This window comes from Pan troglodytes, chromosome 20 (assembly GCF_028858775.2).
Source record: "Pan troglodytes isolate AG18354 chromosome 20, NHGRI_mPanTro3-v2.0_pri, whole genome shotgun sequence".
Lineage (NCBI taxonomy): Eukaryota > Metazoa > Chordata > Mammalia > Primates > Hominidae > Pan > Pan troglodytes.
The window spans coordinates 10007422-10247154 of NC_072418.2; the positions used below are offsets into that span (position 1 = coordinate 10007422).

General features: G+C 51.9%; 14 protein-coding genes and 3 pseudogenes across 46 annotated transcripts; 11 read left to right on the forward strand and 6 right to left on the reverse strand.

Annotated features, from left to right (window-relative positions):
- The first annotated feature begins 228 nt into the window (after positions 1–228).
- On the forward strand, positions 229–22815 carry CAMSAP3 (calmodulin regulated spectrin associated protein family member 3). 5 transcript variants are annotated; one of them, XM_016934877.2, is made up of 19 exons: positions 229–511; positions 9722–9975; positions 10769–10891; positions 10974–11069; positions 11273–11305; positions 12317–12364; positions 12622–12760; positions 14966–15105; positions 15190–15283; positions 15367–15421; positions 15585–15658; positions 16007–16076; positions 16177–17650; positions 19692–19831; positions 19927–20228; positions 21030–21129; positions 21837–21949; positions 22054–22172; positions 22263–22815. In XM_016934877.2, the coding sequence occupies exons 1-19, from the start codon at positions 364–366 to the stop codon at positions 22566–22568; spliced, it is 3828 nt and encodes a 1275-aa protein (XP_016790366.2). In that variant the 5' UTR covers positions 229–363; the 3' UTR covers positions 22569–22815. The 5 variants fall into 5 exon arrangements, with proteins under 5 accessions (XP_016790366.2, XP_016790370.2, XP_016790369.2 ...); XM_016934880.4 differs by having other exon boundaries at positions 245–511; positions 16228–17650; XM_016934878.4 differs by lacking the exon at positions 11273–11305 and having other exon boundaries at positions 245–511.
- Positions 22816–24028: 1213 nt separating this feature from the next.
- On the reverse strand, positions 24029–34205 carry XAB2 (XPA binding protein 2). The gene is made up of 19 exons (XM_016934882.2): positions 33989–34205; positions 32654–32802; positions 32239–32362; positions 31758–31955; positions 30653–30787; positions 30397–30561; positions 28821–28965; positions 28251–28402; positions 27689–27808; positions 27270–27401; positions 27038–27169; positions 26839–26952; positions 25644–25806; positions 25357–25547; positions 25058–25180; positions 24779–24950; positions 24450–24579; positions 24251–24360; positions 24029–24151 (listed from the first exon to the last, which is right to left on the reverse strand). Exons 1-19 carry the CDS (start codon positions 34037–34039, stop codon positions 24090–24092), a joined length of 2568 nt encoding a protein of 855 aa, XP_016790371.2. The 5' UTR covers positions 34040–34205; the 3' UTR covers positions 24029–24089.
- Positions 34206–34247: 42 nt separating this feature from the next.
- On the forward strand, positions 34248–36131 carry LOC100610902 (protein PET100 homolog, mitochondrial). The gene is made up of 4 exons (XM_003953333.4): positions 34248–34372; positions 35082–35168; positions 35332–35355; positions 35980–36131. The coding sequence occupies exons 1-4, from the start codon at positions 34346–34348 to the stop codon at positions 36061–36063; spliced, it is 222 nt and encodes a 73-aa protein (XP_003953382.1). The 5' UTR covers positions 34248–34345; the 3' UTR covers positions 36064–36131.
- PCP2 (Purkinje cell protein 2) lies at positions 36125–41541 on the reverse strand. Of its 4 annotated transcripts, none has more exons than XM_009434499.4 (5): positions 40923–41541; positions 37920–38003; positions 37223–37337; positions 36900–37024; positions 36125–36315 (listed from the first exon to the last, which is right to left on the reverse strand). In XM_009434499.4, exons 2-5 carry the CDS (start codon positions 37968–37970, stop codon positions 36196–36198), a joined length of 411 nt encoding a protein of 136 aa, XP_009432774.1. In that variant the 5' UTR covers positions 37971–38003; positions 40923–41541; the 3' UTR covers positions 36125–36195. The 4 variants fall into 4 exon arrangements, with proteins under 4 accessions (XP_009432774.1, XP_009432772.1, XP_009432773.1 ...); XM_009434497.4 differs by having other exon boundaries at positions 37920–38402; XM_009434498.4 differs by having other exon boundaries at positions 37920–38402; positions 40782–41541.
- An 81-nt stretch (positions 41542–41622) lies between these two features.
- Positions 41623–52031, forward strand: STXBP2 (syntaxin binding protein 2). The gene is given in 19 exon segments (NM_001280150.1): positions 41623–41704; positions 43245–43294; positions 43538–43619; positions 44250–44326; positions 45199–45277; positions 45368–45471; positions 46179–46327; positions 46508–46592; positions 46677–46807; positions 46903–47010; positions 47236–47293; positions 47453–47518; positions 47635–47715; positions 48777–48915; positions 49324–49433; positions 50410–50505; positions 51323–51408; positions 51515–51672; positions 51887–52031. Coding segments are annotated over 19 exon segments (1782 nt in total). The 5' UTR covers positions 41623–41667; the 3' UTR covers positions 51973–52031.
- Positions 52032–69608: 17577 nt separating this feature from the next.
- Positions 69609–70402, forward strand: LOC134809033 (ubiquitin-ribosomal protein eS31 fusion protein-like; annotated as a pseudogene).
- Positions 70403–73260: 2858 nt separating this feature from the next.
- On the forward strand, positions 73261–74690 carry RETN (resistin). The gene is made up of 4 exons (XM_016934883.3): positions 73261–73349; positions 73546–73673; positions 74056–74133; positions 74456–74690. The coding sequence occupies exons 2-4, from the start codon at positions 73556–73558 to the stop codon at positions 74584–74586; spliced, it is 327 nt and encodes a 108-aa protein (XP_016790372.1). The 5' UTR covers positions 73261–73349; positions 73546–73555; the 3' UTR covers positions 74587–74690.
- Positions 74691–81020: 6330 nt separating this feature from the next.
- On the forward strand, positions 81021–83402 carry MCEMP1 (mast cell expressed membrane protein 1). The gene is made up of 7 exons (XM_016934884.3): positions 81021–81335; positions 81785–81874; positions 82252–82389; positions 82498–82548; positions 82639–82752; positions 83070–83129; positions 83244–83402. The coding sequence occupies exons 1-7, from the start codon at positions 81242–81244 to the stop codon at positions 83255–83257; spliced, it is 561 nt and encodes a 186-aa protein (XP_016790373.1). The 5' UTR covers positions 81021–81241; the 3' UTR covers positions 83258–83402.
- Positions 83403–84975: 1573 nt separating this feature from the next.
- On the forward strand, positions 84976–87013 carry TRAPPC5 (trafficking protein particle complex subunit 5). Of its 3 annotated transcripts, none has more exons than NM_001131004.2 (2): positions 84976–85033; positions 86393–87013. In NM_001131004.2, the coding sequence occupies exon 2, from the start codon at positions 86405–86407 to the stop codon at positions 86969–86971; it is 567 nt and encodes a 188-aa protein (NP_001124476.1). In that variant the 5' UTR covers positions 84976–85033; positions 86393–86404; the 3' UTR covers positions 86972–87013. The 3 variants fall into 3 exon arrangements, with proteins under 3 accessions (NP_001124476.1, XP_063656366.1, XP_063656365.1); XM_063800296.1 differs by having other exon boundaries at positions 84988–85204; positions 86393–87005; XM_063800295.1 differs by having other exon boundaries at positions 84988–85181; positions 86393–87005.
- Positions 87014–92911: 5898 nt separating this feature from the next.
- Positions 92912–108417, reverse strand: FCER2 (Fc epsilon receptor II). 9 transcript variants are annotated; one of them, XM_016934886.4, is made up of 11 exons: positions 106824–108417; positions 104552–104658; positions 103539–103652; positions 103154–103207; positions 102327–102389; positions 102036–102098; positions 101813–101875; positions 101625–101714; positions 94941–95092; positions 94694–94800; positions 92912–93965 (listed from the first exon to the last, which is right to left on the reverse strand). In XM_016934886.4, the coding sequence occupies exons 2-11, from the start codon at positions 104571–104573 to the stop codon at positions 93728–93730; spliced, it is 966 nt and encodes a 321-aa protein (XP_016790375.2). In that variant the 5' UTR covers positions 104574–104658; positions 106824–108417; the 3' UTR covers positions 92912–93727. The 9 variants fall into 9 exon arrangements, with proteins under 9 accessions (XP_016790375.2, XP_016790374.2, XP_016790376.2 ...); XM_016934885.4 differs by having other exon boundaries at positions 106820–107158; XM_016934887.4 differs by having other exon boundaries at positions 104552–104654; positions 106824–106981.
- A 15346-nt stretch (positions 108418–123763) lies between these two features.
- Positions 123764–127634, reverse strand: CLEC4G (C-type lectin domain family 4 member G). 3 transcript variants are annotated; one of them, XM_016934890.4, is made up of 10 exons: positions 127559–127634; positions 126860–126934; positions 126473–126583; positions 126078–126131; positions 125825–125887; positions 125554–125658; positions 125151–125240; positions 124819–124967; positions 124621–124736; positions 123764–124304 (listed from the first exon to the last, which is right to left on the reverse strand). In XM_016934890.4, the coding sequence occupies exons 2-10, from the start codon at positions 126912–126914 to the stop codon at positions 124166–124168; spliced, it is 882 nt and encodes a 293-aa protein (XP_016790379.2). In that variant the 5' UTR covers positions 126915–126934; positions 127559–127634; the 3' UTR covers positions 123764–124165. The 3 variants fall into 3 exon arrangements, with proteins under 3 accessions (XP_016790379.2, XP_016790380.2, XP_063656555.1); XM_016934891.4 differs by lacking the exon at positions 127559–127634 and having other exon boundaries at positions 126901–127000; XM_063800485.1 differs by lacking the exon at positions 127559–127634 and having other exon boundaries at positions 126860–126981.
- A 6897-nt stretch (positions 127635–134531) lies between these two features.
- CD209L2 (immunity adhesion receptor CD209L2) lies at positions 134532–144979 on the reverse strand. Of its 2 annotated transcripts, none has more exons than XM_054672557.2 (7): positions 144835–144979; positions 141945–142031; positions 141094–141177; positions 140661–140747; positions 140087–140238; positions 139254–139366; positions 134532–137877 (listed from the first exon to the last, which is right to left on the reverse strand). In XM_054672557.2, exons 2-7 carry the CDS (start codon positions 142003–142005, stop codon positions 137676–137678), a joined length of 699 nt encoding a protein of 232 aa, XP_054528532.1. In that variant the 5' UTR covers positions 142006–142031; positions 144835–144979; the 3' UTR covers positions 134532–137675.
- A 2471-nt stretch (positions 144980–147450) lies between these two features.
- On the reverse strand, positions 147451–155189 carry CD209 (CD209 molecule). Of its 7 annotated transcripts, none has more exons than XM_063800153.1 (7): positions 155023–155184; positions 154863–154922; positions 154017–154088; positions 153075–153644; positions 152429–152580; positions 151595–151707; positions 147451–150726 (listed from the first exon to the last, which is right to left on the reverse strand). In XM_063800153.1, exons 1-7 carry the CDS (start codon positions 155066–155068, stop codon positions 150525–150527), a joined length of 1215 nt encoding a protein of 404 aa, XP_063656223.1. In that variant the 5' UTR covers positions 155069–155184; the 3' UTR covers positions 147451–150524.
- On the forward strand, positions 147928–148795 carry LOC129137971 (U2 small nuclear ribonucleoprotein auxiliary factor 35 kDa subunit-related protein 2-like; annotated as a pseudogene).
- On the forward strand, positions 149021–149631 carry LOC742866 (U2 small nuclear ribonucleoprotein auxiliary factor 35 kDa subunit-related protein 2-like; annotated as a pseudogene).
- Positions 155190–170644: 15455 nt separating the features above from the next.
- On the forward strand, positions 170645–177336 carry CLEC4M (C-type lectin domain family 4 member M). Of its 6 annotated transcripts, none has more exons than XR_001711484.4 (8): positions 170646–170890; positions 170974–171054; positions 172777–172860; positions 173233–173940; positions 174389–174540; positions 175247–175359; positions 176568–176773; positions 177105–177336. XR_001711484.4 is itself a non-coding variant. In NM_001071787.1 (7 exons), exons 1-7 carry the CDS (start codon positions 170845–170847, stop codon positions 176716–176718), a joined length of 1338 nt encoding a protein of 445 aa, NP_001065255.1. The 6 variants fall into 6 exon arrangements, 1 of the variants encoding a protein (NP_001065255.1); XR_675817.4 differs by having other exon boundaries at positions 170647–170890; positions 170971–171054; XR_001711485.4 differs by lacking the exon at positions 172777–172860 and having other exon boundaries at positions 170645–170890; positions 170971–171054.
- A 15787-nt stretch (positions 177337–193123) lies between these two features.
- LOC468699 (uncharacterized) lies at positions 193124–231680 on the forward strand. 2 transcript variants are annotated; one of them, XR_010153522.1, is made up of 6 exons: positions 193124–193330; positions 193641–194670; positions 194973–195068; positions 195260–195407; positions 195524–195639; positions 229191–231680. XR_010153522.1 is itself a non-coding variant. In XM_063800486.1 (5 exons), exons 2-4 carry the CDS (start codon positions 193764–193766, stop codon positions 195388–195390), a joined length of 1134 nt encoding a protein of 377 aa, XP_063656556.1. In that variant the 5' UTR covers positions 193124–193330; positions 193641–193763; the 3' UTR covers positions 195391–195407; positions 195524–196818. The 2 variants fall into 2 exon arrangements, 1 of the variants encoding a protein (XP_063656556.1); XM_063800486.1 differs by lacking the exon at positions 229191–231680 and having other exon boundaries at positions 195524–196818.
- Positions 231681–239733: the final 8053 nt, after the last annotated feature.

Consider the following 239733-nt stretch of genomic DNA (forward strand, 5'->3'; position numbering starts at 1 on the left):
CACGCGCGCGCGCACACATACACACTCAGTCCTCCGCAAGCTCCCTCCACCATCGCCGCAGTCCAGGCCGCCCCCCTCCGCCCCGCCCCTGCTGCTCCGTGCACCCTGCAGTGAGGGGCCCGGGCGGGGCGCAGGGGCGCGCCAGGGTCCGGGTCCGGGTTCGGGGGCGGGGCGCACCTGGGCTCCTCCCCGGGGCGGGCCCGACGCAGCGTCGCCAGCGCAAGCGGCCGCACCTGGCTCAGCAGCGGCGGCGGCGGCGGCAGCGGCTGTAGCAGCAGCGGGCCCGGCTGGGGCGCGAGCGCGGTGCAGCCCAGCCCAGCCCAGTCCGAGCGCGGACCCGGCGCCCGCAGCCCCGGCGCCGCCATGGTGGAGGCGGCGCCCCCCGGGCCCGGGCCGCTGCGGAGGACCTTTCTAGTGCCCGAGATCAAGTCGCTGGACCAGTACGATTTCTCGCGGGCCAAGGCGGCGGCCAGCCTGGCGTGGGTGCTGCGGGCCGCGTTCGGGGGCGCAGGTACCGGGGCTCGGCGGACCGGGGTGGGGGGCGGCGGGCCGGGCGCGGCAGGTGCTGGGGGCGGGGAGCGGGGCGCCGGGCCGGGAAGGCAGGGGGCCGTGGGAACAATAGCGCCGGCCGCCGGGGGTCCCCGGGCTCGGGCCCCTGCCGCGCCGGGGCCTCCGAGCTTCCTGCTCGGCCCGGGCGGTGGACTTTGCCCCGCCGGCTGCGGGAGCGCGGTGGGGGTGGGGCCCGCGGCCCAGCTCCGCGCGGGGGTCCCCGGCGTCCAAGCCTCCAGGTGAGCCGGGCGGGGTCTGCGGGCCGGGTGGGGTCTCCCCGTGCGGACCTCTCGTTCCCGCCTCCCGCACCCCCAAGGCCTTCCCTTGCACGCCTTCTTCTCTTTTACACACATCACGCCCCTGCGAGGATCTCCTCTCGGTCTCTTCCCCCGCCACACACCCTGGAGAGCCAGACCCCGACCTCGCTGGGGGGTCTCGAGCGCTCCGGTCTCCACCACCGCACGACCCCCAGGCCCCAACACACACCCCGCGTCGGCCCTGGCCGCGCTGCGGGCGGCGACCGGGGAGCTCTGGGAACCCCCTCTTTCGCCTCCATAGCCCCCTCCAGCGCCTGGCAGCTGCGACTTATGGCCCCATTTTACTGGGGAGGTTGGCGAGCCCAGCTGAAGGGAAATGGGTAGGACAAGATCGCCTGGGGTGGGCCCCCCCTCCTCCCGGCTGCGGGGCCTTCTCCCATTAGAGCAGATCCTTCACTCCCTCCCCCAGGCCCGCTTGCCTGAGAACCCGAGCCACCCTAATGGGGAGGATGCTGTAATCCCGGGTCCCCGGGATTAGAGGCCCTGGAAACACTCAGTCTCGGCTTTGGGCAGCTTCACAACCCCAGGCCAGAGCTAGGAGTCAGGGCCTGGCCGGAGAAGACAGGGGTTAATTAAGGTCTGGGCTTTCCAGCGGGGAGCTGTGGGGGGTACATCCTTTTCTCCCACTGGTTCTGCCCACTGGTGTTGGCACAGCCCATCCCCCCTCTCCCTGGCCTTCCCAGATCAACCTGTTCTGGGTGTGGGTCTCAGTGACAGCTGTCCGTCTCCTGGTTCCGCCCCAGCCTGTCCCTCTTTCTCCCAGACAGTCTCTGTCTGCGCCGTTCCATGCATGCATTTCCCACTCTGGGGTCTACCTCCCTGCAGATATTTGCTTGAGGAAGAAAGAGATTGGGCATTGGACAGCCAGGACAGCCCCAGCTCCTCACTTCCAAGGTTACCAGGCTGTAGAGAACTCAACGTGGAGAGTCAGAATTGAATGTGAAGTCCAGCTGCACCAGAATGCGAATTATCCCAATTATCTGAGCTTCTGTTTCCCCTTCTATAAAAGAAGGCGTTCATTCACAGACTTATCTGTTTTGCAAATGTTTGTGGGGCAGGGGCACTTACTATGTGTAGGGCACTGCTCCAGTGATGGAGACCCCCGTTACCTCTTTGCAAGGTTGCTGGGAGGCGTAAAAGCCGTAGTGACCACAGAATTCTTCACGTGGCACGGGGCGCGCGATACATGCGAAACGGTTGCTCGCTGCTGGTGTGATTGGCGGTGGTATATTTTGATGAATAATATTAACGTTATCCATTATCCCCTGGCCAGGAATCAGAGTAGAAATTATCCCATTTTGAAGAAAGCAAAGCAAACTTCTGATGAGGGGTGTTGGTGAGCTCCCAGTGCCCTGACTCACCCAGTTCTGTTCTTGTTGACCCAGCTCCCTCTGCTGTGTGACACACGGCAGTGGCTGCCTCTACCGTGAGGGTCAAGTTCAATCTGTTCCCTGTTCCACTCCCCTAAAAAGAGGAGAAGGGCTGAAGGAAATGGGAGCAGAGTTCTACAAGATTCATGAGCTCTGGGGACTCTTGACGGTATGATACCTATCAGGTGCCGGGCTGGGCGCTCAGGGTGTAGAGGAGATGGCAGGGGATGGATATGGGGCAGAGGGGGATGGGCAGGAAACCAGATCATAGAGAAGCTGGCCAGCGGGGCCTGGGGAAGGAAATTCTTGAAATCTTCCAGGGAGGGAAGAGATCCCACAGGTGGAAAGATTTGAGTCTGGAAGGATGCATGGAAGTTTGACTCGGAGAAGAGATGTGTGGGCAGTGGGCAAAGGCTCGGAGTGTGGACCAGCAGGGAGTTCTCAGAGAAGAAGATGCAGGTCCCCGGGGTGGCGGTGGGAGATAAGGGAGGCTGGTCAGACTGAGGAAGGCCCTTCAGGCCCCTGGTTGTGGATCCAAGGGTACTGGGGAGCCACGGACGGTGTTGGGAACTGACAAGATCAGGTATGCCGTGGCCCCGTGGGAGTAGTGATGGCTCAGAGGAAGGGATAGTTCTGGCAACTCCAAGGCACAGGTGTGAGAAGGCTGTGCAGAAATAAAAGCAGAACACAAGCTCGGAGATTAGATAAGAAAGGGTTCCAAGCCTGGCCAACACGGTGAATCCCCGTCTCTACTAAAAATCCAAAAATTAGCCGGGCATGATGGCGCACGCCTGTAGTCCCAGCTACTTTGGAGGCTGAGGCAGGAGAATTGTTGAACCTGTGAGGCGGAGGTTGCAGTGAGCCGAGATCGCACCATTGCACTCCAGCCTGGGTGAAAGAGAGAGACTCTGTCTCAAAAAACAAAGGGTTCCATGTTAAACACATTTGGAAAACACCCCATGTAGTTCTTTATGCCTTCAGAACAGATGTGTGATGTGTGAGGGAAACTCGAGTTCATGTTGGACATTTTTATCCTAGACAAATTATCTCAGCTCTCCAGGCCTTGGTTTTCTCGTCTGTACAAGGGGTATAATAATAAGTGTCGTAAGGATTAAATGACTGGATGCAGGGAAGGTCATGGTATAAATAAATGGTTGGGTGTGGTGGCATGGGCTTGTAGTCCCAGCTACTCAGGAGGCTGAGGCAGGAGGATTGCCTGAGCCCAGGAGTTCCAGGGTACAGTCAGCTATGATCACGCCACTGCACTCCAGCCTGGGCAACAGAGTGAGATCCTGTCTCAATCAGCCTTCCATCCATCCATCCACCCATCCATCTACCCACTCATCCATCCATCCACCCACCCATTCATTCATCCATCCATCCACCCACCCATCTACCCACTGCACTCATCCATCCACCCACCCCACTCATCCATCCACCCACCCCACTCATCCATCCACCCACGCACTCATCCATCCACCCATCCATCCAACCACTCATCCATCCATCCACCCATCCATCCACCCACCCATTCATTCATCCATCCATCCACCCACCCACCTACCCACCACACTCATCCATCCACCCACCCACCCCACTCATCCATCCACCCACGCACTCATCCATCCACCCATCCATCCACCCACTCATCCATCCATCCATCCATTCACCCACCCATTCATTCATCCATCCATCCATCCACCCACCTACCCACTGCACTCATCCATCCACCCACCCACCCCACCCATCCATCCACCCACCCCACTCATCCATCCACCCACGTACTCATCCATCCACCCATCCATCCACCCACTCATCCATCCATCCACCCACCCATTCATTCATCCATCCATCCATCCATCCACCCACCCACCCACCCCACTCATCCATCCACCCACCCCACTCATCCATCCACCGACGCACTCATCCACCCACACACTCATCCATCCACCCACCCCACTCATCCATCCAACCACGCACTCATCCATCCACCCACTCATCCACCCGCCCATCCATCCACCCACCCACCCACCTACCCACCCACACACTCTCCCACCCACCCATCCACCTATCCACCCATCCATCCACCCACCCATCTACCCATCCATCCATCCATCCACCCACCCACCAACTCATCCACCTACCCACCCACCCACTCATCCACCCACCCACCCATCCACCCATCCATCCACCCGCCCACTCATCCATCCACCCGCCCACTCATCCATCCACCCGCCCACTCATCCATCCACCTGCCCACTCATCCATCCACCCGCCCATCCATCCATCCACCCACCCATCCATCCACCTACCCACACCCCCACCCAGCCATCCACCCACCCACCCTCCCACCCATCCACCTATCCACCCATCCACCCACCCACCCATCTACCCATCCGTCCATCCATCCACCCACCCACCCATCTATCCTTCCACCCACCCACCCACTCATCCATCCACCCACCCACCCACCCACCCACTCACTCATCCATCCACCCACCCACCCACTCATCCATCCACCCATCCACCCACCCACTCATCCATCCACCCACCCACTCTCCCACCCTCCCACCCACCAACTCATCCACCCACCCACCCACTCATCCACCCACCCATCCACCCATCCATCCACCCGCCCACTCATCCATCCACCCGCCGACTCATCCATCCACCCGCCCATCCATCCATCCACCCACCCACCCACCCCCGCATCCATCCACCCACCCTCCCACCCATCCACCTATCCACCCACCCACTCGTCTACCCATCCATACATCCACCCACCCACCCACCCCCTCATCCATCCACCCACACACCCACCCACTTATCCATCCACCCACCCACCCACTCATCCACTCATCCATCCACCCACCCACTCATCCATCCACCCACCCACTCATCCACTCATCCATCCACCCACTCATCCACTCATCCATCCACCCACTCATCCACTCATCCATCCACCCTCCCATCCACCCACCCTTCCATCCACCCATCCATCCACCCACCCACCCATCCTCCCACCCTTCCACCCACCCACCCATCCACTTATCCACCCATCCACCCACCCATCCATCTACCCATCCATCTATCCGTCCATCCACCTACCCATTCATCCATCCATCCATCCACCCACCCATTCATCCATTTATCCATCCATCCATCCATCCACCCACCCATTCATCCATTTATCCATCCATCCATCCATCCACCCACCCATTCATCCATTTATCCATCCATCCATCCATCCATCCTAGCTATGTTGTAGACCTGTGCTATTCAATATGGTGGCCACCAGCCAGATGTGGCTACTGAGTCACTTGAAATGTGGTTGATCTGAACCAAGATGCGCTGTAAATGTAAAATATACTCAGGGTTCCAAAGACTTGGTCCAAAAACAAACAACAAAAACCAGTGTAAAATATCTTATGAATAATATTTTTATGTTGATTACATGTTAAAATAAGAGTGGGATATGTCTTGGGTCAATGAAATATATTACTAAATTCTTATTGTTTCTACATATGTAATGTGGCTTCTAGGAAACTTGATGGCTCATTGATTGGGCTCACATTATACGCATTATATTTCTTTTTTTTTCTTTTTGAGACAGCATCTTGCTCTGTGGCCCAGGCTGGAGTGCCGGGGCACAATCTCGGCTCACCACAGCCTCCGCCTCCTGGGTTCAAGTGATTCTCATGCCTCAGCCTCCTGAGTAGCTGGGATTACAGACATGCGCCACCACGCCCAGCTAATTTTTGTATTTTTAGTAGAGGTGGGGTTTCACCATGTTGGCCAGTCTGGGCACATTGTATTTCTATCAGACAGCAGTGTTCTGCTGTAAATAATGCTCAGTAAACATTTTAGCCAGGTGTGGTAGCACATGCCTGTAGTCCCAGCTACTCAGGAGGCCGAGGTGGGAGGGTCCCTTGAACTCAGGAGTTCAAGACCAGCCTGAGCAACATAGTGAGACCCCATCTCTAAAATAAAATAAAATAAAATAAATGAATAAATAAAATAAAAAGAAAGTGGGGACAGGTGTGGTGGCTCATGCCTGTAATCCCAGCACTTTGGGAGGCTAAGGTGGGTGGGTCGCTTGAGGTCAGGGTTTGAGACCAGCCTGGTCAACGTGGTGAAACCCCATCTCTACTAAAAATACAAAAATTAGCCGGGCATGGTGGTGCACGCCTGTAGTCCCAGCTACTTGGGAGGCTGAAGCAGGAGACTGGCTTGAACTTGGGAAGCAGAGGTCGCAGTGAGCCGAGATGGCACCACTGCACTCCAGCCTGGGTGACAGAGCAAGATTGTCTCAAAAAAAAAAGGAAAGAAAAATAGAATAAGTTTATAGTATAAGGCAGTGGTTCTCAACTGGTGATGATTTTGACACTTAATTGACATTTGGCAGTGTCTGGGGACATTTGCGGTTGTCATTACTTGGGAGGAATGTACTACTGACGTCTAGTAAATACAGACCAGAGATTTTGCTAAACATCTCACAGTGTACAGGACAGGACAGCATCCCCTGAATACAAAGAATTTTCCAGCCCCAAGTACCAATGAACCAAGGTGGAAGAACATCGGTGTATAATAAGTGTCTGATAAATGTCAGTGTAGCCCTAGCTTAAGGTTTTGGTGTTTTTTGTTTCTTGTTTTTCATCTTAAAGGCCCTGAAAAGTCCTGTAGGAAAGAAACACGTGTGATTTTGCTGGTGGGAGCAAGACATGCCCAAGGCCGGGGCTGGGGAGGTAGAGAGGAGGGTTTGGATTTGGGAGATATCAGGAAGTTGAAAGCCAAGGACACATTAAATGTGGGGTGAGGGCGTAAAGAAAGGGAGGGAGGGTGATTTCTCACTGCCTTGGGGGCAGGGAGGAGGGGAGGTGTGGGTGAGATGTTGAGAATTGTGGGAGATGCCCAGGGCGCAGTGGGGCCCATGGCAGCCGCTGTTGCAGTCTTCAGGTGGCCCTGGAAGCCGTCACGGGGTAGGGTGGCCTGGGGTGGGGGTGGGGCATGTCCATTTACAAGGAGACGCCTGTGGGAGGAAGGTTTCTGGAAGAAGGAGGCACTGGGCACAGAGCCCAGGCGAGATACGGGCCCACAGATATGCTTTGGAGGTCCCTGCTGGCCTTGGGGAGACCGGAAGCCATGAGAGCAGCACTGAGCTCAGGGAAATTGAGGGAGAGGTGGAGGGGGGCTGGGAGGGCAGGGAGGAAGTGAGCCTGAAATACTCTTCTTTCAAGGAGCCAAGATGAGAGGGGCAGAAAGAAGGTCCAAGTCTACATGCGGGTGGCGCGTTAAGTGGGACGGTCCAGTGTGGTTTTAGAAGGTGGGAAAGGAGCCAGGACAGGGAGGGACAGAAGGCAGCCAAGAGTGCCTGGGTCCTCACAGGTGGAGAAGTCACGTTCAAATATGTTCTGAAGCACTGGAACCCCTTACCCTGTTCTTTCTTTTCTTTTCTTTCTTTCTTTTTTTTTTTTTTTTAAGACAGAGGCTTGCTCTATCACCCAGGCTGGAGTGCAGTGGCGCAATCTCAGCTGGCTGCAACCTCTGCCTCCCAGATTTAAGCGATTCTCCTGCCTCGGCTTCCTGAGTAGCTGGGATTATAGGCGTGTGCCACCATGCCCAGCTCATTTTTGTATTTTTAGTAGAGATGGGGTTTCACCATGTTGACAAAGCTGGTCTCGAACTCCTGACCTTAAAAGATCTGCCTACCTTGTTTTCCCAAAGTGCTGGGATTACAGGCATGAGTCACTGCACCCGGCCCCCACCCCGTTCTTTCAAACACACACACAGAACCCCAATATACAAAACAAGTCTGGGCACAGTGGATTACCCCTATAATCCCAGCACTTTGGGAAGCCGAGGCAGGTGGATCACTTGAGGCCAGGAAATTCGAAACCAGCCTGAGCAACATGGTGAGGCTTCCATCTTTACAAAAAAATTTAAAAATTGGCTGGGTGTGGTGGCACGTGCCTGCGGTCCCAGCTACTCAGGAGGCTGAGGCAGGGAGGATCCCTTGAGCCCGGAGTTCAGGTTGCAGTGAGCCATGATCGTGCCACTGCACTCCAGCAAAAACTCAAACAAACAGAGAAGGCTGTGCAGGCTGGGCGTGGTGGCTCACGCCTGTAATCCCAGCACTTTGGGAGGCCGAGGTGAGCAGATCGCTTGAGGTCAGGAGTTCAAGACCAGCCCGGCCAAAATGGTGATAACCCTGTTTCTACAACATACAAAAATTAGCCAGGTATGGCAGCATCGCACCTGTAATCCCAGCTACTTGGGAGTCTGAGGCAGGAGAATCATTCGAGCCCGGGAGGCAGAGGTTGCAGTGAGCCAAGATTGCACCACTGCCCTCCAGCCTGGGCGACAGAGAGACTCTTATCTCCAAAAAACCACAAAAGCTGTGCAGATTAGAACAAGAGCTGGACAGATTCCCTGCTGTTGATTTCAGTCACCTCTTCCCGGACCCCTGCCAAGCCTTCCTGGCCTTCTCCTCTCCACTCTTGGTCCTACGTGGATTTCTGCCCCCAGCCCACTGTCCACCTGGGGCTTCCTCACGCCTCTTCCCATTGTCCTATTTAGGGACCTCAGGCTGTCTCTATGATGTGACCTCACCATCTCTCTAAGCCCCAGCCTTTCATATAATCTGCCTCAAGGATGTCCTCAAAGCCCCTCACATTCAATTTCACCCCTTCACCTCCCATTCCTCCTGCACCCCAGCTCAGTCATTACCCCTCTCTTCCCTCTTCTCTCTCAGACCCAGCAAGCTCCTGGCTACCTCCCTCTCTGTCCCTTGCCTCCTCCCTTCAATCACCAGGTTTACATCACTCAACTCCCTCGATGTGCCTGTGGTGTGCCCACCTCCCCTGCTCGCCTGTGTGCCCCCAACTCATCCCCCCCTGCCTGCAAGCTAAGAGAGGGCGTCCAGTTTGCTGGGTCTAACCCCAGTCCTGGTGTTGAAGAGTTATTTGGCCTGGGGCAAGGTACTTTCCTTCTCTGTGCCTCAGTTTCCTCCTCTGTAACATGGGGGTTGCCAGTTGGGCCCTGGCTGCCTCCTAGCGTTGATGTAAGGCTCAGTGAGTCTACATTGGCAAGAGCAGGAAGGCTCTTAGGATTGCTGATGTTATTGTCTTTCCTGGGACCTACAAGAGCCAGTCCAGCTGGCCTGGTATTGGGGGTAGCCTCCCCTCCTTTCCACTCTAAGTGCCCATCAGCTCCCTGAGGCACCGTGTTCTCTCCCACCTGCTGGGCTTTGCATCTGCAGGCCCCTCTGCCTACGACGCCATCACCCCTTCCTCCAGCAAACTCCTGCACATCTGCACTCTCAGCCCAGATCCCCTTTCTCCTTTCCCAATGTCATCCTCCCTGGTCCAGACCCACTCTTAATCCGGGCCATGTGGGGGGTGTGTGTGAGTGTGTGTGTGTGTGTGTGTGTGTGTGTGTTGTATCTGGTGACCCTGACCCCCGTGTTTCCCCTCTATGCCCCCACAGAGCACGTGCCCCCGGAGCTGTGGGAGCCCTTCTATACCGACCAGTACGCGCAGGAGCATGTGAAGCCCCCGGTGACACGGCTGCTGCTCTCAGCCGAGCTCTACTGCAGAGCCTGGCGCCAGGCACTGCCACAGCTTGAAACACCCCCCAACCCCTCTGCACTGCTGGCCCTGCTGGCACGGAGGGGCACAGTGCCTGCTTTGCCCGAGCGCCCGGTGCGCGAGGCCGACCTGAGGCACCAGCCCATTCTCATGGTAGGCCCCGCCACTGCCTGTTAGACCACGCCTACCATGCTCAGCTCCTCCCCTCAAGCTCCTCCTCAAGCCAGTCCTGGCTCCTCCCAAGTTCCCTCTCTCAGTCCTGGCTCCTTTCAAGCTTTGTCGATTAAGCCTAGCTCCTCCCATCAGGCTTGGCTCCTCCCCCAGGTTCCTCCCACCAGGCCTGGCTCCTCCCCTCAAGCGCTATTAAGCCTAGTTCCTCCCACGAGGTCTGGCTCCTCCCCTCAAGCGCTATCCATTAAGCCTAGCTCCTATCAGTCTTGGCTCCTTCCCTTAAGCTCTGTCCATCAAACCTAGCTCCGCCTATCATCAGTCTTGGCTCCGTCTCTTAAGCTCTGTCCATCAAACATAGCTCCTCCCATCAGTCCAGGCTCCTCCCCTCAAGCTCTGTCCATTAAGCCTAGCTCTTCCCCCCAGCCCTGGCTCCTCCCCTCAAGCTCTTCCCATCAAGCCTGGCCCCTCCCATCAAACCCAGCTCCCCAAAAAGGCGCCACTCTGGCCCTTGAGGATTTGCGTACACAGCCCACCCTATCCTAAGGCCTAGCATCTAACCTCAAAGTCCCGCCCATCGTGCGTGGCTCTTCCGGGACCCCATTTCTGGTTCCTTCCCTTAAGGCCCCACCCATGAACCACTGGCCCCGCCCCCTCAAGCCCCACCCCCCCGTCAAGTCTCTCCCATCTCCAGGTTCTTCCTTTTCCCAGGCCCTTGGGGGCCGAGGTGCGCCTCCTGCAGCTCTCAGATCTCACCCTCTAGCGCTTGCCCCCACAGGGAGCCCACCTAGCTGTCATTGATGCCCTCATGGCTGCCTTTGCCTTCGAGTGGACAAAGACCCTGCCAGGTCCCTTGGCCCTGACCAGCTTGGAGCACAAGCTGCTTTTCTGGGTGGACACGGTAGGTGGGGTTGGGCCAGGGGTGGGTTCGGGGACCAGCATCGTCCAGTGGCCAGACCACTGACCCCCTCCCTGCCCTCCAGACCGTCCGGCGGCTGCAGGAGAAGACAGAGCAGGAAGCGGCCCAGCGAGCCTCTCCAGCAGCCCCTGCAGACGGGGCGGCCCCGGCGCAGCCCTCGGTGAGGCCAGGGCATAGAACCGTCAGAAGGATGGGGGACCGGAGATCTGGGAGGGCAGGGCTGTGCTTCCTGGCCACTCCTGAAGTGGGGAGGGGGCTAGAGGTGACACACTCTCTTTCTTCCCCCCTCTCTCAATCTCTCTGTGCCCTGCCCGTCCCCTGTGCCGGTACCCGCTGCCCTCCTCTCTGCCTCTCTGGCCTCAGTGCCCTACGCGCTGGTACTGGAAGCTGGTTCCTGTAAGTGGGGCTGTCTGTCCGCCCCGTCTGCCTGCCCTGCTTGTAGCTCTGTCTGTCTGTATGTCTGTTTCTGCCTGCCTGTCTGCGCGCCCTCTCATACCTCCCCAAGCTGTGAGCAAAGGAGGTTGGACCCCAGTCCTGGGAGACAGGGAGAACCCCTCTGTGAACCAAGAGAAGGGTAGAATCTCGGCCATTAACTGAGAGGGCGGACCCCTCCCCCAGCGAACTGATGGGTGGGGACGAACTTCCCCTCCCGTTATTCAGAAGGGCAAGCCCTCTCCGTTCCCATTAATGAAGAGGGTGGGACCCCCTGAACCTGTCCCCCTTAGCCGAGGTGGGGAGACCACATAAATTTCTGAAGGGGGGACCTGCAGCCCATCACAAACGTGGATCCTGACCCTAGCAGGCAGGGCACCCTCTGGCCAAGGGGAAGACCCTCCAATGCAGAAGAAGATAGAATAACTTTCCTAACTGAGACCCCCAGCTTCCCTAGAGAAAAATCCCAGCTTTGAAAAGGAGGAGGAGGCCCATCCCTGAAGCTGGAAGTTGAAATTTCTCTCTTCCCTGAATGAGCTGTGTGACCTTGCAGAAGTATCTAAACCTCTCTGTGCTTCATATAAATTACTCCCATAGTAGATAAACAAGGAGGAAGTGGGGGAGGTTTTGGGCTGGCTGGCGTCCCCACCTTTGCTCACTCCTTCCCCCACCCTGGGGCCTGGGTTGGGAGGTTCCCTTCCTGCCTACCCGCTTCCTCTGCATCCTCTCCCCAAGCTGGGGGCCTGGGTCTTTTGTGGGAGGAGGATTCCCCGCATAAGAGGGGGTTCCTACTCTGTGGGGTCCCTTGGGGCTGGGAGGAGCTGGGGTTCGCGAAGCCGGCCAGAGCAGTCAGGGAGCTGGACGGCCGGGGCTCAGGACCAGGGTCAGGGCTACCCCCTCCCCCCCAAGGTGGGCTTGGGGGCCCAGCAGGTCAGCACCCCTCCCCCTTGCTGATGGCTGCTCCTCTCCCCCCAGCACGCAATTGCCTTCTGTTTGAAGGAGTCGGGGAGCAAACCCCCCATGGTAATGTATCCCCCGCCCCGGGGTCCCAGGAGTCCCTGTCCCCAGCCCCCGCTGCTGGCCTGGCTGCTCGAAGACATCTCCTCTGCCTCTTGCTGCTGCCCCTCCCCTGCTCCAGGCTGGCCCCCCAACTCTGTCTCTGGGACCCCCAGCTTCCCGCCCCCTCATGGCGGAAACCCCAGGCCTCCCTGCCCAGCCTGCATGACTGCTGACCCTGGGGGCCAGCCTGGCCACTCACCTCACCTGGCTCCCATCTGCAGATCCGATACCGCAAGGACCGTGTGGTGGCGCGACGTGCCCCCTGCTTCCCGACGGTGACCAGCCTCCAGGACCTGGCCAGTGGGGCCGCGCTGGCCGCCACCATCCACTGCTATTGTCCCCAGCTGCTTCGACTTGAGGGTGAGTAAATGGATGTGGACCAGATCTTGTGCCGGGGAGCTGGGCATCCTAAGTCCCAGCCCCTAGACCCTCCATCCCCAGGTCTGCGAGACCAGCAACGATGCAGTGGTCATGAGGGCAGCTTCCGGAACTGGCAGGCCTGAGTTTGTGTCTCTCTCTTCCCCAATGAGCTGTGTGACCTCACACAAGTATATAAACCTCTCTGTGCTTCCAGGAGTTCATTCCTGCAGCAGATGAAACGTATGGAGTGTGGACTGTGTGCCAGACCTTGTTTTAGGCACTGGGGATCCAGCCAGAATAGAGACACACTCCCCACTTCACAGACGGCTGTAGCTGGGAGAGAAAGATACTAAGTTTATCCAGAAGTACTTTTTTTTTTTTTGAGACGGGAGTCTTGCTCTGTTGCCCAGGCTGGAGTGTAATGGCATGATCTTGGCTCACTGCAACCTCCACCTCCCAGGTTCAAGCCATTCTCCTGCCTCAGCCTCCTGAGTAGCTGGGACTACAGCCACATGCCACCACGCCTGGCTAATTTTTGTATTTTTAGTAGAGACGGGTTTCACCGTGTTGGCCAGGCTGGTGTCGAATTCCTGACCTCAAGTGATCTGCCTACCTTGGCCTCCCTAAGTGCTGGGATTGCAAGTGTGAACCACTGCACCCGGCCCAGAAGTACTTTTTGGATACTGGGTACTCCTAAAGGCAATGGGTGGTCAGAAAAAGCTTTTTTAAAAAAAAACTCTTTTTTCTTTTTTATTAAAAAAAAAAAATTATAGGGCTGGGTGTGGTGGCTCACACCTGTAATCCCAGCAGTTTGGGAGGCCGAGGCGGGTGGATCACGAGGTCATGAGTTCAAGACCAGCCTGGCCAGGATGGTGAAACCGTCTCTACTAAAAATACAGAAATTAGCCGGGTGCGGTGGCGGGCGCCTGTAATCCCAGCTACACAGGAGGCTGAGGCAGGAGAATCGCTTGAACCCAGGAAGTGGAGGTTGCAGTGAGTCAAGACCATGCCGTTGCACTCTAGCCTGGGCAACAGAGCGAGACTCCATCTCAAAAAAAAAAAAAAGTATAAAATAGAGATGGGGTCTTGCTATGTTGCCCAAGCTGGTCTTGAATCCCTGGGCTCAAACATCCTCCCACCTCAGCCTCCCCAAGTGCTAAGATTACAGGTGTGAGCCACCACACCTGGCCCGGAAAGGCTTTTTGAGCTGAGGTCTTGGGGGAGAGTGTTCTAGAAAGATGCAAAGGCCTAAGGCAGTAGTCACCAACTTTTTGGCTCCAGGGACCGGTTTTGTGGAAGACAATTTTTCCACAGATGGAGGCAGGGAGGTGGTCTTGGGATAATTCAAGCACGTTAATCTTTATTATGTACTTTATATCTAATATGTTGTAACATAGAATGAAATAATTCTACAACTCATCATCATGGGGAACCAGTGGGAGCTCTGGGCTTGTTCCTGCAACTAGACAGTCCCAGCTGGGGGTGATGAGAGACAGTGACAGATCATCAGGCATTCGATTTTCATAAGGAGGGTGCAACCTAGATCCCTCACACGCCAGGTTCACAATAGGGTTCGCGCTCCTATGAGAATCGAATGCTGCCGCTGATCTGACGGAAGCGGGGCTCGGGTGGTCCTGCGAGTGGCGGGGAGCGGCTGTAAATACACTCACTGCAGCTCACCTGCTGTATGGTTCAGTTCCTAACAGGCCACGCCCCGGGGATTAAGGACCCCCGGCCTAAGGATGGTGTATCATAGAATTCACCTCGGCTGGGTACAGTGGCTCACGCCTGTAATCCCAGCACTTTGGGTGGCCAAGGCGGCTGGATCATGAAGTCAGGAGATCGAGACCATCCTGGCTAACACGGTGAAACCCCATCTCTACTAAAACCACAAAAAATTAGCCTGGTGTTGTGGCACACTCCTGTAATCCCAGCTACTCGGGAGGCTGAGGTGGGAGAATCACTTGAACCCGGGAGGCAGAGGTTGCAGTGAGCTGTGATTGCGCCACTGCACTACAGCCTGGGTGACAGAGCAAGACTCCATCTCAAAAAAAAAAAAAAAAGAATTCACCTCTTGAAGGGCACCTGGCAGAAGCTGGGCTCATAGGAGGTCTTCCGTGTGTGGGGGGCTGCTGGTCCCTGGCTTCCCTGGGGCCCCGTCCTCCTCCTCATAGAGTCAGGGACCCACTCCTCCTGTCCCCACAGAGGTGTGCTTGAAGGACCCCATGTCTGTGGCGGACAGCCTGTACAACCTCCAGCTCGTGCAGGATTTCTGTGCCTCTCGCCTTCCTCGTGGCTGCCCCCTGTCCCTTGAGGACTTGCTGTACGTCCCACCGCCACTCAAGGTAAGGCCATCCTGGGGCCTCCTGGGCCAAGGCGGGCATCTGGGGCCAGGGGTCCCGTCTGCTGACCCGGCCTCCCACCTCCAGGTCAACTTGGTGGTGATGCTGGCTGAGTTGTTCATGTGTTTTGAGGTGCTCAAGCCCGACTTTGTGCAAGTGAAGGACTTGCCCGATGGTCACGGTGAGGCCCCGGGGGCCTGGGGGTCGGGTCGGGGGCGGGTGGGAGAGCCAAACCCCCACCTGACCCTCTTCTCTGTACTGCAGCTGCCTCCCCCCGGGGCATTGAGGCCTCCCCACCTCAGAACAACAGCGGCAGTAGGTACGCTCCCCACACTGGGCGAGTCTCTGGCATCGTGGGTGTGGGGCTCCATGTCTGCCCTGCTGAGCACTGGGACGCAGCTGGGTGATGCTGTTGTCTCCCCCCGGGGAGAGGCGGAGGAGGAGGTGGGGGTCCTGAGGCTGAAGTACGTCTCTCCGTACAGTTCTCCTGTCTTCACCTTCCGCCACCCGCTTCTGTCATCTGGTGGCCCCCAGTCCCCACTCCGAGGATCCACAGGTGAGGAGGGGGTAGGTGGCTTCTGTCACGGGGGACCCCCCCCACTCACAGACTGCCCCAGTGGGCCTCATGTTGTCTCCTCGTGAGCCTTCCAGTAGCCTCTCCAACAGATCCCCCTTGGGCATCCCAAGGTGACCCCCAGAATGGCCTCCCCAGTGGCCCCACAGTACCCCGTAGTGACAGTAAATGGCCCCGGTATCTGTTTCTGGAAACCTCTGGTCTCACTAGACCATATAATGAGCCATCAGTGACTCGCCCAATGACCTTGCAGAGGTTGTCCCCAGATGCTGGCTGACCCCACTCAGGGTTCCCAGGGTCCCCATAGTGACCACTCATCGCCTCCCTCAGGCTCCCTGAAGTCTTCCCCGTCCATGTCCCATATGGAGGCCCTGGGCAAGGCCTGGAACCGGCAGCTCAGGTGAGTGGACCTCACAGGCCAGGGTAGGGGGTGGAGCAGGCTAGGGCGGGTTGGGGCCGAGGCTGGTCCCAGGGGCTGACCCCTCCCTCCGGCCGCCCAGCCGTCCCCTCTCCCAGGCTGTGTCATTCAGCACCCCCTTTGGCCTGGACAGCGACGTGGATGTCGTCATGGGAGACCCTGTGCTCCTCCGCTCTGTGAGCTCGGACAGCCTGGGCCCCCCGCGTCCCGCGCCGGCCAGGACCCCCACGCAGCCACCCCCGGAGCCTGGTGACCTGCCCACCATCGAGGAGGCTCTGCAGATCATCCACAGTGCCGAGCCCCGGCTCCTCCCAGATGGGGCGGCCGACGGCAGCTTCTACCTCCACTCCCCTGAGGGGCCCTCCAAGCCATCCTTGGCCTCCCCCTACCTGCCCGAGGGGACCTCCAAACCACTGTCCGACAGGCCCACCAAAGCACCGGTGTACATGCCACACCCCGAGACCCCCTCGAAACCATCTCCTTGTCTGGTGGGGGAGGCATCGAAACCGCCAGCCCCATCCGAGGGGTCCCCGAAGTCGGTGGCTTCGTCCCCAGCAGCCACCAACTCCGAGGTGAAAATGACCAGCTTTGCGGAACGCAAGAAACAGCTGGTGAAGGCAGAGGCTGAGGCCGGAGCGGGGTCCCCCACGTCCACTCCGGCCCCGCCGGAGGCCCTGAGCTCGGAGATGAGTGAGCTCGGCGCCCGGCTGGAGGAGAAACGCAGAGCCATCGAGGCTCAGAAGCGACGGATTGAGGCCATATTCGCCAAGCACCGCCAGCGGCTGGGCAAAAGCGCCTTCCTGCAGGTGCAGCCGCGGGAGGCCTCCGGGGAGGCAGAAGCAGAGGCGGAGGCCGATTCAGTTCCAGTCCCTGGTGGGGAGCGGCCCGCAGGCGAGGGCCAGGGTGAGCCAACCTCACGGCCCAAGGCAGTGACCTTCTCGCCAGACCTGGGCCCGGTGCCCCCCGAGGGGCTGGGGGAATACAATCGAGCGGTCAGCAAGCTGAGTGCCGCCTTGAGCTCGCTGCAGCGGGACATGCAGAGGCTCACGGACCAGCAGCAGCGGCTTCTGGCCCCGCCCGAGGCCCCCGGATCCGCCCCACCACCTGCTGCGTGGGTCATCCCTGGCCCCACGACGGGGCCCAAAGCTGCATCCCCCAGCCCCGCCCGGCGGGTCCCGGCCACCCGGCGCAGCCCTGGGCCCGGGCCCAGCCAGTCACCCCGCAGCCCGAAACACACGCGGCCGGTGGAGCTGCGGCTGGCACCCTTGACCAGGGTACTCACGCCACCCCACGACGTAGACAGCCTCCCCCACCTGCGCAAGTTCTCGCCGAGCCAGGTGCCCGTGCAGACGCGCTCTTCCATCCTCCTGGCGGAGGAGACGCCCCCCGAGGAGCCAGCCACCCGGCCAGGCCTCATTGAGATCCCGCTGGGCAGCCTGGCAGATCCCGCTGCCGAGGACGAGGGAGACGGGAGCCCTGCTGGTGCTGAGGATTCCTTGGAGGAGGAGGCATCTTCGGAGGGGGAGCCCCGGGTGGGGCTGGGGTTCTTCTACAAGGTGAGTCCCCAAGCAGGTGGCTGGAGGGTCCTGGGCCTGGGGCGGGGGCGGGTGAGGGCGGGGGGGAGGTGGACAAACCCACTGTTGGATAAATAGGGCTTTACTGAAGGATGGGTGGGCAGGTGGGGGATGGATGGGGAGCCAGGTATGAGTGGACAGAAGAAGTGTGAGTGGCTGGGTAAGGCCTCCATGGGTGGGAGGGGGGAAAAGGGACATTTCCACGGTGGGGGGCAGGTATGTGGGGTGACAGGGGCCTCAGATGGGATTTGACCCTGTCTGTTGGGTAAGGACTTCCACAAGGGGCTGTGGGGGTGCAGTGGGGTGAGAGGTCCTCCCCCTGTGGCTTAATGAGTGAGGCCCTCGGGTATGTTTGGGGGTGAGGGGTTTCCAGTGGGGGCTGACCCAGTCATGTCCCTCCCAAACAAGGTATGGGTGGCCGGACAAGGGGGATAGATAGATGTGGGGAGGGGTGGAGAAACAGAGAGGAGTCATGGATAGACAGATGGATGAATGGCTGGTTGCATGGGTGGGTGGGTGATGGACAGATAGACGACAGGACCAGGATCTTCAGCGCACCTCCTTGCTCATCCTCTGCTTCACCCCCTCGCCCCCAGCACGCTCCTACCGCCCCCTTTCCTGGCCCTGCCCTGTGTCCACTGTCTCCATTCCCATGGCTTTCCCAGCCGGGGCCACCACCGTGTCTCACCTGGACACCTAGGGTCACCTTCTGACTGGCCTCTGCTGCCCGCCTCCATCCCGGGCCATTTTGCACTGAGTGGTCGGGGATTTTGACTGCTCCCCTTACCCTTGCTTTTAGAATGAAAGTCCTCCCCAGGGTGGCCGGGCACAGTGGCTCATGCCTGTAATCCCAGCACTTTGGGAGGCCAAGGCGGGCGGATCACGAGGTCAGGAGATCGAGACCATCCTGGCTAACATGGTGAAACTCCGTCTCTACTAAAAATACAAAAAATTAGCTGGCGTTGTGGCCGGTGCCTGTAGTCCCAGCTACTCAGGAGGCTGAGGCAGGAGAATGGCGTGAACCCAGGAAGTGGAGCTTGCAGTGGGCCTAGATCGCGCCACTGCACTCCAGCCTGGGCACCAGAGCGAGACTCCGTCTCAAAAAAAAAAAAAAAGTGAGCACAGCCCAAAGCCCTGGGGAGGACTTCCTTTTCTTTCTTTTTTTTTTTTTTTTTTGTTTTCTTCTGTTTTTTGTTTTTTGAGACAGAGTCTCGCTCTGTGGCCCAGGCTGGAGTGCAGTGGCATGATCTTGGTTCACTGCAACCTCCACCTCCTGGGTTTAAGTGATTCTCTTGTCTCAGCCTCCCGAGTAGCTGGGACTACAAGAGCATGCCACCACGCCCAGCTAATTTTTGCATTTTTAGTAGAGACAGGGTTTCTCCAGGCTGGTCTCGAACCCCTGACCTCAAGTGATCCACCTGCCTTGGCCTCCCAAACTGCTGGGATTACAGGTGTGAGCCACCGCGCCTGGCCTGTGCTCACTTCTGACTTAGTCCTGCGCCACTGTCCTCAGCTGTGTCCCAGCCACACTGGCCCCCTTGTACTTCCGTGCCCCCCAGTAGGTTTGCTCCAGCCTCAGGGCCTCGGCACTAGCTGTCCCCTCTGCCTGGAACGCTCTGCTCTGTACCCCTGTACGCCTACCTAGTTAAATCCTGATCATTCTACAGGGTACTTCCTCCGGGAAGCCTTCCTGGGTGTCTCCACGCCAGGCCGGGGTCCTCCTGCAGTGTAGAGTGTCTGTGCCCAACACGAGCTTTTGCTGGCACTCACTGCTGTCTGCTGCCTTTGTCTTCCCGTTGGGTTAAGCACTGTGTGTGTGAGCGGCACCCAGTGTATCCCATCCCTGTTGTGTCCCAGTACTTAGTGTGGGGCTGTGCATACAGTAGGCACCAACTAAGTGCATTTAGAACAATGATGAAAACAAAAGCACAAGTGGGTGGCAGGCAGGCTGGGTGGACGGAAGATGGGCCTCCAGCCATGTTGGGGGAGGGGGTGGCTGGCTGGACTCAGCATCTGTCCCCAGGATGAAGACAAGCCTGAGGACGAGATGGCCCAAAAGCGGGCCAGCCTGCTGGAGCGGCAGCAGCGGCGAGCAGAGGAGGCGCGGCGGCGCAAGCAGTGGCAGGAGGTGGAGAAGGAACAGCGGAGGGAGGAGGCCGCGAGGTGAGGCCGGGCCTGCCCGGGACGCCCGCTCCTTGGCCTGTCTGCCACCGCGGACCCCGTGAGCGGTTCTGATGCCGATTCCCTGTGATCTGCAGGCTGGCCCAAGAGGAGGCCCCGGGCCCAGCCCCGCTTGTGTCCGCAGTCCCGATGGCGACTCCAGCCCCTGCTGCCCGGGCTCCAGCCGAGGAGGAGGTGGGCCCCCGGAAGGGGGACTTCACGCGGCAGGAGTACGAGCGCCGGGCCCAGCTGAAGCTGATGGATGACCTCGATAAGGTGCTGCGGCCCCGGGCTGCGGGGTCCGGGGGTCCAGGTCGGGGCGGGCGGAGGGCCACCCGGCCTCGCTCGGGTTGCTGTGACGACTCGGCCCTGGCACGAAGCCCAGCCCGCGGCCTGCTGGGTGAGGACCCTTGGGGGACGGGGCCTGCCCAGTGCCCTTTCCGGGGCTCACTGGGTGAGGCCCCCATGGGTAAGGGGGGAGGGGGAGGGAGATGTAAGCAGGGGTGCCGGGAGGGGGCGGGTATGTGGGGTGACAGGGGGCCTCAGGTGGGGTTGGACAATGTCCCTTGGGTAAAGACTTCCATAGGGGGCCGGGCGCGGTGGCTCACGCCTGTAATCCCAGCACTTTGGGAGGCTGAGGCGGGCGGATCACCTGAGGTCAGGAGTTCGAGACCAGCCTGGCCAACATGGTGAAACCCCATCTCTATTAAAAATACAAAAATTAGCCGGGCATGGTGGCATGCCTGTAGTCCCAGCTACTTGGGAGACTGAGGCAGGAGAATCGCTTGAGCCTGGGAGGTGGAGGTTGCGGTGAGCCAAGATTGCACCACTGTACTCCAGCCTGGGCAACAGAGCGAGACTCCGTCTCAGAAATAAAACAAACAAACAAAAAGACTTCCATAGGGATGTGGGGTGCAGTGGGATGAGGGGTCTTTCTTCTGTGGCTTCATGGATAGGAACCTTTGGGAGTATGTTTGGGGTGAGGCGTTGCCAGTAGGGGCTGACCCAGTGCTGCTCCCCACTTGCCTGCTGGGCAGAGCATCCTCCCTCATAGAGGGGCCCCCCCACAGGGGTGCTGCAGAGGGCCGAGGGGTCTTGGGCAGGACTGACTCCTCCTTTGTTCCCCCCACAGCCTGCTGGACCGGGTGTTGTGGAGGGCAGGGGCTTCTGGTGGGCACTGACCTGCACTCTCTGTCCCCAGGCTCTCGGCTGAGCAAAATCTATTCCCAGTCCACCCTGTCACTGTCCACTGTGGCCAACGAGGCCCACAATAACCTCGGGGTGAAGAGGCCCACGTCTCGGTGAGTTTAGCCCGCACAGGCGGGGTTCGTGTGCCGGGTGGCCTCCCAGAGCCTGGGAGGTGTGTGGGCATCTGGGTGAACCTAGAGGGGCGGTATGGCTCGAGTGTATGGATACGCCATGAAGAGATGGAGGGACGCGTGTAGGCATGTGTGCATGGGGGATAGTCTGTACCTGGCAGACAGGACTCAAGCATGTGCCTCAGTGCACCTGAGTGCCAGGTGTTCCTGCGGGAGGAGGACAGCACGGGGCACTGCATGGACTTGGGAGGGTGTGCAGTGTATACCACCTCCTCTGCAGTGTGTGTGGCCCGCCTTTTTTCTTTTCTTTTTTTTTTTTTTTGTTTTTTTGAGAGGGAGTCTCGCTGTGTCGCCCAGGCTGGAGTGCAGTGGCGCAATCTTGGCTCACGGCAACCTCCGCCCCCTGGGTGCAAGTGATTCTCGTGCCTCAGCCTCCTGAGTAGCTGGGGTTACCCGTGCCTGTAGAGACGGTGTTTCACCATGTTGGCCAGGCTGGCCTCGAACTCCCGACCTCAAGTGATCTGCCCGCTTTGGCCTCCCAAAGTGCTGGGATTACAGGCATGAGCCACGATGCCCAGCCGTGGCCCTTCTTTTCCTTGGCCCCTCTGCACATCGGGAAGCTTCCCATCTCTGACCCCACCTCCATCCCATCCTGACCCCACCTCCATCCCATCCTTCTCCCACTGCAGGGCTCCCTCCCCGTCAGGTCTCATGTCCCCAAGCCGCCTGCCTGGAAGCCGCGAACGGGACTGGGAAAATGGCAGCAATGCCTCCTCCCCAGCATCAGTGCCCGAGTACACAGGTAAGCAGGGGCTCTGGGTGATGTGAGGAGCAACAGGCACCCTCCTCCACGGCCCCTGCTCATTCCTGCTGCCCCCCACCCCCTCCCCCTGCCTCACCCTCTAGGTCCACGGCTGTACAAGGAACCCAGCGCCAAGTCCAACAAGTTCATCATCCACAATGCCCTATCACACTGCTGCCTGGCGGGCAAGGTGAACGAACCGCAGAAGAATCGCATTCTGGAGGTGAGCCCGCCCACACGTGGGAGTTGGGGGCTGATGGGTGGGTGGGTGGCCTGACTTGGCCAGCTGACCATTTCCAGCACTCCTGCCCAGGAAATTGAGAAAAGCAAGGCCAACCACTTCCTGATCCTCTTTCGTGACTCGAGCTGCCAGTTCCGGGCGCTCTACACGCTGTCGGGGGAGACAGAGGAGCTGTCGCGGCTGGCAGGGTACGGGCCCCGGACCGTCACGCCCGCCATGGTGGAAGGCATCTACAAGTACAACTCGGACCGCAAGCGCTTCACCCAGATCCCCGCCAAGACCATGTCCATGAGCGTCGATGCCTTCACCATCCAGGGACACCTCTGGCAGGGCAAGAAACCTACCACTCCCAAGAAGGGCGGCGGCACCCCCAAATAGCCCCACCCGGGCGGTCCACGGGCCGGGCCCTGTGTGCTGCGGCCGCCATCCCCTGGAGGACAGTCAGTCGGTATTCCTGGGTCCTGTCTGTCCCCAACCGTGTCTGGGTGGGGCTGGAGTCTCCACCCTCTGACTTTGAGTCCAGTCCTGCTGTGGGGGCTGAGCTGGGAGGTTCAGGGACTCAGGGCTCAGCTCAGTCCCCTTGTCTGTCCTCCCCCACTTCTTGAATAAAATAATTTAAAGAGAAGTTGAACCTTGTCCCCTCCGAGGCTGGCCGGGGTCCCACACTCCCTGGCTGTGTTTTTAGTCTCCTGTTCTTTCTCAAACCAACTCCTGTCTTCAACCCCCATAATCCCCTAATGCAGCTTCAGCCAGGGCACTCCCAGCCCCCAGCCAGGGCTGTTTCGAAGCTGCCTCTGAACTGATCTCTTGGGCTCAAGGTGTCCGACTGGCCCTTCCTGTGGCCTTGGCCACCCCCACTTGCTGGATTCTCCTGGTCTGTGTGGCTGTTGTTACTGGCCCTAACCAGCATTTGGCATGGGGCCAACTTCTAACTTGATCTTGTCTCCCCTGGCCAGCCTGGTGTTTCCAGGCCTGGCATCTACCTCTGGGCCAGCGATTCCAGGTTTCTCTGAGATCTGTGTTTGACAATCCAGTTGCCCCCTGGCATTGCTTGGGTGTCTCAGATGAAAGGCCTAACCTGCAACCCAGGCTGGCACTGGCTTCCCAGCTGCCGCCCAGTTCTACACAGCTCGGCCCTCCCCTCCTGTCTCACTCACTTCTCTCCAGCCCTGTCACCTCCCTGCAAAGTCCAAGCCAATGGCCTGGGCCTCCCCATGTCCCCAGCTGCCTCCTGCCCACACAGCAGCCTGTGTGACCCATTCGAAGCACAAATCTGATTATATCCCTTGATACTTAAAACCCCTTAATAGCCTACAGCCCGCTAATGGCTTCCCAGGCTTAGGACTAAGGACCACGCCCTGGTCCTGGGCCGTGCACAAGGTCTGGCGCCTGGCCCCCGTCCAGGCACAGAAGCACGTTACTAATCAGTTCCCAGAGCTGGGCCAGAGCCTGCCTGACTCCAGGACTTGAGGGCAAGGGCCAGTCCCTAGTGGGGAACAGACAGTGGGTGCCACCCCACGGAGGCGGCAGCTGCCTGGGGCCACAGAAGGGCTCTGAGAAGCAGGGGCTGGCGAGACCTGGGCAGCCAGGGGCTGGATCGCCCTTCCCAGGCTACAGAGGCTCAAGGAAGTTTCCGGGCAGGACCTACTCCAAGGCCCCAGGCAGCGGAGGGACTGGCCTCTCGAGTCCAGAACTGGCTCTGCGGGGTGAGGCCGGGCAGTGTCTGGCCTGGGGCCCAGCTGCCCCACCTCCCACAGCAGCCAATCCCGGCCCAGGGCCAGGCACTCCTGAGCTGTACTCCCTCGGGCACCTGGGCAGCAGGAAGGAGGCTCAGACCATGATGTACAAAGGTAGCTGTATTGGGGAAGGGGTGGGGAGGGGGGATGGGGGAGGGACGGGTCAGTCTTCCTTCAGGCTCCCGAACACTGCGGCGGGCACGCTCTGCTGCTCCAGCCGAACCTCTGTGGGGAAGGCGGGAGCCAGTCACCCTCCTGGCGTTGGCCTGTCCCCCGAGGCCCACCCCGGCCCTGCCCCCGTCCCCGCCCCAGCCGGGCCCTCACCGTTGGGCTCCAGGTCCATCTCGTCCTCGTCCTCATCCTCGCCCAGCTGGATCTCCTCGGGGTTGACCTGCTGTGCCAGCTCTGCCAGCTCCTCCCGGGAGGCGTCACTCCTAGGGACGGGCCATGCTGCCTCAGTTCCCCACCCCGGGCCCCCTTGGGACCTGTCCCAGTCCTGTCCCGTCCAAGGATCCGCCCTCACCTCACGAACAGGATCTTGCTCTGGGCACGCAAGGGCTGGTCACGCTCCGCCTCAGCCGCCAGCTGCTCTGCCCGCTGTTCCAGCAGCTTCATGTCGTCCATGCCACTCTGCCCAGGGGCCAGGTCAGACACTAGGGGGTGGGAGCAGGGGGTCAGCGCCACGGGGGCCCCTCCCACACATCGGACGCTGCACTGTCCCAGTCCCCCAGGTGATGGCCCAGCCCTCAAGGAGATTGCCATCAGGATCTGAGGCTCCCAGACCCAGAAAGCCCAGGTCAGGCCGGGCTGAGATGCCCTGGATCAGGAACTCAGCCAGCTGGGACGGCTCACCGGTGCCCGTGGCACTGCCCGAGACCTTGAGCATCTGCGAGGCCATGAAGTTGACCTGCGTGTTGTACGTGGCCTGCACGCTGCGCCGGATACGCAGCATTTCCTTGATGGTGTCCTCATTGCCATGCCGGACCTCAAAGTCCTTCCACGTCTGCCAGAATGCGCCGGTCGTCTGCGTGGGGGGCAGGGCAGGGGTGGGTGTGTGTGCCCGTGAGCTGGCTGACTCCGCCACAGCCCCCAACCCTGATACCCGTCCCTCCCCACAGCCCCGAGCCCTACCCGGGGGTCACAGATCTGGGAGCAGAAGCTGTAGATGGCCCGGGCCCGGTCAATCTCCCCGAGCTTGCACTCCATGTCTGCAAACCGCAGGCACATCTCACGCGCGTGCTCGTCCGACAGCACCTGGACACCGGGGTTGGGGAGGCCGGGAGTGAGGCCGGGGTAGCTCGGGGGCTCCCAACACACCATGGCCATCCCTGTGCTTCCAGAAGGCTCCTTCCCAGCCCCTCCCACCTGCCTGGACCCCTTCCGTCTGCTCAGGGACCTCTGGCCCCGGCCCAGCCCCCGGCAGTGGGTACCTCAATGGCCTTCTGGTAGATGCCACGGGTGTGGGTGACCCCATAGATCTCGGCCGCCCGCTTGATGTAGATGTTGAACATGTCGTACTGCTGGGCGGGCTCCACGGCCCTGGTGGCGCGCTCGTACACGGCCATGGCATGCCGGGCCAGGCCCCACTCCTCCTCCAGCTGTGCGTACAGCAGGTACAAGGCTGGGCGGGGTAGGCGGGAGAGGGGAGCACGGTCAGCCGGGGCCAGTCAGAAACCCAGCCCGCCCGCCACCCCCCCATGCCCTCTGCCCGCCTCACTCTTGGCATATTTTGGGGGGCAGCCGTCCAGAGCCTGTTCAAACAGGTCCCGTGCCCGCTCCAGCTTGCGGCCCCCATAGCGGGCAATGAATTTGGTCAGGTAGGTGCTCCAGATGTCGGACACGTTGGGCCACTTGAACAGCGAGATGCCGCGCTCGTACGCCTGTTACCAGAGGGAGAGTCACATGTGAGAGTCTGCAGACAGAGACCACCAGGCACCCGGGATGTCCTTGGGTGGCGTCTGTAGGGAGCCTGCCGGGATCTCCCTTGGGGCCCTTCCCTGTCCACGCCTCCCTGTCCCTAATGGCAGTTGTGGGGGTCTGTCGTCTGCACTGTCTCCCTCTGTGAGAACAAGAACAGGGGTGCAATGGGACCTGCTAAGCACAGTCTGGCCCCATAGGAGGTGACATGATGGGTGAAGGTGGGTGGCTCCCCAGCTCCGCTGACGCTGGCTGCCTGTCCCCAGGGAGAAGGCCGCACCCCCTGACAGAGGGGCAGGCAGTAGCACGCATGTGCATGTACGACCTCCCCATTTGTGTATCTGTATAATGCCCACACGATCCATAGAAACACACACTCAAACATGACTGCTCCGGCCGCGGGACACGGCCTTCCCACGGAGACACGCAACACACCCCCTGGACCCCACAACCCGTCTCCTGAGCAGCGGGGCAGGGAGAGCCCGCACACACTGGCACCAACACCCTCCCCATGAGTCATGGGTGCACATGGAAGTAGGACCCTGTGCCTGCTATGGAATGAACTGTGGCCCCCTCAAAACATTCATATGCTCAAATCTTAACCCCCAGTACCTCAGAAAATAGATCTGTTTGAAGATGAGATCACTAAGTTAAACTGAGGTCGTTAGGGGCCGCCTAATCCATTATGACTGATGTCCTTTATAAGAAGAGGAAATTTCAAAAGTGACACACACAAAGAGAAGGCCACACAAAGACATAGGGAGAAGGCGGCTGTCTGTAAGCTAAGGAGAGAGGCCTCAGGAGGAACCAGCCATGCCCATGCCTCGATCCTGGACTTCCAGCCTCCAGGACGGGGAGAAGCTAAATCTTTGTTGTTTAAGTCACCCAGTCTGTATACTGTGTCACACAAGCCCCAGCAGATTCGTAAGTTGCTGAGGACCTCTGGGGAGGGGACACTGCCATCAGGGGCCTCTAGGTCCGCCCTAGCCCCTCACCTTGAAGCTCTCCTCGAAGTACTTGTGCTCCTCCAGGAACATGGCATAGTTGATGACGATCTGGGGTGTCGCGATACGCAGGTCCAGGATGCGGTCGTACACGGCCTTGGTGGACTGCGGGGGTGGGGATGGGAAAGGTCGGAGCTGGTTCTGGAGCTGAGTCCGGGGCCCCGTCCCTCCCCAGCCACAGGCAGCTCACCTGGAAGGTGCCGAGGCTCTCCTCCAGGTCAGCGAGCATGGACCAGACCTTCAGTGACTTGTACACGCGGTTCTGCACGGGCTCTGAGCCATCAAAGTATTCGGCCCGGCGGGCAGGCAGGGCCGTGGCCTTCTGCAGGGGCAGACAGCGGCCGGGGAGGCACTCAGGGGCTGTCCCCGGCCCTTGCCATACAACCTGCAGCCCCCACCCCACAGCCTGGGCCTGTTCTCACTCGCAGCAGCCGCAAGGCCTCATCGTAGTTCTCGTGTCGGAGCTCCAGCTCTCCGCACTGACACCACACGCTTGCCAGGTCATCCACCTGCTTGAAGTTCACCTTGGTGGCCTTCTCCAGGATGACACGGGCCTGCCGGGGCGGGCAGAGGCGAGGCTGAGACCCTGCCCACCTGGACAGCTCCCACCATCAAGGGTCAGAAAGGCGACCATGCTCACAAACATACAGGCACACACACACAGGCACACACACAGGCACACGCATGCGTGCACATATGCATGCACCCAAATGCACATGCACACACACACGTGCACACATGCACACATCCATGCACAAACGTACACACAACACATACATGCACACATATACAAGCACGCACACATGCATGAACACACAGGCACACGCAACAGGGTGCTCACATCGTCCAGCTGCCCGTTGTCCTCATAAAACTTGGCAAACGCCACCCACAGAGTGTGGGGCTTGCCTGTGGCCTTGAAGGGGTCCACCGTCTGCACAGCCTCTGTGTAGGTGTTGATGATCTGGGGACAGGAGGGAGGAGGTCACATAGGACTCAGGACCCTGCAGATGACAGTCGGGGCACAGCTGTGGCTCTGAGGGGTGGGGCCTGGAGGGTGCTGTGGCCCCTGTCGGGAGAGGCCAGGAACGAACTATGGCCCTTGCCAATGGTCAGGACCAAGAGAGAGCTGTGGCCCTAAGGGGAGGGGCCAGGAGAGAGCTGTGACCCTCCAAGGGGCAGGGCCACGAGGGAGCTGTGGCCCTCCAAGGGGTGGGGCCAGGAGGGACTGTGGCTCTGAGGGGCGGGGCTAGGGCAGGACGAGAACCCCAAGAACAGGGGTGGAATTGGACCTACTAAGCAGAGTCAGGCCCCTAGAAGGTGACATTATGGGTGAAGGTGGGTGGCTCCCCAGTTCTGCAGGAACTGTGGCCCTCAGGGGCAGGACCGGGGCAGGCTTCACACACCTCCCGGGGGCGGCCCTCGTGCAGGGCGACACGCTTGTGCCACTCGTGCACGTGGTGTGGGTTTTGGCGCAGCAAGACGCTGTTGAGGAGCAGGGGCCGCCGGCTGATGAGCTGCTCGAAGCGGGCCAGGCGCAGCTCCAGGTCCACATCATCTGGGAGCCGCAAGCATGTTCGTGAGGGGCGGAGACCCAGGATGCAGGTCCCCGGATGCCACCGCCTCCGCTCCCCACCCTCACTCCGCTCCAGCCCCCAGCCAAGTGCTCTGGGCCCTAGACACTCAGCTCGGGTGTCCACCTGAGCCCCACCCCCAGCCCCAGGTACTGTGGATACCCCCTCCTACCCCCACTGTTCCCCTAGCCCTCCTGCCCTGCCAGGCTCTGGCCCAGGCCTGAGATGTGTCCCCATTCCTGGCTCCTCCAAGACCCCCACACCCCCTGCATCCACTCAGCCTCCTTCCCTGCTGGCCCCCAGCTGAGCCTCCTGGGGCTGCCTCACCTGAGATGTGTCCCGCCCCTACCGCTAATGTCCACTCAGCTCTCTCCCCACCAGCCGGGGCCCCCAGAGGCTCACCCTCCTCCTCGCGCCCCAGCTCTGAGGCGGTCTCCATCTTTGCTGCGATCATGCTCTCCTCGAACTGGGCGTAGCTGTCAAACACCTGTGTGAAGTCCCGCACGGTCATCACCGTCCGGATGGCCTCCTCGTACACGTCCCGAGCCTGTGGGGACCCAGGGAAGGGGAGGTGAGAAGAAAGTGACGCAGGGGACAGGCAGCAGCACTCTTAGCACCAGCCCCTATCTGGAACCCCTGGGGGCCTTCTGGGTAGTGACCCATCCAGCACCTCTGGGTAGTGACCCCAGGACAGAGCCTCAGTGGAGCCTTCTCACCCCCACCCTGCCCTGCACTGCCAGGGTGATCTTGGGAGCTTCAGGACCTCCTCGGTAAACCGGGTGACTGCCCTTTGCACACAGTGACCTCAGGCTCGACTGAGACACATGTGTGAAGCACTTGGCACCCAATAGGTGGCCAAAAACCCCCCAGCGCCTATGGGTCCACCCTGCAGGGACCCTCGCCTCAGCTCATCCTCCGAGGGCTCAGAATTTGCTCCAAAGCGCCCCTCTCGCTTGCCTGACCCTCTTCCCCAGCCCACCTGTCCTCCATCTGGCTCACCCACCCCAGCTCAGGTCCCCTCTCTCTACCCAGCCCTGACGGGTCTTGCCCTGCTGCCTCCGACAGCCTTGGCCTACACGTGCCCCTGGAAGGGGCGCTGCGAAGCGCATACCGCCCACACCCCACTGGCGGCTCCCCCAGCCAGGAGCACGGCCAGCCCGTTTGGCTTTCGAGGCTCCCAACCTATCTTCCCTGGGTTCCTGAGCCTCCCCGCTCTCGGCTCTGGCCCTCTCTGCACCCACCTGCCCCCAGGCCATCCCCTGAGCTTGCCACTCCACTGCCTGCCAAGAGCCACAGTCAGCTAACCCCTGAGGGAGTGGCCCTCACACCACGTACCTCCTCAGTGCTGCGCCTGCATCACTGAGCTGATTGGTGACAGGCAGTAACTGTCACCCTGATTTTACAAATGAAGACACCCCGCCTTAGTGGGGCCAAGGCCGCACAGCCAGAGGGTGAACCCTGAACGCAAATGTGGCTGACTCCAAGGCTGACATGCCTGCGGGCAGGAGTGCTCCCCTCCCCTCAGCAGGACAGCAATCGTGTGCAGGGACATGCATGTCTGTCAAAAATGGCACTTTTTTTTTTTTTTTTTTTTTGAGATGGAGTCTCGCTCTGCCACCCAGGCTGGACTTCAGTGGCGCGATCGCAGCTCACGGCAACCTCCACCTCCCAAGTTCAAGCGATTCTCCTGCCTCAGCCTCCCGAGTAGCTGGGATTACAGGTGCCCACCACCATGTCTGACTAATTTTTGTATTTTTAGTAGAGATGGGGTTTCACCATGTTGGCCAGGCTGGTCTTGAACTGCTGACCTCAAGTGACCCTACCGCCTTGGCCTCCCAAAGTGCTGGGATGACAGGTGTGACCCACCTCACCCGGCCATAAATGGCATGTTTTCTGCCTGTGCATGTGTCGACATGTGTCCCCGAGTGTCGGAGGGAGACCCTGCCCCGAACCCAGAGCCCCGTGTGCCAGCATGCACCTTCTCGAAATGGCCACTGCGGATGTAGTAGTCGGCGAGAGAACACCAGAGCTTGCCCAGCTGGTCGGTGAAGCGGGTGAGGCCTCCGCGGATGATGGCATCCACATTGAGGGACTGTACCTTGTCCGGATTCTGGGAGATGAGGTCGCACAGCTCGTGCCACAGCTGCAGGGCATGGGGCAGTGGGGGAGAGTCTCAGGCTCAGTCATGGAGGGGGTGGCCCTCCCACCCGGTTCCCGGCTCCCAGCAGGCCCACCTGGTAGTTGGACTTGCCGGCCTTGGACACGAAACGCTCGTCGTTCACCACGGTGGCCAGGCGCTGGGCGGCCTCATCCAGCCGGTCACTTGACTTGAGGTACTCAATGTACTCCTCTGCACTCTCAGGACTCAGCTGGGGACCGAGCCACCCCTCAGGCAGTCAGTGGGGTGGCAGGGCTACGCCCACCTCCCAATTCAGTGGCTTCGGGGCGTCCCCCCCCAACCCATTTATGAGTGTCTTGGGCAAAAGCAAGCCCTGTCAAACCAGCCTCAGCCCCACTGGTCCAGCCCAGTTCCTACTGGTCTAGCCTTGGCCCCACTGGGTTAGGCTCAACCCCCTGTGGGTCCTGCCTTGGCTCCACTGGTCCAGCCTCAGTCCTGACTAGACCAGCTGTTAACTTTTTGGGTTAGCCTTGATCCGCAAGGGCACAGCCTTGACTGCAGTGGTCCAGTCTCAGCCCCAATGGTCCAGCCTTGGTCCTTTTGGGTTAGAATTGAACCCCAACCCACAATGGGTCCAGCCTTGGCTCCACTAGTCCAGCCTCAGTCCTGACTGGTCTAGCCTTGGCCCCTTTGGGTCAGCCTTGATCCCATGGGTCCAGCCTTGACTATAGTGTCCAGCCTGGGCCCCATGGGTCCAGCCTCAGTCCTGACTGGTCCAGCTTAGAATCCAAATGTCATAGAACAGATACTCTAAGTTTGAGCAAACCATGCCCCACTCCCGCCCGGCTGGTGCTTCCACTCTCCACCCTGCCTGCTTCTCCCCACCCCTATTCCTGGCCCTCTTCATGGCTGTGGTTTTACTCTAGTTCATGCCATCAGCTCATATGTATCTGTCTTCCTAGTTAGACTAAAAGCTCCGTGCAGGCAGGGAGTGTCTTAGTCACACTGTCCTCAGCACCCATCGCTATGCCTAATGTGAAACCGGTGTGAGCAAACTATTTGGAAAATAAAGACACGAATCACGGACAACAAAACACATGCATCTCCAGGAGCCTCTTCCCACATCCTGTCTGCTGGGTGACATCCTACACAGAGCTAGTGTCACAGTGAGGCCATTTCTGGAAACTAACCTGGGGAACCAGCGTACCTGCTAGGCTCACCTTGAGGAAGCGCCGATAGCCTCGCACAGCTGTCTCAGGCAGTGGGTGTGAGCGCAGGAAGCGCAGATACAGGGGCCAAATTCGAGAGTGCTGCGTGATGGGCAGTGCCCGGAGGGCACGGTCGAAGGTGCGGCGGGTGTGTGTGACGCGCCCCTGGTCCATGAGGAACTGGCAGTAATCTAGCCACAGACGAGGCATCTGGGGGTGTGGGGAGAGGCGGCTGGGGCTAACGGACTCCATGGCCTGGCCACAGACACTCGATGTCCTGTGGCTGAGCCACACCTGGGGCCACCACATAAATGCAGCGGGACCCAGAAACCCCCAGCTCTAAGACTGAGTCCAGCCCAACTTCCCATGCAAAGAAGCAACAGGAATCCAAGCCCCCATCCCTAACATGCTGAGCCCAGCCCCTGTCCCCGCCCCACCCACCACCATGGACTGAGCTCCACTTCCCGATTCATCCCCTCGCCGAGCCCCAAACCTTGTGCATGAACACAAAGGCCCTCTCATGACAGTTGTTGACATCTTCATAGGCAGGGTCAGTCACACAGCGATGCTTCACCTGTGCCCGACGCGCCTTCAGGTATCGGTACCAGAGTTTGTAGCTGGGGAATAGGAGGGGACAGATGCTGATCGGTCAGCTTTATGGACACCCCCAGAACCATTTGCCCTGCCCCAGTTGGCAAATGTGGGAAGAAGGGGTGTGGGAGGGGTGACATGTCTCAGCAATGACAGGGACAGACTGGGACATCAGAGAAGGTGTGCTGACCCATCAAGGGATGTACAGGTCAGTGATGAAACACGAAGCAATCACCCGGGACCCACTTGGCAGTTTTGTTATAACTGGACCAGGTGGGGTGGGGGCTGGTGGGCAGGGCAGCTGGAGCCATTCCCACCTGCAGGGCAGCAGCTTGAGTGCCCGCTCGTATAGCTGATTGAGCCTGGGCTTCGGGGCGCCCTGTTTGAACTCGATGTAGCGAAGCCAGCATTTGACAGAGAACTGGTTCCGCATGATTTCCTCCTCATAGGGGAGGTCCTCTTCCTCCTGCCAGGGCCAGGGAATGGGAAGAAGAGAGGCCTACCCTCAGAGCCTGTGTGCAGCACCATCCCACTGCTGGGGCTCAGGTCCAAACTCTGGACTTTTACCTAGATCCCACCACCCACCAAGGAAGTCAAGTCACCAGATGCCCAGGCGCCAAACCAGATGCCCAGACACCAAGACAGTGGCCCAGACCTTTACCCCTCAGAATTCAACTACCCAAAATCGAACCCAAATCATCAGACTTCTCAGTCATTAGGGCTCTGGGCCAGGAATGAGTCCGCATCACCACTCGCTTTCTGCCCCAGATGGTCAGACTCCTTAGATACCAAGGCCCTGGCCCAGATGCCAGGCCTCTGTCCTGGACACCAGACCCCACTTCTTCAAAACGTGCCTCTTCCCAGACACCAGGCCTTTGGCCCCTCAGACTCCCACTGTCACCATCTGACCCATCTCCACCCCAGGCCCAGATGACCAGATCTTTACCCCAGCCACCAGGGCTCTCAGGTCCAGATTCCAAGCCACTAGCCCCGCCCCCAGGATCCCACTAGCCAGCGTCTAGTTCAACTCTGCCCCAGAAGTTAAAAGCTAGGCCTTTATCTCACAGGAAGAGTTATACACCAGAAGCCAAGCCTTTAACTCTGCACACCAAGAATCGGGTGAAGATGTCACGCCTCTACTCCAGAGAGTAAGTATGTCACTGGCCATCGCCTGACAAACTCCACATCACCAGGGTTCTTCTAGCCTGGCCACCACCCGAGAAACTGTCATGCTGCAGTCCAGGCCTAGAGACCGCTATCCAGAAAACCAAGCCTTCATCCCAGAAACCAGAACCCTGGCCTCGTAATCACGCCTTTACTTCAGACACCGATCTTCACCTCTCAAGGTTCAGTTATGCGATCTTCCTCCTCTCCCATTCCCTGCACGCCCCCATTTCCGCCCCTGGTTCGGGAGGCTAGACGCTTCCCTTCGACAGTAGTTTTCTACTCAGACCCTAAGATACAACACCATATTTTTACTCCCGGACAGTTCGGTGCGGACATGACGATCCGGTCTCTGGCCCGTTAGGGTTCCCAGACCTTGGCCTGGCAGTTTCGGCCTAAATCCCCTTGCCGACCCAGCCCCGATCCCCTGCGGCGTCCAGCTCCCAATGCCCCAACGCAGGCCACCCCCGGCTCCTCTGTGGACTCACGAAGACAAGGTCCGGCCGCTCGGGCCGCGAGAGTCGCGCCATCACCACCATTTTTCTGGATGCCCAGGTACTGGAGAGAGTCGCGCGCTTATGACGTCTACCACTGACGGCCCGCCCCTCCGAGCCAGACCCGTTTTCTATTGGTTAAATCATTTTTGACGGACAGGCTCACGTTATTGATTTCTTTCCGAAGCCGCCAGCGACCGGAAGCAGAATAGAGGCGCCAGAAGATGCGTCATCAGGATACACATTGGCCAATCAGCTTCAGCAATGGAGCGTGCAAAACACCAGTGAGCTTCTGTCTTGCTGGAGGGTCGGCTTTGGGCGGAAGTGGCTTTGTTGACCGGGAGAAACGAGATGGGGGTGAAGCTGGAGATATTTCGGGTCAGTGGACACAGGAGTGGGTTGGGAGGCTGGGCAGGGGATCTTCCTGGATCTGAAGATGAGGTTGGAAATGGGGGGACTTCAAAGGAAGAGGGCGCGCTCCAAGGAGAAAGCTCTTAAGATTTGAGAGGAACCTTTCTAGTTGGAAATCCAGGAGAGGGGACGCTGGGCTGGGGGCGGTTCTCGGATTTGGGCTTCTGGGTTTGGGGGCTGTGAGAGGACTGGTCCGAGGAAGGACCTCAGAGAGGGGTGAGCTGAGAAGGGGGCTCTAAAGAAGGAAGACTTAAGATCCTGGGGGAGCTCTCGGGCTCGTGGTGGGTGGGTGTCTATGACAGGGAGATTCCTAGACTTCGAGAAGTGGAGTTGAAGAGTGACGCCTCCTGGGTTTGGGGGTGCTCCCGGGATCTTAAGTGGGGATGGGTAATGAGGTCTCGAGGAGATGCTTTTGATTGTAGCTGGGGCGTCTGTGTGTCTATCTTTGAGAGGAAGACTCCAGCTCAGAGGGAACTTTCAGGAATGAGGCCTCCTGGATTATAGGAGTTAGGTTTTAGGGTACGAGGTTCCTGTACCCTTGGTGGGAGTTCTGGGGTTCTTGGGTCGGCCGTAACGAGGCGCTTCTGGACTCTGCAGTAGGATGGGTCCCCCAGGCTCTGAGGAGCCTCTGGACATTGCTTGGGGGGCTCACCTCACCCACCCTCTGCCATTCCAGATGATAATCTACCTCACTTTCCCTGTGGCTATGTTCTGGGTTTCCAATCAGGCCGAGTGGTTTGAGGACGATGTCATACAGCGCAAGGTGGGCATAAGAGGGGTGTTTGAGGGTTCATTCCAGGGGTGGGAGAGGGTGTGGGGCAGCAGTCTGCTGGGGACCAATGTCTACCTCCCATAAGCCGACCCTACCCTGTTGTGGGGCTCTGGAGGCCTTTGGCTCGTGTCCCAGTTGTGACTTTTCCTTACAGAGGGAGCTGTGGCCACCTGAGAAGGTAAGTGATCTCTTCTTCCTGCCAGAGGGATGGAGGAGGCTGGATTCTTGTATCCGGGATGGGTTTTAGATGAAAATTTTAGGTCAGGCGCAGTGGCTCATGCTTGTAATCCCAGGGCATGGGAGGCTGAGGTGGGTAGATCACTTGAGGTCAGGAGTTCAAAACCAGCCTGGCCAACATGGCGAAACCCCATGTCTACAGAAATGTAAAACTTAGCCAGGCATGGTGGCAGGTGCCTATAATTCCAGCTGCTTGGGAGGCTGAGGGAGGAGAATCACTTGAACCCAGGAGGTGGAGGTTGCAGTGAGCCCAAGATCACGCCACTGCACTCCAGCCTGGGCAATAGAGTGAGACTTTGTCTCAAAAAGAAACATTTTACTCTCAGCCATGAGTAAGGAACCGAGAGCAGAGGAGTAGATGGTTTCCTTATTGCCTTCTCCTGGAAGAGTGAAGCGGATCCCACGCAGACCCCTTTGTAATTGGCAGGGGGCTTCCAGTGAAGACACTGAACCCTGAAGCTGTGGTCTGGGGCAGGGTGGTGGGAGAGGTGGGCGGGGGGGGGGTCCCGGCTCTGAGGTGTGTGCCCCTCCCCCCTTCCTGTCCCACCCGCTTCTCCACCCCTAGCTTCAAGAGATAGAGGAATTCAAAGAGAGGTTACGGAAGCGGCGGGAGGAGAAGCTCCTTCGCGATGCCCAGCAAAACTCCTGAAGCCTCCAAGTGGGAGTCCTAGCCCCTCCCCTGATGAAATATACATATACTCAGTTCCTTGTTATTCATTTAAGTGTTTTATTCTTTTATCAGTTTTTCGGGGCCGAGTGAGACCCAGGATGCCTCAGGCCCTCAGGGGGCTTGTGTCGGGGGCTGGGGGCTGCTGTTCCGACGGAAGCTGAGAGCAGTCGGGTCCTGAGGGGTGAGCAGGGGTTGGGGACTGAGGGTCCCAGCTCGTTTCTGTGCTCCGTCCTGTGGATGAAGAGGGGTCAGCCAGGGGGAGGGCTCAAGGGCAGTGCCGGCCACAGGTGGCGAACAATGGAGAGAGGGTGCAGGTAGGCACCGTGTCCCACCTCATCGTGAGCACTGGTCTATGTTTACCCTCAATATCTGCCATTTAGGGTGGCATTTGAGTGTGAGGTGGCAGGTCTTGGGGCCCTCGCTGGGGTCTTGATCAGAACCCAAGCTTCGTGTATGTGTGAAGTCAACAGATGTGAGTATGCAGATGTATATATCCTATGCGTGAGCTTACGTGCCCTCCTCCCTGGGATACTTTCCTAGGAAGGGGTCCTATTTTCTCCCTTTGGCCTCCCCAGAACCTTCAGACTTGGGGGCAGGAGCCACAAGTTCCAGCCATGGGTCTGACACTAGCATGGCCCCTGTATAACCTTGGGCCCCTCTAGCCACTGCCTGGTCCTTGGTCCTCCCATCTGAAGTCAGGGCAGTGGATGGACAGAGGTGGGGCAGGCCCTGTTCCCTCCTGGCTAGGGTGGAGGGCAGGATCGGAGAGCACTGCCTGGCGGGTTTCTCCTCGACATCGCCAGAACATCACCTACCTTGGACCCCACGGGCTGGAAGCCGGGCAGGCTGCTGACTGTCACACGTTGGTCATCCATGCGGCGGCCCTGGGTACTGGCCAGCATGTCCATGAGGCTGTCCATCTCGGGGGTGGGGTCGCTCTCTGCGTGGACGTTCACAGACTTGGGAGGACACAGCCGGAGTGGTGGCCCCCAACCCTACCCCTTCACCCCCACACAGATGCTTCAGGGTGCACAACCGCCTCCCACATCCCGTGCCCCCAGGCCCTCCAGATGACCACTTGCCCTGCACTCCCACCCCGTTCACGCCCCATGGACAGCACCCCCGTGCCCATGCTCACGGCTCTTGGTGGTCTGGCCCGGCCCAGCCTGCAGTGAACAGCGCTGCCCCTCCATCCGGTCGCCCTGCACGTGGCTCAGCAGATTGAAGAAGCCCTCCTGGTCTGGGGAGCCCGCCTGGAGACAGACTCGCTCAGTCTGGTTGGCCCTTCAGCTTGGGGGCCCCTCCCCAAACTTCCCAGAAAGCCTGCTCACACCCTGACCCCGGGGCCTGCCGTCCCCACTTCCTCAGCTCTCACCATGGTCCCCGCCGATCCTCTCTGCAGAGCTGTTCTGAATGAGACATGAGTCTCCTTCCCAATCCTGGCCCCCGCCCCAGGGGCCCTGGCCAGCAGTGCCACTTCACGTGGTACCGCCTCAAGGGACAGGCTCCGATGCCAGTGTCCCGCTGTCCTAGATTGGGGCCTGATGAGTGTGGCCTGGGAGCTGGGACACGAATCAGGGAAACATGGCCCAGGAGCTACCCCCAGGTCCCAGCATCTCCCATCAATAGGGGTCCATACGGAGAGCCCTGCCCTCTGCCCTGGGGCCTGGCACTCAGACCCCCAAGCCCACCAGCCCCTTTCTACAGCCACAACTGGGTCAGGGGGTCCTAGGAGACTCACTCGCTAATTAGGTGCCCTACAAACTAATTAGTCTTGTCAATCATGGGCTCTGAGACCTTGAGCTGGGGGTGGGGTGGGGGCAGGGCCCTCTCACCTCGGTACAGGGGCCTGAGCCTTCCTCCGTCTTCTCCTCCTGATCCATCATGTCCCTGGACTCCAGTCACTTTTCTGCTGGCCTCTGCCCCAGCCCAGTGCCAGAGAGGGCCTTTTAAATGTCCAGGATGTGGGGGTGTGGATTCCCCCCATCCCCAAATCCCCAGCTCATGCCCCATCTGCTCCCACCCAAGCTTAAGCCCCATAAAGATCATCCAGATAATTGTTTGCCCACAACGATGCTGGATCTGGCATGGGGGGTAGGGGGCAGGGCGACCTGAGCTTGGACCTCGCTGTGCCCAGCAGCAATGACTGGACCCCAGGGACTCTCGGGTGTGATGTCACAAAAGGCCTGAGCAGCGTCCCCACAGTTGGAGAAGGGAGGCCAACAGTGTAGGGTGGTAGCTGGCTTAGGGAGGACTTGCAGGTGTCCCCACCCAGCCACCCAGGTTCCCCCACTGGCTTCTGGAAGGGCAGCTGCCACCTGCAGTCGGTAGAGAAAAAGGAGGTTGGAGTCAAAGGCCCCTTCCCTCCCTCCCTCTCTGCACCGGCCTCAGACACCACCGGCCACCCTAGCTCCAGCTCTGTCTCCTTGGCAGCAAGTCAAGGGGTCTCCCAGCCACCCTTCCTTCAACTCACTGTCCCTGGAGCCTGGTTGCCTGCCCCAGACCCCAAAACAAGAAAGTCTGGGGTCTCCTGTTCCCACATCACCTAAATGCCAGGTTGAGCTATCTCCTCTCCTCTATCACCCTAGCCCCAGGTGGGAACAGGAGGCGAGACTCCCTGGGGACAGAGGCAGGCGGGGAGAGGACGTCCCTGCCTTTTCCCCCGAGCCACTGTGGCTTTCCCTCAGTGCCCAAGCAGGGGATACCACTGGGAGGTCCCCATCCCCTTCCATTCACTCCCCAAGACGCCTTTACGGAAACCAGTGGAAGTTTCATCTCAGAATGAATGGGCTGCACTATCACCACCTCTGCCCGAGCCTCCTCTGTTCCACAAAGGGCCAAGTTCACACTCTCTCCCTCTATGCCAATGAAGTGTCCCCCTCCTCAGTACGTGTATCCCTTTCCTAGGCCTGCCAGAACAAAGTGTCATAGACCAGATGGCTTAAAACACATAAGTTGACTTTTATTATATATTTTTATATAGAGATGAGGTCTCACTATATTGCCCAGGCTAGTCTCAAACTCCTGGGTTCATGTGATCCTCCCGCCTGGGCCTCCCAAAGTGCTGGGATTACAGGCATGAGCCACCATGCTGAGCCTTTTAAATTTTTTTTTAACAAATTTATTGAGCCAACGTTCCAGAGGCCAGAGCCTGAAATGAAGGTGTTGGCAGAGCTGTGCTCCCTCTGAAAACCAGGTATCAGGAGCCCTCCTTGCCCCTCCCTGGCTTTTGGCAGTGGCCTGCCATCCTTGATGTCCTTGGCTTGTCACTGCAGCTCTTCACTCCCTGCCTCCGTGGTCACATGGCATTCTCCCTCTGTGTCCCAGTCTTTATATACCCATTTCCCCACCCCCCCAACCACCTACACTGAACCAGGCAGACATATAACTATCTTACAAGGACACCAGTGATATTGCATTAGGGGCCTACTCTACTCCAGTGTGACCTCATGCTCACTGCTAATATCTATAATAACCCCATATCAAATAAGATCCTATTGTGGGGTATTGGGGATTAGTACTTCATTATCTTTTGGGGGTTAGTGGTGGGGTGGCTGGCCCTAACAGCTCTCCGTCCCCGCAAGGGATCAGGCTGAGAAGCTGGAGGCGGTCCTGGCTTCCATCCCCCCAGGATCTGGAGGGTTCCCCGCCTTCCCCTGCTCAAAACTCTTGAGAAGACAAAACCCAAACACCTAGGGGTTGTGGAAATGTTCTAAAATGGATTGTGGTAATGGACACACAACTCCAAAAATACTGAAAGCCATTGACTTACGCACCTTAGGTCAGCGAGTTGTATGGTATGTGAATTATATCTCAGTAAAGCTGTTACAAAAGGAGGAAGGGGCAGGGTGCGGTGGCTCATACCTAAAATCCTAACACTTTGGGAGGCCAAGGCAGGAGGATCCCTTGAGCCCAGGAGTTTGATACCAGCCTGGGCAACATAGGGAGACCCTGTCTCTTAACAACAACAACAACAAAATCAACCGGGCACGGTGGCGTGCACCTGTAGTCCCAGCTACTTGGGAGGCCGAAGTGGAAGAATCCCTTGAGCTCAGGAAGTCGAGGCTACAGTGAGCTATGATCGTGCCACTGCCCTCCAGCCTGAGCAACAGAGCGAGACCCGTCTCTTTACAAAACAAAAACAAACAAAAACGGGGAGGAGGGAGAAGAAGGAAGAAAGGAAGGGAAAAGGAAAGGAAAGGAAGAAATAGCTCAAACTCCTACCTACGGTTGCCAACCGTCCTGGTTTGCCTGTGGCTGTCCTATTTTTAGCACTGAAAGTCCTGCATCCTGGCACTGGGATGGGTCAGTCTGACCTTGTCCTACAGAAGTCTGGCCCCTGCTGCCCCCACCCTCCAGCCTTCTTAAGCTCGGGGCTCCTCCCTTCTCTACCTGGACATGCTGTGTGGCTGCTTCTAGAATCCATTTAGGGATAATGTCAAAAGGCTGCTTCTTCAGAGAGGCCCTCGGGGGTCATCCTCAATAAAGTCCCCTCCCACCCCTACCTTCTGTGGCACTTGTTGTCACATTAGTTTATTTCCTTTAGGGCAGCATGGATCCTTTCCTATCTCTCCCAGACCTTCGGGTCTGATTCACTCCCTATGTCCCATGTAAGTGGCAGGGGGCTTGGTACCTTCATCAACACGGCCGAGCGAAGGAACCAGCTCAGACCAGCAAGAGTCTGTTTGCACACATACCTCGCATCTTAAATCGGAGACCTCATTTTGTATGGGTGCTGCTGGGGCTGTGCCTTCCAAGCGACAGGACACACAGCAGAAGCAGCTTCTGAAATTCCGAGTGTGTGTCTGTGTTTGCAAGCATTTGAGGGCGTCACTCACCCCATGTGTGTATCAGCATGTTAATTCGATTGTTGGTCCACGAGGGTAAGCGTTGCTCCTCCCGGAAGAGGGTAAGGCTGTGACAAATGCTCCCTGGGGACAGGCTCCTGGCTTGAATCCCAGCAGGCTCACTCGGCGTGGCCTTGGATTAGGGATCCCGCTAAGCCTCGGTTTCCTCGTCGGCACCGCAGTCCAGGTCGGAACATCGGGCAGGACTGAATGAAAAGTATGTCCAGGTGCCTGCACACAAGAGGTCTCCAGGCCTCCTGAATCCATCAAAAGTTATCCAAGACGGCGGCTGCTGCTGCTGCTGCCTCTAAACCCTGAAGTACAGAAGGCAAGTGGGTCAAGATCCCAGGCCCAGACAGTGGCGGCCCGGTGGCATCGAGTGGGTGCCGTGTATCTTGCAGGCACGGAACCTCCCGGGGAAGATGGAGGGATTATTGCCCTGCGATCCCGCTTCGCACGCAAGCCAGGAAGTGTGTGTCTGAACTCCCGTCTGTGAGCGTGTCGTCGAGGTGTGCCCCTCCAGCGACTTCGTGCTCGGCAGCGCGGACGCACCTGCCCGTCCTCCCCGCCAGGGACTCAACTTCCTGGGCCTGGGCGAGAACCGACGGCGGGGAGGGGCCAGGTGCGCAGGGGGCGGGGACAGGGCCCGCGGGGCGGGGTCCACGTGGGTGACGCGCGGGGCCACGCCCCCACCTTGGGACACACCCGGAAGCGGCGGCGGCGCCCCTCGGGGAAGATGGCGCCCTCGGGGCTGAAGGCGGTGGTGGGGGAAAGTGAGTGCCTCTCCGGGGCCGGGCTCTGGCGTCCGGTGGGGGACGGGGGTCGGGGACGCACGGGCTCTGGGATCCTGGGTTTCATGGCGGCTGGGAGTTGGGGGCCGGGCTGGGCGTCCGAGCACCTGACCCTCGAGGGGGCGGGCGGGGACGGGTTCCCAGCTGGACGCCCCTGCTCTCCGGTGCCAGAACAGAACAAAATTGGGGGGCCGGACTCCGGGGACCCCAAGGGGACGGGTAGAGTGTGGCGGAGGCTGGGGCCCGGACTCCTGGGCCTCCTAGGGTGCCTGCCGGGGGAGGAGGGCACAGCTGGATGCCCACACTCCAGGATCTCTTAAGCCGGGCAAAGTTCAGGGGCTGGATTCTTGGGGCCTCCTAGGGCTCTGGTCAGCGACCCTAGGTGCTGTGAGCGCTCAGGGGACGTGTCCAGGCCCCACAGGGGTGGTGTAGGGGATGCCTTCCTCCTTGCCCCATTTCCAGGAGCGCCTTGCAGCTGGAGGACACAGGCGTCCAGGCCTCACCGGCCCCAGTTGTTGGGGGAAGGGTGGAGGGCGCCTCTTCCTCCACCCCGGGGAGTTCCGGCCTCAGCTGCTCCTTCCGCCCTGGCCGTCTTGATAACAGTGGACATGACACAGTGGACGTGGCTGGGCGGGGCCACCCCGTTACTTCTCTCCACTCTCTCCTCTAGGCAGGGCAGTCTGTAGCTTAAACCCCTTTAATTGGGGGAGATTAGAAAAAAAGTGATTCCATTTTACAGATGAGGAAACTGAGACCGGAGGTCAGTGGGATAGCCTCAGCTAGGCATGCCTCAGAGCTGGGAACCAGGGGTCCTACATTTTAGACCAGGTTGGGGGGACTGGCTGAAACCCTCACAGCAGGAATACTTGAGGTAGCAGGTGGGGAAGCTGAGAGCCTGGCTCTAGAGGCAGATAGAGCTGTAGATGATCCCGATTCTCCTCTTTTCATTCATCTAAAACATGTTTATCGGGTGGCATCTTTTGCCCCAGCACTCTGCCACTTAGACACTCAGGATGCGTAGGTGAGTTGCATGTTGCCTAAGAATCTGTTTCCCTGTCTGTAAATTGGGGGTGACCCCAGAAGCCAATTTGCAGAACTGGGGACTAAAAATAAATGATTCCTGTGCCGTGTCTCACACCTGTAATCCCAGCACTTTGGGAGGCCGAGGCAGGAGGACTGCTTGAGGCCAAAAGTTTGAGACCAGCTTGGGCAACATAGCGAGACCCCATCTATACAGAAATAAAAATAAATTAGCTGTGGGTGGTACACGCACCTGTAGTCCCAGCTACTCGGGAGGCTGAGGCAAGAGGATCGCTGGAGCCCAGGAGTTGGAGGCCGCAGTGAGTTATGATCACACCACTGCACTTTAGCCTAGGTGACAGAGTGAGATCCTCCTCTCTTAAAAAAAAAAAAAAAGTAAATGGGAATTAAGATGGGGGTTCAGCCCCAAGGCTGAGAAGGCTTGGGGCAGTGGTGGGACCAGAGAACCAGCATTCTGACCCCTCCCCTCCCTTCCCTGCAGAAATTCTGAGCGGAGTTATTCGGAGTGTCAAGAAGGATGGGGAGTGGAAGGTAGGGGTGAGGCAGATGGCTGGGTACCCAGAGGCAGCCCATCATCAGGCCTATGGGGAAGACCCTGAATGTGGGACCCCCAAGAACTGCCTGTCCACATGGGTGGAGTTGGGTGAATGGGTTCTGGGTCCTCCCACCCAGCCAGCCCTTGAAACTGCCCCTCCCACTGCCTTGGCCCCTTCTGGGGCCAGCTGTGGCCTCTTCTGCCTGCTCCTCCATCCATCTGTCCATCCATCTGGGCAGGTGCTTATCATGGATCATCCGAGCATGCGCATCTTGTCTTCCTGCTGCAAAATGTCAGATATCCTGGCTGAGGGCATCACCAGTGAGTGCATGCGTCCCCAGTGAGATGGGACCTGAGCGTGGGAACCCCTGACTGTGCCCCTCTCCCAGGGTTCAGCCCTTGAGTGTAGGATCCCCTCAAATCGTCCAGAACTCCCAAGTACGCAGCTCCCTGCACGGACAGCCCGGATCATGTGACCAAATCCATTCTTAAACCTTGCAAGCTGACTGCGGGAGCCCATGGATTGCAGGCCTCCCCTGCAGCACTCCCTGGCTGCAGCCCCTTCCTGACCGTGCAGCTCCCTCGTGGAGCCCTGTGTGGGACTCCCAGGGTGGACTCTGGATGTGGGGTCCCAAGAATGCAGAGCCTTCTATGGGTGACCCCAGGTGGTGTCCCAGTCACTTTGCCATTGAGGGACAGGTGCTGAGGGAGCCTGTCCTCTCAGAACCTCAGTTTCCCTGTCTGTAAATTTGGGGAACCCAGTTGGCTGCACAACCCCTGCAGAACCCTGTCGCGTGGCTCTTAGCTGGTGGGCCCTAAGTGGGTTTCTCCTGCAGTCCCTCCTAAGCATCCACCCCTCCTCCCCAAGCCTCCAACCCCCCACACCTGAGACTCCCCACGTGGCCCTGCCTGGATGCCACCCACTTGTGTCCCTTCCTCTGTTCCTACTAGTTGTTGAAGACATCAACAAACGGCGGGAACCCATTCCCAGTCTGGAGGCCATTTATTTGCTGAGCCCCACGGAGAAGGTGCCTACATGAGTGAGCGTGTTTGTGTGTATGCACGTGCATGTGTGTACATGTGCATGTGCACGTGTGTGTATGTCTGCATGCATGTGATTGCATGTGTGCATTGTACACGTGTGCATGTGTGTCCGTGTGTGTGTGCGTGTATGTGTGTATGTGTGTGCATCTGTGTATGCGTGTGTCTGTGCGTGTTTGCGTGTCTGTATGTATGTGTCTGCATGTGCATGTGTGTGTCTGCGTCTGTGTGTGCATCTGTGTGTGCATTTGTGTGTATGCGTGTATGCGTGTGTGTCTGGGTCTGTGTGTGCATCTGTGTGTGTGTGCATGTGTATGCATGTGTATGTATGTGTGTGTGCATCTGTGTGTGCATCTGTATGTGTATGCGTGTGTGTGTGTCTGTGTCTCTGTGTGTGCATGTGTGTATGCGTGTGTATGTATGTGTCTGCGTCTTTGTGTGCGTCTGTGTGCATCTGTCTGTGTGTGTGCATGTGTGTATGCGTGTATATGTATGTGTGTGCATCTGTGTGTTCATGTGTGTATATGTGTGTATGTATGTGTGTGCATCTGTGTGTGCATGCGTCTGTGCATGTATGTGTGTGTGCGCGCATCGGTGTCTGTGCATGTGCGTATATGTGTGTATGTATGTGTGTGCGCGCATCTGTGTGTGTGCGTGTGTGTGTGTGCGCGCGCGCATGCATCTGTGTGTGTGCACATGTGCCCATGTGGGTGCGACACTAGTGTGCATGTGCACATATACATGATCCTGTCCTTCCATGTTTGCACATGGTGGCAGATGGGGGGTGGCTGGGAGGCCTAGGCAGCCAATGAGCCTAGGTGTGCAGGCTCAGGCCCAGAGAGTGATCCACCTTCCCCAGTCGGTTCAGGCCCTGATCAAAGACTTCCAGGGGACCCCGACTTTCACCTACAAAGCGGCCCATATCTTCTTCACCGACAGTGAGTGAGGAGAGCCTAAGGTGTTGGTGGGTGGGGCGAGGAGGTGTGGGGGCTCCTCTGGCCTGATGCCCCACTCCTGCCTCACCCCAGCCTGCCCCGAGCCCCTGTTCAGTGAGCTGGGCCGCTCTCGTCTGGCAAAGGTGGTGAAGACGTTGAAGGAGATTCACCTTGCCTTCCTCCCCTACGAGGCCCAGGTACGGCCCGGGCTCATCCTGGGCAGGGGGTGGGGGTTTGTGACCAAATGTCTCCTGTTCCCTCAGAAACAGACACCGAGGCTGGGCACAGTGGCTCATACCTGTAATCCCAGCGCTGTGGGAGGCCAGGGCAGGAGGATCACTTGGGGCCAGGAGTTCGAGACCAGCCTGGGTACAGAGCAAGACCCCGTCTCTTAAAAAAAGAAAAAGAAAGAAAGAAATTAGCCTGGCGTGGTGGCGTGCACCTGTAGTCCTAGCTACTCATGGGGCTGGGGTGGGAGAGTCGCTTGAGCCCGGGAGGTCGAGGCTGCAGTGAGCTATGATTGCACTGCTGCCCTCCAGCCTGGGCGACAGAGCGAGATCCTGTCTCAAAAACAGATACATAAAGTAAAATTTTAAAAAGGGGAGGTACCCACAGAGTCCAAGGAGCTCTTGCCTTGAGTTCTATCCCACTGGGCCCCTGCAGGCGGCAGCGTAGAGCACACCGCGGGGTTGTCCAGCCAGCCTAAGGGACACGGGCTGGGGTATTTATCCACTGACTCCTGCAGGCATGGGTTTAGGGTTGACCTGGGCCTGCCTCCAATTCGGCAAAGCAGGCTTCAGGGACCAGGGACGGCTCCCAGGAGGTGCAGGTGGCGGCAGCGGGAAGCGGGGCAGGTGTGCACCTGCAGTGGCAACCCTGGTGCTTCTGTCCCCTCCTCGCCCAGGTGTTCTCCCTCGATGCTCCCCACAGCACCTACAACCTCTACTGCCCCTTCCGGGCAGAGGAGCGCACGCGGCAGCTTGAGGTGCTGGCCCAGCAGATTGCCACGCTGTGCGCCACCCTGCAGGAGTACCCGGCCATCCGCTACCGCAAGTGGGGACCCCACCCAGCCCCACCCCGATGCCGACCCCCCCTTAACTGCGTGCAACACCTAACCTTTAACCTCTCTTGTGACCCCAGCCCCGGCCCTACCCTGGCCCCTGACTCTCACCTTCAAACCCATCCTTGACCCCATCCCCTGATGATGTCCCCCGTGTCTGACCTCCCCGCCAGGGGCCCAGAGGACACAGCCCAGTTGGCCCACGCCGTCCTGGCCAAGCTGAACGCCTTCAAGGCAGACACTCCCAGTCTGGGCGAGGTGAGGGGGCATGCTTGGGAGGTGAGGGGCAGCCCCAGCCGGCTCAGGGTCAGTGCCTCATTCCTGCCCTAAACCCCACCCCAGGGCCCAGAGAAAACCCGCTCCCAGCTGCTGATAATGGACCGGGCAGCTGACCCCGTGTCCCCACTACTGCATGAGCTCACGTTCCAGGCCATGGCGTATGATCTGCTGGACATAGAGCAGGACACATACAGGTCTGCAGACTTGGAACCCGTCCTCACCCTTGCCACTGACCTGGTTCCCCAGTCCTCAGCTCCCCTGACCCCCGGGCTCCCTCCTTCCTCGCCAGGTATGAGACCACCGGGCTGAGCGAGGCGCGGGAGAAGGCCGTCTGGCTGGACGAAGACGATGACTTGTGGGTGGAGCTTCGCCACATGCATATCGCAGATGTGTCCAAGTGCGTGCACACGGGGACCGGATCCCCCCCGCCCACTGTGGGCCTGGGAGCGGCCTTGGGATCCCTGGCTGCTGCCAAGTCTTTGGCCCTCATGAGCACCCCTCAGTGTGACTCCAGACTGGCCTCCAATTTCACCCCACCTCCCCCTGTCCCCCCTGAGTGGGCTCACCCATGGCCTGTGCCTCCTCTCCCCTCACTCTCACCCCCGCCCACCCTCATGGCCAGGAAGGTCACGGAGCTCCTGAGGACCTTCTGTGAGAGCAAGAGGCTGACCACGGACAAGGTAGGGGCGGACCCAGGTCACCAAAGGCGCTGGTGGAAGGAAGCCCCCCTCCCCATGGGCGCAGGGCCACAGCCTGGATTTCGAGCCTGGACTGAGACCCAGGTGGGCACTGCCTGGCTTCGCCCCCCAATCCCTACCCTCTTCCCCCTACTTCCCCAGGCGAACATCAAAGACCTATCCCAGATCCTGAAAAAGATGCCGCAGTACCAGAAGGAGCTGAATAAGGTGTGCTCGGGTGGGCAGGGAGCGGGGACACCTCGGCCCCTCAACCCCATGCTCTGTCTGCGTTCTGCCTTGACTCAGCCTTTGTTATCCCCCAACCCCCACCCTGCACCCTGCAGTATTCTACGCACCTGCATCTAGCAGATGATTGTATGAAGCACTTCAAGGGCTCGGTGGAGAAGCTGTGTAGCGTGGAGCAGGTGGGGCAGGGCCTGCGGGGGGCAGGGGTGATGGTCCTGCCAAGGTGGGGTATTGGGGAGGGGCTGAACTGTAGAGATGGGGGGTTCTGGGGGAGGGGCAGGGCTTGTGGAGAGGTGGAGGGGCCTTGGAGAGAGGTGGGACCTGGTGGGGAAGGAGTGGGTCTTGTGGAGAAACAGTCCTAGGATGAGGGTGTGGCCTGTGCATAGGTGGATGGGGCTTGGAGAGGTCAGACTTGGGTGAGGGGCAGAGCCTTGGACAGGTGGTCCCAGGACAGGAATGTGGCCTATACATAGGTGGGTGGGACCTTGGAGAGGTAGGCAGGGCCTTGGAGAGGTGGGACCTGGGAAAGGAATGGAGCCTTGGAGAGGTGGGACCTGGGTGAGGGGCAGAGCCTTGGAGAGGTGGGACCTGGGAGAGGAATGGAGCCTTGGAGAGGTGGGCCCTGGGAGAGGGGCGGAGCCTTAGAGAGGTGGGACCTGGGTGAGGGGTGGAACCTTGGAGAGCTGAGACCTGGATGAGGGGTGGAACCTTGGAGAGGTGGGACCTGGGTGAGGGGTGGAACCTCAGAGAGGTGGGACCTGGGTGAGGGGTGGAGCCTTGGAGAGGTGGGACCTGGGTGAGGGGTGGAACCTCAGAGAGGTGGGACCTGGGTGAGGGGTGGAGCCTTGGAGAGGTGGGACCTGGGTGAGGGGTGGAGCCTTGGAGAGGTGGGACTTGGGTGAGGGGTGGAGCCTTGGAGAGCTGGGACCTGGGTGAGGGGTGGAGCCTTGGAGAGCTGGGACCTGGGTGAGGGGTGGAGCCTTGGAGAGGTAGTCTCAGGATAGTGGTGTGGCCTGTGTGTAGGTGGGTGGGGCACTGGAAAGGTGGGACCTGGGTGAGGAGCAGGGCCTGTGGAGAGACTGTCCCTGGACAGGGGTGGGACCTTGAGAGACCTGGTGCTGAGATGAGGTAGGACCCAAATGTCCTCTTGCCGAGGATCCTGGGGATGTCCTTGGCCCGCCTCTCCCATCCCCTTCCCTGACACATAGCGGCCGGTGGACGGCTGACCCCATGCCCGCAGGACCTGGCCATGGGCTCCGACGCAGAGGGGGAGAAGATCAAGGACTCCATGAAGCTGATCGTTCCGGTGCTGCTGGACGCGGCGGTGCCCGCCTACGACAAGATCCGGGTCCTGCTGCTCTACATCCTCCTTCGGAATGGTGGGTGGGGGCTGCAGGGAGTTGGAACGTCCCCATTTGCCAGCGTCTCCCACGATCCTGGGAACTGCTGAACCCCACAGCTCTCCTTGGGTCATTTGCACTCACTGGGCTCACCAACCCCCACAGCTACCCCTCTGGACCCGGGAACCCTCCTCCATTGGCTTGGGGATTCCTCCACTGAGGTGAGGGCTCCCTGCTAACGTAGAAACCCTCACATCTGTGATTCCTATAGATGTGGGGCCCTCCAGGTTTCTCACTCTTGCTCACACTAGCACAGGGTACTGAGGCCCTCCCCACTGCAAGATTCTCTCATCAGAGTCCTGGGAGCTCCTCAGCCCACCCCAAACTCCCCTAAACCTGGGAGCCCACCTGGCTGCCGCCTCCACCCCGCCCATTCCTGTCCCCCAGGTGTGAGTGAGGAGAACCTGGCCAAGCTGATCCAGCATGCCAATGTACAGGCGCACAGCAGCCTCATCCGTAACCTGGAGCAGCTGGGAGGCACTGTCACCAACCCCGGGGTACGCCAGGAGCGGGCGTGGGGGGACCCTGGGAGAGGGTGCGGATCACAGCCGGGGCTCTGCAAGGCAGAGGGCCGTTGGTGCACAGGCACGGTGTGGTTCCTGGCGTGGTGTGGTTCCTGGCGTGGTGTGGTTCCTGGCGTGGTGTGGTTGCTGGGAGGCCAAAGGCAGTGTTTCGGGTCTGGTCTGGGGCCCAGAGGACACTGGGGCCTCTCCCAGTCCCAGCTTACACAATAGGCAGGGGAAGTGAGACATGGGCGCTGCTAGGCTGGTCCTGGCAGTGGTGCAGTTGGGAGCGGGTGGTCTGAGTGCTAGAGGCAGGGAGTAGGGTCCCCAGCATGGGGGCTACACCACATTGTCTATCTGGGCTCCCAGGGGTCTCTGAGGGTCCCCCGCACCCATCCAGCACCCACACACAGCCATGTGTATGCTTGACTCTCGGGTGAGCCTCTCCTGTCTCTCTCTGGCCCTGTGCATCCCCCTCCAGGGTGCCCTCACCCCGTCCCCATCTCTCCCCCATCCCTCATCCATCTCGCTGTGCACTGTTTCTCTGTATCTCTCTCTCTCACCCTTCTCTCTGTCTTCCCCTTTCTCTCTGTTCTCTGTCTTGCTCCCCTCCCCTCTCTGTCCCCCTTCTGTCCCCATCTTCCTCTCTCTGTTTCCTGCTTCATTTCTTGTCTCTCTCTTTGCCTTCATACTTTGTCTCACTGCTTCTTATCTCTTTGCCTATCTCTGCCTCTGTCTTTGTCTTTCTCTGGCTCGCTCTCTCTCCCTTTGGCTTTCTCTCTCCGTCTCTCTCTGGCTCACTGTTTCTCTCTCTCGCTTTCTTGCTGTCTCTCGCTCTCTCTCGCTCACTGTTCCACTTCCCCATCTTTGCCTGCCATCCCCCACCCTACCAGCCACACCAGGCGCAGCCCCTCTGTGACCAGCCTCCTTCCCCTCAATCCCCCTGCTGCCCTCCCTGCCCTGCCTGTAGGGCTCGGGGACCTCCAGCCGGCTGGAGCCGAGAGAACGCATGGAGCCCACCTATCAGCTGTCCCGCTGGACCCCAGTCATTAAGGACGTAATGGAGGTACTGGGTGGCAGGTCAGGGTGGGGGCCAGCCCTCCGCATCAGCTGGCGGCTCAGCCTCCCTCCTGCCGAGGCGCTAAGCCTCAGGGCTTAGGGGAAAATGCTCATTGCTGGCATTCCCTTGGCACCGATCTGCTCTGCTGAGGGGGGCACGCCAAGCCCGCAGCTGAGGAATTGGGGCAACAGCGGGGCCTGTGCTGGGGAGCCTCACTTCCTCCCCACCTGCCGGCTGCCTCCGCTATATCTCTCTAGTCTGTTCCCCTGTCCCGCAGGAGTGCCCCTGAGCCCCAGGCCTGGCCTTCCCAGGATCCCAAGGCAGCACCATCCAATGGCAATGGGCCTGGGGCGGCTTCCTGGCTTCCTCCTTGTCCCTCTAAGAGCCCCGGCCCCTCTTTCTGCCTGGGGGCCAGAGACCTGGGCCTCCTCATCCCCATGGACCTTGAATACCTGGACTTCTGGGGCTCTGAGGGGCTGAGAGCCCAGACACTGGGTTCCCTAAAGGGCTGGGGGTATTGACTGATGGTCCCCAAGGGCCTGGAGGCCCAGACTACTGGGTTGCCGAGGAACTGTGGGTTTAGACTTCTGGGTACCCAAGGAGTTATGGAATTAGATTCGTGGGTCCCCAGTGAGTTATGGATCTAGATTTCTAGGTCCCCAATGGACTAGAGGCCTAGACTCCTGGGTCCCCCAGAGGCAGGAGGTGGAGATGCTGGTTCCTGTCTGCCAGGATCTTGGCCCCTGAATACCCCGTGGGGGGCACTCCTGACCCCGGACCCCATGCCTGGGGTTCCTCCCCTAACCCGCCTCTCGGCCGCCAGGACGCCGTGGAGGACCGGCTGGACAGGAAGCTGTGGCCCTTCGTATCCGACCCCGCCCCCACGGCCAGCTCCCAGGCCGCTGTCAGGTGAGGCCCCGGGGCCGCCCCCACCCACGCCTGGGTCAGTGTTAGGTGGGCGGCCCAGCGGTGGTGAGGGCCTCCTGCCTGGACTTTCTGCCCCTGCCCTACACAGTGCCCGCTTCGGCCACTGGCACAAGAACAAGGCTGGCGTAGAAGCCCGGGCAGGCCCCCGGCTCATCGTGTATGTCATGGGCGGTGTGGCCATGTCAGAGATGAGGGCCGCCTACGAGGTGACCAGGGCCACCGAGGGCAAGTGGGAGGTGCTCATTGGTAAGTCACCAGGACTGGGACCCTGGGGCTCTGGGGCTTGGGTTCCCGGGGCCTGGGCTTGTACCTTCTAGGTGTCTAGACTCCAGAGTCCTTGGAGTCAGGGACCTGGTTTGCTGAGGGACAGGGACAGCCCCACACCAGCCGGGACCGGGAGCCTGTCAAAGACGAAGGCAGCGCCCCCCAACATCGTCCCCAAACCTCTGCCCCTGCACAGGCTCCTCACACATCCTCACCCCGACCCGCTTCCTGGATGACCTGAAGACGCTGGACAAGAAGCTGGAGGACATTGCCCTGCCCTGACCCCTGGCCCTGCCCCCTACCCCTCCCTTTCCAGAGAAATAAACTCTTCCCGTCGCTCTGCCAGTGCCTACCTCACCTTCTTACCAAGGGAGTCCCTGGGAGTTGTGCTGAGCCAGGCCTGTGCCCCAGGTCCCACCAACCCCTATTATCCTCTCAGAAGGAGAATTAGCCTCTCCCTGCCCCTGAGGGCATCTCAAGCCCTCATGGAGGTTAAGAACTTGGACTTTCGGCAGGGCACGGTGGCTCACGCCTGTAATCCCAGCACTTTGGGAGGCCAAGGCGGGAGGATCACTTGAGGTCAGGACTTCAAGACCAGCCTGGCCAACATGGTGAAAACCCATCTCTACTAGAAATACAAAACAACTAGCTGGGTGTGGTGGTGTGCACCTGTAGTCCCAGCTACTTGGGAGGCTGAGGCAGGAGAATCACTTGAACCCAGGATGTGGAGGCTGCAGTGAGCCGAGATTGCCCCTTTGCACTCCAACCTGGGCAACAAAGCGAGACTCCGTCTCAAAAAAAAAAAAAAAAAATTGGACTCTCATTTGTATATCGGCTCTAAGATATTCTAGTGGTGAGGCCCTGGCCAACTTCTGGGGTTCCCAATCTAAAAACAGGGAGCCCAAAATAGCAGCTGCTTTGCAGAGGAGAGAACAGAGATAACGCAGGAAGGCTGGTGGCGTGCAAGCATGACAGCTGCTGCTACCCCATTTTCACTGGAACCATTTTGGCTGCTCCGTTAATATTGTTATTAAGCAGAATGGACCCTGGAACTCCAACCCCCCTAGAACTGTTCCAAGGGGACCTGTAGGCACACGATGCCAGGAGTTGTGTTCAGCTTCTGCTGTATTCATGTGAGGCACACAACAAACTCTCCCTGCTTTCTCCTCCCAGCCCCACGGGGTTCACAGAGACTCCTGACTGCAGGACTTATCAGGGCCTTCGGTGGGTGTATCTGTTTGCTAGGGCTGTCATAACAAAGTACCACAGACTAGGTGACTTAACAGAAATTGCCAGGCACCGTGGCTCATGCCTGTAGTCGCACATTGGGAGGCCAAGGCAGGTTGATCACTTGAGGCCAGGAGTTCAAGACTAGCCTGGGCAACATAGATCCTGTGTCTACAAAAAAATAGAATTAGCTGAGTGTAGTGGTGTGCACCGTGGTCCCAGCTACTCAGGAGGCTGAGGTGGGAGGATCATTTGAGCCTGGGAGGCAGAGGTTGCAATGAGCCAAGACCGTGCCAGTGCACTCCAGCCTTGGGTGACAAGAGCGAGACCTCCATCTCAAAAACAAAACTATAATCCCAGCACTTTGGGAGGCTGAGGCAGGTGGATCACCTGAGGTCAGGAGTTCAAGACAAGCCTGGCCAACATGGTGAAACCTTGTCTCTACTAAAAATACAAAAATTAGCCAGGTGTGGTGGTGGACGCCTGTGGTACCAGCTACTTGGGAGGCTGAGGCAGGAGAATTACACTACGCCTCCTTTGGGAGGCGGAGGTTGTAGTGAGCCAAGATCGCACCGTTGCACTCCAGCCTGGGCAACAGAGCAAGACTCTGTCTCAAAGCAAACACATTTATAGTCTTCTGTTTCTGGAGACTGGAAGTCCAAGATGAAGATGTCCACAGGTGTGACTCCTTCTGAAGCTTCTCTCCTTTCCTTGTAGACAGCTGTGTTTTCCCTGTGTGTTCACACAGTCTCCTCCCCCCGCCCCGGTGCATGTCTGTGTCCTAATCTGCTCTTCTTACAAGGAAACTGGTCATGTTGGATTAGGGCCCATGCATATGACCTCATTTTTACTTAATTATTTCTTTAAAGATCCTATCTCCAAGTATAGTCACTTTCTGAGGCAGTTGCGGGGCAGGACTTCAGCATAGACATTTGTGGGGAGGACACAGTTCAGCCCATAGCACTCAAGTGAGGTGTGAATCTCACAGCACCAATAGAACAGGAGAGGCCGGGCGAGGTAGCTCACACCTGTAATCCCAGTGCTTTGGGAGGCCTAGGTGGGAGGATCGCTTGGGCCCAGGAGTTTGAGACCAGCCTGGGCAGCATAACACGATCCTATCTCTACAAAAAAATTTTAAAATTAAATTTTTTAAAAATGTTCTTATGGGCATGGTGTCTTGCACCTGGGGTCCAGTTTACTCAGGAGACTGAGGTGGGAGATCGCTTGAGGCTAGGAGTTTAAGACCAGCCTGGGCAACAGAGCAAGACCCCATCTCTACAAAAAATAAGAAAAATTAGTCAGGCACCTGATGGCACACGCCTGTAGTCCCAGCTGCTCAGGACTTTCAGGTGGAAGGATTGCTTGAGCCCGGGAGGTTGAGACTGCAATGAGCTATGATCATGCCACTGCACTCCAGCCTGGGTGGCAAGGTGACACCCTATCTCAAAAAAAAGAAAAAGAAAAAAAAAGAAAAGAAAAAGGAAAAGAAACCTCTCTGGGGCACAGATATACAGCCAGCCACAGGAGTAATCTGAGGCAAAAGGGGCTGTGGGAGCCCATATCACATCTAATCCACCCAGACTGGGGGCAATCAGGGAAGGCTTCCTAGAGGAGGCAGCATTTGCATAGAGAATGAAAATGAAGGGGGCGAAGGGAAGGGAGGGGAGGGCAGAGCAGAAGCCAAGGCCAGAGAATGCAGGAGGCCCCTGAGGAGCTGGAGGGGAGGGTACTGACCTGCAACCCAATCTGAGAACCACGTGGAGGTTCTGGTGAGGCCATGGTGAGGGTTTTGGTCCCTGCTGAGGCCATAGGACATCATAGACAGGGTCTGAGTTGGGACAGGTAGGGACCCATGTCTCATGTTGGCAGTGAAATTCTCACTGCTGGAGTGGGTGCCTGCGGAGGGTGGGGAAGCAGCCTCTTCAGAGGTAGAGCCTCTCTTACCACCTGGGCTCAAGCAATCCTCCCACCTCAGCCTCCTGAGTAGCTGGGACCATGAGTGCACATCACCAAGCCCAGTTAATCTTTTAATTGTTTGTAGAGACTGGGTCTGGCTATGTTGCCCAGGCTGGTCTCCTGGGCTCAAGCGATCTGCCCACCTCGGCCTCCCAAAGTACTGGGATGACAGGCGTGAGCCACCGTGCCCGGCCTCTCTCCTGATTTTGAGGTCACAGATCCTTTTGAGAATTCAGGGAAATCTAAGGACACTCATCCCAGAAAAACTGCACACACAATTTGCAGGTGGGGGCTGAGGAAAATGCAGCCCCCTCTGATTCAGCAGTTCCACAATTAGGATTTATTGGAATCTCCCACCAGGGCAGGGAGATGGATGAGGAGAGTTGCGAAGGGGATGAGGTGTGGGGAAGAAAGTGGGTCGGCTGTGGACCCCTGGGGTCCGCCTGCCCTGGATATGCCTTTGCAGGGCCTCAGCAGGGATGTGTTTTAACTTACGGGAGGTGCAGGGAGTGGGAGGGAGGTGGTTTTAATGTTTAAAACTTAAGCTCAAGGTCGGGCACGGTGGCTCACGCCTGCAATCCCAGCACTTTGGGAGGGCGAGGTGGGAGGATTGCTTGAGGCCAGGAGTTTGAGGCCAGCCTGGGCAACATAGCAAATTCCTAAATATATGGATTTTTGAGACAGGGTCTCACTCTGTTGCCCAGGCTGGAGTGCAGTGGTGCGATCTCGATTCACTGTAACCTCTGCCTCCTGGGTTCCAGCGATTCTCCTGCCTCAGCCTCCCAAAAAGCTGGGATCACCGACGTGCGACACCATGCCCAGTGAATTTTTGTACTTTTAGTAGAGATGGGGTTTTGCCATGTTGGCCAGGCTGGTCTCTAACTCCTAGGCTGAAGACCTCCCACCTCAGCCTCCCAAAATGCAGGAATTAGAGGTGTGAGCCACTGTGCCCAGCCAATCTCTACAATACTGTTTTTATTTTATTTTATATTTTATTTTATTTATTTATTTATTTATTGGAGATGGAGTCTCGCTCAGTCGCCCAGGCTGGAGTGCAGTGGCATGATCTCAGCTCACTGCAACCTCCGCCTCCCCGGTTCAACCGATTCTTCTGTCTCAGGCTCCCAAGTTGCTGGGACTACAGGTGCGTGCCACCACGCCCAGCTAATTTTTGTATTTTTAGTAGAGAAGGGGGTTTCACCATGTTGGCCGGGATGGTCTCGAACTCCTGACGTCGTGATCCACCTGCCTTGGCCTCCCAAAGTGCTGGGATTACAGGCGTGAGCCACCGCGCCCGGCCAATACTCGTTTTAATAAAAATTTTAAAATGTATTCATGCCTAACTGGGTAGTTACTTGGTACAATAAATGATCTTTTCTAGATTAAGAAAAAAGAAAAAGAAAAACATTTAAACTCAATTTCCTGAGAAGCCGCAGTTTTGCTCCGGGAGTGGCTTGTGTAGGCACGCGCTGCGAACGCCAGGGGGCGCTGCGGCGCAACTTCCCGGTTTCTTTGATCTTCCGCGTCTGTAACTGGAGATGAGGTGACCCGAATTAGACACGACGGAGAAGTAGGTCAGGGGTTATTCCGTGGTTCTCAGCGGAGACAAAATCTGTTGCTTAAACCGCCTCTGCCTCTGCTCCTTACTTATACCCAGGTGATGCAATGTCTTCACACTAAAGGCGAATATTGAGTCTACAAATATTTATGTGTCCCTGTGGGCGGCGGCAGCTGACAATATCAGGTCCTAACGAGCACGAAGTCAAGCTCCCTCTGCACGCGTTATGCAGATCCTCAAAACCCTCCTGGAGGATCGCTGGAGCCTAGGAGTTCGAGGCTGCAGTGAGCTATGATTGTGCCTCTGCCCTCCAGCCTGGGTGAGAAAGCGAGAAGTTGTGCTAAAAACAAAAAAAAGTTGGGGGGCCGGGCGCGGTGGCTCACGCCTGTAATCCCAGCACTTTGGGAGGCCGAGGCGGGCGGATCACGAGGTCAGGAGTTCAAGACCAGTCTAGCCAACATGGTGAAACCCTGTATCTACTAAAAATACAAAAATTAGCCGGGCGTGGTGGTGGGCGCCTGTAATCCCAGCTACTCGGGAGGCTGAGGCAGGAGAATCGCTTGAAACCGGAAGGCAGAGGTTGCAGTGAGCCATCATGCCACTGCACTCCAGCCTGGGCAACAAGAGTGAAACCCTGTCTCAAAAAAAAAAAAAAAAAAATTATCCTATGCGATCCCTTCCCCCAAGTCCATTTCCCACCTCATGGTGGACCTGGCTGCTGTTCTTCAAACACACCACACTGTCCCTGCCCCAGAACCTTTGCACCTGCTATTCCCATCATCCGCAATGCTGTGCCTTGCAAGCTATTGTACTCCTTCCTCCTTCCCTTCCCCAGCTGGGAGAGGCCCCTGCTTTACTTCCTTGTGGTATCCCCACTTAGGGTGCTTTCTTTCTGGTTCTCTTCTGGTACCGAGGAATGATCCTCATTCTGGATTTGGCAGTTTGCTTCCTCTCTCCCCATCCCTGCCCCGATGTTTACCCTATAAATGGCTTAAAACCACATGCTGTATTGGAATAAGGGTCAGTTGTAGCCAGAATAATATCATGCTGGTGGGGCCGGGTACTTCCTGGTACATCATATCAGGGGGTCCATAACGTCATGTCACTACGATTGATGGGTGGGTTTGGGGAATGTCCCTGGTCCCCAGTAACTCTTCACATAAAGATGTTAGCAGGAGCTTGGTCCAGTGGCTCACGCCTGTAGTTCCCAGCACTTTGGGAGGCCAAGGCAGGAGGATCACTTAGGCCCAGGAGTTTGAGACCAGCCTGGGCAACATAACAAAACCCTGTTTCTACTAAAAATAAAATAAAGACCAGGCACGGTGGCTCATACCTGTAATCCCAGCACTTTGGGAGGCTGAGATGGGCGGATCACTTGAGGTCAGGAGTTCAAAACCAGCCTGGCCAACATGGTGAAACCCCGTCTCTACTAAAAAACCAAAAATTAACCAGGCGTGGTGGCACACACCTGTTATCCCAGCTACTCAGGAAGCTGAGGTAGGAGAATAACTTGAATCCAGGAGGCGGAGGTTGCAGTGAGGTGAGATCATGCCATTGCACTCCAGCCTGGGTGACAGAGTAAGACTCTGTCTCAAAAAATAAATAAATAAAATACAACAAAATAAAATAATTAGCCAGATGTGGCAGCAATTGCTTGTAGTCCCAGCTACATGGGAGGCTGAGGTGGGAAGATCACTTGAGTCCAAGAGGTTGAGGCTGCACTGAGTTATGATCTCGGCACTGCACTCCAGTTTGGGCGATAGAGTGAGACCCTGTCTCATAAAAAATAAAAATAAAAAAGGAAAGAAAAGAAAAAAAGTCATTAGCAGCCATCAATTTTGTTGTTGTTATTGTTTGTTTGTTTTTGAGATAGAGTTTCGCTCTTGTTGCCCAGGTTGGAGTGCAGTGATGCAATCTTGGCTCACTGCAATCTCCACCTCCAGGGTTCAAGCAATTCTCCTGCCTCAGCCTCCCAAGAAGCTGGGACTACAAGCATGAGCCACCATGCCAGGCTAATTTTTGTATTTTTAGTAGGGACGGGGTCTCACCATGGTGGCCAAGCTGGTCTTGAACTCCTGACCTCAAATGATTCACCTGCCTCGTCCTCCTAAAGTGCTGGGATTACAGGCATCAGCCACCGTGCCTGGCCCGCCATCCATTTTTGATTCATTACTCTCTTGAGGATTATGTCCAACTTTATCATTCCTGCTGCTGGAATTAGCTGTGGTTCTTCTGGAAAAGGCTTTCTGCTTCCCTCCGGAACTAGCTGGTTTGTACAGAAAGTGACAACGTGATACATTGACTTACGTATTATTTGTGGAATGCCTTAGGGCAAGCGGTTACAGGAGCTCAGCAGAAGAGCCTGGAATGGGCACAGCACTGAGGGTCACGTGTGGCTCCCTTGGAAGCATCTAGGGAGCACCCAGGAACGATTGGCTGCCATAATAATTACTATCTAATTTATTAGATATAGTAAAAATAAATTTATTACTAATTATTATCACTAACGATTCTGATTACTGGGTGAGAGCAATGGTGATCTCATGTATTTATGTGCATTACAGGGTGAGAGTTCTCCTTCCTGTGGCGTGCAGGAGATTCTAGAATAGAAACTCATTGAAAGGGTGAGAGGAAAACATTTGTGATCTCGAATCTGTTCCGCTTAAAAATACATGAGGGAGGCCGAGTGCGGTGGCACACGCCTGTAATCCCAGCTACTCGGGAGGCTGAGGCAGGAGAATCACTTGAACCCGGGGAGTGGAGGTTGCAGTGGGCCGAGATCATGCCACTGCACTCCAGCCTGGGTGGTACAGCAAGACTCTGTCTCAAAATAAGTAAATAGATAAATCGATTAATAAAAAATACATGAGAGGACGGGGTGCAGTGGCTCATGCTGGTAATCCCAGCACTCTGGGAGGCCGAGGTGAAAGGATCATCTAAAGCTGGGAGTTTGAGACCAGCCTGGGCAATATAGCAAGGCTCCTGCCTCTACAAAAAATGTAGCTGCACCTGGTGGCACACACCCAGCTACTTGGGAGGCTGAGGCAGGAAGATCACTTGAGTCTGGGAGGTGGAGGCTACAGTGAGCTGTGACTGCACCACTGCACTCCAGCCTGGGTGACAGAGCAAGACCTCATTTCCAAAAAAAACACAAATAACAAAAACGTGAGGGTCCAGAGAAATTAAAGCTGCGGGCTGGGCCAGCAGCAGTGATGGTGGGATGGTGAGGCCAGCGACCCTAGCAGAGAAATCGGGGACAAAGGAATCAGTGCTGGAGACCTGCAGAGGAGGCGTCCTGGCCCCAGACAGGAAAAGGAGGTGATGTAACTCAACGAAGCAAGGAAATCTCGTGGAAATGAGTAAGGTGACAAACAGAGGCCACCCAGGGGGAGACCCAGACATTGAGGGCAGCTTCCCTTTTTTTTTTCTGTAAAGTTGCTCAAACCTTAAAACACAGTTGACCAACAGCTGCTGCCAAGAACATTGTGAAAAGGTTTCTGGGTAAGGAAATGGCCCTGCGAATGGGAAGGTTCCGCTCTGGTGGGATCAGAGATGAGGTCTCCAGGGCTGGGATGGGCAGGCCAGGATAGCAAAGCCCTGGCAGACAGAGGCTCCATTTTGGGTGTCCTTCATTCCCTTCTTTTTTTTTTTTTTGAGGCGGAGTCTCGCCCTGTTACCTAGGCTGGAGTGCAGTGGCGCGATCTCGGCTCGCTGCAGCCTCTGCCTCCGGGGTTCAAATGATTCTCCTGCCTCAGCCTCCCAAGCAGCTGGCATTACAGGCATGTGCCACCACGCCCAGCTAATTTTTGTATTTTTAGCAGAGACAGGCTTTTTCCATGTTGCCTAGGCAAATCCCGAACTCCTAATCAAGCAGTCCACCGCCCTCAGCCTCCTTCATTCACTTCTGAGATGATTCAGTTTCTGTCTCTGTTGGCAGCTGGGAAAGTTCTGAAAAAAGAATGAAGAGCAGGCCAGGCGTGGTGGCTCGCAACTGTAATCCCAGCACTTTGGGAGGCTGAGGTGGGCAGATCACCTGAGCTTGGGAGTTGGAGACTAGCCTGACCAAAAAGGTGAAACCTCACCTCTACTAAAAATACAAAAATTAGCTGGAAATGGTGGTGGATGTCTGTAATCCCAGCTACTCGGGAGGCTGAGGCAGGAGAATCGCTTGAGCCTGGGAGGCAGAGGTTGCAGTGAGCTGAGATTGTCCCACTGCCCTGCAGCTTGGGTGACAGAGTGAGACTGTCTCAAAAAAAAAAAAGAAAAAGAAAAAGTAAAGACAATGGCATTAGATAAATTCTGGCTCTGAAATCTAGGCTAGCTGGCCTGGTGACTTTTTTTTTTTTTTTTCATAGAGATGGAGTCTTGCTATGTTGCCCAGGCCGGGTTTTGAATTTTTGGCCTCAAGCCATCCTCCTGCCTCAGCTTCCCAAAGTGCTGGGAATATAGGTGCCCCACATTTTTTTTTTTTTTTTTTTGAGACAGAATCTCATTCTGTCACCCAGGCTGGAGTGCAGTGGCGCAATCTTGGCTCACTGCAAACTCCACCTCCCAGATTCAAGCGATTCTCCCACCTCAGCCTCCCGAGTAGCTGGGATTACAGTTGCCCACCATCACGCCCAGCTAAGTTTTGTATTTTTGGTAGAGACGGGGTTTCACCATATTGGCCAGGTTGGCCTCGAACTCCTGACATCAGATGATCTGCCCGCCTCGGCCTCCCAAAGTGCCAGGATTACAGACATAAGCCACCGTGCCCTGCCCTTTTTTTTTTTTTTTTTTTAAGAGTCTCTGTCTGTCACTTAGGCTGGAGTGCAGTGGTGCAATCATAGCTCACTGCAGCCACAAACTCCCGGGCTGAAGCAACAGATCCTCCCCCTTCGGCCTCCTGAGTAGTGGCTGGGATTACACGGGCATGCCACCACACCCAGCTAATTTTTTAAAAGTTTTTGTAAAGACGGGGGTTTTCCTGTGTTGCCCAGGCTGAACTCAAACTCTTGAGCTCAACGGATCCTCCTGCCTTGGCCTCCCAAGGAGCTGGAATTATAGGCGTGAGCCACTGTGCCTGGCCCTGGTGACCTTTTGACAGTAGCCCCGCCTTCCCTAGCGTGGGTTTTGCCCTCTGTAATGTTGCGTAGGGCTGTTGCGATCACAGAAGGTGGTGGAGTGTGAGTACTTCTGGGGTACTTGCCGGAGGCTGGGGATTTGTGGAGGTGTGTGGCTCAATTTTATTCCAGGAAACCGTGGCCAGACGGGCCTGTCAGCACCTTCCCTTTCATCTACAGTTCCTCAATTGGGGGGGTGTGAGTTGTTTCATAAGCCCCTCCTCCTCATTTCTTGCAGGAAAGTAGTAATGCAAAGAAACTTTTATTTTATCCACATCTATATTCTTTGTAACCTTCTAAAATAAGATACTTGGCCTGGCGTCTGTAACCCCAGCATTTTGGCAGGCTGAGGCAGGCAGATCACTTGAGTTCAGGAGTTTGAGACCAGCCTGGCCAACAGGGTGAAACCCCATCTCTACTAAAAATACAAAAATAAGCTGGGCACGGTGGCGCACGCCTGTGATCCCAGCTACTCGGGAGGCTGAGGCATGAGAATTGCTTGAACTCGGGAGGTGGAGGTTGCAGTGAGCCAAGAGGGTTAGGGTTAGGGTTCAGAAGGAAGAAAAACCTAGGGTGTTTAGCCCTGGAAATCTCTCTTTTGATGTTCACTGCCTCAAGGTTCTTGCTACTTCTTGCTCCAAGTCACAGCCTGGCCCCAGCAGGTCATGCCAGAGCCCCCAGCCTGTCCTCTGCCAAGCAGTGGTCCTGGCAGCTGCTTAGACTCCCACTCCGAAGCTGGATCATCTGTAGATGGGAAGTGTTTGCATAAATGGGGCCAAGGAGTGCTCTCCAGCTCTTTGGTAAAGAAGCCTGACAGCCGCCAAGGCTTTTACTTTTATTTTCCATCCTTCACCCGGGAGGGGAAGCAAGTATCATTGTGTTCTGATTTGGCAGAGCCACCTGTCATTGCAACTTGTCACCAGGGCAACAAGTTACCATCTTAGTAAGGCAACCAATGAGAAGCATGGGTTTCCTCTGGTGGTCGGTTTCACAGAATGGCAACAGTTTCTAGGCATCCGAGTGATACCAGAACTCTTTGTTCAAATAAGGCTTCAAGGACAGATGTATAGTGACAGAGAGGAGAACAAGCTGGTAGCAATTATGAATTTTCACAAGGAAAACTAGTTGTGAGGAGCAGAAAAATCCTCTCTGTGGCTTCAGGAACAAAGAGGCCATTTCCTTTGGGTCTTTAGGCAACCCCTTTTTTCCAACTATAATTTATTTTATTATTATTTTTTGAGATGGAGTTTCGCTCTTGTTGCCCAGGTTGGAGTGCAATGGTGCGATCTCGGCTCACTGCAACCTCTGCCTCCCGGGTTCAAGCGATTCTCCTGTCTTAGCCTCCTGATTAGCTGGGATTACAGGCTTCTGCCACAATGTCCGGCTGATTTTTGTATTTTTAGTTGAGACAGGGTTTCAGCATGTTGGCCAGGCTGGTCTGGAACTCCTGACCTCAGGTGAACTTCCCCCCTCGGCCTCCCAAAGTGCTGGGTTACAGGCGTGAGCCACCGTGCTCAGCCCAGCGATAATTTAAATTACAAGTATTTAGCCCGGCATTAGTGGTGCATGCCTGTAATCTCTGCACTTTGGGAGGTCAAAGACCAAGGATCCTGGCAACATATGAGACCCTGTCTCTACAAAGAAGAATCAATTTTTTGAAGTAACTGTGGGTGGTGGTGGGTGCCTGTAGTCCTAGCTACTCAGGAGGCTGAGGCAGGAGGATCGCTTGAGCCCAGGAGTTGGAGGATGCAGTGAGCTCTGATGGCACCACTGCACCCCCGCGTGGGAGATCGAGACAGAGTGAGACACCATCTCTAAAAAATAATAATAAATAAATAAATACGTATTTGGTGGTGATGGTTACAAGATCGTGTGCAGAATTTTAGTGTATATAAATGCCACCTTAATAAAAACTGATTTTTAGAAAATAATTCTTGGGAAAACCAAAACGTGCAGCAGGCAGGTAGACACATTTGTCAAAATGCGTCAAACTCAGTAACAGCAGACCAAAGACTGCCTGTTCTCACTTATAAGTGGGATCTAAACTTCAGGTACTCATGGACATAAAGGTGGCAATAATGAACACTGGGGATTACCAGGGAGGGGTGAGAAAAAGGGGCATGAGGGTTGAAAAACTAACTGTTGAATGCTGTGCTCACCATCTGGGTGACAGAGTCGCTCATACCCCAAACCTCAGCATCATGCAATATACTCAGGTAGGAAACTGGCACAGGTATCCCCTGAATCTAAAATAAAAGTTGATAAAGAGGGTCCCAGGCACGGCGGCTCACAACTGTAATCCCAGCACTTTGGGAGGCCAAGGTGGGCAGATAGCTTTGAGGCCAGGAGTTCGAGACCAGCCTGGGCAACATGGTGAAACCCCGTCTCTACTAAAAATACAAAAATTAGCTGGGTGTGGTGGCGGGCACCTGTAATCCCAGCTACTTGGGAGGCTGATGCAGGAGAATCGCTTGAACCCAGGAGGCAGAGGTTGCAGTGAGCTAAGATCACACCACTGCACTCCAATTTGGGCAACAGAGCGAGACTCCGTCTCAAAAAATGAAAAAATAAATAAAAGTTGATAAAGAGGGCTGGGCATGGTGGCTTATGCCTGTAATTCCAGCACTTTGGGAGGCCAAGGCAGGCAGATCACTTGAGGCCAGGAGTTTGAGACCAGCCTGGGCAACATGGTGAAACCCCATCACTATGAAAAATACAAAAATTAGTTGGGTGTGGTGGTGTGTGCCTGTGGTCCCAGCACTTTGGGAAGCCGAAGTGGGTGGATCACTTGAGGTCAAGAGTTCGAGACCAACCTGGCCAACATGGAGAAACCCTGTCTTTACTAAAAATACAAAAATTAGCTGGGTGTAGTGGCGCGTGCCTGTGGTCCCAGCTACTCAGGAGGCTGAGGCAGGAGAATTGCTTGAACCCGAGAAGCGAAGGTTGCAGTGAGCCGAGATTGTGCCACTGCACGCCAGCCTGGGCAACAGAGTGAGACCCTGTCTCAAAAAAAAAAAATTTAAAAAGTTGAAAAAGAAAAACAATGCATGAAACCAAACACATAAGATAGGCACATTCTACTGTATGTAAATTACACATCAACAAAATGGATTTTTCAAAAATCACTGTTTCTGGGATTTTATTAGATAGCATTTGGTACAAAATTGAGGTCAGTAGAGCTCAGTTTTACTGGTAGAAATCAGAGGAAGTTAAAGGATTTTATGTTTTAGAAGAGAATTAAGGGGCATATTGCCTTTTCCTGCTACTGAACCAAGAGTTTTCAAACTGGGTCCCTAGGGAACCCTAGGGGTTCCATGCCTACCCTGCTTTCTCCTCAATCTGTCATCACAGCTGCCCACTCCTTTTGTGTCGTTCAAAAGGTTTTACCCGAAGAGTTCTGAGAACAAAGGGTTTGAAAGTCAGAGCTCTCAAAAAATGATTTTTCTTTTTCTTCTTTTTTTTTGAGACGGGATCTCGTTTTGTCGTCCAGGCTGGAGTGCAGTGATGCCATCATAGCTCATTGCAGTCTCAGCCTTCCTGGGCTCAAGTGATCCTCACACCCCAGCCTCCTCAGTAGCTGGGACTACCAGCATAGACCACCACACCCAGCTAATTTTTTTTCCATTGATTGATTGATTGAGACCAAGGCTCACTCTGTCGCCCAGGCTGGAGTGCAGTGGTGCAATCTCAGCTCGCTGCAACCTCCACCTCCTGGGTTCAAGCGATTTTCCTGCCTCAGCCTCCCGAGTAGCTGGGATTACAGGTGCCCGCCACCACGCCCATCTAATTTTTGTATTTTTAGTAGAGACGGGGTTTCGCCATGTTGGCCAGGCTGGTCTCGAACTCCTGACCTCAGGTGATCTGCCCGCCTTGGCCTCCCAAAGTGCTGGGATTACAGGTGTGAACCACTGCGCCCAGCTTTTTCCCTTTTATCTTTGTAGAGATGGGGTCTTGTTACGTTGTCCAGGCTGGTCTCAAGCTCCTGGCCTCAAGCGATCCTCCTGCCTCAGCCTCCCAAAGCACAAGGATGACAGGCGTAAGCCACTGCACCTGGCAATAACATGGTTTCTGTCTCTTTTCAAGCTACCCTTTGTCCAGGGTGTGTCAAAGAGTAGCTCAAGAAGAGACAGAAGTCATGTCTTCAAGGAGGCAGGATGAGCTGGGACTTGAGTATGGGGAAATATCTGGACAAAAATGGACTTGAAAGTTCCTGCTAGGACCAGAAGAGACAGGGAGCCTGTGGAATTCACTTTTCCCCTCTAGATCCCCTGTCCCACAAATTTGCTTTCAGTTCCTCTAAATGCACACACTCCATTCTGCCTCAGGGCCTTGGAACACGCAGTCCTCTCCCTCCACCCAGAAGGCCCTCCCTAACTGCCTCTCCTGGTTAACCCTTCTGCATCCTCCACCCTCCCTTCAAACATCTTTTCCTCCCCACAAAATACTTTCTGGATTCCCCCATATGGGGCTGATTGTTAGGTCAGAGGTTCTCATGGAAAAGCGTTCCTCTCCTTGGGAGATGGAAGGGTCCTTGAGGCTGATGGCTGATTGAGCATTCTATTGGTGTTTTTTGTTGTTGTTTTTTTGTTTTCTTTTTTTTAGAGATGGGGTCTTGCTCTGTTGTCCAGGCTGGAGTGCAGTGGTGCGATCATAGCTCACTGCAGTCTCCAACTCCTGGACTCAAGCGGTCCTTCTGTCTCAGCCTCCTGAGTAGCTGGGACTACAGGAAGGCACCACCATCCCTGCCTAATGTTTTCTTACGTTTTCTACAGAGGGAGGGTCTCACTGTGTTGGCCAGGCTGGTCTTGAACTCCTGGGCTCAAGCGATCCACCCACCTCGGTCTCCTAAAGCACTGGGATTACAGGTGTGAGCCACGGCGCTCGGACTTTTTTTTTTTTTTTTTTGAGATGGAGTTTTGCTTTTGTTGCCCAGGCTGGAAAGCAATGGCGCAACCTTGGCTCACCACAACCTCCGCCTCCCGGGTTCAAGCAATTCTCCTGCCTCAGCCTCCCGAGTAACTAGGATTACAGCTACCCACCTGGTGTGCCACCACGCCTGGCTAATTTTGTGTTTTTAGTAGAAAAGGGGTTTCTCCATGTTGGTCAGGCTGGTCTCGAACTCCCGACCTCAGGTGATCCACCCACCTCGGCCTCCCAAAAGGCTGGGATTACAAGCATGAGCCACTGCGCCTGGCCCACTGCCCGGCCTTTTTGTTGCTGTTCTGTTGGTGTCTGCCTTTCCCTGACTGACAAGGGCCAACTCGTCCCAGGCAAGGGCAGCATCCCTCTGCTTCTTAGTGTACGCACGGTGTTTAACACAGCATATGGAACATAATAGTTGCTCAATAAATATTGCCTGCGCTTTGAACCTGTGTGCACTGTTGCATTTGCACAGGGATTTAATACACGCGCATCATGTTGATTGATATATAAATACATAGAGAAAATTGTGCAAATGAGAGTTACAGCTGAAAATTTTTACAAAATTCCCCCCTCACTAGGGGCCTTCCTGGTATGATTTTATCACCCCTATCTCTGATTCCCCAGGACTCTTCCATCGTCATTTCCGACAGCATAAATTAGTTTTGTTTATATTTCATTTATTATTATTATCATTATTGTGAGACGGAGTCTCTCTCTGTTGCCCAGGCTGGAGTGCAGTAGCATGATTTCAGCTCACTGCAACCTCCACCTCTTGGTTCAAGCAATTCTCCTCCCTCAGCATCCCGAGTAGCTGGGATTACAGGCACCTGCCGCTACACCTGGCTAATTTTTGTATTTTTAGGTTTTTTTTTTTTTTTTTTGAGACGGAGTCTTGCTCTGTCGCCCAGGCTGGAGTGCGGTGGCGCCATCTCGGCTCACTGCAAGCTCCGCCTCCCGAGTTCACACCGTTCTCCTGCCTCAGCCTCCCGAGGAGCTAGGACTGCAGGTGCCTGCCACCACGCCCGGCTAATTTTTTTGGATTTTTAGTAGAGATGGGGTTTCACCGTGTTAGCCAGGATGGTCTTGATCTCCTGACCTTGTGATCTGCCCGCCTTGGCCTCCCAAAGTGCTGGGATTACAGGCAGGAGCCACCGCGCCCGGCCCCCCCTTTTTTTTTAATAAATGGATTTGTATGGTATGTTCTTTTTGGGGTCTGGCTTCTATGCTAACATATGTTCGTGAGAATCAGCCACGTGGTTGGGTGTAGCTGTAATCCATGGACTGTTGTCTCATTCTCACTCATCACCACATACCAGGGGTACAAAAAAATGTTTTCTGTAACGAGTCAGATAGTAAACATTCTCAGCTTTGGGGGCCCTACTGTCCATCCACTCTACAGCTGCTGAACTCTGCCATGGACATGTGATAGCAGTCACTGATGATATATTAAAAAATGGGGCCAGGCACAGTGGCTCATGCCTATAGTCTCAGCACTCTGGGAGGCCAAGGCGGGCGGATCACTTGAGATCAGGAGATCGAAGCCAGCCTGGCTAACATGGCGAAATCCCATCTCTACTAAAAATACAAAAATTAGCCGGACATGGTGGCGCACCTGCCTGTAATCCCAGCTACTCGGGAGGCTGAGGCAGGAGAATCGCTTTAACCCGGGAGGCAGAGGTTGCGGTGAGCCAAGGTCGCGCCACTGCACTCCAGCCTGGGTGACAAGAGCGAGTTTCCCTCTCAAAAAAAAGGGGGTAGCAAACTGTGTGTGTGTGTTTGTAGAGACAGGATCTCACTATGTTGCCCAGGCTGCCCTCAAACTCCTGGGCTCAAACAATCCTCCTGCTTTGGTCTCTCAAGTAGCTAGGATGACAGGTGCCTGCCACTGAGCTTGGCAATTTTTTTTTTTTTTTTTTTGAGACAGAGTTTCGCTCTTGTTGCCCAGGCTGGAGTGCAATGGCACCATCTTGACTCACTGCAACCTCCACCTCCCGGGTTCAAGCAATTCTCCTGCCTCGGCCTCTCAAGTAGCTGGGATTACAGTTGCGTGCCACCACACCCGGCTAATTTTGTATTGTAAGTAGTGATGGGGTTTCACCACATTGGCCAGGCTGGTCTTGAACTCCTGACCTCAGGTGATCCACCCGCCTTGGCCTCCCAAAGTGCTGTGATTACAGGCATGAGCCACCGCACCCAGCTGACAATGTTTTAAGAAAATTTTCTTTATGGACTTTTTCATGAAAATCATATGAATTTGAATTTTATATGATTTTTATTTTCACTAAACATTACAAATATTTTTTGGCTAGGCACAGTGACTCATGCCTGTAATCTTAGTGCTTTGGGAGGCTAAGGTGGCAGGATCTTTTGAGGCCAGGAGTTTGAGACCAGCCTGGGCAATAGAGTGAGACCCCACCTCTACAAAAAAATTTAAAAAATTAGTTAGGTGTGGTGACACATGCCATAGTCCCCCCTACTCAAGAGGCTGATGAGGGGGGGGATTGCTTGAGCCCAGGAGTTTGAGGCTGCAGTGAGCTATGATTGCACCATTGCACTCCAGCGTGGAAAACAGAGCCAGACTTTGTCTTTTAAAAAAAAACAAAACTTTTTTTCCCCTATGGTTTAAAAATGTGAAAATTGGCAGTGCCTCAAAAAGTTAAACATAGAATTACCATATGATCAGGCAGTACTACTCCTGGGCATATGCCCAGAAGAATTGAAAGCAGGAGCTGCAAACAGATATTTGCACATCTATGTTCAGAGAGCATTATTCACAATAGCCAAAAGGCAGAAGCAGGCCAGGCACAGTGGCTCACACCTGTAATCCCAGGACTTTGGGAGGCCGAGGCGGGCGGATCACTCCAGATCAGGAGTTTGAGACCAGCCTGGCCAACATGGCGAAACCCCACCTCTACTAAAAATACAAAAGAAAAAAAAAAATTAGCCAGGTGTGGTGGTGGCACATGCCTGTAATCCTGGCTACTCGGAGGCTGAGGCAGGATAATCACTTAAACCCAGGAGTCAGAGGTTGCAGTGAGCCAAGATCGTGCCACTTGTACTCCAGCCTGGGTGACAAGAGCGAAACTCTGTCTCAAAAAAACAAAAAACAAAAACCTTTTAGATCCGCCATCTGTGGTGGAGCCGCCACCAAAATGTAGATTTTCCTGAAAACCCTTACAGGGAAGACCATCTCCCTCGAGGCTGAACCCTCAGATACAGTAGAAAATGTAAAGGCCAAGATCCAGGGTAAAGAAAGAATTCCTCCTTATCAGCAAAGACAAGCACTGGAAGATGGACGTACTCTGTCTGACTACAACATTCAAAAGGAGTCTCCTCTTCATCTTGTATTGAGAATTCGTGGTGGTGCTAAGGAAAGGAAGACGTCTTTTTTTTTTTTTTTTTTTTTTTTTTTTTCAGATGGAGTCTCGCTCTGTAGCTCAGGCTGGAGTGCAGTGGTGCAATCTTGGCTCACTGCAACCTCTGCCTCCCGGGTCCCGGTTCAAGCAATTCTCCTGCCTCAGCCTCCCGAGTAGCTGGGATTACAGGCACGCGCCACCACGCCCAGCTAATTTTTGTATTTTTAGTAGAGACAGGATTTCACCATGTTGGCCAGACTGGTCTTGAACTCCTGACCTCGTGATTCACCTGCCTCGGCCTCCCAAAGTGCTGGGATTACAGGCCTGAGCCACTGAGCCCGGCCAGAAGAAGAAGTCTTACCTGCAAGATGAATAAGCACAAGAGAAAGAAGGTGAAGCTGGCTGTCCTGAAATATTATAAGGTGGATGAGAATGGCAAAATTAGTCACCTTCGTTGAGGTTGCCCTTCTGATGAATGTGGTGCTGCAGTGTTTATGGCAAGCCACTTTGACAGACATTATTGTGGCAAATGTTGTCTGACTTACTGCTTCAACAAACCAGAAGACAAATAACTGTATGAATTAACAAAAGACGGCCAGCCGCGGTGGCTCACACCTGTAATCCCAGCACTTTGGGAGGCCGAGACGGGTGGATCACGAGGTCAGGAGATCGAGACCATCCTGGCTAACACGGTGAAACCCCGTCTCTACTAAAAATACAAAAAAAAATTAGCTGGGCATGGTGGCGGGCGCCTGTAGTCCCAGCTACTCGGGAGGCTGAGGCAGGAGAATGGAGTGAACCCGGGAGGCGGAGCTTGCAGTGAGCCGAGATCGTGCCACTGCACTCCAGCCAGGGCGACAGAGCAAGACTCCATCTCAAAAAAGAAAAAAAAACCCACAAAAGATGTGAACTAACAAAAACAAACAAACAAACAAAAAAACAAAACAAAAGCTGGAAGCAACCCAAGTGTCCATCGATGGATGAAGGAATAAACACAACGTGGTTCATCCACACAAGGGAATGTGATACAGCCATGAAAAGGAAAACAGTTCTGACTCAGGCTACAGCAGGGATGAACCTTGGGGATATTATGCTCAGTGAAATAAGCAGATACAAAAGGACAAACACTGTGTGATTCCACTCCTAGGAGGTCCCTAGAGTCGTCAGATCCATAGAGACAGAAAGCAAGATGGAGGGTGCCAGGGGCTGGGGAGAGGGATAGGGAGTGAGTGTTTCATGGGGACAGAGTTTCAGTTTGGGAAGAGGAGAAAGTTCTGGAGATGGACGGCGGTGGTGGCTACACAACAACATGAATGTGCTTATCGCCACAGAATTGTGCACTGAAAAATGGTTAAAATAGGCCGGGCATGGTGGCTCACACCTGTAATCCCGGCACTTTGGGAGGCTGAGGCAGGTGGATCACTTGAGGTCAGGAATTTGAGACCAGCCTGGCCAACATGGTGAAACCCCATCTCTACTAAAAATACAAAAATTAGCCGGGCATGGTGGTGCACGCCTGTAATCCCAGCTACTTGGGAGGCTGAGGCAGGAGAATTGCTTGAACCCAGGAGGTAGAGGTTGCAGTGAGCCAAGATTGAGCCACTGTACTCCAGCCTGAGCAACTGAGTGAGACTCTGAAACAAAGAAACAAACAAAAGCAATGGTTAAAATGGAACAAGATGGTGCATACCTGTAGCTTCAGCTACTGGGGAGTCCAAGGTGGGAGGATTACTTGAAGCCAGGAGTCTGACACTAGCTTGGGCAACATAGCAAGACCCTGTCTCAAAAAAAAAAAAAAAAGGCCGGGCACGGTGGTTCACGCCTGTAATCCCAGCACTTTGGGAGGCCAAGGCGGGCAGATCACGAGGTCAGGGGATCGAGACCATCCTGGCTAACACGGTGAAACTCCATCTCTACTAAAAAAAAAAAAAAAAAATACAAAAAATTAGCTGGGCGTGGTGGTGGGCGCCTGTAGTCCCAGCTACTTGGGAGGCTGAAGCAGGAGAATGGCGTGAACCCAGGAGGCGGAGCTTGCAGTGAGCCGAGATGGCGCCACTGCACTCCAGCCTGGGCGACAGCAAGATTCCGTCTCAAAAAAGAAAAAAGTAAGTTATAATGGTAAATTGTATGTTACATGTATTTTACCACAAAAAAGCCCGTTGTATTGGACACAAAGAACAAATAAAAATGTAATAACCATTCCTAGCTCATGGGTGGTCCAAGAAGAAACATGAGCTGGACCTTGGCCCATGAGCAATGGCTTTCCAACTTCTGTTGTAGGTGATGCCATTGATGGAATAAACCATGATTTTTCTTTCTTCTTTTTATTTTTATTTTTATTTTTTTGAGATGGAGTTTCACTCTTGTTGCCCAGGCTGGAGTGCGGTGGTGCAATCCCAACTCACCGCAACCTCCACCTCCCGGGTTCAAGCAATGCTCCTGCCTCAGCCTCCCGAGTAGCTGGGATTACAGGCATGCACCACCACGCCCAGCTATTTTGTATTTTTAGTAGAGACGGGGTTTCACCATGTTGGGCAGGCTGGTCTCGAACTCCTGACCTCAGGTGATCCGCCCTCCTCAGCCTCTCAAAGTGCTGGGATTACAGGCGTGAGCCACCGCGCCCGGCCTTTTTCTTTCTTCTTTTTGAGATGGAGTCTTGCTATGGTGCCCAAGCTAGTCATCCAGGATGGAGCACAGGGGCACGATCTCAGTGCACTGCAAACTCCACATCCCGGGTTCAAGTGATTCTCCCACCTCAGCCTCCCAAGTAGCTGGGATTACAGGCACACGCCACCACGCCCAGTTAATTTTTGTATGTCTAATGGAGACAGGGTTTCATCATGTTGGCCAGGTTGGTCTCAAGCTCCTGACCTCAAGTGATCCGCCCGCCTTGGCCTCCCAAAGTGCTGGGATTACAGGCGTGAGCCACCGGCCGTAAACCATGATTTTATTTACCAGTTCTATTGCTCCATGGGCATTTGGGTATGAATGTGGTATGTCATTCTCACCCAGAGACATAATTATTATTACTATTTTAGAGAAGTGGTCTTGCTCTGTTGCCCAGACTGGAGTGCAGTGCTGTGATCATAAGTCACTGTAGCTTCGAACTCCCGGGCTCAAGCAATTCTCTCACGTCAGCCTCCTTAGTAGCTGGGACTACAAGTGCTTGTCCACACCATGCCTAGCAAGAGGCATTATTTTTGTCATGTTTGCATCAGCCACCCTTGCATGCAAAACTCTGCTTGTCTACCTGTTCCTCAGACCACAGCCCCTGGCATTATCCCTGGGGCACCACCTCCTGACCAGTCTCTGGACATGAAGAGGGAGGCCCTGTTGGAAGTGGGAAGGCTCCCTTCCTCCTCCAGCCCTTACTGTCTGCTCAGGGGCTTCCTCTTGGCCCCGGATGTGGGACCGGAGGGTTGGGGGCCCAGGGACTTATTAGCCAAGACAGGAAGCCCCACCCCAAGAGGCCTCAAAGAAAGAGCTGCGGTGCAGGAATTCGTGTGCCGGATTTGGTTAGCTGAGCCCACCGAGAGGGTAAGTGACAGCTGCTCCTGTGCTTGCCATGGCACCAGCGGGGAGGCTGGGGTCAAGGCTGAGCCTCCATCCCTGTCCCCCACATGGGGGGACAGGGGTCCAGGTCCAGGGGCAGATCCTACTCCCTCCATGGGCCGGATCTTCCCCACATGGGCAGGGCTGACCCAGCTGTGGGTCTCTTGGTTCCCTCTTTCAGCGCCTGCAGGATGAAAGCTCTCTGTCTCCTCCTCCTCCCTGTCCTGGGGCTGTTGGTGTCTAGCAAGACCCTGTGCTCCATGGAAGAAGCCATCAATGAGAGGATCCTGGAGGTCGCCGGCTCCCTAAGTGAGGACCCCCCACTTGGGCAAGCTCCCCAAGGGTCTCAGAGACCTCACTGATCCCTGGCACAGACCTGACTCCAACCTAGCCCCAGCGCTCACCAAATCTCATCCTCAAATCCAACCAGATCATAAATTCAACCCCAACTCCACTCCCAACCCCTCCGACTGTCCCCACCTTATCCACAGCTCCAAACCCAATCCCCGCTCTCACTCCAAACCTTCCCTTACTCCAAAACACCCAACTCAAGACAGGGTCCTGGAGGCCAGTGAGCTCCTATGCCCACAGGGACCTAGCTCCAAACCAACAGGGCGAACGTAACGGGAGGATGGGGGAGGGACCGTTTGGTCTCACAGCTCCCCCTGTCTCCTTTCCTCCTGCCCCCCAGTATTTAGGGCAATAAGGAGCATTGGCCTGGAGTGCCAGAGCGTCACCTCCAGGGGGGACCTGGCTACTTGCCCCCGAGGTGAGTGCAGGAGACTGTTGTCCAGGCGCCCATTTCTGTTCCAAGTCCCCTGGGAATGCCCCCTCCCCGCCACGTTCCCCATGTCCAGCCTCTACTCCCCTAGGATCTTGGTCCTGACTCCCAGCCTTCTCCGCCCACCATCTGGACACTGGTGTCCACCCTCACTCCCTGCCTCCAGTGCCCATTCAGTGGTTGGAGCCTCCAGCCGTCCCCGTCCCCACTCCCGCCCCCCCAACCCCCCACCCCGCGCTCCCCACCCCCCTCCCGCTCCCACCCTCAGCCTCCCAGCTCAGAGTCCACGCTCCTCTGTTCCGGGCTGCAGGCTTCGCCGTCACCGGCTGCACTTGTGGCTCCGCCTGTGGCTCGTGGGATGTGCGCGCCGAGACCACATGTCACTGCCAGTGCGCGGGCATGGACTGGACCGGAGCGCGCTGCTGTCGTGTGCAGCCCTGAGGTCGCGCGCAGCGCGTGCACAGCGCGGGCGGAGGCGGCTCCAGGTCCGGAGGGGTTGCGGGGGAGCTGGAAATAAACCTGGAGATAATGATGATGATGATGGAGCGGATCTAAGCCCTGAGTGGTTTCTTTATTAGGCCCGGAGGGACTGATCTAGCGTCTCCAAGAGAGTGGGGCGCGTAGCTGCTGGAGGGAGCGGGGACACCGCGACTTTCTACTGCCCCATCCCCCTTCCTCCTATGGGGTCTCCAACTGCTTCCTCCGAAAATAGGGCCTGAACTTCCTCTAGTGACGTCCCCACCCAAGGCTCATGGCTGCCTTCAAGAGGTGACGTCTCATCTTTGAGGCTACCTTGACGCTCACCCTGGGGTCTCCCACCTCCCTAGGAAGTGGCTGGGTCCTTTTCCCCCAGTCCTCATAATGAGGCTTCATCGAGGACCTGGGTCAGTCTGGGCAGTGGACGGGACCCTCCAGGGCCCCAAGACTCCAGGAGCCCCAGGTCAGGGTGGAACCTTGAATCATGTCTCAGCCCAGAGCTGGAACCTGTACCCCTCACTTCCTACCTGCAAGGAGGAATCCCCAAGGCACAGGCAAAGTTGGGTTACGGACAGTCAGGGACGCCTACCTGACGTCACGCATCATCACAAGCTCACGTTTTCACACAGGCAAGTGCAGTTGTGAGTAGTTAGTTACAACCAGATACACGCAGGGTGCTTACCCCTTCCTGGATACTAGATTATGAAAACACAGAGCAGGGGACTTGTCTGCTCCTAGATCCCCCCAGGGTTTCGTTACTTCCCTTCCCTTCCCCTCCCCTCCCCTCCCCTCCCCTCTTCTCCTTTCTTTCTTTCTTTTTTTTTTTTTTTTGAGACAGGGTCTCGCTCTGTTGCCCAGGTTGGAGTGCAGTGGTGCAATCTCGGCTCACCGCAACCTCTGCCTCCTGGGTTCAAGCGATTCTCCTGCCTCAGCCTCCCACGTAGCTGGGACTACAGGCGCTCGCCACCATACCTGGCTAATTTTTGTATTTTTAGTAGAGAAGGAGTTTCACCATGTTGGCTAGGTTGGTCCTGAGCTCCTGGCCTCAAGCAATTCACCCACCTCAGCCTCCCAAAGTGCTGGGATTACAGGCATGAACCACCGTGCCTGGCCTATTTTTTAATTTTTATTTTTGAGACAAGGTCTCACTCTGGCGCCCAGGCTGGAGTGCAGTGGCACAATCTCGGCTCACTGCAACCTCTGCCTCCTGGGTTCAAGCGATATTCCTGCCTCAGCCTCCCAAGTAGCTGAGATTACAGGTGCCCACCACCATGCCCAGCTAATTTGTATTTTTAGTAGAGAGCGGGTTTCACCATGTTGGCCAGGCTAGTCTCAAACTCCTGACCTCAGGTGATCCACCCACCTCGGCCTTCCAAAGTGCTGGGATTACAGGCATGAGCCACTGCACCCAGCGCCCCCAGGGTTTAGAATAGAGCATGGTACACAGTAGATGTTCAGTAAATGTCTGTTGATCAGTAGCCACATGTGCACTTAGATACAGCACTGACGTGCACATACTGCACATGCACACACAGCTATACACAGCCACGTGCACACACAGAGTACACAACCCACCTACCACGGCCACACGGAGACACCACATCCACAGACACACCCATGTGCCCCCAGACACTCTTGGACACAGAAAGGCACCACCCCCCCGGCCAATGCACGGAGAATCGCAGATTTGACTATGGTGGGCAGAGATGATGCAGGAACACAAACACACACATGCTCCAGGCAGACTCTTGCGTTTCTGACTCAAGTCCCCACTGCACCTGGATAAGTATCTGATACCCTAGTGCAGCGATCCCCAACCTTTTTGGCACCAGAGACTGTTTTCATGGAAGACAATTGGTGTGTGTATGGGGTAGGGGGGGAGCAGGGATGGTTTCTGGATGATTCAAGCACATTACATTTATTATTCACTTTATTTTTATTATTATGACATTGTAATATAGAATAAAATAATTCTACAACTCACCATAATGTGGAATCGGTGGGAGCCCTGAGCTTGTGTTCCTGCAACTAGACGGTCCCAGCTGGGGGTGATGGGAGACAGCGACAGATTACCAGGCATTTGATTCTCATAAGAAGTGAGAAAGCTACATCCCTCAAATGCGCAGTTCACAATAGGATTCTTGCTCCTACGAGAATCTAATGCTGCTGCTGGTCTGACAGGAGGTGGAGCTCAGGTGGTGATGCGAATGATGGGGAGTGGCTGTAAATACAGATGAAGCTTCTCTCGCTCACCCACCACTCACCTCCTGCTGTGTGGCCCCGTTCCCAACGCCTGGTGGCTGGGGACCCCTGTTCTAGTGGGCGAAAGCCTCAGCCTCCCCTGCCCCAGCTCCCTGGGGCACAAATTCAGGTGATTCAGGGTCCAGTTCTACAGGAAGCCTGACCCAGGAGTCTTGCCATCCAGTCCCTGATTTCCCACCACAGACTTCAGAATTCCTAGCACCTAGTCTTGAAAGGGATCCCAGACTCAAATGTCACACCTGGACAACAGATGATAGAGTGAGGTTCTGTTTTTCAGGATGTTTTGGACTCTCCTCCCACTGCCACCCACCCCCTGTGATGGTCCCAGCCCCCTGTCTGATGCTGGTGGCCATGAGCAGAGATTACAACCACTTCTGGTGCCAGGGACCCCACCCAGACTCCAGCCCAGGGATTCCCTTCCCAGACCCTCTCTCCTGACTCCACAGTGGTCATGGGGGTAGGGCAGGACCACTGAGTTAGAAGCATGGCCAGGGCCAGAGAGGGTGAGTCTAGTGCCTTGTGTGTGTCCCTGCCCCTTACTGCTGTGTGTGTGTGTTGGGGGCCGGGATGCTCCATTGTCCCCAGAACTATTTGTCTCCACCCCCATCCAATAGTCCTGTATCTGAACCCTAAGAGGGCTCTCTTCAGGTTCCTCAATTCCAACATAGACATTCTCCTGCCCCAGAGTGCAGACTTAGAGGTCATATCTGCCCAGGTGATGTGGACAGGCAAACCCCCTATTAGAGCCTCAATTTCCTCAATAGCTAATGCCTAGATCCCCTGTGGTAGGCAAGATATCATCCTCCCTCCTCCCTCCCTCCTTCCTCCTCCTCCTCCTCCTCCTTCTTCTTCTTCCTTTTTGAGATGGAGTCTCACTCTGTTGTCCAGGCTGGAGTGCAGTGGCACGATCTCAGCTCACTGCAACCTCCACCTCCAGGTTCAAGTGATTCTCCTGCTTCAGCCTCCTGAGTAGTTGGGATTGCAGGCGCCCGCCACCACTCCTGGCTAATTTTTGTATTTTTAGTAGACACGGGGATTTCGCCATTTTGGCCAGGCTGGTCTCAAATTCCTGACCTTAAGTGATTCACCTGCCTCGGCCTTCCAAAGTGCTGGGATTACAGGCATGGGCCACAGAGACCAGCCAAGGCAAGATTCTTCTGCTTGCAAGTACAACAGACCCCACTTCAAACTAGCTTGGGCAAAACTAAAAGGAAGTTTCTTATTTGTGTAACTCACAAGCCCAGGGTTAGAACAACAGGTTCAGGTATGGCTTGGAACCAGGGTCTCAAATGATGTCTCCAGGAGCCAGACTTCCTCTCGGGTCTGATTTTCTCAGCACTGCCTTCGCTCTCAAGTAGATTCTTCCCTGTCACAGCTCCCATTACATCCTCCCATTGTGGCAGCCCTAGTGAGGGCTGGAAAAAAAAGGGAATGCTTTTTTCCCCTGGTTAAACCAATAAAAATCCCAGACCAGCGTTTCATTGGCTGGATCTTGCTCAAATGCCCGCCTCTCTGCCCAATCTTAGACTCTGGTTGGCTGGGTCTGGATCATTTGTCCACTGTAAACCAATCCCTAGCTTATGGTTTGCTGGACCTAGCACACATTTTCTTTCTTAAAAGAAAATTGAGAATGTTACCCTATGAAAGGGACGGGTGCTGGTCAGGCAGCTTTGCAGATGTTTCCCACATGACATGATTGCTTGTGGGCCTCTGGTTTAGCGTGACCTTTTTCTCAAAGGAAGTCCAGAGCCTGGAGCCAGGTCTCAGCCCCACCCAAGCCCGGGAAATGTGCAACGCTGTGGCTCCACCCCCTGTGCCTGTCATCAAGGCAGAGCCCACATCCAATTGGTCCGTCTGCTCCATTAGAAGGCGGTCCTATAGCTCAGTAACTGACTTCTTTCTAGGACCAAATAGAGGAGCTGGCATGAAGTCATTATCAAATTGATCTTTCTTGGAGACACAGGATTTGGCAATATTTTAGGAAACAGAACATCATCCTCACCAGATCTCGACGCTCATTTCTCAACATTCAAGTTGTCTGAAATTTAACCACATATTTTTAACCAAAACATCATCACTTTTTGCACATAAGACAGTCTTATACTTGTTTTTTCTTTTTTCTTTTCTTCTTCTTTTTTTTTTTTTTTTTTTTTTGACGGAGTTTTGCTCTTGTTGCCCAGGCTGGAGTGCAATGGCGCGATCTCGGCTCACTGCAACCTCCACCTCCCGGGTTCAAGAGGTTCTCCTGTCTCAGCCTCCCGAGTGGCTGAGATTACAGGTGCCTGCCACCACACCCAGTTAATTTTTGCATTTTTAGTAGAGACAGGGTTTTATCATATTGGTCAGGCTGGTGTCTCTAACTCCTGACCTCAGGTGATCCGCCCGCGTCAGACTCCCAAAGTGCTGTGATTACAGGCGTGAGCCACCACACCTGGCCAGAAAAAAATAAAAATAAAAATGTATGCCTGTAATCCCAGCACTTTGGGAGACCAAGGCTGGAGGATCAGTTGAACCCAGAAGATCAAGACCAGCCTGGACAGCATATTGAGACCCTCATCTCTACAAAAAATAAGAAAAATTAGACTGGGCACGGTGGCTGATGCTTGTAATCCCAGCACTTTGGGAGGCCAAGGCGGGTAGATCACGTGAAGTCAGGAGTTCGAGACCAGCCTGACCAACATGGGGAAACCCCGTCTCTACTAAAAATACAAAATTAGCCAGGGGTGGTGGTGCATGCCTGTAATCCCAGCTACTTGGGAGGCTGAGGCAGGAGAATGACTTGAACCTGGGATGCGGAGGTTGCAGTGAGCTGAGATAGCGTCATTGCACTCCAGCCTGGGCGACAAGAGCAAAACTCCATCTCAAAAAAGGAGAAAAATTAGCCAGGTGAAGTTGTGCCCACCTGTAATTTCAGCTACTCGGGAAGCCGAGGCCGAAGGATTACTTGGGGCAGGGAGGTCAAAGCTGCAGTGAGCCATGTTCACGCTGCTGCACCCCCGCCTCGGCAACAGAGTGAAACCCTGTCTCAAAAAAAAATTATTAAAAAACATTTAAAGAGACAGGGTCTTGCTATGTTGCTCACGCTGGTCTCAAACTCCTGGCCTCAAATGATCCTCCTACCTCAGCCTCCTGGGTAGCTGGGACTATAGAGCGAGCCACCATACCCAGCTACTTTGTGCCTTTTGTAACCCCAGTTTTCAAGATCAGATAAACACAAAGTGAACTAAGACACCTTCTAGATAGAGTGCGGGCATGTGAACGCATGCCTGTGTCTATTTTTCTGAGTGTCACAATGCAAATAGTATGCAAATGAGTTTGTGATGTGTCTCCGTGTGCAGACCTGTGTGTGTACGTGTGTGTGTGTGTGTGAGAGAGAGAGAGTATCTGGGTAGATAAGCAGATGGATGGATGAGAATGAGAAACCTGGAGTTTCCAGGTGCAGAGGAAACTGTTCCTCCAGGGTTCTTTTTTGAGACAGAGTTTCACTCTTGTCACCCATTCTGGAATGCAATGGCGTGATCTCTGCTCACTGCAGCCTCCGCCTCCCAGGTTTAAGCGATTCTCCTGCCTCAGCCTCCTGAGTAGCTAGGATTACAGGCGCTCGCCACCACGCCCAGCTAATTTTTGTATTTTTAGTAGAGACGGGGTTTCACCATGTTAGCCAGGCTGGTTTCGAACTCCTGACCTCAGATGATCCACCCACCTCAGCCTCCCAGAGTGCTGGGATTACAGGCGTGAGCCACCGCGCCCAGCCTCCTCCAGGGTTGTATAAAAGCAGGGGATTTGGGGAGGGAGGGAAGGATGTGGGTCTGTCCTCAGTCCCAGATGTGGGTGTGGGGTTCCAGTGGTTAGTTCCCGTTGCCTCACATCTGTGCTTTTCCTCCACGGGGACTTGTAGAAGTAGAAGAACTTCTTGGGGGTGGAGCTGAGGCTGGAGGGAGGAAGGTGTGGGGGGACCCAGGGGTCCTGTCTCCAAGCCTGGTTGCTCTTACCCGAAAAGTTGGGACACTGAGGTGTCACAGCTTCTCTTTTGAAATGGAGAGGAGGTAGGAGGGTGAGGTCCATCCAGGTAGACACAGACACACACAGCGACCACAGCTTCCTGTAACATTTCCGAGTGTCGAATTCCATCTCTCGGTCTAGAGGTTTTTCTTCTTGGTCCTTCCTGAGACCTCTTGGCTCCCAAGAGCCTCTTGATCGGGGCAGGAATGAGGGTGCCCCAGGGTGCGAGAGTCGTGGATCCCCGAAAAGAGGAGGCTGCTCCCCCTCTTTCTTCCCCCCACCTCCAGATTTCCTCATCTGCCCACACCTTCCGGTGGGCGGGGACGTGTATGGACAAATTTGCGGGCTGGGGACCATGGAAGTGGAGGAAATCTACAAGCACCAGGAAGTCAAGATGCAAGCACCAGCCTTCAAGGACAAGAAACAGGGGGTCTCAGCCAAGAATCAAGGTTAGGGAACTCGAGGTGGAAGGGAGGGGTTAAGAAGGAGAGACTGGGGGGCCGGGGGTTGTCGCTCATGTCTGTAATCCTAGCACTTTGGGAGGCTGAGGCGGGAGGATTGCGTGAGCCCTGGAGGTGGAGACTGGCCTGGGCAACATAGGGAGACTCTGTCTGTAAAAAATAAAAATAAAAAAAGAAGGAGAGTTCAGATGGGAGAGGTAAGGGGTGAAAGGTGGGGGCCGGGGGCTCCTTCCCCTCCAAGATGTGTGGATGTGTGTGTGGTGTGATCACTCAAACTCTCACACACCCGCTCCGCTTAACCAAAAAGCAGATTTTAGCTTCTCACTCCTTATCTTTCACACCCTACAATTTATTGAGGGCAAAGGGTTGGGTAAAACAAGATCCCGGATCCACTCTCCACACCACAGAGCTCTGAGCAGGTCTCCAACCCCTCCCAGGTGCCCATGACCCAGACTATGAGAATATCACATTGGCCTTCAAAAACCAGGACCATGCAAAGGGTGGTCATTCACGACCCACGAGCCAAGGTGAGCAGACACCCACCTGCTCACATCCCATCACCTTGGGAAGGGGCAGGTGGGCGGGCAACTGCAGGGCCCCCGGGGCTGCGTGGAAGGGAGGAGGCGATGGGGAAGGAAGAGGTGACAGCTGTTGACGTGCTAATGAGGTCTGTTGATGATGACAATGTTGGGGAATGCTGGAGAGGGGGTCTGTGATGGTGACGGTGTTAGATCGCTGAGGGTGGCTGGTGGTGGCAGTGTTGTTGATGATGATGGCAAGCTGCATGACCACAGCTGCTGATGGTTTTGGGAGGAGCGAGGTGTCCATGGTGTTAGAGACAGTGAGGATGGTTTGAGTGGTGGTGCTGGCCCCTCAAGGTCACTTCGCTGCCTCTTTGCTCCAGTCCCAGCCCAGTGCAGGCCGCCCTCAGACTCCACCCAGGTCCCCTGCTGGTTGTACAGAGCCATCCTGAGCCTGTACATCCTCCTGGCCCTGGCCTTTGTCCTCTGCATCATCCTGTCAGCCTTCATCATGGTGAAGAGTGAGTACTTCTTGGGAGGAGGGTGCTGGGGGGCCTAGACTTTCTCCCTTGTCCTTCTCTCTTTCTCTCCCTGGGTGCTTCAAGGATGTTCCTGCCCCTCCTGAACAGATGCTGAGATGTCCAAGGAGCTGCTGGGCTTTAAAAGGGAGCTTTGGAATGGTGAGCGGAGGGTCTGAGGGAGACCCATGGGGTCATGGTGGGGGTCTGGAGAGGGATGGATGCACAGACACCCCTGTTTCATGCCCTCAGTCTCAAACTCCATACAAGCATGCGAAGAGAGACAGAAGAGAGGCTGGGATTCCGTTCAGCAGAGCATCACCATGGTCAGGAGCAAGGTGGATAAATTAGAGACGACATTAGCAGGTGCCTGTGTAGTGTCGCCTTCTATGGGGGTTATTTGTCACCAATGCCCGGAGCTGAGCTGGGGGCAGGGGATTCAGGGGAGGAGAAAGCCGGGGTCCTAGCCTCCCAAAGCTCAAGTTGTGGAGGGGCGATGGGTGTTACCATCTGGGTTGCTCTGTGGGTATTGAAAGGCTCCTGGGAACCCCAAATCCATGGGCTCTGCTGTACCTCAGGGTGGGTGTGGGGCAGGGGGGGCTTCCAAGGAAGGTGGGGGCTTTGTTTGAGGCTCCACCGCAGCTTGACTTATCTGTTCCCACCCAACCCTCCCCACCCCCTAGGCATAAAAAACATTGACACAAAGGTACAGAAAATCTTGGAGGTGCTGCAGAAAATGCCACGTAAGTTGGCGCCCCGAGGGGAGGTAGAGGAGGGTGGGTGGGGCTTCAGATTTAGCCCCAGCCCCTCTCCCAGGGGCGGGATCTGCCTCACTGTGGATCTCTCCCCATCCCCAGAGTCCTCACCTTAATAAATGAGAGGACATTGTGGCAGCCAAAGCCACAGCTTGGAAGATGGGGCTGCACCTGCCAAAGAAGACGGGAAATGACCCCCCTCCAGCCTAGTGTGAACCTGCCCCTCGTCCCACATATAGAAAAACCTCGAGTCATGGTGAATGAGTGTCTCGGAGTTGCTCGTGTGTGTGTACACCTGCGTGCGTGTGTGTGCGTGTGTGCGCGTGTGTTCGTGTGTGTGCGTGTGCGCGGGTGTGTGTGCGTGTGTGCGTGCGCGTGTGTGCATTTTGCAAAGGGTGGACATTTCAGTGTATCTCCCAGAAAGGTGATGAATGAATAGGACTGAGAGTCACAGTGAATGTGGCATGCATGCCTGTGTCATGTGACATATGTGAGTCTCGGCATGTCACTGTGGGTGGCTGTGTCTGAGGACCTCCAGCAGATGTCACTCTGAGTGTGGGCGTTGGTGACATGCATTGCACGGACCTGTCTCCCTGTTTTTGTAAACATACTAGAGTATACTGCGGCGTGTTTTGTGTCTACCCATGTCATGGTGGGGGAGATTTATCTCTGTACATGTGGGTGTCGCCATGTGTGCTCTGTCACTATCTGTGCCTGGGTGAACGGCTGTGTCATTATGAGTGTGCCGAGTTATGCCACCCTGTGTGCTCAGGGCACATGCACACAGACATTTATCTCTGCACTCACATTTTGTGACTTATGAAGATAAATAAAGTCAAGGGAAAACAGCGTCGCTATGGGACCTGTTACTGGGGCAAGGGGAGGGGTTTTGGGACCTGGGGAGAGGGAGAGTCTGCACGTGACAATGACCCCGGGGCACCAGGATGGGCGAGACTGAGTGCCCTGCGTGAGTACCTGTGCATCTGTGAATGAGTAACTCATTCCCTGTGTCTTCCCTGTGTCCCAGAGTGGGTGCCCCTGAGCATACAACATCTCCCTGAGTGTACCTGGGACCACGGATATATACAAGCCCTAAGCGTGTATCCACGTGTGTAATTGTGCCCGTGAGTGTATCTATGCCATTGAGCATGTATCCATGAGTGTACATGACCCTAATGTACTATGTCCACCGCTCATGCATGCACTTGATTTGTTGTTGTTGTTTGTTTGTTTGTTTGTTTTGAGACAGGGTCTCGCTCTGTCACCCAGGCTGGAGGGCAGTGGTACGATCATGACTCATTGCAGCCTCGACCTCCTGGGCTCAGGCGATCCTCTTGCCTCCGCCTCCCGAGTAGATGGGATTACAGGTTCACACCACCACACCTGGCTAATTTTTTTAAAAGAGGTAGGAGTCTAGCTATGTTGTCCAGGCTGGTCTCAAACTCCTGGCCTCAAGTGATTCTCCCACCTCGGCCTCCGAAAATGCTGGGGTTACAGGCGGGAGCCACCGCGGGCCACATGGATTGAGACAATTGAACCCATCCCCAAGGACATAGGAGTGCCTGGAAACGCCAATAGGTGTGTCCATGTGCAAGGGTATACATTGGCCCATTGTCATACGTGTGCCCTGAGTAGGTGACTAGGCCTGCAAGCGTCCCCTCCAGCGTGGCCACCCAGAGCCAGCGAGACCCTGGCCACGCGCGGAGCAGCCATCACGGCCGTGGGCCACGTCCCTGGGTCCGGCTCCGCGGACTCGCGCGCCCCCCTGCGGCCGCTCTCAGGCACCGCCGCGCGCGCCCCGCCCACACGCCTGGCCCGTCGAGCGCCTGCGCACGCAGCGCCTTTTACGGCGCCGTAAAGCAGCTCGGCAGAGCAGACGGCTGCGGTTCCTGGTGAGACCCTACCCACCCCCCTGCCCGCGCCGGGCCTAGTCCGCTCCCCGGCCCCTTCCCCGCGGGCGTGTGGGTCCCGGGCTGGGGTCTCGGCGTCCGCGAGCCCGAGCCCGCTCGCTTCGGCCCCCCTCAGGAGGCTGCGAGGAGGGTGGGTTTCTCCCCAGTGTAGAGGTATGGGGCGAGGGTCGCGGGGCCCTGACCCTACGGCAGTTCAGCTCACTTCAGCCCCCATCGCAGCCCGGTGGTGGGGTCTTAACGATCCCTCTCCCATCTCGCGCGCCCAGGGCCCTCGCCACGGACGGATCTGCATGCTGGGGCGGGGGCGGCCCGGAGCCTCTGGGACCCCCCTCCCCGCTGGTTCTCCCACCTCCCACGCAGACCTCGTTGGGGTCGGCTTAGCATCCACACACCTCCCCATGCATGGTGGGGGCGAGTTCTCAGCTGCCCCTCCGATCCCGTCTCGGCGCCCGCTCCCCACCCCATTTCTCTCCAGGAGCCCCCTACCCCATCTCCCTCTCCCCGCACCGACAGCTGATGGGAGGACCACAGTTGCTCAGCATCCAGCTTCCTTTCTGGAGAGCACGGGGGTGGGAGGCTCCCAACACCTCTGGGCCCCTCCTCCCAGCCTTCAGAACCCAGGCCCATCCGCGTCTCAAAGGACGAAGGGTTCCTGCGTGACACATCGGAGCTGCCTGAGGGCTTGGGGTTGGGGGTTCCCCGCCCCTCCTGCCTGGCCCCACGGATCCCCCCTGTTAAAGCCCCCAACCCTCCTGGCCTTTGGTCTTAACACGCTCCTACCCCACTCCCACCCTCCACCCCCTTTACTGTGGCTTTCCGCAGGGGGCCGGCAGGAAAGTTCCCGAGGGTCGTCTGTGCTGGAGCGCAGGGCGGGGCAGGAGCGACTGCCCATATCCCCTCGTGGTGCCTCATCTTTGTCACCTCCCTGCCCTAGATCTGACGCCCCTCCCCCCATACACTAGTTTTCTAGTTACTCCTGTAGGTGGCGGAGCGGGCAGGAAGGCGCTTTCGCAATTGAACCGTCTGCATGCCCGAGGGTTGGGTGGTTTCGGCGCCCTCTTCTGTTCCCCCTCGTGTCTCTCCTCCTACCTTGTCCCCACTCCCGCTAGCCCGCTGCCTGCCGAGGGTATAAGACTCCCCCCTCCCTTGATTTATCTGGTTACGTGTAATGGAGGCGTGTTTTACGCGCATCTCTTTGCACGTGGGAAGTCGGCACTGGAGCACACAACAGTGGCATGGGTCGAGGGTGTCCCAGGGCCCCTCGCGGTTCTCCCTCCTTTCCTCCCGGCATGCTCCCCTTCCCATTGCCCCTGACACCTGCACTTCCTGGTCTCCCCGCAGGGTGGCGGCGGCATGGAGGCGCGCTTCACGCGCGGGAAGTCGGCGCTGCTGGAGCGCGCGCTGGCGCGGCCGCGCACCGAGGTAAGCCTGAGCGCCTTCGCACTGCTGTTCTCCGAGCTGGTACAGCACTGCCAGAGCCGCGTCTTCTCCGTGGCCGAGCTGCAGGCGCGCCTGGCCGCGCTGGGCCGCCAGGTGGGCGCGCGCGTGCTGGATGCGCTGGTGGCGCGCGAAAAGGGTGCCCGGCGTGAGACCAAGGTGCTAGGCGCGTTGCTCTTCGTCAAAGGCGCCGTGTGGAAGGCGCTCTTCGGCAAGGAGGCGGACAAGCTGGAGCAGGCCAACGATGACGCGCGCACCTTCTACATCATCGAGCGCGAGCCGCTCATCAACACCTACATCTCCGTGCCCAAGGAGAACAGCACGCTCAACTGCGCCAGCTTCACGGCGGGCATCGTGGAGGCGGTGCTCACACACAGCGGCTTCCCTGCCAAGGTCACGGCGCACTGGCACAAGGGCACCACGCTCATGATCAAGTTCGAGGAGGCAGTCATCGCTCGAGACCGGGCCCTGGAGGGCCGCTGACCCTGCCGGAGATAAAGGATACAGAGAGCCCCTCCCCAAGTGTGTCTTGTGTCTTGTGTGGGGGCCTTAGATCCACTCAGTACCTTGAGCCACAGCCCTGCCCCAGGCTGGGGAGGGAGACCAGGTCCAAATGTGTTTACAGTAGAGTGGGGGCGGGTCTGGCCATAGGGTTGGGGGGTTGAGTGAGACCAGGAGTGGTGGGGAGAAATAAACCGGGCAAAAGGAGTTGGTGGGAAATGCTGGCAGGTTCTGGAATCACGGTTGGAGGCTGTCTGCAGGCTGGAGGGGGCATGGGGTCCTGGGAGACGCATCAGGCTGAGACAGACGCCTTTAGACTGGGGGTGGGCAAACTGCGCAAAGTGCCAGATGGGCAATATGTTATGCCATGTGGTCTTTATTATTATTATTTTTATTTGTTGAGATAGAGTCTTGCTCTGTCGCCCAGGCTGGAGTGCAGTGGCACCATCTCACCTCACTGCAAACCTCCACCTCGGGTTCACGTGATTCTCCTGCCTCAGCTTCCCAAGTAGCTGGGATTACAGGTGCCTCCCACCACACCCGGCTAATTTTTGTATTTTTAGTAGAGATGGGGTTTCACCATGTTGGTCAGGCTGGTCTTGAACTCCTCACCTCAGGTGACCCGCCCACTTCAGCCTCCCAAAGTGCTGGGATTCCAGGCGTGAGCCACTGCTGCGCTGCCATGTGGTCTTGCCCCATTACTGCGCTGGTGTACTGAATGCAACCACAGACAACATGTAAAGGAGTGGGTGTCACCGTGTGCCTAGAAAACAGGCCGAGGGAGATTGTTTGCCTTCTTCCCTCATTTATTATATTTTTCAGAGACAGGGTTTTGTTCTGTCGCCCAGGCTGGAGTGCAGTGGCAGCATCTCGGCTTCAGCTCACTGCAAGCTCCGCCTCCCAGGTTCATGTCATTCTCCTGCCCCAGCCTCCCGAGTAGCTGGGACTACAGGTGCCCACCACCACACCTGGCTAATTTTTCATATTTTTAGTAGAGATGGGGTTTCACCATGTTAGCCAGGATGGTCTCAATCTCCTGACCTCATGATCTGCCCACCTCGGCTTCCCAAAGTGCTGGGATTACAGGCGTGAGCCAAGGCGCCCAGCCATGCCCAGCTAATTTTTAAAAATTTTTTGTAGAGATGGGGGCTCTTATTAGGTTGCCCAGGCTGGTCTCAAACTCTTGGCCTCAAGCGGTCCTCCCGCCTTGGCCTCCGTAAGTGCTGGGGTTACAGGCGTGAGCCAAATCAAAGTGTGTTCTGTAGATCAGCAGTAGCAGCATCAACTGGGAGTTGGTCCATAATGCAGTCTCAGGCCCACCCCAGAGCTGAATCTGAGGGTGCATTTTAGTGAAGCCCCCAGGGGATTCCTGGGGACCTTAGATTGAGATGCAGGCTTTAGGGTATCAGAATCACCAGGAGGGGCCGCGTACGGTGGCTCACGCCTGTAATCCCAGCACTTTGGGAGGCTGAGGCAGGTGGATCACCTGAAGTCAGCAGTTCGAGACCAGCCTGGCTAACATGGTGAAACCCCGTCTCTACTAAAAATACAAAACATTAGCCGGGTGTGGTGGCACATGCCTGTAATCCCAGCTACTTGGGAGGCTGAGGCAGGAGAATCGCTCCAACTCGGGAGGTGGAGGTTGCAGTGAGCCGAGATTGCACCATTGCACTCCAGCCTGGGCAACAAGAGCGAAACTCCATCTAAAAAACAAAAAGGTCGGGCGCGGTGGCTCACGCCTATAATCCCAGCACTTTGGGAGGCCAAGGCAGGTGGATCACAAGGTCAGGAGTTCAAGCCAGCCTGGCCAATATGGTGAAACCCTGTCTCTACTAAAAATACAAAAATTAGCTGGGCATGGAGGTGCATTCCTGTAATCCCAGCTACCTAATTTTTTGTATTTTTAGTAGAGATGAGGTTTCACTGTGTTGGCCAGTCTGGTCAATACTTTAAAGTTAATTTTAAAGTCCAGGATGATACAAACACATTTTCCTTGTTAAAAATTTAAAATAAGTGGGGTGCAGTGGTGCACACCTGGAGTCCCAGCTATTCAGGAGGCTGAGGCAGAAGGGTCGCTTGAGGCCAGGGGTTGGTGTCCAGCCTGGGCAACATAGTGAGACCTTGTCTAAAAAAATTTGAAATAAGGCCAGGCGTGGCGGCTTATGTCTGTAATCCCAGCACTTTGAGAGGCCGAGGTGGGCAGATCACTTGAGGCCGGAAGTTTGAGACCAACCTGGTCAACATGGCAAAACCCATCTTTACTAAAAATACAAAAATTAGCTGGGCGTGGTGGCAGGCACCTGTAATCCCAGCTACTTGGGAGGCTAAGGCAGGAGGATCACTTAAACCTGGGAGGCGGAGGTTGAAGTGAGCCAAGATCACGCCACTGGCACTTCAGCCTGAGCAACAGAGTGAGACCCTGTCTTAAAAAAGAAAAAAAAAAAGTAATGTATTACACCTCAGGCAATTTTCCTTTCCCTTTTTGTTCACCACACTTGGTTTCTGATCACTCCTCCTCTCCCCCAAGGAAAGTTCTTCCGGATTTTTTGGGGGAACCATGATCCAATCTTCCCTGCTTCCTTTCCACCGCCCCCCAGAATGTGAACAGACAGGTCTGTTCAGAAAAGGAACTGCAGGGACTGTCAGCTGGGCTCCCCTCACTGGTTATGAGAAGGGCCAAAGGGGTCGGTGTCACCTCTAGATTTGTTTAGGATGCTCTGTTGGACTGCCTGGTGGACCAGGGCTGAGGGCTTGGTCAGGGCAGTCTCAGCCATCCTAGCAAGAGGCATTGAGCAGGTTGGGCTTCAGCACACTGGGGAGAAGGTGGCCTCTCTAGGATGAATGAAACCATTGAGCAACCACCACGCATAGCCCCAGGGCTGATCCTGGAATAGCTGTTGGCTGTTGGAGGTGGAGGGAGGCGCCGGGAGAGGGCTTGGGCAGGATGATAGCCTGAATCTGGAATGAGGGGGAGGCGTCTAGGGGGCCAGCAGATGCACAGGTCTTGGGGTTTGGGGTCTGGAGTTCTGGAGGGAGGTCTGGGCGTCAGCACAGACACAGAAACCACAGTCCCGGATGGGGGACGGAGGGAGGGGAACATGGTGTCTGAGAAGCTGGATTTCAGAGCAAAATGCAGGACGCTTTGGGCTAAGCAGCCCCAGGCAGGTCCTCTGAGACCCTGGCAAGAGGGGCTTCCAGGGCCTGCCGGGGCAGGGGCCATTCTTCTGTCCAGAGGCGGGGCTGTGAAGGATGTCAGAGAAATCGGGAGGGAGGAAGAGGGGCTGCGGGAATTTGTAAGTTGGGAGTGCAGGGCCCAGGGTCTGTTCCCACGCCCCGTCCCCACCGGCCACCGAGGGTGAGTTAGGGGGCTTGAGGAGAAGGGAAAACGTTTGAACAAGCTGTAGGGTTATGAGGCTGGGCCCGGGGTTGGGGCAAGGGAGGATGAAGAGAAAGAAGAGCCTGTGGTTTCGCAGCTTCTGATCACAGCAGCTCTAACTTACGGTGCTCCGGGCTGCAAGGAAGGTCTTCCCCTGGACCCTCCCGGTGGGTGGGTGAGAGGAGGAGGAGGAGCCAGGCACCAGCCCTTGGTGAGCTGGGCAAGCAGCATCACCTCATTTCCCAGGCAGGTTCCAAAAGAAGTCATGTGCCCATGGTCACACAGATTAATTATTATTATTATTATTATTTAGAGATGGAGCCTCACTCTGTCGCCCAGGCTGGAGTGCAGTGGTGCGATCTCAGATCTCAGCCTCCTGGGTTCAAGCAATTCTCCTGCTTCAGCCTCCTGAATAGTTGGGACTATAGGCGTCCGCCACCACACCCAGCTAATTTTTGTATTTTTAGTGGAGACGGGGTTTCACCATGTTGGCCAGGCTGGTCTGGAACTCCTGACCTCAAGTGATCTGCCCGCCTTGGCCTCCCAAAGTGCTAGGATTGCAGGCGTGAGCCACCGCGCCTGGCCGGCTTTTTCTCTTTTCTTCTAATTTTTTTTTTTTTTTTTTTTGAGACAGGTTCTCACTGTCGCCCAGGCTGAGTGCAGGGGCACAATCCTCCCACCTCGGCCTCCCAAGCAGCTGGGACCAAGTTGCCCATCACCACACCTCTAGTTTTTGTATTTTTTGTAGAGACGGGGCCTCACTATGTTGCCCAGGCTGGCCTCAAACTCCTGGACTCAAGCAGTCTTCCCACCTCAGCCTCCCAAAGCGCTGGGATGACAGGCATGAGCCACTGTGAGCAGCTGGCTTTGGCCTTTTATCTGAGCTGGAGGAAACTTCTGGAAAGGGGGCAGTGAAGAGAGAGCCCCGGGCGGAGGTGACTGCTCCAGTCGAGGCAGTGGCAGGAGGGGTGAGCAGTGAGTGATTGTGAGCGCCGTTTGACAGCAGAGCACACTGGCATTTCTTATGGTCTTGGACCTGGAGGTGTTGTCAGGGGAAAGGGAAGAGGCGCAGTGACCCCATTGTTGGCCTGAGCCACTGGTAGAGGAGTGTGGAGAGGGGACCCTGTGCTCCTGGCCTCCCTCCCGTGGCCTCGGGCATGGGTCGACCTTGGCCGAGCGTGAGGCTGGTGCCACCTCAGCCTCCCAGACCCTGAGTAGGGTTAACACCTCCAGACCCGAAATGGCCTTCGGTTGACCAGGCCCACTCCCCATCAGCCTGTCCAGCCAGCCAGCACTTACTGAGCGCCTTCTGTGTACTAAGCCCTGCTCTGGGTACTTCCATGAGTCAACTCACGCCCTCCCGGCCTCAGGGTGATCCACCGCCTTCCCCTACAGTATTCCAAGGGGCCATTGGACCTCAGAGGCTTCATGTCCTGCATTCTCCGTGTCATAGAGCAGGAAAAAATAAAAACGGGAGATAGAATTCTACTTCAGTTGCTCCTCAATTTGTTTCTTTTTTCTTCTTTTTTTTTTTTTTTGACATGCAGTCTCACTCTGTTACCCAGGCTGGAGTGCAGTAGCGCGATCCTGGCTCACTGCAACCTCTGCCTGCCAGGTTCAAGTGATTCTCCTGCCTCAGCCTTCCGAGTAGCTGGGATTATAGGCACATGCCACCATGCCTGGCTAATTTTTGTATTTTTTTTTAGTAGAGACGGGGTTTCACTATGTTGGCCAGGCTGGTCTCGAACTCCTGGTCTCAAGCAATCGGCTCAATTCAGCCTCCCAAAGTGCTGGGATTACAGGCGTGAGCCACCACATCTGCTTGCTCCCAATTTTCTTTCTTTCTTTTTAACTTTATTTAGTTGGGGTCTTGCTCTGTCACAGTGGCGTGATCTCAGATCATTGCAACCTCCACCTCCCAGGTTCAAGCACTTCTCCCGCCTCAGCCTCCTGAGTAGCTAGGATTACGGGTGTGCACCACCACGCCCAGCAAATTTTTGTGTTTTTGTTTTTGTGGTTTTTTTTTTTTGAGATGGAGTCTCGCTCTGTCGCCCAGGCTGGAGTGCAGTGGCGCAATCTTGGCTCACTGCAAGCTCCACCTCCCGGGTTCACGCCGTTCTCCTGCCTCAGCCTCCCCAGCAGCTGGGACTACAGGCACACGCCGCCACGCCCGGCTAATTTTTTGTATTTTTAGTAGAGACGGAGTTTCACCGTGTTAGCCAGGATGGTCTCGATCTCCTGACCTTGTGATCCGCCTGCCTTGGCCTCCCAAAGTGCTGGGATTACAGGCGTGAGCCACCGTGCCTGGCTGAATTTTTGTATTTTTAATAGAGATGGGGTTTTGCCACGTTGGCCAGGCTGGTCTTGAACTCCTGACCTCAGATGATTCGCCTGCCTTGACCTCCCAAAGTGCTGGAATTACAGGCATGGGCCACCACACCCGGCCAAAGATCTGATGTCCCAACTTTCAAAGGTGGTCTCAGGCATCAGACTCTGGAATTCCCAGCTCCCATGTGCCACACCCAGAGACCAGACCCAGCCAGGCCTCCAAGAAGGGGACAAATGTGGGAGGCCATCATTGCCCCATTTTATTGATGCAGGCTGGACAGGAGGACTCACCACCTGAACTGGGGATACTCAGGTCCTGGGGTGCTGAGGACATGGGGCTGCATCTGGAGAGGGTGCTGTTGGGGTGTACTCCCATCTGGAGAGGGTGCTGTTGGGGTATACTCTCATCTGGAGAGGGTGCTGTTGGGGTATACTCTCATCTGGAGAGGGTGCTGTTGGGGTGTACTCTCATCTGGAGAGGGTGCTGTTGGGGGCACTCCCATCTGGAGAGGGTGCTGTTGGGGTATACTCTCATCTGGAGAGGGTGCTGTTGGGGTATACTCTCATCTGGAGAGGGTGCTGTTGGGGTATACTCTCATCTGGAGAGGGTGCTGTTGGGGGCACTCCCATCTGGAGAGGGTGCTGTTGGGGTATACTCTCATCTGGAGAGGGTGCTGTTGGGGTATACTCTCATCTGGAGAGGGTGCTGTTGGGGTGTACTCTCATCTGGAGAGGGTGCTGTTGGGGGCACTCCCATCTGGAGAGGGTGCTGTTGGGGTATACTCTCATCTGGAGAGGGTGCTGTTGGGGTATACTCTCATCTGGAGAGGGTGCTGTTGGGGGCACTCCCATCTGGAGAGGGTGCTGTTGGGGTGTACTCCTGGGAAGGCAGGGGCCATAGAGGAGCGGGAGATGTGTCAGCTGCGTCCGTTTGGGTGGCAGAAAATGTCACAGGGACCTTTCAGCCACAAAGAGGGTTTAGGCCGTGGTTGGGGGTCTTCAGGGTCTTGCTCTGGGCCTGGCTGTATCCATGCTCAAGAGTGGAGAGGGGCAGAGGGGGCGGGCAGGCGGCCGTCAGGGCCTGGTCTTGAATCAGGTCCCATGGACTCCGCGGAACCTTCGCTGGCTGGCGGCGTGCATGTGGCCAGCCGGTCGCACACCCAGGCGCCCAGCTTACGGTCGCAGAAGGCGTCGTTCCAGCGACCGGAGCCCCACATCATCACGCAGTCCTCGCCCTGGCTCCGGCTGGTGGGCTCCCCTGGAGCCCAGTTGCTGGAGCAAAAGGCTTTGGGTCAGGGGATGGGGCGGGGAGAAGGAGCCCAGTTCCCGGCAGCCCTCTGAGTCTGCACCCTCCCTTCTCACCCCAGATTCCCCATCCTGAGTCTGTGCCTGGGGACCGGTACCTCATTTTGGTGCCCCATACCCTGCAGCCCAAGACTCACCCTTATTTATTTGTTTGTTTGTTTATTTATTTATTTTGTTGAGACAGAATCACTCTGTCGCCCAGGCTGGAGTGCAGTGCGCGATCTCAGTTCACTGCAACCTCCGCCTCCTGGGTTCAAGTGATTCTCCCACCTCAGCCTCCCAAATAGCTGGGATTACAGGCGCCCGCCATCATGACTGGCTAATTTTTGTATTTTTAGTAGAGAGGGGTTTCTCCGTGTTGACCAGGATGGTCTTAAACTCCTGGCAGGTGATCCACCCACCTCGGCCTCCTACAGTGCTGGGATGACAGGCACGAGCCACCCTGCCCGGCCAAGACTCGCCCTTCTAATCTGTGCATGGAACTTCCTCCCTGAGCCCCTTCCTCTATATCCCCTCCTCCAGGTCAGAGAAGCCTTGGCCAGGTCCCCCAGCCCCCACTGGCATCCTCCTCCCCTGCACCCTAGAGACCCTTCTCTCTGAGCCCTCATCCGCTTCCCGGTGGAGTTTATCTAGGGAGCTCCTCCCTCCACGGTATTTCCGCCTCCTCCCCTGGATCCCAGAGGCCCCCTCCTCACCTGTAGTCCACGTGGCTCCCATCCACCCAGATAAACTCCCCCTTCAGGTCCAAGTTCCGAAGGCCAATCCAGGAGCCGGTGTGGCTGGCATGCTTGGTCAGGAAGTCCTGGGGGGCAGGACAGGGCTGGAGGACTGGAGACATGTGCCCGGGGCCTTCCAGCCCACTTCGAGAGGTTGGGTAGAGTGGGGTGGGGGTCCCCCCACCCTCGCCATGCTGCCCACCACCTCTGCAGAGCCCGGGCCCACCTGCTCCTCCGGGCTGTGGATGCTGACCAGCTGCCCTTCCATGTCGTCACAGGCATACCGGGCGTGGACCCACTGCTTGGTGCCCTTGCCGAAGTAGTAGCACTTCCGTTGGAAATTGATCCACTTTTCAGGGCACGTGTTGCACACAAAGCCTGGGGTGGAGGAGAGGCTCGGGGGCGGTGCCAACGGAGGTGCCTTGGGCACCCTGGGCAGACTAGGTGGCAGCGCCCCTCCTAGGGCCACTCCTGGGGTCCCGGCTAAAAGCAGACCCACCCCAGGGCCTAACAGACGGCCTCATGGGCTGTGTTCTCTGCTGGAGCTATGATGCTGACCAGATCCATAGTAGAAGCACCTCAGCCACCATGGCCACAAACACCTTCATGGTTAGCAGAGCACGGTGTCGACCATCAACACCTCAACTACCGTCAGCATCTCCACAAACACCTCATGGCTGGAAGCACCACAAGCACCAACACTGCCACCACACATTCATGTCCAATATGGTCAACACCATGACCACAAACACACTCATGTCCAACAACACTTCAACCACCATCACCACAGACACCTCACGGCTAGAGGTCCCTCAACCACCAGCACCATGACCACAAATGCATTCACGTCCAACAACGCTTCAACCACCATTATCACCACAGACACCTCACAGCTAGAGGCCCCTCAACCATCAACACCACGACCACAAACACACTCATGTCTGACAATAGCTCAACCACCATCATCACCACAGACACCTCATAGCTAGAAGCCCCTCAACCATCAACGCCATGACCACAAACACACTCATGTCCAGTAATATTTCAACCATCGTCATAACCACAGACACCCCACAGGTAGAAGCCCCTCAACCATCAACACCATGACCAGAAACGCATTCATGTCCAACAACACTTCAACCACCAGCACCATCGCTACAAGCACCACCATGGCCAGAAGCACTTCAGTTGTCATTATAATCACCTTAAATCCACCATGGCTTGGGAACTCTTCAGTCACCAAAGCCATGACCACATCACCGGCTCCACAGCCAGCAGCACCTCAGCCACAAATCCCATTATCACAAATGCTTCACAGCGAGCAGAGCATCAATCACTAACACCATCACCATCGCCATCTCATAGTTAGAAGTGCCTCAATTGCCACCAACATCACCATAAATCCATCCATGGCTAGCAACACTTCAATCACCAACATTATCACCCACATCACCAGTTCCACAGCCAGCAGCACCTCAGCCACAAGCACCATCGCCAACAGCACTTTGACCACCCTCATCACCTCAAACACCTCATGCCAACAGCACTTCAACCACCAACACCAGCACCCCAAATACCTCATGGCCAAAAATGCCACCAACACCATCATCACAAATGCCTTATAGACAGCTGAATATCAGTCACCAACATCATCTCCACAAACACCTCCTCAACCACCGTTACATCACCATAAATACACCCATGGCCAGCAACACCTCAGTCACCAACACCATGACCACATTGCCAGTTCCACAGCCAGCAACACTGCAACTGCAAACACTGTCACCACAAACACCTCCCAACTAGAAGCACCTCAACCACCAGCACTATCACCACAAACACATTCATGTCCAACAACACATCAACTACCAACACCATCACCACAAACACATTCACGTCCATCAACACATCAACTACCAACACCATTGTCACAAACACATTCACGTTCACGTCCATCAACACATCAACCACCAACACCATCGCCATGAACACATTCACATCCATGAACACATCAACTGCCAACACCGTCACTATGAACACATTCATGCCCAACAACATATCAACCACCAACACCGTCGCTATGAACACATTCATGCCCAACAACATATCAACCACCAACACTGTCACCACAAACACATTCACGTCCATCAACACATCAACCACCAACACCATCGGCATGAGTACATTCACATCCAACAACACATCAACTACCAACACCAGTGCCACAAACACATTCATGTCCAGCAACACATCAACTACCAACACCATCACCATGAACACATTCATGTCCAACAACACATCAACTACCAACACCATCACCACAAACACATTCACATCCAACAACACATCAACTACCAACACAATCACCATGAACACATTCATGTCCAACAACACATCAACTACCAACACCATTGTCACAAACACATTCACGTCCATCAACACATCAACCACCAACACCATTGGCACAAATACATTCACATCCATCAACATATCAACTACCAACACCATCGCCACGAACACATTCATGCCCAACAACACATCAATTACCAACACCAGCACCACGAACACATTCACATCCATCAACACATCAACCACCAGCACCATCGGCACGAATACATTCACATCCAATAACACATCAACTACCAACACCAGCGCCACGAACACATTCATGCCCAACAACACATAAACCCCTAACACTGTCACCACAAACACCTTACAGCCAGCAGAACGCCAGTCACTAATACCATCAACACTTCGTGGTTAGCAACACCTCAGCTGACGCCAATGTCACCACAAACACCTCATGGCCAGAAGCAGCTCAACCACCAACACCATCATTATAAATACACTCTTGACCATCAATGCTTCAACTGCTGACACCATTACCGTAAATACATCCATGGCCAGCAATACTTCAATCACCAACACCATGACCAGCAGCACGTCAGTGGCCATCACTGTCACCACAAACACATTCATATCCAATAACGCTTCAACCACCATCATCACCACAAACACCTCATAGCTAACAGTGCCTCAGCCACCAACCCCATCATGACAAACACCTCATGGCCAGCAGCACTTCAACCACCAACAAACCCCTCCAAGGTCAGCAACACCTTCATCACCGACATCATTAACAGAGGTACCCACCACCAGCAGCAGCTTATCTCCACCACCCACACCACAGCCAACACCATCTTTACCAACCACACCAGCCATGTCTTCATCACTGGCACCGACAGCAAAACCAGTGCTGTGGCCAGGTCCACCAGCGATTACTTTCCCCAAGCACCATCCCTACCAACAGCCCTGGTCATCATCACTGGCAGAACCCCCCAAACCAGCACTCCTAGCCAATGTCTGGGAAACTGAGATCATTTTCTTCCAGTGGGAGGCTTTGGTCAGGAGAGCCAATGGGATTGCAAGACTAGGTCCCACAATCCCTCTATATGGTCTCTTTCTCCCCTTCCCCCAACCCCAATGAAACTCCCAGACATTGTTGCTATCGCCTCCCAGGTGGGAGGTTAAACCCAGTCTTACTGGATCAAATCTTTCTTGCTTCAAAATAGATTTTCAGCAGTGGTGTGCACCTGTAATCCCAGCTACTTGGGAGGCTGAGGCAGGAGGATCGCTTGAGCCCAGGAGTTTGAGACTAGCCTGGGCAACATAGCAAAAACCCGCTTTAAGAAAGTAGATTTTCCTATAGTGATATGCAGGGAAGGTTCCACTACACGTGGTCAGATGTTTTTCGTTTTGTTTTGTTTTGAGACAGAGTTTTGCTCTGTCTCCCAGGCCAGAGTACAGTGGCGCTATCTCGGCTCACTGCAACCTGCACCTCCCGGGTTCAAGCGATTCTCCTGCCTTAGCCTCCCAAGTAGCTGGGATTACAGGCGTGCACCACCATGCCCAGCTAATTTTTATATTTTTAGTAGAGACGGGGTTTCACCATGTTGGTCAGGCTGGTCTCGATCTCCTGACCTCATGTGATCCACCTGCCTCGGCCTCACGAAGTGCTGGGATTACAGGCATGAGCCACCATGCCCAGCCACAGTTTTTTTTTTTTTTTTTTTTTAAAGAGGTAGGGTCTCATCATGTTGCCCAGGCCAGTCTCGAACTCCTGGGCTCAAGTGATCCTCCTGCCTCGGCCTCCCAAAATGCTGGGATTATAGGCGTGAGCCACCACGCCCACCCTCATGTGGTCAGATTTTTCTAAGGAGCTTAGGGTCTGCAGTAGCTTGAGATGGGTGTGCTTCTCACCCATGAAATGGTAACCAGTACTCAGCCCTCTGGAGGTGCAGCGTTAAAACAGGAAGAGGTGGCCAGGTGCAGTGGCTCATACTTGTAACCCTAGCGATTTGGGAGGCCAAGATGAGAGGATCACTTGACCCCAGGAGTTTGAGGCCGTAGTGAGCCATGATTGTGCCACTGCACTCCAGCCTTGGTGACAGAACCAGGCCCTGTCTCTGAACAACCAAAACAACAACGACAAAAACCCAAATCCCAAAACCAGGAAGAGGACATTTCTGAGCCCTCAAAGAAAACTTCAGGGGAAGGTGTCTTGGTTGTTTGTTACATAGTCACCCAGAGACAACCTCAGAGCCAGGCTCAGATCCCAGGCTGTGGGGCTGGATTTCGGGGAGACTTCAGGGACTGGGGAAGAATTAGGAGGTGACCTGTCAGAAGTTGTCATGGTCCAGAGTGCTCTTCCCCTGTGCCTCTCCCTGAGGGACCACACTGAGGTTTCCAGCTGGGATTCCCAGGGGACGGGACTCCATCACACCTAGCACAGAAACTTCCTCTTCTCTGCCCCAGTTAGGGCAGCTGGGGCTTCCCAGAGGTCAAAGACCAAAAATCAAGGGTGGGGGCATTGGTTGGCGGAATGGCAGGGCTGTAAAACCCCAGTTCCTACCCTACATTAATTTTTTTTCTTCAGAGGCAAGGTCCCACTCTGTTGCCCAGGCTGGAGGGCAGTGGCTCAATCCTAGCTCACTGCAGCCTCAAACTCCTGGGCTCAGGTGATCCTCCCACCTCAGCCTCCCGAGTAGATGAGACTACAGGTACACATCACCACATCTGGCTAATTTTTTCATGTTTTTGTTGAGTCAGGATCTTGCTGTGTTGCCTAGGCTGGTCTCAAACTCCTGGACTCAACTGATCCTCCTGCCTCGGCCTCCCAAAGTGCTGGGACTATAGGCGTGAGCCAGTGCACCTGGTCCCTACCCCGCATTAAGGGTACAGTGACTGAATGTCTGCTCTCTCTGCAGCCTGCTAGCCTCCTGAGGTCAACACTGCCTCCATTACTGCCACCCCTGGGAAAGAGGCCACCATCTCCATTGTCCCATCACTGCAGACATTACCCCCGTCTGGCTCCCTGGCCTGGTCAGACAATCTACCAGGAAGGCTGTGTGTATGAGAATCCTACTAATAACTCCTCACTGGGCCACATCAGGCAGAGGACACCAGCAAGGAGAACCCAGCGAGGGTCAACACTGGACTGCTTTAACGCAGAAGAGGAAAAAAACTGTAGGAGTCTCCAAATCTGTGAAAGGACACAGTTGGAATCAGAAAGAAATTGCCAGGCAAGATGGCTCATGCCTGTAATCTCAGCATTTTGGGAGGCCGAGGCGAGAGGATTGCTGGAGCCCAGGAGTTCAGGACCAGCCTGGGCAACATAGCGAGATCCTGTCGCTACAAAAAATAAAAAAAATTAGCTAGGGCCAGGTGCAATGACTTATGCCTGTAATCCCAGCACTTTGGAAGACTGAGGCAGAAGGATCGCTGGAGTCCAGGAGTTCAAGACCAACCTGGGTAACAAAGTGAGACCCCGTGGCTACAGGAAAATAAAAAATTAGCCTGGTGTGGTGGCACACACTCGTAGTCTCAGCTACTCTGGAAGCTGAGGTGGGAGGATCTCTTGAGCCCAGGAGTTGGAGGCTGCAGTGAGCTATGATTGCACCACTGCATTTCAGCCTGGGCAAAAGAGTAAGACTCCATCTCTCTCTCTCTCTTTTTTTTTTTTTTTTTTTTTTGAGAGAGTCTCGCTCTGTTGCCCTGGAGTGCAGTGGTGCGAAGACAGCATGATCTCAGCTCACTGCAACCTCTGCCTCCCGGGTTCAAGTGATTCTTGTGCCTCAGCCTCCCAAGTAGCTAGGATTACGTATGCCCGCCACCACACCCGGTTAATTTTTTAAAATTTTTATTGAGATGGAGTCTCGCTCTGTCGCCAGGCTGGAGTGCAGTGGCGTGATCTTGGCTTACTGCAACCTCCACCTCCCAGGTTCAAGCAATTGTCCTGTCTCAGCCTCCCGAGTAGCTGGGACTACAGGCACGCACCACTACACCCAGCTAATTTTTGTAGTTTTAGTGGAGATGGGGGTTTCATCATGTTGGTCAGACTGGTCTCGAACTCCTGACCTCAAATAATCTATCCGCCTCGACCTCCCTAAGTGCTGGGATTACAAGCGTGAGCCACTGTGTCCAGCTAATTTTTGTATTTTTAGTGGAGACGGGGTTTCACCATGTTGGTCAGGCTGGTCTCGAACTCCTGACCTCAGGTGATCCACCCGCCTCGGCCTCTCAAAGTGCTGGGATTACAGGTGTGAGCCACCGCGCCTGGCCAAGACCCCTTCTCTTAAAAAATAAAATAAGCGGTGTTTTATGTATGCTCTATGTGTCCTGCTCCATCAGAAACTTAGTCCTATTTCCGTCATCACGCACACCTCTGCCTCGCATCCAAGCACACTCCCCACCCTGCGCTTATATCTTTGTGTCCTCCCAATGACACTCGGGTCACACAAACGTATAGACATGCTGCCTCACGTCACACGTGCGTGCCGTCACATTTGCCAACACACACGAGCCCCAGGTGAGGTCACGCGTCGTCCTGAGCAGAGACTCACACACTCACCGCTGGACATCTGCAACTCCATCCTTAGCTTTGTCACCTCCTCCCGGAGTCTTTGCAGCAAATCTGAAGCTTCGTTCCTCTCGTTCAATTCTTGGGGAGTCGACAAGGGGCGGTGCTCAGAGACCGACTGGCAGGCCCCCTCCTTGTCCGTTCCCTCCCCCATTGCTCCATCCCCTCCCAAGCCTCACCCTGGGACTTGAAGCTGCTCAGATCTGCTTGAAGCCCGTTCAGGTTCCAGGACAGCTCCAAGTCTGGTGTGTGCAGGAGCGCAGGGCTGGTCTCAGGGAGGATGTGTACAGGCCGAGGGTGCCCCCCAAGCCTGGCCCCCCAGCCTCGTGGTTCCCCAGGGCTCTGAGACACTCCCTCCTTCCCACCCAATCTGGATCCATAACCCCGATCCCAGTCTCTCACCCTGAGATTTCAATCTCTGCTGTTCAGCTCGAAGTTCCTCCAGTTCCTGTGAAATCTGCGTGGCTGTTTGCAGGGGAGGGGGCTTCACGGTAAGCAGGTCCTCATTGTCTCCCCCATCTACCCCCACCCATCCCTTGGCCTCTTTGCCTGGGTTCTTGGAACCACCTGCTCAGTTTGCAGTTCCCGGGTGTCGGGGGTGGGGCACAGTGAGTCTTAATGCTCTGGGTCCAGGAAGTCATGCAAGACCCCCTCGCTTTTTCCCCTGCAACCCCAACTCCAGGAGTCACTCACACTGGGATTTCTGCGCCATCTGGTCACCGTGGTGGCTTTCCAAGTTCTTGGAAACTTGAGAGACTGGAGCGGCGGGAGAGAAGAGATATCCCAGGAACCTCAAAGGCAGGTCCTTGGACCCCGCCTATGCCCTAGGCTCAGGGACCCTCTCACATAGTCACAACAGCTGCTGTTGCTGTTTGTTCATTTACTGGAGCAGGAGGAGTGTACTCAGGAAGGTATATGCAAGAATATAATGAACCTGTGTACCTCTCCCTCACCCAGGATTAACTATAAAAGCAATAGGCAACTATCAGGGTACTTCACAAATCTTAGAGCTTGTTTCTGTCTCACGGCACTAAAAGTATGCCCATTTTACAGATGAGGAAATGGAGGCACAAAGCAGTTACAAAATCCTTACGCTACAGATGCTTAAGGCTGCCAACTTACAATGGCTCAACTTACAATAGCTCGAGTTACAATGGCTCGACTTTACAATGGTCTGAAACCAATATGCGTTTAGTGGAAACCTTAACTCTCTTGCAATGCTGGGCAGTGGTAGGGAGCCAAAGCCTTCAGCCAGCCACACAGTTTTGACTTAAACTATTTTCAACGTACTTTGCGCTTATGGGGACATAACCCCATTGCAAGCAGAAGAGCATCTGTATTAGGATGCTATCAGGCACTTTTCCAAGCTTCCCTGGGTCCCCGCCTTCCCTAGGACAGGGAGCAACTTAGGTTGACCTTCAGTTCCTTAGCGAGGGGACACTGAGGCCCAGAGAGGAGCGGGATGAGAGCTGGGCATCCTAACCCTCACCCCCACCCCCTCCACCTTGACCCCTTCATACCGTTCCGGGCAGCCCTCTCTTCCAGCTGTTTTAGACTCTGTGTGGTGTCCCAGTCTGGGGAGGGGGAGAGAAGAGGAGTGGAGAGGGGGGATTGTCAGTGCCCCCACCTGCCTGCACCCCACCTCCCAGCTGGGGATGGAGGTCTTGAGTATAAGCCATGGAGGTGCTGAAAGGGTGGAGGACAGGGAAGCTGGGTGTGGGGTGAGGGGCTCTGGAGGGTGGGGGATGGGAAAGGGCTGGCAGTGGAAAGATGGGAGGCAGGATGGGAAAATTGGGTTTTGAGAGGATGCGTTGGGCTCCCCCAGCTCTGAGATGGGGGTGAAGGAGGGAACACAGAAGGGGCCCATGAGTTGGGGGGACCACATGGAGCTGGGGGTGTCCTCACGCCACAGGAGAAGCAGAGTCAGCAGCCCAGCCCACAGAGCGGCGGTCACCAGCCCCAGCAGCACGATCTGAGTCCCGCGCCTGCAACACCGCCTCCTGGGAAGCTCCTCGATCTCTGCCGGGGGTGGAGGGACTGACTATGGGTGCAGGGTGAAGCTGGATGCTGGCCCTGTCCGTCTCTCCATTAACCAGAGCCCCCGACAGCCTGGGAGCTTGTCCAGAGCCCACACTGAAGCAGAGGGTCTCAGTGGACCCCCAGCTCCATTTGCACAGCTTCCTTACCTGACTCAGAGCTGGGTCACTGTCCACAGAGACAGATCTGGGACCAAGAGCTAAGACTCCCTCAGCCCCCACAACTAATGCCAGGCCCCCAGCTTCACTTCCAGAAGACTAGGTCCTGCTTTTTCCTTTCCCTCTGACCCCCAGCGCCCACCCTTACACCTCTGCACCTGTCCCCAACCTGGAGTCCCTTCCCTAAACCCAGGACACTGAGTCCCAATTCTTCCCCAACATTGGAGCCACTCCCCAGCCGCTTTCCCAGGTGTCATCCAACATCCAGACCTCCAAAGCTCTCCCAGGCCCCACCCAAAGGTCTATCTGGATGTCCCACCCCAAGCCCCTGGCCCTTTGCACTCACCCTGGCTTGGAGGATTCATTATGCTAAATTCTGCTTGTTCCAAGTTCCTGTTCTATTTGGCCTCTGACTCTATTGGGCTCCCAGCTCCCTAGCTGGAGCCGTTTTTTTTTTGTTTTTTTTTTTTCTTTTTCTTTTTCTTTTTTTGTCAGGAGGGTGTTGAATCAGAAAAAGGAGGGGCCCTCAATTTTCCACTCCTTCCTGGCTCTGTGCCAGGAAAGTCAGTCCAGCCTCACCTCCTTACTCACACCAGTCCCTTTCTTAGAAATTCATCCTCTTTCCCAGAGAGGGACTGGGGAGCCGCCCCTTCTCTTCTGGGTGAAAGGCAGTAGCTAAGGGTCATTGCTTCTGCCAATGTTAGAACCAGAGAGTCCTCCTACCTGAATATTGACCTTCCTCCATGGCGGTCCTGCTTGGATTCTCCCGATGATGGCGCACTCACTCCCTGACAACGCAGTCCACTCAGCGGGCACAATCACAGCTCTGGCTGATTTGAGATTTAATGATGGTTAGGGTGAGGCGTCAAACCCTAGTTACCAGCGCAGGATAGCATCTGGGACTTGGTGGGACTCAGCGGCCATTTGCTGATTTTGTTTAGTCTACAATCTGGACTCACTAGCGTGGTTAGCGGGGAGACACAGCTGGTGTGGAGAGATAGCAGCCTGAGATCAGAAGTGGGGCACTCCAGAGCCCATCACACTTGAGCTACACAGCAGGTGCACCCATGAGATCTTGACAAATGGCTTAATTAACCTGGAAACTTCTTTCCTCATTCGTAAAATGATGATACCGAGAACACCTATACTGTTGGTTAGTGATCTGTGCTAAAAATATCACCAGCTTTTATTATAATTGCCTTGCCTGTGTGACCTCAGCCAAGGATTCAACCATTCTCAGCCTCAGTTTTCCCCTCTGTAAAATGGGCTGATGACAGCACCCAACTCATGAGGCCAAGATAGGATCCAATGAGATCACAGCATACCTGAGGTTTTTGGTGCCGGGCTGCGCACAGTGGGTCTTCAGATTCTAAACATTTATGAAACATCTACTCTGTGTCACGTCCCACTGAGAAATGCTAAGAGCCCATAACCCAGGCCTCAGCCTTCTCCTCTGCCAATGTCCCCAGGGCATCTGTAAACTGCTCTGACTTTATTTATTTATTTATTGAAATGGAGTCTCGCTCTGTTGCCCAGGCTGGAGTGCAGGGGCACGATCTCGGCTCACTGCAACCTCCACCTCCTGGGTTCAAGCGATTCTCCCGCCTCAGCCTCCCGAGTAGCTGGGACTATAGGCACGTGCCACCACGACCAGATAATTTTTGTATTTTTAGCAGAGACGGGGTTTCACTATGTTGGCCAGGCTAGTCTCAAACTCCTGACCTCATGATCCGCCCGCCTCGGCCTCCCAAAGTGCTGGGATTACAGGCGTGAGCCACTGTGCATGGCCTATTTTTTTATTTTTTGAGATGGAGTCTCGCTCTGTCACCCAGGCTGGAGTGCAATGGCACCATCTTGGCTCACTGCAACCTCCACCTCCCGGGCTCAAGTGATTCTCCCGTCTTAGCCTCCCAAGTAGCTGGGACTACAGGCACCCACCACCACACCTGGCTAATTTTTGTATTTTAGTAGAGACAGGGTTTCACCATATTGATCAGGCCAGTCTCGAACTCCTGACCACAGGTGATCTGCCCTCCTCAGCCTCCCAAAGTGCTAGGATTACAGGCGTGAGCCACTGCGCCCGACCAAGTCCTCTGACTTTAAAGCATCTACTATGTGCTGAGGAGCATGGGACTTGGGGTCCTTCAGGCCTGGAGGTCACGGGCTACCTTCTTTTGCTGCTTGACTATAGGTAAGTCCCTTCTCTCGGAGCCTCAGGGAGGTGGGGTGTGGCGCGGCCAGGCTCTGATTAGCGGCAGCTCAAGCTGGCCCTTTTGACATTGTGAGAGGAACCCAGAGACCATCCTGGGACTGGAACTGTCCAGGGAGGCAGCTGGACAGACCTGAGCCCGAGTCCTGGCTTCTCCCTGGATGAGCAGCTCAGTTTGCTCATCTGTAAATTGGGAGTATTCAAAGCACCAGCACACAGTAGGTGCTCAGTAAACCTACTGGCAGGATGCTGGGGGAGTGTCCTCATTTTGTGGGGCCTCTCTCAGTGGAACTGAGGTTCCAAGAGGGTAAGTCATTTGTCCCCGTCACGCAGTGGTGGGACTGGAACTCAAACCCGGGACCCTTGACCTGGGAGCCCATTTGCTCAATCATCTGGAGACATAATCTCATGGTGGGGTGTCTACTGGTAAGTGCCGGGTGGCAGGATCCCAACTCCAGGCCGTCCTTCCAACCCAAGAGGTCCTGCCTCTGCCTAGAGTCTTCCATGGCTCCCCAGGGCCCTCTATGATCGGCCCAGCGCACTCACCAAGCTCATCTCAGACCAGATGGCCTGCTTTCACTTCCCCAAATCAGGGACTCGAATGCCTCGAGATTCTGTCCACACTGCGGCCCCCACCCCCGCCCCCTCACCACCCACCACCTCCCTTCTCTGGCTGTGACCTCCTCCTGGTCATCCCTTGAGGCTCAGCCCAAGGTCGTTTCTTCCAAGGGCGCTTCGATCTCCACTTCCCATGGCCAACCCCCGACACACCAGATACGTACTCACTTAGTGGAGTTTGGAGCCTGTGTCTGTCCTCCTAGTGTGTTGGGGTCGACCAGAGCGATTGGCAGGGACCGTCAGAGACAGAGGTTTAAGCAGGAAGAGAGACACTTTCTTCTGAAAGTAGAGCCACTGACAGCTTCTATTTTCATAGACCTAAATATGGGCTTGCCACCCGGATAACATTACACGCATGGCCTCTCCTGGTGCTCCCCACACCCGGGTGAAGTCCGTGTTATTATTATCTCCATTTCTCAGGTAAGAGAATTGGGTGAGAACTAGAGATGTTAAGCAGCAAGTTCCCAAAGGGCTGAAGGAGGTGAGTGGTAGCATCAAGATGTGAACCACTGTTACTGCACACTGAATCATTATACCACTATGGCCGATCACAGAGGGCCCTGGGGAGCCACGAAAGGCTCTAGGCAGAGGCAGGGCCTCTTGGGTTAGAAGGACGGCCTGGAGTTGGGATCCTGCCACCCGGCACTTACCAGCAGACACCCCACCATGAGATTAAGTCTCTTGATGATTGAGCAAATAGGCTCCCAGGTCAAATGTCCCAGGTTTGAGTCCCAGCAAGAAAAAACGGAAGAGGAGAGAGAGGCAGAGGAAGGGGGAAAAAAGACAGAAGGAAGGAGAGGGAGAAGGAGGAGTAGGAGGGAAGGAGGGAAGCGAGGGAAAAAGAAAGATACGTGAGATAATATTCAGGTCAAATATGGACAGTTTTGGCTGGGCACGGTGGCTCACGCCTGTAATCCCAGCACTTTGGGAGGCTGAGGTGGGAGGATCACTTGAGCCTGGGAGTTCAAGACCAGCCTGGACAACATAGCAAGCCGTTGTCTCTACAAAAACTATAAAAACTAGCAGGGCATGGTGGTGCATGCCTGTGATCCCAGCTACTGGGGAGGCAGAGGTGAGTGGATCACTTGAACCCAGGAGTTCAAGATCAGCCTGGGCAACATAGTGAGATGAAAGAAAGAAAGAGAGAGAGAAAGAGAGAGGGAGAGACCGGGCACAGTGGCTCACGCCTGTAATCCCAGCACTTTGGGAGGCCGAGGCAGGTGGATCACCTGAGGTCAGGAGTTCAAGGCCAACATGGTGAAACCCTGTATCTACTGAAAATACAAAAAAAAAAAAAAAAATTAGCCGGGCATGGTGGTGGGCACCTGTAATCCTAGCTACTCGGGAGGCTGAGGCAGGAGAATCGCTTGAATCCGGGAGGCAGAGGTTGCAGTGAGCCGAGATCACGCCATTGCATTCCAGCTTGGGCAACAAAAGCTAAACTCTGTCTCACAAAAATAAAAAAAAAGAAAAGAAAAAAGAAAGAAAAACAGAAAAGAAACACCAAACTCCATCCCAGCCCCATCCTGGAACTAAGACTTCATCCCCATGTCCTCACAACATGGCCCAGCTGGACTTATTCCCAAGCTTCCTCCTCCTCCTCCTCCTGTGTCCCCATTGGTGGGACAGTCCGTCCATCCACCCAGACACCCCGGCCCAGGCCCAGGCCTTGTCCAAGCACTTCCGGATCTTCCACCCCACCGCTCACCCAGCACCAGGGCCTGGCTCGTCTCAAAAAAATAACCTGCTTCTCCCCATCCCCACAGCTGCTCCCTCTTCCCCCTGGACCAGGTGACATCCCCCTCTTAGGGTTCCCCCTGCCTGGTTTGCCTTGTCCCTGGGACAGCCTCCTCCATGGCCTCCCCACTCTCATCCTGCCCCCATGACAGCCTTCCTTGGGGCTCTACCTCCTGTCTTGCTCCCCAAAACAGACCCTCCAGGGTCCTCACTCCCACCTGGCCACCACGGCAGACCCCCCTTAGGGTCCCCAACCCGAACTGCCCCCATGACAAATCCCCCAGTGACCCCACCCTGGCTTGGCCTCAAATGCTGTCCCTATGTCCACCCAGCAGCCCCCAGCCACCTCTCCAATGCTCAGCGGCCAACTCTTTCCCTTCCTTTTTGATTTTTTTTCTTTTTTTGAGACAGAGTCTTGCTGTGTCATCCAGGCTGGAGTACAGTGGCGAGATCTCAGCTCCCCATAACCTCTGCCTCCCGGATTCAAGTGATTCTCCTGCCTCAGCCTCCCAAGTACCTGGGATTACAGGCACGTGCCACTACACCTGGCTAATTTTTTGTATTTGTAGTAGAGATGGGGTTTCACCAAGTTGACCAGGCTGGTCTTGAACTCCTGGTCTCAAGTGATCCACCCACGTCGGCTTCCCGAAGTGTTGGGATTACAGGCATGAGCCACCGCACCCGGCCCCTCCCTCACTTCCTTACCATCTGGGTCCTCGGCCATTACCCCAGATCAAGGTGGAGGGGACATTTTGGGACCCAAAATGAACAGCCTCAGACCACCAGAGTCAGTCATTCACTCAACAGGCATGCACCAAGGGCCACTCGGTCCAGGGTGACAGACAAGGCAGCATGGTCCCAGCTGTTCTGGAGTGCAGGGTCCAGGGGACATTTCAGCCGGGCCCCTCCCTGACACGGTGGGAACGTCCAGCCCTAGTGGATGGCCCAGCCCAGCCCCCTCCTGGTTGGGAGGTGGGTTGTAGGGGCACAGGGGGGTGTCTTCTGGAGTGAGAGACATGGGAGGTAGCCCACCCAGGAGTGGAGATTTGGAGTTCCCCAGTTGAGAGTGGGGAGGGTGTTAAGGATCAGGGGACACATTTTGGGAAGGATGAGGAGGGTGGGCAAAGTGCCAAGGGGTCTTAGTATATAGAAATCTAGGTGGCATAGTGGCTAGGGCTGCAGATGCCTGACCCACACTACCTGTGTTCAAATTCCTGGTTCTTCCATTGAAGTGCTGTGTGACCTTTGGCAAGTCACCTAACCTCTCTGTGCTTCACATAAGGCAGCATTGATCACCAAAGCATCAAATTCCTAGGGTGGTGGTGAAAATTAGATGTGTTAATATGCACACAAGACACTAAGAACTGTGTCCGGCTGGGCGTGGTGGCTCACGCCTGTCATCCCAACACTTTGGGAGGCTGAGGCGAGTAGATCACCTGAGGTCAGGAGTTTGAGACCAGCCTGGCCAACACAGTGAAACCCCATCTCTACCGAAAAGTGCAAAAATTAGCCAGAAGTGGTTCCGGGTGCCTGTAATCCCAGCTACTCGGGAGGCTGAGGCAGGAGAATCGCTTGAACCTGGGAGGCGGAATTTGCAGTGAGCTGAGATTGCGCCATTGCACTTCAGCCTGGGCGATCCCAAAAAACAAACAAACAAACAAATTCCTGTGCCCAGCATCCATTGCTACTAAATTAAACTATACAACAAAATTGTCCATATTTTTTTTTAGAGACAGGGTCTCACTCTGTCTCCCAGGCTGGAGTCCAGTGGTGCCATCTCAGCTCACTGCAGCCTCAACCTCCTGAGGTTCAAGAGATCCTCCTACTTTCTCCTCCTGAGTAGCTGGGACCACAGGCACGCACCACCACGCCTGGTTAATTTTTTAAATTTTTGGTAGCGATGGGGTCTCACTATGTTGCCCAGGCTGGTCTCAAACTCCTGGGCTCAAGTGATCCTCCTGCCTCAGCCTCCCAAAGTGCTGGGATTACAGGCATGAGTCACTGTGCCCAGCTGGAATTTGGTGTTTCTGAGTTCTACAAGCCCAGGTGCCCCAGCCCAACCCCACCGGCTCCATCATGTCCTTCCCAGGGGTGAAAGCCCCCTGCCTGCTGGGTTCCTGCCAACACTCAGCTCAAACACTAGGATGCTTTGGGGCCCCAAGGACCCAGTCACGGGACTGCCCCACCCGCTTCCCCTCTGCGGTATTAACACGCCTCTTGCTCACTTCGGGGGAAAAACAGAAAATTGTGCGGATGTGGGCCCCAGATCTGTGGGTGTCGGTTCTTCTTTCAGATTTGGGATCCTCTGCATGTTGGGGGAGGCCGCGTCTCGCTCCTCGTTTGACCTAGGTCAGAATTCAACAGGAAGGAGTTTAGGGTGTCCAGCAACAACAACCCTCAACCATCTCCATCTGAGCTCTTATCCCAGCCCCGGCCCTGACCGTAACCCCAGCTCAACTACAACTCGATCCCCTCACCCCACGATGCTCTGATCCCAGCCCTAACCTCTGCTCTGCACAGGACGGAGGCACTTCCGCGGCTCTAATCACAGAACTCCCACACCTGGGACAGGGCCTGGCGCTGTGTCCCAACGGGATGGAGCCTGGCAACCCTGACTCTAACCCCATCCCGACACAGCCCTGGGCTTTCCTACCTGTTTAACCTCTCCTGGGGTTACGAAGGGGAGAAGGAAAGGGTGCAGGGGTGGGAAGGAAGGGCAGTAGGTGTGTCAAATCCAGGGGGGCTTCCAGGAGGAGGTGTGTTCAAAGCTGGGTCTCTCCCACACTGCACTGTTGACTTTGGGGCTGATGATTCCTCGCTGGGATGCTGTCCTGTGTATTGTTGGATGTTTAGAAGCATCTCTGGCCACTAGTCACTAAAAGAGTCACCGTGGTTGAGAAGCGCTGCTTTGAAAACATGATTCCTAGATCACGCTTTATTTTGTTTTCATTGTGGCAAAATATACATAACATAAAATTTACCATCGTAGCCATTTCTGAGTGCACCGTTCAGCAGCGTGAAACACATTCACACTGTTGTGCAACCATTACCGCCATCCGTCTCCGGAACTTTCTCATCTTCCCAAACTGAAACCATGTCCCCATGAAACACTCACTCCCTATTTACCCAACCGCAGCCCCCATGACAGCTCCCCTTAGGGTCCTCACCCCCACCAGACCTTCATGACAGCCTCCTTTAGGGTCTCCCTGAAACCCCTCCTCTGTGTCTTCCCTGAACCGCAACCACCTGCCCATATCTTCTCTCCGCCTACAACCATCCATGGCTCCCTTCTGCCCTGGGCCCAAAGCTCCAGCTTCCCCATGTCCTGGAGTTCAAGGGTCCTGCCGGCTCAGGCCTGGCAGCTGGTCTCTTCAGCCACGCCCATACCTCTTCCTCCAAGACTCCACAGAATGCCTTAACTTGACACAATTCGGAAACACCAGGCTGTCTCCAAGCCTTCGCACGGGCAGCTGCTGCCTAAAGTGCTGAGCCAACCCGCAGCACCAATTTGTATGGAAGCCTCCCTGCCACCCCTCCCTTGCCACCCATAGTCCTAAGGCCCCCTCTTTTCCCAGCCTTGAGCTCCTGCACTGGATGGGCCCCTCCTGGGACTGGGGGCTCCCCAGGGGCAGGACCTATGCCCCACTCCTAGAAGGGCCAGGAGGGCGGCCCTGAATCACAGTCACATGCACCCCTTTCCCTCCGCTTCCCGACCCCCACTCAGGCAGAGAGCCGGTCAACAGGAAGAGGAAAGGGGTGTGTGGGATGAGAAGAGCCTGGATGTGCACTTTTGTCTTCCGGGAACCTCGGGATCTGGAGCCCAAACCTAGGCTGTTTTTTTGGTGTGGATTGTGGCAGTGGGGTGGGGAGAGCTTGGGGGCACTGGTATGTGTGGCTGGGAGTCCTCAGGCTAAGAGGGGACACAGAGATGGGGTTGTCCACACCCTTCCCTCCAGAGGGCCCCCCAGAACTCCAGGAGGGGGGTCCTGGACCACTCATTGCCTCCCTGCCCCCTCCCCTCAAGGCCCCAGGATACTTCTAGGGACCAGAGAGCTGAGCCAGCAGGTCCTGAGGCTTCTGAGAGCAGCCCAGGCCCAGCCTGGGAGATTTGGGGATTTCTTTCCAAGAACGCCCTCAGAGACCCTGAAATCCTGGACTCCGGGCTCCACCCTCACAGACCCAGGCCTTCAACTTCCTGGAGACCCAGGAAGCCAGGCCCCCAGACCCCACCCTCAGGGACTCAGGCTAAGTTCCCTAAGGATCAGGAAGACAGGCCCCCAAACCCCATCTTCAGGAACTCAAATTCCCAGCCCTTCAGGGACCTAGGAGGTTAGGACTCCAGCCTCTCAATCCCTGAGAGCCCAAGCCTCCAGCCCCATAGGGACCCAGGAAGCCAGGCCCCAAGACCCCATCCTCAGGGACCCAGGCTTAGCCTCTTTTTTTTTTTTTTTTCAGATGGAGTCTCGCTCTGTCGCCCAGGCTGGAGTGCAGTGGTGCGATCTCGGCTCACTGCAACCTCCACCTCCCAGGTTCAGGCGATTCTCCTGCCTTAGCCTCCCGAGTAGCTGGGATTACAGTCACCCACCACCACACCGAGCTAATTTTTGTATTTTTAGTAGAGATGGGGTTTCACCAAGTTGGCCAGGCTGGTCTTGAACTCCTGACCTCAGGTGATCCACCCACCTCGACCTCCCAAAGTGCTGGGATTACAGGCGTGAGTGAGGCTTAGTATCTTAAAGACACAGGAATCCAGGCCTCCAGACCTCATCCTCAGGGACCCAGGCCCCCAGACCCCCTAGGGACTTTGGTGTGGGATCGTGTGTTTTTCTCCTCCGTCCCTGCTGATCTCATGCCGGTTTCTGGGTCTGCCAGGACAGTGGCGGGTGCTGCTGCTTTGCTGGACACACCTGGTCACTGCCACCACTGTGTAACCCCTGATGTGGGTAACTAAAGGCCATGGGTTCCCAGCCCAGCTGCACCCCTTTACCTGCTGTGTGACTTAATCCTCTCTGGGCCCCAGTTTCCTCGTCTGTAAAATCTCTCACATAGGTTGCTGTGTGCATAAAGCCTTCAGCTCAATGCCAGATATAGGGAGGCTCTAAAAATGGGAGCATTTTTAGTGCAATTTCCTGAAAAATATCTCTCACATAATTAAGCAGCTCCCAATCCGGCAGCCAGCAAGGCCCTGTGTGGCTGACACCTTCTCCTCTGTATTGCCCCCTCTGTATGCCCCTCCAGTGACAATGGCCTGCCTTTCTGTTTTATTTTTGGAGAGATGGTCTCACTCTGTTGCCCAGGCTGGAGTGCAGTGCAGTGGTATGATCACGGCTCACTGCATCCTTGACCTCCTGGGCTCAGGCGATCCTCCCACCTCAGCCTCCTGAGTAGCTTGGGCCACAGGCACATGCCACCTGCCCAGCTAATTTTAAAATTATTTTGTAGGCCGGGCGTGGTGGTTCACGCCTGTAATCCCAGCACTTTTGGAGGCCGAGGTGGGCGGGTCACGAGGTCAGGAGATCGAGACCATCCCGGCCAACATGGTGAAACCCCATCTCCACTAAAAATACACAAATTAGCTGGGCATGGTGACATATGCCTGTAATCCCAGCTACTCGGGAGGCTGAGGCAGGAGAATCACTTGAACCCAGGAGGCAGAGGTTGCAGTGAGCCGAGATCGTGCCACTGCACTCCAGCCTGGCAACAGAGCAAGATCTCCACCTCAAAAAAAAAAAAAATTGTTTTCTTGTAGAGACGAGGGTCTCGCTATGTTGCCCAGGCTGGTCCCCAGCTACCGGCCTTAAGCAATCCTCCTGCCTCGGCTTCCCAAAGCGTTGGGATTACAGGCATGAGCCAACATGTCCTGCTCTTCCTTCATCTTCACAGCCAGAAGCACAGCCTCTTCCAATCTCTCTCTGACTCTCATCCTCCTGCCTCCTCTTGTAAGGACTCTGTGATGACATTGGGCCACCTGGATAATCCAGAGTGATCTCCCATCTCAAGACCCTTAACGTAATTCCATCTGCAGAGCCCCATTTGCCATGTAAGGTAACCTGTTCACAGGTTCCCAGGATTAGAATGTGGACATCTTTGGGGAGGTGTTATTCAGCTGACCACTATAGCCTAGGAGACAGATGTTGTTATTATTATTATTATTTGTTTTTGAGAGGAGTCTCGCTCTATTGCCCAGGCTGGAGTGCAGTGGCCTGATCTCGGCTCACTGCAGCCTCCGTGTCCCAGGTTCAGGCGATTCTCATGCCTCAGCCTTCACAGTAGCTGGGACTACAGGCATGCACCACCATGCCCGGCTAATTTTTGGTAGAGACGGGGTTTCCCTATGTTGGCCAGGCTGGTCTCGAACTCCTGGCCTCAAATAATCCACCCGCCTCAGCCTCCCAAAGTGCTGGGGTTACAGGAGTGAGCCACCGTGCCCGGCCCAAACTCTGGGCTTTTTGTTGGCATCTGCTACATTCATCCTTTTGAGCTGTGTCTGGCTCTGGGGACACAGGAAAGGTAAGAATCCTCATGGGGTTTGGGGGACAGGCCTGACGAGGAGACTCTGACTGCCCCCGCTTCTTTGGAGAGCACCCTGGGGACTTCCCCACACTCCCCAGCCTTCCTAGGAAGAAGCCCTCGGGATCTGAGGGGGTTTCCTGGGATCAGGGGGAGAGGGGTGAGAGGCTGATAAGAACAGACTACTCTGTCTCAAAGTCATGACTTTGGAAAGTGGGATCACCATGGGGCTGCTCTATCCAGGAAACCCTAGCTGGGCTCCAAGGTCACCAGCAATTTGCTGACCGAGCCCCAGAGAGAGTTGCCCTGTGGTCACTCAGGGGGCTAGTGGTGGGGACACCCCCTAAAAAGAATCAGGGAGTGGCTGGAAGGTGCCCCTCTCTGCCTCCATGCCCTGCTTTCCAGCACAAACCCCCATTGGTCTCTTCAGGGCAGACCCTACTTTCTCTCCCTGTACCCCACTCCCCAGGGGTTTGGTCTAGGTCCTGCTGTTCACCGCACAGATAGCCAATCACCGAGGCAAGGATTATTGCCAAGCAAGAAGGCATTAGACTTTAATTGGATGCTGCAACCAAGGAGATGGGAGCTCAGTCTCAAATCCATCTCTCTGGCCGATTAAAATTAGGGGTTTATACAGCAGGGGAGAAATAGAACAATATGTGGTAAAACAGGAACGCGGGAGGGGTCAGGAAGCAATCATGATGAATGAGCAGCCTGGTGTCTCATCATCTGCATGTAATGATCTGCTGAGTTTCAACTCTGATGATTTTTGAGAGCCTGGGGGTCCTTTCCTGAGAAGGAACTCAGATAAAACAAATTTTTTTTTGTTTGTTTATTTCAGACAGAGTTTCACTCTTGTTGCCCAGGATGGAGCATAGTGGCGCGATCTTGGCTCACTGCAACCTCCCCCTCCCTGGTTCAAGCGATTCTCCTGCCTCAGCCTCCTGAGTACCTGGGATTACAGGCGCCCGCCACCATGCCTGGCTGATTTTTCGTATTTTTAGTAGACACAGGGTTTTGCCAAGTTGGCCAGAGTGGTCTCGAACTCCTGAGCTCAAGTGATTCATCCGCCTCAGCCTCCTAAAGTGCTGGGATTGCAGGCGTGAGCCACCGCGCCTGGCCAGATAAAACTAATGCTAAATTTCAAGCTTTAAGACCACAGGGTCAGGCTGGGCATGGTGGGTCACACCTGTAATCCCAGCACTTTGGGAGGTCGAGGCGGGTGGATCACGAGGTCAGGAGTTTGAGACCACCTTGGCCAACATGGTGAAACCCTGTCTCTACTAAAAATACAAAAATTAGCTGGGCGTGGTGGCGCATGCCTATAGTCCCAGCTACTCGGGAGGCTGAGGCAGGAGAATCTCTCGAACCCAGGAGGTGGAGCTTGCAGTGAGCCGAGATTGCACCACTGCATTCCAGCCTGGGTGACAGAGCGAGACTCCGTCTCAAAAAAAAAAAAAAAAAAAAAAAAAGACCACAGGGTCAATTTCTATGTTTATTGAAAAGAACTGTCTATGGCAACAATCCCTAACCTTTTTGGCACCAGGGACCGGTTTTGGAGAAGACAATTTTTCTTTTTCTTTTTTTTTTCAGAGACAGAGTCTTGCTCTGTTGCCCAGGCTGGAGTGCAGTGTCACGATCTCGGCTCAATGCAACTGCCGCCTCCCAGATTCAAGCCATTCTCCTACCTGAGCCTCCCGAATAGCTGGGATTACAGGTGCACACCACCACGGCCGGCTAATTCTTGTATTTTTAGTAGAGACGGGGTTTCGCCATGTTGGCTGGGCTGGTCTCAAACTCCTGACCTCCAGTGATCTGCCCACCTCAGCCTCCCAAAGTGCTGAGATTACAGGCATGAGCCACCGCACCCAGCAGACAACTTTTCCACAGACTGGGGTGGGGGATGGTTTCAGGATGATTCAACTGCGTGACATTTATTGTGCACTTTATTTCTATAATTATTACATTTTAATATGTAATGAAATAATTATGCAACTCTGCATAATGCAGAATCAGTGGGAACTCTGAGCTTGTTTTCCCGCAACTAAGACAGTCCCATCTGGGGGTGATGGGAGACAGTGAGAGATCATCAGTCATTCGATTATCCTACGACCTAGATCCCTCGATGTGCAGTTCACAATAGGGTTCACGCTCCTGTGAGAATCTAATACCACTGCTAATCTGACAGGAGGCAGAGGTCAGGTGGTCATGCAAGCAAAGGAGAGTGGCTGTAAACACAGATGAGCTTTGCTTGCTCACCTACTGCTCACCTCCTGCTGTGTGGCCTGGCTCCTAACAGGGCACAGATCAGTACCGGTCTGTGGCCTGGGGGATGAGGACCCCTGTTCTATGAGACTGTTGGGTGGGTTTCAGGGTGACAGGTGCACACCACGGCACTCAGCCTCTCTTCCTTCTGCCTCAGCCACAGCTGGCACTTTCTCAGCTCCATCCTCAGGGGAGAGGCTGAAACCTCTTGTGCCTGCCCGTGCTGTTGCTGTACATTTGTCACGACAGCCTGGCAGGGGCTCCCCATTGAGGCTGTTGGTCAGACTTGAAGTCCATCTGTTATTCTTTTTAAAAAAAAAATTTTTTAAAGATGGAGTTTCACTCTGTTACCCAGACTGGAGTGCAGTGGCGTGATCTCAGCTCACTGCAACCTCCACCTTCCGGGATCAAGCGATTCTCCTGCCTCAGCCTCCTGAGTAGCTGGGATTACAGGCACCCACAACCATGCCTGGCTAATTTTTTTGTATTTTTAATAGAGATGGGGTTTTGCCATGTTAGCCAGGCTAGTCTCAAACTCCTGACCTCAGGTGATCCACCCACCACAGCCTCCCAAAGTGCCAGGATTACAGGTGTGAGCCACCACACCCAGCCATGAAGTCCGTCTGTCGTTCTGTCTCTGTTGTTCTTCATTCGATCCGGAGTCTCCACCTCATTGTCAGTATGTTTGATTACAATCTGTCTGTATCATCCAGACAATCACTTAACCTGGCTCATCAAGGTAGTTAGACCTCTAGGTAAGTATCTCACTGCTGTCCCACCTGGGAGTCTATCTCAGATGGCTCTGCCCTGTGCTGTGATGCTGTGATGGTTAACACCCGGTGTCAACTTGACCGGATGGAGGGAGATGCCTGGATGGCTGGTGAAGCATTTTTCTGAGTGTGTCTGTGAGGATGTTATCAGAGGAGGTTGATATTTGAGTCCGTGGGCTGGGAGAGGAAGACCCATCCTCAATGTGAGTGGGCACCATCCCATCGGCCACCAGCGTGGCTAGAACAAAGCAGGTGGAAGAAGGCGGGAGAAGCTGGCTTGCTCGCTGAGTCAGCTTCCTCTCTCTTCCCCTGCTGTGCCAATCACTTGGTTTCCTCTCCTCCTACCCTTGGACATCAGGCTCTAGGTTCTTTGGCCTTTGAACTCTGGCACTTGCACCAGTGGCCTCCCTGGTGTTCTCGGGCCTTTGGCTGCAGACTGAAGGTTGCACTGTCTCCTTCCATGATTTTTGAGGTTTTTGGACTTGGACTGAGCCACACTACCACTTTCTGTTTTTCCCGGGCTTGCAGACAGCCTACTATGGGACTTCGCCTTATAATTTTGTGAGCTAATTCTCCCAAATAAACTCTCTTTAATATTGTGTTAGGCTGTTCTTTTTTTTTTTTTTTCCTCAAGATGGTGTCTCATTCTGTCACCCAGGCTGGAGTGCAGTGGTGCGATCTCGGCTCACTGCAACCTCCACCTCCCAGGTTCAAGTGATTCTCCTGCCTCAGCCTCCCAAGTAGCTGGGATTACAGGCACCCGCCACCACACCCGGCTAATTTTTGTATTTTTAGTAGAAATGGGGTTTCAACATATTGGCCAGGCTGGTCTCGAACTCCTGACCTCAAGTGATCTGCCCGCCGCGGCCTCCCAAAGTGCTGGGATTACAGGTGTGAGCCACCGCATCCGGCTGTGTTAGGCCATTCTTGCATTGCTATAAAGAGATATCTGAGACTGGGTAATTTAGAAGAAAAGAGGTTTAATTGGCTCATGGTTCTACAGGCTGTACAGGAAGCACAGCAGAGGTATCTGCTTCTGGAGGGGCCTCGGGAAGTTTCCAATCATGGCAGAAGACAAAGGGTAAGCAGGTGTCTCACATGGCGAAAGCAGGAGCAAGAGACAGCATGGCAGGGGAGGTATCACACACTTTTGAACAACCAGATTTTATGTGAACTTTGAGTGAGAGCTCACTTATCACCAAGGGGATGGTCCAAGCCATTCACGAAGAATCTGCCCCTATGATGCAAAACACTTCCCACCAGCCCCCACCTCCAACACTGGGGATACATTTCAACATGAGATTTGGGTGGGGACAAATATCCTAACTATATCTCACATACACACACACACACACACACACACACACACACAAATCCTATCAGTTCAGTCCTGGAGAACCCTGGCTAACACAGATTTGTGATGACCTGCAATATATCATGTCCTCATCCCTGGATCCTGTGAACATCACTTTATATGGCAAAAGACACTTTGCAGACGTGATGATGGATTTCAAGATGGGAAGAGCTCGTGTGGTAAAGAATTTGTCCCTGGTTCCTGCTAGGAAGTGTCTAAGCCCTTGGAATTTTCCAAGTGCTGTGAGTCTTTGTTATTCATCAGGGCCCTGGACCACACTTGGGTTTATATGAGGGGGTGGCTTAGGATGGGGGCTGGTCATGCCAGATACATCAACCATGAGGGTTGGAATTTGCAGCCACTTGACCGAAAGGGGGACTGGAGATAAAGTTCAATCACAAGGCCAACGATTCAGTCAATCCTTCCTGTGTAATGAGACCCCACTAAAAACTCCCGAGGCCTTGTGAGGTGGCTCATGCCTGTAATCCCAGCACTTTGGGAGGCCAAGGCAGGAGGATCACTTGAGCTCAGGAGCTCGAGACCAACCTGGACAATATGGTGAAACCCCGTCTCTATGAAAAATACAAACATTAGCTGGACAGGGTGGTGACATGTGCCTGTAGTTCCAGCTACTCGAGAGGCTGAGAGGTGGGAGGATCACTTGAGCCCAGAAGGTTGAGGCTGCAGTGAGCTATGATTATGTCACTGCACTCCAGCCTGGGCAACAGGGCAAGACCGGGTCTCAAAAAAACAAACAAACAAAACTGAAACACTGAAGGAGTAATTGGATCAATCCTGCCTACATACTGAAACCCCAATAAAAACTCAGGACACCGAGCTCTGGAGCTTCCTGGCTGGTGAACCCATCACCCTGGGAGTGGGGAAGGCATAGAGAGAGTGATGTGTGCTGACGTTATGGGGAAGGACACAGGAGCTCTGTGTTTGGGACCTTCCCAGACCTCACCCTATGTATCTCCTCATTTGGCAGGTCCTGATTTGTATCTTGTTAAGAAAACTGAAATCAGGGCCAGGCCCAGTGGCTCATGCCTGTAATCCCAGCACTTTGGGAGGCCAAGGCGGGTGGATCACCAGGTCAAGAGAGTGAGACTATCCTGGCTAACATGGTAAAACCCCATCTCTACTAAAAATATAAAAATTAGCCAGGCATGGTGCTGGCGGGCACCTGTAGTCCCAGCTACTTGGGAGGCTGAGGCAGGAGAATTGCTTGAACCCGGGAGGCAGAGGTTGCAGTGAGCTGAGGTCGCACCACTGCACTCCAACCTGGGCAAAAGAGCAAGACACTGTCTCAAAAAACAAACAAACAAAAACAAAACAAAACAAAACAAAAAACAAACTGAAATTGTAAGTATAGCATTTTCCTAAGTTCTGGGAGTCATTCTAGTGAATTATGGAACCTGAAGGGGTCATGAGAATTTGTAGGCAGTTGATCAGAAATGTGGGTGGCTGGGGATCCCCAAACTTGTAGCTGGTATCTGAAATGAGAGCAGTCTTGATGGGGACTGTGTCCTTAACCTGTGGGTGGAGTCTGCACTATCTGGGTGAATAGTGGCAGAACTGCATTTAGAATTACAGGAGGCCAGGAGTGGTGGCTCATGCCTGTAATCCAAGTGCTTTGGGAGGCCAAGGTAGGCGAATCACTTGAGCTCAGGAGTTCGAGACCAGCCTGGGCAGCATAATGAGACCACTTCTCTACAAACGATAAAAAAAAAATTAGCCAGGCATGGTGGCACACGCCTGTAGTCCCAGCTACTCAGGAGGTTGAGGCAGGAGGATTGTTTGAGCCTGGAGGATTGCTTGAACTTGAACCTGGGAAGTCAAGGCTGCCGTGAGCCATGTTCATGCTACTGCACTCCAGCCCAGGTGACAAAGCGAGATCCTGCCTCAAAAAGAAAATTAAAAAAAAAAAAAGGAACCACAGGAGATCATCCTGTACTATCAGGTCAGGCCCTAAATGCAATCCCAACTGTTCATATAAGAAGGAGGCAAGACCAGCCTGGGCAGCATAGTGACACCCCATCTCTACAAAAAAACTAACAAAAAGCGGGGTGTGGTGGTGCATGCCTGTAGTCCCAGCTACTTGGGAGGCTGAGGCAGGAGGATTTCTTGAGCCCAGGAGGTTGAGGCTGCAGTGAACTATGCTCGTGCCATTGCACTCCAGCCTGGGTGACAGAGCAAGACCCTGTCTCAAAAAAAGGTGATTGTGGGGGCATTCATAGAGAGATTTGATACAGAAGAAGTAATTGTCATGGCTGAAGCTAGATGCTACCCTACTGCCTTTGAAGATGGAAGAAGGGTCCAGGAGTCAAGAAGGATGAGGACAACAGCTCTAGAAAAGCTAAAGAAGAGGTAAAGAAACATTTTCCCTTTGATATGGTTTGGCTGTGTCCGCCTCCCCAAATCTCACCTTGAATTGTAATAATCCCCATGGATCAAGGGTGGGGCCAGGTGGAGATAATTGAATCATGGGGGCAGTTTTCCCCATGCTGTTCTTGTGGTGGTGTATGAGTCTCTCAAGATCTGATGGTTTTATTTTTTAATTTTTTAATTTTTTTTTTTTGAGATGAACTCTTACTCTGTCACCCAGGCTAGGGTGCAATGGCATGACCTTCGGCTCACTGCAACCTCTGCCTCCTGGGCTCAAGCAGTTCTCCTGCCTCAGCCTCCCGAGTAGCTGGGATTACAGGCGCCTGCCACCACACCCAGCTAATTTTTGTATTTTTAGTAGAGATAGGGTTTCACCATATTGGCCAGGCTGGTCTCTTGGCCAGGCTGGTCTTGAACTCCTGACCTCGTGATCCGTCCGCCTTGGCCTCCCAAAGTGCTGGGATTACAAGCGTGAGCCACCATGCCCAGCCTCAAGATCTGATAGTTTTATAAATGAGAGTTCCCCTGCACAAGTTATCTTGCCTGCCGCCATGTAAGACATGCCTTTGCTCTTCCTTTCCTTTCTGCCATGATTGTGAGGCCTCCCCAGCCATGTGGAACTGCGAGTCCTTTAAACCTCTTCCCTTTATAACTTACCCAGTGTCAGGTATGTCTTTATTAGCAGCATGAGAACGGATTAATACATCCTTAGACCTTGGTTTTTGCCCAGCAAAATCCATTACAGTAGTGGTGGGAAACTCAAACACTCCTCCAAGCCAACTGTGTCTGGAAGTCCAGCAGCCTGGCCCTCAGTCCAGTAGGCAAGTCAATAGGCTCCTGGACTTGCCCAGTGCCTGCTCCAGACTGCAGGTTTAGAAGGATCAGAGGATGGGGGGTTGACAGGTTACAGCAGTGGAAGATTTCCACCTGGCCAGGGAATGTGATGGTGTTCCTTCTATTTCCTGCTCAGCTGATGCTGTTATACAGTCCAGCAGCCTGGGGGCTCCCAGCAGCCTGTAGTTCTAGACTCCGTTCTGCACAGAACTAAAAGCTGCCAACCTGTCACTCCCCTGTTGAACCTGTCTCCATGGGAAATTCTTGGAGAGCCCCTAACTCTCCGAGATGGAAGCAAGAAACTGGGAGTGTAGGGTGAATTCAGATCAAAAGTCCCTGGTTGAGAAACCCAGGTTCTATGTAACATATACCACTGTGTGAATTCAGCAATCTGTATACCTTCCAACCTCCTAGTATTCCTTTTTTTTTTTTTTTTTTTTGAGACATGGTGTCACTGCATTGCCCAGAATGGAGAACAGTGACTATATCAACAGGCATGATCATAGCTCACTGCCATCTCAAACTCCTAGGCTTAAGCAATTCTCCCACCTCAGCCTCCTGAGTAACTGGGACTACGAGCTTGCACCACCACACCCATTCTCCAAGCCTTTTTCTTCCTGGACCTTCTGCCTCCAAAGTCCTACCTTCCCAGCTTCATCTACTCAAAATTCCATTGTCCCTTGGAAAATCCACATTCTCTGGAATGTATTTCCTGACTGACCCATCCAATAGTCACAGACCCTAGATGCACTGAGCAGAAGGGACCTGCTCATTCCATCAGGGTACCCTGTCCCCCACCTGCCTCAAGGGCTTGTCTCAGGATGCCCATAATCTCCAAGAAGACGTGACAGTCTTCTCAAGGACTGCATATCTCAGGATGGTCCCTCTCCCCAAAGACAAAGGTGGCCCTTCCAAATGCTTCAGGTGTCCTCTCCACACACTCATCCATTACATTACTGGCCATTTTGTTCCTGTACCCCGCTAGACCAGAATGCAGCGGTCCCAGGGGAAAGGACTGCGTCTGACCCATTTCTGTGTCCCCAGCACCCTCTGAGCCAAGCCCTGTGCCAGGGACTGAGGAAGTAATGGTGTAGAGTGGGAAACTGCCCCTACCTTCAAGCCCTCCTGGCCCAGGGCAAGTTACCCACCAAAGGCCAAGAGATCACTGAGAGAGTCCAGGGGTCACTCATACGGATTAAACCAGGACATCCGGAATAAAGCATAGAAGATCTCGCCAGAGCCAGGATCCTGGATTCATTTCTCAAATATTTATTGATGCTTCCTCAGGCTGCAAAAACAGCTTCCAGTTTGGTGGAAAATGCGAGAAAACCAAACAGCTCCAGTCCTCAGTCACCTAACCTTGGTTAGGGAGAGAAGTGGAGGCATATCACGGGGATGCAGGAGCAGGGATTTTGGAGCTAGTGGAGGTTAGGTTGGGTCTGCGTGAGTGGAGTTGGGATGAGGTCGGCATGGAGGTCCCAGAGCCCAGGCACTGGGATGGACAGGGCTATGTTGGGCCAAGTGTTTCTGAGACTCAGGAGCGGTGGATGAGGAAGAAAAAACTCTTTGGCAATCAGCTCCAGGAGCCAGGGAGGTGAGCAGCCCCCAGGATACGACATGCTGCAATGGGCGCGGCTCCGGGGCACTGGGCGGGGTCAGCAGTTGCGCCTTTTCTCACAGATCCAGCCGTCCTTCTCGCTGTCACACGGTGCGTCGTTCCACAGCCCCGTGTGCAGCATCATGACACAGTTCTCGCGCCCCCAAGCGTCATTGGGCTCTCCCTTGTTCCAGTGGCTACAGGGGGGTTGAGTGGGGGTGTTGCTGGGAATCTAGACAGAGGATGAACTTGGGGTCCCGCCTTCCTCTCCAGGCTCTAGCCTGTTTATTGCTTGGGTCTACTCTAGACACCCCAACTGTCTAACCTGAGTATACACCTGGTATATAACTTTTTAACGCCCAGAATTTAACCTGAGGACAGTTCCTGGGGTCCAGCCTGCCCATCCCTAAGCATGGAGCCCCAGCCGAGGGGTCCCTGAGATCTAGCCAAAGCATGTCCTCTAGAGCCTAACCTGTCTCCCTCCCCAGGTCTCACCAGGAGCCTTTCCCTCACCTGAAGCTGAGAGAGACTCCGTCCACCCACTGGTAGCCCTGAACCTTGCCCAGATGGCGCACAGCCCTCAGGCCCAGCCAGTAACCACGGCCACGCGTGTTCCGAGTGAGGAAGCCCTAGAAAGGAGGGGACATCTGAGCCTGCAGAGTCCGCCCCGCCCTGCCCCACCGCCTGACCACGCCCCCTCCCCCTGCGCACCTGCTCATCCAGGCCCCCAACGATCACCAGGTGCGCGCTGGCATCTGCGCAGTGACCCTGCGCCGCCGCCCACGTCGTCTTTGGCACAGAGAAAAAGTAGCAGGAGCCCTCGAAGGACAGCCACGACGTGGGGCACGGCTCGCAGGAGCCTGCGGGGTGGCGAGGGTCAGAGAGGTCGCGTGCTTCCAGGGGCAACGCACCGAGAGGATGCAGTGGGTAGGGGTTCGGCCCCGCGGGCTCAGGGGTGGAGACACAGAACCAGGCCAAGGTCCAGGAGGGACAGGGTCCACTTACGCCCTCACAGCCCGCCCCCCACCCCCCGTCTCGCTCACTGTTCTGGAGCCTCACGGCCTCCAGCGCCCGGAACAGCTCAGTGCGGACGTCCTCACGGCCCCTGCCGGCTTCAGCCAAGCCCTGGGTCACTGCGGGGTCAAGGGAGCGGGGATTATGGCTGGGGTCAGGGCCAGGACCAGGGTCATGACTAGCTAAAGGTCAGGACCCCTGTCTGTGGTCATTGTACCCTCGGTGCCAGCGTCCAGGATGGCACAGGGTCAAGGGCGGTTACAACTGGGCAGGGTCCGGGTGTGGCTGGCGCTAGGAGTAGCAGGCAAGGTCAGAGTGCAGCGTCAGGGTCAGGACGGGGTGCATGATCGGGGTCGGGGTCAGCACTCAGGACGGGGTCGGGGTCGGGGGACGCGGCCAGGGCTCAGGGCTGGGGTCGCGTCGGGCCCTCACCGCGCTCACGCAGTTCCCGCAGGGCGCTCTCCTGCTCCATCAGCTTCGCCTGCGCCTCCCCAAGCTCCGCGCGCGTGGTCTGCAGCTGCGCCTGCGTCCCCGAGCCTGGGAGCCGCGGGGTGAGAGGGGCGAGGGCGGCGAGGATGGGGCGGGACTTCGGAGACCAGCCCCCCCCACGCCCCACCCGCCGCAGGCCTCGGCCCCGGCCCCCCTCCCATCGCGGCCGCAAGACCCCGTCCCTGCGCCCACAGCCTTGGCCGCGCCCCCTCACAGCAGCTGTGGCAGTCTCCGACCTCCTCCTTCAGGGCACCCAGCGCCGCCGTCTGCTTCGAGGCTGGAACGACCCCCGCCCCAAAATGCATGCCCCTCGGGTCACTTGGGAGGACTCAGGGGACCCCCTTCCCCACCCCGGGGCCAGCCTCAGGGACCATAGGGTCCCCACGCACTCGAGACTCCATCTCCGGGGTCTCAGACGCTCCCGCCGCACACGCCCCGGGGGCCCAGGCGCCCGGCTCTGCACACACCGTTTGTCCTCAGCAGGTCGTGGCCGTCAAGCAGCGCCGCGCGCTCCGTGGAGGCTGAGGAGAGAGGCTCCTGCAGGCGAGGCCGGGGACTCGGGAATCCTTCCCTCGCCCGGGGTGTGCAGGGTCCCCCAACTCGGGACCACGGAGCGGGCGGGCAGGCATACAGCTCACACGATGCGCACACACGCCGATGGGAGACAAACGCGCGGGGACTCGCACACATACGTGCACGCCATGTGCACACGCGTGAGTGCACACGGCCCAAAGATGTACACACACTCTGCTCACACTCAGACGCGAACAGGACCCCAGGATGCAGCTGGTGCGCCATGCAGTGGGGGTTTTGTGTCCCCAGGGGGGCCGGATGCAACACCTCCCCATCGAGAGTCACTCACCCTTGGACAATAGGATACTCAGAATCACAGCCCAAAGGACTGTGGCGACCAGGACAGCCAGGGCCAAGAAGAGGGGTCTCCTGCTCCAGTGCACCCAGCGTCCCCAGGGCCCTGGCATAACAAGGACGGCATGCTGGGTCCCCCAGAACTGAGCCCTGGAGGCCTGAGTTCCTCCCAGGAAACTGAGATTCAGAGAAGTTAAGTAACTTGCCTATGGTCACACAGCTTCTAAGTGGCAGAGTTGGAATTGGACCCTGGTCCAACTGGCTCTGTGGCCTGTGGTGTCTCTCCTGCACCCACAACCCTGGCCTGTCTCTACTCTTCCCTCCCCTCCCCCATCAAACCCCAGACACTGGGGCAGGGATGGGGCAGTCTCCTTGCTCATACCTCCGGGGACCTCCTCGGAGCTGCCGCCCCACTTGCTGTACCTGGTGGTGTCCATGGCGATGCAGTCATCCAGTCCTGGGCAGAGATATAAATTTCACCCCGTTCTCACTGGACCTACGCACTCCCTTCCTTCCTTCCCATTTTCTTGGCCTTAATTCCTGGCAACGGGAACCCATGGACCAATCACAGGATTGGGCCCTTTCAAGGCTGGGCTGGGCTGGGCTGGGCTGGAGTGAGGCCGGGCGGTTCCAGCCTCCTGGTTCTGGCCACTGCAGCTCCATCCCCAGGCTGGTGCTGGAGGCTTCTCTTTGGAGCTTAGTCCCCATCTCTTACGGGCCTGGGGCTGGGTTTTATCCCGAGAGGGACACACCGAACCCGACCAAATTGTAACCCCTGCTGGCTCCTGAGAAAGCCCCCTCAGGCATAGCCCCCCAGGCCAGTTCAGGTCCCTTCTCAACTCCCCTGCAGTTGCCTGCAGAGGATGGGTTTGAACCTGACCTTGATCCAGTCCCTCTGGACCAGAAGGGAACAAACAGGTTTGTTAGGGAGGTAGCCGGCGGAGCTGCAGGACTCTACCACTGTGTGGGTTCTAGGTAGCTTCTAGAAGCCTTAGTTTTCCCCACTGTAAAGGAGATAGAGATGGGCCTCTCTCACAAAGATGCTATGATAAAGAAACAAGACAGTCTTGCTGGCTCACACCTGTAATCCCAGCACTTTGGGAGGCCGACACGGAAGGATCACTGAGCCCAGGAGTTCCAGACCAGACCAGCCTGGGCAATATAACAAGACCCTCATTTCTGAAAAAAAAAAAAAAATATATATATATATATATATATGAAAACAAAAATTGAAAAAATAAAAAAATAAAGACAATGAGGTTATACATGTCTACCTAGCACCATTTCAGGCATATCAAAAACACTCAGTGTTCATGCATTCTTTCAACAAACATTGAGCACCTGCCATATGCCAGGCATTGATCTTGGAACTGGGGCCACATCAGAGAGTAAAATAAGCAAATTCCTCTCTTCTTGGAGCTAATATTCTAGAAGTGTGGGGAGACAGACTCCATACTCAACATAATAAACATAATTGAAAACATAAGTTGTATAGCATAGTAGTTCTCAGCTGGGGGCAATTACGCCCACCAGGGGACATTTGGCTATGTCTGGAGACACTTTTGGTTGTCACAGAATGTGTGTGTGTGTGTGTGTGTGTGTGTGTGTGTGTGTGTGTGTGTGTGCTCCAGGCATCTAGTGGGTAGAGGCCAGGGATGCTGCTCAAAGCCCTACAATGCATAAGACATCCCCCATAGCAAAGAATGATCTGACTCCTAATGTCCGTAGTGCAAAAGGTGGGAACCGTAGTATACTCTATTCAAAAGTCATAAATGCTATGAAAAAACATTAAGGGAAGAAAAAATCCAGTAGGATAAGTACTTGGCAGGACTGGGATGGGCACTAGGCAGTGGGCAGTGGCTAGGGTGGCCAGGGCCAGCCTCACTGACAAGGTGAAATGTTGAGCACTTAATAGAATGTTCCAGCCCCTCTTGTAGATATGTAAACACACTCCATCTTCTTGAGCCTCTCAAAAACCCTTATCCATTTTTTCATTTAAAAATTTTATTTGAGCCGAGGCGCGGTGGCTCAGCTCTGCAATTTCAACACCTTGGGGAGCCAAGGCAGGGGGATCGCGAGACCAGCCTGGGCAATGTAGCAAGACCCCATCTTTACAAAATTAAAAAAAAATTTAAATTACCTGGGCATGGTGATGTGTATCGGTAGTCCCAGCTACTCAGGAGGCTGAGGCTGGAGGATTGCTTGAGCCCAGGAGTTTGAGGCTGCAGGGAGCTGTAATTGTGCCCGCTGCACTCCAGCCTGGGTGACAGAGTGAGACCCTGTCTCAACAATAAATAAATAAATAAATTGTACTTGTTGTCTATTTCCCCCTTTCTTCTTCCAGGAATGAGAGACGTTCACAATAAAATGAAATAAAAAAAACAAGAGGATTTTGTAAAAGAAAGATGGAAGAGAAAGGAAGGTGAAGAAAAAAACACACATCTAAAAAGACAAGCCTTGTACACAAAACTCAGACCAGGGTGTCAGGCTTCATACCAGCATCTCCTGGTTTTGTTGAGGCAGGGAATAGGGTCAGACACCCAGCAATGGGCAACTGACTCTTCCGGAGTAATATTTTGGGGTGGGGTGGGAGAGGGGGATGTGTAGAATTAAGTCCTCATGAAAGTTTCCATAAATGCAGTAGCAATTGGCTGTCACTGAGCAGAGAGTAGATGGCTTCCTGGTTCAGGGAGTGGAAATGAAACCCCACAAGAATTGCACAATCTCTGTCCAAGGCAACCATCGGAATGTGTTCTGGGGAAAGGATTTACATGGAAGTGTTTCATCAACCCTTACGGAGGAGATAGAATTAGTTCATTTGGGAAATCGGAGGTTTTCTGGAAGAGATAGCATGAGACGTGTGGCTTTGAGGACATGTGTATTGTGGACAGAGAAAGGAAGGACACACCAGGCACAGGGCACAGCCCAGGCAAAGGCAAGGGGGCAGGAAAGTGGGGCTCAGCTGGATACACCTGTGGCTGAAGCTGCCTTAGCGAGCCAGGGCGGAGCTGTCCAGGTTAGCGAGGAAGCCAGAAGGCTGCCCATCCATGTCCCGTGCCCAGACCTCGCTGTGGGATAACTGAGAGGGGAAGAGAGGTCCTAGAAGGAGGCAGCAGACCTCCACTCTCTACCCCTGGCCTAGGACAGGGAAGGGAGGCCTGTTTCTCGGGGGGGCAGGGAACATGTAACCAGGCAATTTGAAGGCAATATGATGAGTCTGGGAAGTATAGGAGACTGTGAGGACCACTGGAGACACTGGCTGAGCCAGGAGGGCTTCCTGGAGGAGGTGATGCCTGGGGAAGGAGTCAGAATTATTCCAGAGGAGATGGATACATTAAAGAATAGCCCCAACATGGTTATCAGCACATTGCAAAGATTGGGAGAGTAAGGGAACAGGACTTGTTGGAGAAGCTGAGAGTAATTCAGGGGCAGTCATCTGGGGCTAGGGTGTCAGCTGGGGTCACATCATACAAGGACCTGAAGAGCAGGGACAAGAGGTTTGGGCGAATGTGGGAAGAAGGTGAAAGTCACAGGATTCAGCCCCAAGGCCATGACCACTCCGGTTTCCATTCTCTGCAGAGATGAGAGGGTTGCTGTAACCAGGGAAGCCAGCCCACTGCAAAGGGCCTATGGTGTATTGGTTGTCGCTCTGAATTTTGGCTTCACTTTTATTTTTTATTATAAAGTATGCAAAGAGGTATGCAGGAAAAAAAATGAAAATGCTTATGCCTTCCACTCAGCTTTATCAAGTTTTGATATCTTCACATATTTCAGATCTTCTTAAAAATCATCACGTAACAAATAACAAAATGTAGCAAATAACATCGTATAACAAACATGATAACATAACAAATAACATCACTTAACAAATAACATAACATCGTCACATAACAAATCATAGCAAATAGAGTGGAGGTCTCTTGTACCCCACCCTCCTCTTATTCCCCTCCCCAAGGCCACTGCTCTCCCAACCTTGGTGTTTATCCTATCTTAAAATGCTTTAATTACAAATCTTTCAATGGTGAATATATTGGGCTGTTTTGCACATCTGGGAGCTTTCTTAAAATGTCATCACATGGTCTATATCCTTCCGGAACTTGTTTTTGTCCTCTCCACATTACAATTATGAGATATGTCTATTCAACATTCATTCTGCATTTAAAATGAAGATAAGCACAAAAAATAAATGCTTAGTAAACACAGAACAGGATAAAGCTTCCTTAATTTGAGAAGTGGCAATTTCCAGGATCTTACAGAAATGTCTTCCTTAATAGTGAAACATGAGAACCATTTTTGGTAAGATCCAGAAGACATTCAAAATGTCCACGGTGTAGTGGATTGAACAGTGTCCCCCAAAAGCAATGCTGGGGCTAACTGTGGTGGCTTACACCTGTAATCCCAGCACTAGGCTGGAGAAGTGCTTGAGGCCAGGAGTTGGAGACCAACCTGGACAACACAAGAAGACCCCACCTCTACAGGAAAATTTAGCTGGGTGTGGTGGCACATGTCTGTAGTCCCAGCTACTCAGGAGGCTGAGGCAGGGCAATCTCATGTCACTACACTCCAGCCTGGGCAACAGAGCAAGATCCTCTTTTTTTTTTTTTTTTTGAGGCAGGGTCTCACTCTGTTTGCCCAGTGGCAGAATCACAGCTCACTGCAGCCTTGACCTCCAGAGCTCAAGTGATCCTCTTGCCTGAGCCTTCCAGGTAGCTGCAACTGCAGGGGAGCACCACCATGCCCAACTCTTTCTTTCCTTCCTTCCTTCCTTTCTTTTTCTTTATTTCTCTCTCTTTCTTTTTCTTTCTCTTCTTTCTCTCTTCTTTCCTCTTCTTTCCTTCTTTCTTTCTTTCTCTCTCTCTCTCTTCTTTCTTTTTCTTCTTCCTTCCTTCCTTCCTTTCTTCTCTCTCTCTCTTTCTTTTTTTTTTTTGACAGAGTTTTGTTCTTGTTGCCCAGGCTGGAGTGCAATGGTGCAATCTTGGCTCACTGCAACCTCTGCCTCCTGAGTTCAAGCAATTCTCCTGCCTCGGCCTCCCAAGTAGCTGGGGTTACAGGCGCATGCCACCACTCCTGGCTGATTTTTTGAATTTAGTACAGATGGGGTTTCACCATGTTGGCCAGGCTGGTCTTGAACTCCTCATCTCAGGTGATCCCCCCACCTCGACCTCCCAAAGTGCTGGGATTACAGATGTGAGCCACGGCACCCAGCCAGTTTTTCTTTTTTTTTTTTTTTTTTTTTTTTTTGTAAAGATTTGATCTCACTTTGCTGCCCAGGCTGGTCTCGAACTCCTGGCCTCAAATAGATCCTCCTACCTCTGCCTCCCAATGTGCTGGAATTATAGGTGCGAGCTGCCTCACCCAGCCCCTATCTCTTAAAAGCAAAACAAAGCAAAATGAGAGAAGAGAGACACAGAGGGAAGATGATACGAAGAGGTAGGAAGGGAGAAAATCATGACAACAGAAGCAGAGATTCCAGCAATGGGTGTACAAGCCAAGGAACGCCAAAGGTTGTCGGCAACCACCAGAATCTAGAGAAACCCAGGGAAGGATTCTCCCCTACGCAATTCAGAGTGAACACGGCCCTGCTGACACCTTGAGTTCAGACTTCCGGCCTTCAGGACCGTGAGAGAATAAATTTCTGTTGTTTAAAGTCCCCGCTTTGTGCTACTTTGTCGTGGCAGCCCTAGCTCACTGATTCTGGCTGGATAAGGGGTAATTTCTGTGAGCCCGCCGAAACGCCTTACTCAATAGTGAAATGTGAGAAGCATATTTAGTAAAATCAAGAACACGATAAAGATGCCCCTCTTGCTATTTTGTCGATGCAATAAGGAAATATAAAGAATTAAGACCTGTAAATATTGGAAAGGATGAGTCAAAGCTGACCATATTTGGAAGACGCGATCTTGTATCTAGGAAGTTCTAGGGACTTCTGGACTAATTAAAGAACTTGGTTGGGTGCAGTGGCTCACGCCTGTAATCCCAGCACTTTGGGAGGCTGAGGTGGGTGGATCAAGAGGTCAGGAGATCAAGACCATCCTGGCTAACATGGCGAAACCCTGTCTCTGCTAAAAATACAAAAAAAAAAAAAAAAAAAAGTAGCCGGGCGTGGTGGTGGGCGCCTGTAGTCCCAGCTACTCGGGAGGCTGAGGCAGGAGAATGGCGTGAACCTGGGAGGCGGAGCCTGCAGTGAGCCGGGATCGTGCCACTGCACTCCAGCCTGGGCGACAGAGCGAGACTCTGTCTCAAAAAAAAAAAAAAAAAAAAAAAAAGATCTCAGCAAGGTTATTCTATAAAAGGAACAGCTTTCTTACATTGCAGCAGTGAGTATTTGCAAATACAGGAAGAAAGAAAACCCTCTTGGTCTTGCTATGTTGCCCAGGCTGGTCTTGAACTCCTGAGCTCAAGTGATCCTCCTGCCTCCCAAAATGCTGGGATTATAGGCATGAGCTACCACAAGAAAAATTCTTGAACATTAAAGAATAATTATAGGAAAAGTATAGATTAAGCCCTCACATGTAGCTAAGATCTAAATAACTAAAGACACAAGGCTGGGCGCTGTGGCTCACACTTGTAATCCCAGCACTTTGGGAGGCCAAGGCAGGTGGATTGCTTGAGGTCAGGAGTTCGAGACCAGCCTGGCCAACCTGGTGAAACCCCATCTCTACTAAAAATACAAAAATTAGCTGTAATCCCAGCTACTAGGGAGGCTGAGGCAGTAGAATTGCTTGAAGCCAGGAGGCGGAGGTTGCAGTGAGCCAAGATCGTGCCATTGCACTCCAGCCTGGGTGACAGAATGAGACTCTGTCTCAAAAAAAAAAAAAAAAAAAAAAAAAGACACAAAATGAGTTCCCCAGAAGAACACTCAGTATTTTAAAGAGGTTAATTCTTCCAAAATTAATTTATAAATGTAATGCTGTAGTGAATTCCTATAATTCATGTTGGACCCACGCCCATTTTGAATATTTCTCCCATGTCTCATACCGGAAGCAGGGCTTAGTCACTCTGGAAACCACTTCTAGCTCACCTCCTCCCAGTTCAATGGGATTGATCCAGATATCTGCTTTATCCAACCTCCCCATGGTGACCACCTGCCTGTGGGACAGCTGGACATGCCCTCCTGAATTAGCCCTGCAGATGACTCCCCTGACCCTGCAGTTTCTGCAGACTGTGCACAAACATTGCAGTGACCACCTCTCAGCCACAGTGAGATCTCCTAGAACCCACGCCTGCTTGCATTAAACCCACCAAATAAATCTCCTCACTAGAAATCTGTTTGGATGAAGTCATGGACCCCAATGAGGGCGTTGGCCCATGGATCTCTCTCTCTTCCCTCTCCCATCCCCCAAGCACTCTTTGACCGCCATGGTGTGTGTGGCCACCGGATATGCCATGTACCCTCCAGGTCCTGTAAGTAATAAAATCTTTATTTCCATTTTCTGTCTCTCTTAATAACTGAAGGGGTGCCCTCCATCCAAAAGATCCTAAATTAAAACAAATGCCACCCCATAAAAATCCTAAATAGATTTTCTTTTTTCCTTGACACGGAGTCTCGCCCTGTTATCCAGGCTGGAGTGCAGTGGCGTGATCTCGGCTCACTGCAACCTCTGCCTCCTGGGTTCAATTGATTCTCCTGCCTCAGCCTCCCGAGTAGCTGGGATTATAGGCGCATGCCACCACACCTGGCTAGTTTTTGTATTTTTAGTAGAGATGAGGTTTCACCACGTTGGCCAGGCTGGTCTTGAACTCCTGGCCTCAAGCGATCCACCTGCCTCAGCCCCCCAAAGTGTTGGGATTACAGGCATGAGCCACCATGTTCAGCCTAAACAGCTTTTTTGATAAGAGTTTTATTATGGTAAAATATGCATAACATAAAATCTATCATTGTAACCTTTTTTTTTTTTTTTGAGATGGAGTCTCGCTCTGTCACCCAGGCTGGAGTGCAGTGGTGCAATCTAGGCTCACTGCAACCCCCACGTCCTGGGTTCAAGCGATTCTCCTGCCTCAGCCTCCCGAGTAGCTGGGATTACAGGTGTGCACCACCACGCCCGGCTAATTTTTGTATTTTTAGTAGAGACAGGGTTTCACCATGTTGGCCAGGCTGGTCTCAAACTCCTGACCTCAAGTGATCCGCCTGCCTTGGCCTCCCAACATTGTAACCATTTTTAAGAATATGATTCAGTGACTTCAGTACATTCACATTATTGGGCAACCATCACCACCAACTTTCTCCACCTTTTTTCACCTTCCCAGACTAAATCTCTGACCGCATTAAACACTAACTCCCCATTCCCTTCCCTTCCTAGCCCCTGATAATCACCATTCTGCTTTCTTTCGCTATGAGTTTATCTGGATACCTCATATAAGAAGAACACTTGGCCTGGCCAAGTGTTGTATTTATTACAATTGATGAACTGATATTGACCTGTCATTATTACCTAGAGTCCATAGTTTGGATGAGGGTTCACTCTTGGTGTTCTACGTTCTATGGTTTTGGACGAATGTATAATGACATATATTCACCATTACAGTATCAGACATACAGAGTAGGTTCCTAAAAATCCTCAGCCTCTGTCTGCTCACAGATAGATTTTTCAAAATTCTATTGAAGGATTGCCAAACAGATTTAAAAACAAACCTGACAAGCAGATTATCTGGAATATGATAAAGAGGTTGCAACTAGGGAGAATAACCTCTTGCGGTCAGAGAATGAGAAGTGAGCCAGCTTTTGTTTTCACTGTAGAGCTTAATGTTTCAGTTCCATGTGCACGACTGACATTCAAAAAGCAAAATAAAAGGTTTAAAGATAGAGTAATTTAAAAATCATCTAAAATATTTCACAAGAGTGGCTGAGAACATTTTGAATAAAGAAGAACCATAACAGGGCAGGGCTTGGTGGCTCATCCCTATAATCTCAGCTTTTTGGGAGGCTGAGGCAGGAGGATCCCTTGAGCCCAGGAGTTCGAGACCAGCCTGGGCAACATACTGAGACCTTGTCTCTACAAAAAAATAAAAAACTCTGCCAGTTGTGGTGGTGCATGCCTCTAGTCCCAGCTACATAGGAGGCTGAGGTGGGAGGATCAGTGGAGCTCGGGAAATCGAGGCTGCAGTGAGCCACCGTGATCACACTACTGCACTCCAGCCTGGGTGAAAAAGTGAGATCGTCACACACACACACACAAACACAACCGACACACCCACACCAAGTGCCATGCCTAGTAGTTATCAAAATATTATAAGTTGGCTTGGGTTTCCTTACATGCAGAGCTTGAGACAAGGGTTTGGATACAAGTAGTTGATCTGGGAGGAGATTCCAAGAAGCATCAGTAGAGGAGGGAAAAAGTGAAGACAGTCAAGTAGGGAAAGGAAGAAAGTCAATCCAGAGGCATCAACGAGCTTCTGACCCACATAGGTGACTGGACTCAGCTCCTCTGGGAGCCTCTGCACTCCAGGGAGATGGTACAGACAAGCTTTACAGTTCCCCTGTCTGTTGAAGGTTGACTCTAAATGAGGTGGAATTTAGCCTGCAAGCTGCTTATGAAGGAATGTCCTTGGGGTCAACACTGGTAGAAGGGAGGTGGCATTTGTAGAGTCTTTTTTACACCAAAATATTATCTAATTCTAACACTGGCCACCTGGAGTTAGCACCACATTCCACAAGTTAAAAAAGCCCGGTCCCACAGGAATAACCCTATTTCAGATTCCAGGCGCAAAGGGGGTGCCCAGGCCACCCACACTTCCGCCTGCCCAACAAAAATTGGGGGTTCTCACAACTCCTTTCAGGTCCTGTAATTTGCTAGAATGACTCACAGAACTCAGGAAAACATTTTGCTTATGTTCTTACAGAACTGAATTGGGTCTGTTTACCCATGCGCAAAGGAAAACCAAACAACAAAGCACAGATTTTGTAGAGATAAAAGTTTACTTCAAGGCAGCCAAGCAAGGAGAGACTAGTCTGGCTCACATCTGTCTCTCTGAGCTGGGGGCTGCTGCACATTTTACATACAGAGGGTAGTGAAGCGTAACCTCATTGGATCATGTAATGAGGTGATGTGGGAGGCTTGATCTGATTGGATCATACCATGGGATGATGTCAGAGTGCAATCTGATTGGATCATAGATCATGCCATGTGGTGTCCACTTCTTAATTCAGTCCCCATTTGTTGCATCGAACACTTAGGTTCTGCCCGTAGCTGCTTGCTTGGTTCATTTGGGCATGATCAAGGTACGTAACTTGCAACCTGGGTGTCTATGGCAACTGAAAAATAACTGGCCATTTTGTTACACAAAGTTGAACCAGATTGGGCTACTTCTGTGGCTACAGTGTTTACCAGTTTATTATAAAGGATACAATTTAGAAACAGCCAAATGGAAGAGATGCATAAAAGAAAGGAGGATGTGGGGGTGGAAGGGGTTGCGTGGAAGCTCTATGCCCTCTCTGGGTGCCATTGGTTGACCAGGGGAATTAATCCCCTGGTGCTTCCAGCCTGCAAGATGAGCTCTGGCAACCAGTAAGTCCCCAGTCAAAGGGGTTCAGGGGCTGGTAGACAGAAATTGAGCAAATGGTAGTTTGCACGGATGAGATAAAGCCTCAGGGGACGTAGCAGCTACACATGGCAATCCAAATCCTCTAATCTCCAAAAGAAAGAGAGAGTAGGTTAATGGAACACACCAAGCCGACTCTCCAAAGGCATTCCACACCAGGTCACTTATAAAGCTCCAAAGATGAACCAGAAACGCAAGCTCTACACCAGGGGACCTTGGAGACATCCGAAGAAGGACAGACTGGACCCAGGCCCATGGGGATGAAGAATTTGACAGAGGCCAGGCACAGTGGCTCACGCCTGTAATCCCAGCACTTTCGGAGGCCAAGGCCATCAGATCACCTGAGCTCAGGAGTTCAAGACCAGCCTGGGCAACATAGCAAGATCTTGTCTCTACAAAAAGTGTAAAAATTAGCAGGGCTTGATGCGCACCTGTGGTCCCAGCTACTCAGGAGGCTGAGGTGGGAGAACCGCTTGAGCCCAGGAGGCTGAGGCTGCAATGAGCTGTGATCATGCCACTGCATTCCAGCCTGGGTGACAGAGACCCTATCTCACAACACAAAACAAAAATAAAGAATCTGATAGAGAACGGTCCCAGAGATTTTGTGACGGTCCAAGGATGGAGGGAAGGAACCCTGGCTTAAAAGTGGTGAAGTTCCGCTATGCTGCATGGGCAGTCGGGGATACAGAGGCTGAGGGGAGAAGCCGCCCTTCATCTCTGGAGCAGGAGGCTGCAGACATTTTGCAGATCCAGAATTTGGCAACACTGCATTTGTCGTCATTCCAGCCATTGCCGTTAAATTCCACACAGTCTTCCTCCCTGATATTGTTAGGCTCTCCTCTGTTCCAATACTGCTTGAAGCTGCAAAGCCCATACGGACCGTGAGCCTCTGCCCCCACCTGCTACATGAGCTGTGTTTCTACCTTCCGAAATCTTGATGCTTTTTCTTTTGAGACAGAGTCTCGCTCTGTCACCCAGGCTGGAGTGCAGTGGCGCTATCTCGGCTCACTGCAACCTCCGCCTCCCGGGTTCAAGCGATTCTCCTGCCTCAGCCTCCTGAGTAGCTGGGATTACAGGCATGTACCACCAGGCCTGGCTAATTTTTGTACTTTGGGTAGAGATGGGGTTTCGCCATGTTGGCCAGGCTGGTCTCGAACTCCTGACCTCAGGTGATCTGCCTGCCTCGGCCTCCCAAAGTGCTGGGATTACAGGTGTGAGCCACCGTGCCCGGCCTCTTGATGCTTTAATATCTGGCCTGCATGTGTATGCTGGACATGTATCGCTCCGCACACCCCATAGTGTTTGAGTGACATTGCCTTGAGTTCCTGTCTCTCTTGCTGCACCCCATCCTTGAAAGAACTTCACCTATTGAGGGTGTGATTTTCAAATACAAACCAACCAATCTGGAGTCCACACCCCCAACCACCTGCCTTACTGGGCTCTTGCATTCAAACCCACTATCTTTTTTTTTTTTTTTTGAGACAGAATCTCACTCTGTCACCCAGGCTGGAGTGCAGTGGCCTGATCTCGGCTCATTGCAACCTCTGCCTCCTGGGTTCAAGTGATTCTCCTGCCTCAGCCTCCCAAGTAGCTGGGACTACAGGTGTGCGCCACCATGACCGGCTACTTTTTGTATTTTTAGTAGAAACGGGGTTTCACCATGTTGGCCAGGCTGGTCTCGAACTCCTGGCCTCAGGTGAACTGCCCGAGCCAAGTGTCAGACAGCTAGGGACAGAACCTACCCCCAGAGCCTGCCGATATATGATTCATACCTGCCAATCCTAAGCCTCCTTGCCTGGCCCTGTCTGTTCCTTCCCACAGAATCTATAATAAAGGCTCTGGCTGACAGTTCCCCCCTCTCTGTCTCATGACCCACCTGGTGCTTCCTCTGTTGTGATGTGTCCTCTCTCTAGGGATCTGTGTGTATGAGAAGCTACTCACAATGGCAAGTGTCTCCTGAGCTGGTGGACTTACTGGACCTCAGACTTCCTATTAATACATTATATTTTAATACACCTCCCCGGTGGCAGGCTCCTCCTGCAGCTCTGCTGGTGGAATTCTAGGCACCTGCCATGCTGTCTGGAGGTGGGTATGAAGACTACCTTCCTCAACTCAGTAAAACCCCCAGATTCTTGGGTCTAGGGTGTCCGGGAGTTGGGGAGGATGCCCAGGGAAAGTTCAAGTCAGAGTTTCACAATTCCAGCCCCAGTGGATAGGGTGCCCCTTCTGAGATCTACCTGGATGACAGAGGTGAGCCGTCCACCCATTGCCACGTGCCTTCCTGATTTAGATCTGAAAGTCCCATCCAAGCTAAGGGGTTACTTTTGGAAGACTGCAGCTGTAAGAAGTTCTGGAGGGTAGAGGAGGAGTCAGGAGGGAGCTCTGCTTCCCATTTTCCAGGCTCTGTCTCCCCATCTCTTGGTAGGAAGTTCTGCTTGTAGGCTAACCTTCAGCCTTCTGGTATACTGGGTCCTGAGCCCCCTCGTGTCTGAGTCCCTCTCACATGTGTATCCCACGGCACATGTGTCCTGACATGCACACATCCATGCACAGCTGGCCTCTCCTCACACCCTCTTGCTAATACTGCATGTTTATCCATTTCACATGTTCTGTGCATGTCCACGCACATTTACTCATAACTGGGCTTAATGTGTTGGAGCCAGAGGCAACCATTTCCTAACTGCTGGTCACGCACATCTCCTTTCAGCTCTGCACTGAGTGACATCACAACGACAGCTTGAAATCAGCCACCATGGGAATATTTACACCAGGGAAACTGGCAAACATGACCCATCAGGACTTCTTCCCCCAGAGAGCTGGTTGTTAACCTCTTGCAGCATGCCACTGGGGGTTACTTATATTTGATATTTTCCCCAGAGCTTTCACACATGTTCTGATTTGGTTTGTATCTGCTCTAAGGGTACTTGAGACTCCCTCATTCACATCCTTCTCCTCCCTTCTTTCCAAGTGGAGTAAAGCCTCTCTTTTGCAAAATCCTCTCTGAGCACCGCCTCCCTGGTTGGCCAGAAGCCATGCCCCAGGCCAGGACAGGGACCCCCACCAGGTGTACCTGCTCCTCAGCACTTTTGATTACGACGAGCTGGGCCCCCACTTCTTGGCAGGCAGTGATGGAGTCGTGCCAGTTCCGCTGGGAGTTAGACATGAAGTAACAGTTACCTTGGAAGAATGTCCATTCCCAGGGGCAGCGGCGGCACAGGCGTTCTGTTGGGGGAGGCTGGTCAGGGCTGGGCTTAGATTAGGTTGTTCATATTCCTGTATCTGCCCAGCCTTCAAGGTCTTGACAGAGCCCTTCCTTGACTGTCCACGCTGGGTGGACCATTCCCCTCCCCACTTCCCGAGACCCTCCCCCATCCCCATGAGAACCCAGGAGTCCTGGCCCCATCTCCTCCAGACTAGGAGAAGTCAGGGCTTTACAGCGCAAAACAGAAGGCAAGAGACTAGCTTGATTGAGTGCCTACTGTGTACCCGGCCCACTGAATACCAAGTGCAATGATCGCAGTTACCCTGTGTTCTCATTTCTCAGAGGAGGAAACTGAGGCTCAGAGAGGGTTAGTGACTCAAGCAAAGTCACACCCCATGGAAACCCCCCCAGGCCCAAGGACCGCTGGCATCTGGCCACTCACCCACTGCAGCCTTCAGCTGGGACAGGTCCTGGAAGATCTCCTCCTGCTTGGACTGCTCCTGCCTCTGGGAGCTGGGGTTCTTGGAACCTGGGACAAGGAAAGAAATTGAAATTATTAAACACCTGCTCTGTGCCACGCCCTACACCGCGCCCCTAAGGACGTCATTTCTGAGCACCAAAATCTTGTTTAAATCCTTTTGTGGATAAGGAAAACTGACACCCAGAGAAAGCAGCAAGGAAGGGACAGGAGAGCCTGTCCTCCCCTCCCCTGCCCTGGAGATGGGAGTGGTCATAGGGAAAGGCCTCTGGAAACCCAAAGGGACAGAAGGCCAGCTTTTAGCCCCTCGTTCCTCTTGGGCCTGGCCACCCCCAGCTGTGTCTACAGCAGAAGAACCAGGCCTGGGAGGCCAGGACTCTCAGAGCCTGCTGCTGACCTTGGACAAGGATGGCCACCAGGAGCCCAGTGAAGAGTGTGAAGAAGAGGAGCAGCAGCACCAGGGGCGCGTGGCTCAGACGCCCTGCAGGAGAAAAGATTGCTTGGTTTCAGCATGCCAGTGCCCACGCCTTGGCCTGGCCCAGGGAAAGCCTGGCCCCAGCCCCATCTCCCCACGTGGCAAGAGTCAAGGCCCTAGCCTCCACCTACCCAGGACCCAGGAGTCCAGGAACCAAGCTCTCACCTCCCAGGTCCCAGGAGTGAAGCCCCCAGCCCGTACCTCCCCAGGACCCAGGAATCCAGGCCCCAGCCCCCACCTCCTCACGTCCCAGGAGTCCAGACCCCAGCCTCCACCTCCCTAGGACCCGGGAGTCCGAGCCCCCAGGCCCCACCTCCCCAAGACCCAGGAACCCAGGCCCATCACCCCCACCTCCCCAAGACCCAGGAACCCAGGCCCATCACCCCCACCTCCCCAAGACCCAGGAACCCAGGCCCATCACCCCCACCTCCTCAGGACCCCGAAACCCAGGCCCCAGACTCCACCTCCTCAAGTCTCAGCAGTCCAGGCCCCAGCCCCTGCCTCCGTAGGACCCAGGAGTCCAGGCTCCAGCCCCTACCACCCCAGGTCCCAGGAATCCGGGCCTCAGCCCCCACCTCCCCAAGACCCAGCCTCTACTTCCTCATGTCCTAGGAGTCCAGGCCCCAGCCACCAGCTCCCCAGGACCCAGGAACCCAGGACCCAGCCTCCACCTCCCCAGGTTACAGGAGTCCAGGCTCCAGCCACCTGCTCCCCAGGACCCAGGAGTCTGGGAGGCTCTGTTCTCTCCTCCCTTCCAGCTAACCCTTCTCTACCTGCTAAGCTCTTGTAGCCTCGAGTCTGTCGGAATCCAAAGTTTCTCGGGAAAAAATTCATACCGCTAGTTATCAGCTCTTCCTCTTCTAAATGGATAAACATGAACTCAGAGCCTGGGCAGGCTGAAGCCAGGGCTGGCCATCCCCTTGCCCATCCCAGGATCCCAGAGCGCCCCAGGATCCCAGAGCCCCAGTTCAGCCTCACCCAGGAGGCCCAGCAGCTGCACCCTTGGTTCCTTGGAGTCACTCATGTTTCCCCCACTGTCCCTCAATGTCCAGAACTTCTGGGGACCACGATGCTTATTTCCCACCCCGTGATTCTCACTCCCTAAATCTCTTCTTACTGAGGAAGAAAAACAGGAAACTGGGTAGGGACATAACACCTGAAAGGCTAGTGGGAGGGATCAGAGCATGAGATGGCCCTGACCTTGCAGGAATTTCAAAGAGCTGATGGGGGATGGTCTGAGGTTGACAGGGAGAAGGATTCGTCCACTCCTTCCATAGCTGAGCTGTGCGATGCTTTTAATGAAATCCAGTAAGTTCTAATGAAAAGTGACTTCGTTATACCCCTCCACCTAGGGCAGGGATGGGCAGGCAGTACCCCTCGTTCCTGGAACCGTCATCCTCCCTGACCCCCAGGCTTTGTTGCTGTGGTCTGCTGATGTCCTCATTTATGAGAATTTTTGCTGACTTTGGGAGTTGGGGCTGAATCAGAATTGTTTGTTTATTTTATGCCTATGATAGTCAAGCATTTTTCTAGTAAGTTTATAAACTCATTCACTTGAATCTTCCTACCCTATGGTAGATCATATGATTTCCATTTTGTAGATGGGGGATACTAAAGCACAGTGAGGTTATGTAACTGGCCCAAGGTCACACAGCTGGTAAATGGGACATCTGGGATTTGAACCTAGACAGTCTGCTCAATGACAGTCAAAGACAATTCACCAAAAGACAGTTAAATGGCATCAAGGAGGAAATAAAATATTCATAATGGCTTTGAATTGTTCCCAAATTCCTAAATTTGGTTCTTTCCAAATTGGAACAACCTGTGTGGCCACCAGCAGGTGAATAAATATATATATAGATATATTTTATATATCTATATATATTATATATATAATCTATATATATTTATATATCTATGTATCTATATCTATATCTATATCTATCAGAAGTCCTAGCCAGAGCAATCAGGCAAAATAAATAAATAAAATGTATCCACATTGAAAAAGAAGTCAAACTACCTTTCTTCACTGATGACGTGATTTTATACATAAAACCCGTGAAGATTCTACCAAAAGGCTCCTGGAACTGATAAATGGCTTCAGTAAAGTTTCAGGATACAAAATCAATGTACAAAAATCAATAGCGTTTCTATATACCAATAACATTCAAGCTGACAGCCAAATCAAGAAAGCAATTTCAGCCAGGCGTGGTGGCTCATGCCTGTAATCCCAGCACTTTGGGAGGCCGAGGTGGGCAGATCACTTGAGGTTAGGAGTTTGAGACCAGCCTGGCCAACATGGTGAAACCACACCTCTACTAAAAATACAAAAATTAGTTGGGCGTGGTGGTGCATGCCTCTAATCCCAGCTGCTCGGGAGACTGAGGCAGGAGAATCACTTGAACCAGGGAGGCGGAAGTTGCAGTGAGCCGAGATCACGCCACGGCATTCCAGCCTGGGTGACAGAGTGAGACTCCATCTCAAGAGAAAAAAAAAGGATACAATTCCATTTACAGTAGCCACACACACAAAAATTATCTAGGAATGCATCTAACCATGGAGATGAAGGATCTCTACAAGGAGAACTACTAAACACTGCTGAAAGAAGTCATAGATGGCACAAACAAATGAAGAAATATTTCATGCTTGATACGGTTTGGCTCTGTGTCTCCACCCAAATCTCACCTTGAATTGAAAGCATTTATGCAGCCAACAAACATATGAAAAAAAGCTCATTATCACTGGTTATTAGAGAAATGCAAATCAAAACCACAATGAGATACCATCTCACGCCAGTTAGAATGGCGATCATTAAAAAGTCAGGAAACAACAGATGCTGGAGAGGATGTGGAGAAATAGGAACACTTTTACACTTTTGGTGGAAGTGTAAATTAGTTCAATCATTGTGGAAGACAGTGTGGTGATTCCTCAAGGATCTAGAACCAGAAATACCATTTGACCCAGCAATCCCATTACTGGGTATATACCCAAAGGATTATAAATCATTCTACTGTAAAGACACATGCACACGTATGTTTATTGCAGCACTATTTACAATAGCAAAGACTTGGAACCAACCCGAATGCCCATCAATGATAGATTGGATAAAGAAAATGTGGCACATATACACCATGGAATACTATGCAGCCACAGAAAAGGATGAGTTCATGTCCTTTGCAGGGACATGGGTGAAGCTGGAAACCATCATTCTCAGCAAACTAACACAGGAACAGAAAACCAAACACCGCATGTTCTCACTCATAAGTAGGAGTTGAACAATGAGAACACATGGACACAGGGAGGGGAACATCACACACCGGGGCCTGTTGGGGTTTGGGGAACAAGGGGAGGGGCAGTATTAAGACAAATACTAATGCATGTGGGGCTTAAAACCTAGATGATGGGTTGATGGGTACAGCAAACCACCATGGCACATGTATACCTATGTAACAAACCTGCACATTCTGCACATGTACCCCAGAACTTAAAGTAAAATAAAAAATAAATTTAAAAAAAGAAAGCAAAGGCCAGGCTTGGTGGCTCAGGCCTGTAATCCCAGCACTTTGTGAGGCTGAGGCAGGAGGATTGCTTGAGCCCAAGAGTTCCAGACCAGTCTGGGCAATACAGGGAGATCCCATCTCTACAAAGAATTTTTAAAATTACCTGAGCATGGTGGTGCATGCCTGAAGTCCCAGCTACTTAGGGGGTTGAGGTGGGAGGATCACTTGGGCACAGGAGGTTGAGGCTGCAAGGAGCCCTGATTGTGTCCACTGCATTCCAGCCTGGGTGACAGAGGGAAAGGAAACTCTCACTGGAAAAAAAAAAAAAAGAATTGAAAGCAAGGACTCAAAGAGATATTTGTACACTCATGTTCACAGCAACGTGATTCACAAGAGCCCAAAGGTGGATGCAATCCGAGTGTCCATTGACAGAGAAATGAATAAACAAAATGTGATATAACCATCCAATGAAATATTATTTATCCTTTAAAAAGGAAGGACAGTGGCCAGGTGCAGTAGCTCACGTCTGTAATCCCAGCACTTTGGGAGGCCGAGACAGGTGGATCATGAGGTCAGGAGCTCAAGACCAGCCTGGCCAATATGGCGAAACCCCGTCTCTACTAAAAAAATACAAACATTAGTCAGGAGTGGTGGCGCACGCCTGTAGTCCCAGCTACTTGGGAGGCTGAGGCAGGAGAATCGCTTGAACCTGGGAGGCAGATGTTGCAGTGAGCCGAGATCGCACCACTGCACTCCAGCCTGGGCGACAGAGTGAGACTTCATCTCAAAAAAAAAAAAAAAAAAACAAAAAAAAAAAAAACAGGGAGGACATTCTGACACATGCTACAACATGATGAACCTTGAGGAAAAGATGCTAAGTGAAATAAGCCAGTCATAATAAGACAAAGGCTGTATGATTCCATTCATGCGGGGTCTCTAGAGTCATCAGATTCATAGAAACAGAAAGTAGAATGGTGGGTGCCAGGGGCTGGGGAATGGGGAATGGGGAGTCAGTGTGGCCTGGGGACAGAGTTTCACTTGGGAAGATGAAAAAGTTTGCGAGATGAATGGTGGTGATGGTTACACAACAATGTGAATCTACTTTGTAAAAGAAAAGAAAATTTCATAGGCTGGGCACGGTGACTCACACCTGTAATCCTAGCACTTTGGGAGGCCAAGGCGGGTGGATCACCTGAAGTCAGGAGTTCGAGACCAGCCTAGCGAATGTGGTGAAACCTTGTCTCTACGAAAAATACAAAAAAATTGCCGAGCATGGTGGCAGGTGCCTGTGATCCCAGCTACTCAGGAGGCTGAGGCAGGAGAACTGCTTGAACCCGGGAGGCAGAGGCTGCAGGGAGCTGAGATCGCACCACGGCCCTCCAGCCTGGGTGACAGAGTGAGACTCTGTCTCAAAAAATAAAAATAAAAATAAAAATCCTTTGGGCTCCACCTACTCCACAGATAGATTTTCAAAATTCTGTTGAAGGATTTCCAAGCAGATTTTAAAACAAACTTGACAAGCTCATTATTTGGAATATAATAAAGAGGTTATACTCTTTAGTTGGGAATAAATAGCAAAGCTACAAGTGGGGACAGTAACCTCTTGAGATGGGAAAATGGGGACGGAATGAGCTTTAGTTTTCACTGTAGAGATTGATACGTTTTGGTTCTGTGTGCACACGTGACTTATTCCACAAGTAAATGAAAACCTTTAAAGCCAGAGTAGACTCAAAAATCATCCAAAAATTGCACAAGAATACCTGAGAACATTTTGATAGAGAAGAGCCATGACCAGGCAGGCCACAGTGGCCCAGGCCTGTAAACTCAGCACTTTGGGAGGCTGAGGCAGGAGGATGAGTTGAGCCCGGGAGTTCAAGAACAGCATGGGCAACACAGTGAGACCCCATCTCTACAAAAAAAATTTTTTTAAGTAGCTAGATATGGTGATGCACACGTGTGGTCCCAGCTACTCAGGAGGCTGAGGGGGGAGGATCACTGGAGCCCATGGGGTCAAGGCTGCAGTGAGCCATGATTGCACCACTGCACTTCAGCCTGGGTGACAGAGCAAGACCTTGTCTCCCACATAAAAGGAGCCATGCCTGGTAGTTTCAAAATATAAGCTTGGCTTGGGTTTCCCCTACTAAAGAGCTTGAGACAAGGATTTGGATATAAGTAGCTTATCTGGGAGGAGATTCCGAGAAGCATCAGCAGGGGAAGGGGAGAATGAAGAGGAGCCGGTAGGGAAAGGAAGGAACCCAATACAAAGGCACTAATGAGCTGAAAAGGGCAATTGGGTCCAATCCCCCTGGGAGCCTCTGGGAGACGACATAGAACAAGCCTCACAGTTCCTCTGCCTGTTGAAGGTCAACTCTTAGGTAAGACGGAATTTGGCTTGCAAGCTGTTTATGAAGGCGCGTCTTTGGGGTCAACATCAGCAGAAAGGAAGTGATGTTTGTGGTGTCTTATTTACACCACAGAAATTCTCTAATTCTAACACTACCTTCCTGGAGTTAGCACCACATTCCACAAATTAAAGGGCTAGGTCCCAAAAGACTGACCCTGCTTCAGATGCCAGGTACAAAGACAGTCTTTGCACTGTCTACCCACACTTCTGCCAGGCTGGCAAAAAATTGTGGCTTCCCATAAGTCCATCTCAAGTTCAGTAATTTCCTAGAATGATTTAGGGAACTCAGGAAAACATTTTGCTTATGTTGTTACCGAACTAAATTGGGTCAGTTCCCTGGCTCACAGTGGAAAACCAAACACTGAAGCACTGGGGTTTTGTAGAGAGAAAAATTTATTGCAAGGCAGCCAAGCAAGGACACGGGAGTCTGGCCCAAATCTGTCTCTCCAAGTTGGGGGCTGGGGCAGATTTTATATACAGAGGGTAGTGAGGCATGATATGATTGGATCTTGTAATGAGGGGATTCAGGAGGCTTGATCTGACTGGATCACGCCGTGGAGTGATGCCAGGGCTCAATCTGATTGGATCACGGGTCATGCCACGTGGTGTCCACTTCTTAACTCAGTCCCTGTTCCTCGGTCTGAGCACTTAGGTTCCACGTGGATTTGCACGCTTCGTTCATCTGGACATGCCCAGGGTACGTAACTTGCAACCCGGGGGTCCACGACAACTGAAAAACAACTCGCCATTTTATTACACAAAGTTGAACCAGATTGGGCTGAATCTGCGGTTACAATGTTTACCAGTTTATTATAAAGGATACAACTAGAGGGGCGGGGCGGTGCCGGCAAGATGGCTGCGCCCCAGAAGGTGACATTTCCAGAGAAACCAAGCCACAAAAAGTACAGGGCCGCCCTGAAGAAGGAGAAACGAAAGAAACACCGGCAGGAACTTGCTCCACTGAGGGACTCAGGACTCTCACAGAAAGAGGAGGACACTTTTATTGAAAAACAACAACTAGAAAAGCTGTGGGGAAGAGAGAGGCAAAGATTACATGAGGAGTGGTTGCTGAGAGAGCAGAAGGCACAAGAAGAATTCCGAATAAAGAAGGAAAAGGAAGAGGTGGCTAGAAAACGGCAAGAACAAGAGCGAAAGTTAAAGGAACAATGGGAAGAACAGCAGAGGAAAGAGAGAGAGGAGGAGGAACAGAAACGACAGAAGAAACAAAAACCGGAAGCTGTCCAGAAGATGCTGGATCAGGCTGAAAATGAGTTGGAAAATGGCGCCACATGGCAAAACCCGGAACCCCTCTTTGGATTTCAGAGTCATGGAGAAGGATGGAGTTAATTGTCCCTTCTACAGTAAAACAGGAGCTTGCAGATTTGGAGATAGATGTTCACATGATTTCCCAACATCCAGTCCTACCCTTCTTATTAAAAGCATGTTTACAGTGTTTGGAATGGAGCAGTGCAGGAGGGATGACTATGACTCCGAAGCAAGCCTGGAGTACAGCGAGGAAGAAACCTACCAACAGTTCCTAGATTTCTGTGAGGATGTGCTGCCCGAGCTCAAGAACGTGAGGAGAGGCTGGGCGCAGTGGCTCAGGCCTGTAATCCCAGCACTTTGGGAGGACGAGGCGGGCGAATCACGAGGTCAAGAGATCGAGACCATCCTGGTCAACATGTTGAAACCCTCTCTCTACCAAAAATACAAGAATTAGCTGGGCGCCGTGGTACACGCCCAGCTAATTTTTGTACCTTTAGTAGAGTCCCAGCTACTCGGGAGGCTGAGGCAGGAGAATCGCTTGAACCCGGGAGGCGGAAGTTGCAGTGAGCCTAGATCGCGCCACTGCACACCAGCCTGGTGACAGAGCAAGACCCCATCTTTAAAAAAATAATAGTAATTAAAAAATAACGTGGGGAGAGTGATTCAGTTCAAGGTCAGTTGCAACTTGGAACCTCACCTGAGGGGCAAGTATATATGTTCAGTACCAGTCGGAAGAAGAATGCCAAGCAGCTCTTTCTGTGTTTAACGGACGATGGTATGTATGCAGGACGACAGCTTCAGTGTGAATTCTGCCCAGTGGCCCGGTGGAAAATGGTGATTTGTGGTTTATTTGAAATACAACAATGTCCAAGAGGAAAACACTGCAACTTTCTTCAGGTGTTGAGAAATCCAATAGAGACCTCTGCTTGTCTCCAGATCTGACTGGCTCCTCCTTTGGCAAGAGCTCCAAGAGGAGAGAGAGGATGGGCCACCACGATGAATACTACAGGCTGCGGGGAAGGAGATACTAGTCCAGACCATTCCTACAAAAGAAATGGGGAATCCGAAAGGAAAAGGAAGAAATCTCACTAGCACATGTCAAAGAGCCAGGAGAGGCACAATTCACCAAGTAGAGGAAGAAATAGTGACCGCAGCGGGGGCCAGTGCAGCCGCAGTGAGAACCGCCGGAGCCGTCACAGCCGGAGCCAAAGTTTCTCTAGGTCCCAAAGTCGTGGTAGCAGGAGATCAGGTAGTAGAGACAGAACTGTTCAGAGTCCCAAATCCAAATAAACCTGTTTTATTGTTACAAAAAATAATAGGCCAGGCGCGGTGGCTCACACCTGTAATCCCAGCAATTTTGGGAGGCCGAGGCGGGCAGATCATCTGAGGTCGGGAGTTCAAGACCAGCCTGACCAACACGGAGAAACCCCGTCTGTACTAAAAATACAAAAAATTAGCCGGGCCTGGTGGCGCCTGCCTGTAATTCCAGCTACTCGTGAGGCTGAGGCAGGAGAATCACTTGAACCCGGGAGGCAGAGGTTGCAGTGAGCCAAGATCGCGCCATGGCACTCCAGCCTGAGCGACAAGAGTGAAACTCCATCTCGAAAAATAGTAATAATAATAATAAAATAAAGAATACAACTTAGAAACAGCCAAATGGAAGCCATGTATAAGACAAAGGAAGATGTAGGGGTGGAAGGGGTTGCGTGGAGCCTCCATGCCCTCTCTGGGTGCCATTGGTAGACTGGGGAATTAATTCCCTGGTGCTTCCAGCCTGCAAAATGAGCTCTTGCAACCAGTAAGTCCCCGATCAAAGGGGTGCAGGAGGTGGTAGGTGGAAGTTGAACAGATGGTAGGTTTGCATGTATGAGATAACGCCCCAGGGGACATAGCAGCTACACATGGCAACCCAAATATCCTAATCTCCAAAAGGAAGAGAGAGTGGATTCTTGGAACACAAGTCCACCCCCAAAGGCATCCCACACCAGCTCACTCATAAAGCTCCAAGGATGGGCCAGAAAAACAAGCTCTACACCAGGGGAAATTGGAGGCATGACAAGAAGGACAGAATGGGACCCAGCCTTCTAAAGGAGGAAGAATCTGACAGAGAACAGTCCCAGAGATTTTGTGAAGGTTGAAGGATGGAGAGAAGGAACTGTAGCTTAAAAGGGGGTGAAATTCTGCTACGCAGGAGGGGGGTTTGGGGTGGCAGGGGCTGGAGAAAGAAACTGTTCTTCATCCCTGGAGCAGGAGGCTGCGGACTTTTTGCAGATCCAGAATTTGGCAAGATTACATTTGTCGTCATTCCAGCCATTGCCACTAAATTCCGCGCAGTCTTCCTCCCCAACGTTGTTGGGCTCTCCTCTGTTCCAATACTGGTTGAAGCTGCAAAGCCCATGCGGAATGTGAGCCTCTGTCCCCCGCCAGCTACATGAGCTGTGTTTCTACCTTCTGTCATCTTGATGCCTTAACATCTGCCCTGCGTGTGTATGCTGGACTTGAATCCCTCTGCATACCTGATAATATGCCTGACTCACGATGCCTTGAGTTCCTGCCTCTCTTCTCACAACCTGTCCTTGGGTGGACTCCACCTATTGAGGGTGTGATTTTCAAATACAAACCAACCAGTCTGGAGTCCACACCTCCAGCGACCTGCCTTACTGGGCTCTTGTACTCCAAGCCACTATCCTGTACTAATCACCCCAAGGCCAGGTGTCAGACAGCGAGGGGCAGCCCCTGTGCCCCAGAGCCCAAAAAATGCTTCATACTTCCCAATCCTAAGCCTGTTCACCTGGCCTTGACCTTTCCTTTCCACAGAAACCATAATAAAGGCTCTGGCCCACAGTACCGCCTCCCCACCACTCTGCCTCATAACAGACCCTGGTGCTTCCCCAGGTGGCCCCCAGCTGTGATGTGTCCTCTCTCTAGGGATCTGTGTATATGAGAAGCTACTCACAATGGCAGGTGTATCCTGAGCTGGTGGCCTTACTGGACCTCAGACTTTCTATTAATACACTATATTTTAACACACCCACCCACGGGGTAAGCTCCTCCTGCAGCTCTGCTAGTGGAATTCTAGGTACCTGCCATGCTGTCTGGAGGTGGGTATGAAGACTACCTTCCTCAACTCAGTAAAACCCCCAGATTCTTGGGTCTAGGGTGTCAGGGAGTTGGGGAGGATCCCCAGGGAAAGTTCAAATCAGAGTTTCACAATTCCAGCCCCAGTGGATAGGGTGCCCCTTCTGAGATCTACCTGGGCAACAGAGGTGAGCCGTCCACCCATTGCCACGTGCCTTCCTCATTTAGATCTGAAAGTCCCATCCAGGTGAAGCGGTTACTTCTGGAAGACTGCAGCTGTAGGAAGTTCTGGAGGGTAGAGGAGGAGTCAGGAGGGAGCTCTGCTTCCCATTTTCCAGGCTCTGTCTCCCCATCTCTTGGCAGGAAGTTCTGCTTGTAGGCTAACCTACAGCCTTCTGGTATACTAGGTCCTGAGCCCCCTCGTGTCTGAGTCCCTCTCACATGTGTATCCCACAGCACATGTGTCCTGACGTGCACACATCCATGCACAGCTGGCCTCTCCTCACACCCTCTTGCTAATACTGCATGTTTATCCATTTCACATGTTCTGTGCATGTCCACGCACATTTACTCATAACTGGGCTTAATGTGTTGGAGCCAGAGGCAACCATTTCCTAACTGCTGGTCACGCACATCTCCTTTCAGCTCTGCACTGAGTGACATCACAACGACAGCTTGAAATCAGCCACCATGGGAATATTTACACCAGGGAAACTGGCAAACACGACCCATCAGGACTTCTTCCCCCAGAGAGCTGGTTGTTAACCTCTTGCAGCATGCTGCAGGGGTTTGCTTACATTTGATGTTTTTTTCCGGAGCATTCACACGTGTTCAGATTTGGTTTGTATCTGCTCTAAGGGTACTTGAGACTCCCTCATTCACATCCTTCTCCTCCCATCTTTCCAAGTGGAGCAAAGCCTCTCTTTTGCAAAATCCTCTCCGAGCACCGCCTCCCTGGTTGGCCAGAAGCCATGCCCCAGGCCAGGACGGGGACCCCCACCAGGTGTACCTGCTCCTCAGCACTTTTGATTACGACGAGCTGGGCCCCCACTTCTTTGCAGGCAGTGATGGAGTCGTGCCAGTTCCGCTGGGAGTTAGACATGAAGTAACAGTTTCCTTGGAAGAATGTCCATTCCCAGGGGCAGCGGCGGCACAGGCGTTCTGTTGGGGGAGGCTGGTCAGGGCTGGGCTCAGATTAGGTTGTCCATATTCCCGTATCTGCCCAGCCTTCAAGGTCTTGAGAGTCAGAGTCCTTCCTTGACTGTCCACGCTGGGTGGACCATTCCCCTCCCCACTTCCCGAGACCCTCCCCCATCCCCATGAGAACCCAGGAGTCCTGGCCCCATCTCCTCCAGACTAGGAGAAGTTGGGGCTTTAGAACTCAGAACAGAAGGCAGGAGACTGGCTTAACTGAGTGCCTGTTGTGTACCCGGCCCACTGTGAACACTGAGGGCAATGATCACAGTTACCCTGTGTTCTCATTTCACAGATGAGGAAACTTGCTCAGGCAGGGTCAGTGACTCAAGCAAACTCACACCACACAACGACCATCTCAGGCCCAAGAAGCCCTGGTTCCAGATACTCACCCACTGCAGCCTTCAGCTGGGTCAGCTCCTGGTAGATCTCCTGCTGCTTAGATTTCTCTGGAAGCTCACCCACTGCAGCCTTCAGCCGGGTCAGCTCCTGGTAGATCTCCTGCTGCTTAGATTTCTCTGGAAGCTCACCCACTGCAGCCTTCAGCTGGGTCAGCTCCTGGTAGATCTCCTGCTGCTTAGATTTCTCTGGAAGCTCACCCACTGCAGCCTTCAGCTGGGTCAGCTCCTGGTAGATCTCCTGCTGCTTAGATTTCTCTGGAAGCTCACCCACTGCAGCCTTCAGCCGAGTCAGCTCCTGGTAGATCTCCTGCATCTTAGATTTCTCTGGAAGCTCACCCACTGCAGCCTTCAGCCGAGTCAGCTCCTGGTAGATCTCCTGCATCTTAGATTTCTCTGGAAGCTCACCCACTGCAGCCTTCAGCCGGGTCAGCTCCTGGTAGATCTCCTGCTGCTTAGATTTCTCTGGAAGCTCACCCACTGCAGCCTTCAGCTGGGTCAGCTCCTGGTAGATCTCCTGCAGCTTGGATTTCTCTGAGAGCTCACCCACTGCAGCTTTAAGCTGGGTCAGGTTCTGGTAGATCACGTCTTGCCTGGATTCTTCCTGACTTATGGAGCTGGGGACCTTGGACACTGGGCCAAGAAAAAAAAGGAACTGCAATTATTAAACACCTACAGTGTGCCAAGCCCTGAACTGAGCCCCATAGGGACATCATTTGTGAGAGCCAAGGTCTTGGTTAATCCCCTTTGAAGATGAAGAAAACTGACACCTGGAGAAGGCAGCACAGAAGGCCAAGGAGGGCCAGATTCTTCCCGTCCTCCTCCTCCTCCCTCTCCTGTCCTGCCCTAGAGTGGGGAGGAGCTGTGGCAGAGGCCCCTACAGACCCCCAGGGACAACATCTTGGCTCTCAGTCCCACCTCCCTCCCAGATCTGGCAGCCCCAGGCTGTGTCCACAGCCAAAACCCAGGCGTGGGGACCCCAGACCCTCAGAACCTGCCCCTGACCTTGGACAAGGAGCCCAGCCAAGAGCGTGAAGGAGAGGAGTTGCAGCACCAGGGGACCATGGCCAAGACACCCTGAGAGAGGATACATGCGTCAGCCTGCCAGTGTCCCCACCTGAGCCTGGCCCAGGGAGAGCCTGGCCTAAATCCCTCAGCACCCCAGGACCCAGGAACCCCAGCCCCAGCCCCCTCCACTCCAACACCTGGGAATCCAGGCCCTAGCTCTAACCTCCCCAGGACCCAGGGACCCCGTCCCCAGCCTCCCCCTCCCCAGGTCCCAGGAACCAGGTACCTGCTTCCACCTCCCCAGGACCCAGGAATCCAGGCCCCAGCCTCTACATTCCCAGGTCCCTGGAACCCAGGCCCCCAGCCCCCACCTCCCCAGGACCCAGGGACACAGGACCCAGCCTCCCCTTCCCCAGGTCCCAGTAACCCAGGTACCTGCTCCCACCTCCCCAAGACCCAAGAATCTGGGTCCCAGCCCCTACATCCCCAGGTCCCAGGAACCCAGGCCCAAGTCCCCACCTCCCCATGACCCAGGAGTCCAGGCCCAGGCCCCCACCTCTCCAGGACCCAGGAGTCTAGTCCCCTGACCCCACCTCCCCAGGACCCAGGAACCCAGGCTTCAACTTCTACCTCCCCAGAACCCAGGAGTCTTGGCCCCAGCCTCCACCTTCCCAGGAACCAGGAATTCAGGCCGCAAACTCAACCTCCTCAGGTCCCAGGAGTCCAGGCCCCTAGCCCCACATCCCCAGGACCCAAGAGTCCAGGCCCCAGCATCCAGCTCCTCAGGACCCAGGAGTCCAGGAGTCTCTCGTCTCTCCTCCCAAACTGCTAACTCCTCTCTACCTGCTAAGCTCTTGTAGCCTCGAGTCTGTCGGAATCCAAGGCCTCTCAGCTGTTCCTCCTCTGAATGGATAGACGTGAAATCAGAGCCTGGGCAGGCTGAGGCCATGGCTGGCCATCCCTTCCCCCTTCCCAGAATCCCAGCGTCCCAACCCAGCCTCACCCAGGAGGCCCAGCTGCTGCAGTCTTGGTTCCTTGGAGTCACTCATGTCGCCCCACTCTCCCCCAGTGTCCAGAACTCCTGGGGGCCACAGCTTTTATTTCCCACCCTGTGATCTTCACTTCCTAAATCTAGTCTTCCACAGAAAGAGAAACAGGAAGTTGGGTAGGGATCTGTCATCCAAAAGGCTAGTGGAAAGCATCAGAGCATGAGATGGGCCGGATCTTTCAAGAATTTCAGGGAGGCAGTGGGGGATGGTCTGGGGTTGACAGGGAGAAGGACTCATCCACTCATGGATGGCTGAGCAGTGGGATGCTTTTAATGAAATCTGATAAATTCTAAGAGAAAGCTACTGTGTTACACCCCCTCCACTAGGGCAAGGGTGGGCAGGTTGCACCCCCAGTTCCTGGAAGCACTGTCCCCTGTGACCTCCTGGCTTTCCTGCTTTGAGCTGCTGCTGTCCTCATTTTTGGGAATTCCTGCTGACTTTGGGAGTTGGGGCAGAATCATAATTGCTTGTTTATTTAATGCCTAGGGTAGTCAGGTACTTTTCCAACAGCTTTATAAACTCATTCATTTAATGTTCCTACCCTTCAGTAGATCATATGACCTCCATTATACAGATGAGGAAACTGAGGAGGCACTGCAAGTTTAGCTAACTGGCCCAAGGTCACACAGCTGGTAAATGGTGGGGCTGAGACTTGAACCCAGTCTGCCTCCACAGTGCATGCTGTTAACCAAAGAGTGAAATAGTATCAAAGAGGAAAGAAAAGATCCATAGCAGCTTTATTTAGAATGATCTGAAATTGGAACAACCCCGTGTCCACCAGCAGGTGAATGATAAAAAATATAATGGCATATTCAAAGATTGAAATACTATACAGCAATGAAAAAGCAAAGTACTAGTACATTTAATAACATAGATAAATCTCACAAAACAGTAAAAGGACCCAGACAGAGTGAGTACACACTGTAAGATTTGATTTTATGTGAATTTTGAGAACAGGCAGAACTAACCTTTGAAGGAGACTCAGAATGGGAATTATCAGGAAGGAGCAGGTGGAGATTGACAATGGGGTTTCTGTATGCTGGAAATGTTCTATATTTTGATCATAGAGATGTGCATTTACCACATGTGTGTTAAATCTCAATTTAAAGATGGAAAATACATACATGTATCATAATCAAATAGTGGTTTTTGACCTGATCTTTACTTTGTATTCTTTTTAAAATTTTTTTAATTTTAGAATAATTTTGGGTTTATAGCAAAGTTGCAAATGTAGGAAAGAGATTTCCCATATGTAAATCTCTCACCTAGGGATCCCTAATGTGAACCCAGTTTCTCCTAATGGTAACATTTCACATGGTTATGAGGTAGGAAACTGGCAGAACTTGTTTTCTGGCCACAACCCTGCAGACCCATACAGAATCTGGTCCAGATGAGATGATGTGAAGAAACCAGCAGGAACCAGCAGATGGCAACAAAAGCAATCCCTGGCTGCCTCATTGCTCGTGGGCATAAGATACTCCCACCAGTGCCATGACTGTTTACCAATGCCATGGCAATGACCTAGAAGTTCCCACCTGTTTCCATGGAAACAACCTGGACATCTTCGCCCTTTTCCTTAAAACTTCTAAAGAACCTGCCCTTCAATTTGCATTGACCCACCCCTTAACTGACGTATAACTGAAAGTGAGTTGACATGAATATAACTACAGTTGCCAAGAGCTTGTATGTTGTTGACTCTGGGTGCACTGCCTATGAGTTAGCCCTGCTTCACAAGGAGCAGTATCATTACATAAAAAATATCTGTCTAAGGCCAGGTATGGTGGCTCACGCCTGAAATCCTAACACTTTGGGAGGCCGAGGTGGGCAGATCACAGGGTCAGGAGTTCGAGACCCTCCTGGCTACATGGTGAAACCCCATCTCTTTTAAAAATACAAAAAAATTAGCCAGGCGTGGCACGTGTCTGTAGTCCCAGCTACTCAGGGGGCTGAGGCGGAAGAATTGCTTGAATCTGGGAGGCAGAGGTTGCAGTGAGCTGAGACTGTGACAATGCACTCCAGCTTGGGCGAGAGAGTGAGACTCCATCTCAAAAACAGACAAACAAACAAAACCGGTGGCTCACACCTGTAATCCCAGCACTTTGGGAGGCTGAGGCAGATCACCTGAGGTCAGGAGTTCGAGACCAGCCTGAGCAACATGGTAAAACCCTGTCTCTACTAAAAATACAAAATTAGCCAGGCATGATGGCTGATGCCTGTAATCCCAGCTACTCGGGAGGCTGAGGCAGGAGAATCACTTGAACCTGGAAGGCAGAGGTTGCAGTGAGCCGAGACTGCAATACTGCACTCCAGCCTGGGCGACAGAGGGAGACTCCATGTCAAAAACAAACAAACAAACAAACAAAAGGTGGCTCACGCTTGTAATCCCAGCACTTTGGGAGGCCAAGGCAGGCAGATCACCTGGGGTTGGGAGTTCAAGACCAGTCTGACCAACATGGAGAAACCCTGTCTCTACTAAAAATACAAAATTAGCCAGGCATGGTGGCTGATGCCCATAATCCCAGCTACTCAGGAGGCTGAGGCAGGAGAATCGCTTGAACCTGGGAGGCAGAGGTTGCGGTGAGCTAAGATCGTGCCATTGCCTTCCAGCCTGGGCAACAAGAGTGAAACTCTGTCTCAAAAAAAAAAAAAAATCTCTGTCTAACATCACTGGCTCACACTTGAATTCTTTCCAGAGCGAAGCCAAGAACCCTCCCCGGCTAAGCCCCAATTTTGGGGTTCACCTGTCCTGCAACATTTGGTGACCTTGAAGGAACAAAGACAGTGAGCAAGCGGCAGTGACTGGTGCAGCACTGCCGATCTGCCGATGGTGATCGGCAGTGAGGCAGTGAGACAGTGGGGATCACTGAAGAATTAGTAAGACAGCAGAGACAGTGGCAATTGGTGATTGGCAGAGAGGTGAAACAGCAAGGGATGGCAAGACAGCAAGACGGCAACTGGTAAGGTGGCAAGAGGCACCCATCGGTGATAGGTCAGTGAGACAGAGAGGTGGTGATCAGAGAGTGGTGGAGTGGTGGCAAAGAAAGAAAGACAGAGAGGTGGTATATTAGTCTGTTTTCACGCTGCTGATGAAGACGTACCTGAAACTGGGCAATTTGTAAGAAAAAGAGGTGCCTTTTGGCCGTAACTGCCATCTTCCAGTAATTTGCCAAAATGACGAACGCAAAGGGAAAGAGGAGAGGCACCCAATATATGTTCTCTAGGCCTTTTAGAAAGCATGGAGTTGTTCCTTTGGCCACGTATATGCGAATTTATAAGAAAGGTGATATTGTAGACATCAAGGGAATGGGTACTGTTCAAAAAGGAATGGACCACAAGGGTTACCATGGCAAAACTGGAAGAGTCTACAATGTTACCCAGCATGCTGTTGGCATTGTTGTAAACAAACAAGGGCAAGATTCATGCCGAGAGAATTAATGTGTGCATTGAGCGCATTAAGCATGCTAAGAGCTGAGATAGCTTCCTGAAATGTGTGAAGGAAAATAATCAGAAACAGAAAGAAGCCAAAGAGAAAGGTACCTGGGTTCAACTGAAGCACCAGCCTGCTCCACCCAGAGAAGCATGCTTTGTGAGAACCAATGGGAAGGAGGCTGAGCTGCTGGAAACTCTTCCCTATGAATTCATGGCATCAGAGGTGTTAAAAAAATAAAAGACCTCTGGATTGTGAAAAAAAAAGAAAAAGAAAGAAAGAGAAGAAAAGAAAGAAAGAAAGAAAAAGAGGTTTAATGGGCAGTTCCACATGGCTAGGGAGGCCTCACAATCATGGTGGAAGGCAAAAGGTAAGTCTTACATTGCAGCAGACAAGAGCGAATGAGACAGCCAAGCGAAAGGGGTTTCCCCTTATAAAACCATCGGGTTTCATGAGACTGACTCACTACCACGAAAACAGTGTGGAGGAAACTGCACCCATGATTCAATTATCTCCCACTGGGTTCCTCCCACAACACGAGGGAATTATGGGAGCTACAATTCAAGGTGAGATTTGGGTAGGGACACACCCAAACGATATCAGATGGTGATCAGCGGTCAGCAGGATGATGATTGGTGAGACGGAGAGGCAGCAGTTGACGAGAGACAGCAAGACAGCCATCAGCACTACGGTAATCAAAGCTGCAGAGCTGTAACACTAACCAAGGACTCTTTGAAGAACCATCATCTTCCCTAGCAGGCAATGGAGCTGAGCAGATGAACATTCGGCTGTAGTGCCATGTAATGTTGGACCAGCCACTCTGACCAGCAGGCCAATAGGCTACTGGTGCCCTGTGACAGCTGAGCTGGCCCAAGCTGGGAAACCTGGGGACCTGGCCTTGGTGGAGAACACCTTCACCCAGGCCCTAAGTTGGAGGCCAGTCAGTGCCATTTTGGCTCCTGGAGACAGGTGAGTGTCCCCTCTGCCCCCGCCTCCACAGTATTGTGTGAGCCAGGAAATAAGACTTTTGGCTAGATAGTCAATTCAAAGTCCCCTGTAGCACATCTGACCAACTACGTTCTTTTTTTTCTTTTTCTTTTTTTGAGGCGGAGTCTTGCTCTGTCGCCCAGGCTGGAGTGCAGTGGCGCGATCTCGGCTCACTGCAAGCTCCGCCTCCCGGGTTCACGCCATTCTCCTGCCTCAGCCTCCCGAGTAGCTGGGACTACAGGCGCCCGCCACCACGCCCAGCTAATTTTTTGTATTTTCAGTAGAGACGGGGTTTCACCGTGTTAGCCAGGATGGTCTTGATCTCCTGACCTGGTGATCCACCGGCCTCGGCCTCCCAAAGTGCTGGGATTACAGGCGTGAGCCACTGCGCCCAGCCCAACTACATTCTTATTACCCCTTTTCTTGGTCCTTTCTCCTCTAATGTCATTTTATTTTTCCATCAGCCGTTTATTTTATTTCATCTTGAAATGTATGTTTTGTTTACAGTTTTAGTTTTTTTGTTTTTGTTTATCATATGATATTACTTATCATGGATATTACTTATTACTTATCATCAGCCAAGCTTGATAGCTTAGCTGAGGTACTGTTTGTCATGTTTCTCCCTATACAACATTATGATCAAATAAAGTTTTTTTGACAAACACATGGACGGCATCAGAAAATCTATTAATAATAGCATACCATCCGGGCACGGTGGCTCACATCTGTAATCCCAGCGCTTTGGGAGGCTGAGGTGAATGGATCACCTAAGGTCAGGAGTTCAAGACCAGCCTAGCTAACATGGTGAAACCCTATCTCTACTAAAAACACAAAATTAGCCGGCACGGTGGCACATGCCTATAATCCCAGCTACTTGGGAGGCTGAGGCAGGAGAATCGCTTAAACCCGAAAGGCAGAGGTTGCAGTGAGCCGAGATTGTGCCATTGCACTCCAATTTGGGCTACAGAGTGAGACTCCATCTCAAATAATAATAATAATAATAAATCAAATGAAGAATTTAAAGTAGAAAACCTATATAAGTATCACAGTAGATCAAATAAAAGTGTTCAATAAAACTCAACAGTGACTCGTGATTTACGTTTTTAAGTCTTCATCAACTAAGAGTAGAAGGAAATATCCTTAACATGGTTGTGGTATCCATCAAGAACCCACAGCAAACACCATTTCTACTGGAGAAACTTTAGAAGCATTCCTGTTGAAATCAAGACAAATGAAAAGAAAATCCACAAACTTGCAAAAATATTTGCAAGACATATATAAAGAAATCATCCAGCCTGGGCAGCACCGTGAGATCTTGTCTCTACAAATAATTTAAAAATTTAGCCAAGCGTGGTGGTGCACACCTGTAGTCACAGCTACTTGGGCAGCTGAGGTGGGAGATTGCTTAAGCTCAGGAGGTCAAGGCTGCAGTGAGCTATGATAGTGCCAGTGAGCTTCAGCCTGGGAAACAGAGCAAGACCCAATCTCAAAAGAAAAAAGAGACTCATATTCAAAGTAAGTAAAGAACTCCTAAAACCCAACAGTAAGAAGACAACAAACCTAGTTTAAAGATGAGCAAAAGTACAGATCAACAATGGAAAAACAACCCAATTAAAAATGGGCAAAGGACTTGACTAAACATTTTTCCAAAGAAGATATACAAGTGACCAACGAGCACGTGAAAAGATGCTCGACATCACTAATCATTCAGGAAATGCAAATTAAAACCACAATGAGATACCACCTAACACCCACTAGGATGACTACTACAAAAAATAATAACGTGGCCGGGCACGGTGGCTCACGTCTGTAATCCCAGCACTTTGGGAGGCCGAGGCAGGCAGATCATGAGGTCAGGAGATCGAGACCATCCTGGCTAACACGGTGAAACCCCGTCTCTACTAAAAATACAAAAAAATTAGCCGGGTGTGGTGGCGGGTGCCTGTAGTCCCAGCTACTCGGGGGGCTGAGGCAGGAGAATAGTGTGAACCCAGGAGGCAGAGCTTGCAGTGAGCCAAGATCATGCCACTGCACTCCAGCCTGGGTGACACAGTGAGATTCCATCTCAAAAACAACAATAATAATAATAATAATAATAACGTAACAAATAATGGCAAAGATGTGGAGAAACTGGAACTCTTGTGCATTGTTGGTGGGAATGTAAAATGGTGCGGTCACTACAGAAAACAGTATGGCAGTTCCTAAAAAATAGAAATAAAAATTTCATTACATATAATCCAGCAATCCCACTTCTGGGTATATACTCAAAACAATTGAAAGCAAGGACTGTTTTCTGTTTTATTGTGTAATTGTCTAGTTTTAGTCTTGGCGTAATGTGGGCCTGGTAGAATGAGTTAGGAAGAATTCCTTCCTCTTCAATTTTTTGGATTAGTTTGAGAATTTATGTTAGTTCTTTATAAGTTTGGTAGAATTTAGCAGTGAAAAGCCATCCAGCCCTGGGCTTTTCTTTGTTGGGAGGCATTTTACTTTGATTCAATCTCATTACTCATTATTGTTCTGTTTCAGGTTTTCTATTTCTTCCTGTTTCAATCTTGGTAGGCTGTCCAGGAATTTATCCATTTCCTCTAGGTCTTCTAATTTGGTTAGCATATAGTTGTTCATAATAGTCTCTGATGATTTTTTTTCTGTGTATTTCTGTGGTTTCAATCGTAATCTCTCCTTTTCAGTTCCGATTTTGTTTATTTGGGCCTTATCTCTTTTTTTCTTGGTTAGTCTAGATAGTGGTTTATCAATTTTGATTATCTTTTTAAAAAATTTCCTTTTGCTGATCCTCTGTTTTTGTTTTGGTTTTTTTTTTTTTTTTTTTTTTTAGTCTTTATTTCATTTAGTTCTGTTCTGGTTTGTGTTATTTCCTTCCATCTAATTTTGGGTTTGGTTTGGTTTTACATTCCTAGTTCCTTGAGGTGTATTCCTAGGTTGTTTATTTGAAATCTTTCTACTTTTTTGATGTAGGCATTTTGTGTGTTATTTTGTTTTTAAGATGGCATCTCACTATGTTGCCTAGGCTGGTCTTGAACTCCTGGGCTCAAGCAAGCCTCCCACCTTGGCCTCCCAAAGTGCTGGGATTACTGGCATGAGCCACTGTGCCCGGCTCTGATGTAGGCATTTATTGCTTTAAACTTTCCTTTTAGTGTTGCTTTTATTGTATCCCATAGATTTTGGTATGCTCTGTGCCCATTTTGATTTGTTTCAAGAATTTTTTTTATTTCTTTCTTAAGGTCTTCATTGACCCAGTGGTTGTTCAGGAGCATATGGTTTAATTTCCATGTATTTGTACAGTTTTCAGAGTTCCTCTTGTTATTAATTTGTAGTTTTACTCCATTGTGGTCTGAGAAGATATTTGATATAATTCTGATTATGTAAAAAATGTGTTGTGGCCCAACATGTGATCTATTCTGGAGTATGTTCCATGTGCTGATGAGAAGAATGTGTGTGCTGCAGCTGTTGGATGAAATATTCTGCAAATATCTGTTAGGTCCATTTGGGCTAAATTGTAGTTTAAATCTGATGTTTCTTTGTTGATTTTTCTGTCTAGATTATCTGTCTGGTGCTGAGAGTGGGGTGTTGAAGCCCCAAACTATTATTGTATTGAAGTCTATCTCTCCCTGTAGATCTAATAAGATTTCCTTTATATATCTGGGGCTTTGGTGTTGGGTACACATATATTTAAAATTGTTATATCCTCTTGCTGAATCAATCCCTTTATCATTATATAATGACCTTCTTTGCCTATTTTTACTGTCTTTGACTTAAAGTCTGTTTTTATCTGATATCAGTATAGCTACTCCTGCTCACTTTTTGTTTCCATTTGTTAGAATTTCTTTTATCATCCTTTCACTTTTAGTCTATATGTGTTTTTTTTTTTTAAGAGATGGGGTCTCACTCTGTTGCCTAGGCTGGAGTGCAGTGGCTATTCCCAGACACAATCATAGCTCATTGCACCCTCAAAACCCTGGGCTCAAGCAATCCTCCTGCCTCAGCTCCTTGAGTAGTTTGGACTATAGACACATGCTATCATACCTGGCTAGCTTTACAAAAATTTTTTTAGAGATGCAGTCTTACCATGTGGCCCAGACAGGTCTCAAACTCCTGACCTCAAGCAATCATCCTGCTTCAGCCTCCTCCTGAGTATATACGTGTCTTTACAGGTGAAGTGAGTTTCTTATAGACAGCACATAGTTGGGTCTTTTTAAAAAATTCATTCAGCCAGTCTATATCTTTTAAGTGGGAAATTTAATCCATTTACATTACAGGTTATTACTAATGTCTGAGGACTTATTCCTTTCCTTTTGTTAATTGTTTCCTGGTTGGTTTGCATATCTTTTGTTCCTTTCTTTCTCTCTTATTGTTTGTCATTGTGGTTTGGTTGTTTTCTGTAGTGGTAACATTTGAGTCTTTTCTCTTCTTCATTTGTGTTTTGCTCTACAATAAGTTTTATACTTTTGTGTGTTTTCATGATGGTGATATTGCCCTTTCACTTCCAGGTGCAGGACTTTCTTAATTATTTCTTGTAGGGCTGGTCTAGTGATGATGAATTCCTTCTGGTTTTGCTTGTCTGGGAAAGTCTTTATTTCTCCTTCATTTTCGAAGAATAACTTTACTGGGTATAGTATTTGATATGTTTGGCTGTGTGCCCACCCGAATCTCATCTTGAATTGTAGTTCCCATAGTCCCCATGTGTCGTGAGAGGGACCAGGTAAAGATAACTGAATCATGGGGGCAGTTTCCACCATGCTGTTCTCATGATAGTGAGTGAGTTCTCATGAGGTCTGATGCTTTTATAAGGGGCTTCCTCCTTTGCTCAGCATTCATTCTCTTTCTTTCCACCATGTAAAGAAGGATGCGTTTGCTTCCCCTTCCACCATGATTATAAGTTTCCTGAGGCCTCCCCAGCCATACTGGACTGTGAGTCAATTAAACCTCTTTTCTTTATAAATTATTCAGTTTTGGGTATGTCTTTCTTAGCAGCATGAGAACAGACTAATACAGTAAATTGTTACTGCAGAGACTGGGGTGTTGCTACAAAGATACCCCAAAATGTGGAAGCAACTGTGGAACTGGGTAACAGGCAGAAGTTGGAACTGTTTGGAGGGTTCAGAAGAAGACAAGAAAACGTGGGAAAGTTTGAATCTTCCTAGAAACTTGGAGGGCTCAGAAGACAGGAAGATGTGGAAAAGTTTGGAAATTCCCAGAGACTTGTTGAATGGCTTTGACCAAAATGCTGATAGTGATATGGACAACGAAGTCCAGGCTGACATGGTCTCAGATGAATATGGGGAACTTTTTGGGAACTGGGGTAATGGTGACTCTTGCTATGCAAAGAGACTGGCAGCATTTTGCTGCTGCCCTAGAGATCTGTGGAACTTTGAACTTGAGAAAGATAATTTATGGTATCTGGTGGAAGAAACTTCTAAGTGGCAAAGCATACAAGAGGAAGCAGAGCATTAAAGTTTGAAACATTTGCAGCCCAGTGATGTGACAGAAAAGAAAACTCCATTTTCTAGGGAGACATTCAAGCTGGCTGAAGAAATTTGCATAAGTAATGAGCTGAATATTAATCACCAAGACAATGGGCAAAGTATCTCTAGGGCATGTTGGAGACCTTCACAGCAGCCCCTCCCATCAAAGGCCTGGAGGTCTAGGAGGAAAAAATGGTTTCGTGGGCTGGGCCCAGGGACCCCCTGTTCTATGCAACCTTGGGACGTGGTGCCTTGCATCCCAGCTGCTTCAGCCCCAGCTGTGGCTAAAAGGGGCCAAGGTACAGCTTAGGCCATTGCTTTCAGAGGGTGTAAACCCCATGCCTTGGTGACTTACACATGGGCTGTGGGCCTGCAGGTGCACAGAAGTCAAGAATTGAGGTTTGGGAAACTTCACCTAGATTTCAGAGGGTGTATTGAAACACCTGGATGTCCATGCAGAAGTTTGCTGCAGGGGCAGAGCCCTCATGGAGAACCTCTACTAGGGCAGTGCAGAAGGGCAATGTGGGGTTGGAGCCCCCACACAAAGTCCCCACTGGAGCACTGACTAGTGGAGCTGTGAGAAGAGGGCTACTGTCTTCCAGACCTCAGAATGGTAAATCCACTGACAGCTTGCACCATGTGCCTGGAAAAGCCACAGACACTCAATGCCAACCCATGAAAGCAGCCAGGAGGGGGCCACACCCTGCAAAGCCACAGGGGCAGAGCTGCCCAAAGTCATGGGAGCCCACCTCTTGCATCAGCGTGCCCTGGATGTGAGAGATGGAGTCCAAGGAGATTACTCTGGAACTTTAAGGTTTAATGACTGCCCTATTGGGTTTCAGACTTGCATGAGGCCTTTGTTTTGGCCAATTTCTCCCTTTTGGAATGTGTGTATTTACCCAATGCCTGTACTCCCATTGTATCTAGGAAGTAACTAACTTGCTTTTGATTTTACAGGCTCATAGGCAAAAGGGACTTGCCTTGTTTCAGATGAGACTTGGGCTTTTGAGTTAATGCTGGAATTAGTTAAGACTTTGGGAGACTGTTGGAAGAGCATGATTGTGTTTTGAATTGTGAGGACATGAGATTTGGGAAAGGCCAGGGGTGGAATGATATGGTTTGGCTGTGTCCCCACCCAAATCTCATCTTGAAATATTGTTCCCATAGTTCCCTTGTGTCGTAGAAGGTACCAGGTGGAGACAATTGAATCATGGGGGTGGTTTCCGCCATGCTGTTCTTGTAATAGCGGATGAGTTCTCATAAGATCTGATGCTTTTATAAGGGGCTTCCCCTTTGGTTGGCACTCATTCTCCTCCCTGCCACCATATGAAGAAGAATGTATTTGCTTTCCCCTCCACCATAATTGTAAGTTTCCTGAGGTCTGCCAAGCCATGCTGATCTGTGAGTCAATTAAACCTCTTTTCTTTATAAATTACCCAGACTCGGGTACGTCTTTGTTAGCCACATGAGAACAAATTAATACAGCATTCTTGCCTGACAGTTTCTTTCTTTCAGCACTCTGAGTATATCATCCCATTCTCTCCTGGCCTTTAAGTTTTCTGCTGTGAAATCTACTGTTAGTCTGATAGGGGTTTTCTCATATGTGACTAGATGCTTTTCTCTGGCTGTTTATAGAATTCTGTCTTTGTCTTTTATTTTTTACAGTTTGACTATAATGTGCCTTAGAGAAGTCCTTTTGGCTTGTATCTATTTGGGATTCTCTGAGCATCCTATATTTGGATGTCTAAATCTTCCTAGGCTTGGGAAGTTTTCAGTTATTATTTTGTTAAATAGGTGTTCTATGCCTTTTCTCTCTGATACACCCAAAATTTAAATATTTGGTCACCTTATGATGCCCCATATATTATATAGGCTTTATTCATTCTTTTTATGCTTTATTCTCTTTTCGTTTTTATCTGACTAGATTATTTCGAAAGACCTGTCTTCAAGTTCTGGAATTATTTCTTCTGCTTCATCTAATCTTTTTTTTTGTAGCTCTCAACTGTATTTTTTATTTCACTCATTGAATTCTTCAGTTCCAGGATTTCTGCTTGGTTCTTTGTAAATAACGTCTATCTCTTTGGTGAATTTCTCATTCATATTCTGAATTTTTTTCCTGATTTCTTTGAATTTTTTATTTTTTGAGATGGGGGTCTCACTATGTTGCTCAGGCTGGCCTAGAACTCCTGGGCTTAAGGGACCCTCCTGCTTAGTGAGGATTATAGGCATGCATCGCCAAAACACTCAGGTAGTCTTTGTATTGTTTATCCGTGTTCTCTTGTATCTAATTGAGCTTCTTTAGGATCATTATTTTGAATTATTCTTCAGGCAATTTCACAAATTTCGTTTTCATTGTAATCTGTTACTGGAGAATTATTGTGTTCCTTTTGAGGTGTCATATTTCCTTGCCTTTTCATGTTTCCTGTGTTCTTACATTGATGTCTATGTATGTGGTGTAGCAGTTGCTTCTTCCAATTTTTTGGATTGGTTTTCATAGGGGAAGACTTTTTGCTGTTGATGTATCTATGGTGTTGGTTGGGTAAGTCACTTTAGCTTTGACTGGGTGCATGCAGCAGTGTAGTCTCTGTATGATTTCTTTAACCATAAACATTATGAGTGGTATCTGTAAATTCCTCAGCGTCTTAGGCTGCAGTTGTTAGCAGAGGCTACAATGAGGCTTTGCTGGGGATAGGGGTGCCATGTGAGCCAGTCCTTGGGTCCCAGTGGTGGCAGCGGCAGGCTGGGTGTACCTGTGCCTGGGCCCCTGGGAGGGATACACAGATGCCAGTAGTGGTGAACAAAGTGAGGTGAACCCCAGATCTTCAGAGAGCACGCTTTGGTGCTGGTGGCAGTTGTTCTGGGCCTGTTTTTTGAGATGGAGTTTTACCTTTTAGCCCAGGCTGGAGTGCAATGGCATGATCTCAGCTTACTGCAGCCTCTGACTCCTGGGTTCAAGGGATTCTCCTGCTTCAGCCTCCCAAGTGGCTGGGATTACAAGTATGCACCACCACACCTGGCTAATTTTGAATTTTTAGTAGAGATGGGGTTTCACCATGTTGGTCAGGCTGGTCTCGAACTTGTGACTTCAGGTGATCCACCCACCTTGGCCTCCCAAAGTGCTGGGATTACAGCCATGAGCCACCATGCCCAGCCTGTTCTAGGTCTCTTGTTAGGTCTCCTGATGGTACATGCATGTGCCTAGGGTGACTGATAGAGCAGAGCAATCCCCAGGACCCCTGGTAGTGTGCTTGGCCACCTGGAGGACAGTACCAGGCCATGCAGGCCTGTCCTCAGGCCCCCCCAGTGGCATTCATGCATGCAGGCTGTGACGGGAAGGGAAAGGCAGTGTGCTTGGGTGGTGGTGGCTGCAGTGGTGGTGGACGGGAAGAGCCTGTCCTCATGGTGTCTGCAGGTGCAAGGTGGCCCTGCTGCTAGGAGTGGGGGTTTGCTGTCAACGGCAGCAGCCCCAGGAAGGTGTCTCTCAAGTTCTGGGGACTTTGCCTACCTTTGTCCTGGGGACAGGCTCCCCACTGTGCTCCACTGCCTGTTCCCTGGTACGTAAGACACTATGTGGGCTGAAGCACTGGGGACCCTGCTACATTCCTGGGTCCAACTACTGTGGCACTGTGGTAGTCTTCTGGATGGATGTGAAGGGATATCAGTCAGACTCCAGGGACATGGAGATGCAGGGGCTGTTGGGTCCCAGGGCAGGATGTAGTCTGGTGGGGACTGGGTTCTCCAAATGGCACTGTGCTGCAACTACCTGTGTGTTGGGGGATGTGTGGAACCCAGAGTCAGCTCCCTCTCTGGGGTAATGTTGTCACATGAACTCCAAGCAGCACCTTATACTGGTCTCATGGCCCATGAGGGTTGAGGAGCTCTCCCACAACTAGGATTTCAGGAGTTCATGGTGGGAATGTGCACTGCAGGGGATCTCTCACTTACCCTGTTCCTGCACTGGGAACCCCCCAACCCGGTGCTCCCAGCTGATCCAGGCTGGGCTAGCTGCCTTGTTTCCCTCCTTCCAGGCCACAGATGTTTCCTATCACTTCTCTGCTGAATTCCAGTGTTTTCTCTTAGTTGCTGTATTCAAAGTGTGATTATCTACCCACTATTTAATTCTTCTTTGGGGAGGAGGTGAGTGCCAGATGCCTCCAATCTGCCATCTTGAACTGCCTCTGTATTTCTCATTTTTAAATTCATATATAACACATTTACAACACAGTACACAAGTCTTAAATATATAGTTCAAGAGATTTTGACATATGGGCCAGGCACGGTGACTCACACCTGTAATCCCAGCACTTTGGGAGGCCGAGGAGGGCAGATCACTTAAGGTCAGGAGTTCGAGACCAGCCTGTCCAACATGGTGAAACCCGTCTCTACTAAAAATACAAAAAAATTAGCCAGGCATGGTGGCATGCACCTGTAATCCCAGCTGCTCGGGAGGCTGAGGCAGGAGAATCACTTGAACCTGGGAGGTGGAGGTCGCAGTGAGCCAAGATTGCACCACTGCATTCCAGCCTGGGCAACACAGCAAAACTCCATCTCCAATAAATAAATTAAAATACAAAAATTAGCCAGATGTGGTGGCACACACATGTAGTCACAGCTACTCAGGAGGTTGAGGCAGAAGAATCACTTGAACCCAGAAGGCGGAGGTTGCAGTGAGCCCAGATCAGCCACTGCACTCCAGCCTGGGTGACAGAGCGAGACTCTGTCTCAAAAAAAAAAAAAAAAAAGAAAGAAAGAAAGAAAGAAGAAATTTTGACATATGAATTCATCCATGCAGCCACTTCTCAGAAAAAAATATGGACCATTGTCAGCAGAAAATTTCCTTCTACCCCATTCTGGTCAGTTTACACCCACTCCTTCCAGAAAGCCCCCAGTTTGAGTCCCATCAAAGGTTAGTTCTTCTGCCTATTCTTTAAATTCATGTAAACTCAAAATCTTACAGAATGTATTCATTCTGTTTGGGTTTCTTAACTCTTGTGAGATTCATCCAAATTGTTGTTCGTATCAGTACTTTGCTTTTTCATTACTGTATAGAATTCCACCCTCTGAATATGCCATGATATTTGTTTTCATTCACCTGCTGGTGGCCACATGGGTTGTTCCAATTTGGGTTGGGATAGTCTAACTAAAGTTACTGTAAATCTTTCTATTTTGCCCTTGATGTTATTAGACCCTCTTTGGTTAACTGGGTGGAGTGTGGAGGAAAACTGCCTGGATTCGAATCTCAGCTCCACCATTTACCAGCTGTGTGACCTTGGGCTAGTTTCTTAATCTCGCAGTGCCTCTATTTCCCCCTATCTGTAAACTGGAGGTCACATGATCTACTGCAGGGTAGGAAAGTTAAATGAAGGAGTTTTATAAAGCTGTTGGAAATGTGCCTATCATAGGTATGAAATAAACAATTATCGTTCATCTCCAACTCCCAAAAACAAAGGAAATTCCCATGAATGAGAGCATCCGCAGACCAAAAGAGCAGATCCTGGAGGTCAGAGGGCATGGTGGTTCCAGGAACTAGGCGGTACTGCCTGCCCACCCCTGCCCTACGTAGGGAGGCATAACAAAGTCGCTTTCCATTAGAATGAATTGAATTTTATTAAAAGCATCCCATCGCTCAACCATGTCATGAGTGGAGGAGTCCTTCTCCCTGTCAACCCCAGACCATCCCCCAACACCTCCCTGAAATTCCTGCAAGGTCAGGCCGATCTCAGGCTCTGACTCCTTTCACTAGCCTTTCTGGTGATGTGATCTTACCCAGCTTCCTGTTTGTCTTCCTGAGAGACAGTAGATTTAGGGAGTGAGGATCAGAGGGTGGAAAATAAAAGCTGTGGTCCCCAGGAGTCCTGAACATCTGGGGACAGCGGGAAAACATGAGTGACTCCAAGGAACCAAGGGTGCAGCAGCTGGGCCTCCTGGGTAAGGCTGGGTTGGAACTCTGGGATCCTGGGTAAGGGGAAGGGATGGCCCAGGCTCTGAGCTGATGTCTGTCAATTCAGAAGAAGATCCAACAACCAGTGGCATCAGACTTTTTCCAAGAGACTTTCAATTCCAGCAGATACATGGCCACAAGAGCTCTACAGGTAGGCAAGAGTTAGGGAGCAGATAGTGGAAGACAGAGCCTCCCAGACCCCTGGGTCCTGGGGAGGTAGGTGTTGGGGTCTGGAATCCTGGGTTCTGGGGAAGGAGGGTCTGAGACCTGGGTTCCTGGGTCCTGAAGAGGAGGGGGCAGAGATCTGAACTCCTCACACCTGGGGAGGTGGGGGTTGAGGCTTGGGTTCCTGGGGCCTGGGGAGGTGGGACAGGGGTTCTGGACTCCTGGGACCTACAGAGGTGGGGGTTGGAAGCTGGATACCTGGGTCCATGGGAGGTAGGGACTGGAGCCTGGACTCCTGGAACCAGAGGAGATGGGAGAAGGGGCCTGGATTCCTGGGTCCTGGGGCAGGTGAGAACTGGGGACTGGAATCCTGGGTCCTGGGGAGGTGGGAGCTGGGACCAGATTACTGGGTCCTGGGGAAGGTGAGAGCTGGGGCCTGAATTCGTGGGTCCTGGGGAGGTAGAAGCAGGTATCTGGGTTCCTGGGACCTGGGGAGGTGGGAGCTTGGGCCTGGGTTCCTCCTGGGACCAAGGGATGTGGAGGCTTGGACCTGGATGCCTGAGTCCTGGTGTTGCAGGATAATTTAGGAATCACAGAGATCAAGGGGTTGAGGAGGATTTATTATTATTATTATTATTATTATTATTATTATTTAGGTGCACCAGCCCAGTCAGATTAACATCCAAAAAGACTGAGCCCCAAACAAAGAGTCAAGTTACCTTTTAAGCATTTCATGGGGTAGGGGGAGATCTGTGCAGGGGGAAGCATATTACAGAAGCGAGAAACAAAGACAGTTATTCAACTGAGACATGCATTACATCATTTCTTACTTTTCAAGGAAAAACATGTTTTACAACTTGAGTTTATCTGCCTAGTGACCTTCCAGCTGCACAGCTAGAGAAACAGGGTCTTCACAATGCCTGGGAAAGGGAGAGATAAGGCTCACTAGCCACAGACAGAAAAACAGGCAGTTAATTCTTTTTTATTTTATTTATTTATTTAGTTTTTATTTTATTTTATTTTATTTTTTTCTGAGACAGAGTCTTGCTCTGTCACCCAGGCTGGAGTGCAGTGGTGCCATCTCGGCTCACTGCAAGATCTGCCTCCCAGGTTCATGCCATTCTCTTGCCTCACCCTCCCGAGTAGCTGGGACTACAGGCGCCCGCCACCACGCCCAGCTAATTTTTTGTATTTTTAGTAGAGATTGGGTTTCACTGTGTTAGCCAGGATGGTCTTGATCTCCTGACCTTGTGATCTGCCTGCCTCAGCCTCCCAAAGTGCTGGCATTACAAGTGTGAGCCACCATGCCTGGCCAAACAGGCAGTTAATTTTTAAAGGATTCCACCTCTTTCTCTTCTTCAGGGGGAATTGGGTTTTCTTACATACAACTGAGTTTTTGCTTACACATTCTTTAATTTCTTTTAATTCCTGTTCCACTGGGGAGGTGGACGCAGGTACCTGGGTTCCTGGGACCTGGGGAGGTGGGGGCTGGGACCTAAACTCCTGGGACTTGGGGAGAGAGAGGCTGGGGATGGGGTTCCTGGGTCCTGGGGAGGTTTGAGCTAGGGCCTGGATTCCCAGGTGTTGGAGTGGAGGGGGCTGGGGCTGGGGTTCCTGGGTCCTGGGGTGCTGAGGGATTAGGCCAGGCTCTCCCTGGGCCAGGCTCAGGTGGGAACACTGGCAGGCTGACGCATGTATCCTCTCTCAGGGTGTCTTGGCCATGGTCCCCTGGTGCTGCAACTCCTCTCCTTCACGCTCTTGGCTGGGGTCCTGGTGGCCATCCTTGTCCAAGGTCAGGGGCAGGTTCTGAGGGTCTGGGGTCCCCACGCCTGGCCTTTTGGCTATGAACAGAGCCTGGAGTGGCCAGGTCTGGGAGGGAGGTGGGACTGAGAGCCAAGATGTTGTCCCTGGGGGTCTGTAGGGGCCTCTCCCACAGCCCCTCCCCACTCTAGAGCAGGAGAGGAGAGGGAGGAGGAGGAGGAGGGGAAGAACCTGGCTCTCCTTGGCCTTCTGTGCTGCCTTCTCCAGGTGTCAGTTTTCCTCATCTTCGAAGGGGATTAACCGAGACCTTGGCTCTCACAAATGATGTCTCTATGGGGCTCAGTTCAGGGCTTGGCACACAGTAGGTGTTTAATAATTGCAGTTCCTTTTCTTCTTGGCCCAGTGTCCAAGGTCCCCAGCTCCCTAAGTCAGGAACAATCCGAGCAAGACACAATCTACCAGAACCTGACCCAGCTTAAAGCTGCAGTGGGTGAGCTCTCAGAGAAATCCAAGCTGCAGGAGATCTACCAGGAGCTGACCCAGCTGAAGGCTGCAGTGGGTGAGTTGCCAGAGAAATCCAAGCTGCAGGAGATCTACCAGGAGCTGACCCAGCTGAAGGCTGCAGTGGGTGAGTTGCCAGAGAAATCCAAGCTGCAGGAGATCTACCAGGAGCTGACCCAGCTGAAGGCTGCAGTGGGTGAGTTGCCAGAGAAATCCAAGCTGCAGGAGATCTACCAGGAGCTGACCCAGCTGAAGGCTGCAGTGGGTGAGTTGCCAGAGAAATCCAAGCTGCAGGAGATCTACCAGGAGCTGACCCAGCTGAAGGCTGCAGTGGGTGAGTTGCCAGAGAAATCCAAGCTGCAGGAGACCTACCAGGAGCTGACCCAGCTGAAGGCTGCAGTGGGTGAGTTGCCAGAGAAATCCAAGCTGCAGGAGATCTACCAGGAGCTGACCCAGCTGAAGGCTGCAGTGGGTGAGTTGCCAGAGAAATCCGAGCTGCAGGAGATCTACCAGGAGCTGACCCAGCTGAAGGCTGCACTTGGTAAATTGCCAGACCAGTCCAAGCAGCAGCAAATCTATCAAGAACTGACCGATTTGAAGACTGCATTTGGTGAGTTCCTGCACATCGAGGGTCCTTGGGCCTGAGATGGTCTCTGTGTGATGTGACTTTACTTGAGTTACCAACCCTGCCTGAGCCTCAGTTTCCTCCCCTGTGAAATGAGAACACAGGGTAACTGCGATCATTGCACTTGGTGTTCACACTGGGCCAGGCACACAGTAGACACTCAGTTCAACCAATCCGCTGCCTTCTGTTCTGAGCTCTAAAGCTGCTAATTCTCCCAGTCTGGAAGAGATGGAGCCAGGACTCCTGGGTTCTCCTGGGGATCAGGGAGAGTCTTGGGAAGTAGGGAGAGGAATGGTCTCTCCTCATTCCAAGAGGTCCACCCAACATGGACAGTCAAGGAAGGGCCCTGATTTTCAAGGGCTTGAAGGCTGGGCAGATATGGGAATATGGACAACCTGATCTGAGCCCAGCCCTGACCAGCCTCCCCCAACAGAACGCCTGTGCCGCCACTGTCCCAAGGACTGGACATTCTTCCAAGGAAACTGTTACTTCATGTCTAACTCCCAGCGGAACTGGCACAACTCCGTAACCGCCTGCCGGGAAGTGAGGGCCCAGCTCGTCGTAATCAAAAGTGCTGAGGAGCAGGTACACCTGGTGGGGGTCCTCGTCCTGGCCTGGGGCATGGCTTCTGGCCAACTGGGGAGGCGGTGCTCAGAGAGGACTTTGCAGAAGAGGGGCTTTGCTCTATTTGGAAAGATGGGAAGAGAAGGATATGAATGAAGGAGTCCCAGGTACCCTTCAAGCAAATACAAACCAGATCTGAACACGTGAATATTTGGGGGAAACGTCAAATGTAAGCAAACCACCACAGCATGCTGCAGGTGTTTAACAACCAGCTCTCCGGAGAGAAAATTCCTGATGTGTTGTGTTTGCCAATTTCCCCGGTGTAAATATCCCCACTGCGGCTGATTTCAAGCTGTGATGTGCTGTCACTCAGTGCAGAGCTGAAAGGAGATGTGCTGGACCAGCAATTAGTAATGGGTCCAATGTGGCTCCAGTACATGAAACCCAGTCAGGAGTAAATTCATGTGGACATGCAGAATAGATAAACATGCAGCATTCACAGGAGCATGTGAGGAGAGGCCAGCTGTGCATGCGTGCCTGCATGTCAGGACACACATGCCGTGGGGATACAGATGTGAGAGGGGCTCAGACACGAGGAGGCTCAGGACCTGGTATATCAGAAAACTGCAGGTTAACTTGAAAGCAGAACTTTCTGCCAAGAGACGGGGAGGTGGAACCTGGAAAATGGGAAGCAGAGCTCCCTCCTGACTCCTCCTCTACCCTCCAGAACTTCCTACAGCTGCAGACTTCCAGAAGTAACCGCTTCTCCTGGATGGGACTTTCAGACCTAAATCAGGAAGGCACGTGGCAATGGGTGGACGGCTCACCTCTGTCACCCAGGTAGATTCTGGGAGAAAGGGACACTGTATCCAGTCGGGCTGGGTTCCTGCAACTCTGACTTGAGCTTTCCCTGGGGGTCCCCCCCAACCTCCCTGACCCCATAGGACTAAGAGTCTGGGGTTTTCACTGAGTGGGGAAGGTGGTCTTCATACCCACCTCCAGACAGCATGGCAGGTGCCAAGAATTCCACCAGCAGAGCTGCAGGAGGAGCTTGCCCTGTGGGTGGGTGTGTTAAAATACAGTGTATTAATAGGAAGTCTGAAGTCTAGTAAGGCCACCAGCTCAGGAGACAATTGCCATTTACACAAAGTGAGTAGCTTATCCTACCCTCAGGTTCGTAGAGGGCACACATTTCACAGCAGGGGGCCACTGGGGAAGCAGCAGGGTCTGTCGTGAGGCAAAGTCATGGAGGGGACTGTGGGCCAGAGATTTTATTATGGTTTGTATGGGGAGAAAAGGGCAAGGCCAGGCAAGCAGGCTTCAGATGGGCAGATATGAAGCATTTTGTGGGCTCTGGGGCATAGAGGCTGCCTAGCTGCCTGACACCTGGCCTTGGGGTGATTAGGGCAGAAGGATAGTGGCTTGGAGTGCAAAAGCCCAATAAGGCAGGTGGTTGGCTGTACAGACCCCAGACTGGTTGGTTTGTATTTTAAAATCACACCCTCGGCCAGGCGTGGTGGCTCATGCCTGTAATTCCGGCACTTTAGGAGGTCAAGGCGGGTGGATCACGAGGTCAAGAGATCAAAACTATGCTGGCCAACACGGTGAAACCCCGTCTCTACTACAAATACAAAAATTAGCTGGGTGTGGTGGCGTGCACCTGCAGTCCCAGCTACTCAGGAGGCTGAGGCAGGAGAATCACTTGAGCCCAGGAGGCGGAGGTTGCAGTGAGCCAAGATCATGCCACTGCACTCCAGCCTGGCAACAGAGCGAGAATCCGTCTCAAAAAAAAAAAAAGAGAGAGAGAAAAGAAAAAAGGATAAAAAAGAAAATCACAGCCTCAGTAGGAGTCCTCCCAAGGCTGGGATGCAGCAAGAGAGGCAGGAACTGAAGGCAACGTGACTCAGGCATATTATGAGGTGTGGAGAGCAATGCATGTCCAGCATACACACATAGGGCAGATGTTAAAGCATCAATATTACAGAAGGTAGGAATGTGGCTCGTCTACTGGGCAGGGCAGAGGCTCACATTCTGCATGGGCTTTGCAGCTTCCAGCGATACTGGAACAGTGGAGAACCCAACAATAGTGGGAATGAAGACTGTGCGGAATTTAGTGGCAGTGGCTGGAACGACAATCGATGTGACATTGACAATTACTGGATCTGCAAAAAGCCCGCAGTCTGCTTCAGAGACGAATAGTTGCTTCCCTGCTGGCCTCGGCCTCCATTGTGGTATAGCAGAACTTCACCCACTTGTAAGCCAGCGTTCCTTCTCTCCATCCTTGGACCTTCACAAATGCCCTGAGACGGTTCTCTGTTCGATTTTTCATCCCCTATGAACCTGGGTCTTATTCTGTCCTTCTGATGCCTCCAAGTTTCCCTGGCGTAGAGCTTGTGTTCCTGGCCCATCCTTGGAGCTTTATAAGTGACCTGGGTGGGATGCATTTAGGGGGCGGGCTTGGTATGTTGTATGAATCCACTCTCTGTTCCTTTTGGAGATTAGACTATTTGGATTGCCATGTGTAGCTGCCCTGTCCCCTGGGGCTTTATCTCATCCGTGCAAACTACCATCTGCTCAACTTCCAGCTACACCCCGTGCACCCTTTTGACTGGAGACTTGCTGGTTGAAGGAGCTCATCTTGCAGGTTGGAAGCACCAGGGATTAATTCCCCCAGTCAACCAATGGCATCCAGAGAGGGCATGGAGGCTCCATACAACCTCTTCCACCCCGACATCTTTCTTTGTCCTATACATGTCTTCCATTTGGCTGTTTCTGAGTTGTAGCCTTTATAATAAAGTGGTAAATGTTGTAACTGCAGATCCAGCCTCATCTGATTCAACTTTGTGTAATAAAATGGCGAGTTGCTTTTCAGTTGCCATAGGCCCCCAGGTTGCAAGTTATGTGCACTGGTCATGCCCAGATGAACCAAGCAGGCAACCACGGGCGGAACCTATGTGCTTAGACTAAGGAAGGGGGACTGAGTTAAGAAGTGAACACCACATGGCATGATCCATGATCCAATCAGATTGAGTCCTGGCATCACTCCATGGCATGATCCAATTAGGCCAAGCCTCCCACATCACCTCATTGCATGATCCAATCAGGTTACACCTCACTACCCTCTGTGTATAAAATCTTCCTCAGCCTCCAGCTCAGAGAGACAGATTTGAACTCCTTGCTTGGCTGTCTTGCATAAACTTTTCTCTCTATAAAAACCTGGTGTTGGGTCAGGCATGGTAGCTCGTGCCTGTAATCCCAGCACTTTGGGAGGTCGAGGCAGGTGGATCACCTGAGGTCAGAAGTTTGAGACCAGCCTGGCCAACATGGTGAAACCCCATCTCTACTAAAAATACAAAAAATTAGCTGGGCATGGTGGGCGGTGCCTGTAAGCCCAGCTACTTTGGAGGCTGAGGCAGGAGAATCGTTTGAACCTGGGAGGCGGAGGTTGCAGTGAGCCAAGATCGCACCACTGCACCACTCCAGCCAGGGCGACAGAGCAAAACTCCGTCTCAAAAACAACAACAACAATGACACACACACAAAAAAACCCACACAGACTTCGCCTCCCTTCTACCGTGTTGACCTCAAGGACGTTCCTTAATAAACAGCTTGCATGCTAAATCCCATCTCCCTTAGAGTCGACCTGCAACTGGCAGGAGAACTGTGAGGCTTGTTTTTGTTGTTGTTTGTTGTTTGTTTTTGTTTTTTGAGACGGAGTTTTGCTCTTGTCACCCAGGCTGGAGTGCAATGGCACGATCTGAGCTCCCTCAACCTTCACCTCCCAAGTTCAAGCGATTCTGCCTCAGCCTCCCAAATAGCTGGAATTACAGGCACGTGCCACCACTCCCAGGTAATTTTTTTTTTTTTTTGTATTTTTAGTCGAGACAGGGTTTCACCATGTTGACCAGGCTGGTCTCGAACTCCTGACCTCAGGTGATCCACCTGCCTCGGCCTCCCAAAGTGCTGGGATTACAGGCGTGAGCCACCGCGCCTGGCCTTCCCTGATTCTTTCACTGGGGTGCGCTGTCTGCATGCGCAGTAGCCTGCCAGCACTTGCGGGGGCCACGTGAACAGTGTATTTACTAAAGTTGTGCACGTGCTTATTTCAGGTGTTTTTCCCTTACCAATCGAGTGGTCCTAGAGGAAGGTCATATACCAGGTAAACTCCACCCACCAGGTGCGGTGGCTCACACCTGTAATCCCAGCACTTTGGGAGGCCAAGGTGGGTGGATCACTGAGGTCAGGAGTTCGAGACCAGCCTGGCCAGCATGGCAAAACCCCGTCTCTACCAAAAATACAAAATTAGTGGGGCATGGTGACATGTGCCTGTAGTCCTGGCTATTTGGGAGGCTGAGGCTCGAGAATCGCTTGAACCCAGGACACAGAGGTTGCAGTGAGCTGAGATTGCGCCACTGCACTCCAGCCTGGGAAACAGAGCAAGACTCTGTCTAAAAACAAACAAACAAACAAAACCTCTACCGATTGCCTCTTGGTGCACATGCTTGAGCTGACTTGCCCAGCTCCTGAGATCTTATCAGGAAGCTGCCAATCACCAGCTCCAGGTGTTTTCTGTCTATTGGGAGCCTGCCTTTCCCTAGGACCAGCGGCCCAATTATTATTTTAGAGAAACAGTTTAACAACCACCTGATCATCACCTTGTAGCAGGGGGGCGTCTCCCACCGGGCTCATGTCTGCCTACCTACCTACTCCCTACTCTAAATGGGGAGACTGGGCCGAGCGTGGTGGCTCACGCCTGTAATCCCAACACTTTGGGAGGCCGAGATGGGTGGATCACAAGGTCAGAAGATCGAGACCATCCTGGCTAACACGTGAAACCCCATCTCTACTAAAAATACAAAAAATTAGCCAGGCATGGCGGTGGGTGCCTGTAATTGTAGCTACTCGGGACGCTGAGGCAGGAGAATGGTGTGAACCCAGGAGGTGGAGCTTGCAGTGAGCCAAGATTGCGCCACTGCACTCCAGCCTGGGGGACAGAGCGAGACTCCATCTCCAAAAAAAAGAAAAAAAATTGGGAAGGGCTGAGCTTTGGAGAGTGCAAAGACATGGTGATAGCTGAGATTCTTTGTGGCCCTCAAAGAAATAGTTTTCTTCCCCTTGGGAGCAATGTCAACCCTGTTGAGGCAAGGAAGAGAGTATGAAAAGACAAAAAGAGAGATTCTATAGTAGAGAAACCTGGCAGATACCACCTTAACCAAGGCTAGCATTGTCAATAAAAGACATGTTCACGTGGATATCATACACACACCCCCATAGGATGTGACTAGAAAGGCACCTAGCCTTTGTGATATTCTTTTTTTTTTTTTTTTTAGATGGAGTCTTGCTCTGTCACCCAGGCTGGAGTGCAGTGGCTCGATCTCAGCTCACTGCAACCTCCACCACCCAGGTTCAAGCGATTCTCTGGCCTCAGCCTCCCAAGCAGCTGGGATTACAGGCGTGCACCACCATGCCTGGGTAATTTTTGTATCTTTAGTAGAGACAGGGTTTCACCATGTTGGCCAGGCTGGTCTCAAACTCCTGACCTCAGGAGATCCGCCCACCTCGGCCTCCCAAAGTGCTGGGATTACAGGCATGAGCCACTGCACCTGGCCTGTGATATTCTTAACTCCAAACTAACAACCTCGCTCTAACCATTGGAGAACACTAGAAAAATCCAAATCAAGGACCATTCAATACATGCCTGATGAATACTCTTCAAATCTGTCAATATCGTGAAAGACAAGAAACCTGTCAGCATTTGCAGGAGATGCAGGAGAAGTGATGACTGATACGAGCTGAATTTTGTCTCCCAACAACTTCATACATTGAAGTCCTAACCCCCAGTACCTCAAAATGTACTTGTATTTGGAAATAGGGTCTTTGTACAGATGACTAAGTTAAAATGAGGTCATGAGAGTGGATTCTAACCCAATATGACTGGTGTCCTTTTTTTTTTTTTTTTTTTTTTTTTTTTTTTTGAGACAGGGTCTTGCTCTGGCGCCCAGACTAGAGTACGGTGGCACAGTCTCAGCTCGCTGCAAACTCCACCTCCAGAGTTCAAGCGATTTTCCTACCTCAGCCTCCCGAGTAGCTGGGATTACAGGCGTGCACCACCATGCCCAGCTAATTTTTGCATTTTTTAGTACATGTTGATCTCAATCTCCTGATCTCAAGTGATCCTGCCGCCTCGGCCTCCCAAAGTACTGGGATTACAGGTATGAGGCACTGCGCCTGGTCTATGATGAACTGTCCTTCTAAAACGGGGAAATATGGACACAGACACATACAGAGGCAGACAGCTGAAGACACAGGGAAGAGGGAACCAGATATAAACCATGAAGAGACACCTGCAGTGGATCCTTCCCCCACAGCCCAGAAGGAAGCAACTCTGCCGACACGTTGATCCTGGACTTCCAGCCTCTAGAACTGGGACAGAATGGATTTCTGTTATTTAAGCTCCCCTCTCCCCAGCCAGTGGTGCTCAGTTACTGCAGCCAGGCAAACTCCATCACTGCCTGAATGCAGTGTGGGATCCTGGATGGGATCTTGCCACAGAAAAAGGACACCCATGGAAAAACTAGTGAAATCCGAACGAGGTCTGTAGTTTCTAGTTCAGAGTATTGCACCAATATTAATTTCTTCATTTTGACATATGTACAATGGTAATGCGAGATGTTAACATCGGCTGGTTGTGGTGGCTCACGCCCATAATCCCAGCACTTTGGGAGGCCAAGGTAGGTGGATCACCTGAGGTCAGGAGTTTGAGACCAGCCTGGTCAATATGGTGAAACCCCGTCTCTACTAAAAATACAAACATTAGCCAGGCATGGTGGCACCTGCCTGTAATCCCAGCTACTCAGGAGGCTGAGGCAGGAGAATTGCTTGAACCCGGGAGGCGGATGTTGCAGTGAGCCGAGATCGCGCCATTGCACTCCAGCCTGGACGACAGAGCAAGACTGCTTCAAAAAAACAAAAACAAAAACAAAAAGATGTTCACATTAAAGGAAGCTGGGCAAAAGATATAGAGAATGCTCTGTACTATCTTTGCAACTTATCTGTAATCTAAAACGATTGCAAAGTAAAAAGTTTGAAAAAAGACTCAATAAACATATTTAGGATTCCACTCTTTAGGATTCCACTTATATGAGCTACCCAGAGAAATTTATAATGAAAGAAAGTAGAGGCCAGGCGCAGTGGCTCATGCCTATAATCCCAGCACTTTGGGAAGCCGAAGTGGGTGGATCACGAGATCAGGAGTTCCAGACCATCCTGGCCAACATGGTGAAATCCCGTCTCTACTAAAAATACAAAACTTAGCTGGGCGTGGTGGCAGGCATCTGTAATCCCAGCAACTCGGGAGGCTGAGGCAGGAGAATTGTTTGAACCCAGGAGGTGGAGGTTGCAGTGAGCCCAGATCGTGCCATTGCACTCCAGCCTGGGTGACAGGATGAGACTCCATCTCAAAAAAAAAAAAAAAAAAGAAGAAGAAAGAAAAGAAAAAGAAAAAGAAAGCAGAATGGTGATTACCAGGGACTGGGGAGAAAAAGGAATAGGACTTAGCGTTTCATAGGGACAGTGTTTTAATTTGGAAAGTTGAAAAATCCTGGAGATGGATGGTGGTGATGGTTGTACAACAATGTGAATGAGCGTAATCCCACTGAACTGTACACTTACAAATGGTCAATGTTATGTTATATATCATTTACCACAATTTTTAAAAAGCTCTATCAAAAAATCTATTTAGGATTTTTATTGGGATGAGCATTTGTTTTACTCTAGGATTTTTTTTTTTTTTTTTGAGACGGAATTTCACTCTTGTTGCCCAGGCTGGAGTGCTATGGCACGATCTTGGCTCACCACAACCTCTGCCTCCTTTGTACTTTTAGTAGAGATGGGGATTCTCCATGTTGGTCGGGCTGGTCTCAAACTCCCAACCTTAGGTGATCCCTGCCTGCCTCAGCCTCCCAAAGTGCTGGGATTACAGGCGTGAGCCACTGTGCCTGGCCTACTCTAGGATTTTTAGGATGGAGGAAACCCGTTCAATGATTAGGAGAGACAAGAGGTGGAAATAAAGGTTGTATTACTTAGGGATCCTGGGGAGGGAGGGCATGGCACTTCCAGAGGCCACAAACACACATATACACACACACACACACAGGTCAGGGAGAGCTTTTGCAGGGAGACAGAGGGGAAGCAACCAGTGTGACAATGCCGTGATTAGGTCCAGGGTGTTATCCACACAGGTTTCCCTCAGGGAGTTCTAATTGGTGGGTTTCATGGAAGCAGGCGTGAGTCTCAGGAGGTCAGGCTGTGACTGAGAGGTGGTCACTGCACCATATCTGCAGTCCGTGTAAGATGTGGATGGGTGGTGTGGGGGCCTGCAGAGCCAATCAATAGGCTGTGTCCAGCTGCCCCATAGGCAGGTGGTCATCGGGGGGAAGTTGGATAAAGCAGATCTGGATCAACCACATTGAGGAACTAGGAGCAGGTGCGGAACTGGAAACTGTGTCAAGGCTGACTGAGCCCTGTTTTTGGAAGGAGAGTCAAACATATTCAGAAAGGGGCTGATGCAACACAAATTAGAGGAATTCACTACAGCATTCGATTTATAAATTCATTTTGGAAGAAATAGCCTTTCTGAAATACTGAGTGTTTTGGGGGGAAACTCATCCTGTGTCTTTCTTTATTCAGATCTTAGTTAAGCATGGGAGCTTTACCCATATTCTTCTCACGACTATTCTTTAATGTTTAAAAGCTTTTCTTGCCCTGTGAACAGGGTTTGTTTTCTCCTGCGTTTGCAAATACTCGTTACTTCAACCAAACAAAGCTGCTCCTTTTATAAAGAAATCTTGCTGTGAGCTCTAATTACTCCTGAAGTTAAGCCTCTAGAACTTCCTAGATACGTGATTATGGCTTCAAACTACAGTCAGCTTTGACTCTTGCTTTCAATATTTATAGGTCTTATTTATTTATTTATTTATTTATTTCTCTCTCTCTCTTTTTTTTTTTTTTTTTTTTTTTGAGATGGAGTCTCGCTCTGTCTCCCAGGCTGGAGTACAGTGGCACGATCAAGGCTCACTGCAACCTCCACCTCCCAGGTTCACACCATTCTCCTGCCTCAGCCTCCCAAGTAGCTGGGACTACAGGTGCCCGCCACCACACCTGGCTAATTATTTTTGTATTTTTAGTAGAGACGGGGTTTCACCGTGTTAGCCAGGATGGTCTCAATCTCCTGACCTCGTGATCCACCCGCCTCAGCCTCCCAAAGTGCTGGGATTACAGGTGTGAGCCACCACGCCCGGTCTTTTTTTTTTTTTTTTTTTTTGAGACAAGGTCTCACTCTGTTGCCCAGACTGGAGTGCAGTGGCACAGTCATGGCTCACTGCAGCCCCAAACCCCCAGGCTCAAATCCTCCCACTTCAGCCTCCCAAGTAGCTGGAACTACAGATGTGCACCACCACACTTGGCTAATTTTTGTATTTTTTGTAGAAACGGGGTCTCCCTATGTTGTGGAGGCTTGTCTTGAACTCCCGGGCTCAAGCAGTCCTCTCACCTTGACCTTCCAAAGTGCTGGGATTCACAGACGTGAGCCACTGTGCCTGGGCTTCTTTTTATTTTCTTACTGCATTGGGAAATCAGCAAGAGGGCTATCTTTATTTTGTTCTTGACTTTACCAAATGCAGTTCTCATATTTAATTATTAAGGAGTTTCTGTAGAATTGTGGAAATTGCCCCTTATCCCACCAGTATCAGGCAGCTAGGGGCTGTTGTAAGCAACTACCATGAACTGGGAGGCTCCAAACAATGCTAATTTATTATCTCACAGTCCTGGAGGCCAGAAGTCTGGAATCAAGGTGTCAGCAGGGCCATGTTCCATCTGAATCATGTAGGGGAGAATCCTTCCCTGCCTCTCCCTAGATTCTGGTGATTGCCTGTTGGGAGCCGAAAAGGCCAAAGGGATCGTGACCAACTCAGCATTCCACTGGAGGCTGTATGATCAGACAGCAAAGTGTTTATCATGAACGCAGGATGTGGGCAAACTCACGACTGCGCCTACCGCCAGAAGGTTTGCTGAGGGCAATCACTCCCTGGCACCACGCTCACTGGGGTTATCTACTGGGACATCTAGAGCCTATTGCTCGAAGAATGCAGCCTTGCAAGCCTGCTGTAAATCAAGCCGCTGACTGACAACCACCCCCCGCCCCCATCTCCTTTACCCAATAAAATGCAAAGGGGTCTAAAGCTAAGGTACTTGTTCACTAGAAAGAAGCAAGGAGCCCCCCGACCCCTTCTTCCAAATATACTCTTTTGTCTTTATCTTTATTCCCACATTCATCATCCTTTGCTCAGTCCAACAGGGATGGAATCCGTGGCAAAGTGGCGACCCAGAACAGGGACTTGAGGACGTTGCAAAGTGGCGTCTGAACACAGAGACCTGAGGACGTGAACGAAGAAGGTCGGCTGGAGCAGAGGAACCGAAAATGACAAGATGAATGGGGACCCCGGGACAAGTCTGCCAGCAGCGGATATAAGGTCAGTGCCCTAAAGGGGTACTGATCAGTGCCCTAAAGAGGTACTCGGAGCGATATAAGGTCAGTGCTCTAAAGAAGTGCTGGGAACGGGAAGTTTTCTGAATCAGGGTAACATGGGGCAGAATTTGTCTGTTGAAGAAAAACATGTGCAGTTGCTTAAAGTTCTGTTGAGACAGTCTGGAGCTCAGGTTAATTCGCAGACACTAACCAACCTCCTGCAGAAGCCACAAATGGTTATTAACGCATAACCCATGGTCTCCACAGGCAGGCACTCTCGATGTGGAAAATTGGAACAGAGCGAGAGAAGGATTGAAACATGCTCATCAAAAAGGTCTTAAAGTTGATTCTTCTGTTTTCTGTACTTGCAGTCTAATTCGTACTGTACTTCTGCCGTTATCTCCTTATTATTCTGCGGGACAGCAGGCTGAGTCTAAAAATCTGAAAGAATCTGTTGTCCCACCCACAGCTTCAACTGAAAATAAAAAACAGGAGAGGGAGGATAAAAATTGGCCTATACTGCCTCCTCCAGTTGCAGAAACATCTGTGCCGCCTCCTTCGGTAGCAGGAATAGAGACCCCAATACAAAGAATTTTACGCTCTGCTGCCATAGCTGGAGAGCCCTTAGGACCTTGTGCTTTTCCTATTTCCGTAAGGCCCGATTCAAATAATCCACAGCAGTTTATTCATGAACACACCCCACTAGAGTTTAAGTTGTTGCATGAATTAAAAACCAGTGTAGTTAATATCGGGGTACAGAGCCCATTCACTTTAGGATTGCCAGAATCTGCATTTGGTGCTATGCACCTTCTACCCTTTGATGTAAAACACTGGGCTCGAACTTGCTTGTCTGCTAGTGCATATCTGACATGGAATTTAAATGGGCAAGAAATGTGTACAGACCAGGCTAGAGAGAATCGTGCTGCTGGACACGGAGACATCGCAGAGGATATGCTATTGGGTAATGGCCCTTATTCAGACCTGGAACATCGAATGGAACTAAACGCGCCTGGGCCACAATTCCTGAAGAGGGAGTCCCAGTACAATCCTTTTTACCTATCATGGAAGGGTCACAGGAGACCTCTGCACAATTTCTTGCAAGACTACGAGAGGCAGTGAAGTGTCAAATTCCTCATGCCACTGCCGCAGAAGCGCTAACCTTAACTTTAGCTTCTGAGAATGCAGACGCAGATTGTAAACGTGCACTGGCACCCGTGAGGTGTACTAAAAACTTGGGAAATTTTCTCAGAGCTTGTCAGGATGTAGGAATTGAGCTTCATCGCTCTGTAATGTTAGCAGAAGCAATGGCTGATTTAGTAGTTGACAAATCTAAAAGGAGCCAAGGATTAAGCCCTAAAGTGGGAAAATGTTATAATTGTGGAAAAACTGGACATTTTAAAAAAGAATGCCGCCAGATCTCAGGACAGAAAAGACCTTATAATGCAGTACCCCCCTCAGTGGAAAAAAACGCCAGGACTTTTATTTACTTTTATTTACCCAATAAAATGTGAAGGGCTTTAAAGCTCAGGGCCCTTGTTCAGTAGAAGCAAGAAGCCCCCTGACCCCTTTTTCCAAATATACTTTTTTGTCTTTATCTTTATTCCTGCATTTATCATCCCCTGTTCACTGCAACCGGGATCAAGGTCAGTGACAGTTGCCGACAACATTTGGCATTCCTTGGCTTGCAGACCCTTTGCTTGACTCTCTGCCTCTTTTGTCACGTGGTTTTCTTCCCTCTTGCCCTTTTACATAATCTTCTCTCTGTACCTTTCTCCTCCTCATATAAGGACATAGTGATACTGGATTAGGGACCACTCTCATGACCTCACCATAATGTAGTTACATCAGCAAAGACCCTATTTCTCGGCTGGGCACGGTGGCTCATGTCTGTAATCCCAGCACTTTGGGAGGCTGAGGCAGGTGGATCACCTGAGGTCAGGAGTTCGAGACCAGCCTGACCAACATGGAGAAACCCTGTCTCTACTAAAAATACAAAATTAGCTGGGCATGGTGGCACACGCCTGTAGTCCCAGCTACTCAAGAGGCTGAGGCAGCAGAATCACTTGAACCCGGGAGGCAGAGGTTGCAATGAGCCGAGGTCTTACCACTGCGCTCCAGCCTGGGCAACAGAGTGAAACTCCATCTCAAAAAAAAAAAAAAAAAAAAGACCGTATTTCCCAATTTTAAAGGTCACATTCACAGATACCAGAGGTTAGGCATTCAGCATGTCTTTTTGGGAGCTATAAATCAACCCACTAAACCACGGACATCTTTATTTGTTCTTCATTTTACCTAAAATGTTTCTCATATTTTAGTGTTATGTAAGATATTTCTGTAGGATCCCAGAAATTACCACTTCTCAAATTAAGAAAGCTTTATTCTGTTCTCTCTTTATTAAGCATTTAGTTTTTGTGCCTGTCTTCATTTTTAAATAAATAATGGGTATTGAATAGATATATCTCATAAATGTAATGTAGAGAGGACAAAAACAAGTTATGGAAGGATATAGACCATGTGGTAACATTCCTGTAAAGTTTTCAGATGTGCAAAACAAACCAGCATAGGTCAGGCATGGCAGCTCATGCCTGTAATCCCAACACTTTGGGAGGCTGAGGTGGGTGGATCACCTGAGGTCAGGAGTTCAAGATCAGCCTGACCAATATGGTGAAACCCCGTCTCTACTAAAAATACAAAAATTAGCCAGGTGTGGGGGAGTGTGCCTGTGGTCCCAGCTATTCAGGAGGCTGAGACAGAAGAATTGCTTGAACCTGGGAGGCAGAGGTTGCAATGAGCCGAGATCGTACCACTGCACTCCAGCCTGGGTAACAGAGTGAGACTTCTTCTCAAAAAAAAAAAAAATCCAAAATATTGTCCTTGGGTACATGCATAATTATTTTAAATAGGATAAACACCAAGTTTGGGAGGGCAGTTACCTTGGGGAGGGGAATAGGAGCAGGGTGGGGTACAAGGGACCTCCACTCTATTTGTTATGATTTGTTACGTAATGATGCTTTACTTTTAAGGTGATCTGAAATACATGAAGATGTCAAAACTTGAAAAAGCCGAGTGAAAGGCATAGCGTTTATATTTGTTTCTACATACCTCTTTGCATGCTTCGTAATAAAAAAGCAAAGCCAAAATTCAGAGCAACAACCAATGTGCCACATGCCCTTTGCAGTGGGCTGGCTTCCCTGGTTACAGCAACCCTCTCATCTCTGCAGAGAATGGGAACCTGAGTGGTCATGGCCTTGGAGCTGAATCTTGTGACTTTCACCTTCTTCCCACATTTGTCCAAACCTCTTGTCCCTGCTCTTCAGGTCCTTGTATGATGTGACCCAGCTGACACCCTAGCCCCAGATGACTGCCCCTGAATTAGTCTCAGCTTCTCCAACCTGTTCCCTTATCCTCTATTCTTGCATGTGCTGATACCGTATTGAGAACGTTCTTTAATGTTATTTATCTCCTCTGGAATAATTCTGAGTCCCTCCTCAAGCATCACCTCCTCCAGGAAGCCCTCTCGGATCCTCCAGGCTCAGCCAGTGTCTCCAGTGGTCCTCACAGTCTCCTGTACTTCCCAAGCTCATTATATTCTCTTCAAATTCCGTGGTTACATGTTCCCCACTCGCCTGAGAAACAGGCCTCCCTTCCTTGTCCTGGGCCAGGGATAGAGGTGGAAGTCTGCTGCCTCCTTCTAGGACCTCTCTTCCACTCTCAGTTACCCCGCAGCAAGGTCTGGGCACAGGACATTGATGGGCAGCCTTCTGGCTTCCTCACTAAGCTGGACAGCTCCGCCCTGGCTCGCCAAGGCAGCTTCAGCCACAGGGGTATCCAGCAGAGCCCCTATCTCCTCCATAAGGTCTGATGAAACACTGCCATCTAAATCCTTTCCCCAGAACACGTTCCTATGGTTGCCCTGGACAGAGATTGTGCAATCCTTGCAGTTTTTCTGATTTCCTCCCTTTGAGCACCTGTCCCTAAAAGCCTCAGAATGAAGAGGGCGTGCCCTCCAAAAAGTTCCTGCCCTATGGTTAAGCCTGCTGCTAAGTCAGCTTTCAGCGCTCCATTTCTGATGATGAAAGCAAGATGAGTCAGATGGTTTGGGAACAAGGGAACTTCTAGAAAGAAGAGTCTAGGAAGCTAAGTTTTGTTAACCCTTCAGCGTCTCCTAAGCACTGCTAACTTTCAATGTTTAACCCTTCCTCCTCCCTCTGTACCATAGACATCCATTCTGATGTGTTTGATACATGCCCTTACATTAGTTTTTTAAGGAAAATATGCTTACATTTGCCTTTCTTATTGCTATAAATTTGTGGGGTACAGGTGTAATTTTGTTGCATGCATAGAACAAAATGTAGTGAAGTCATATCCTTAATGTTTATACATACTTGGAGTGTGTGTGTGTGTGTGTGTGTGTGTGTGTGTGTGTGTGTGTGTTATTGAATCAAATCATTTCTGCTTCTCCCAGCTCTAGGCTACTAAGAATCTGGACTGCTGCTGCCTGTACAACGAGTTGATTACAATTTGTTTCATGTGTGTACTCACTACACTTTACTTACTCTTTGCCTGCTCAGGGTCTTGTAGGTTACCCCCAACTCTGCTACTGTAAACAACACTGTGTTGAACATCCTTGTAAATGCCCTTGGAGAAACCTTCTCTAAAAAGTATCTCTTTCTAAAATATCAGAGGGTATATGCCATCTGTATTTCACTAGATACTTCCAGACTGTTTTCCAAATTACTGAACTAATTTATACTTCCACCAGCAGTGAGCAACAGTTCCCACTTCCTCACATCTTCACCAACACTTAATACTATGCATCTTTTTAATGGTTGCATTTTAATTGGTATAAGGTTGTACCTCATTATTTTTTCTACAATTAAGTAGACATTAAACTTTCCTGAAATATGTGCTCAATCTTTGGCTTCTTCTATGAATTGCCTTTTCATTCCCCTGGCCCATTTTTCTATTGATTTTTGTGTGTGGGTGTTTCTTTGTTTGTTTTGTTTTGTTTTTTGTTTTGTTACTTGAGACAGAGTCTTGCTCTGTCACCCAGGCTGGAGTGCAGTGGCACAATCTCAGCTCACTGCAACCTCCTCCTCCCAAATTCAAGCGATTCTCCAGCCTCAGTCTCCTGAGTAGCTGGGATTACAAGTGTGTCCCACCACACCTGGCTAATTTTTGTATTTTTAGTAGAGATGAGGTTCCACCATGTTGGCCAGGCTGATCCTGAACTCCTGACTTCACGTGATCCACCCGCACCAGCCTCCCAAAGTGGTGGGATTACAGGCATGTGCCACCATGCTTGGCTGTCTTTTTTTTTTTTTAATTTGCAGAAGTATTTTTGCATATTCCTGGAATAAATTGCTTTTTTATTTTATAAGCAGCAGTTATCTCCCCGTGTCTGCTACTCACCTATTAATTCTATGTACTATGTCCTTGGTTTCACAGAGATTCTTAATTTTGATATAGTCAAATGTATCTTTTCTTCTCCTTTGCTATGGGATCAACTTCAAGAAGTTTTTCTGAACTCTAGGCCACAAAGACAAGTGCCTACTTTTTCTTCAATTAGCCTAACAGTTTTGTCTTTTATCATTAGCTCTGAGATGCTGCTGAATTCCAGATTTGTATATGTTGGAAAGGAGTTTTTTCTCCATATACCGAACCAGTTTTCTCAAAATCTTATTCTACATAATCCAGTTGTATTATATTCTTTCCATTTAATCTAGTTGCCTCCTTCTACATGAACACCACACTATTTTTTAAATTAAAGTCTTATAAAAATATGATTTACAATCTGGTAGGGCGAGTCTTCCTATATTAACTTTTTTCCCTAAAGTGGCTTGCAAGTCATAAAAAATTTATTCCTCCACATAAATTTTAGGATAAGTTTGTTAAGGTCCTCAAAGAAATTGAGATGGAATTTATATTTAGTTTGTAGTTAATTTGTAGATTAAATTGTGAAGGATTGGTACCTTTATGGATTTTTTTGTTTTTGTTTTTGTTTGTTTGTTTACTTTGAGATGGAGTCTCGCTCTGTCACCCAGGCTGGAGTGCAGTGGCACAATCTCAGCTCACTGCAACCAACCTCTGCCTCCCGGTTCAAGCAATTCTCCTGCCTCAGCCTCCAGGGTAGCTGAGATTACAGGCGCCCACCACGCCTGGCTAATTTGTATTTTTAGTAGAGACGGGGTTTCACCATGTTGGCCAGGCTGGTCTCGAACTCCTGACCTCAGGTGATCCACCTGCCTCGGCCTCCCAAAGTGCTGGGATTACACATGTGGGCCACTGCGCCTGGCTGGCCCTTTTATGTTAATTCTTCTGACCTCTGGAAACATTAGCTATCTTTATCCAAATCCTTTTTACAGTATTCTCTAATTGAATTTAAATTTTTTTCTCTGCAAATATGTCTTGTGCATTTTTATTTTATTTTATTTTACAGAGTCTTCCTCTGTTACCCAAGCTAGAGTGCAGTGGCACTATCATAGCTCACTACAGCCTGGAGCCTCGAACTCCTGGGCTCAAGTGATCCTCCCACCTCAGTCTTCAGAGTAGCTGGGACTACAGGCGCATGCCACTACATTTGACTAATTTTTGTATTTTTTGTAGAGAGGAGGGCCTCACCATGTTGCCCAGGCTGGTCTTGAACTCTTGGGCCCAAGCGATCTACCCGCGTCAGCCTCCCAAAAGGCCGGGATTACAGGCATGAGCCACCGCACCTGGCCTCTGGTGCATTCTTTATTGATTCTTAGATACACGATAATTTGAGTTGCTATTTTAGAGGCTTTATTTTTCATTAACTTTCTAGTTTGTTGTTTCTATTAATTTTAGTAATATAATCACTCTGTGCAAATGCTCTTCATAGTTGCAATCTTTACATTTATTCCTCTATGTAGGTGATAATTTTTTTTTTTTTTTGAGGCGGAGTCTCGCTCTGTCCCCGAGGCTGGAGTGCAGTGGCGCGATCTTGGCTCACTGCAAGCTCCGCCTCCCGGGTTCACGCCGTTCTCCTGCCTCAGCTTCCCTTGTAGCTGGGACTACAGTCGCCCGCCACCATGCCCGGCTAATATTTTGTATTTTTAGTAGAGACGGGGTTTCACCGTGTTAGCCAGGATGGTCTCGATCTCCTGACCTCGTGATCCGCCCACCTCAGCCTCCCAAAGTGCTGGGATTACAGGCGTCAGCCACCGCGCCCGGCTGGTGATAATAATATTTTTAAATACCTGGCACATGGCAGGTATTCAATGTTTGTTGAAAGAATGCATGAACATTGAGTTTTTGATGAACCTGAGATGGTTCTGGGTAGACATGCGTAACTTCATTGTTTCTCGGTTTTTCTTTGAGAGAAGCCCCGTCACTGTACTCTTTTCAGGGTTGGTAAAAGAAAACTGGGGCTTCTAGGCTGGCCGCCGTGGCTCACACCTGTAATCCCAGCACTTTGGGAGGTCAAGGAAGGCGGATCACCTGAGGTCGGGAATTCGAGACCAGCCTGTCCAACACGATGAAACCCCATCTCTACTAAAAATACAAAAAGTAGCCAAGCGTGGTGGCACGCACCTGTAATCCCAGCTACTTGGGAGGCTGAGGCAGGAGAATCGCTTGAACTTGGGAGGCGGAGGTTGCAGTGAGCCGAGATTGCACCACTGCACTCCAGCCTGGACAACAGAGGGAGACTCTGCCTCAAAAGAAAAAAAGAAAAAGAAAGTTGAGGCTTCCTGAAGCTACACACTGCACACCCGCATCCGCCACCCACCCAGTGGTAGAGTCCTGCAGCTCAGCAGACCACCTCCTCAACAAAACCTCTGTTTGCTCTCTTCCGGCACAGAGGGAGTGAATCAAGGTCAGGTTCAGACCCAGCCTCTGAGGAGGGACCTGAACTGGCCTGGGGAGCTACGCCTCGGGGGCTTTCTCAGGAGCCAGCAGGGGTTACAATTTGGTCGGGTTTCAGTGTGTCCCTCTCAGGCGGAAACCCAGCCCCAGGCCCATAAGAGAGGAGTCCAAGCTCCAAAGAGAAGCCTCCAGCACCAGCCTGGGGATGGAGCTGCAGTGACGAGGACCGGGAGGCTGGAACTACCTCACCCCAAGCCCAGCTCAGCCCAGCGCAGCCCAGAAAGGGCCCAACCCTGTGATTGGTCCAACCCTGTGATTTGTCCTTGGGTCCCTGTTGCCAGGAATCCAGGCCAAGAAAATGAGAAGGAAGGAAGGGAGTGTGTAGGTCCAGTGAGGACGAGAGTGAAATTTATATCTCTGCCCAGGTCTCGGTGCCTGCACCGCCATAGACACCACCAGGTACAGCAACTGGGGCGGGAGCTACGAGGAGGTCCCCGGAGGTATGAGCAAGGAGACTGCCCCCTCCCTGCCCCAGTGTCTGGGGTTTGATGGGGGAGGGGAGGGAAGAGCCAAGACGGGCCAGAGTCATGGGTGCAAAAAAAACACCACAGAGCCAGTTGGACCATGGGCCAATTCCAACTCTGCCACTTAGAAGCTGTGTGACCATAGGCAAGTTACTTAACCTCTCTGAAACTCAGTTTCCTGGGAGGAACCCAGGCCTCTAGGGCTCAGTCCTGGGGGACCCAGCATGCCGTCCTTGTTCTGCCAGGGCACTGGGGACGCTGGGTGCACTGGAGCCCGAGACCCCTCTTCCTGGCCATGGCTGTCCTGGTCGCCAGTACTGTGGGCTGTGATTCTGAGTATGCTATTGTCCAAGGGTGAGTGACCCTCAATGGGAAGGGGTTGCGTCCGGCCCCCCTGGGGACACAAAACCCCCATTGCATGGCGCACCAACTGCGCCCTGGCGTCCTGCTCGCGTCTGAGCGTGAGCAGAGTGTGTGTACATCTTTGGGCCGTTTGCAGTCACGCGTGTGCACATGGCGTGCACGTATGTGTGCGAGTCCCCGCGCGTTTGTCTCCCATAGGCGTGTGTGCATATCGTGTGCGCTATATGCCTGCCTGCCCGCCCGCTCTGTGGTCCCGAGTCGGGGGACCCCGCACCCCCCGGGCAAGGGAAGGATTTCCGAGTCCCTGGCCTTGCCTGCAGGAGCCTCTCCGCAGCCTCCACGGAGCGCGCGGCGCTGCTCGGCTGCCAGGACCCGCTGAGGACAAACGGTGTGTGCAGAGCCGGGCGCCTGGGCCCCCGGGGCGTGTGCGGCGGGAGCGTCTGAGACCCCAGAGATGGAGTCCTGGGTGCGTGGGGGCCCTGTGGTCCCTGAGGCTGGCCCCGGGGTGGGGAAGGGAGTCCCCTGAGTCCTCCCAAGTGACCCGGCGGGCATGCGTTTTGGGATGGGGGTCGTTCCAGCCTCGAAGCAGACGGCGGCGCTGGGTGCCCTGGAGGAGGAGGTGGGAGCCTGCCACAGCTGCTGTGAGGGGGCGCGGCCCAGACTATGGGCGCAGGGACCGGGTCTTGTGGCTGGGATGGGAGGAGGACCGGGGGCGAGGCCTGCGGCGGGTGGGGCGTGGCGGGGGCTGGTCTCCGAAGTCCCGCCCCATCCTCGCCGCCCTCGCCCCTCTCACCCCGCGGCTCCCAGGCTCGGGGACGCAGGCGCTGCTGCAGACCACGAGCGCGGAGCTTGGGGAGGCGCAGGCGAAGCTGATGGAGCAGGAGAGCGCCCTGCGGGAACTGCGTGAGCGCGGTGAGGGCCCGACGCGACCCCAGCCCTGAGCCCTGGCCGCGTCCCCCGACCCCGACCCCGTCCTGAGTGCTGACCCCTGACACTGATCATGCACCCCGTCCTGACCCTGACGCTGCACTCTGACCTTGACTGCCACTCCTAGCGCCGGCCACACCCGGACCCTGCCCAGTTGTAACCGTCCTTGACCCTGTGCCATCCTGGTGGCTGACACCGAGGGTACAATGACCACGGACAGGGGTCCTGACCTTTAGCTAGTCCTGACCTTGAGCCCAACCAAAATCCCCATTCCCTTGACCCCGCAGGGACCCATGGCTTGGCTGAAGCCGGCAGGGACCGCGAGGACGTCAGCACTGAGCTGTACCGGGCGCTGGAGGCCGTGAGGCTGCAGAACAGTGAGGGTGAGGGGGGGTAGGAGGGGGTGCGGTGTAAGTAGACCCTGCCCGTGTGCGTCGCCGGACCCCCTCTTTGACCTTGGCCTGGTCCTGTGGCTCCACCCCTGAGCCCGTGGGGCCAAACCCCTACCCCCTGCATCCTCTTGGTGCGCTCTCCCTGGAAGCACTCGACCTCTCTGACCCTCGCCACCCTGCAGGTTCCTGTGAGCCGTGCCCTACGTCGTGGCTGCCCTTCGGGGGCTCCTGCTACTATTTCTCTGTGCCGAAGACCACGTGGGCAGAGGCGCAGGGCCACTGCGCCGATGCCAGCGCACATCTGGTGATGTAGGGGGCCTGGGGGAGCAGGTGCGCAGGAGGAGGCGGCGTTCACCCGAGGGGGCGTGGCCGGGCGGTGGGGTGGCGCCGGGGGAGGGGGCAGAATGGGTCTGACTCTGCAGGCTCAGGTGTCTCCTCCTTTCTAGGACTTCCTGAGTCGTGACACTAGTGCCCTTGAATACTGGATCGGCCGCAGGGCCGTGCAACACCTGCGCAAGGTTCAGGGCTACTCGTGGGTGGACGGAGTCCCACTCAGCTTCAGGTAGGGGAAGGGCTTCTGGTGAAACCTGGGGGCCACAGGTTAGACTCTAGAGGACATGTTTTGAGGCCGAGGTGGGCGGATCACCTGAGGTCAGGAGTTCAAGACCAGCATGGGAAACGTGGCGAAACCCCGTCTCTACTAAAAATACAAAAAATTAGCCGTGCGTGGTGGCACACGCCTGTAATCCCAGCTAACCCGGGATGCTGAGGCACGAGAATCGCTTGAACCCAGGAGGCAGAGGTTGCAGTGAGCCGAGATTGCGCCACTGCGCTCCAGCCTGGGAGACAGAGTGAGACTCCATCTCAAAAAAAAAAAAAAAAAAAAAAAAAAAAGACGTGCTTTGGCCAGATCTCAGGGACCCCTTGGCTGGGGCTCCATGCTTAGGGATGGGCAGGCTGGACCCTAGGAAGTGTCCTTGGGTTAAATTCTGGGTGTTAGTAAGTTATATCCCAGGTGTATACTCAGGTTAGACACTTGGGGTGTCTAGCGTCGACCCAAGCAATAAACAGGCTAGAGCCTGGGAAGGAAGTGGGGGCCCCGGGTCCATCATTAGCTTAGATTCCCAGCATCACCCCCCGCCCGGCCATTCAACCACTGCAGCCACTGGTTACAGGGGGAACGCAATGAATTTTGGGGGTGCGAGGCCTGTGTCATGATTCTGGGCATGGGGCTGTGGATCGACCCACCACGTGATGAGAAGGCTGGCCGGATCTGTGAGCAGAGGCACGGTGCTGACCCTGCCCGGTGCCCCAGAGCCATGCCCAGTGCCCAAAGGGGTGCTGTGCACCATCCCGGCTCCTGGAACCCACTGCCAAGGATTTTCTTTTCCCCATCCACCACTGCTGAAAACCAGTCCGCCAGGCCCAGCCCTGTCCAGTGCCTGCACTCTGGGACCTCTGCTCTGACCTTATGCAGACCTAACCTAACCTTCACTGGCTCCAAAATCTCCATTTCTGGATCCCAGTGGTCTGACCCCACCTCTCCTCCTAGCCAAGGTCAGGCAACTGAGGAATGGAGCTATTTGGTTTTCCTGCAAAGGGGAAAATGGTACTTCCTGCAAAGCTCTCTTTGCAGCCTGGGGGAACATCAATAAAGGTTTGAGAAATGGATCCAGGCTCCTGGCTCTGGTGAGCTCTTATTTATTTATGTATGTATGTATTTATTTATTTATTTATTCAGAGATGGAGTCTCACTCTGTCACCCAGGCTGGAGTGCAGTGGCACAATCTCAGCTCACTGTAACCTCCGCCTCCCAGGTTCAAGGGATTCTCGTGCCTCAGCCTCCCAAGCACCTGGGATTACAGGCGTGTGTCACCATGCCTGGCTAACTTTTTTTTAGCAGAGACAGGATTTCACCGTGTTGCCCAGGCTGGTCTCGAACTCCTGGACTCAAGTGATCTGTCTGCCTCAGCCTCCCAAGTAGCTGGGATTAGAGGCATGCACGACCCCACCTGGCTCAATTTTGTATTTTTTATAGAGATGGGGTTTCGCCATGTTCCCCATGTTGGTCTCAAACTCCTGAGCTCAATCGATCCACCCACCTCAGCCTCCCAAAGTGCTGGGATTACAGGTGTGAACCACCACGCCCGGCCCTCTGGTGAGCTCTTCTAAGCTTCATCCCAGAAGCCCTGGTGTGAACCTTGTGAGTGACCCCTGATCTCTCTAAGTGACCTCATAGTCCTATGATGCTTCCAAACCCAGTGGGTAACCTGCACTAGGCCAGGAGGGCTTGAAGGTAGGGGCAGTTGTCCACTCAGCACTGTTAAAATTCCCAGCCCCCTGGCACAGAGTGTGGTTCAGAGGGTGCTGGGGACACAGGAATGGGTCAAACCCAGTCCTTATCCCCAGGACCTCCACATTCTGGTCTAGCTGGGCACAGGAACGTGATCCGTGCATGGAGCGGGCAGATGATGGGCATGGGGGAGCCACTTTTTGTTGGGGTCCAGCCTCAACACTACCCGTAGGTACCCAAAGTCCAGTGGTGACAAAGAATGAGAAAAGACAAGTTAAGATTTTAGGCCGGGCATGGTGGCTCACGCCTGTAATCCCAGCACTTTGGGAGGCCAAGGCGGGTGGATCACGAGGTCAGGAGATTGAGACCATCCTGGATTAACACGGTGAAACCCCGTCTCTACTAAAAATACAAAAAATTAGCCAGGCGTGGTGGCGGGCGCCTGTAGTCCCAGCTACTCGGGAGGCTGAGGCAGGAGAATGGCATGAACTCGGGAGGCGGAGCTTGCAGTGAGCCGAGATTGCACCACTGCACTCTAGCCTGGGCGACAGAGTGAGACTCTGTCTCAAAAAAAAAGATTTTAAAGCTGGTCCAGGGGGCCAGTTGCCAGAGTGAAGGCTGCAAAACACCCAGAGCTCTGGTTGCCTGATAATTTATTGAGAACGGTCTTTTGATCTAAGAAGCGGCTGGTATGGGATGAAACGGTGAAGGAGGGGGAGTGTACGTCATTGGAAAGATCTGTAGCAGTAGCAGTTACATGAATTTCCTTTAAGCTAAAAGCATATGTCTAACTATGAAGATAATCTTCAACTTATCAGGCTGCAGCTGGTGGGGACTGGTTTTACAAGGAGCCAGGATGTCTGGTCACATTCAAATGCTTCAAGGGAGTTTTTCAGCCCAGAGCATTCTGTGTAAAGCCGCAGAGCAGGTCATGCTCTCTGGCCAGGGAACTTAATGGCTTGGGGAGATCATTCTCCTCAAGGGCCCCCTACTGTAGGGACCAGCCCCACAGGGTCGGTGGGTTTTTCTCCCCATGTGTGGAGATGAGAGATTGTAAAAATAAAGACACAAGACAAAGAGATAAAAGAAAAGACAGCTGGGCCCAGGGGACCACTACCACCAAGACACGGAGACTGGTAGTGGCCCCGAATGCCAGGCTGTGCTATTATTTATTGGATACAAGACAAGGGGGTAGGGTAAGGAGTGTGAGCCATCTCCAATGATAGGTGATGTCATGCGAGTCACATGTCCACTGGACAGGTGGCCCTTCCCTGTTTGGCAGCCGAGGTGAAGGGAGGGAGAGAGAGAGAGAGAGAGGAGACAGCTTACGCCATTATTTCTGCATATCAGAGACTTTTAGTACTTTCACTAATTTTGCTACAGCTATCTAGAAGGCAGAGCCAGGTGTACAGGATGGAACAGGGAAGCGGACTAGGAGTGTGACCGCTGAAGCACAGCATCACAGGGAGACGGTTAAGCCTCTGGATAACTGCAGGTGGGCCTGACTGATGTCAGACTCCGCAAAAGAGGTGGTGGAGTAGAGTCTTCTCTAAACTCCCCCGGGGAAAGGGAGACTCCCTTTCCTGGTCTGCTCAGTAGCAGGTGCTTTTTCCTTGGCACTGATGCTACCAGTAGACCACGGTCTGCTTGGCAACAGGGCATCTTCCCAGATGCTAGCATTACTGCTAGACCAAGGAGCCCTCTGGTAGCCCTGTCTGGGCATAACAGAGGGCTCATGCTCTCGTCTTCTGGTCACTTCTCACCATGTCCCTTCAGCTCCTATCTCTGTATGGCCTGGTTTTTCCTAGGTTATGATTGTAGAGTGAAGATTATTATAATATTGGAATAAAGAGTAATTACTACAAACTAATGATTAGTGATACTTATATACGTATCTATGATCTGTATCTAGTATAACTCTTGATATTTTATATATTTTATTACACTGAAACAGCTCGTGCCCTCGGTCTCTTGCCTTGGCACCTGGGTGGCTTGCTGCCCACACCCTATGGTTTTCCATAGGTGTCCTACACAGGGATGACTGACTAAACTGGCACCCCATAAACCTTTCCACCAGCACTTGCCCCCCTCCTTTTTTTATTAATAACTGCCATTGCTATCATGGCTTGCTCACAGTGTCTGGCTTCTCTCCCAAGGTGTCTTCCTCACCTGTAGACTAAAAATAAACAGCATAGACAAACACAAATTAAAGCAAAGTTTGCAGCAGTTGATCCCCCAATGGTTTTAATCCATTTCAGAGGATTCAGGTCAGAGAGCCCATCAACGGTTCCATTAAAGACATCAGCACCAGGTAAGAAAGTTAAGTGGGCTTGAGGTGCCTCAAAAACTTGTTCCTTTAATTTTGCTATATCCAGTGTTAAATTTTCCTTTTTTTTTTTTTTTTTTTTTTTGAGACGGAGTCTCTCTCTGTCACCCAGGCTGGAGTGCAGTGGCGCAATCTCGGCTCACTGCAAGCTCCGCCTCCTGGGTTCACGCCATTCTCCTGCCTCAGCTTCCCGACTAGCTGGGACTACAGGTGCCTGCCACCACACCTGGCTAATTTTTTGTATTTTTAGTAGAGACTGGGTTTCACCGTGTTAGCCAGGATGGTCTCAATCTCCTGACCTCGTGATCCACCCGCCTCGGCCTCCCAAAGTGCTGGGATTACAGGCGTGAGGCACCTTTCCCTCTAAATGGTGTTTAACCTTATCCCAATGAGGCACAGAGGCATTATAAGATTGAGGAGTAATGCAAAAATCAGAAGTATTCCAATCACCCTGCATTTGTATTCTATGCTCCAAGTTCATAATTCGATCCCCCATCCACAGTACTGTTTGACAAAGTTCGTTAATTTGATTAGCTAATTTTTGATCAATTTGCGTCTGTGTATTCCAAAGCTTGGAAGAATTCTTTTGCTACTGGTTAACATAATCAGCAATTTGAACAGAAGAATGTAAAGCAACACCTGCGGCTGCAGCCATGGCGGTAACAGCAATAATGCCCACGATTATTGCTATAAGAGTAAAAATAAATCTCTTTGTTCTGTTTAACATTCCCTTTAGAATTTCAGATACTATGTGTATAGAAGGGGAGGCTTCCCAAGGTCTATTAAGGGAAGCAGGTATCCAAACTCCCTCTCGGCCTCTGACAAGCAAGATACTATTATTCTTATCAATTGTAGAATCAATGCAAGTGAAAAGACAACAGTCAAGACATGACATAGTTTGAGAATCAGGTAGAATATTGATTTGTCCTACTACCAACATAAAAGGAGGTTTAACACAACCCTGTAATGGGGTTGTCCGATTGGAGGTCAAAGCTACAATAAATTGAAATTTTTTACTAGGGGTTTATTTTTTTTTTAATTTATTTATTTATTTTTGAGAGAGTCTCGCTCTGTCGCCCAGGCTGGAGTGCAGTGGCGCAATCTCAGCTCACTGCAAGCTCCACCTCCCGGGTTCACGCCATTCTCCTGCCTCAGCCTCCCGAGTAGCTGGGACTACAGGCACCCGCCACCATGCCCGGCTAATTTTTGTTGTTGTTGTTGTATATTTAGTAGAGACGTGGTTTCACCGTGTCAGCCAGGATGGTCTCGATCTCCTGACCTCGTGATCCACCCGCCTTGGCCTCCCAAAGTGCTGGGATTACAGGCATGAGCCACTGCGCCTGGCCGGGTTTATGTTTTATATTCTCCTTTCCAAATCTGTACTGGGTTTGGACCATCATTATTTTCCACAGTTCTGGGTGTTCTGGGCTTACTGTTGGATCAATCATTTTAGGGCGTGGAGGAGCCATACTGCTGCCTTCCTAGAAGATAGGAAAGTTGCCTTTTATTCTATACTTTTGGGTAGGTGCCTCTTCAGAATAGTCAACTGGGAAGCCGCGCTCTTGACATCCCTTGGGCCGTCCAGTACAATTTACTGCAAATCGCCCCTTATGGGTCCAGTCAATGACGATTCCATAGGAGTTATTTTCCATCACCACGGCACTATTTGCAATGCAATCTTCCCAGGCCAGCTCCTCAGCTTCCTTAGACCATACTGTCAATTGTTCTGGGCATTTTTTCTTTCTTGGTCTAAATTGATTAGTAAGAATATTAGCTACACGATAGGAATTTCCTGAGGATATGACTTTAGTTTTAGATTGAAAGCTCTTTCCACTAACTATATGAATAGAGGCCTCTGATCCATTATGCGCAGGGACATAAACCATCCAGCTTTGTTTGTCATAATCTAAACATCCTGCTGCAGGCCCCAGACATACAGGAGGACAGCGATAACCAATGGATGCATTTATTAACATTCCTTCCTCCTCTGGATGAATAGGGCCTTGGTTATCAGTTGGTCCAGGCGTCCAAACACTATCATTAACGTAAATCTCAACCGGGGGTTCCAACCAAGTGACAGGCCTAATTAAAGGCGGGAATGGGCCATATGCCCAATAGGTATAATTTTGTGCTGCTGTAGCCCCATGGAGACTTACCGCCATAGCAATTACTGCAATTATAGCCACCATCATGAGTGAATCCCAACTTCTCCCCCTTTTTTGTTTTCTGTGTTACGGTTTTTTGGTTGCAGGGCGTAGATATATGCAGCCACAGGTTTGTCAGGCGAGGAGGTCACTGCTCTTATTCCAGCTTTGCATCCCAGGATCAGTAAATAACAGAAGACAAACCTGAGTATAATTAGCAACATTTTTTTTTCCAGTCAAAGAGTGACCCGTAGTGTTACTTGGCATCTTAGTTTACTATACGTTATTAATGAGGAACCCCACTGGGGGTATGTTAATTTATTTTAGCTAAGCAGTTATGTTATTAGAAGCTGAGGGGTGGGGGGTTGTTAAAGTAACAGGGAAGGAAAAAGGCGGATTTAAGATATGAGCTTAATAGAGTGTAGTAGGTATAGGTAGTAGGCAAAGTGAGAAAATTAAAAATGAATGGATTATTTGGCTTAGTCTTCGCTTCTTCAGCACAATGTCTGGGGCCTATGTTGTTTGTGGAAGCCGCATTTTTGAGGCTACAGTTCCTGTAGGATCTTTCTTAGGCTGGCTCGAATTTTTTCTTCTTTCCGTCCTTTGATGAGGACGTAGTCTTCAGGCTGGTACTGGAAATTCTAGGCGTGCTGCCTGTGCTGAGAGACTTTTTACAATCTTTAAAGAGCAGGTTAGTGTTTTAAGAAAAACTTGTGCTTTATTTTAATGTTTAGTTTATAGAAAAACTGGATGATACCTTTTTAACTTTAGCAAATGTTTACACACAATTTTTTACAATTATCATTTTAAAACTTGCTTAGACCTTCAAAACAAACATTATACAACCTTTCTTGCACAAATTCCTTTTTATAACATTTTTCATGACTTTCACAGACAATCTTCAACATGCCTTAACTTTCTTCTTTTTTTTTTTTTCTTTTTGAGACGGAGTCTCGCTCTGTCACCCAGACTGGAGTGCAGTGGCACGAACTCGGCTCACTGCAAACTCCGCCTCCCGGGTTCACGCCATTCTCCTGCCTCAGCCTCCTGAGTAGCTGGGACTGCAAGCGCCCGCCACCACGCCCGGCTAATTTTGTGTAGTTTTAGTAGAGACGGGGTTTCACCATGTTAGCCAGGATGGTCTCGATCTCCTGACCTTGTGATCCGCCCGTCTCGGCCTCCCAAAGTGCTGGGACTACAGGCGTGAGCCACCGCGCCCGGCCAACATGGCTTAACTTTCTATGTTTTATAACTTTCCTTACTAAAGGTACATTTTTATAACTTTCTTAATATTTCATCTCCCTTCTTCCTACTTCGTTTCTTTCCTTAGTCTTTCTTCTTGCATCTTTCTCTGATTTCTGTCTCTTCTAGTCTCTCTCTTACTTTTTTCTATTTCTCTTTCTAATGTACAATAATTAGATGAGTGTTGGTAACAATGGATATATGTACATATCTTAGTTTCCAAAATTTAGGGATGTGTTTAACATCTGTTCGCCACAACTGATTAGGTTCCAATCCTCTAGGGTTAACACCTGCTTAAGGAGGAAACGTGCCTGTGAGCTGGTAATCTGGGCATTGCAGGATAATTTGTTTAGCCAGTCTCTGGGCTAGTTGAAATTGTTTAGATAAGTTTCTCCAATTTTGGTGGAAAAATCAATGTGATTGGGTGGCTTGGTCAAGCAGTGATGTCATAACCTGAAGGTCTGCTCGATATTGCCAAAAGCCAATGGGCCAGGCAGAGATCTGTGGGCTCAAACGTGTGTAATAAAAATAGGATGTGTACCTTGGTCCAGCAATTGCTGAAGTTGAAGAAAAAGAGGCACACGGAGTGGGCTCCAGAGCGAACTTAAGGCTGTAAAAGTTATTTAATAAATAAACAGAATAGCCTCAGCTCTCCAAATGCTAGTAAATTTAGATCCAGTGATTGGATTACGTGGTCTCCACCAGACTGCCGCTTTTCCATGTTTACCAGACCCATCAGTAAAAACAGTCACAGCTCCCGCCGGGCGCGGTGGCTCATGCCTGTAATCCCAGCACTTTGGGAGGCCGAGGCGGGCGGATCACGAGGTCAGGAGATTGAGACCACGGTGAAACCCCGTCTCTACTAAAAATACAAAAAAAATTAGCAGGGCGTGGTGGCAGGCGCCTGTAGTCCCAGCTACTGGGGAGGCTAAGGCAGGAGAATGGCGTGAACCGGGAAGGCACAGCTTGCAGTGAGCCGAGATAGCGCCACTGCACTCCAGCCTGGGCGACACAGTGAGACTCCGTTTCAAAAAACAAAAACAAACAAACAAAAAAACAGTCACAGCTCCTTCCAAAGGGGCATCACGAGTAATTTTCGGAGGAACCCATGTCGTTAATTTTAAGAACTGGAAAGTTTTATTTTTAGGATAATGATTATCAATACATCCAACAAATTCTGCTAAATAAACTTGCCATGTAACTGAATTAATAAATGCCTGTTTAACCTGATTTTTATTTATAGGAACTATAATCTTATTAGGTTCAGTGCCACAAAATTTAACAACTCACATACGAACCTGTCCAATTAAAATTGCCATCTGATCTAAATATACTGTAAGTGTTTTTATGGTATTACGTGGCAAAAAGGACTATTCAACTAAATCATTATTTTGAACAATAATCCCCGTTGGGGAGTGTGAAGTAGGGAAACAATGAATTGTAAAGGCAAGTCTGGGTCAATCCTACTGACCTGGGCTTGCGGAATTTTTTCTTCAATTACTCTTAGATCTTTAATGGCCTCGGGTGTTAGTTCTCTTTTACTGTGTAAACTGGAGTCTCCCCTCAGTATTGAGAAGAGATTAGACATAGCATAAGTAGGAATTCCTAAGGTGGGCCGAATCCAATTAATATCGCCTAACAATTTTTGAAAATCATTTAAGGTTTATTTGGTTTTTGTTTTTGTTTTTGAGACGGAATCTTGCTCTGTCCCCCAGGCTGGAGTGCAGTGGCTTGATCTCGGCTCACTGCAAGCTCCGCCTCCCGGGTTCACGCCATTCTCCTGCCTCAGCCTCCCGAGTAGCTGGGACTACAGGTGCCCACCACCACGCCCGGCTAATTTTTTGTATTTTTAGTAAAGACGGGGTTTCACTGTGTTAGCCAGGATGGTCTCGATCTCCTGACCTTGTGATCTGCCCGCCTCAGCCTCCCAAAGTGCTGGGATTACAGGCATGAGCCACTGCGCCCGCCCATTTAAGGTTTTTAAAGAAGCTTTTCTAATTTGAACCTTTTGAGGCTTAATGCTCTATCCTGTACTTGCATTCCCAAATACTGAAAAGGAGTGGTTGTTTGAATTTTGTCAGATGCTTTAAGCAATCCAGCGTTTGTAATTGCCTTTTGCAAAGATGAATAACATTGAATAAGTTGGCCTCTATTTTTTGCTGCACAAATCTGGAAATTGATCTCTAACAGACTGGATAGTTCTGCCTACAAAAGTCTGACAAATTGTGAGACTGTTTAACATACCCCGAGGTAAAACCTTCCAATGATATCTGGCTGCAGGTTCTTTATTATTAACGGCAGGGATGGTAAAGCCAAATTTTTCGAAATCTGCCTCTGCTAAAGGAATTGTAAAAAAAAAAAAAAAAAAAAAAAAAAAAGCAATCTTTTAAATCTATAATAACAAGCGGCCAGTCTTTAGGGATTATAATGGGGGATGGGAGCCCTGGTTGTAAAGCTCCCATCGGTTGAATTACAGCGTTGACCGCTAGTAAATCGGTCAGCATGCGCCATCTGCCGGACTTTTTCTTAATTACAAATACTGGGGAATTCCAAGGAGAAAAAGTGGGTGAAACATGTCCTTTTTCTAGTAATTCTTTAACTATTTCATAAAGCGCCCCCAATTTTTCCTTAGGGAGCGGCCACTGTTCGACCCAGACAGGGCGCTGGGTCATCCATTTTTAAGGGAAATTGCTCCTTCACCGTAATGAACGGCAGGGCGAGCCTGAATTTTAATTAACTGGTGGCTGAGCCTGAATCATCCCTTTACCGTAATTAACGGCAGGTTTTGCAACAATGGGCGCGGCGAACCGCGTCTCAGGCTTCCATGCCCGCAATTCACAAGGCTTAGGCGCGGGTGGCCATTCCGGAGCTTCCCCTGAGGGTGCGGTAGGTTGGACGGTCTCTTTCATATGTGTTTGGTTAGCATATATAACCTCCTGATTCTCCCCCTTTTTTAAACTGGAGCTAGATGGTGCACTCTCCTGACCGTCAAACTCGTCTCCTTCATTTCCAAATGCTGGTTCCTCCTCAGTCTGGAAAGGCTCACGTGCTGTTTTCACTGCCGCCCACACAGACCAAGCGGAGAAAGGAATTTCTTGACCCTCTTTTTGTGCCTGTTTGAAGTCAGCCCCTATTTTCTCCCAGTCTTTCAAATCCATGGAGCTGTGTTCCGGGAACCAAGGAGAATATTGTTCTATTAGCTGAAACAGGGACAGAAGATTTTGGGTGCTCACGTTTACACCACAGTGCCACAATAACTGCTGCACCAAACTCAAATAATTATTATGTCTACTCTCAGCCTGACCCATAATTTCCTGTTGTTACCCTGGAATTCTCCGAGCGCCCCGCTTACCTGCAGAGTTTAAAAGTCTTTCCGTTGGCCGGCGCGGTGGCTCACGCCTGTAATCCCAGCACTTTGGGAGGCCGAGGCGGGCGGATCACGAGGTCAGGAGATCAAGACCATCATAGCTAACATGGTGAAACCCCGTCTCTACTAAAAATACAAAAAATTAGCCGGGCGTGGTGGCAGGCACCTGTAGTCCCAGCTACTTGGGAGCTGAGGCAGGAGAAGGGCGTGAACCCGGGAGGCGGAGCTTGCAGTGAGCCGAGATCGAGCCACTGCACTCCAGCCTGGGTGACAGAGCGAGACTCCGTCTCAAAAATAAATAAATAAATAAATAAGTAAAAATTAAAAAAAAAAACTTTTCATCCTTGGGAGTTCTCCATCTGTCGGTCCTTCATTTTCGACGCTCCAGCATTCCTTCACCCAGTTGTTTTGGAGATACCACGTAGGGCGCCAGATGGTGGGGTCCAGCCTCAACACTACCCGTGGGTACCTGAAGTCCGGTGGCGACAAAGGAATGAGAAAAGACAAGTTAAGATTTTAAAGCAGGCCCAGGGGGCCAGTTGCTAGAGTGAAGGCTGCAAAACGCCCAGAGTTCTGGTTGCCTGACAATTTATTGAGCACAATCTTTTGATCTAAGAAGCAGCTGGGATGAAACGGTGAAGGAGGGGGAGCGTACGTCATTGGAAAGATGTACAGCAGTGGTGGTTATATGAATTTCCTTTAAGCTAAAAGCATATGTCTAACTGCTAAGACAGGCTTTAACTTATCGGGCTGCAGCTGGTGGGGGCCGGTTTTACAAGGAGCTAGGATGTCTGGTCACGTTCCAACACTTCAAGGGAGTGTTTCAGCCCAGAGCATTCTGTGTAAAGCCGCAGAGCAGGTCATGCCCTCTGGCCTGGGAAGTTAATGGCTTGCGGAGATGATTCTCCTAAGGGCCCCCTACAGTTTTCCATAGGTGTCCTACACAGGGGTGACTGACTAAACTGGCACCCCATAAACCTTTCCACCAGCACTTTTGTTTCAGGCTGCTGGCTCTGGTGAGCTCTTCTTTTTTGTTTTGTTTCATTTATTTATTTTTTTTTTTTTATTTTTTTTGAGACAGTCTCGCTGTCTCCCAGGCTGGAGTGCAGTGGCGTGATCTCAGCTCACTGCAAGCTCCACCTCCCAGGTTCAGGCCATTCTCCTGCCTCAGCCTCCGGAACAGCTGGGACTACAGGTGCCCACCAGCACGCCCAGCTAATTTTTTGTATTTTTAGTAGAGACGGGGTTTCACCATGTTAGCCAGGATGGTCTTGATCTCCTGACCTCGTGATCCACCCGCCTCAGCCTCCCAAAGTGCTGGGATTACAGGCATGAGCCACCGCGCCCGGCCTCATTTATTTGTTTTTTAGATGGAGTCTCACTCTGTCACCCAGGCTGGAGTGCAGTGGCACAATCTCAGCTCACTGCATCCTCCACCTCCCAGGTTCAAGGGATTCTCGTGCCTCAGCCTCCCTAGTAGCTGGGATTATAGGCGTGTGTCACCATGCCTGGCTAGTTTTGTATTTAAAAATAGGCAGGATTAAAAAGTAGGTGGGGTTGATCCAACCACTGTCTACATGATTGAACCCCACCTTCGGCCCCTTCCCCTTCCTGGAGGTCAGGTGGCTAAAAATCCCAACCTTGGTGGTTGGTGTTTCTGGCATGACCAGCCCCCATCCTGAGTCACCTCCTTGGTATAAGCTCAATTATGGTCCAGGGCCCCCATGAATAATAAAGACACTTCTTTTTTTTTTTATTTCCATAGGTTTGGGGGAACATGTGGTATTTGGTTACATGATTAAGTTCTTTAGTGGTGATTCATGAGAGTTTGGTGCACCCATCTCCCAAGCAGTATACACTGCACCCAATTTGTAGTATTCTATCCCTCAGATTTCCACCCTTTCCCCTTGAGCCCCCAAAATCCACTGTGTCATTCTTATGCCTTTGCATCCTCATAGCTTAGCTCCCACTTATGAGTGAGAGTATACAATGTTTGGTTTTCCATTCCTGAGTTCCTTCACTTAGAATAATGGTCTCCAGTCCCATCCAGATTGCTGCAAATCCCATTAATTCATTCCTTTTCATGGCTGAGTAGTATTCCATTTTATATGTATGCCACAGTTTCTTCACCCATTCGTTGATTGATGGAAATTTAGGTTTGTTCCACATTTTTGCACTTGCAAATTGTGCTGCTATAAACATGTGTGAATAAGTATCTTTTTTGTATAATGACTTCTTTTCCTCTGGATAGATACCCAGTAGTGGGATTGCTGGCTCAAATGGTAGTTTTACTTTTAGTTCTTTAAGGAATCTCCACGCTGTTTTCCATAGTGGTTGTACTAGTTTACATTGCCACCAGCAGTGTAAAAGTGTTCCCTGTTCGCCACATCCACGCCAACATCTATTATTTTTTGAGTCTTTGATTATGGCCATTCTTGCAGGAGTAAGGTGGTATCACATTGTGGTTTTGATTTGCATCTCCCTGATCATTAGTGATGTTGAGCATTTTTCCATATGTTTGTTGGCCATTAAGACACTTCTATTACTTGGAAAATTCCAAGAGTTTAGACGCCCCCTGCCAGGAACCAGAGGTAGTGACCAGACAGATTATTTAGCACACAATATCTTTCTGTCTTAAAATCGCAATCATATCTGCAAAGTCTCTTTTTGCCATATAAGGTGACATTCATAGGATCCAGGGATTATTAGGACTTCGATATCTTTTTTTTTTTTTTTTGAGAAGGAGTTTCACTCTTGTTGCCCAGGTTGGAGTGCAACGGCATGATCTCAACTCACTGCAACCTCCACCTCCCAGGTTCAAGTGATTCTCCTGTCTCAGCCTCCTGAGTAGCTGAGATTACAGACATGCACCACCACACCTGGCTAACTTTGTATTTTTAGTAGAGACAGAGTTTCACCATCTTGGTCAGGCCGGTCTCGAACTCCCGACCTCAGGTGATCTGCCCGCCTCAGCCTCCCAAAGTGCTGGGATTACACATGTGAGCCACCATGCCTGGCCAGGACTTGGATATCTTTGCAGGCCATCATGCATCCTAGCTCAAAGAGTAACTAGCTGAGAAAGACTCCCAGGTGGGGGATGGAAGTCGAAATGCGTACCTGGTGGCCTAACTGCTTGCTGAGCTGGGTTAAGTGGCAGTTTGGAAGATCCACAGACAGATCTAATCTAACTTACTGATGATCAAGTGGAGATCTCTGACTCACTGAACAGCAACAGAGACGAACTGACAGGATTGACTTCCAGTCTGACTGACAACCTCAACGGCAGAGCCTCTTCCAGGTTGTAGTGACAAATGTACAATGGAAGCACAGGTGGACACGAGAAGCCCAGGAGTCTCTTCCTGGGGGTGGAGCTGAGTAAGTACTGGCTGTGGCTGGGGCAGAAGGAAGAGGCCCCCAGGTTAAGTTGGAACTTCCCCAGGATCCTGTCCATGGCTCACGCATGCCCTCGAGCCCCTGGTACTCCAGGCTTAGATGCTGGGGCAGCAGGGCTGGAGGGAACCTCAGGGCAGGAGCCCAGAGAGCTAAATAACTGGATTCAAAGGGTCCATCCTCCCTTCACCATTGGCCTCAGGCATACCTGATCAATGCACAGGTCCCGCCTCGCAGTCTCCTGGCTCTAACTGGCCGGTGTTAGAGCAGATCCATAAAGACCGCAAATAAGAGAGTCAGGACCGAAGTGTCCTCCCTGGCCCCTTGGCCCCAGCCCACCCCCCTGCCCCACTCCCCAACACACAAGAGTCAACCTTCCTGGGAAGAAAGGAATCCCTGGAGCCTATCCCTCATCCTGGAACAGATATTCAGTCAGCTTTTATGGTCCTGGAATATCGGTCTTGCTAGAAAGACTATTCTAAACGCCAACAGGTGGCCGAGTGTGATGGCTCATGCCTGTAATCCCAATACTTTGGAAAGCTAAAGTCAGTGGATCACTTGAGCCCAGGGGCTCAAGCTCAGCCTGGGCAACATAGTGAGACCCTGTCACTATAAAAATAATTTTTTTTGAGGTGGAGTCTCGCTCTGTCGCCCAGGCTGGAGTGCAATGGCGCGATCTCGGCTTACTGCAACCTCTGCCTCCTGGGTTCAAGCGATTCTCCTGCCTCAGCCTCTTGAGTAGCTGGGATTACAGGCATAAGCCACCATGATCGGCTAATTTCTGTATTTTTATTAGAGACAGGGTTTTGCCATGTTGGCCAGGCTGGTCTCGAACCCCTGACCTCAGGTGATCCACCCCCCTCGGCCTCCTAAAAGTGCTGGGATTACAGGCGTAAGCAACCCCGCCCAGCCAAAAATAATTTTAAATAAATGAGTTGTCCAGGCAAGGTGGCTTCCTCCAGTAATCCCAGCATTTTGGGAGGCTGAGGTGGGAGGATCACTTGAGGCCAGGAGTTCAAGACCAGCCCAGCCAACATGGTGAAACTCCATCTCTACTAAAAATCAAAAAAAAAAAAAAAAAATAGGTGGATATGGTGGCACATACCTGTAATCCTGGTGACTTGGGAGGCTGAGGCATGAGAACTGCTTGAACCCTAAGAGGCAGAAGCTGCAGTGAGCCAAGATTGCACCACTGCACTCCAGCCTGGGCGACAGAGCAAGACTCTGTCTCAAAAAGTAAATAAATTAAAAATGAGCTGGGCATGGTGGTACATGCCTGTAGTCCTATCTGTTCAGGAGGCTGAGGCAGGAGGGTCACTTGAGCCCAGGAGTTAAAGCTTACAGTAAGCTATGACCACGACACTGCAGTCCAGCTGGGTGACAGAAAAGGACCTTGTCTCTATTTAAAAAACAAAACAAAAGGCCAGGTATGGTGGCTCACACCTGTAATCCCAGCACTTTGGGAGGCCTAGGCAGGTGGATTGCTTGAGCTCAGGAGTTTGAGACCAGCCTGGGCAGCATGGCAAAACCTGTCACTGCCTAAAGTACAAAAAATTAACTGGGCGTGGTGGCGCACACACACCTGTGGTCCCATCTACTCAAGAGGCTAAGGTGAGAGGCTTGAGCTTGGAGGGCAGAGGTTTCAGTGAGCTGAGGTCACGCCACTGCACTCCAGCCTGGGTGACAGAGCAAGACCCTGTCTCAAAAAAAAAAAAAAAAAAAAAAAGGCTTACAGGTGATACAGAAAGTGGCCTGTCCCTGGAGAAGCCCTGTGTCATTTCCTGAGAGCCTGATAGGACAGAGCCCAGACCTAGGCTAAGCTCAGTCATCTCATAAGTACATATAAGTATATACTCATAAGTATAGATAAGTATATTCTCAAGAAAGACCCTGTTTCCTGGAGTTCCCAAGACCTCTGAGAGAGCCTCTATGAGACCTGAAATATACCTGTAATTCACCTGGAAAAGATGTCCACATGCTAATCCCTCCAAACTGTGAATATGTTACACCTTACATGGCCAACGGGATTTTGCAAATGTGATTAAGGGTGTTTTCATGCTGCTAATAAAGACATATCCGAGATTGGGTAATTTATAAAGAAAAGAGGTTTAGGCTAGGTGCGGTGGCTCACGCCTGTAATCCTAGCACTTTGGGAGGCCAAGGCAGGCGGATCACCTGAGGCCAGGAGTTCGAGACCAGCCTGGCCAACATGATGAAACCCCATCTCTACTAAAAATACAAAAAGCAGCCAGGTGTGGTGGGGGGGGGGGGTGCCTGTAATCCCAGCTACTTGGGAGGCTGAGGCAGGAGAATCGCTTGAACCTGGGGGGCGAAAGTTGTAGTGAGCCGAGATCACGCCACTGCACTCCAGCCTGAGTGACAGAGCAAGACTCTGTCTCAAAAAAGAAAAGAGGTTTAATGGACTCACAGTTCCACATGGCTGGGGAGGCCTCACAATCATGGCAGAAGATGAAAGAACAGAGGGATGTCTTACATGGGCGGCAGGCAAAGAGAGCTTGTGCAGGGGAACTCCCGTTTATAAAACCATCAGATCTCGTGAGATTTATTCACTATCAAGAGAACAGCATGGGAAAGACCTGCCCCCATGATTCAATTACCTCCCACCGGCTCCCTCCCACAACACGTGCAAATTATAGGAGCTACAATTCAAGATGAGATTTGGGTGGGGACACAGTCAAACCATATCCAAAGGCTGGTGGTGGGGAGATTTTCCTGGATAATCCCAATGGGCCTGATGGAATGGCAAAGGTCCTGAAAAGTGGGTGAGGGTGGCAGGAGGAAATCAGAATGTCAGAGTGATGTGATGTGTGAAGGACTTGACCCACCATCGATGGCTTTAAAGACAGAGAAAGGAATCATGAGCCAAGGACATCAGTGGCTGTCTCAGTCTGTTTGGGCTGCTATAACAAAATATCATAGGCTAGGTGGCGTATAAACAATGGGAATTTATTGCTCATGGTTCTGGAGGCTGGGAAGTCCAAGATCAAGGTGCTGGCAGATTCGGTGTCTGGTGAGTAGTGCCTGCTTCCTGGTTCATGGATGACGCCTTCTAACTGTGTTCTCACTTGATGGAAGGGGCAAGGCAGCTCTCTAGGCCTCTCTTACAAGGGCATTAATCATTTCTCAAAGGCCCCACCTCCTAACAGCATAAGTGGGGATTAGGTTGCAACGTATGAATTCTGGATGGACACAAACATTCAGACAATAGCAGCAGCTTCTAGAAGTTAGAAAAGGCAAGGAAATGAGGCCAGGCATGGTGGCTCACGCCTGTAATCCCAGCACTTTGGGAGGCCGAGGTGGGCAGATCATGAGGTCAGGAGATTGAGACCATCCTGGCTGACACAGTGAAACCCCGTCTCTACTAAAAATACAAAAAAAAATTAGCCTGGGAGGCCGAGGCGGGTGGATGATGAGGTCAGGAGATCGAGACCATCCTAGCTAACATGGTGAAACCCCGCCTCTACTAAAAATACAAAAAAAATTAGCCAGGTGTGGTGGTGGGCACCTGTAGTCCCAGCTACTCAGGAGGCTGAGGCAGGAGAATGGCGTGAACCCGGGAGGTGGAGCTTGCGGTGAGCCGAGATCAAGCCCCTGCACTCCGGCCTGGGTGACAGAGCGAGACTCTGTCTCAAAAAAAAAAAGAAAGAAAGAAAAGAAAAGAAAAGAAAAGAAAAGTCTCCTCCAAAGGGTCTGCCACCTATACCCAAGTGGATCTCCCACACTCTGCTCAACCATTCCACCAGCATGGGTTACTCTGGTCATGTTAACCACTTCTCCACCACAAACATACAAGCAATACTAATTTATCAATTTATTCCTTTAACATACATTGATGGAGAACAAAAACCTACCACGAGCCAGGTGCTGTTCTTGACACTGAGGATACAGCAGTGAAGAAAACACGTTCCATCTCCTCCCTTTGATCAGCCTGCCCCTAGTTGTTTTGTAAACAACTTTATTTACAAATAATCATTTATTAGTTTATGCCTCTAATATCAGCACTTTGAGAAGTCAAGGGGAGAGGATCGCTTGAGGCCAGCAATTTGAGACCAGCCTGGGCAACATAGCAAGATCCTATCTCTACAAAAAAATTTAAAAATTGGCCGGACACGGTGGCTCGTGTCTGTAATTCCAGCACTTTGGGAGGCCAAGGCGGGTGGATTACTTGAGGTCAGGAGTTCGAAACCAGCCTGGCCAACATGGTGAAACCCTGTCTCTACTAAAAATACAAAAATTAGCCAGGCGTAGTGACAGGTGCCTGTAATCCCAGCTGTTTGGGAGGCTGAAGCAGAGAATCGCTTGAGCCTGGGAGGTGGAGGCTGCAGTGAGCTGAGACTGCACCACTGCACTCCAGCCTGGGCAACAGAGTGAGACTCTGTCTCGAAAAAAAAAAAAAATTAGCCAGGTGTGGTGGCATGCACCTTTACTCCTAGCTACTCAGCAGGCTGAGGCAGAAGGATTGCTGGAGCCCAGGAGCTTGAGGCTGCAGTGAGCCATGATTGCACCACTGCACTCCAGCTTGGGTGACAGAGCAAGACCTCGTCTCTAAAAAAAATAATAATAGTAATAATTTATTTACAAAAACAAATAGTTTTTGGTTTTGATTTTTTTTCGAAACGGAGTCTCGCTCTCTCACCCATGCTGGAGTGCAATGGCGCGATCTTGGCTCACTGCAACCTCCGCCTCCCAGGTTCAAGTGATTCTCCTGCCTCAGCCTCCGGAGTAGCTGGGATTACAGGCACACCCCACCACACCTGGCTAATTTTTGTATTTTTAGTAGAGACAGGGTTTCACCGTGTTGGTCAGGCTGGTTTCGAACTCCTGACCTCAGGTGATCCACCTGTCTCAGCCTCCCAAAGTGCTGGGATTACAGGCGTGAGCCACTGTGCCAGGCCTGTTAAATGACTTTTCTAAACTACTTCCGTAAAGTCTATATTCTCTGTCATGGCTACTGAAGTCTTTGCTCAGTTAGCTTCATGGTTAGCTAATGGTTGGACAGAGATTTCCTTGAATGTCTGGAATCGGAAGTCTGCCAGTCTTTGCCAGGGAGCTCTGTGTACTTATTAGGGACACACCTTCAACATTCACCCAGGAAATTTACAACTGTGCTTTAGCTCTCACTTCCTGCTTACACAGAGCCTCGAAGTCAGCCAGCGGTGTGAGCTTAGGGCTGTCTCAGGTCTTTCCTAAGCATGTGGCCTTCCATATCCCCAGAAATATGTCAGAATTTTTCAAAAGTCCCTCCGAACATCTAATGTCTTCATTTTTCCTTCTAAGATTTTTTTTTTTTTTTTTTTGAGATGGAGTCTCGCTCCGTGGCTCAGGCTGGAGTGCAGTGGCGCGATCTCGGCTCACTGCCAGCTCCGCCTCCCGGGTTCACACCATTCTCCTGGCTCGGACTACAGGCGCCCGCCACCACACCCGGCTAATTTTTTGTATTTTCAGTAGAGACGGGTTTTCACCGTGTTAGCCAGGATGGTCTCGATCTCCTGACCTCAAGTGATCCTCCCGCCTCGACCTCCCAAAGTGCTGGGATTACAGGCGTGAACCACCGCACCTGGCGCTTTTCCTTCTAAGATTTTTAGTTAGGCTATTATTTCCCCAACTGTTAAGTATTGCCACAGGCAGCTGTGATGTTAAAACATTTAACAAGTAGCCCCTGGGGAGAAATGTTTAGCATCGGGCAAGTTCAAGTGAGGTCAGGTCTTTCAGAGCAGGGTCTTCCAGAGTACCAATAAATAGGTCAATAAATGACTCTTCTTGGCTGGGTGCGGCGGCTCACGCTTGTAATCCCGGTACTTTGGGAGGCCGAGGTGGGTGGATCACTTGAGGTCAGCAGTTTGAGACTAGCCTGGTCAACATGGTGAAACCCTGTCTCTGCTGAAAACACAAAAATGAGTCAGGCATGGTGGCGGGCACCTGTAATCCCAGCTACTCCAGAGGCTGAGGCAGGAGAATCGCTTGAACCCAGGAGAAGGAGGTTGCAGTGAGCCGAGATCACGCCACTGCACTCCAGCCTGGGCGACAGAGCGAGACTCTGTCTCAAACACACACACACACACACACACACACACACACACACACACACACCTCTTCTTGAATGATCCTGAATGAGGTTTTGAAGGAGCCGTACCTCTGTTCTTTTCCGTATGGTATCAAGATTGTGGGCTGTTATTTTTCAACGCTACCCTCTGAGCTGGAGAGCCAGGAATAAGACTAGAGTGAGTTAAAATTCTACAGAGCTTGCTGGTTTTTTATGTGTTTTTTTTTTTAAATTAAATGCTCTGCAAATTACCGTAAGCTTTTGGTTAATTTCCAGAGTTGTGAAAATGTTGATTCTGTCAAATTTTACCAGTTTTTTTCATTGCTTTTGTAGAAAGGCAAATTTTACTCTGCCATTTTGCTGACGTTCTTTTTTTTCCCCTTCGATGCTTAAATTATCTTTAATTTGGCCAGTGAAAGCTTTTCTCTCTGGCTTCTGGGTCCTTTTGACATATTCCTATTGGTTTTTTGCTGATCGTTTTTTCTTCCTTTCTGGCCTAACTAGATGTTCTAGGCCTTTTTCCCCCCCAACCCTGCCTCAGCCTCCCAAGTAGCTAGGACTACAGGAGCACGCCACCACGCCTGGCTAATTTTTAAATTTTTTGTAGAAATGGGTCTTGCTATGTTGCCCAGGCTGCTCTCATTTTTCCAAAAAGCCCTGGGCTAGGTGGAGATTGGCAGTTAGAAATGATCTGGGTGTTAAGTGTGCCCATTGTTACTGGGGTATGTGGCTCCCAGGTCCTCTTAGTAGATAAATGGGAACACACACACACACACAAACTTATTTCTATATTTATCTTTATATTTTGAAAACCATGAATTCACATCAGTACCTCCAATTCAATAGGGTTTATTCTTTTTTTTTTGTATTCTTTTTTTTTTTCTTGAGACCGAGTCTCGCTTTGTCACCTGGGCTGGAGTGCAGTGGCGCAATCTTTGGCAGTCTCAGCTCACTGCAGCCTCGACCTGCTGGGCTTGAGGGATTCTCCTGCCTCAGGCTCCTGAGCAGCTGGGACCACAGGCTCACGGCACCACGCCCAGCTAATTTTTTGTCTGTAAAGACAGGGTCTCACTATGTTTCCTGGGCTGGTCTGGAACTCCTGGACTCAAGCGATCCTCCCACCTTGGCCTCCCAACGTGCTGGGATTACAGTGGCCGGGTGCAGCGGCTCACGCCTGTAATCCCAGCACATTGGGAGGCCGAGGCAGGTGGATCACCCGAGGTCAGGAGTTCGAGACCAGCCTGGCCAACATGGCAAAATCCCATCTCTACTAAAAATACAAAAATTAGCCGGGCTTGGTGGCGGGAGCCCGTAATCCCAGCTACTTGGGAGCCTGAGGCAGCAGAATCGCTTGAACCTGGGAGGTGGAGTTTGCAGTGAGCCGAGATCGTGCCACTGCACCCAGCCTGGGTGACAGAGCAAGACTCTGTCTCAAAACAAAACAAACAAACAGAAAAACAAAGTGCTGGGATCACAGGCATAAGCCACCACACCCGGCCTCTGCATCTCATGAGCATTTATTTTGTGCTATGTGTTTTTTGGACATGACCTCAAAGAATCCGGTAACACAGCCGCCCTCATTCTCATTTTACCTATGAGCATAGTGGCTCAGAGATGAGTCACCTGCCCACAGCCCGTCCGCTGATAAACACTGGAATTGGGTTTGAAACTGTGAAAGCAATGAGGACCACATCATTTTCACTTCCCTTCGTGGCCCCAACTCAAACCAACCCAAAACCCCAGAAAGAAGATGTGGAGATTGTGTTGCCTTTCATAACTGGGAAGCGCGGGTGAGTGGAGGGGACCAGATTCAGGATCTGCTTTTCTTTCTTTCTTTCTTTCTTTTTTTTTTTTTTTTTTTTTTGAGATGGAGTCTTGCTCTGTCACCCAGTGGAGTGCAGTAGCGCGATCTCGGCTCACTGCAACCTCCACCTCCCGGGTTCACACCATTCTCCTGCCTCAGCCTCCCGAGTAGCTGGGGCTACAGGCGCCCGCCACCACGCCCGGCTAATTTTGGGATCTGCCTTTCTTTATCTGTCTATGATCTGTTTGCTCCAGAATGTAACCTTCTAGACCAAAGGTTGGCAAACATTTGAAAAGGGCCAAATAGTAAATATTTTTGGGCCTCGAGGGCTCTCTGCTGCAACTCTGCTATTCTAGCACAAATGCATCACATACAATACATAAATGCATGGGCAGAAAACAATTTGTTAGCCGGGCACAGTGGCTCACATCTGTAATCCCAGCACTTTGGGAGGCCAAAACAGATTAGGGTTTTCCAAGGCTGCAGGAAGGCAGGAATGTGGAGTGACTGCTTAGTAAGTATGGGGGGCTGGGCATGGTGGCTCACGCCTGTAATCCCAGTACCTTGGGAGGCCAAGGGAGGAAGATTACTTGAGGCCAGGAGTCTGAGACCAGCCTAGGCAACATAGCAAGGCCCCATCTCTACAAAACATTTGAAAATTAGCTGACCATGGTGGCACATGCCCACGTCCCCAGCTACTCAGGAGGCTGAGGTGGGAAGATTGCTTGAGCCCAGGAGGGTGAGGCTGCACTCAACCATGATTGTGCCACTGCAGTCACCCTGGGTGACAGAAGAAGACCCTCTCTCAACAAAAACAAAAATAAATAGGCGGGGCGTGGTGGCTCACGCCTGTAATCCCAGCACTTTGGGAGGCCGAGGCGGGTGGATCACAAGGTCAGGAGATCAAGACCTTCCTGGCTAACACGGTGAAACCCCGTCTCTACCAAAAATACAAAAAAATTAGCCAGGCATGGTGGTGGGCGCCTGTAGTCCCAGCTACTCAGGAGGCTGAGGCAGGAGAATGGCATGAACCCGGGAGGCGGAGCTTGCAGTGAGCCGAGATTGCACCACTGCCCTCCAGCCTGGGCGACAGAGTGAGACTCCGTCTCAAAATAAATAAATAAATACATAAATAAATAACTATGGGGTGTCCTTTTGGGGAGATGAGAATGTTCTGGAACTAGGTAGTAGGGATGGTTGCACAACATTGTAAATGTACTAAATGTCACTGAATTGTATACTTTAAAAGGTATGCTTTAAATGGTAAAGTTTATGTTATGTGTATTTTACTACAATAGAGGAAATGAAGGGAATCCTTTAGGATGAAATGAAAGAACACTAGACAGTAACTCAAATCCATATGAAAGGCCAGGCGTGATGACTCTTGCCTGTAATCCCAGCACTTTGAGAGGCCGAGGCCCACCTGAGGTCAGGAGTTTGAGACTAGCCTGGCTAAACATGATGAAACCCCGTCTCTACCAAAAAATACAAAATTAGCTGGGTGTGGTGTCGTGTGCCTGTAGTCCCAGCTACTTGGGAGGCTGAGGTAGGAGAATCACTTGAACCCCGTTGACGTGAGCTGAGATCGCACCACTGCCCTCCAGTCTGGGCGACAAAGTGAGACCCTGTCTCAAAAAAAAAAAAAAAAGTCCACATGAAGAAATAAAGAACCCCTTCCCACCACTGGCATTTTCCGCAACTGCCTCCCATATAAATTCCTCTTGTCCTCAAATTTGGGTCTGCTTAGTGTACTGATTAAGCATGGACTTGTGGCAACTTGCCTAGGTTCGAATCCTAGCCCTACCACTTACAAGCTGTGTGACCATGGTCAATTGTTAACCTCTCTGTGTCTCAATTTTCTCCTCTGTAAAGCAGGATAATAACTGTGCTTTTCTTGTAGTGTTATTGTGAAGACTGTTAGTGTCTCCCTCACCCACCCAGTCAAAAAACACCAGAATCACACATGTGGTTGAACAAATGTCTTTGCCTCCCCTCCCCTCCCCTCCCATCCTCTCCCCTCCCCTCTCTTTTCCTTTTTCTTTGAGACAGAGTCTCGCTCTGTTGCCCAGGCTGGAGTGCAGTGGTGCAATCCAGCTCACTGCAACCTCCACCTGCCAGGTTCAAGCAATTCTCCTGCCTCAGCCTCCTGAGTAGCTGGGACCACAGATGCGTGCCACCATGCCCGGCTAGTTTTTGTATTTTTAGTAAAAACAGCGTTTCACCATGTTGGCCAGGCTGGTCTTGAACTCCTGACCTCAAGTGATCTGCCTGCCTCGGCCTCCCAAAGTGCTGGAATTACAGGCATGAGCCACCATGCCCAGCCAGTTGAAAAAATTTCAATGTATTACTTGTCACAGCAAAGGAGAATACACACCACGGGTAGCTGTTACTGAAACACCAGTTCAGTCGGCTGCTTGCCACACAGAAAGCCAATCACTGAGACACTAGTATTGCCCGTGAAGAAGGCTTTAATTAGGTGCTGCAACCGAGGAGATGGGAGATCAGTCTCAGATCTATCTCCCTGACTGATTGAAATTAGGAGTTTAGGCTGGACGTGGTGACTTACGCCTGTAATCCCAGCACTTTGAGAGGCCAAGGCAGGCGGATCACCTGAGGTCAGGAGTTCGAGACCAGCCTGACCAACATGGAGAAACCCCATCTCTACTAAGAATACAAAATTAGCCTAGGGGTGGTGGCACATGCCTGTAATCCCAACTACTCAGGAGGCTGAGGCAGGAGAATCGCTTGAACCTGGGAGGCAGAGGTTGCGATGAGCTGATGTCGTGCCATTACACTCCAGCCTGGGCAACAAGAGCGAAACTCCATCTCAAAAATAAATTAGTTAATTAAAAATTAGGGGTTTATATAGCAGGGAAGAAATGTGACAATATGTGAGAAAACAACAGTTAGGTAGGGGTAAGGAAGAGAAGTTGGTCAACAGGAAGCAGATGGTCAATTGGGCAATCATGATGGGTGAGGGGTCTGACATCTCATTGTCCAGGTGTGATCTGCTAAGTTTCAGCTCCTTGATACTATCTGGGAGTCCTGATGGTTCGTTTCCTGGGAAAGGAACTCAGATAAGACAAACTCAGATAAGACAAATGTAACTTTCTCAAGTCAATTCTATGTTTATTGAAAGAAACTATTAATATAAGTTCTATGGGACGATGGGGCTAGTTTCATAACCATGGAGTATCTCAGTAGGAGAGTGTAATAAATGACTTATTATATGATTGGGGCTTGTGTTAAGTTCTTTAGGGGAGGATTCTAGGTTGGATGCTATCAGGAAGAGGGGGTAATCTTATGACTAGGCATTCTAATAAGTCTTTTAATTTAATTTTTTTTTTGAGACAGAGTCTTGCTCTGTTGCCGAGGATGGAGTTCAGTGAGGCAATCTCAGCTCATTGCAACCTCCTCCCCGCAAGTAGCTGGGATTACAGGCTCCTGCCACCACGGCCAGGTAATTTTTTGTATTTTTGTAGAGACAGGGTTTCACCATGTTGGCCAGGCTGGTCTCAAACTCCTGACCTTAAGTGATCCACCCACCTTGGCCTTCTGAAGTGCTGGGATTACACACGTGAGCCACTGAAGAACAAATAAATCTTATATGCAAGGAGTAAAGACTAGACTGAGGCTAAAGCCATGATTGATAAAAGAGAGTGCTATGAGCTCAGTGTTTAATTACCTCTGAAATTCATATGTTGAAATCCTAACCCCTAAGATGATGTTATTAGGAGGTGGTAATTTGGGGTTAGTAATTAGGTCATGAGGTCAGAGCCTTCATTAGTGTCCTCATAAAAGAAACCCTAGAAAGCTTCCTTCACCCTTTCCACCATGTGAGAACACAGCAAGAAGGCCCCATCTATGAATCAGGAAGCAGGCTCTCGCCAGCCACCAAATGTACCAGCACCTTGATAGCTGGAAGTGCTGGGCAAAGTTCTAGCAATGCTATGATCAGCTGCAGGACCAGACCAGCTCCTAGAATACCATGGTCACCTAGGAAGGCCAGGGCAGCTCCTAGCAACAGCAAAGCCAGCTGTGAGCTTCAGGCCTGCTCTTGACCACTCTTCTCCTCTCGGGATTAAACTAGCTATGTTATGTAGAGCATGTAGAACAATGTCTGATAAATCTTTTTTCGAGACTTGCTCTTTCTAGCCTCCAGAAGTGTGAGCAATAAATTTCTACTGTTTATAATCCACCCAGCCTATGATGTTTTATTAGAGCAGCCCCAACAGACTGAGAGAGAAAGGTTGTTCCAATTAGCCAGAATATAGGAATGTTTGGTTATGTCTGGTTTGGACAGTGCTCACATTTTGTCTGTGTTCAGACATGCTTACAGAGTGATCTCACTGTTGTCTTGCTCTGTACACATTTACAGCTACAAACGTTTTTGCTTGATGTTGATGTTCTGTGAAATTGTTTATATTCAAGAGGACAACATCATAACCTAGGTGGAAGTGCTGGGTAAAGTTCTAGCCATGCCATGATCAGCTGGAAGACCAGACCAGCTCCTAGAACACTCTGGCCACCTAGGAAGGCCAGGGCAGCTCCTAGCAACACCAAAGCCAGCTGTGAGCTTCAGGCCTGCTCTTGACCACTCTTCTCCTCTCAGGATTAAACTAGCTAGTTATGTACAGCATGTAAAACAATGTCTGATAAATCTTTTTTCGAAATGGAGTCTCACTCACTCTATCACCCAGGCTGTTTGCTCACTGCAACCTCTGACTCCTGGGTTCAAGCAATTCTCCTGCCTCAGCCTCCCCAGTAGCTGAGATTACAGGCATGCATCACCATGCCCAGATAGTTTTTGTATTTTTTATTTTTTTAATGTTTTAGCAAACTTTGTTGTACAGAACAAAAAAAAAAATACATCATGATTCTGCATGATTTTCTCTCCCACAAAAGCATGGGTGAAAACCAGTAACTTACCTATAAAAATATTTTATTTAGGACTCTAATAAGATAATATGTACATTCATACCTTGTCTTCTGAGTATTTAAATGGGGAAAGGGTCACCTGAAAAAAGTTTTCCCCAGGAAACCCATAGTTTCTTGGCTCAACTGAGCCATTAGGAAAGTCCACCTAGGGCCAGGTGCGGTGGCTCACACCTGTAATCCCAGAACTTTGGGAGGCCAAGGCCGGCAGATCACAAGGTCAAGAGATTAAGACCATCCTGGCCAACATGGTGAAACCCCGTCTCTACTAAAAATACAAAAATTAGCTGGGCGTGGTGGCATACACCTGTAGCCCCAGCTAATCAGGAGGCTGAAGCAGAAGAATCGCTTGAACCCAGGAAGTGGAGATTGTAGTGAGCCAAGATCATGCCACTGCACTCCAGCCTGGTGGCAGAGCAAGACTGTCTCAAAAAAAAAAAAAAAAAAAACAAGTCCACCTAGGCGGGGCTCAGTGGCTCATGCCTGTAATCCCAACACTTTGGAAGGCCAAGGCAGGTGGATCACCTGAGGTCAGGAGTTCAAGACCAGCCTGGCCAACATGGTGAAACCCCATCTCTACTAAAAATGCAACATTTAGCCAGGCATGGTGGCACACACCTGTAATCCCAGCTACTCAGGAGGCAGAGACAGGAGAATTGCTTGAACCCGGAGGCAGAGGTTGCAGTGAGCCGAGATCAAACCATTGCACTTCAGCCTGAGCTACAAGAGCAAAACTCTGTCTCAAAAAAAAAAAAAAACAAAAAAATCCACCTGTATCAACTTTCTGCCAGTCTGGAGAAGATTTGTTTTCTTTGATCTGACATCATGTGTTCACAAGCTTCTAAAATGTTTGCCAAAATTAAAGTTTGATGGATGGTTTTTGTTTTGACCCATATTCTTCCATTCATTCCAAATACTATCTCCAGGGAATAAAGTTTTCCCACTTCCTGCATGATTCCACAACCTGGAGTTAATAGCTTTCTAACTAAGCCCAAAGTCACTTTAAAAAGCAGACCATCAGGGCCAGGCACGGTGGCTCACGCCTGTAATCCCAGCACTTTGGGAGGCAGAGGCACGCAGATCATCTGAGGTCGGGAGTTCGAGACCAGCCTGACCAACATGGAGAAACCCCGTCTCTACTAAAAATACAAAATTAGCTGGGTGCAGTGGCGCATGCCTGTAATCCCAATTACTCAGGAGGCTGAGGCAAGATAATTGCTTGAATCTGGGAGGCGGAGGTTGCGGTGAGCCGAGATCACACCATTGCACTCCAGCCTGGGCAACAAGAGCAAAACTTCGTCTCAAAAAAAAAAAAAAAGGCAGACCATCCTGTCCAATGACACCCATTCCATTGGCTCGTCCTCAGCTGTCAATACACACCATCTCTAGTTCCGTGTCTTTATTAGCAACCACAAAGTGGCCATAGATGAGATCTCCAACCTGCACATATGGTCTGTTTCTTTTAGTTGCACCTTCAAACGCCAAGTAAAACAAAGAAGCTGGCTCACTCCCTCCAACATCAGCTCTGAATCTATCTCCAGATTTAGCTGTCACTATGCCAATCACATGGTCTCCTTTCACTCGAACATACTCATTCCCGGGGCTGCAGCACTTCCAACCCGGCGGTGTCTCAGCTTTCCCAGTCCTCGTTCTTGTATTTTTTAGTAGAGACAGGGTTTCACCATTTTGGCCAGTCTGGTCTCGAACTCCTGACTTCAAGTGGTCTGCCCACCTCAGCCTCCCAAAGTGCTGGGATTACAGGCATGAGCCACCGGGCCCAGCGTGATAAATCTTAAGTGCTGTAATTACTGAGTATCCATCATTCAAATAGGCAATTTATACCTATTACTAGTGCACTGTATTAAAACTCATAGTAACATGGCCAGGCATGGTGGCTCACACCTGTAATCCCAGCACTGTGGGAGGCCGAAACAGGTGGACCCACCTGAGGTCAGGAGTTCAAGGCCATCCTGGTCAACATGGTGAGACCCCGTCTCTACTAAAAATACAAAAATTAGCCAGGCATAGTGGTGCGTGCCTTTAATCCCAGCTACTCTGGAGGCTGAGGCAGGAGAATCACTTGAACCCGGGAGGCAGATGTTGCCGTGAGCTGAGATCACACCACCGCACTCCAGCCTGGGAGACAGAGCGAGACTCCATCTCAATAAATAAACAAATAATAAAAAATAAATAAAACTCACAATAGCAGTGTGAGCCAGTGTAGTTGTCTCATTTCACAGCTGAGGAAACTGAGACTCCCAAAAAGTGAGGCTCAAGGTATCAGCGTTGTATATGGGTTCAGATAGAGTCTTTTGGCACTGGAATTTACTGGATAGTTTCTGCCCGCCCTCTAAATGACTCTCCTCTGTGTCAGGTGCTTCATCTCTCACCCCACTTTTCAGGAAGGGTGTGTCTCCATCCTGTTCCTTATTCTTCTTCCTGGCTTGGAGAGATGTGATTCTGAGGAGGGGCTGCAATGCATGGGGTTATAAAAACCCACAGTCCAGAGAGGGGATGGAGAGAGAAGGGAGTAGAGAGGAGAAGATGGAGGAAGTGTGCGAGCCCAAGGGGCCAGGCAACCCTGGTGAGGCTGCCCCACCCCTTCCGTGGGATGTTGGTAGTGAAACAGAAAAGGTTCCCTTGTCCCCCTTGCAGGGCGTGTGACGGGGGGTGTGGCTCACATCTTCCGTGCCCCGCTGCTCAAACCTCCAGGGGAAGCATGCAGACAGGCAGGTTGTGGGACTCCAACCCCACGGCAGCGTCTAGGGGTGAATGCTTACAGCTCATGAGGGCCCCGTGGGCATGTGTTACAGTGTGCTCTTTCAGTTTTGCCGTCCGCAGTTGGCTGATGTTCATCAGCTCAGTTAGATGCTCTGCCTTATTGCAAGGACAGACGACTTTCTCTCTCCCAGGGTTCTTGCCTTAGTGAACTGGAAAAATTGGATCCCATGTGATCCAATCGGGTGATCCGATTGGAGGGTGGGTGCAAGTTTTTTTATGGAGTGGTGGTAGCCCTCAGTGAGGTGCTTTTCTGTTTCACTGTCAACATCCCACAGAAGGGGTGGGGAAGCCTCACCAGGGTTGCCTGGCCCCTTGGGCTCACACACTTCCTCCATCTTCTGAACCCATATACAACGCTGGGAGTGGTGGCTGTAGTCCCAGCCACTTGGGAGGCTGAGGTGGGAGGATCACTTGAGCCCAAGAGTTTGAGGCTGCAGTGAGCTATGATCACACCACTGCACTCCAGCCTGGGTGACAAAGTGAGACCTCAGTCTCTACAAAAGGAAAGAAATAAAAGAAAAAGGGCTGTCTAGCAAAGACATGGAATCAACCCATCAATGATAGACTGGATAAAGAAAATGTGGTACATATATACAATGGAGTACTATGCAGCCATAAAAAAGAACAAGATCATGTCCTTTGCAGGGACATGGATAAAGCTGGAGGCCATTATCCTTAGCAAACTGATGCAGGAACAGAAAACCAAATACCGCATGTTCTCACTTATAAGTGGGAGTTAAATGATGAGAACACATGGACACATAATGGGGAACGACACACACTGGGGCCTATTGCAGGGTGGAGAGTGAGGAGGGAGAGGATCAGGAAAAGTAACTAATAATCTGTACATGTCATATGTTCACCTGTATAACAAATCTGCACATCCCACACATATACCCCCGAACTTAAAGTTTAAAAAAAATCACATCATTACTCTTTAAAAAAAAAAAAAAGAAAGAAAGAAAGAAAAAGAAAAAGGGTTGTCACTTCTGCCTTCATCTGCTCCCTCTAACCCTCTGATGGCTGCCTCACCTGCCACCACTTTCCTGAAATGACCAAGGAGAGTAACTACCGTTCCTTTGTGAAAGCCAACCAGACTTGTTTCTATCTTGTTTCCACTCATTAATGGGGTGGCCACTCCCTACCTCCTCCTTGAAACTCCTCTCTCCCAAGACTTCCCTGATGGCCTCACCTCCTGGTTCTCCTCCTGTCTGCCTGACCGCTCCTTCTCCATCTCCTTCATGGGCTCCTCTTCTGCCTGACCTCGAAATGTGCCTGTCATTTACAAGTCTTTACTATCCAGATTCACTCCTGCTACTGGGAAGGCAAGAAGGAAGGACAGTCACAGCTGGACTGTCTTTCAAGTTTCTCCAGAGCTGGAGTCAGTGAGGCTACACTGGGTAGCAAAGTCAGAGGAAGGAGCCAAGGCAGGAACTAAGTGAGAAACCAACCAAGTTCCAATCAGCCAAGAGTGAAAGTCCAAACTGGTTGTAGAAACTAAATGGCCATGGCTGGGTGCAGCGGCTCATGCCTGTAATCCCAGCACTTTGGGAGGCCAAGGCGAGTGGATCTCTTGAGTTTGGGAGTTTGAGACCAGTCTGGGGAACATGGTGAAACCTCATCTCTACTAAAAATACAAAAATTAGCTAGGCATGGTGGTGCATGCCTGTAGTTCCAGCTACTCAGGAGGCTGAGGTGGAAGGATGACTTGAGCCTGGGAGGTGGAGGTTGCAGCAAGCTAAGATTGTGCCACTGTACTCGAGCCTGTGTGACACCATGAGGCCCTGTCTCAAAAAAAAAGAAAAAAGAAAGAAACTAAATGGCCACAAGGTAGGGTATGGAGACAACCAGGGTGAGCCCATAAAACTATCTGGGCCTGGTGCCTTTCTTCTTACTAGATCTCTAATTACCTTCTTTTCAGCTGTTTTCAAATTGCCAAAGCATCCACAAAGTTGCCAGATCTAGTCAGCCTGAAAGCTGACCACAGATGGGCTCCTATAATATCTAATCTGTTCAGGTTTCCTATTTCAGATGATTTGTATCACTCTGTGATTAATTTCCAAATTATTACTATGTTTGTTTCAACTCCACCTCCCCCCACCCCACACCTAATAGTTATTGATTGCCACAAACAAATTGCCACAAATGGCCCAGCTTAAACAACATACATTTATTATTTTATAGTTTTTATGGGTCAGGAATCTGGGCATGACTTGCCTGCATCCTTTGCCTGGGGTATCTCATAAGACTGCAATCAAGGAGATGGCCAGGATTAAGGTTTCATCTGAAGGCTCAACTGGGGAAGGATTCACTTCCTAGCTCACTCATGTGACTGTTGGCAGAATCAGTTCCTTTTGTGCTGTTGGGCAAATTATCTCAGTTCCTAGCTGGCTGTTGGCCAGAGGACACCCTCAGCTTATTGCCACATGGGGTTCTCCAACATAGCAACTTGCTTCATCAAAGCCATCAAGGGGAAAAGTCTGCTAGCAAGATAGAAGTCAGAATATTTTGGAATATAATCTCAGAAGTGACAGTTTCTCAATGATGAAGTATTCTATTGGTTAGAAGCAAGATAATCACCAGTAGAGGATCACAGAAGGCCATGAATACTAGGAGGTGGGGACCATTTCAGAAGCTACTTACTACACCCCACCAGAATATAAATATATAAGTTCTATTAGAGCAGGAACACTTTGGTTCATGTTAACCATCACTTCTCCAGTGTTTTAATGAGTGAATGGAGGCTGGGCATAGTGGCTCACACCTGTAATCCCAGCACTTTGGGAGGCTGAGGCAGGTGGATCACCTGAGGTCAGGAGTTCAAGACCAGCCTGGGCAACATGGTGAAACCCTGTCTCTATTAAAAATACAAAAATTAGCCAGACATGGTGGCGTGCACCTGTAATCCCAGCTACTCAGGAGGCTGAGACACAAGAATCACTTGAACCTAGGAGGCAGAGGTTGCAGTGAGCTGAGATCATGCCATTACACTCCAGCCTGTGTGACAGAGTGAGACTCTGTCTCAAAAAACAAACTGAAAAAAGAGTGAATGGCATATAGTAGGTGATAAATTAATATTGGTAAAATGAAAGATTCAATGGGGTAAGCTATGTGGTCTTAGAGTGGAATAGCTAGAGATTGCTTCAATTCAATAATTTTTTATTACGTTCAGGAATTCTATTCACAGAATAGTCAAGGAGCAGTGGATGGGTGTAATTGTCATGACAGGTAAAACCAGGGGTGATAAACTGTGGGGTGAACACAGACATAGAAGAGTCACTGGATAAATCTGCTGGCTTGCATCACTGTGTAGGGGTCCTGGATGTGGTCAGCCAATATTAGGCTTAGTGAGTATGCTTGTAGGCATACACCTACAAGGATGTATCAGTTAGCTATTGCTGCATAACAAAATGCTCCCAAAATTAATGGCTTGGGCTAATAATTTATTTGGTACATGATTGTGTGGTTCACCAATTTGGGTCAGATTCAGCTGGAAAGTTCTTCTGGGTATAGCTGGGCTCATTTATGCATCTGTGGTCAGCTGATGGATTGGCTAAATCTGGCTACTCTTGAATGCTTTGGCAACTTGAAAATGTAGCTGAAAATACTTTAACAAAGCTCTTCTTGAGAGGCAAACTCACTATCCCCTCCCCTTGAATCTGAGCAGGCTTGGATTGCTTCAACCAATAGAGTAGAGCAGAAGTGATATTATATAACCTCCAAGGCTAGATCATAACACATCATGCAAGCTTCTGTCTTGTTTGCAGGAAGATTCACTTCCAGAGCCTTGAGACAACATGTAAAAAGTTCAACTACCCTGAGACTGCAGTGATGGAGATGTCATGTGGAGAGACCACATGGAAAGTCCCTGAAGCTACAGGAGGAGAGGGAGAGAGAGAGAGAAAGAGATCGATCCCCCAAGAGACTTCCATCATTTGAGTCATCCCAGCCCAGGAACCAGACATGTGAATGAAGAAGCTACCTGATAATCCCAGCCACCAGATACCAGCTCCCAGCCACTGGAGGCACTCCCCCACTCTTCAAGTCTCCCCACCTTAAGCCCTAGATGTCATGGATCAGAGACAAACCATCCCCACTATGCCCTGTCCAAACTTCAGACCCACAAAAACCATGAGCATATTAAAAATGATTGCTGTTTTATGCCACTGAGTTCTCGGATGGTTTCTCACACAGCAATAGAAAACTGGAACACGGCTGGGTGCAGTGGCTCATGACTGTAATCCTGGCACTTTGGGAGGCTGAGACAGGTGGATCACCTGAGGTCAGGAATTCAAGACCAGCCTGGCCAACATGGTGAAACCCCATCTCTACTAAAAAAAAATACAAAAAATTAGCCAGGCGTGGTGGCGTGAGCCTGTAATCCCAGCTACTTGGGAGGCTGAGGCAGGAGAATTGCTTGAACCCGGGAGGCAGAGATGGCATTGAGCCAAGACCACACCATGGCACTCTAGCCTGGGCAATGAGATAGAAGCTGCATCTGAAAAAAAAAAAGAAAGAAAGAAAGAAAAAAGAAAAGAAGAAAGGAAACTGGAACAGATAACCTCACTCACAGCTGGAGGTTGGTCGGCTGACAGTTTAGGCCATGAGGGTGACTGAGCCATGTGCCTCTCACCTTTCAGGCTACCTCTGGCTTGTTCACATGATGGTTAAGAGTGGCAAGATCAGTGCAAAATGACAAAGTAGGCAGTTCCAAGCCCGCGTTCCCCACAGAAACATCAAAAAACAAGCAGAAACTGTCAGATACAACTTTGTCAGAACTCTGGGAAACAGTCAAAGGTTTACGGTAGTCCAGTGAATGCTGAATCAAGAAGAAAGACAACTTCAAAACGATCAAAAGCTTTTGATATTTCGACTTGCCTTTGCCCCACTTGCCACTGCCCTCCCTTGTGTGACAGCAGTAGTGGGAAGAGGGAAGCCCACACTCCCAGCATGAGACTCTCGTTCCTCCTTCCAGAGGGAGCAGAGCAGACTTTATTTGTAGATGATAGTGTATGTCCGCTCTAAGCTGTCTGGGATCCACCTGAAGGACAAGGTGCTCATCTCTGGTTTTCCTGCCTCGGAACTCAGGCTGGAAAAGTGGTGGCACTGCTCAGAAACACTGCAAGCCAAACTAACAAACCACAGATGTCTGTTCCAAAGATTACAATCAAAACACACAATAGACGGCCTAAGGCTCAGGAGCAAAAGCTGGGGAGACTTTCCTGGGGAAATTAGAAGCACCTGCATGTATAGGGGGATTTATAAACACAGGGTTATGCCAACAGCAAGATGCATGCTCAGAAAAGACCTGAGAAGACCCTAAGTTATGCTCAGCTGATCCCTAGGCTCAGGGCAAGCCGGGTTAAATGTTGAAAGAGTGCTCCAGCACAGGGCCAATCTGCAAAGACTGAGCGAGGGAAAGATTTTTTGTTTGGTTGGTTTGCTTGCTTTTTTAGCTCCTGGTGTTCAAGAAAATCTGTCAAAACACTAGCTGAACACAAGCTAAGGAATAGAGACTTCGGTGACCACATGCGACAAGTAATATAGTCTTTGCAAGAATAGTTTTGCAAAGTCATTAAGCCAAAACTACTACGGTTTTTAACAATAAAACAAACAACAAACCAGCAAACCCTGGGACAGTGGGAGAATCTGACATCCAAATTTATCACATTACAAATATTCAAATGTCCAGTTTTTAACAAGAAAAATCACAAGGTATAAAGAGAAAAAGGAAATTATGGCCCATTGAAAGGGCAAAAAAAATAGCAAATTGACAGGAATTATTCCTGAGAAAGTCCAGATCTGAGACTTACTAGACAAAGACTTTAAAACAATTGTCTTAAATATGCTCAAAGAGCTAAGGGAAAACATGGACAAAAATCTAAAGGAAACCAGGTAAACAATGTATGAATAAAATGAGACTATCAATAAAAAAATGGCCAGGCGTGGTGGCTCACGCCTATAATCCCAGCACTTTAGGAGGCTGAGTTGGGTGGATCACTTGAGGTCAGGAGTTCGAGACCAGCCTGGCCAACGTGGGGAAACCTCATCTCTACTGAAAATATAAAAATTAGCCGTCACTGTGGCAGGCACCTGTAATCCCAGCTACTCAGGAGGCTGAGAGAGGAGAATCACTTGAACACAAGAGGCGGAGGCTGCAGTGAGCTGAGATTGCGCTACTGCACTCCAGCCTGAGTGACAGAGTGAGACCCTGTCTCAAAAAAAAAAGAAAAAGAAAAAAAAGTATGAAGGCCAGAAGACAGTGTGATGACATACTTAAATTGCTGAAAGAAAAAAAATCAACCAATAATTCAACATCTTTCAAAACTCTTTCAGGCCAGGCGCATTGGCTCACACCTGTAATCCCAGCACTTTGGGAGGCCAAGGCGGGAGGATGACCTGAGGTCAGGAGTTCGAGACCAACCTGACCAACGTGGAGAAACCCCATCTCTACTAAAAATACAAAAACTAGCTGGGCATGGTGGCACACGCCTGCAGTCCCAGCTACTCGAGAGGCTGAGGCAGGAGAATCACTTGAACCCAGGAGGCAAAGGCTGCAGTGAGCCAAGATTGCGCCACTAAACTCCAGCCTGGGCAACAGAGTGAGACTCTGTCTCAAAAAAAAAAAAGAAAAAAAAAAAACATTTTGGCAGAATAATTTTTTTTTTTTTTTTTGAGACAGAGTTTCCCTCTTTTTGCCCAGGCTGGAGTGCAATGGTGTGATGTCAGCTCACTGCAACCTCCGCCTCCCAGGTTCAAGCAATTCTCCTGCCTCAGCCTCACAAGCAGCTGGGATTACAGGCGCCTGCCACCATGCCTGGATAATTTTTTGTATTTTTAGTAGAGACGGGGTTTCACCATGTTGGCCAGGATGGTCATGATCTCTTGACCTCGTGATCCGCCCACCTCGGCCTCCCAAAGTGCTGGAATTACAGGAATGACCCACCGCGTGCGGCCTAGATTGGCAGAATAATTTTTTAAAACATGATCTGTGTCTTTTTTTTTTTCGAGAGGGAGTTTCACTCTTATTGCCCAGGCTGGAGTGCAATGGAGTGATGCACTGTAACCTCTGACTCCTGGGTTCAAGAGATTCTCCTGCCTCAGCCTCCCAAGTACCTGGGATTACAGGCACCTGCCACCACGCCCAGCTAATTTTTTATATTTTTAGTAGAGGCGGGGTTTCATCATGTTGGTCAGGGTGGTCTCGAACTCCTGACCTCAGGTGATCCGCCTGCCTTGGCCTCCCAAAGTGCTGGGATTACAGGCATGAGCCACCACGCCCGGCCTAAACATGATCTATGTCTTGTCTACAAGAGACTCACTTTAGATGCAAAGATACAAACAGATTGAAAGTGAAATGATGAAAAAGATATTTCATGTGGCTGGGATTTATATATAAATTTAAATTATATATATATTTAAATATATATAATTTAAATATATATATAATTTAAATATATATTAATTTAATATATATTAAATTAATATTAATATAAATTAATATTTATTATTTAATATATATAATTATATATAAATATTATATATTATAATATTTATATATTATAATATATAATATAAATTTAATATATATTAAATTAATATTAATATAAATTAATATATATATTAAATTTAATATATATATTTAAATTAGCAAGGCATGATGGTGCACACCTATGGTCCCAGCTACTCGGGAGGCTGAAGTGAGAGGATTGCTTGAGCCCAGGAGGGCAAGGCTGCAGTGAGCCATGATTGCATCATGCATTCCAGGCTAGGTAACAGAGCAAGGCTCTGTCTCAAAAAAAAAAAGAAAGGAAAGAAGGAAGGAAGGAAGGGAGGGAAAGAGAGAGGGAAAGAGAGAAAGAGGGAGGCAGAGAAAGAGAAAAAGAAAAAGAAAGAAAGAGAAACAGAGAAAAGGGAAAGGAGGGGGAGGTGAGGGGGTGGAGGGAGGGGAGGGGGATGGAGGGGGGAGGGGTGGAGGGAGGGGAGGGGGATAGAGGGGGATAGAGGGGGGAGGGGAGGGGGAGGGAGGGGAGGGGGTGGAGGGGGAGGGGAGGGGAGGGGGATGGAGGGGGAGGGGAGGGGAGGGAGAAAATGGAAAGGAAGGGGAGGGGAGGGGAGGGGGATGGAGGGGGAGGAGAGGGAGAAAATGGAAAGGAAGGGGAGGGGAGGAGGGAGGGGAGGGGAGGAGGGAGGGGAGGGGAGGAAAAGGGAGAAAAGACAACACACCAAAACTTATGAGATGCAGCAAAAACAGCACTGAGGCTGAGGCAGGAGAATCACTTGAACCCTGGAGGCAGAGGCTGCAGAGAGCCAAGATCGCACCACTGCACTCCAGCCTGGGCAACAAGAGTGAAACTCCATCTGAGAAAAAAAAAAAAGAAAGCCTTCCAACAAAGAAAAGCCCACGACCAGATGGTGAATTCTACCAAACATTTAAAGAATTAACACTAATCCTTCTCAAACTCTTCCAAAAAATTGAAGAGAAGGAACACTTCCAAACTCATCCTACGAGGCCAGCATTATCCTGTTACCAAAGCCAGATACAGACACACACACACAAAAAAAAACCCTACAGATCAATATCCCTGATGAATATTGATGCAAAAATCCTCAATAAAACTGTAGCAAAGGCTGGGCGCAGTGACTCAAGCCTGTAATCCCAGCACTTTGGGAGCCACGTGCAGGATGATTGCCTGAACCCAGGAGTTCCAGACCAGACTGGGCAACAGGGCAAGACCCCCATCTCTAAAAATAAAATAAAGGACAGGAGTGGTGGCTCACGCCTGTAATCTCAAAACTTTGGGAGGCTGAGGCAGGCAGATCACTTGATGTCAGGAGTTCGAGACCAGCCTCAACAACATGGTGAAACCTCGTCTCTACTAAAAATACAAAACTTAGCCAGGCATGGTGGCACATGCCTGTAATCCAAGCTACTCGAGAGGCTGAGGCAGGAGAATTGCTTGAACCTGGGAGGTGGGGGTTGCAGTGAGCCAAGATCGCCTCACTACACTCCAGCCTGGGAAACAGAGTGAGACTCTGTCTCAAAAAATAAATTAAAAATAAAATTACAAAAAAAAAAGGAGACTTTTTTTTTCTTTGGACTACAGGCGTGTGCCACCACACACGGCTAATTTTTTGTATTTTTAGTAGAGATGGGGTTTCACCGTGTTAGCCAGGATGATCTCCATCTCCTGATCTCATGATCCGCCCACCTCAGCCTCCCAAAGTGCTGGGATTATAGGCATAAGCCACCACGCCCGGCCTTTCTTTTTTTTTTTTTTTTTTAGACAGAGTCTCACTCACCCAGGCTGGAGTGCAGTAGCATGATCATGGCTTGCCAGAGCCTCAAACTCCTGGGTTCATGCAATCCTCCCACCTCAGCCTCCTGAGTAGCTGAGACCACACGTGCACATTCAGAAGACTACTTCAACATAGTAAGGACTGTATATGGGGACCAGGTGCGAAGGCTTACCCCTGTAATCCCAGCACTTTGGGAGGCTGAGGCGAGCAGATCACCTGAGATCAGGAGTTCGAGACTAGCCTGACCAACATGGAGAAACCCCGTCCTACTAAAAATACAAAATTAGCTGGGCGTGGTGGCAGGCGCCTGTAATCCCAGCTACTCAGAAGGCTGAGGCAGGACCCAGGAGGAGAGGTTGCAGTGAGCCGAGATCGTGCCATTGCACTCCAGCCTGGGCAACAAGAGCGAAACTCCATCTCAAAAAAGAAAGAAAAATAAAAAGCAAAACAGTCTTTAATAAAAACAAAGTCAGGCCGGGCATGGTGTAATCCGTTTGTAATCCCAGCACTTTGGGAGGCTGAGGCTGGCAGATCACCTGAGGTCAGGAGCTCGAGACCAGCCTGGGTAACATGGTGAAACCCTGTCTCTATTAAAAATACAAAAATTTTGCTGGGCACGGTGACTCACGCCTGTAATCCCAGCATTTTGGGAGGCCGAGGCAGGTGGATCACGCATTCAAGAGATCGAGACCATCCTGGCCAACATGGTGAAACCCCATCTCTACTAAAAATACAGAAATTAGCTGGGCGTGGTGGTGGTGCACACCTATAGTCCCAAATACTCGGGAGGCTGAGGCAGGAGAATCACTTGAACCCGGGAGGCGGAGGTTGCAATGAGTGGAGATCATGTCACTGCACTCCAGCCTGGTGACAGAACAAGACTCTGTCTCACAAACAAACAAACAAACAAAATTAGCTGGGTGTGTTGGTGGGCACCTGTAATCCCAGCTACTCAGGAGGCTGAGGCAGGAGGATCTCCTGAGCCTGGGAGATCGAGGCTGCAGTGAGCTGTAATAGCACCACCGCACTCCAGCCTGGGTGACAAAACGAGACACTTTTTTTTCGAGAAAAAAAAAAACTCTTGGAGAAGATGTGAAGAAACTGGAACTCCCGTTAATTGGTAGGAATGTAAAATGGTGTGGCTACTGCAGAAAACAGGCTAGTGCTTCCTCAAAAAGCTAAACACAGGGCCAGGCATGGTGGCTCATACCTGTAATCCCAGCACTTTGGGAGGACAGGCAGTGGATCACCCGAGGTCAGGAGTTCTAGACCGGCCTGGCCAACATGGTGAAACCCCGTCTCTACTAAAAATACAAAAATTAGCCGGGCATGATGGCAGGCACCTGTAATCCCAGCTACTCAGGGGGCCGAGGCAGGAGAATCGCTTGAACCCAGGAGGCAGAGGTTGCAGTGAGCTGAGATTGTGCCATCGCACTCCAGCCTGGGGGACAAGAACGAGACTTCGTCTAAAAAAAAAAAACCAAAAAGCTAAACATAGAATTATCATATGATCCAGCAATTCCACTTTAGATATCTACCCAAAAGAACTGAAAACAGAAATGCAAACAGATATCTGTGTGTGCCCAGGTTCACAGAGGCATTGTTCACAATAACGAATGGTGGAAACTGCTCCACATATCCATCTACAGATGAATGAATGAACCAAACATGGTTTATACATATGATAGAATATTATTCAGCTATAAGAAGGAGGGAAATTCTGGCCAGGCGTGGTGGCTCACGCCTGTAATCCCAGCACTTTGGAAGGCCGAGACTGGCGGACCACAAGGTCAGGAGATCGAGACCATCCTGGCTAACACGGTGAAACTCCATCTCTACTAAAAATTAAAAAAAATTAGCTGGGCATGGTGGCGGGTGCCTATAGTCCCAGCTACTCAGGAGGGTGAGGCAGGAGAATGGAGTGAACACGGGAGGTGGAGCTTGCAGTGAACCGAGATCATGCCACTGCACCCAGCATGGGTGACAGAGCGAGACTCCGTCTCAAAAACAAAAAAAAACGAAAACAAACTAAGAAGGAGGGAAATTCTGACATGTGCTACAACATGGATGAAACTTGAAGACAATATGCTCAGTGAAATAAGCCAGGGCCGGGCGTAGTGGCTCACGCCTGTAATCCCAGCTACTCGGGAGGCTGAGTCAGGAGAGTCGCTTGAACCCAGGAGGAGGAGGTTGCAGAGAGCTGAGATCACGACACTGCACTCCAGCCTGCACAGCAGATTCCATCTCAAAAAGAAAAAAAAAAAAAGTTAGCCAGGAGCAGTGGCTCACGCCTGTAATCCCAGCACTTTGGGAGGCTGAGGTGGGTGGATCACCTGAGGTCGGGAGTTCAAGACCAGCCTGACCAATATGATGAAACCCCATCTCTACTAAAAATACAAAAATTAGCCAGGTGTGGTGGCATGCGCCTATAATCCCAGCTACTCTGGAGGGTGAGACAGGAGAATCGCTTGAACCCGGGAGGCGGAAGTTGCAGTGAGCCAAGATGCACCATTGCACTCCAGCCTGGGCAACAATAATGAAACTCCATCTCAAAAAAAAAAAAAAAAGTTTAACTCAGAAAAAAAAAATTGATCATAAAATTTGTTATTAATCTGGCTAAACCCTGGCAGAAGAGTCTTCTAATAAACTTCCATGCGCAAAGTTTGATTCCAAAGAAATGACACTCATCCTAAGAAAACTTCACAATGGTAAAATCAACAGTTCATAAAAACTGTATGAAAACAGCCTGATTTGTGCATCAAATGTTTACTGTAAGAAACACCCCGAAAAATGTTCCTGATAAAAATGACTTCTATCAAATAAAAACAAAAATCAAAAAACTTTGGAAACAGTTTCACTGCACTGTATAGAAAAGGGATCCAGGAATTTGACTGGCTTAATGCAGTGTTTGATGGAAAAGTCTTTTCCAACAGAAATGTGTTGGATTTATTTTTTTCCCACTGCGCTTATAAAAATGGAATCAAAGTGTCCTGGGAATGAAACCATTTTTTGTGTGAAAATGGTAGTGCAAAGAGGGGGTCAAATGTTCTGTTCATTTGCCTTAGGCTTGGTTTTATCCCCCAGACACCAGCTGTTGAGTGTCTCCTAGGCATGGTCCCAGAAAAATAACTGGTCATGACCTCTTCCTGGGGAGGTTCTGGACCCCACCTTGGCCTGAACCTCCGCAGACCACTCTGTCTCCCACATTCCTGCTAGTATTCTAGGACCAGAGACCCCAGGACTTTTCTTTTCTTTCCCTTTCTTTCTTTTCTTTCCTTCCTTCCTTTCTTGCTTGCAGAGTCTCGCGCCGTCACCCAGGCAGGAGTGCAGTGGTATGATCTCTGCTTACCGCAACCTCTGCCTCCCAGGTTCAAGTGATTCCCGAGCTTCAGCCTCCTGAGTAGCTGGGATTATAGGCATGCGCCACCACACTTGGCTAATTTTTGTTTTTGTTTTGTTTTTTTGAGACGGAGGCTCGCTCTGTCGCCAGGCTGGAGTAGAGTGGAGCGATCTCAGATCATTTTAACCTCCGCCTCCAGGTTCAAGCGATTCTGCTGCCTCAGCCTCCCAAGTAGCTGGGACTACAGGCACCCGCCTCCATGCCCAGCTAATTTTTGTATTTTTAGTAGAGACGGGGTTTCACCATGTTGGCCAGGATGGTCTGGATCTCTTGACCTCGTGACCTGCCCGCCTCGGCCTCCCAAAGTGCTGGGATTACAGGCGTGAGCCACCGCGCCCGGACCCTGGGGAGGTTTATTAACAGTTCCAGAACGTTGGCAGATGCAAAATAGACAGGAAGAGGGAGGGAGAGGCAGAAAGAGCTGGACAGAGGCCGGGACCATACGTGGATGTCAGTCACTGCTTGCAAGGCCATACAGAGTCTCCTACTACAGAGAAGGTTGAGCTCTCAGACCTTAGGAAGTCCTGACATGCCCCTCCCTGGGTCCAGCCTTCCCTTCCCCATTCTGAACTTAGGACGTCTAGCTGGGCGAGGTGGCTCATGCCTGTAATCCCAGCACTTTGGGAGGCTGAAGTGGGAGAACCTGGCACCAGGAGTTTCCGACTAGCCTGAGCAACATAGCAAGACCCCAGCCTCTACCAAAAAACTTAGCCGGGCATGGTGTGCACGCACCTGTAGTCCCAGCTACTGGGGAGGTTGAGGCGGGAGGATCATTGGAGTCCAAGAGTTCGAGGCTGCATTCAGCTATGTTCGCATCACTGCACTGCAAACTGGGACACAGAGCGAGACCCTGCCTCTGAAAAATAAATAAATAAAAACACACTTATGACGTCACCTTCTCTGCTATGACAAGGTCCTTCCCTGCCCCACCCCCTCCAGGGCCCATCCCTACATCTTGGGGAGGAAATAAGTCCATTTTGCTCAGTCCTGCCCGCTGTCAGTAACTGTCCCTACGAATTCCTCTCTAGCTTGAAGGATTCTCCACCTCTCCCTTCTCTGTTAAAAGAGTCACGGGCCCATTTTCATTCATTCATTCATCAAATGTTTATAAGCAGTTTCCATGCTGGGGACCTGGAAGAGACCCGACCTAGGCCCTGCATCCCGACTCCCCGAGGATCTATCAGCCTGGGAGGATGGGGAATGGGAGGGCCTATCCCTCTCCACGATCACGGCGCGAACCGAGCTTTGATGGAGGAACACGCGGCGCTGTGAGCTTTAGAGAACACACTTAACCTGGCCTGGAGTAAGACAGGGGACGGGCCTGAATCTTTTATGGGACCGCCCCCAATATCAACCGCCCCGTCCCCAGCACAGAACTGGGCTCCTAGACGACACGGTGCCATCACGTCCCCACTTAGTCTTCAGGATTTCTGGCCACGCCCCTTCTCAGACCCAACCCCCGAGCCCCTCCCTTGCTTGACCCCGCCCCATCTCTGGCCTAGGCCACGCCCTCCTCTTAGCCCCACCCCCATTTCATTCAACCCAGGCCTCAAGCCCCACCGCCCAGGACGCCAATGCTCCCACCAATCTCACATACCCATTGGTCAGAG

What these genes read in the sequence shown, in the direction of transcription:
- CAMSAP3 (XM_016934877.2), top strand. Translation starts at nt 364, where the DNA reads ATGGTGGAGGCGGCGCCCCCCGGGCCCGGGCCGCTGCGGAGGACCTTT. An exon ending in CAGAACAACAGCGGCAGTAG is followed by an intron (nt 15,422 to 15,584) that starts GTACGCTCCCCA and finishes CTCTCCGTACAG; the next exon opens with TTCTCCTGTCTTCACCTTCC. An exon ending in AGAAGAATCGCATTCTGGAG is followed by an intron (nt 22,173 to 22,262) that starts GTGAGCCCGCCC and finishes ACTCCTGCCCAG; the next exon opens with GAAATTGAGAAAAGCAAGGC.
- XAB2 (XM_016934882.2), bottom strand. Translation starts at nt 34,039, where the DNA reads ATGGTGGTGATGGCGCGACTCTCGCGGCCCGAGCGGCCGGACCTTGTC. An exon ending in GCTATCGGCGCTTCCTCAAG is followed by an intron (nt 30,788 to 31,757) that starts GTGAGCCTAGCA and finishes CTCGGTCCCCAG; the next exon opens with CTGAGTCCTGAGAGTGCAGA. An exon ending in GATGGACCTGGAGCCCAACG is followed by an intron (nt 24,152 to 24,250) that starts GTGAGGGCCCGG and finishes CCTTCCCCACAG; the next exon opens with AGGTTCGGCTGGAGCAGCAG.
- LOC100610902 (XM_003953333.4), top strand. Translation starts at nt 34,346, where the DNA reads ATGGGGGTGAAGCTGGAGATATTTCGG. An exon ending in ACGATGTCATACAGCGCAAG is followed by an intron (nt 35,169 to 35,331) that starts GTGGGCATAAGA and finishes TTTTCCTTACAG; the next exon opens with AGGGAGCTGTGGCCACCTGA. An exon ending in AGCTGTGGCCACCTGAGAAG is followed by an intron (nt 35,356 to 35,979) that starts GTAAGTGATCTC and finishes CTCCACCCCTAG; the next exon opens with CTTCAAGAGATAGAGGAATT.
- PCP2 (XM_009434499.4), bottom strand. Translation starts at nt 37,970, where the DNA reads ATGATGGATCAGGAGGAGAAGACGGAGGAAGGCTCAGGCCCCTGTACC. An exon ending in GCTCAGGCCCCTGTACCGAG is followed by an intron (nt 37,338 to 37,919) that starts GTGAGAGGGCCC and finishes GTCTGTCTCCAG; the next exon opens with GCGGGCTCCCCAGACCAGGA. An exon ending in GGGCCAGACCACCAAGAGCC is followed by an intron (nt 37,025 to 37,222) that starts GTGAGCATGGGC and finishes ACGTCCACGCAG; the next exon opens with AGAGCGACCCCACCCCCGAG.
- RETN (XM_016934883.3), top strand. Translation starts at nt 73,556, where the DNA reads ATGAAAGCTCTCTGTCTCCTCCTCCTCCCTGTCCTGGGGCTGTTGGTG. An exon ending in GGAGGTCGCCGGCTCCCTAA is followed by an intron (nt 73,674 to 74,055) that starts GTGAGGACCCCC and finishes CCTGCCCCCCAG; the next exon opens with TATTTAGGGCAATAAGGAGC. An exon ending in CCTGGCTACTTGCCCCCGAG is followed by an intron (nt 74,134 to 74,455) that starts GTGAGTGCAGGA and finishes TCCGGGCTGCAG; the next exon opens with GCTTCGCCGTCACCGGCTGC.
- MCEMP1 (XM_016934884.3), top strand. Translation starts at nt 81,242, where the DNA reads ATGGAAGTGGAGGAAATCTACAAGCACCAGGAAGTCAAGATGCAAGCA. An exon ending in GGTCTCAGCCAAGAATCAAG is followed by an intron (nt 81,336 to 81,784) that starts GTTAGGGAACTC and finishes AACCCCTCCCAG; the next exon opens with GTGCCCATGACCCAGACTAT. An exon ending in TAAAAGGGAGCTTTGGAATG is followed by an intron (nt 82,549 to 82,638) that starts GTGAGCGGAGGG and finishes TCATGCCCTCAG; the next exon opens with TCTCAAACTCCATACAAGCA.
- TRAPPC5 (NM_001131004.2), top strand. Translation starts at nt 86,405, where the DNA reads ATGGAGGCGCGCTTCACGCGCGGGAAGTCGGCGCTGCTGGAGCGCGCG.
- FCER2 (XM_016934886.4), bottom strand. Translation starts at nt 104,573, where the DNA reads ATGGAGGAAGGTCAATATTCAG. An exon ending in GACTCTGCTTCTCCTGTGGC is followed by an intron (nt 103,208 to 103,538) that starts GTGAGGACACCC and finishes CCCCCTCCCCAG; the next exon opens with ACTGGGACACCACACAGAGT. An exon ending in AGAGAGGGCTGCCCGGAACG is followed by an intron (nt 102,390 to 103,153) that starts GTATGAAGGGGT and finishes CCGCCGCTCCAG; the next exon opens with TCTCTCAAGTTTCCAAGAAC.
- CLEC4G (XM_016934890.4), bottom strand. Translation starts at nt 126,914, where the DNA reads ATGGACACCACCAGGTACAGCAAGTGGGGCGGCAGCTCCGAGGAGGTC. An exon ending in GCGGGAACTGCGTGAGCGCG is followed by an intron (nt 125,241 to 125,553) that starts GTGAGGGCCCGA and finishes TTGACCCCGCAG; the next exon opens with TGACCCAGGGCTTGGCTGAA. An exon ending in GGAGTCTCTCTCAGCTTCAG is followed by an intron (nt 124,305 to 124,620) that starts GTGAGGGAAAGG and finishes ACCCCCCTGTAG; the next exon opens with CCACTGGAACAAGGGAGAGC.
- CD209L2 (XM_054672557.2), bottom strand. Translation starts at nt 142,005, where the DNA reads ATGAATTTTTTCCCGAGAAACTTTGGATTCCGACAGACTCGAGGCTAC. An exon ending in AGGCTACAAGAGCTTAGCAG is followed by an intron (nt 141,178 to 141,944) that starts GTAGAGAAGGGT and finishes TTTCTCCTGCAG; the next exon opens with GGCGTCTGAGCCACGCGCCC. An exon ending in GGCTCACCTCTGTCATCCAG is followed by an intron (nt 137,878 to 139,253) that starts GTAGATCTCAGA and finishes TGGGCTTTGCAG; the next exon opens with CTTCAAGCAGTATTGGAACA.
- CD209 (XM_063800153.1), bottom strand. Translation starts at nt 155,068, where the DNA reads ATGAGTGACTCCAAGGAACCAAGACTGCAGCAGCTGGGCCTCCTGG. An exon ending in GGCTGGGCTCCTTGTCCAAG is followed by an intron (nt 153,645 to 154,016) that starts GTCAGGGGCAGG and finishes TTCTTGGCCCAG; the next exon opens with TGTCCAAGGTCCCCAGCTCC. An exon ending in CCGGCTGAAGGCTGCAGTGG is followed by an intron (nt 152,581 to 153,074) that starts GTGAGCTTCCAG and finishes CTCCCCCAACAG; the next exon opens with AACGCCTGTGCCGCCGCTGC.
- CLEC4M (NM_001071787.1), top strand. Translation starts at nt 170,845, where the DNA reads ATGAGTGACTCCAAGGAACCAAGGGTGCAGCAGCTGGGCCTCCTGG. An exon ending in GGTGGCCATCCTTGTCCAAG is followed by an intron (nt 172,861 to 173,232) that starts GTCAGGGGCAGG and finishes TTCTTGGCCCAG; the next exon opens with TGTCCAAGGTCCCCAGCTCC. An exon ending in GGCTCACCTCTGTCACCCAG is followed by an intron (nt 175,360 to 176,567) that starts GTAGATTCTGGG and finishes TGGGCTTTGCAG; the next exon opens with CTTCCAGCGATACTGGAACA.
- LOC468699 (XM_063800486.1), top strand. Translation starts at nt 193,764, where the DNA reads ATGGGAAGGGGTTGCGTCCGGCCCCCCTGGGGACACAAAACCCCCATT. An exon ending in GCGGGAACTGCGTGAGCGCG is followed by an intron (nt 194,671 to 194,972) that starts GTGAGGGCCCGA and finishes TTGACCCCGCAG; the next exon opens with GGACCCATGGCTTGGCTGAA. An exon ending in GAGGCTGCAGAACAGTGAGG is followed by an intron (nt 195,069 to 195,259) that starts GTGAGGGGGGGT and finishes GCCACCCTGCAG; the next exon opens with GTTCCTGTGAGCCGTGCCCT.